General features: G+C 46.8%; 2 long non-coding RNA genes across 2 annotated transcripts; one reads left to right on the top strand and one right to left on the bottom strand.

The window, feature by feature from the left end:
- Positions 1 to 104147: 104147 nt before the first annotated feature.
- LOC146835301 (uncharacterized) lies at positions 104148 to 213317 on the top strand. Its single transcript, XR_014960409.1, has 3 exons — positions 104148 to 104359; positions 209277 to 209541; positions 212961 to 213317. It is a non-coding gene; the product is annotated as an uncharacterized LOC146835301 (long non-coding RNA).
- LOC146835302 (uncharacterized) lies at positions 201017 to 205739 on the bottom strand. The gene is made up of 5 exons (XR_014960711.1): positions 205668 to 205739; positions 205442 to 205520; positions 205248 to 205324; positions 205055 to 205146; positions 201017 to 201599 (listed from the first exon to the last, which is right to left on the bottom strand). It is a non-coding gene; the product is annotated as an uncharacterized LOC146835302 (long non-coding RNA).
- Positions 213318 to 288358: the final 75041 nt, after the last annotated feature.

Here is a 288358-nt window from a genome sequence, read left to right as displayed (position 1 = left end):
GCCCATTGATAATTTTGAATTGTTTGTTAGATGTGACCTGCATGACTGGGCCTATTACTGCATATGAGGCCTCACCAGTAATGTGTACAGAACTTACAACTGGCTGCTGAGTTTGCACCCTGATATCCAATCCAGACATATTCATACCTGCCCCACATTGCTGACAAGTGAATTCCACAGATTGCATTCTTTGAGAGCCATCATCCCTCTGTCATACTGGACCCAGATTCATGCCGAGAGCAGTTACGCCCCTAGCTGCCAATTGGCCACATGGTAAATGTAGGCCCTTTAGGCCATTCTGGTTTGTTGGCCCACTGTACTTTGCATGCCTGGATGTCAAAGTCCCTGCTAATAGTAGAAAATGTAAAACTACAAGTACCAGTATGCAAAGGGCTGCTGGCTAAAGAGCCATGACGGGCTGATGACCTCATCTGTGATTCTTGTCCACTTGTAGGTTTAAGATTTTAAGTTACTCTGATTTAAATCTAATTTGTACAGTCTTCAAAAGCATAATTTTTCCTTGAACGCCCACTAAAGTGTACCTAATTCAAGCAAGAAGACCCGCAGCTGTCACAGACAAACACAAAGAGAAAGCACAGAGGGCATGTGGTGCTGAAGCACTTGGCACAGGTTTTATCAAGAAGATGCCCTAGCAGGCCTGCGATATCTAAAGGTGGGCGGGGCCCCAACTGGCGCAGTGGGGTCAAATTGGGAACATTGTTAGGCCATTAATGGGACAGACTTGATAATGGGGCAACTTAGTTTACACTTAGCGTTCCTCCAGAAATGGCCCTCATATTTCTATCCAGGTTTGGAGTGGTTCTGCCTGAATAAGTGTGGCTTACCTTTAATGTTACCAGAGGATTCTATAATATCATCAGAGACACAGTGGTCAAGTCATTGGCTTTCCCTTTTCCTGACATTGATCTCAGGTGTATTAGTCGGATCACTGACATTATATCGACTACCAAAATATAGAACTACCAAAATATCGATGACAAAAAATAGAATGCAAAAATATCGAATTCCTATCTACAAACAGGTAAGTACAAAAATATCGAATCAAAAATAATATAGTTAGTAAAAATATCGAATTTTTTTAAATGTCTTAAAAGTAATGTAAAATTAATAAAATAATAAATATAATTAACTAAAACATATTTAAAAATACTTAAATAACCTTAAAAATAATAAATAATTAATGTAAGTTAAAAAACAATAAACTTATATTTTTATTTTTTAATAGATATATATTAACGTAATATTAATAAAAAATAATTAATATTTTTACCGTAGGATAGCGGCAGGGTAAAATGTACCATTACCACTCCAGTGAGTGTAACAGTAGGGAAAGCGTCAGATAGCATAGGGGTAAAAATTACTATTCCCACTCCAAAGAGTGCAACAGTAGGGAAAGCGTTGGATAGCGTAGGGGTAAAATTTACTATTTCCACTCCAGAGAGTGCAACAGTAGGGAAAGCGTTGGATAGCGTGAGGGTAAAATGTACTATTCCCACTCCAATGAGTGCAAAGGTAGGGAAAACTTCAGATAGCGTAGGGGTAAAAATTACTAAACCCACTCCAAAGAGTGCAACAGTAGGGAAAACGTTGGATAGCGTAGGGGTAAAAATTACTATTCTCACTCCAAAGAGTGCAACAGTAGGGAAAGCGTTGGATAGCGGGAGGGTAAAATTTACTTTTCCCACTCCAGTGAGTGCAACAATAGGGAAAGCGTTGGATAGCGTATGGGTAAAAATTACTATTCCCACTCCAAAGAGTGCAACAGTAGGGAAAGCGTTGGATAGCGGGAGGGTAAAATTTACTATTCCCACTCCAGAGAGTGCAACAATAGGGAAAGCGTTGGATAGCGTATGGGTAAAAATGACTATTCTCACTCCAAAGAGTGCAACAGTAAGGATAGCGTTGGATAGCGTAGGGGTTAAAATTACTATTCCCACTCCAAAGAGTGCAACAGTAGGGAAAGCGTTGGATAGCAGGAGGGTAAAATTTACTATTCCCACTCCAGTGAGTGCAACAATAGGGAAAACGTTGGATAGCGTAGGGGTAACATTTACTATTCCCACTCCAGTGAGTGCAACAATAGGGAAAGCGTTGGATAGCGTATGGGTAAAAATTACTATTCTCACTCCAAAGAGTGCAACAGTAAGGATAGCGTTGGATAGCGTAGGGCAGTGGTTCCCAAACTTTTGACTCCTGAGGACCCCCATTGAGTCACCACTGAAAGCCGGGGACCCCCAAGCAATTTGTAGGATTTAAATTTCAAACATTAAAACAGTAATTTGAAAAAAATAAACACGTGTGCACACAAAACAAATACTCAAATTACTAAGGATTTTAGAGGCATATTTACAAGTTTCTATTGCCATGGGAAAGTCACTTTTTGCAATGTTCCTGTGGGAATAGGGGCTTATCCTTATTTAGAAGGCTGCGTTAAGCCACTTATTGTGGCTTAACGCTGCCTTGTAAATAAGGCCCCCTTTCGTGCAATGCTTAGCATGAAAAAGGTGGGCAGTGGGCGTTTCACTCCAACAACCATTGATTTTGACGCTGCCCTCTATTTACAAGGTCAGCTTAAATAGGAGACAGCACCAAAATTAAGACCATGAAAAACCTGGTCTTAACTTTGCAAAATTAGGAGAAATGCCTTATTTCTCCTCGTTTTTGCTTTTTCCAACGGAAAAAGCAAAACACCTTTAATTGTTTATGTTCAGGAAGGTGGCCCTTCCTGCACATAAACAATCTTTAATAAAAAATGACGTTTTGTAACTTCCATGTGTGCTGCATTAGGCAGCACACATAGAAGTGACAAAACGGCATTACAAAATAGTTCATGTGCAGGAAGTGGGAACATAGCAGCATCAGGATAATGATAGACTGGGAATAAACATATGTTGCTAACTTTTACCATGCAGTTTGCAAGCGGCTCTTTGATGACAGTTTATAGGACACTGCTATATTACGATAGTCCTTTATGAATTGCACAGTGACAAAAGAATCTCTGTGACAAAATCAGTAACCCACTGACCTATGCACATAAAATACTGTTTTTTAAAATGCATTGTACTCGTTCTTTGCAGTAGGCATATTAACCCTCTGTGTCGCATAAGATAAGTCAAGGCTGCCACTGGACAAAAGTCATCTCTCTCCAGCAGGTAAATTAATCACTGGCATTTTCTTGCCACTTTTATAGTTGCTCGAAAAACTGCTAATTTTACAAGGAACTTTGCAGTGCTTTTAAAACTGCTGCCTGGGGACCCCCTGGGAATGAGCCACGGACCCCTGGGGGTCCTCGGACCCCAGTTTGGGAAACACTGGCGTAGGGGTAAAAATTACTATTTCCACTGCAAAGAGTGCAACAGTAGGGAAAACGTTGGATAGCGGGAGGGTAAAATTGACTATTCCCACTCCAGTGAGTGCAACAATAGGGAAAGCGTTGAATAGCGTATGGGTAAAAATTACTATTCTCAGTCCAAAGAGTGCAACAGTAAGGATAGCGTTGGATAGCGTAGGGGTAAAAATTACTATTCCCACTCCAAAGAGTGCAACAGTAGGGAAAGCGTTGGATAGAGTAGGGGTAAAAATTACTATTCCCACTCCAATGAGTGCAGTAGTAGGGAAAATAATAATTTAATTATTAATAACAATAAAAAAATTATTAAAATTAATTACCAATCGCAAAATATTTAATAATCAATTAATTATAAATACCAATTAATAATTAATCAACAACCAAATAATTTTCAATACCGAAAATGAATAAATACAAATCATACCAATTAATAATTAATTAATAGTAAATTAATTATCAATATACAAAAATAAATTCAATAATTAATTATTTACAATTAAATTACTTCCCACCATATTCCCCTATAAACCCACAACCCACTACAAATAATAAATTAAAACTATTAACATAATTATCAATTAAACAATTAATAAAAATTAATTACCAATTAATACAAATTAATTTCCAATTAATAATTAATCAACAACCAATTAATTTTCAATACCAAAAATTGATAAATATTAACAAATAGCAATTAATAATTAATTAACAGTAAATTAATTATCAATACACAAAAATATTTTCAGTAATTAATTAATTACAATTAAATTACTACCCACTATATTCCCCAATAAACCTACAACCCACTACAAATTATAAATTAATACAATTAGCATAATTATCAATTAATAATTTAATAACATTTAATTACCAATTAATAATTAATTAATACATTAATTATCAATACCAATAAATAAAAATAAATATTTACTTAATTACTATTAAATTACTTCCCACCCTATTCCCCTATAAACCCACAACCCGCTACGGAATTGAATTACGCAAAAATGTAATAACATAAAATTCATTACTTTAAAAAAATTAAACATACATTACAAAAACTAATATACACTTTTAACACATATACTAACATGCAAAACACTAAAAAAAATCGATATTAATAAAAATTCGATATTTTTTAATGCCTATATTATGTACTTCAATATTACTTACCTGCAATTCGATAATTTTAACAACTATATTATGTCCATTCGATATTATGTCCATTCGATATTATAGACTCGATTTTATGTCCATTCGATATTTTTTTTTCGATATTAAGACTGTTCACCGTATTAGTCCACTTGGTTAAGCTGATGAAATGCAAGACTATCCCAGAATGCATTATTGTGTTTAAGGAAAATCGGGGACTGTGAAAAAGTGTTTTTTCGGATTCAGTGTCATCTGATACCTTTATTAGGCCTTTTAGTGAAGTGGGAAGGCACATGGGAAAGTGCCCTATGCAGTCTGTGATTCCAAATGTCAAGCCCCAGTTCCCACCTGAGCAAACTGTGATCTGTGACTGCTGCCCTTAGCCACACAGTTCGAAAGGCCTTGACATTTAAAACCCAATAGGCAGGAAGTAGTGGTTGAAGTTGGGGAAAAAAAGTAGAACTGTAGGCAGAGAATCAGAGGGTGAGAATAACCTGAGATTTGGATCTGTGGGCGGAGTCAGAGGTCGGGCCAGAAAGAGCATAACTTCCCTATTTTTTGTATTTCTTTGGCATTTCACTGACTAGTTAATTCAACCAATAGATACACATGATAATTTAAGGTTTAATATGAGTTATTGACATTAAAATACATTTACAAAGTGGAATATGTTTTCAATCACAGAATGTGCCAAATGCAGTTAAAAGTGGAATCACAAGCCATTTGTCTCCGAGCCATGTAGCGTCTGTCATCAGCACTTCTCCTCCATTTTTCCGCAAGAGCAGTTCAAACATGAATATCAAAGTATCCTAGTTTGAAAATGTTTTCCACTTAATTATGGCTGTCCCATATTTGCCACATATTACATCATTTGCTGCATAATCTAACGATTTCATCCCAAAAATTGTTTGTAGCTCAAACGGATCAAAAATTACTAAAACAAAAAATGTGACTTATGTTGCTGCGATGTGGAGGGCTCTTTGCAAAGGTTGACTGGTCACCTTTCTCACTGTTGCATTTGTATGTTACACAGGTACTAATGGGGCAAAAGCTTTGCAGAGGCTGTTAGTATGTATAGAAATGTCAAAATAATGAAGCATCATAAAATGTACTGCATTACGCTGCAGCCTTTGTTTTGCTGCATAATTTTTCAAGAAATCTAACAAGTTGCTCTACCTATCTGAGTTATGTAAACGCTGTATAGTCGTTACATCAATAAATCACTCAGGTTAGACCATGTATTTACAAAAAAGAAGACTTAATAGATCAGTTATTGTGACAACATTTTATTGTTGTCTTGTTGATATTCACAAAACAGTAAATCTGTATCAAAATTAGTTCTTGTTATATAATAAAATATGTACAACATCAATATTGGCCCCAAATAATAACGCTAACCATGGACAACGTAAAGTACCTCATTCATACAAATCAAGTATTCAAAAACCCATTCACAGTGTGAATCCACACTACACATTCATCACCAAAAGTTCTGTCTTGATCAAAGAGATAGTCCCAACAACAACTTCAGTTTGGATTGTGCTAGACAGGCCTTCAAGGTTAACCCGCACTTGCCACCGTTAGGGTCCACCTGCTGGTGCTTAGACACCAGGGCATCTAATGCCTATCGGGCCTTCTAAGGTGTAGCGTGGGAATGCCCTTTGTCAGGTAGAGTGGGTGGTCTGGAGGACTGGTCATGAAGGCTGAATCTGGTTCTCCAGTTCCGAATTCGGCTACTCTGGCCATAGTGCCACATCCTCTTCCCCACTGAACACGATACTGGCCCACTGAGAGAGACTCACACTGCCTTCCACTACAACTTAATTGTGCTGCGACTTAATTCAAATTCTGCACTAGACAAGAGTAATATGCTGCCTGAAAAAAAAAATAATAACATCTTGGAAAAAGCAAACACTCATAGGGAATGCAAGGATAAGTTAAACATGTGAAATGTAAGCTGGTTACCTTAAAGGTTTTGAAATCATTATTCAGGAATCAGTAAATGATTTTGCCTGGAAAGTTCAGGACATGACTACAGGACCCGGAAGGGACCCGTTTCAATGTCCATTGTTTATATCCTTACAAAACATAAGCAGTCTGGTTTAAAAAAGACCACATCCCTAAACACAGAGCCACGGTAAACATTTTATAAGCTTAAATAATTAAAACAGTTGTAAACGATCACATTAAGGTGCCGATTCCGATCCTGGAAAGATTTTCCCCGTACGAATCGTATCCGGATTTTTTTCCGTACGAATCGTACAAGTACCGTACAAACTGGCAAGTACGATTCGTATGGGAAAAAGTCCATACGAAATTATTGGGAAAATTTCCCCACACGTCCTCGGGTCGGAAAATGTGTCCGACACATCCCCGGACGATTTACCGTACGAATCGGAAAACTGAAGTCCGAGCGCGCAAGTACGATCCGTCCCGTGCGTCCGATTGTACAACCGTATGGAAAAAACACCGTACGGACCGAACTGCTATAGCAACCATGGAGACATGTGCCCGCATACGCGCCGTACCCCCCCCCAGCCCCCGTAAGTACGCGCCGTACCCCCACCCCACCCGTGTATGTACGGAGCGTACCCCCACCTGTGTATGTACGGAACGTACCCCCACCCCACCCGTGTATGTACGGAGCGTACCCCACCCATGTATGTACAGAGCGTACCCCCACCCGTGTATGTACGGAGCGTACCACCACCCCACCCATGTATGTACGGAGCGTACCCCCACCCCACCCGTGTATGTACGGAGCGTACCCCCACCCGTGTATGTACGGAGCGTACCCCCACCCGTGTATGTACGGTGCGGACCCCCAGCGCTACGTGCTGGGGGTCCGCACCGTACATACACAGGTGGGGGTACGCTCCGTACATACACGGGTGGGGGTACGCTCCGTACATACACGGGTGGGGGTACGCTCCGTACATACACGGCTGGGGTGGGGGTATGGTCCGTACATACATGGGTGGGGTGGGGGTACGCTCCGTACATACACGGGTGGGGGTACGCTCCGTACATACACAGGTGGGGTGGGGGTATGCTCCGTACATACACGGGTGGGGTGGGGGTACGCTCCGTACATACACGGGTGGGGTGGGGTGGGGGTACGGCGCGTACTTACGGGGGCTGGGGGGGTACGGCACGTACCGGGCCCCCAATTCCGCTCGCATCGCGATGTACTTCGCTTTTCCGGCACTTTTTGGGTGCCGTAAAAATATTGCCGTCCGGACTGCTGTTGGTACAAATCGTACTTCCTGGTTCGTGAAACGCAGCCTGAATGCGTCCCGACGTCACATCGGCGCTGTCCCGGATCACATTGGTATGTATTTTTACAGTCGGTCGGTGTTTTTTCCGATTCGTACGGAAATGGTGTTTCCGTACGAATCGTACTTGCAAGTTTGTAGGGTTTTTTTACCGGGTACGAGTCGGACGGAGAAAACGCTCCGACCGACGGTTCGTACCCGGTTTTTCCAGGATCGGAATCGGCACCTAAATGTTTTCTACTACACCCATCAACCAGGTACTGCAGTCCCTCTAGGAATGGTGCACTTCCCCACCCTGAGAAAATAATGTTGTTCAAAGAAAGAAGATAAAAAGAAAATAGCGCTTCACTTGTAAAGTCTGTAAAGTGGCGCTAATGTGTGCGGGTGTAAATAACACCAATCTTGCCTGTCTGCAATCACTCTGTCTTTAGTTATTTTTTTCCGAATTTTTATACCTTTTTCTCCCCGTCCCGAGGTTGGACTTTGGAATAGAAAAAGGTCCGACAATGACGACATTTCCAACCAAAGTGTTTCGTTCTTTTTTGGTTCCATTTCACAGGGGAACAAATACAGAAAAGAAGAGGCAAGAGCTGTCTCTTGAAATCAGCAGAGAGGAGGAGCGAGACAGAGATAGAAAGAGAGGGATGAATGAAGAGAGAGGAAGGGGCGAAGGCCACCTTCCAGAGGTAGAGCAGGAGAAGAGGACAGTGCCCTTGCCTTCTCTGGGCAGGAAGGAAAAGAGACAGTGGCGGCTGGTGGATATTGAAAGTGGTGAGGCAAAAAATGTTGTACCCCAATGTAATAAGCGAGCGAGCGAAGTAAAAGGAGGGTGCGGGGAGGTTTTCCCCCTGCAAGAAAATTTAGAAAAAAAGTGGATTCAAATGGTGGGTTTTACACCACATAGTTACTGCAAATTGTTGAAAAAAGGGGGATCCAAATATAGCATTTTGAAGCACAAGTGTGAAGAAAACATTGCAATCAAATTAAAAATAGTGAGACAAACATAAAATGCTGCTCTGCAGGTCTGTTTATTAATGTACTCATGTGCTTCCTTAGGCTCTGTACTGGAAAAATAGATCGGAAACGGAAAACTGAACATACTTTAGAATGTAAATAGGATGCTGTAAATATGTGTGGTACATCCTTTATTACAAGAAACGTGTATATAGATAATTGTTTCACATTATCTATTTTACTTTGGGAGGCACACAGGGCTGTCTTCATAGATCAATTTTATGATCTTTTCATCCATCCAATACACGCACACCACCCACCTCGCTGACAGTTCTAGCTCAAAAAACACAAAAGCACCCACCTCAACCGTATCAGTACAATGTGTTCAATTGCTCAGATGCGGTTGGCGTTAAAGTATATTTCATAATCACTGCATTCGACCTCAGCCTAACACTTCCGCACAGTCCTCTCACCCGTCCTCTGTATTCAGAGACCCCCCTAAAACAGAAAATGACAGGTCAAGCTAAAAAGTCACAGAAGGGCAGTGTGTCAGCCTGAAGGACGCCGCGTGCAGCACTGTACACCTGGCGCAGGCAGCTTTATATATTGCAACATACAATGCACAGATGTGTTAAATGTGTTAAATGAATCCGAGCAGCGGTGGCGACTGCGAGCTTACTGCAGGAAAATGGGCTTATATGTCTCAGGTTTTAAAGGCAACAATATTCAATAATCTTTAATGAAATGTGCTTCAAATAGTTTTTCGGAGACCAGCATTCAAAACCAAGCAGTCCTCAGATTAAGCGTAAAAGTACGACTTCCCTTTTACTAGGCTACCAAATTCTGCAGACAAGAATGAAGCAGTTGAATTGCAACGTCCAAAAACCAACACAACACTAAATTGTGAAATACAGCATTCATCTGAGCTGCCAACAATATAGTTCAACATTTGCATGAACACTACACAACACAAGTGTATGCTGACGGCTGTCACTAACTTGATCCTGCGAATGGAAATTGGGAGTAGTGGGTTCTCTCCCCCCCACTCTTCCCGAGTACAGTAGTAACACAGTTTTGCAGTAAAAGGGTGCCATCACCTCAATTGCACCACCCATCAGTCCTTCCCCAGCACTCTAGATACCTTGCTGCCTATCAGCCTCCATTGTGTCAGCTATTATTAGAAAATCTGTGTAGGCATGCCTCAAGGCCAACCCACCAGCATATCTGGATCCCAGGAGAGACACAATACCGGTGCGGCTATTGGACGCTCACCCAGCACAAGCAAACATACTACGGCACAAGAATTCTACAACAATTGGGTGAAACACACCCATGATAATAAGCTCAGACCCAAACACCCGTCCCCAGCCGGGACCGAACTCCCGATTCACTGGCTGGGAAACCGACGACACCTGCCCCCACCAGCCGAAGCCACTGGTGTGCAAAAACGTTCACTGGGGACTCACAGCACAACATTGGCGTCACTGAGAGGGACATTCACACAGTGCTGTCTCACAATGCCATCGGACATTTTAAGCCCTGCATGATGACCCAATCTCACCTCAGAGAAAGCAATGCAGCATCCAGCCAAGCCAGCGTCCCCCATCGGACAAACCAACTCTGCGTGCATTTCCCAGTGGCCATGCACAGCATTAACCCTTTCGCTGCCAGGCCTTTTCCCCCTCCTGTGCCACGCCTTTTTTTGGCTATTTGGGGTAGTGCGCAATGAGGCCCCTGTAACTTTTTGACCTCATAAGATATCCACGCCAGATTTGCGTCCTTTTCTTCCAACATCTTGGGGATTCTAAAGGTACTCAGGGTTTGTAGATTTTCCTGGAGGGGTCACAGAAATGAGCCAAAATACAGCAAAATATTTTCGGAAAAATGGGAAAAACGGGCTGCAAATGAAAGCATCTGGGTTTTTCCCTGCAAATGTTATCAAAAAAGGGTTTGTGGGGTTGAAATCACAATTTTCCCAGCTTTTAGGGGATACCAGACTTTTGTCAGAAACCCAACATTTTTTACACAGTTTTGGCATTTTTCTGGGACATAGCTTATTTTTGCTATTTTTTGTGCTTTCGACCTCCTTCCAGTTAATGGTAGAAATGGGTACAAAAGCAATAATGGATCCTGGAGAGCTATACATTTTAGAGAAGTAGACAAAATTCTGAATTCAGCAAGGGGTCATTTGTGTAGATCCATCAAGGTTTCTTTATAGAAACTAACAGTTAAATATAGGATACATTGAAAATTAGTTGAAAAAAACAGCCTTTTCTGTCAACGTTTTCACCTGTAACTTCTTCTAATTATGACAGCTCTTTGAAAGCAATATACCGTTACATCTGCTGGACATTACTGGTTGTGGGGATATATAGGACTTGTAGGTTCACCAAGAACCCGACGAACCCAGAGCCAAAAACTGAGCAGCAACTTGCAATGGTTTTTTGTTATGTACCGGGTATATAGTAATTATTCCGTAAAAATGTGTACATGGAAAAATCGGTATGAAAGACACTTATGTATTTCTGAATTGGGAACAAAATATAGAGTTTAGAAACAGTAGATATTTGCACATTTCCGAAATTGGGAATACTCATACTAGCATGAGAATTATCAGTCATTTTTTAGAATGACTTCTTTTTTACACAATGTCTTTCATTTGGAAGGCAGAAATGCATCGAAAGTCAATAGGTAATAACAGTTCCTTTACAAATCTGAATTACCCCAAGTCTCCCGATAAAAATGGTACCTCACTTGTGTGGGTAGGCATAGTGCCCACGACAGGAAATGGTTCAAAACCCAACGTGAACACACCAGATTTTCACAATGAAAATGTACCCTTTTTTTGCGAAATGTCTAGCTGTAGTTTTTGAACACTAGCTCTGCCGGCACCTAGTGAAATGTTGCAAACTTATACATTTTTGAAAACTAGACACTCAGGGGAATCCAGGATGGGGTGACTTGACTGCCTCCCACCAGGTTCTGTCACCCAAAATCCCTTGCAAACCTAAAAAATTGTCCAAAAACACACATTTTCCCCACATTTCTGTGGTGGAAAGTTCTGGAATCTGCGTGGATCTACAAATTTCCACCCACCCCGCGTTCCCCAAAGTCTTACGAGAAAAATGGTACCTCACTTGTGGGGGTCGGCCTAGTGGCCGCAACAGGAAACGACGCAAATAGCAACGTGGTCACACCTCAATTTCGCAGTGAAAAATGACCCTTTTTTGGCAAAGTGCCTAGCTCTAGTTTTTGAACCCTATCTCTGAGGGCACCTTGGGAAATGTTAGAATCCGGGTTCTCTGGTTGGCACAGGTAGGTACTTGTGACAAGCAGGGAACCTTTCCTCTAGTCAGGGAAAGGGGTTACACACCTAAAACAACCCCTGCTCACCCTCTAGGTAGCTTGGCGCGAGCAGACAAGGCTTATCTCAGAGCGTTATAGGTTAAGCATTTGTGAACACATACAGTAACCAAGTGACAACACTACAAATGGACACCACAAAGGTATTATATTAAATATAAGGATTCTTTATATAGAGTTCTCACAAGACCATTAAACGACAAAAAATTACACAATACTGTTACTTCAGATGGTAGAAGTTTGCTTGGTTCTCTTAAGTTCTTAAATGTGACACTTTAAGTCAATGTACCCTTTAGATGCGACACGCAGGGCAACGAAAGTGTTGCAACGATGTTGATGCGATTACGTTTTTGGTGCAAAGAAATAAAGATGTGAAGATCTTCCAGATGCGTTACGCTTCTCCGATGTTGCGAGAAGGCTCGACTCGATGCGTCAGCTACAGCGGCGTCACCCCATTATGCGATGCGACGACAGCGGTCTTGGCAGCGGCACTCTTCTCCGACGTTTGCGAGACGCTTCCACTCAATGCGATGCTGCAGCGGCGTCACCCCTTTACGCGATGCGACGACCACAGCTCCGACGGCGGCACGCTTCTCCGTGGATGCGAGGTGCTTTTCGTGATGCGGTGCAATGCGTCAGCTACGATGGCTGCGATGGCGACACGCTTCTTTCTCGATGCGAGACTCTCCTCTTGATGCGGTGCAATGCGTCAGCTACGATGGCTGCGATGGCGACACGCTTCTTCGGCGTTGCAATACTTCCGGAATGATGCGAGACGCTTCCGGTCGATGCGATGCTGCAGCGGCGACACCCTTTGCTAGATGCGACGGCAACAGCTCCGACGGCGGCATGCTTCTCCTTCTTGAGTCGCGCTTCCAGCTCCTTGCGACACGCAGTCCCTCAGAAGACCCAACAACAGCAGCAGGCACTTCCAAAGAAATCTGGGGAGCTGGGGGTGAAGTCCACTGGTCCTGGGACTTCGTTCAGGGGGCAAGCTCAGTACAAGCCCTTGGAGATCTTTTCAGCACAAGATGAAATAAAGTCTTTGTAGTCTTTCCTCCTCTCCTTCAGCAGCAAGGCAAGCACTGCAGGCCAATCCCCCAGTTCAGGGACAGCACTCCTCCTTACAGCTTTTCCTGGTTCCTTCTCCTCTGGCAGAGGTTCTTCTTGTCAAGCAGGATCTAATTTCTTGGGAGCAGGGCTCCTACATTTATACCGCAATTCTTTTGTTCTGCCAGGGGGCCTGGGCCTGGCTCAGTCCGGTTTTGGAGCACTTTGTTGTGGTGACTCTGCTCTTTCTTTTCAGTGCACAGGGCAGAGACATCAGACGCTCCACATGGGGTGGAGCCAGCATTGTAAAGGCAGAGCACATCCCTATTCAGAGTCAAGGTGTACTCCTCCCACCCATCCTGGTGTAATCTCTCTACCCACGACCTGGCAGTCAGCCTGTCTCCTGGAATTCCCCAGCCCTGCCACTCACACACACACAGCAGAGGCGGACTGAAATGGTTAGGCCAGTAAATACTAACTTTCTAAAAGTAGTATTTACAAATCCAGAATATTAAAATAACCTTTACTAAAAGATGTACCTTATTATTCTGAGTTCAGGCATACTAAACTCGATTTTCTACCATGTTCCCTGGGCATGTTAGGATCATAGGATGTAACAATCTTAACAGCCCATTCTGGCCTATGGGAGCAGGTAGCCTTGCAATAGTGAAAAACGAAAATGGCTGTAATTCACTATTAGGACATGCGACACACATCAGGGCTTGTCCTACCTTATGCTTACAATGCACCCTGCCCATGGGCCTACCATAGGGGTGACTGATATGAAGTTAAGGGAAGGTTTATGGACTGGCAAGTGGGTGCACTTGCCCAGTCAGCATGACAGTACCAGACTGCACGCAGGTTCTGCAATGGCAGACCTTAGAGACATTTTACTAGGCCGCTTCTGTGGGTGGCACAACCAGTGCTGCAAGCCCACCAGCAGCATTTGTATTTACAAGCCCTGGGCACTCCTGGTGCACTTTACTGGGGTCTGACAGTAAACCAAATAAAGCGGTACAAAAGGGGGTGGTGATGGACGGAGCATCAGAACCAATCACACCCAGTCAACAGATCTGGGTTTGATCCATCACCGTTCTTTAGCCCACTCTGCCACCCCAGTTCAGACATGGCCATATGCAAATCAGTCTGACCCTGTGCCTCATGGGAACAGTCCAGCGAACTGCCAAGCCATGCCTTCCCTGGACCGGAAACAAGCTTCCTAGGACCGGTTTCTGGCATTTCAGCCGTCTTCAGCCAGGCTTGCTTGAATCCAGTGGCAAAGTGAGCAAAGAACTCACGTCTGAGCATACCCTGCCAACTTATGGCAAACAAAGCGGTACAAAAGGGGGTGGTGATGGACGGAGCATTAGAACCAATCAAACACTCACACCCAGTCAACAGATCTGGGTTTGATCCATCACCGTTCTTTAGCCCACTTGCCACCCCAGTTCAGACATGGCCATATGCAAATCAGTCTGACCCTGTGCCTCATGGGAACAGTCCAGCCCGAACAGCCAAGCCATGCCTTCCCTGGACCGGAAACAAGCTTCCTAGGACCGGTTTCTGGCATTTCAGCCGTCTTCAGCCAGGCTTGCTTGAATCAAGTGGCAAAGTGAGCAAGGGACTCACGTCTGAGCATACCCTGCCAACTTATGGCAAACAAAGCGGTACAAAAGGTCCTAGGATGCTTGTTTCCAGTCCAGGGAGGACCTGGCTTGGCAGTTCGGGCTGGACTGTTCCCATGAGGCACAGGGTCAAGACTGATTTGCATATGGCTGGGTTCAAACTGGAACGGCATGGTGAGCAAAAAAACAATGGATTTAGGCCCAGATCTCTGTACTGGGCTGAATGTATGACATTGTTCTGCATTCTGTCCATCAATTGTTGTTTTTGCATTTGTCATCCCGAGTGGGAAGGGTATGCCCAGACGTGGGTCCCTTGCTCTCCATGCCACTGTAATCAAGCTATCCTGGCTGAAGAGGGGTGAAACCCCGAAATCGGTCCTAGGAGGCTTGTTTCCAGTCCAGGGAGGACCTGGCTTGGCAGTTCAGGCTGGACTGTTCCCATGAGGCACAGGGTCAAGACTGATTTGCATATGGCTGGGTTCAAACTGGAACGGCATGGTGAGCAAAAAAACGATGGATTTAGGCCCAGATCTCTGTACTGGGGTGAATGTATGACATTGTTCTGCATTCTGTCCACCAATTGTTGTTTTTGAATTTGTCATCCCGAGTGGGAATGGTATGCCCAGACGTGTGTCCCTTGCTCTCCATGCCACTGGAATCAAGCTATCCTGGCTGAAGAGGGGTGAAACCCCGAAACCGGTCCTAGGATGCTTGTTTCCAGTCCAGGGAGGACCTGGCTTGGCAGTTCGGGCTGGACTGTTCCCATGAGGCACAGGGTCAAGACTGATTTGCATATGGCTGGGTTCAAACTGGAACGGCATGGTGAGCAAAAAAACGATGGATTTAGGCCCAGATCTCTGTACTGGGGTGAATGTAAGACATTGTTCTGCATTCTGTCCATCAATTGTTGTTTTTGCATTAGTAAACCAAATAAGCAAATCATGGAATCCAACCAACATGTACATTTTAAAATAGGGAGCACTTGCACTGGGGCACTGGTTGGCAGTGGCACAGTGCTCTGAGCGGCCAACACCATAAAAACACATGAGGCACAGCCACAAAAAGTGGAAGGGAGACTCACGCCAAGGTGCCAGGTCTAACACGTGTCCCCTCCAGCTGAAAAGTGGGGAGAACTACCCTACCCCAGGGAGTTCCTTATCACTAAGGCGGAAAAATCTGGACAGACCGTCAGCATTGGCGTGATCTGTACCAGGGCGATGTTCCACCGTGAAATCCATACCCTGTAGGGAAATGGACCACCTCAACAGCTTTGGATTCTCACCCCTCATATGCATCAACCATCTGAGGGGCCTGTGGTCTGTCTGAACCCGGAAGTGAGACCCAAACAGGTAGGGTCTTAGCTTCTTCAGTGCCCAGACCACAGCAAATGCATCACGCTCAATAGCACTCCATCTTTGTTCCCGTGGAAGTAACCTCCTGCTAAGGAAGGCTACAGGTTGATCTAGGCCCTCCTCATTAATCTGTGAAAGAACAGCCCCCACACCATGCTCTGAAGCATTTGTCTGAACGATAAACTCTTTGGAGAAGTTGGGAGCCAAAAGCACGGGCGCCGTGCACATAGCAGCTTTCAGGGCCTCAAAAGATATCTGACAGGTGTCAGTCCAAATCACATTCCGGGGCTGCTTCCTTGAAGTCAGCGCTGTCAAGGGGGCAACAATGTTGCCATACCCCTTGACAAACCTCCTGTAGTACCCGGTGAGACCTAGGAAGGCTTTCACCTCTGTCTGGGTTTTGGGCGACTCCCAATTCAGGATGGTTTCTATCTTGGGTTGAAGGGGTGCCACCTGGCCACTCCCAACTTGGTGTCCCAAGTACACCACTGAACCCTGCCCGATCTGGCACTTAATCACCTTGATCGTGAGGCCTGCCCTACGCAGCGCCATCAACACTTCCCAGAGGTGGCGCAGGTGTTCCTCCCAAGTGGAGCTGAACACCGCGATGTCATCCAGGTAGGCTGCACTGAACGAATCCAGCCCAGCCAACACCTGGTTGACCAATCTCTGGAAGGTGACAGGGGCATTCTTCATCCCAAAGGGCATAAACCAGAACTGGTAATGCCCATCAGGGTTGGAAAATGCTAACCTCTCTTTGGCCCCATCGGTCAAGGTGATCTGCCAATACCCAGACGTTAAATCAAACATGCTGAGGTAGTTGGCAGCCCCTAGCCGATCTATGAGCTCATCAGCTCTGGGGATGGGGTGTGCGTCAGTCCTAGTGACTGAATTGAGTCCTCTGTAGTCCACACAGAACCGGAGTACGGGTGTGGCTCCCGGCGCTGCAGCCTTTGTGACCAAGACCACTGGGCTGGCCCAAGGACTGCTTGAGGACTCAATTACCCCAAGGGCAAGCATCTTGGAGACCTCCTCCTTGATGCAGGCCCTTACCCTGTCAGTCACCCTGTAGGCCTTGTGCAGCACAGGTGTGCTATCCCCAGTGTCCACATCATGGACACACCACTCAGTGACACTGGGAATCAGGGAAAACAGGTCAGAAAATTGTCCCAGTAACTGGCGACAATCGTTCTGCTGCTCAGGGGTCAGGGTGGAAGAGAGGATGACACCATCCACTGACCCATCTTGCTCCTTGGCTGACAGGAGGTCAGGAAGAGGCTTGGTCTCCTCCTCCATCCCAGCATCTGTCGCTAAGAGCATGCCCACTTGGGACCTCTCCAAGTGGGGCTTGAGGCGGTTGACATGAAGGACCCTTAAGGGGTTCCTTGGGGACCGCAAGTCCACCAAATAGGTAACAGGACTCTTGCCCTCCACCACCTCAAAGGGACCGGTCCACTTATCCTGGAGCGCACAAGGCTCCACGGGGGCCAAGACCCATACCTTCTGTCCAGGCTGAAACTCCACCAGAGTGGCATTCTGGTCGTACCACCGCTTCATCTCCTCCTAGCTGGCTTCCAGGTTTGCCTCAGCAAGTGCCCTGAAATGCCTAGTCTGGTTTCTGAAGGCCAGCATGTAGCTATATACATTCTGGGGAGGTTTCCTGGGAGATTGCTCCCAGCCTTCCATGACCAGACTAAGAGGTCCTCTCACTGGGTGTCCATACAGAAGCTCAAAGGGGCTGAACCCTAGAGACTTCTGTGGCACCTCTCTGTAAGCAAAGAGAAGGCATGGTAAGAGGACGTCCCATTTACACCTCATGGGTTCCTCAAGACCCATTATCATGCCCTGCAGGGTTCGATTGAATCTCTCAACCAACCCGTTACCTTGGGGGTGGTAAGGTGTGGTGAACTTGTGGGTTACACCACACTCTTGCCAAAGGGATTTCATATACTTATACACCACCTCTAGAGGGAATCCCACTCGGGAGAAAATTCCCATCAGCGTACGTCCCACAACGGGGGCCGTCACTGTCCTCAGAGGGATGGCTTTCGGGTACCGGGTGGCATGGTCCACCAGAACCAGGATGAACCTATTGCCCATAGCGGTCCTGGGGTCCAGTGGCCCTACAATGTCAATCCCCACTCGTTGGAATGGGGTACCGACCACAGGGAATGGCTGGAGTGGAGCCTTCCGCTTCCTTCCACTCTTTCCACTTGCCTGGCAAGTCTGACAGGTCCTGCAGTGAGTGTCTGAACTACTGCGCATTTGGGGCCAAAAGAAGTGGGTGATAAGCCTTTCAAAGGTCTTGTCCGCCCCAAATGTCCTGCTAATGGTACATCGTGAGCCAGCCCCAGTAGGAAGGCTCTGAAGCGCTGGGGTACCACCAGCACACGGGCTGATCCAGGCTCAGCAAGCTTAGGCTCAGAATACAGGAGGTCGTTCTCCCAGTAAATGAAATGTGTTCCAGACTGATCACCATTGGCCTGGTCTGCAGCCTGCTGCCGCATGCCCACGAGAGAAGGGTATTCTTTCTGCTCCCTGCAGAATTCCTCCCTGGAGCGTCCTCCTTCTTGCTGCCAATGGGCCAGCTCAGGCAGGTCCCCCAGTTCAGCTATCTGTTCCCCTGTAGGTTCCAGGGCATCCCCCTCAAGGTCTGCTTCCTCCTGGACCGTGGGAACTGCAGGGGCCGGTTTCCCGCGCCCCCTGCCTCTTCTCCCTAAGGCCGGTTTCTGGGCCTCCCTTTCAGGCTCCAAATTCTCTTGAGCACCTCTACTCGCTGTCATGGACCGTGTGGTGACACACGCCCAATCTGGCATACCCAACTTCTCCAGGTGAGCACTCCGCTCCTCCTTAGCCCAAGGTGAGCTCTCCAGATCGTTCCCTAACAGACAGTCTACAGGCATGGCGGGCCTCACAGCTACCTGAAGAGTACCAGAGCCCCCCCCCCCCACTCAAAGGGAACCTGAGCCACTGGACAGTGACTCTCGGTGTTGTCAGCGCCAACAACCGGATAGAATGCTCCTGGGACAACCTGCTCCTGAGACACCAGGTGGCGCTTGACAGCCGTCACACTGGCTCCTGTATCTCTCAGAGCTTCCACCCTATGGCCATTTATGGTCACCCACTGCCTGTATTTCTTAGTGTTCTCAGGCAGCTGGGTTTGGGGGACCACTTCACGGTCTCCTAATGAGACTAGGGACATTTCTACAGAACCAAAACCACAGTATATATAAGGGTCACAGGGGAATTTAATTTAGGGACTATCACACCTCCAATCCCCAATAGACACTACCACAACTAACAGGAGGTGCTAAGTCCGTTCATAAGGAACAGCAAGCCACTGAACGCTGTGAAAGAGTGTAAAAAACCTCCTCAGATAGTTTGTACATCACCTGGCGGGAGTTAAGAGTCCATCAGCCCACCCTTACTGGCGGAGCTTCGTCATCTGAGACTCTAGGGGGTCACGGTCTGGGCCCACAATGTCGAGCCGACAGGCCCTGCCGGGTGCCCAACCTGATACTTCCCGAAAAAGAAGGACTCCTGCCGAGGTGTGTGTTCAAACTATGAGGACTCCAGTGATGTGCAGTGCTCTAGTGTGAATGTGAGTTAAAAAGGGCTACCTGGGCAAAAAATATGTTTATTAGGAATTGTCCAGGTGTCATATTTAAAAAAAAAACAAATAGTCTTGAAAAAATTGACTATTTCCTGGCTCAATCTAATAAGGTCGACATGTTTCAGCCGGTTTGGTCAACTGACCCGGCTTTCTTCAGGACCTAAATATGGTGGAAAATAAAGGCTACTGCAGGGTAAACACGTTCAGTGTATAAATCGTGAAAAACAATATTTAAACAGTGAAGATACAATCATCAGGTAAGACTGTGGCAATGGCCACCCTACCGGACAAGCAATCTCGTGCTTGGACGTAAGAACTATGTCTTCTTTCCTAAAAAGAATCCGGAAAATCAGACCATCAGAAAAGACGTTTCACACATAAATCACAGCATTCGTGACCGCTATTCCGCAGTGCCCATTACGCACTGCCCTCTTTACAAAAGAACCAAACGATGGTTGCATACAAGCAAGATTTCGATAAAACTGTTTTGAACTCACCCAGCCTTTTGTGGGAGAAACGCCTCACCTCACCCGGCTGACTGCTCGGAGATGGAGGCACCGTTCTGTTTAAATGCGAGGACAAACAGACAAGTTGCACACTGATACTCATCTGTCTAGTCTCTTCACATATACATTTAAACATTATGATAAACCTATGAAAACTAAAAAGTCAATGACCTAAAAAAAAAACCCTATGGACATAATAGTGCAGGTAATTAAAAATGATGTTCCTTTCAAAACTTCTTCGTTTTCAAATGCAACAGGGTTCAGGAGAAAACAGCACACACCCTATGCAAGGTTCAGAGTGAGGGGTTGTTACTATCTCACTATTGAAACCAAACAAAACACTATTTGTTAAACAAAGATGGACCTACAGTCCTATGCAGGGTTCAGAGCGAGGGGTGTTAGTATCTCACTATTGACTTCAAACAAAACACTCTTTGTTGAACAGAGATGGACCATACAGCCCTCAACCAAAACGTGGAACTCCCCTCTCCTTACCTGTCCGTCGGTACTTCAGATCAGACTACGAGCTGTCTGGGAGGTGACGGCAGGAAGGAGGGGGAGCTCCTTAAATACCCGCCCTGATTTAGCTGAATGACTCTATGGAATCAGGTGCTGGTGTGTTCTTTGCACCCGCGCGTCAAGTGGAGCAGGCGCAGGCATTGAGACCCTCGCCTCAGAGCATGCGTGTTATAAGGACTAACCAAGTCGAATTGTGCGGCTGGAGTGTCCTTAGCAGCAAAAACGCATGCGCGTCAGAAAACCAAAGGAGCCGCGAGCACCAAGACACTCACTACGGTGCATGCGTGTTTCAAAGGGATGAGTATATCGAAAGGAACGGCCTCAGTAGAAGCCATGCTTCGAGTGACACCACTATATTAGGTTCATGCGCGGTAAACAGAACTTTAAGTATTTCGTGGTTCTGTAACGGTGCATGCGTGCTAGAATAGAAGCGACCCAACCTGAATAGTTATTTACAGTCAGCACGAGCCAAAAAACCAAACCACGAACCAAACCAAACCACTCCATTGCCTGCTTTTTTACAACCTAAAGGGTTTGCTCTTATGTCGGTGGACCTCATATCACAGTACCTGTATATACTTTTAAGATATATAGCAGCTACCGATCCTGGGCTGCTTGTCAAGTTTAATATAGGTACAGAAAGAGTAAAACCGAGGGACTTCACCACCAAAACACTTGCTCTAGACACAAGATAGAAAAATACAAATATGGCCAACAGCGGAGACCAGCAATTGCGGCCGCTTTTCATATTCACATACATTGACCAAGGATGTACTGACAATTCATAGAGACAGATAGTACGTGATATCGTATGTGATGGAGTCTCTGATAGAGTATCTATGCAACAGTCGATTTCAAAATTAAGATTGTCAAATAAGATTTCAGATAGAGGCCCATGGTATACTGTCATTGAGGCCATGTGTGTCTGTTTTCAATCTAAAAATCCACCTCTGCTCTTTAGAGAACAGAAACCTTGAAATATCTGTTACGTGCTGGGGAATGAAAGGACGTTCCAGCACAAGCCACCTCAGATCATCGGCCTTATGTTGTTTGGCCAGAAAATGGTCTGTCAGACAAGTAGACTGTTTCATACATCGGATAGTACTCTTATGCTCACTTATGCGGAGCTTCACTTTGCGTGTGGTATACCCAATGTAATGCAGAGTACAAGGGCATGTGATCATATAGATCACACACTCCGAATTACAGTTTGTATGGTTGTGTAGTATCCAAGGACGGCTAGTCCCTATGTCCACCGATGTAGTCTTGGTGGTCTGAGGACAGACACTGCACGAGCCGCACGGATAATGGCCTCGTACCGGGGGTAGTGACCACAGAGTATTAACGTCACGTGTGGGCTGTGACAGTGGTCGTGTGTGGACCAGGCTGTTCCATAAACTCGGACCCTTCTTAAACGCAAAAAGGGGAGGTGGGATGTTTTCGGATGCCACATTTAGGATATGCCAATGCTTACGTACCGTTTTCTGTAATCGATTGGAAAGGGTACAGATGGTGGTTACAAAGGTGAGCTGGTCATTGGGAATCCTAGGAGTGCTGTTATCCAACAAAGCATCTCGATTGTTGTTTGACGCTCTCTTCCAAGCTTGCCGCACCAGTCGCTTGGGGTACTGACGCGACCGGAGTTGAAGTGCTAATTCTTTAGCATGTTTGTCAAAAAGATCCCTAGTGGAGCCACGGGAAGATTCTCCCTGAGGGCGCTCGGGTGATAGCTATCAAAGGGGAGAAGAGAGTTCCTCGACATTGGTTTCTTGAATAATTCACATTGCAATGTATCCTCATGGAGAAAAATGGAGATATCGAGGAAGGATAACCGTCGTTGATTGAACTCGATGGTAAACTTCAAAAAGGCATTTTGCTGGTTAAGCCAAGTGTGGAAGGCCAGAATCTCTTGGCTAGTGCCCCGCCATACCACTAGTATGTCATCTATGTACCTCTTCCACAGCACCAGATGTTGACGGTAAGGGTTGCTGTGGTTCAGTACATGATTTTGCTCAAACAGATGAACATAGAGGTTGGCGAGGCTGGGCGCAAAAACACTGCCCATAGAGGTGCCAGAAGTCTGGAGAAAGATCTGATCTTCGAATCTAAAGAAGTTCTCTGTCATAGCTATTCTGGCGCACTCCATGATGAAAGTGACGGGGGTCATGCTGTTCAAATCACGTGCTTCCAGCAGTCCCCTGATGGAGTCCAAAGTTTCTTGTTGTGGAATGCACGTATAGAGTGACTCCACGTCAAAACTGGCCAAAATATCGGTACTGATGTTGAACTCGATATCAGGCAAAATCCGTATGACATCAGAAGTGTCTTTGAGATAAGTCGGCATCTCGGTAACCATAGGCCGTAAGAAAACATCCACAAATTTAGACAAAGGCTCAAGTAATGAGCCAATCCCAGAGATAATGGGTCGTCCTGGGGGTGGTCGTTGGCTTTTGTGGATTTTAGGGAGGCAGTAAAAATAGGGCATCACAAGGTTGTTAGTTACCAAAAATTTTGCCTCATGTGGCGTAATCCACCCTTCTGCCTCCCCTTCCTCGACTAGCTGTTTTATCTCCAGAGTTAACCTGGGTGTGGGATCTGTTTCCAAAATCCGATAGGATTTGGTATCCATAAGCTGTCTGAGGCATTCAGTCCGATAGATTGCAGTGTCTTGCAGGACAGTAGCACCCCCTTTGTCCGCTGGCTTGATACGGACGTATCTTTTGTCAGATTTTGGAGGGCCAGTCTGTCCTTATTAGAAAAGTTGCAATAATTAGTCGACCGTGTGTCACATAATGCCATCACATCATAAGTTACTGCCTTCTCAAAGGTCGAAACCTGGGGAGGGACCTGATGTGGCAAAGGTGTAAAGTTACTTTTGAGACGTAGCCCAGTGTTCACGTTGTTTATGTCATCACTGGGGGGCATGTTGTCGTCCGACTCACTATTTTTAAAAAAGAAGTGGAGTCGGATTTTTCTGAAGAAATTCTCCAGCTCACATCTCAGAGCAAAAGGATCGCCTGAGTATGTAGGCACAAAGCCCAACCCTCTGTTTAGGACACTCTGTTCGTTTTCTGTGAGGGTCCTTGAACTAAGGTTGACTACAAGATCGTTCATTCGCTGGTCTGTTTGGAAGTTTGCTGCTGGTTGCCCCTCCTGCTCCGAGTGTTCGGGAATGTCAGATCTGGTTGCCAATGGACAGTGGGAGTGCCTCTCCGTTTGCCCCTGGCGCGACCTTGTCCCTGGTCTAAAAAAGACTGGTTCGGATAGAATTGTTGTTGTGGTGGGAAGGATTGCATGTGTGGTGGAAAAGGAGGTGGTTGATAACCCCAAGGAGCCGGTGGCCAGCATTGGCCTTGATTAGGGTAAAATCTCTGGGTTCCACGCCTCTTGTTATGTCTGCGGAACTGTCCTCTCCCTCTCCCTTGGGGGACCCCAGTTGTGGAGGAATCAGAATCACCAGATCCTAACTCGGACCCAGATGATGAATAATTGGACCAATAACGCCTACCTTTGTTGTTAAATAGTGGGGCCACATAAGTGTCACTCGTATAGGGGTAGATTTTCTCCCAGGAAAAACGGGCTAGGTCTTTCTTAAACTTATCTATTTTGTTAATCAAAATGTTGTCTCTGTATTCTTTATTAGTCTTATTTGTCTCATCCAGTTGTTTCTTGTATAGAGCTGATGTAATGGTGGTTTTAATTTGTCCCTCTAATGTTTGAATTTCAATGAGGATGGGGTCAGCCTGGCGTTTCGCCGTGCTGATAATCAAAATTAACCAGTCGCGGGTACACCGCCAGGCAATGAGTGACCAATCCCGCATGAATTGTTTGTCAGTGAGAAATAATCTCGGCGTGTTGGTCACAATCAGACCAGTAGGGGGGCACTTCCCTCGCAGATATTCAACCATGGACTGCTGTTCGTGACTATGTCTTTCTAAGATTAAGTAAAGTAACCCAGTCGTCCTTAGGGTTCCCTGTCATTTCTGGTAGGGAATCTAGGATACTGGGATTGTCAGACAGTATAGTACTAAGGGTTTCATCATCAAAGGCTAAACCTGCAAAGTCAGCCATCATAGGACACGTGTTCTAGAGGTCAAGGACCTTAGGGAGCGGATAAAGACTTCTAGGTCATTGACTTTTTAGTTTTCATAGGTGTATCATAATGTTTAAATGTATATGTGAAGAGTCTAGACAGATGAGTATCAGTGTGCAACTTGTCTGTTTGTCCTCACATTTAAACAGAGCGGTGCCTCCATCTCCGAGCAGTCAGCCGGGTGAGGTGAGGCGTTTCTCCCACAAAAGGTTGGGTGAGTTCAAAACAGTTTTATCGAAATCTTGCTTGTATGCAACCATCGTTTGGTTCTTTTGTTAAGAGGGCAGTGCGTAATGGGCACTGCGGAATAGCGGTCACGAATTCTGTGATTTATGTGTGAAACGTCTTTTCTGATGGTCTGATTTTCCGGATTATTTTTAGGAAAGAAGACATAGTTCTTACGTCCAAGCATGAGATTGCTTGTCCGGTAGGGTGGCCATTGCCACAGTCTTACCTGATGATTGTATCTTCACTGTTTAAATATTGTTTTTCACGATTTATACACTGAACGTGTTTACCCTGCAGTAGCCTTTATTTTCCACCATATTTAGGTCCTGAAGAAAGCCGGGTCAGTTGACCAAACCGGCTGAAACATGTCGACCTTATTAGACTGAGCCAGGAAATAGTCAATTTTTTCAAGACTATTTGTTTTTTTAAATATGACACCGGGACAATTCCTAATAAACATATTTTTTGCCCAGGTAGCCATTTTTAACTCACATTCACACTAGAGCACTGCACATCACTGGAGTCCTCATAGTTTGAACACACACCTCGGCAGGAGTCCTTCTTTTTCGGGAAGTATCAGGTTGGGCACCCGGCAGGGCCTGTCGGCTCGACATTGTGGGCCCAGACCGTGACCCCCTAGAGTCTCAGATGACGAAGCTCCGCCAGTAAGGGTGGGCTGATGGACTCTTAACTCCCGCCAGGTGATGTACAAACTATCTGAGGAGGTTTTTTACACTCTTTCACAGCGTTCAGTGGCTTGCTGTTCCTTATGAACGGACTTAGCACCTCCTGTTAGTTGTGGTAGTCATTTCTACAGAACCCCACCCACCTTGGACACCCATCTCTCCGCCTAGGGCTACACTAGCCATCTGCCGGGGGTTTGCACCAGTGGGTGCTGGTTTACCAAACAGGCGACACTTGGTATCATTGGCACAATGACCCAGCTCACCACATCTGTAACAAGTTGGGGGCCCTCTTTGAACAGGGGTACCTGTCGGGGCCCCAGTCGGTTTCTGGGGTGGGGGAGGCTGAGAACCTTTCCCTTGGTTCCCTTGGGGATTACTTTGGGGCCTCCTCTGGAACTCCCTCTGTTTACCCTTGTCCCCCCCGCTCTTCTGCTGGGGACCCTGCCCACCTTTGGCTGAGTCTCCCACGGGACCCTTGTGGACCCTGGTACTGACCCAGCGGTCCGCCTCCTCAGCAAGCTTCCTAGGGTTAGTCAGCCTACTATCTATCAGGTGCTGGCGTAGCTCAGGAAAACAATTACCGGACAAGTGCTTCCATGCCATTAAGTCAAGAAGCCCTTGAAAATTATCAACCTTGCTACCCTTCACCCAACCATCCAGTGCTCTGCAAAAAAAGTCACATACTCTACATACATACTATTGGGAATCTTAGTGCAACCCCTGAACCTTTGCCTATACATTCAGGAGTTGTTAGAAATGAGGGGGCTCTGGTTGACGCAGGTGTGAACCCACAACAAGCAGGGACCCTTTACTTCTTGTCAGGGCGAAGGATGACTCCCCAGAATAACCCCTGCTCACCCTCTAGGTGCGTGGCACGAGCAGTCTAGGCTAAGTCTCAGGCGTACACAGTTAAGCAAATGCAATTACACATACAGTAAACCCCTTGCATGCACCACAAACGGACACCAATCAGGTAGTATATAAAAATAAGCTTTTATGTAGATTCAGCAGATTCAAATACAAGGCCCAGTAACGTTGAACTGATGGGGCCACAATTCTTGGAAATACGGTAAAGTCTCTTTGTTACGGAAAGTTCTTTAGGCGGGCACAAGGTAACTGTGGGCCTCAGCGCACTTCGTGCTGAGGCGGCGATCGGGAAGCACACGGCAGATGACAGGGAAATCAGAACGTTGCGGACCCTGGATCCGATGCGAGCTCGCGGTCGAGTTCGTAAGTACAGTACCTTGTTTCTTGATGCAAAGGCGGGTGCGGGATTTCAGCGGCTCTTCGACAGAAGGGCGAGGCGGCGTCCGAGGCTCCCACACTTCACGATGGGGGTCTGATCTTCAGGCTCACGACAAGAGCGGGGTGTTGCAGGTGGCGGGTGAACAAAGCGGGGCAGCCGGGCACGCAGATTACGTCCGGGCCGTCCGAGGCTTGGAGATGCTCACAACGCCGATTCCGGCGGGAGGGTGAAGGTGCACAGCGAGCCTCCAGCGAGCAAGGTGACAGGGGCAGCCCAGCACAGCGTAGGGGGAGCGGCTCCGATCGAGCGAGGCTCTTCCCAAGGCGGGGACGGCTAAGCAGTCCTGGTCACGGCTCAGGGAGGGACTGGGGCACGAGGGTCACAGCTCCGGCGAGGGAAAGGACAACACAGTCCAGCGGCAGGCGAGTGAAGATCAGGTAGAGCCCAATGGTCCTGGGGCTCAGTTCAGGGGGCAAGCTCAGTTCCAAGCCCTTGGAGATCGTTTTGGAAAAGCACAAGTCTTGAAAGTAAAAATAAAGCAAAGTTTTCAGCAACAGTTTCTCTTCTCCCCTTTGGCAGCAAGGTCACCACTGCAGGCCAATCCCCCAGGACAGGGACAGTCTTCCTCCTACAGCTTTCCCGGTGCCTCCTCCTCAGGCAGAGATTCTTCTTGGTCAAAAGCGGATCTAGTTTCTCAGGAGCAGGGCTCCTACATTTATACAGCAAATCTTTTGTTCTCCCAGGCCAGGGGGGCCCTTGCCTAGTCCAGTCCGGTTTCTGAGCACTTTGTTTACGCAATGCAGGCTTCTTCTTTCAGAGTGCAGGGCAGAGTCATCAGACGCTCCACAGGGGGCGGAGCCGGCATTGAGGTGGCAGAGCACTGTCCTATTCAGAGCCTAGGAGCACTCCTCCCACCCATCTACCTGTCGATCGTCCTATTCACCACCAGGCTACCTAGCCCTGCCCATCTGGGTTCCCCCAGCCCTGTCACTCACACCAGCCAGACATCAGATACACATCACGCAGAGGCGGGCTGAAATGTTTAGGCAAGCAAAGGCCAGCTTTCTAAAAGCGGCATTTGCAAACCCGGAATATTAAAATAAACCTTGCGAAAAGATGTTCCTTATTATTCCGAGTTCAGGCATACTAAACTCGATCTCCTACCATGTTCCCTGGGTCGGTTAGGATCATAGGGTGTAACAATCCAGGCCGCCCATACTGGCCTACGAGAACAGGGTAGCCTCGCAGTAGTGAACAACAAGATGGCGGTAATTCACTACTAGGACATGCCACGCATCTAGGCTTGTCCTACCTTAGGCTCACAACGCACCCTGCCCGTGGGCCTACCAGAGGGGTGACTAACATGCAGCTAAGGGAAGGTTTTAGGTAACCCTGGGCGAGACACTACGCTTCGCCCACGTAGTGTACGTAGCGCTGCCTGCTTCGCAGTTTTCGAAGTAGGCAAAGCAGGCTAGCGCTACGCACACCCAGAGCGAAGCGTAGCTGCCTGCCGCTGCCACCCGCCTCCCGCCCGCCCTCCTTTTAAATCGAACCCCCGGATTTACAATAAATACTAAATTAAAGAAACTTACCTGAAACGCGGCGTCTCCGGGGCTCCCTCTTCCATTTCAAACTTCTTCTGACTAATGCGCATGCGCGGACGCCCGCGCATGCGCATTTCTCGCAAGAAATGCGCATGCGCGGGCTTCCGCGCATGCGCATTTGTCAGAAGAAGTTTGAAATGGAAGAGGGAGCCCCGGAGACGCCGCGTTTCAGGTAAGTTTCTTTAATTTAGTATTTATTGTAAATGCGGGGGTTTGATTTAAAAGGAGGGCGGGCGGGAGGCGGGTGGCGCGTAGTGGGGCTACGCGAAGCACGTAGTGTGCGTAGATTTGGGCACACTACGTGCTGCTTCATGTAGCCCCACTACGCCCACTACGCCCACCCCTAGTTTTAGGGACCGGCAAGTGTGGGCACTTGTCGGTCGGCGTGTCAGTACCAGACTGCACGCAGGTTCTGCGATGGCAGACCTTAGACATATTTTAGCGGCCGCTTCTGTGGGTGGCACAACCCGTGCTGCAAGCCCACCAGCGGTGTTTGCATTTACATGCCCTGGCGCTCCTGGCGCACTTTACTGGGGTCTGGCAGTAAATCAAACAATCCAATCAAGGAATCCAACCAACATATACAATTTACATAGGGAGCACTCGCACCGCGACACTGGTTGGCAGTGGCACAGCGCGCTGAGCAGCCAACACCATAAAAACACATGAGGCACACCGACAAAAAGAGGAAGGGAGACTCACGCCAAGGTGCCAGGTCTAACACGTGTCCCCTCCAGCTGAAAAGTGGGGAGAACTACCCTACCCCAGGGAGTTCTTCATCACTAAGGCGGAAAAATCTGGACAGACCGTCAGCATTGGCATGATCTGTACCAGGGCGATGTTCCACTGTGAAATCCATACCCTGTAGGGAAATGAACCACCTCAACAGCTTTGGATTCTCACCCCTCATATGCATCAACCATCTGAGGGGCCTGTGGTCCATCTGAACCCGGAAGTGAGACCCAAACAGGTAGGGTCTTAGCTTCTTCAGCGCCCAGACCACAGCAAATGCCACACGCTCAATAGCACTCCACCTCTGTTCCCGTGGAAGTAACCTCCTGCTAAGAAAGGCTACGGGTTGATCTAGGCCCTCCTCATTAATCTGTGAAAGAACAGCCCCCACACCATGCTCTGAAGCGTCTGTCTGAACGATAAACTCTTTGGAGAAGTTGGGAGCCAAGAGCACGGGCGCCGTGCACATAGCAGTTTTCAAGGCCTCAAAATCTTTCTGACAGGTGTCAGTCCAAATCACTTTCCTGGGCTGCTTCTTCGAAGTCAGCGCTGTCAAGGGGGCAACCATGTTGCCATTCCCCTTGACAAACCTCCTGTAGTACCCAGTGAGACCTAGGAAGGCTCTCACCTCTGTCTGGGTTTTGGGCGCCTCCCAATTCAGGATGGTTTCTATCTTGGGCTGAAGGGGTGCCACCTGGCCACTCCCAACTTGGTGTCCTAAGTACACCACGGAACCCTGCCCGATCTGGCACTTACTCGCCTTGATCGTGAGGCCTGCCTTGCGCAGCGCCATCACCACTTCCCAGAGGTGTCGCAGGTGTTCTTCCCAAGTGGAGCTGAACACCGCGATGTCATCCAGGTAGGCTGCACTGAACGAATCCAGCCCAGCCAACACCTGGTTGACCAATCTCTGGAAGGTGGCAGGGGCATTCTTCATCCCAAATGGCATAACCCGGAACTGGTAGTGCCCATCTGGGGTGGAAAATGCTGACCTCTCTTTGGCCCCCTCGGTCAAGGCGATCTGCCAATACCCAGACGTTAAATCAAACGTGCTGAGGTAGTTGGCAGCCCCTAGCCGATCGATGAGCTCATCCGCTCTGGGGATGGGGTGTGCGTCGGTCCTAGTGACCGAATTGAGTCCTCTGTAGTCCACACAGAACCGGAGTTCGGGTGTGGCTCCCGGCGCTGCAGCCTTTGGGACCAAGACCACTGGGCTGGCCCAAGGACTGCTGGAAGACTCAATTACCCCGAGTGCAAACATCTTGGAGACCTCCTCCTTGATGCATGTCCTCACCCTGTCAGTCACCCTGTAGGCCTTGTGCCGCACAGGTGGACTATCCCCCGTGTCCACATCATGGACGCACCAATCAGTGACACCAGGGACCAGGGAAAACAGATAAGAAAATTGTCCCAGCAACTGGCGGCAATCATTCTGTTGCTCAGGGGTCAGGGTGGAAGAGAGGATGACACCATCCACTGACCCATCTTGCTCCTTGGCTGACAGGAGGTCAGGAAGAGGTTCTGTCTCCTCTTCCATCCCAGCATCTGTTGGTCAGAGCATGCCCACTTGGGACATCTCCAAATGGGGCTTGAGGCGGTTGACATGTAGGACTCTTAAGGGGTTCCTAGGAGATTTCAGGTCCACCACGTAGGTAACAGGACTCTTGCGCTCCACCACCTCAAAGGGACCGGTCCACTTATCCTGGAGCGCACACGGCTCCACGGGGGCCAAGACCCATACCTTCTGTCCAGGCTGAAGCTCTACCAGAGTAGCATTCTGGTCGTACCACCGCTTCATCTCCTCCTGGCTGGCTTCCAGATTTGCCTCAGCAAGTTGCCTGAATCGCCTAGTCTGATTCCTGAAGGCCAGCATGTAACTATATACATTCTGGGGAGGTTTCCTGGGAGATTGCTCCCAGCCTTCCTTGACCAGACTTAGATGTCCTCTGACTGGGTGACCATACAGAAGCTCAAAGGGACTGAACCCCAGAGACTTATGTGGCACCTCACGGTAAGCGAAGAGAAGGCATGGTAAGAGGACGTCCCACTTACGCCTCATAGGTCCTTCTATGCCCATTATCATGCCTTTGAGGGCTCGGTTGAATCTCTCAACCAACCCGTTTCCTTGGGGGTGGTAAGGTGTGGTGAACTTGTAGGTTACACCACACTCTTGCCAAAGAGATTTCATGTACTTGGACATGAAATTGGTACCTCGGTCAGACACCACCTCTAGAGGGAATCCCACTCGGGAGAAAATTCCCATCAGTGCACGTCCCACCACGGGGGCCGTTACTGTCCTCAGAGGAATGGCTTCCGGGTACCGGGTGGCATGGTCCACCAGGACCAGGATGAACCTATTGCCCATCGCTGTCCTGGGGTCCAGTGGCCCTACAATGTCAATCCCCACTCGCTGGAATGGGGTAACGACCACAGGGAATGGCTGGAGTGGAGCCTTCTGCTTCCTTCCACTCTTTCCACTTGCCTGGCAAGTCTGGCATGTCCTGCAGTGAGTATCTGAACTCCTGCGCATTTGAGGCCAATAAAAGTGGGTGACAAGCCTTTCAAAGGTCTTGTCCTGCCCCAAATGCCCTGCCAATGGCACATTGTGAGCCAGCCCCAGTAGGAAGGCTCTGAAGTCCTGGGGTACCACCAGCGCACGGGCTGACCCAGGCTCAGCAACCTTAGGCTCTGTATTTAGGAGGTCGTTCTCTCAGTAAACGAAATGTGATCCTGACTGATCACCTGCGGCCTGGTCTGCAGCCTGCTGCCGCATACCCACGAGAGAAGGGCACTCCTTCTGCGCCTTACAAAAGTCCTCCCTGGTGAGACCCCCTTTCTGCTGCCAATGGGTCAGCTCCGGCAGGTCTCCCAGTTCAGCTATCTGTTCCCCTGTAGGCTCCAGGGCATCCCCCTCAAGGTCTGCTTCCTCCTGGACCGTGGGAACTTCAGGGGCCGGCTTCCCGCGCCCCTTGCTCCTTCTCTCTGAGGCCGGTTCCTGGGCCTCCCTCTCAGGCTCCAGGACCTCTTGAGTACCTCTACTGGCTGCCATGGACCGTGTGGTGACACACGCCCAATCCGGCATACCCAACATCTCCAGGTGAGCGCTCCGCTCCACCTTAGCCCAAGGTGAGCTCTCCAAATCGTTCCCTAACAAACAGTCTACAGGCATGGCGGGCCTCACAGCTACCTGAAGAGTACCAGAGACCCCCCCCCACTCGAAGGGAACCTGAGCCACCTTGCAGTGCCTCTCTGTGTTGTCAGCGGCAACAACGGGATAGAATGCATTGGGGACCACCTGCTCCTGAGACACCAGGTGACACCTGACAGCTGTCACACTGGCTCCTGTATCTCTAAGAGCTTCCACTCTATGGCCATTTATGGTCACCCACTGCCTGTACTTCTTAGTGTTCTCAGGCAGCTGGGTTGGAGGGACCACTTCACGGTCTCCTAGTGAGACCAGGGACATCTCTGCGGGACCCCACCCACCTTGGACATCCCTCTCCTCCCCCAAGGCTACACTAGTCACCTGCCGGGGTGGAGCACCAGTGGGTGCTGGTTTACCAAACAATGGACACTTTACATCAGAGGCAAAATGCCCCAAATTGTTACACCTGTAACATCTTACGGGCCCCTTCTGAACAGGAGGACCTGTCGGGGCCCCGGTCGGTTTCTGGTGTGGGGGAGGCTGAGAACCCTTTCCTTGGTTCCCTTGGGGACTACTTTGGGGCCCTTTTTGGAACTGCTTCTGTTTACCCCTGTCCCCCCCACTCTTCTGCTGGGGACCCTGCACACCTTTGGCGGAATCTCCCACGGTACCCTTGTGGACCCTGGTACTGACCCAGCGGTCCGCCTCCTCAGCAAGCTTCCTAGGGTTAGTCAGCCTACTATCTATCAATTGCTGGCGTAGCTCAGGTAAACAATTACTGGACAAGTGCTCCCATGCCATTAAATCAAGAAGCCCTTGATAATCATTTACCTTACTACCCTTTACCCAACCATCCAGCGCTCTGCAAAAGAAAGTCACATACTCCACATACGTACTATTGGGAATCTTAGTGCAACCCCTGAACCTCTGTCTATATAACTCAGGGGTCAACCCATACCTAGCCATCAATGCTTCCTTCATATGGGCATAAGAATTATGAACATCAGCAGGTAAATCTAACAGTGTGTCCCGCCCTTCACTCAGGAACCGTCCCCACAACCCCGCTCCCCAATCTCTCTCAGGGACCCGGTGGGAAGACATGGCTACCTCGTAGGCTCTGAACCACTGCCCGATGTCGTCATTCTTGAAGAACTCCTTCACTACATCCTTGGGAATATAAACTCTTGGTTCCGCCGGTACTGGCGGTGTGCTGCCACCAGAGGGATTAAGCTCCAAACGTTTTGCTTTCAGCTCCAGCTCCCTCAGCTTCATGTCATGCTCTAATTGTAGTTTCTTTTCTTCCATGGCTAATCTTTGTTTTTCCATATCCATTTGCCCATGAAGTCTTGCCATCTCTACTTCGTGTGCCCGGGTTGCTGCCCTGTCTGCCAACTCTTCTGGCGACAGGCCTCTGCCAAACTCATGGACACTTTCTGGTGGAACCATTTCCACCTGATTCTCTGGTGCCTTTGACTCATACCAGGCCCTCAGCGCCTTCACGAGTTGGGCCTTGTTTTTCAATCCAGTTTGGGCAATCCTGAACTTGGAGAAAAAACCTTTCAATTCTTCATTGGTATGATTCTGAAGTGCGCTTTCTTCCCAATCTATGTCCTCAAATCCAGAGATTATAGAAGCTGCCCTTCCGGCGGGAAGTGAACCAGGCATGGCTCTAACAACGGAGATTCTTGGCAAAACAAAAACAATTGCTAGTCTTGTGGCTGTGTTACTGGTCTGCTCTCACTACGTGGTGATCAGTGGTTCACTATACGCAAACCACAAATGCAAATCTGTAAATCCCACCGCTGCCACCAATGTTAGAAATGAGGGGGCTCTGGTTGACGCAGGTGTGAACCCACAACAAGCAGGGACCCTTTACTTCTTGTCAGGGCGAAGGATGACTCCCAAGAATAACCCCTGCTCACCCTCTAGGTGCGTGGCGCGAGCAGTCTAGGCTAAGTCTCAGGCGTACACGGTTAAGCAAATGCAATTACACATACAGTAAACCCCTTGCATGCACCACAAACGGACACCAATCAGGTAGTATATAAAAATAAGCTTTTATGTAGATTCAGCAGATTCAAATACAAGGCCCAGTAACGTTGAACTGATGGGGCCACAATTCTTGGAAATACGGTAAAGTCTCTTTGTTACGGAAAGTTCTTTAGGCGGGCACAAGGTAACTGTGGGCCTCAGCGCACTTCGTGCTGAGGCGGCGATCGGGAAGCACACGGCAGATGACAGGGAAATCAGAACGTTGCGGACCCTGGATCCGATGCGAGCTCGCGGTCGAGTTCGTAAGTACAGTACCTTGTTTCTTGACGCAAAGGCGGGTGCGGGATTTCAGCGGCCCTTCGACAGAAGGGCGAGGCGGCGTCCGAGGCTCCCACACTTCACGATGGGGGTCTGATCTTCAGGCTCACTACAAGAGCAGGGTGTTGCAAGTGGCGGGTGAACAAAGCGGGGCAGCCGGGCACGCAGATTACGTCCGGGCCGTCCGATGCTTGGAGATGCTCACAACGCCGATTCCGGCGGGAGGGTGAAGGTGCACAGCTAGCCCCCAGCGAGCGAGGTGACAGGGGCAGCCCAGCACAGCGTAGGGGGAGCGGCTCCGATCGAGCGAGGCTCTTCCCAAGGCGGGGGCGGCTAAGCAGTCCTGGTCACGGCTCAGGGAGGGACTGGGGCACGAGGGTCACAGCTCCGGCGAGGGAAAGGACACCACAGTCCAGCGGCAGGCGAGTGAAGATCAGGTAGAGCCCAATGGACCTGGGGCTCAGTTCAGGGGGCAAGCTCAGTTCCAAGCCCTTGGTGATCGTTTTGGAAAAGCACAAGTCTTGAAAGTAAAAATAAAGCAAAGTTTTCAGCAACAGTTTCTCTTCTCCCCTTTGGCAGCAAGGTCACCACTGCAGGCCAATCCCCCAGGACAGGGACAGTCTTCCTCCTACAGCTTTCCCGGTGCCTCCTCCTCAGGCAGAGATTCTTCTTGGTCAAAAGCGGATCTAGTTTCTCAGGAGCAAGGCTCCTACATTTATACAGCAAATCTTTTGTTCTCCCAGGCCAGGGGGGCCCTTGCCTAGTCCAGTCCGGTTTCTGAGCACTTTGTTTACGCGATGCAGGCTTCTTCTTTCAGAGTGCAGGGCAGAGTCATCAGACGCTCCACAGGGGGCGGAGCCGGCATTGAGGTGGCAGAGCACTGTCCTATTCAGAGCCTAGGAGCACTCCTCCCACCCATCTACCTGTCGATCGTCCTATTCACCACCAGGCTACCTAGCCCTGTCCATCTGGGTTCCCCCAGCCCTGTCACTCACACCAGCCAGACATCAGATACACATCACGCAGAGGCGGGCTGAAATGTTTAGGCAAGCAAAGACCAGCTTTCTAAAAGCGGCATTTGCAAACCCGGAATATTAAAATAAACCTTGCGAAAAGATGTACCTTATTATTCCGAGTTCAGGCATACTAAACTCGATCTCCTACCATGTTCCCTGGGTCGGTTAGGATCATAGGGTGTAACAATCCAGGCCGCCCATACTGGCCTATGAGAACAGGGTAGCCTTGCAGTAGTGAACAACAAGATGGCGGTAATTCACTACTAGGACATGCCACGCATCTAGGCTTGTCCTACCTTAGGCTCACAACGCACCCTGCCCGTGGGCCTACCAGAGGGGTGACTAACATGCAGCTAAGGGAAGGTTTTAGGGACCGGCAAGTGTGGGCACTTGTCATTCAGCATGTCAGTACCAGACTGCACGCAGGTTCTGCGATGGCAGACCTTAGACATATTTTACCGGCCGCTTCTGTGGGTGGCACAACCTGTGCTGCAAGCCCACCAGCGGTGTTTGCATTTACATGCCCTGGCGCTCCTGGCGCACTTTGCTGGGGTCTGACAGTAAATCAAACAATCCAATCATGGAATCCAACCAACATATACAATTTACACAGGGAGCACTCGCACCGCGACACTGGTTGGCAGTGGCACAGCGCGCTGAGCGGCCAACACCATAAAAACATATGAGGCACAGCGACAAAAAGAGGAAGGTAGACTCACGCCAAGGTGCCAGGTCTAACAGGAGTTTACCCATACCTAGCCATTAAAGCTTCCTTCATATGGGGGTAAGAGTTATGCGAATCTGAGGGCAAATCTAGCAGTCTGTTCCGCCCTTCACTCAAGAACCGCCCACACAACCCCGCTCCCCAATCCTTCTCAGGGACCCGGTGGGAGGACATGGCTACTTCGTAGGCTTTGAACCACTGCCCTATGTCATCATTTTTAAAAAATTCCTTCACTACATCTTTGGGTATGTACACTCTGGACTCTACCTGCACTGGGGGTGTGCTGCCACCCGAGGGAGTGCTTCCCAAGCCCTGGACTTTCAACTCCAGCTCCTCATTCTCATTTCATGCTCTATTCGGCTTTTCTGTCCTTCCAGAGCCAGTTTTTTGCTTTCCAGCTCCAGATGCCCATTTAATTTGAGTTTTGCCATTTCCATCTCGTGCATCCTACCCTCTCTTCTATCTGCCAACTCCTCTGGAGATAGACTTTTAACAGAAACACTGCTACCGGCAGGGGAAGGGGTTCTCCTTCCTCTGGAACCCGCTGGCTCATCCAGCTGCTCCTCTGCATTATCATCAACAGTGGCATTCCTTGCTTCTACCCAGGCCCTCAGCGCCTTGTAGAACTCTGCCTTGTTTTTGCATCCAGTAGTGGAAACTAAATTTCCATAGGAAGACCTATGGCTGCTTGCTAGTGTAGCTATCCAGTTTCTCTTCTTCCCATTCCAATTCAGTATTCACAGAGACTATGGATGCTGCTTTCTCCACCATGGTTAAGCTTGTGTCATGACCCATCGTGGCCTCCGCAGACGAACACTGACAATGCGCGCAGCCCCCGCGCGACGTTCGTGATAACCGAAAACTACACTACCCAGAATTCCCGGGAAGAGACGCTAGCGCCTCCGTCATGACGCTCGTCGGGGAATCCAGAAATACTTCCAGGTTCCCGAGGAGCGGCGCTGCTAATTCCCGAGTGAGAGCCTGGAAGGGAGAAGACGCAGAGAGACGGTAGGGGTGCGGTTGCACCGGTACAGATCTTGGGGACTCCCTGCATGTTACTTGTATTACCTCTGCTGGTGCCTGCAGGTTGGGTGCCATTTCGAGCCGCTCTACGTTAGAGTGGCAAGACGCTTCAGTTCCGAGGAGGATTCCTGCCTCCCTCCTGTTTTGGAACCTCCCCTGGTCAAAAAAGGGAATTGAGGTACATTTGTGTGGCTTATTGAGGAAGCGACTCGCAGGCCTGTTGGACGAGCCGCATTCGGCTCTTGCAGGCTTGCTACGCGCTCCCCCTCTCATCGGACTAGGAAGGTCCAAACCGCAGTTGCGGAAACATTCCTTTGTTGTATCATTTGATAGTGTCTCTGGAGTTCAGGGCTGTATGCGGTCGATGCCGCCGGAACCCCGAAGACATGCACACTTAAGGTGAAGGGTTTTCCAAAAGCCCGTACCTTGGAATACTCACACTGGAAGGTGTACTTAACTGTTTGAGTGTGATAAACCTGGAATACCCTGGAAGGCAGGGTAACTTCTGAATAGGTCTTTGTTTGGCTGGTGGTGCCAGGGTACTTCCCTTACACTAAGGGGGTCAACTCTAACCTCATTTCTAATTCTCGCCTTATGTGGCAGGGTCTGGTTGAGCTGCGCGGAAGTTAGCTCCTTACCCCTGTAACCTGCTGCTGTGGTTTTCTAGGTACGCCCTGTTTGTGAATGTCTTGCTACCCACCTGTACTTTGACCACACAAGTGTCGAATACTCTGTGTATGACCAAGTTAATTGTGCTCTCCCATCTATAGAACAAGATAGAGACTGTGGCTTCTCAAAGGCAACTCCAAGGCATACGGAACCATTTTTTTTCCTTTACAGGTACTATTGTACAAAGGGGCATTGCACATATTGTTGTGAGGGACATTAACTGTAGTGCGTTAGAAAGATGTTAGCGATAGAGCATTGATCCTTGTGTGTTTTTCCTTTACAGATCTCCCTCCCTGCTGTCCCCATCCTTTCCTTCCCTCACCTGATCACTCGAAAGAGTCTGTGTTCTCATTCAGGCCTTTTGAGCTATCAGGAGGTGGAACCCATAGAGCATCGTACGTCTCCGAGGATCTGCGTACCTGACAGCTTGGCAATGCTCAAAAATAGACAGTCCCAAAAAGAAATCTACCAACAAGTATTGGTTGCGTTAAGGCCTGCACTCACTAAGAAGTGTTCACCAATTACTGTACAGGAGTCACAAATGCAAGTCCAGAATCCCACCGCTGCCACCAATGTTAGAATCCGGGTTCTCTGGTTGGCACAGGTAGGTACTTGTGACAAGTAGGGAACCTTTCCTCTAGTCAAGGAAAGGGGTTACACACCTAAAACAACCCCTGCTCACCCTCTAGGTTGCTTGGCGCGAGCAGACAAGGCTTATCTCAGAGCGTTATAGGTAAAGCATTTGTGAACACATACAGTAACCAAATGACAACACTACAAATGGACACCACACAGGTAATATATTAAAAATAGGGATATATAGAGTTATCACAAGACCATTAAACGACAAAAAATACATAATACTGTTACTTCAGATGGTAGAAGTTTGCTTAGTTCTCTTAAGTTCTTAAATGCGACACTTTAAGTCAATGTACCTTTTAGATGCGACACGCTGGGCAACGAAAGTGTTGCAACGATGTTGATGCGATTACGTTTTTGGTGCAAAGACATAAAGATGTGAAGATCTTCCAGATGCGTTACACTTCTCCGATGTTGCGAGAAGGCTCGACTCGATGCGTCAGCTACAGCGGCGTCACCCCTTTACGCGATGCAACGACAGCAGCCTTGGCAGCGGCACTCTTCTCCGACGTTTGCGAGACGCTTCCACTCGATGCGATGCTGCAGCGGCGTCACCCCTTTACGCGATGCGACGACCACAGCTCCGACGGCGGCACGCTTCTCCGTGGATGCGAGGCGCTTTTCTTGATGCGGTGCAATGCGTCAGCTACGATGGCTGTGATGGCGACACGCTTCTTTCTCGATGCGAGACTCTCCTCTTGATGTGATGCAATGCGTCAGCTACGATGGCTGCGATGGCGACACGCTTCTTCGGCGTTGCGATACTTTCGGAATGATGCGAGACGCTTCCGCTCGATGCGATGCTGCATTGGCGACACCCTTTGCGAGATGCGACGGCAACAGCTCCGTCGCCGACACGCTTCTCCTTCTTGAGTCGCGCTTCCAGCTCCTTGCGACACGCCGTCCCTCAGAAGGCCCAACAACAGCAGCAGGCATTTCTAAAGAACTCTGGGGAGCTGGGGGTGAAGTCCACTGGTCCTGGGACTTCGTTCAGGGGGCAAGCTCAGTACAAGGCCTTGGAGATCTTTTCAGCACAAGTTGAAATAAAGTCTTTGTAGTCTTTCCTCCTCTCCTTCAGCAGCAAGGCAAGCACTGCAGGCCAATCCCCCAGGTCAGGGACAGCACTCTTCCTTACAGCTTTTCCTGGTTCCTTCTCCTCTTGCAGAGGTTCTTCTTGTCAAGCAGGATCTAATTTCTTGGGAGCAGGGCTCCTACATTTATACCGCAATTCTTTTGTTCTGCCAGGCCAGGGGGCCTGGGCCTGGCTCAGTCCGGTTTTGGAGCACGTTGTTGTGGTGACTCTGCTCTTTCCTTTCAGTGCACAGGGCAGAGACATCAGACGCTCCACATGGGGTGGAGCCAGCATTGTAAAGGCAGAGCACATCCCTATTCAGAGTCAAGGTGTACTCCTCCCACCCATCCTGGTGTAATCTCTCTACCCACCACCTGGCAGTCAGCCTGTCTCCTGGAATTCCCCAGCCCTGCCACTCACACACACACAGCAGAGGCGGACTGAAATGGTTAGGCTAGTAAATGCTAACTTTCTAAAAGTAGTATTTACAAACCCAGAATATTAAAATAACCTTTACTAAAAGATGTACCTTATTATTCTGAGTTCAGGCATACTAAACTCGATTTTCCAGCTTGTTCCCTGGGCATGTTAGGATCATAGGATGTAACAATCTTAACAGCCCATTCTGGCCTATGGGAGCAGGTAGCCTTGCAATAGTGAAAAACGAAAATGGCTGTAATTCACTATTAGGACATGCCACACACATCAGGGCTTGTCCTACCTTATGCTTACAATGCACCCTGCCCATGGGCCTACCATAGGGGTGACTGATATGAAGTTAAGGGAAGGTTTAGGGACTGGCAAGTGGGTGCACTTGCCCAGTCAGCATGACAGTACCAGACTGCACGCAGGTTCTGCAATGGCAGACCATAGAGACATTTTACTAGGCCGCTTCTGTAGGTGGCACAACCAGTGCTGCAAGCCCACCAGCAGCATTGGGCACTCCTGGTGCACTTTACTGGGGTCTGACAGTAAACGAAATAAGCCAATCATGGAATCCAACCAACATATACATTTTAAAATGGGGAGCACTTGCACTGTGACACTGGTTGGCAGTGGCACAGTGCTCTGAGCGGCCAACACCATAAAAACACATGAGGCACAGCGACAAAAAGTGGAAGGGAGACTCACGCCAAGGTTCCAGGTCTAACAGGAAACCTATCAAACCTATACATTTTTTAAAACTAGACACCCAGGGGAATCCAGGATGGGGTGATCTGACTGCCTCCCACCAGGATCTGTTACCCAGAATCCCTTGCAAACCTAAAAAATTGTCCAAAATAAACACATTTTCCCCACATTTCTGTGGTGAAAAGTACTGGAATCTGCGTGGATCCACAAATTTCCACCGACCCCGCGTTCCCCAAAGTCTTACGAGAAAAACGGTACCTCACTTGTGTGGGTCGGCCTAGTGCTTGCGACAGGAAACAGCGCAAAACACAACGTGGTCACACCTCAATTTCGCAGTGAAAAATGGCCCTTTTTTGGCAAAATGTCTAACTGTAGTTTTTGAACCCTAGCTCTGCGGGCACCTTGGGAAATGTAGGACCGGGGGTCACCAGGCCCTCTGGGGGTAACGTGGCACGAGCAGGTAGGCACCCAAAGGCTTACATGTAAAGTGACCATACAGCACACGCATCCACTGAGACAGGAAACGCACGCAATAATTGACACCACACCAGTAGGTGGAATAAAACCAATCAGCTTTATCTAGATCAACATTAGGATCAAAGCATTTAATTGGAAATAGATTTGGCAGTTCATTAAAACATCAAAACCTGGCATTGAATCAAAGCGCTGCACCTGGCGATTCCTGCGAGCGACCAACACAGCATTTGCGCCTAGCGCCGCACCTGGCAATTCATTAAGGATAAACCTGGCATTTCATTAAGAATAAACCTGGCATTTCATTAAGAATAAGCCTGGCATTTCTTTAAGAATAAACCTGGCATTTCATTGAAAATAAACCTGGCATTTCATTAAGAATAAACCTGGCATTTCATTAAGAATAAACCTGGCATTTCATTGAAAGGTCAAACAGAGCATGGGCGCAACGCGCTGCACATTACCATCCATTACAGCATTAAACCTTGCAGGGCATGAAAGCGCTAAACATTACATATCACTGGGGCGCCATACATTGCATATCATTGTGGCACCATACATTGCATATCATCCCAGCGCTAAACTGGGTATTCCTTTGGAGCCTTAGACATTTCCAGTCATTACAGCGCTCCAAACATGGCATGTAATCAAGGGATCCAAGCGCTAAACATTGAACCTGGCACCTCCTTAAGGGACTCGTCTTGACTGTGGAGACAGTTATTTCCAGTCACGGTGGCCTGAGGCCGTCGATAGGGAGGGGGAGATACCCAGTCGTTCCCTAAGCCCCAAAATACGCCTTGGGACCGGCTTCCACAGAGCCCTTCACAGGGCAAGAGATTCTACAGCCGTCGGCCGGCACGGGGCCCCGTTCTGGGCAGCAGGGGGCCCCGCAGATCTTAAGATGGGCCACCCCGGGGGAGGAGCGAGCTCCGGGCCTCTGAAGAACCAGAACCTTATGGGCCTGGCGGCGCAGGGTACGCCTTAATCTCCTGGTTTCTCCTGCTTCAGCTAACAGAGACACGGGGACACTCTTTCGGCGTAAAAGATCAGATTTATTAGCTGCAGCTAGTACAGTTGTCCTAGAAGTACACACGGTATGTTCTCAGGAGACTGCCACTTCACTCCGTGGCGCACAATCTTTTATAGTATATAGATGGCATATAGATTAACCAGAAACACATCCAATACATACATGAAGAACCAATAAGAAAGGTTTAAAAACAAAACGTAGCCAATGGAAAGAGTTTAAAAATAAAGTATCGAGTAACCCGAAGAAGCCTCTCCTTCAACTGTGTTTGTCACCCCTCCTTACGGGTTAATTTATTAACGTGTCTGCAACTGACATGCAGGTGGCAAGATACATTTCTGTGTTTTGGAAGACAGTTGTGAAACGAGAGAATACGAGCAGAGAACAGCGAAGGCCAGAAGATAAGATAAAGTCAGAAGAGAATAGTGTGAACCAACAGATAGTTGAGACAAGGATTAGGAAAACCAGACAGGGATTAGTGTACTCGGCCAGTCCCTAACATCAGCTTTGTAAACAGACGCAGAAGGCTATTTTGACACGATACTGCAGGAAAAGCAGAAAAGACTTTGTTCGTCGTGCTGCCTGAGTGAGGGCAACACAAAATGGCGGCGGATTACAAAATGGCGGGTCAATACGATCGAGATCGAAAATCGAATTTCCTCAGACCCTCCTTTTGCCAGAACTCAGGCAATAATACACATCCTCATGTTAATCTGAGTCGATGTCAATGGCCATGAGGTCATCAAGCTGTTGTTGCAACATCATTTTAATATTCTCTGTTCTCTGTGACTTAGGTTTTGGAATGCACACAGTAGCACAAAGGCCACAAATGGCGGGGCCACAGTGCATACAGAGACAACAACAGAAAATGATGGCCAAAACCATTCCAAGGAATGTTAATACCTTCCATCCCCACTTAGACAGTAGTCCCCAAAACCACCCCAATAAGGACCAATCTCCTTCATCCTGATGAATCGACTCGGAGATTATATGTAATTTAGAGATGGCCTGGTATACTGTCGGAGCATCATCAGGTATATAAATACAGCAACTCGATCTGATCAATTTACAGACTCCACCACGGTCCGCAAGAATAACATCTAAGGCAACTCGGTTCTGTAATGTCATTAGACGATCGGCCTGTAGTTCCGTTGTAATATTACTCAAAGCTCCTACAGTGATGTCTATGGTAGTCTCTACAACACAAACCAGTTGTCTCATATTCCTGCTGTTTGCCATAGGACCCCAAAAAGGAAAAAATCCTTTGAGGAAGTCTCCTCCCTCTTGTCCTGCTGTGTCTTTGGAATCAATAATTCCTCTGCCATATCTGTTTCTATGATAATTTGAGGAAGCAGTGTATGTAGGGGGAAGAAGAAAAGCTATATAGCATGTTCCAGAAAAACCAGTCGGCAACCACGTATAGGCTCTATCGTGACAGATGAAATATGTGCCCTGAGATGGCACTAACGGCGGCGAATTCTGAGATGAGTGGATGTAGGTATGGGAACAAAAGCTTTTTCTTTGTTCGGTGTCAGCAGTCTGGCCATTTATTTGCGAACAGAAATTGCCTTGATGAGGTGCAGACCAAATTGGTGGAGATTTTCCCTGTTTAACCTTATCACTAAGGCTAGTGATATAATGAGTGACGTTCCAAATAGTATATGCTTTTCTCTCATCAATAGAAATTTTACTATTCTCCATGATTTTAGTCATAGCTACCATTCCCTTTATCAATGAACTATGACAGAAATCTGGTCCAGCAATATAAGAACTGACAGGTCGTTTAAATCGGCTTTGATAGGCGTTAGAGAATATTACAAAATAAGCCCAAGCGGAACCTTCATAAGAGAACGGAAGGACTAAATATGGCATCCCTTTTTCTGCGGTATGAAGCATCAGTCCACACATCCAACAATCGGTTGTATGAAATACTAATTGGTGTTGGTGTAATAACTGGATAAATGAATTATTGTAATATTCGGTTCTTCTAACGAGTTCATGTTGAGGAAGTGTATGAAATAGATGTGGAGAGATAGTAGAATAAGAAGGCACAGTGATAGAAGAAGGGACAACTTTTTGCTGCATAGCATGAACAATCCAACCTAGACACGCCAATAAAATACACAATAATATGAAAACACATAAAGTTATACCACAATGACTGTACATCAGTTTATAATACTTTTCTTTCATTTTGTTCTTTTTCTCTCTCACTCCTAATGTAGTCTCCATATTCTAAGTGGATGCTCACGGCAATCTTCCTCAATCACTTGGTTATGATTATCTGCCGTCCTATGACACTGCACGTCCTGCAGACCTATTGTCACTACTCAGGTCACAACCAAGACTCCTACCGTGACCCTGCAACCGGGATAGAAACCACATGGAAGAGAGAATCTCAAGTTTTCTTCTTCAGTCTAGGTCTTAAATCGTAATTAGCCTTATCAGGTACAGTCTGATCCTGAAACAATGTTCGTGGATTTGTCGTATTCAAGCGAAAGTGTGGTGGTACAGCTTCTTGGAGAATGTCATCGTTTTCTTTTTCTGACAGTGTTCCATTCAAGCGTGCATCACTAAAAGGTATAAATCGGGGAACCTTCTCGCTTTCAGAGTCACTTATACCCTTACGGACCCACTGATCAAAGGGCAAAGGCAAAGGCACCTTCTTACAGTGCAGGCCGTGAATCCAGTTCTTCTTTCCTTCAACTTTCACTGCTGTAAGGGTGACTAAGAGAACCTGTCGAGGCTCCCTCCAACGAGTCTCCAAATTCTTCGTCCTTTGGAAATTCTTCACACAAACCCAGTCACCTGGTTGGATGGAATGACCTGAGTCTGTGGAGGCCTCTGGCAAAGCTGTGGAGGCCTCTGGCAAAGCGCTCTGAACCTGTTGATGGAGAACACGCAATTTAGTTGTGCGGTCGTGCAAATAATCAATTAACATCGGGTATGGTATATCGGAATACTTTTTAGGGCGAGGGACTCCCCATATATTAGCTGGGCGTCCGAAAACTACCTCATAAGGGCTAAGTCCCAAATGAGAATGCACAGCCGTTCTGGTGGATAGAAGAGCCAAAGGTAGGGCATCGGGCCAATTAAGACCTGTACTGGCTTGTATTTTAGCAAGCTTGAGTTTTAGAGTACCATTATAGCACTCCACTAGACCCGCTGACTGTGGATGGTTTGCCGCATGGAACTTTTGCTTGATGCCAAGACCTGCACAAACTTTTTGCATGACCTGGCCCACAAATTCACTCCCATTGTCACTCCAGACAATGCGCGGCAAACCAAATCTAGGGAAGAACTCTTTTAGAAGTACTTTGGCTGTAGATAAAGCAGTGTTGTCTTTCAGGGGGTAAGCCTCTATACATCTGGAAAAGGCACATACCACCACTAGAACATATTTGAGATTGTTGCATCGTTCCATGTGAATGTAATCGATTTGCAACACCTCAAATGGATAGGTCGGAGGAGCAAAATGACCTGCTGGAGTTGGGGTTCCCTTTCCTGGATTGTACATTAAGCAAATAATACAATGTTTCACTACATTATCTGCACACTTCGGTATTCCTTCATTCTACCACACTGGAGCCAGAAGCTTGCATATTCCTTTCGCACTTAGGTGGGCTGGACCATGCGCCATAGTAACTACAGGTAGTACATAGGCATCTGATAACAGCCAACGTTGGTGCTCTGATAATTCTATCCAACATCCCATCTCATCTAACATTCCTGTACTTTCTTTCCACTTACTCAACTCTTTCTCTGTAGCCTCTTCTTGAATTGATTTCACACTTTCTACTGTGTCCTCATACATTCCTCTTTCTCTGACCCAATTTGCAGGGCCCGCAACATACATGTGACTTGTAGCATCTCTGGCTGTCTCCATCTTCTAAGTGGATGCTCACGGCAATCTTCCTCAATCACTTGGTTATGATTATCTGCCGTCCTATGACACTGCACGTCCTGCAGACCTATTGTCACTACTCAGGTCACAACCAAGACTCCTACCGTGACCCTGCAACCGGGATAGAAACCACATGGAAGAGAGAATCTCAAGTTTTCTTCTTCAGTCTAGGTCTTAAATCATAATGAGCCTTATCAGGTACAGTCTGATCCTGAAACAATGTTCGTGGATTTGTGGTATTCAAGCGAAAGTGTGGTGGTACAGCTTCTTGGAGAATGTCATCGTTTTCTTTTTCTGACAGTGTTCCATTCAAGCGTGCATCACTAAAAGGTATAAATCGGGGAACCTTCTCGCTTTCAGAGTCACTTATACCCTTACGGACCCACTGATCAAAGGGCAAAGGCACCTTCTTACAGTGCAGGCCGTGAATCCAGTTCTTCTTTCCTTCAACTTTCACTGCTGTACGGGTGACTAAAAGAACCTGTCGAGGCTCCCTCCAACGAGGCTCCAAATTCTTCGTCCTTTGGAAATTCTTCACACAAACCCAGTCACCTGGTTGGATGGAATGACCTGAGTCTGTGGAGGCCTCTGGCAAAGCTGTGGAGGCCTCTGGCAAAGCGCTCTGAACCTGTTGATGGAGAATACGCAATTTAGTTGTGAGGTCGTGCAAATAATCAATTAACATCGGGTATGGTATATCGGAATACTTTTTAAGGCGAAGGACTCCCCATATATTAGCTGGGCGTCCGAAAACTACCTCATAAGGGCTAAGTCCCAAATGAGAATGCACAGCCGTTCTGATGGATAGAAGAGCCAAAGGTAGGGCATCGGGCCAATTAAGACCTGTACTGGCTTGTATTTTAGCAAGCATCTCTGGCTGAAGATCAACATCGTCAGTAATCTTTTTATGCGCACTACACTTCACAATTGATATCTGGGTAGGTAAAGCAAGTGACTCAAGAAGGTCAGTCACCAACTGACCATGTTGTATCTTAGTGCCGTGGGAGGTAAGGAATCCCCTTTCTTTCCACAAACGCCCAAAATTGAACGCCACACCAAAAGCGTACTGGCTATCGGTATACACGTTCACTCTTTTTCCTTTGGATAAAACACACACTCTGGGTAAAGCTATCAGTTCAGCTGCCTGAGCTGAATTATGTCTGATGTGTGCTGTTTCCACGACTGTATGCAAGGTAGTAACAGCATAGGCTGAAGTTGTCTCTCCATTAGGAAGCTTAAAACAAGAACCATCTACCCATAGCGTTCCATCCGGATTCACTAATGGCGTATCTGTTTAGTCAATTCTACCTTTTGTCTCTTCCTCAGTGCGGAGGAAACAATCATGTTGTTCTTGAACACCTTTCTTTTCTGGAAGAGGCAACAAGGTAGCTGGATTTAAAGTGTTACATCGTTTGATGTGTACGTGGCTAGCCAAGAGCGGCAGCTCATGTCCAGACAAACGAGCACTCGTAAGATGCTGTGTTTTTGTTCTATTTAGCAAAGTATTCACTGCATGTGGCACCATAACAATGAGAGTATTATCTAGCCCCACTCCAGCCGACTGACGAATGGAAATTGCTGCTGCTGCTGTCGCTTTAAGACAACTAGGCAATGCTTTAGCTACTGGATCTAACGTAGACGAAAAATAGGCACATGGTTGCTATTTATCTCCAAATCGCTGTGTTAAGACTGACAACGCGCAACCTTCTCTTTCATGAACATAGAGCGTGAAAGGCTTACTGTAATCAGGAGTACCTAATACAGGAGCAGAACACAGAGGAGCACGTAAATCAGTAAAACTCCTCTGACATTCGTCAGTCCACGGAAGGGGCTGAGGTGTATCTTTCAAAGTGAGTGCCAACAAAGGTTTGGCCAACAAGGAAAAGTTAGGAATCCACTGCCTACAATAGGAAGTAATGCCCAGAAAGGCACGCACCTCTCTTTGTGTGGATGGCACAGACATTTGTGCAATTGCTTGGATACGTTCTGGGGTTAATCGTCTTCCCTCCTTTGATAAGAGATTACCCAAGTAGGTAACCTCTCGGTGAAACCTTGGGGGCGTGGCCAGCGCCAGTTGAAGATGGTGGATTGTCCCTAACTCTCCCGGGACGCGGGAGAGAACGGGCGACAAAGCGCGTTTCCGAGCCAGCGCTCGGACCTCAAAAGTCGAGCTTTCCCGGCGGAAATGAGGCTGCACACCTAGTCATGACTGAGGAAAGCGGCAGCAGCACGTAAGGGGCGTTTTTTCTTGTTCAATAAGTCGGAGCTGTTTCGTCATTTTTACCCACATTCTGTGAGGAATTTTACTTCGCACCGCTTATGGGGAGTCTTCTACATATTATGCCTCCGTCTTGCACACCAGCTGACTGACAAATGCTTGATATTAATATATTGAAGCCCACAACTTCCCTCTGCCTGGTTTCTTGCATATTTAATTGCGCTTTACCTGTTATAGCGAATGTTAGAAATGAGGGGGCTCTGGTTGCCGCAGGTGCGAACCCACAACAAGCAGGGACCCTTTACTTCTTGTCAGGGCGAAGGATGGCTCCCCAGAATAACCCCTGCTCACCCTCTAGGTGCGTGGCGCGAGCAGTCCAGGCTAAGTCTCAGGCGTACACGGTTAAGCAAATGCAATTACACATACAGTAAACCCCTTGCATGCACCACAAATGGACACCAATCAGGTAGTATATAAAAATAAGCTTTATGTAGTTTCAGCAGAGTTAAATACAAGGCCCAGTAACGTTGAACTGAGGGGGCCACAATTCTCAGGAATACGGTAAAGTTCTCTTTGTACGGAAAGTTCTTTAGGCGGGCTTAAGGTGTCTGTAGGCCTCAGCACACTCCGGGCTGAAGCGGCGACCGGGAAGCACACGGCAGATGACAGGGAAATCAGAACGTTGCGGACCCTGGATCCGATGCGAGCTCGTGGTCGGGGTTGTAAGTACAGTACCTTGTTTCTTGTCGCGAAGTTGGGTGCGGGATGTCAGCGGCTTTTCCACAGAAGAGCGAGGCGGCGTCCGGGGCTCCCACACTTCACGAGGGTGTCTGGTCTTCAGGCTCACGGCAAGAGCGGGTGTTGCAGGTGGCGGGCGAGCAAAGCGGGGCAGTCGGGCACGCAGATGCGTCCGGGCCGTTCGAGGCTTGGAGATGCTCACAATCGCCGATTCCGGCGGGAGGGTGAAGGTGCACAGCGAGCCTCCAGCTAGCGAGGTGACAGGGGCAGCCCAGCACAGCGTAGGGGGAGCGGCTCCGATCGAGCGGGGCTCTTCCCAAGGCGGGGGCGGCTAAGCAGTCCTGGTCACGGCTCAGGGAGGGACTGCGGCACGAGGGTCACAGCTCCGGCGAGGGAAAGGACACCACGGTCTAGCAGCAGGCGAGTGAAGATCAGGTAGAGCCCAATGGTCCTGGGGCTCAGTTCAGGGGGCAAGCTCAGTTCCAAGCCCTTGGAGATCGTTTTGGAAAAGCACAAGTTTTGAAAGTAAAAATAAAGCAAAGTCTTCAGCAACAGTTTCTCTTCTCCCCTTTGGCAGCGAGGTCACCACTGCAGGCCAATCCCCCAGGATAGGGACAGTCTTCCTCCTACAGCTTTCCCGGTGCCTCCTCCTCAGGCAGAGATTCTTCTTGGTCAAAAGCGGATCTAGTTTCTTAGGAGCAGGGCTCCTCCATTTATACCACAAATCTTTTGTTCTCCCAGGCCAGGGGGGCCCTTGCCTAGTTCAGTCCGGTTTCTGAGCACTTTGTTTACGTGATGCAGGCTTCTTCTTTCAGAGTGCAGGGCAGAGTCATCAGACGCTCCACAGGGGGTGGAGCCGGCATCGAGGTAGCGGAGCACTGTCCTATTCAGAACCTAGGAGCACTCCTCCCACCCATCTACCTGTCGATCGTCCTATTCATACCAGGCTACCTAGCCCTGCCCATCTGGGTTCCCCCAGCCCTGTCACTCACACCAGCCAGACATCAGATACACATCATGCAGAGGCGGCTGAAATGTTTAGGCAAGCAAAGGCCGACTTTCCAAAAGTGACATTTGCAAACCCGGAATATTAAAATAAACCTTGCGAAAAGATGTACCTTATTATTCCGAGTTCAGGCATACTAAACTCGATCTCCTACCATGTTCCCTGGGTCGGTTAGGATCATAGGGTGTAATAATCCAGGCCGCCCATACTGGCCTATGAGAACAGGGCAGCCTTACAGCAGTGAACAAAAAAATGGCGGTCATTCACTACCAGGACATGCCAGGCATCTAGGCTTGTCCTACCTCAGGCTCACAATGCACCCTGCCCGTGGGCCTACCAGAGGGGTGACTAATATGCAGCTAAGGGAAGGTTTCAGGGACCGGCAAGTGTGGGCACTTGTCGGTCGGCGTGTCAGTACCAGACTGCACGCAGGTTCTGCGATGGCAGACCTTAGACGTATTTTACCGGCCGCATCTGTGGGTGGCACAACCCGTGCTGCAAGCCCACCAGCGGTGTTTGCCTTTACATGCCCTAGCGCTCCTGGCGCACTTTACTGGGGTCTGATAGTAAATCAAACAATCCAATCATGGAATCCAACCAACATATACAATTTACACAGGGAGCACTCGCACCGCGACACTGGTTGGCAGTGGCACAGCGCGCTGAGCGGCCAACACCATGAAATCACATGAGGCACAGCGACAAAAAAGAGGGAGGGAGACTCACGCCAAGGTGCCAGGTCTAACACGTGTCCCCTCCAGCTGAAAAGTGGGGAGAACTACCCTACCCCAGGGAGTTCCTCATCACTAAGGCGGAAAAATCTGGACAGACCGTCAGCATTGGCGTGATCCGTACCAGGGCGATGTTCCACCGTGAAATCCATCCCCTGTAGGGAAATGGACCACCTCAACAGCTTTGGATTCTCACCCCTCATATGCATCAACCATCTGAGGGGCCTGTGGTCCGTCTGAACCCGGAAGTGAGACCCAAACAAGTAGGGTCTTAGCTTCTTCAGCGCCCAGACCACAGCAAATGCCTCACGCTCAATAGCACTCCACCTCTGTTCCCGTGGAAGTAACCTCCGGCTAATAAAGGCTACGGGTTGATCTAGGCCCTCCTCATTAATCTGTGAAAGAACAGCCCCCACACCATGCTCTGAAGCGTCTGTCTGAACGATAAACGTGCTGAGGTAGTTGGCAGCCCCTAGCCGATCGATGAGCTCATCAGCTCGGGGGATGGGGTGTGCGTCAGTCCTAGTGACTGAATTGAGTCCTCTGTAGTCCACACAGAACCGGAATTCGGGTGTGGCTCCCGGCGCTGCAGCCTTTGGGACCAAGACCACGGGGCTGGCCCAAGGACTGCTAGAAGACTCAATGACCCCGAGTGCAAACATCTTGGAGACCTCCTCCTTGATGCATGTCCTCACCCTGTCAGTCACCCTGTAGGCCTTGTGCCGCACAGGTGGGCTATCCCCAGTGTCCACATCATGGACGCACCAATCAGTGACACCAGGGACCAGGGAAAACAGATCAGAACATTGTCCCAGCAACTGGCGACAATCATTCTGTTGCTCAGGGGTCAGGGTGGAAGAGAGGATGACACCATCCACTGACCCATCTTGCTCCTTGGCTGACAGGAGGTCAGGAAGAGGTTCTGTCTCCTCTTCCATCCCCGTATCTGTTGCCAAGAGCATGCCCACTTGGGACCTCTCCAAGTGGGGCTTGAGGCGGTTGACATGTAGGACCCGTAAGGGGTTCCTGGGAGTCTTCAGGTCCACCACGTAGGTAACAGGACTCTTGCGCTCCACCACCTCAAAGGGACCGGTCCACTTATCCTGGAGCGCACATGGCTCCACGGGGGCCAAGACCCATACTTTCTGCCCAGGCTGAAGCTCTACCAGAGTGGCATTCTGGTCGTACAACCGCTTCATCTCCTCCTGGCTGGCTTCCAGATTTGCCTCAGCAAGTTGCCTGAAACGCCTAGTCTGATTCCTGAAGGCCAGCATGTAGCTATATACATTCTGGGGAGGTTTCCTGGGAGATTGCTCCCAGCCTTCCTTGACCAGACTTAGAGGTCCTCTGACGGGGTGACCATACAGAAGCTCAAAGGGACTGAACCCCAGAGACTTCTGTGGCACCTCATGGTAAGCGAAGAGAAGGCATGGTAAGAGGACGTCCCACTTGCGCCTCATGGGTCCTTCCAGGCCCATTATCATGCCTTTGAGGGTTCGGTTGAATCTCTCAACCAACCCGTTTCCTTGGGGGTGGTAAGGTGTGGTGAACTTGTAGGTTACACCACACTCTTGCCAAAGAGATTTCATGTACTTGGACATGAAATTGGTACCTCGGTCAGACACCACCTCTAGAGGGAATCCCACTCGGGAGAAAATTCCCATCAGTGCACGTCCCACCACGGGGGCCGTCACTGTCCTCAGAGGAATGGCTTCCGGGTACCGGGTGGCATGGTCCACCAGGACCAGGATGAACCTATTGCCCATCGCTGTCCTGGGGTCCAGTGGCCCTACAATGTCAATCCCCACTCGCTGGAATGGAGTACCGACCACAGGGAATGGCTGGAGTGGAGCCTTCTGCTTCCTCCCACTTTTTCCACTTGCCTGGCAAGTCTGGCATGTCCTGCAGTGAGTATCCGAACTCCTGCGCATTTGAGGCCAATAAAAGGGGGTGACAAGCCTTTCAAAGGTCTTGTCCTGCCCCAAATGCCCTGCCAATGGCACATCGTGAGCCAGCCCCAGTAGGAAGGCTCTGAAGTCCTGGGGTACCACCAGCGCGCGGGCTGACCCAGGCTCAGCAACCTTAGGCTCTGTATATAGGAGGTCGTTCACCCAGTAAATGAAATGTGATCCTGACTGATCACCTGCGGCCTGGTCTGCAGCCTGCTGCCGCATACCCGCGAGAGAAGGGCACTCCTTCTGTGCCTTACAAAAGTCCTCCCTGGTGGGACCCCCTTCCTGCTGCCAATGGGTCAGCTCCGGCAGGTCTCCCAGTTCAGCTATTTGTTCCCCTGTAGGCTCCAGGGCATCCCCCTCAAGGTCTGCTTCCTCCTGGACCGTGGGAACTTCAGGGGCCGGCTTCCCGCGCCCCTTGCTCCTTCTCTCTGAGGCCGGTTCCTGGGCCTCCCTCTCAGGCTCCAGGACCTCTTGAGTACCTCTACTGGCTGCCATGGACCGTGTGGTGACACACGCCCAATCTGGCATACCCAACATCTCCAGGTGAGCACTCCGCTCCACCTGAGCCCAAGGTGAGCTCTCCAAATCGTTCCCTAACAAACAGTCTACAGGCATGGCGGGCCTCACAGCTACCTGAAGAGTACCAGAGACCCCCCCCCACTCGAAGGGAACCTGAGCCACCTTGCAGTGCCCTCTGTGTTGTCAGCGGCAACAACGGGATAGAATGCATTGGGGACCACCTGCTCCTGAGACACCAGGTGACACCTGACAGCTGTCACACTGGCTCCTGTATCTCTAAGAGCTTCCACCCTATGGCCATTTATGGTCACATACTGCCTGTACTTCTTAGTGTTCTCAGGCAGCTGGGTTGGAGGGACCACTTCACGGTCTCCTAGCGAGACCAGGGACATCTCTGCGGGACCCCACCCACCTTGGACATCCCTCTCCTCCCCCAAGGCTACACTAGTCACCTGCCGGGGTGGAGCACCAGTGGGTGCTGGTTTACCAAACAACGGACACTTTACATCAGAGGCAAAATGCCCCAAATTGTTACACCTGTAACATCTTACGGGCCCCTTCTGAACAGGAGGACCTGTCGGGGCCCCGGTCGGTTTCTGGGGTGTGGGAGGCTGAGAACCCTTCCCTTGGGGATTATTTTGGGGCCCTTTTTGGAACTGCTTCTGTTTACCCCTGTCCCCCCCACTCTTCTGCTGGGGACCCTGCCCACCTTTGGCGGAATCTCCCACGGTACCCTTATGGACCCTGGTACTGACCCAGCGGTCCGCCTCCTCAGCAAGCTTCCTCGGGTTAGTCAGCTTACTATCTATCAGGTGCTGGCGTAGCTCAGGAAAACAATTACTGGACAAGTGCTCCCATGCCATTAGATCAAGAAGCCCTTGATAATCATTCACCTTACTACCCTTCACCCAACCATCCAGCGCTCTGCAAAAGAAAGTCACATACGTACTATTGGGAATCTTAGTGCAACCCCTGAACCTCTGTCTATATAACTCAGGGGTCAACCCATACCTAGCCATCAATGCTTCCTTCATATGGGCATAAGAATTACGAACATCAACAGGTAAATCTAACAGTGTGTCCCGCCCTTCACTCAGGAACCTTCCCCACAACCCCGCTCCCCAATCTTTCTCAGGGACCCGGTGGGAAGACATGGCTACCTCGTAGGCTCTGAACCACTGCCCTATGTCGTCATTCCTGAAGAACTCCTTCACTACATCCTTGGGAATATCAACTCTTGGTTCCGCCGGTCCTGGCGGTGTGCTGCCACCAGAGGGATTAAGCTCCAAACTTTTTGCTTTTAGCTCCAGCTCCCTCAGCTTCATGTCATGCTCTAATTGTAGTTTCTTTTCTTCCATGGCTAATCTTTGTTTTTCCATATCCATCTGCCCATGAAGTTTTGCCATTTCCACCTCGTGTGCCCGGGATGCTGCCCTGTCCGCCAACTCTTCTGGCGACAGGCATCTGCCAAACTCATGGACACTTTCTGGTGGAACCACTTCCACCTGATTCTCTGGTGCCTTTGACTCATACCAGGCCCTCAGCGCCTTCACAAATTGCTCCTTCTTCTTCAATCCAGTTTGGGCAATCCTGAACTTGGAGCAAAGACCTTTCAAGTCTTCATTGGTACGATCCAGATGTGCGCCTTCTTCCCAATCTACGTCTTCAAATCCAGAGATTATGGAAGCCGCCCTTCCGCCGGAAGGTGAACCAGGCATGGCTCTAACAACGGAGATTCTTGGCAAAACAAAACAAATGCTAGCCTTGTGGCTGTGTTACTGGTCTGCTCTCACTACGTGGTGATCAGTGATTCACTATACGCAAACCGCAAATGCAAATCCGTAAATCCTCACCGCTGCCACCAATGTTAGAAATGAGGGGGCTCTGGTTGCCGCAGGTGCGAACCCACAACAAGCAGGGACCCTTTACTTCTTGTCAGGGCGAAGGATGACTCCCCAGAATAACCCCTGCTCACCCTCTAGGTGCGTGGCGCGAGCAGTCCAGGCTAAGTCTCAGGCGTACACGGTTAAGCAAATGCAATTACACATACAGTAAACCCCTTGCATGCACCACAAATGGACACCAATCAGGTAGTATATAAAAATAAGCTTTATGTAGTTTCAGCAGAGTTAAATACAAGGCCCAGTAACGTTGAACTGATGGGGCCACAATTCTCAGGAATACGGTAAAGTTCTCTTTGTACGGAAAGTTCTTTAGGCGGGCTTAAGGTGTCTGTAGGCCTCAGCACACTCCGGGCTGAAGCGGCGACCGGGAAGCACACGGCAGATGACAGGGAAATCAGAACGTTGCGGACCCTGGATCCGATGCGAGCTCGTGGTCGGGGTTGTAAGTACAGTACCTTGTTTCTTGTCGCGAAGTTGGGTGCGGGATGTCAGCGGCTTTTCCACAGAAGAGCGAGGCGGCGTCCGGGGCTCCCACACTTCACGAGGGTGTCTGGTCTTCAGGCTCACGGCAAGAGCGGGTGTTGCAGGTGGCGGGCGAGCAAAGCGGGGCAGTCGGGCACGCAGATGCGTCCGGGCCGTTCGAGGCTTGGAGATGCTCACAATCGCCGATTCCGGCGGGAGGGTGAAGGTGCACAGCGAGCCTCCAGCGAGCGAGGTGACAGGGGCAGCCCAGCACAGCGTAGGGGGAGCGGCTCCGATCGAGCGGGGCTCTTCCCAAGGCGGGGGCGGCTAAGCAGTCCTGGTCACGGCTCAGGGAGGGACTGCGGCACGAGGGTCACAGCTCCGGCGAGGGAAAGGACACCACGGTCTAGCAGCAGGCGAGTGAAGATCAGGTAGAGCCCAATGGTCCTGGGGCTCAGTTCAGGGGGCAAGCTCAGTTCCAAGCCCTTGGAGATCGTTTTGGAAAAGCACAAGTTTTGAAAGTAAAAATAAAGCAAAGTCTTCAGCAACAGTTTCTCTTCTCCCCTTTGGCAGCGAGGTCACCACTGCAGGCCAATCCCCCAGGATAGGGACAGTCTTCCTCCTACAGCTTTCCCGGTGCCTCCTCCTCAGGCAGAGATTCTTCTTGGTCAAAAGCGGATCTAGTTTCTTAGGAGCAGGGCTCCTCCATTTATACCACAAATCTTTTGTTCTCCCAGGCCAGGGGGGCCCTTGCCTAGTTCAGTCCGGTTTCTGAGCACTTTGTTTACGTGATGCAGGCTTCTTCTTTCAGAGTGCAGGGCAGAGTCATCAGACGCTCCACAGGGGGTGGAGCCGGCATCGAGGTAGCGGAGCACTGTCCTATTCAGAACCTAGGAGCACTCCTCCCACCCATCTACCTGTCGATCGTCCTATTCATACCAGACTACCTAGCCCTGCCCATCTGGGTTCCCCCAGCCCTGTCACTCACACCAGCCAGACATCAGATACACATCATGCAGAGGCGGCTGAAATGTTTAGGCAAGCAAAGGCCGACTTTCTAAAAGTGACATTTGCAAACCCGGAATATTAAAATAAACCTTGCGAAAAGATGTACCTTATTATTCCGAGTTCAGGCATACTAAACTCGATCTCCTACCATGTTCCCTGGGTCGGTTAGGATCATAGGGTGTAATAATCCAGGCCGCCCATACTGGCCTATGAGAACAGGGCAGCCTTACAGCAGTGAACAAAAAAATGGCGGTCATTCACTACCAGGACATGCCAGGCATCTAGGCTTGTCCTACCTCAGGCTCACAATGCACCCTGCCCGTGGGCCTACCAGAGGGGTGACTAATATGCAGCTAAGGGAAGGTTTCAGGGACCGGCAAGTGTGGGCACTTGTCGGTCGGCGTGTCAGAACCAGACTGCACGCAGGTTCTGCGATGGCAGACCTTAGACGTATTTTACCGGCCGCATCTGTGGGTGGCACAACCCGTGCTGCAAGCCCACCAGCGGTGTTTGCCTTTACATGCCCTAGCGCTCCTGGCGCACTTTACTGGGGTCTGATAGTAAATCAAACAATCCAATCATGGAATCCAACCAACATATACAATTTACAAAGGGAGCACTCGCACCGCGACACTGGTTGGCAGTGGCACAGCGCGCTGAGCGGCCAACACCATGAAATCACATGAGGCACAGCGACAAAAAAGAGGGAGGGAGACTCACGCCAAGGTGCCAGGTCTAACACGTGTCCCCTCCAGCTGAAAAGTGGGGAGAACTACCCTACCCCAGGGAGTTCCTCATCACTAAGGCGGAAAAATCTGGACAGACCGTCAGCATTGGCGTGATCCGTACCAGGGCGATGTTCCACCGTGAAATCCATCCCCTGTAGGGAAATGGACCACCTCAACAGCTTTGGATTCTCACCCCTCATATGCATCAACCATCTGAGGGGCCTGTGGTCCGTCTGAACCCGGAAGTGAGACCCAAACAAGTAGGGTCTTAGCTTCTTCAGCGCCCAGACCACAGCAAATGCCTCACGCTCAATAGCACTCCACCTCTGTTCCCGTGGAAGTAACCTCCGGCTAATAAAGGCTACGGGTTGATCTAGGCCCTCCTCATTAATCTGTGAAAGAACAGCCCCCACACCATGCTCTGAAGCGTCTGTCTGAACGATAAACTCTTTGGAGAAGTTGGGAGCCAAGAGCACGGCGCCGTGCACATAGCAGTTTTCAAGGCCTCAAAAGCTCTCTGACAGGTGTCAGTACAGATCACCTTCCTGGGCTGCTTCTTCGAAGTCAGCGCTGTCAAGGGGGCAACCATGTTGCCATACCCCTTGACAAACCTCCTGTAGTACCCGGTGAGACCTAGGAAGGCTCTCACCTCGGTCTGGGTTTTGGGCGCCTCCCAATTCAGGATGGTTTCTATCTTGGGCTGAAGGGGTGCCACCTGGCCACTCCCAACTTGGTGTCCCAAGTACACCACGGAACCCTGCCCGATCTGGCACTTACTCGCCTTGATCGTGAGGCCTGCCTTCCGCAGCGCCATCAACACTTCCCAGAGGTGACGCAAGTGTTCCTCCCACGTGGAGCTGAACACGGCGATGTCATCCAGGTAGGCTGCACTGAACGAATCCAGCCCAGCCAACACCTGGTTGACCAATCTCTGGAAGGTGGCAGGGGCATTCTTCATCCCAAATGGCATAACCCGGAACTGGTAGTGCCCATCTGGGGTGGAGAATGCTGACCTCTCTTTGGCCCCCTCGGTCAAGGCGATCTGCCAATACCCAGACGTTAGATCAAACGTGCTGAGGTAGTTGGCAGCCCCTAGCCGATCGATGAGCTCATCAGCTCGGGGGATGGGGTGTGCGTCAGTCCTAGTGACTGAATTGAGTCCTCTGTAGTCCACACAGAACCGGAATTCGGGTGTGGCTCCCGGCGCTGCAGCCTTTGGGACCAAGACCACGGGGCTGGCCCAAGGACTGCTAGAAGACTCAATGACCCCGAGTGCAAACATCTTGGAGACCTCCTCCTTGATGCATGTCCTCACCCTGTCAGTCACCCTGTAGGCCTTGTGCCGCACAGGTGGGCTATCCCCAGTGTCCACATCATGGACGCACCAATCAGTGACACCAGGGACCAGGGAAAACAGATCAGAACATTGTCCCAGCAACTGGCGACAATCATTCTGTTGCTCAGGGGTCAGGGTGGAAGAGAGGATGACACCATCCACTGACCCATCTTGCTCCTTGGCTGACAGGAGGTCAGGAAGAGGTTCTGTCTCCTCTTCCATCCCCGTATCTGTTGCCAAGAGCATGCCCACTTGGGACCTCTCCAAGTGGGGCTTGAGGCGGTTGACATGTAGGACCCGTAAGGGGTTCCTGGGAGTCTTCAGGTCCACCACGTAGGTAACAGGACTCTTGCGCTCCACCACCTCAAAGGGACCGGTCCACTTATCCTGGAGCGCACATGGCTCCACGGGGGCCAAGACCCATACTTTCTGCCCAGGCTGAAGCTCTACCAGAGTGGCATTCTGGTCGTACAACCGCTTCATCTCCTCCTGGCTGGCTTCCAGATTTGCCTCAGCAAGTTGCCTGAAACGCCTAGTCTGATTCCTGAAGGCCAGCATGTAGCTATATGCATTCTGGGGAGGTTTCCTGGGAGATTGCTCCCAGCCTTCCTTGACCAGACTTAGAGGTCCTCTGACGGGGTGACCATACAGAAGCTCAAAGGGACTGAACCCCAGAGACTTCTGTGGCACCTCACGGTAAGCGAAGAGAAGGCATGGTAAGAGGACGTCCCACTTGCGCCTCATGGGTCCTTCCAGGCCCATTATCATGCCTTTGAGGGTTCGGCGGAATCTCTCAACCAACCCGTTTCCTTGGGGGTGGTAAGGTGTGGTGAACTTGTAGGTTACACCACACTCTTGCCAAAGAGATTTCATGTACTTGGACATGAAATTGGTACCTCGGTCAGACACCACCTCTAGAGGGAATCCCACTCGGGAGAAAATTCCCATCAGTGCACGTCCCACCACGGGGGCCGTCACTGTCCTCAGAGGAATGGCTTCCGGGTACCGGGTGGCATGGTCCACCAGGACCAGGATGAACCTATTGCCCATCGCTGTCCTGGGGTCCAGTGGCCCTACAATGTCAATCCCCACTCGCTGGAATGGAGTACCGACCACAGGGAATGGCTGGAGTGGAGCCTTCTGCTTCCTCCCACTTTTTCCACTTGCCTGGCAAGTCTGGCATGTCCTGCAGTGAGTATCCGAACTCCTGCGCATTTGAGGCCAATAAAAGGGGGTGACAAGCCTTTCAAAGGTCTTGTCCTGCCCCAAATGCCCTGCCAATGGCACATCGTGAGCCAGCCCCAGTAGGAAGGCTCTGAAGTCCTGGGGTACCACCAGCGCGCGGGCTGACCCAGGCTCAGCAACCTTAGGCTCTGTATATAGGAGGTCGTTCACCCAGTAAATGAAATGTGATCCTGACAGATCACCTGCGGCCTGGTCTGCAGCCTGCTGCCGCATACCCGCGAGAGAAGGGCACTCCTTCTGTGCCTTACAAAAGTCCTCCCTGGTGGGACCCCCTTCCTGCTGCCAATGGGTCAGCTCCGGCAGGTCTCCCAGTTCAGCTATTTGTTCCCCTGTAGGCTCCAGGGCATCCCCCTCAAGGTCTGCTTCCTCCTGGACCGTGGGAACTTCAGGGGCCGGCTTCCCACGCCCCTTGCTCCTTCTCTCTGAGGCCGGTTCCTGGGCCTCCCTCTCAGGCTCCAGGACCTCTTGAGTACCTCTACTGGCTGCCATGGACCGTGTGGTGACACACGCCCAATCTGGCATACCCAACATCTCCAGGTGAGCACTCCGCTCCACCTGAGCCCAAGGTGAGCTCTCCAAATCGTTCCCTAACAAACAGTCTACAGGCATGGCGGGCCTCACAGCTACCTGAAGAGTACCAGAGACCCCCCCCCCACTCGAAGGGAACCTGAGCCACCTTGCAGTGCCCTCTGTGTTGTCAGCGGCAACAACGGGATAGAATGCATTGGGGACCACCTGCTCCTGAGACACCAGGTGACACCTGACAGCTGTCACACTGGCTCCTGTATCTCTAAGAGCTTCCACCCTATGGCCATTTATGGTCACCCACTGCCTGTACTTCTTAGTGTTCTCAGGCAGCTGGGTTGGAGGGACCACTTCACGGTCTCCTAGCGAGACCAGGGACATCTCTGCGGGACCCCACCCACCTTGGACATCCCTCTCCTCCCCCAAGGCTACACTAGTCACCTGCCGGGGTGGAGCACCAGTGGGTGCTGGTTTACCAAACAACGGACACTTTACATCAGAGGCAAAATGCCCCAAATTGTTACACCTGTAACATCTTACGGGCCCCTTCTGAACAGGAGGACCTGTCGGGGCCCCGGTCGGTTTCTGGGGTGTGGGAGGCTGAGAACCCTTCCCTTGGGGATTATTTTGGGGCCCTTTTTGGAACTGCTTCTGTTTACCCCTGTCCCCCCCACTCTTCTGCTGGGGACCCTGCCCACCTTTGGCGGAATCTCCCACGGTACCCTTGTGGACCCTGGTACTGACCCAGCGGTCCGCCTCCTCAGCAAGCTTCCTCGGGTTAGTCAGCTTACTATCTATCAGGTGCTGGCGTAGCTCAGGAAAACAATTACTGGACAAGTGCTCCCATGCCATTAGATCAAGAAGCCCTTGATAATCATTCACCTTACTACCCTTCACCCAACCATCCAGCGCTCTGCAAAAGAAAGTCACATACGTACTATTGGGAATCTTAGTGCAACCCCTGAACCTCTGTCTATATAACTCAGGGGTCAACCCATACCTAGCCATCAATGCTTCCTTCATATGGGCATAAGAATTACGAACATCAACAGGTAAATCTAACAGTGTGTCCCGGCCTTCACTCAGGAACCTTCCCCACAACCCCGCTCCCCAATCTTTCTCAGGGACCCGGTGGGAAGACATGGCTACCTCGTAGGCTCTGAACCACTGCCCGATGTCGTCATTCCTGAAGAACTCCTTCACTACATCCTTGGGAATATAAACTCTTGGTTCCGCCGGTCCTGGCGGTGTGCTGCCACCAGAGGGATTAAGCTCCAAACTTTTTGCTTTTAGCTCCAGCTCCCTCAGCTTCATGTCATGCTCTAATTGTAGTTTCTTTTCTTCCATGGCTAATCTTTGTTTTTCCATATCCATCTGCCCATGAAGTTTTGCCATTTCCACCTCGTGTGCCCGGGATGCTGCCCTGTCCGCCAACTCTTCTGGCGACAGGCATCTGCCAAACTCATGGACACTTTCTGGTGGAACCACTTCCACCTGATTCTCTGGTGCCTTTGACTCATACCAGGCCCTCAGCGCCTTCACAAATTGCTCCTTCTTCTTCAATCCAGTTTGGGCAATCCTGAACTTGGAGCAAAGACCTTTCAAGTCTTCATTGGTACGATCCAGAAGTGCGCCTTCTTCCCAATCTACGTCTTCAAATCCAGAGATTATGGAAGCCGCCCTTCCGCCGGAAGGTGAACCAGGCATGGCTCTAACAACGGAGATTCTTGGCAAAACAAAACAAATGCTAGCCTTGTGGCTGTGTTACTGGTCTGCTCTCACTACGTGGTGATCAGTGATTCACTATACGCAAACCGCAAATGCAAATCCGTAAATCCTCACCGCTGCCACCAATGTTAGAAATGAGGGGGCTCTGGTTGCCGCAGGTGCGATCCCACAACAAGCAGGGACCCTTTACTTCTTGTCAGGGCGAAGGATGACTCCCCAGAATAACCCCTGCTCACCCTCTAGGTGCGTGGCGCGAGCAGTCCAGGCTAAGTCTCAGGCGTACACGGTTAAGCAAATGCAATTACACATACAGTAAACCCCTTGCATGCACCACAAATGGACACCAATCAGGTAGTATATAAAAATAAGCTTTATGTAGTTTCAGCAGAGTTAAATACAAGGCCCAGTAACGTTGAACTGATGGGGCCACAATTCTCAGGAATACGGTAAAGTTCTCTTTGTACGGAAAGTTCTTTAGGCGGGCTTAAGGTGTCTGTAGGCCTCAGCACACTCCGGGCTGAAGCGGCGACCGGGAAGCACATGGCAGATGACAGGGAAATCAGAACGTTGCGGACCCTGGATCCAATGCGAGCTCGTGGTCGGGGTTGTAAGTACAGTACCTTGTTTCTTGTCGCGAAGTTGGGTGCGGGATGTCAGCGGCTTTTCCACAGAAGAGCGAGGCGGCGTCCGGGGCTCCCACACTTCACGAGGGTGTCTGGTCTTCAGGCTCACGGCAAGAGCGGGTGTTGCAGGTGGCGGGCGAGCAAAGCGGGGCAGTCGGGCACGCAGATGCGTCCGGGCCGTTCGAGGCTTGGAGATGCTCACAATCGCCGATTCCGGCGGGAGGGTGAAGGTGCACAGCGAGCCTCCAGCGAGCGAGGTGACAGGGGCAGCCCAGCACAGCGTAGGGGGAGCGGCTCCGATCGAGCGGGGCTCTTCCCAAGGCGGGGGCGGCTAAGCAGTCCTGGTCACGGCTCAGGGAGGGACTGCGGCACGAGGGTCACAGCTCCGGCGAGGGAAAGGACACCACGGTCTAGCAGCAGGCGAGTGAAGATCAGGTAGAGCCCAATGGTCCTGGGGCTCAGTTCAGGGGGCAAGCTCAGTTCCAAGCCCTTGGAGATCGTTTTGGAAAAGCACAAGTTTTGAAAGTAAAAATAAAGCAAAGTCTTCAGCAACAGTTTCTCTTCTCCCCTTTGGCAGCGAGGTCACCACTGCAGGCCAATCCCCCAGGATAGGGACAGTCTTCCTCCTACAGCTATCCCGGTGCCTCCTCCTCAGGCAGAGATTCTTCTTGGTCAAAAGCGGATCTAGTTTCTTAGGAGCAGGGCTCCTCCATTTATACCACAAATCTTTTGTTCTCCCAGGCCAGGGGGGCCCTTGCCTAGTTCAGTCCGGTTTCTGAGCACTTTGTTTACGTGATGCAGGCTTCTTCTTTCAGAGTGCAGGGCAGAGTCATCAGACACTCCACAGGGGGTGGAGCCGGCATCGAGGTAGCGGAGCACTGTCCTATTCAGAACCTAGGAGCACTCCTCCCACCCATCTACCTGTCGATCGTCCTATTCATACCAGGCTACCTAGCCCTGCCCATCTGGGTTCCCCCAGCCCTGTCACTCACACCAGCCAGACATCAGATACACATCATGCAGAGGCGGCTGAAATGTTTAGGCAAGCAAAGGCCGACTTTCTAAAAGTGACATTTGCAAACCCGGAATATTAAAATAAACCTTGCGAAAAGATGTACCTTATTATTCCGAGTTCAGGCATACTAAACTCGATCTCCTACCATGTTCCCTGGGTCGGTTAGGATCATAGGGTGTAATAATCCAGGCCGCCCATACTGGCCTATGAGAACAGGGCAGCCTTACAGCAGTGAACAAAAAAATGGCGGTCATTCACTACCAGGACATGCCAGGCATCTAGGCTTGTCCTACCTCAGGCTCACAATGCACCCTGCCCGTGGGCCTACCAGAGGGGTGACTAATATGCAGCTAAGGGAAGGTTTCAGGGACCGGCAAGTGTGGGCACTTGTCGGTCGGCGTGTAAGTACCAGACTGCACGCAGGTTCTGCGATGGCAGACCTTAGACGTATTTTACCGGCCGCATCTGTGGGTGGCACAACCCGTGCTGCAAGCCCACCAGCGGTGTTTGCCTTTACATGCCCTAGCGCTCCTGGCGCACTTTACTGGGGTCTGATAGTAAATCAAACAATCCAATCATGGAATCCAACCAACATATACAATTTACAAAGGGAGCACTCGCACCGCGACACTGGTTGGCAGTGGCACAGCGCGCTGAGCGGCCAACACCATGAAATCACATGAGGCACAGCGACAAAAAAGACGGAGGGAGACTCACGCCAAGGTGCCAGGTCTAACACGTGTCCCCTCCAGCTGAAAAGTGGGGAGAACTACCCTACCCCAGGGAGTTCCTCATCACTAAGGCGGAAAAATCTGGACAGACCGTCAGCATTGGCGTGATCCGTACCAGGGCGATGTTCCACCGTGAAATCCATCCCCTGTAGGGAAATGGACCACCTCAACAGCTTTGGATTCTCACCCCTCATATGCATCAACCATCTGAGGGGCCTGTGGTCCGTCTGAACCCGGAAGTGAGACCCAAACAAGTAGGGTCTTAGCTTCTTCAGCGCCCAGACCACAGCAAATGCCTCACGCTCAATAGCACTCCACCTCTGTTCCCGTGGAAGTAACCTCCGGCTAATAAAGGCTACGGGTTGATCTAGGCCCTCCTCATTAATCTGTGAAAGAACAGCCCCCACACCATGCTCTGAAGCGTCTGTCTGAACGATAAACTCTTTGGAGAAGTTGGGAGCCAAGAGCACGGCGCCGTGCACATAGCAGTTTTCAAGGCCTCAAAAGCTCTCTGACAGGTGTCAGTACAGATCACCTTCCTGGGCTGCTTCTTCGAAGTCAGCGCTGTCAAGGGGGCAACCATGTTGCCATACCCCTTGACAAACCTCCTGTAGTACCCGGTGAGACCTAGGAAGGCTCTCACCTCGGTCTGGGTTTTGGGCGCCTCCCAATTCAGGATGGTTTCTATCTTGGGCTGAAGGGGTGCCACCTGGCCACTCCCAACTTGGTGTCCCAAGTACACCACGGAACCCTGCCCGATCTGGCACTTACTCGCCTTGATCGTGAGGCCTGCCTTCCGCAGCGCCATCAACACTTCCCAGAGGTGACGCAAGTGTTCCTCCCACGTGGAGCTGAACACGGCGATGTCATCCAGGTAGGCTGCACTGAACGAATCCAGCCCAGCCAACACCTGGTTGACCAATCTCTGGAAGGTGGCAGGGGCATTCTTCATCCCAAATGGCATAACCCGGAACTGGTAGTGCCCATCTGGGGTGGAGAATGCTGACCTCTCTTTGGCCCCCTCGGTCAAGGCGATCTGCCAATACCCAGACGTTAGATCAAACGTGCTGAGGTAGTTGGCAGCCCCTAGCCGATCGATGAGCTCATCAGCTCGGGGGATGGGGTGTGCGTCAGTCCTAGTGACTGAATTGAGTCCTCTGTAGTCCACACAGAACCGGAATTCGGGTGTGGCTCCCGGCGCTGCAGCCTTTGGGACCAAGACCACGGGGCTGGCCCAAGGACTGCTAGAAGACTCAATGACCCCGAGTGCAAACATCTTGGAGACCTCCTCCTTGATGCATGTCCTCACCCTGTCAGTCACCCTGTAGGCCTTGTGCCGCACAGGTGGGCTATCCCCAGTGTCCACATCATGGACGCACCAATCAGTGACACCAGGGACCAGGGAAAACAGATCAGAACATTGTCCCAGCAACTGGCGACAATCATTCTGTTGCTCAGGGGTCAGGGTGGAAGAGAGGATGACACCATCCACTGACCCATCTTGCTCCTTGGCTGACAGGAGGTCAGGAAGAGGTTCTGTCTCCTCTTCCATCCCCGTATCTGTTGCCAAGAGCATGCCCACTTGGGACCTCTCCAAGTGGGGCTTGAGGCGGTTGACATGTAGGACCCGTAAGGGGTTCCTGGGAGTCTTCAGGTCCACCACGTAGGTAACAGGACTCTTGCGCTCCACCACTTCAAAGGGACCGGTCCACTTATCCTGGAGCGCACATGGCTCCACGGGGGCCAAGACCCATACTTTCTGCCCAGGCTGAAGCTCTACCAGAGTGGCATTCTGGTCGTACAACCGCTTCATCTCCTCCTGGCTGGCTTCCAGATTTGCCTCAGCAAGTTGCCTGAAACGCCTAGTCTGATTCCTGAAGGCCAGCATGTAGCTATATACATTCTGGGGAGGTTTCCTGGGAGATTGCTCCCAGCCTTCCTTGACCAGACTTAGAGGTCCTCTGACGGGGTGACCATACAGAAGCTCAAAGGGACTGAACCCCAGAGACTTCTGTGGCACCTCACGGTAAGCGAAGAGAAGGCATGGTAAGAGGACGTCCCACTTGCGCCTCATGGGTCCTTCCAGGCCCATTATCATGCCTTTGAGGGTTCGGTTGAATCTCTCAACCAACCCGTTTCCTTGGGGGTGGTAAGGTGTGGTGAACTTGTAGGTTACACCACACTCTTGCCAAAGAGATTTCATGTACTTGGACATGAAATTGGTACCTCGGTCAGACACCACCTCTAGAGGGAATCCCACTCGGGAGAAAATTCCCATCAGTGCACGTCCCACCACGGGGGCCGTCACTGTCCTCAGAGGAATGGCTTCCGGGTACCGGGTGGCATGGTCCACCAGGACCAGGATGAACCTATTGCCCATCGCTGTCCTGGGGTCCAGTGGCCCTACAATGTCAATCCCCACTCGCTGGAATGGAGTACCGACCACAGGGAATGGCTGGAGTGGAGCCTTCTGCTTCCTCCCACTTTTTCCACTTGCCTGGCAAGTCTGGCATGTCCTGCAGTGAGTATCCGAACTCCTGCGCATTTGAGGCCAATAAAAGGGGGTGACAAGCCTTTCAAAGGTCTTGTCCTGCCCCAAATGCCCTGCCAATGGCACATCATGAGCCAGCCCCAGTAGGAAGGCTCTGAAGTCCTGGGGTACCACCAGCGCGCGGGCTGACCCAGGCTCAGCAACCTTAGGCTCTGTATATAGGAGGTCGTTCACCCAGTAAATGAAATGTGATCCTGACTGATCACCTGCGGCCTGGTCTGCAGCCTGCTGCCGCATACCCGCGAGAGAAGGGCACTCCTTCTGTGCCTTACAAAAGTCCTCCCTGGTGGGACCCCCTTCCTGCTGCCAATGGGTCAGCTCCGGCAGGTCTCCCAGTTCAGCTATTTGTTCCCCTGTAGGCTCCAGGGCATCCCCCTCAAGGTCTGCTTCCTCCTGGACCGTGGGAACTTCAGGGGCCGGCTTCCCGCGCCCCTTGCTCCTTCTCTCTGAGGCCGGTTCCTGGGCCTCCCTCTCAGGCTCCAGGACCTCTTGAGTACCTCTACTGGCTGCCATGGACCGTGTGGTGACACACGCCCAATCTGGCATACCCAACATCTCCAGGTGAGCACTCCGCTCCACCTGAGCCCAAGGTGAGCTCTCCAAATCGTTCCCTAACAAACAGTCTACAGGCATGGCGGGCCTCACAGCTACCTGAAGAGTACCAGAGACCCCCCCCCACTCGAAGGGAACCTGAGCCACCTTGCAGTGCCTCTCTGTGTTGTCAGCGGCAACAACGGGATAGAATGCATTGGGGACCACCTGCTCCTGAGACACCAGGTGACACCTGACAGCTGTCACACTGGCTCCTGTATCTCTAAGAGCTTCCACCCTATGGCCATTTATGGTCACCCACTGCCTGTACTTCTTAGTGTTCTCAGGCAGCTGGGTTGGAGGGACCACTTCACGGTCTCCTAGCGAGACCAGGGACATCTCTGCGGGACCCCACCCACCTTGGACATCCCTCTCCTCCCCCAAGGCTACACTAGTCACCTGCCGGGGTGGAGCACCAGTGGGTGCTGGTTTACCAAACAACGGACACTTTACATCAGAGGCAAAATGCCCCAAATTGTTACACCTGTAACATCTTACGGGCCCCTTCTGAACAGGAGGACCTGTCGGGGCCCCGGTCGGTTTCTGGGGTGTGGGAGGCTGAGAACCCTTCCCTTGGGGATTATTTTGGGGCCCTTTTTGGAACTGCTTCTGTTTACCCCTGTCCCCCCCACTCTTCTGCTGGGGACCCTGCCCACCTTTGGCGGAATCTCCCACGGTACCCTTGTGGACCCTGGTACTGACCCAGCGGTCCGCCTCCTCAGCAAGCTTCCTCGGGTTAGTCAGCTTACTATCTATCAGGTGCTGGCGTAGCTCAGGAAAACAATTACTGGACAAGTGCTCCCATGCCATTAGATCAAGAAGCCCTTGATAATCATTCACCTTACTACCCTTCACCCAACCATCCAGCGCTCTGCAAAAGAAAGTCACATACGTACTATTGGGAATCTTAGTGCAACCCCTGAACCTCTATCTATATAACTCAGGGGTCAACCCATACCTAGCCATCAATGCTTCCTTCATATGGGCATAAGAATTACGAACATCAACAGGTAAATCTAACAGTGTGTCCCGCCCTTCACTCAGGAACCTTCCCCACAACCCCGCTCCCCAATCTTTCTCAGGGACCCGGTGGGAAGACATGGCTACCTCGTAGGCTCTGAACCACTGCCCGATGTCGTCATTCCTGAAGAACTCCTTCACTACATCCTTGGGAAAATAAACTCTTGGTTCCGCCGGTCCTGGCGGTGTGCTGCCACCAGAGGGATTAAGCTCCAAACTTTTTGCTTTTAGCTCCAGCTCCCTCAGCTTCATGTCATGCTCTAATTGTAGTTTCTTTTCTTCCATGGCTAATCTTTGTTTTTCCATATCCATCTGCCCATGAAGTTTTGCCATTTCCACCTCGTGTGCCCGGGATGCTGCCCTGTCCGCCAACTCTTCTGGCGACAGGCATCTGCCAAACTCATGGACACTTTCTGGTGGAACCACTTCCACCTGATTCTCTGGTGCCTTTGACTCATACCAGGCCCTCAGCGCCTTCACAAATTGCTCCTTCTTCTTCAATCCAGTTTGGGCAATCCTGAACTTGGAGCAAAGACCTTTCAAGTCTTCATTGGTACGATCCAGAAGTGCGCCTTCTTCCCAATCTACGTCTTCAAATCCAGAGATTATGGAAGCCGCCCTTCCGCCGGAAGGTGAACCAGGCATGGCTCTAACAACGGAGATTCTTGGCAAAACAAAACAAATGCTAGCCTTGTGGCTGTGTTACTGGTCTGCTCTCACTACGTGGTGATCAGTGATTCACTATACGCAAACCGCAAATGCAAATCCGTAAATCCTCACCGCTGCCACCAATGTTAGAAATGAGGGGGCTCTGGTTGCCGCAGGTGCGAACCCACAACAAGCAGGGACCCTTTACTTCTTGTCAGGGCGAAGGATGACTCCCCAGAATAACCCCTGCTCACCCTCTAGGTGCGTGGCGCGAGCAGTCCAGGCTAAGTCTCAGGCGTACACGGTTAAGCAAATGCAATTACACATACAGTAAACCCCTTGCATGCACCACAAATGGACACCAATCAGGTAGTATATAAAAATAAGCTTTATGTAGTTTCAGCAGAGTTAAATACAAGGCCCAGTAACGTTGAACTGATGGGGCCACAATTCTCAGGAATACGGTAAAGTTCTCTTTGTACGGAAAGTTCTTTAGGCGGGCTTAAGGTGTCTGTAGGCCTCAGCACACTCCGGGCTGAAGCGGCGACCGGGAAGCACACGGCAGATGACAGGGAAATCAGAACGTTGCGGACCCTGGATCCGATGCGAGCTCGTGGTCGGGGTTGTAAGTACAGTACCTTGTTTCTTGTCGCGAAGTTGGGTGCGGGATGTCAGAGGCTCTTCCACAGAAGAGCGAGGCGGCGTCCGGGGCTCCCACACTTCAAGAGGGTGTCTGGTCTTCAGGCTCACGGCAAGAGCGGGTGTTGCAGGTGTCGGGCGAGCAAAGCGGGGCAGTCGGGCACGCAGATGCGTCCGGGCCGTCCGAGGCTTGGAGATGCTCACAATCGCCGATTCCGGCGGGAGGGTGAAGGTGCACAGTGAGCCTCCAGCGAGCGAGGTGACAGGGGCAGCCCAGCACAGCGTAGGGGGAGCGGCTCCGATCGAGCGGGGCTCTTCCCAAGGCGGGGGCGGCTAAGCAGTCCTGGTCACGGCTCAGGGAGGGACTGCGGCACGAGGGTCACAGCTCCGGCGAGGGAAAGGACACCACGGTCTAGCAGCAGGCGAGTGAAGATCAGGTAGAGCCCAATGGTCCTGGGGCTCAGTTCAGGGGGCAAGCTCAGTTCCAAGCCCTTGGAGATCGTTTTGGAAAAGCACAAGTTTTGAAAGTAAAAATAAAGCAAAGTCTTCAGCAACAGTTTCTCTTCTCCCCTTTGGCAGCGAGGTCACCACTGCAGGCCAATCCCCCAGGATAGGGACAGTCTTCCTCCTACAGCTTTCCCGGTGCCTCCTCCTCAGGCAGAGATTCTTCTTGGTCAAAAGCGGATCTAGTTTCTTAGGAGCAGGGCTCCTCCATTTATACCACAAATCTTTTGTTCTCCCAGGCCAGGGGGGCCCTTGCCTAGTTCAGTCTGGTTTCTGAGCACTTTGTTTACGTGATGCAGGCTTCTTCTTTCAGAGTGCAGGGCAGAGTCATCAGACGCTCCACAGGGGGTGGAGCCGGCATCGAGGTAGCGGAGCACTGTCCTATTCAGAACCTAGGAGCACTCCTCCCACCCATCTACCTGTCGATCGTCCTATTCATACCAGGCTACCTAGCCCTGCCCATCTGGGTTCCCCCAGCCCTGTCACTCACAACAGCCAGACATCAGATACACATCATGCAGAGGCGGCTGAAATGTTTAGGCAAGCAAAGGCCGACTTTCTAAAAGTGACATTTGCAAACCCGGAATATTAAAATAAACCTTGCGAAAAGATGTACCTTATTATTCCGAGTTCAGGCATACTAAACTCGATCTCCTACCATGTTCCCTGGGTCGGTTAGGATCATAGGGTGTAATAATCCTGGCCGCCCATACTGGCCTATGAGAACAGGGCAGCCTTACAGCAGTGAACAACAAAATGGCGGTCATTCACTACCAGGACATGCCAGGCATCTAGGCTTGTCCTACCTCAGGCTCACAATGCACCCTGGCCGTGGGCCTACCAGAGGGGTGACTAATATGCAGCTAAGGGAAGGTTTCAGGGACCGGCAAGTGTGGGCACTTGTCGGTCGGCGTGTCAGTACCAGACTGCACGCAGGTTCTGCGATGGCAGACCTTAGACGTATTTTACCGGCCGCATCTGTGGGTGGCACAACCCGTGCTGCAAGCCCACCAGCGGTGTTTGCCTTTACATGCCCTGGCGCTCCTGGCGCACTTTACTGGGGTCTGATAGTAAATCAAACAATCCAATCATGGAATCCAACCAACATATACAATTTACAAAGGGAGCACTCGCACCGCGACACTGGTTGGCAGTGGCACAGCGCGCTGAGCGGCCAACACCATGAAATCACATGAGGCACAGCGACAAAAAAGAGGGAGGGAGACTCACGCCAAGGTGCCAGGTCTAACAGCGAAATTCACTTCCTCATGCAGCCTGCTCTTCTCGATGCTAAGAATGCTTCTACAGTCTTCAGGAAGCTCATAATTGACTTTCTTTTCCCTGCTTACAAGGGCTTTGCTGCCATCTACTGCCCAAGTGCCTCAGTGCGTCAGAGTTTTATTTCTTCTTTCAAACTGAGACTGTGTTTCTTTTTCAAAGTCTTGCTTTTTGCATTGTTAATTCTTCCAGTTATTGGGGGGATATGGCTAAGCGCCCAATGAGTTTGGCGGCGTTGGAGTGAAGACCCCCGAATCAACGCGACGAGTTTGCGCTCACGGACTGCATGATATGTAGCTAGCCAGAGGAATGCTCCGTTGAAACTTTGCGCATTTTCAAGAAATTTCATTTGCCGCTTTTCAAGACAGCAAAACGTCGATTTTGTATAGTGTAAACACCTTTATGTGGAGTGTTTTCTCAGTCCTATTTGCACCCATGGATGAACTTATGGATCTTGACTTCGATTTTTTTATGACTTCAAGCATCTCTTTTTGTATAATGTTTGGTTAGAAAGTCACCCAATGGGGGGAAATGTCTTACAGGGACACAACTGTGTTTCCTCTCATGCATTTGTTATCTCTTTCTTCTTCTGCATGACCATGCTTGTTTTTGCCTCAACTCAGCTCTGCTTCATCTTGTGGTGACTTCAGCCTGTCGTTCACGTTTCGCCTGCTTTCCTTGGATTCAGGTCTCCTGCATTTTCAACATTGACCTATGCTTTCGTTTTATTGACTCTTGGACCCCTCATGGGAAAACTCCGGAATTTAGAGTTGGCTACTTCTTCTCAGTTGCCTGTGGACTCGGACTCTCCTCCTCGGGACATGGTGGACGCCACGACATCAAAATCAGATTTAACACGAGGCGCCATTCCAAAAGCGCGCAACAAAGGGAAACTGCCGTCCTCTCTAGCTTCCTCTAAGCGCCTGAAGAAAGATCCGCCATCCCCGGGGAGTAATTCCTCATCCACTTCCATGGATCTCCTTTTGGAAGAACTTCGTGCTTTCAAACCCTTTATGGAAGCAACCACAAAGAGCATGCAGGCTATGCAGGAAAAGTGGTCGACTCTGGAGTCACGTGTTCAAACCTTGGAAACCTCTACAGACTCTTTGCAATCCTCTTGTTCCCACATACCGTCAATGGAGGCGGAGATTCTTCTACTTAAACATCAGATGGAGGATTTGGAAAACAGGAATCGTAGGAACAACCTACGCCTTTATGGTCTTCCAGAACTTACAGAGGGGCCAAACCCCACCGTCTTCTTCCAATCCTTTCTTGCCAAGATTTTAGATGCTCCGGCCTTAACTTCTGTCAATATCCAAAGGGCTCATCGCCTTGGTCCAAAGGTCGCTAGTAAGCCTAGAGGTGTCATTATGCTATTCCTGCAATTCACTGACCTACTACAGGTCCTTTCAGCTGCCAAGTTCAAGAAGCAAATTATGTGGGAAGGTCACCACCTCTATCTTTCGCAAGATGTCTCTAAGACCACTGCAGATCGAAGGAAGAAGTTCTTGGACATGCGACCCCAACTACGGGCCCTGAATGCTAGATATGGATTACTACATCCTTGTCTCTTCAATGTTACATATAAGGACAGAACAATCACATATGAAGACCCCGCAGCCTTGCAGGCGTTTCTCCAACGGCAACGCCCAGATGTTATGGATACTTCCAGACCTGGTTGACAAGTCCTACTACTTTATCTTGGAACTTGTTGTGTTATGATTCTGCTGTCTTTTCATTATTGCTGATGTTGTGAATCCCCTATTGTCTCTTCTCCCAGCAGCCGTTTCACTCTCATGTGTCTCCTTTGTAGTTCAATTGTAGTTTATTTTTTCTTGTTTCCCTGTGGCGCGTCTTCCCCTTCATTTGTATATTTCTCTTGTTTTTACAGACATCTCCTTCCTCCCTTCTACCCCGATGTGCCATGCTGTTTTCTATATGCTGCGTTCTTGGACTCATGGTATTTGAGGTTCAATGTTTGTTCTGGATGTTGTCGTCGCTGTCTCCCGGCGCCATCACCCCATCCTCGTTCTTGAGTTTTTCGTTCCGTAAGTATGTTTTTCAGTCGTTCTTTTCGAACATGTACTGTCTTTTTGTTGGTTTTTGTTTCTGTCCTTTCTCCTACTTTTGATCTCTTACCATTTGCTCTTTCCTCCCTCTTTTCATTTTCTTTCACCCCCCATTTCCCCTTTTATGCTCCTTCCTTACCTTGGACTCAGTATTATATTCATAGTGGTTCCTTCCTTCTTTCCTTTCCTTTGCTCCCTCTTTGCTTTTTTTCCTTCTGCCCTCTCTCCTTCATCAATCCGTTACAATTCTCTCAGTTTTCTCAAGTTATTTTCTCTGTAATAATAAGCATGTTGCTGTTAGCTGTTTTCCTTTGCTATTCCATTCCGTGTTACATCATGGAACGTTAAGGGTTTAAACAACCCCATTAAAAGGCAAAGGGTTTTATCACATTTAGCGCGACTGAAATCTGATGTTGCCCTCCTTCAGGAGACTCATCTCTCTGAAACGGAGGCTCTGAAACTCAAGTGTTATTGGGTGGGTCATGTTTTTTGCTCCCCCACAGTTTCTAAGAAAAATGGTGTTGTGATTTTATTACATAAAAAGTTAAAAGTTTCCTCAATTTCTCATGAATGTGATGTTGATGGTCGATGGGTTATTGTTACACTGCTCATAGATAATATTCCTATCACTCTTTTTAATGTGTATGCCCCAACTGGGATTGACAGGTTATTTTGGCCCTCTATTTCAACTAAGCTGTCCTCCCTTTCTGGAGATTACATACTTCTCGGGGGAGATTGTAACCAAGTTGTTGAACCCTTCCTCAATCGTCATTCCAAGGTTAAATTTATCCCCTCTAGGATGCACTCTCAATTTGTTAACACCTTTCAAAATAATGCCTTGGTGGATATCTGGAGATTGTGTAATCCCGATCTTCGGGAGTACAGTTTTTACTCCCCTCCACACCAATCACAATCCCGCATCGATCATATATTCCTTAGTAAATCCCTATCCCAAGCACGCCATACGCTCTGATATTGGTTCCATCCTAATCTCGGACCATGCTCCGATTCATGTGGACCTTGGCCTACTTCCTTTTTCCCCACACTCTGGCAGATGGCGTTTCAATAATGCTTTGCTTTTGGAACCTACTTTCTGTTCTGAATTTACTGCCTTTGCCACTGAATTTTTCCTTCTCAATCATACCCCTGATTCCTCTTTTGTTACTGTTTGGGATTCTTTTAAAGCAGCCTCTAGGGGTTTTATTATTAATTTTGTAGCCTGACAAAAGAAACTTCGAGAAGCCAAGTCAGAACGCATTTTAGATCATATTAAGAATTTAGAGCTTGATTATCACGCCTCTAAATCTGAGATTTCTCTTAAAAAGCTTATTGACGCGAAAATGTCCTTCAACAGGTTTACAACTGATGCCGCTTCTAACCTTTTGCTAAAATGTAATTCCAGGTATTATGGGGGTAAAAACAAAATGGGGAAACTTTTGGCCAATTACTTAAAGATAAGAAAGGAGCGCACAAAGATTGAGTCCATTAAGACTTCCACTGGGAACACTTACTTTAAAGATAAAGACATTCTTTCTGAGTTTGTTAAATTTTATGATAATCTTTACACCCCCGAGCACATCCCGGAGTCTACGGATCTTCTTTCATATTTTCATTCGCTTCCCTCCCCCCCGGCCTCTTCCGTTGATTTTGCTGCCCTAGAGCAGAACATTTCGCTCTCTGAAATTTCCCATGCTGTTTCTAAATTACGACACTTCTAAGTCTCCAGGCCCTGATGGGTTCACTATTGAATTCTACAGCCACTTTGCCTCTCTACTTCTCCCTAAACTGTTACTATTATTCCAATCCTTTCGTACAGCGGGTTCTTCCAGCGGCTCCTTCCAACAGGCTCTAATCTGTTTAATCCCCAAAGAAGATAAGGATTATTCGTTGTGCAAAAATTACAGACCAAGTTCCCTGGTCAATATGGATTATAACATTTTGGCTAAAATTCTGGCATTGCACATGGATCCCCTCTTACATGACCTCATTGGCCCTGAACAATCTGGCTTTGTTAAGGGCCGTCTCTCTTCTGATAATTCCCGTGTTTTTCTTAATATACTTAGCAAAGCCCCCTCACTGTCACTTCCCTTCGCGGCTATTTCTTTAGACGCGGAGAAAGCCTTTGACAGGATTGGATGGGATTTTATGTTTCAGACCTTACGCTGGATCGGCTTTTCTTCCAAATCCATCTCTATTATTTCTTTACTTTATTCTAATCCGCAGGCTTCCATTTTTGTCAACGGGTTGACCTCGGATTATTTTTCGCTGCACAGAGGAGTGCGACAGGGCTGTCCTTTATCCCCCCTACTTTTTATTTTAACCTTCGAACCCTTTCTTACCAAAATTCGTCTGGACAACAGTATTTCTGGTTTTAAATTTGGTTCGAGTCAGGTTAAACTCTCCGTCTATGCTGACGATATTCTTTTTTACTGCTCTGATCCTGTTTCCTCTATTCCCTCTTTTCTCCAACAGGTGTCTTCCTTCTCTGTGGTTTCCGGTTATCGCCTAAATGATGATAAATGCGAGATTCTACCTTTAAATCCTATTTGCCAAAAGCATCTTTTTTCCCAAACGGGTTTCTCATGGCAACCGTCTAAGATCAAATATTTGGGTGTTTGGTTTGCTCCTCTCTTGTCTGATACGCTCAAATTTAATTTTGATTATGTCTTCAAGAAAATGAACACGGCTATTCAACGTTGGCACCCACTCTTTCTGTCCTGTCTTATGGAATGGCAAGCGTTCTCGGATAGCTTTGGCTTCATTGCGCAAAGATAAGGCCCAGTCTGGTGTACGCTTTCCGGATTTTAGAGAATACCACTGAGCTTTTTCTTTGAAACAATCGGCCCGTTGGTTCTCTTCTGATCTTCCGCTCTACCCGCCTGTCTGGCTAAGTATGGAATCTTCCTTCCTGTCCCCCTTTACTTTTCGCGAATTCTTATCCTTCACGTCTTCTTTAGTTCGCTTTCGCACGCCTATTATTTCTCATTCCCGCACTCTCCTTCTCCCTTACATAATATCATCTTATCCCTCCCTCCTTTCTATTCATGAACAACTGATATGGCATAATTCTCTTTTCAGAATTCTTAATCGCACCATATTCTGGAAGACATGGCATTCTCGAGGATTGTGTTGGATCTCTCAATTAATTTCCCAAGATATTCCTCTTTCATTCCAGGAACTTCAATCCTCTTTCTCCCTGCCCTCTTCTGCTCGATTGCAATACAACGCCCTTCTCCCGGTCCTGATCCTATATCTTCGCTCCTTGGAGCCTTCTACCGATATTCCTTTGGCCCGCAAAGCTACTTCTCTATTATTGAATACGTCTCCCTCAACCTCTGCTATTTATAACTCTTTCCGAGATGCCACTGACAGACTAAAGTCTAAAATCGAGAATGCATGGGAATTGGATCTTTCTCAGGATTGGCCAATACCTTTCTGGGACAAAATATGGACTAAGCTTCATAAAACCTCTAGAGCTGCTAATACTACCCAAACCTTATATTTTATTTATAACAGAACTTTATGTACTCCACATGCTTTATCCCGTTTTTCGCCTGACACAACCCCTATTTGTTGGTCCTGTTCCTGTCCCGTTGCTGATCTCAAACACATGTTGTTTGAATGCCCTCCTATCTCCAGGTTCTAGCACCTAGTTTGGACGCAAATACAAAAAATGTTCCAACTTCAAATTCCCTTTTCCCATTTACAAGTTTTTCTAGGCTCCCTATCACCATCTCTTCCGCAATCTCCTTCCCATTATTTACTACTTGACCTCCTAGTTGCTGTGGCTTTCCATACCATTACTTCTAATTGGAATCAGGCTGCAAATGTTTCCTATCAATCTTGGTGGAATGCAGTCTGCTTCCATCACCGCCTAGACACCAATTACGTATCTCCCGTTTCCTTAGCAATTAAACGCGATCTGATTTGCCTCCCTTTGGTATCCTATCCCTACTCCTTTGCTCCAGCACACGCCTCTCCAGACACTGACACAGTTGAGGTTCGTAAGCCGCCATGATTTTCTTGTTTCTTTAATGCCTTTTTATTATGATATTGTGTTCTACTATATTATACAGTATTTTTCATTCCTATACGTAGGTTCTGTTTATATAAACCTCATGCTTGTTATTTTTGCTTTTGTTGAGAATTTTTATTGAAATGCTTATTCTCTGTATATGCTTACCATGATGATTGTACCCACTCTCCCCTCCCTTCTCCTTCCCTTCTTATTTCTTGAATAAACTCAAACTTAAAAAAAAGAAGGTGAAACCTTATGATAAAGATCAGACAAGTGACGCAACAATGCAACAGTCACATTCTTACATATTTCCTCTGAATCAGCAGCGATTAACAAGTCGTCCATGTACTGAATAAGAGCAGCACCAGACGGCAAAGAAAAAGCATCAAGAGGACATTTCAGAGCTGGACTATAAATAGAGGGACTTTCACAATAGCCTTGAGGTGCGCGCTTGAACCGGAAGTTTCGGCCTCCAAGAGAGAAGCCAAAAATATCCCTACTCTCTTCGGCAATGGGAATACTAAAGAAAGCATTTTTCAGATCGATAACAGAAAACCAAACCGCTGTGGAAGGTATCATTGTCAACAGCGCAGTAATATCTGGGACAGCAGGAAACTGTGGTACAACAATTTTGTTTACCTCCCGAAGATCAATTACAAAGCGATAAACAGGAGGCTGAGAAGGATCAGTGCGCTTAAGAACAGGAAGAATAGGGCTATTACATATGTTTCCTCTCGTTTCCTCAACCACATCCTTCTGAATCAAATCATGAATGATTTCCAAAAGCGCTCTTTCACCTTCAGTGGAAATTCTATATAGAGGAACACGTGGCAATTCAGCATTGGGCTTGAGAGTGACAACATAAGGTGGGATCTCAAGACAACCAACATCATTTGGACCCGTAGCCCAAAGCGTTGCAGGAAGAGAGAGCAATTCAGGTGGAAATTGATCTTTAGACAAATACATTGGAGAAGTCAATTTCTGTCCCAAAGTAAGATATACACCAGAAGGAGAACAAGATATCGTGGCATGCATTCTTTTCAATAAATCCAAGCCCAATAGATTCTCGCCGCAACCATTCGTTAAGAGAAGCGGAGCTTCCAAATCATAAGGGCCAATTGAAATAGGCAAAGGGCAAGAGACCAGATTGCGAACTGGGGCGCCAGAAAAACCTACAGATACATTTGTTAAGCCAGACAAAGGTACCCCAGGGAGTTTTGAATGAATGATAGAACTTCTCATTGCACCAGTATCTAAAAGAAATGGCTCTGAAACACCCATTGTAGTGACAGTAACATAAGGTCCATTCTGATCTACTGGAATCAACACAACTCCCTTACTTTGTCCATGGCTGTCCTAGTTAGCATGAAGACTTTCATTCTCACCTTCAACATAATATAACCCTCATTGTAATACTGTGTAGACCGAACGTTTTGCTGATCAAAGTAGTTCACAGAATTAGGAGGAGGAAGGGAACGCTGTTTTGGGTCAACATACCTCGATCTCTACCTCTGTTTACTGACTGGAGGCCACCACGACCTCGTGGAGCAGATAGTGCTCCATTGCGCTGCAATAAAACCGGACAACTATTCTTAAAATGACCTTCCTCCCTACAATAGGCACATTGATTAGGACCTAACAAAGGTCGCGGAATATATGGCTCAGGCTTTTGATACACCCTCTGAAACTGTGGAGGCTGTTGAAACTGGGGCTGAGCATAACGAGGAGGATAAGCCTGTTGCAAAAGAACCTTAGTTTTCAAGTCTTTAGTCTTTTTCTCTTGCTTATCTTTTTCTTCTTTATCTCTGTTTTCATAATATTGAGCAGTAGCCAATATCTGGGCAGAAGAAGAAACAGCCCATGAACTCTCGGAGTCTTTCAACTTATGTGACAGCTCGGGAAGTAAATTAAATACGAACTTATCTACAAATAATCGCTGTCCACCCTCCATAGTCATATCCTGACCACTGTGATCAATGAATGTCTCCTCGAAACGAGTGAAGAAATCGGAGACACTCTCATCTTTCTTCTGTTTACACGCGGCTAGTTTATCCCAATTAACTCTCAAGGCAGGCATCATCGTTTTCATTAACAAAATAATCCTACCAGGGAGTTCTGAAATCAAAGCATCAAGCTTCGCACCACCCACTTGGGCTCTATCTGCGGCAATTATAGCATTCCAGTCACCACCTAATGCTTGGGCGTGATTCTCTCTACGAATCCTAGCCCATAACGCTTGTGGGACTACATTCCCCATCAACATATCAATATCTGCTAAATTCATAATACAGGCATCAACAGTCTGTGACAATTCTTTATAATAATCTGCAGGGTTCTTACGGGGATCCGGTAGAGACTGTTTAAGAGCCAAAACTTCAGATCTTTTCCAGGGGACATGTACCCATATACGCTGGAAATGAGCGGGAATAGCTGGAATATTACCTACTGCTGCAACCTCTTCTCTCCACACTGGAGGAACCTCTCTCATTGGGTAATTTTTCTGTGTCAACCTAACCGAGGGATCGGAGTCAAGGAAAGTCTGTGAGGTAAATAAGGTTCTAAAGGTAACAAGTGTCTTTACAGCGTACTCAACCTTGGAACCCACAATGAGTCCCTTGTGAAAATCAGCCTGAACATCTAACAGACCCTGAGGAACTGAACCCAAATCCATATCCTCCCATTCTTTAACGAGAGTATCACACATAACAATAAAAACATATCTCTGCGTAGGCGCATTCCACTGTGAAAAGGTAGGCATAATGTCGGGCACACTATACTGGGGACCCTTCTCAATCCAGTTACGAGCGAAAGAGTCCAACCTTTCTCGTTCTTCGGAAGCTGGGAACTGACTACGAGACTGTCTTCGAGAAAAAACCGGAGACACATTTAAAGCCTCAAAGAAAGGAGATAAAAGACCAGAGACCGTATCTGTGAGTCGTTTACGCATAGACGGAGAATTGGACATAAGGATAGGGGACAAGGTATTAGGCGAACTAACTGAAGGGGAAGCAGTAATTACTGGGGGAGCAGAAGGCAAAGAAGATCGAAGTTCAGAAGATGAATACAAAGGAGTCGAAGGCAAAGCTGGTGGAGGCGGCAATACTTGAAGGGGCAAATGTGGAAGAGCCGGAGCAGGCGGAGGCGCAATTGGCAGCTGAACAGGCTGTAACAACGGGGGTGCATTAGCAACTTGTACATAGGGCGGAGGCAATCTCAATAAGTGAGACATCAAGGGATCTTCCTCCAAATCCTTTCTTCTATCAGAATGGGAAACTGGCAACATCGGATAGCATTTATCTATCGCCATACGAAGCTGTCTCTCTGAAATTTCCATCGCATTATCAACTTCATTATCTTTAAATTGCTGAGCAGCCTGTATAATCGTCATACCCTGTGCGGGTACTTGGGCCTCCCACACAAGTGAGGCACCATTTTTACTGGGAGACCCGGGGGAACGCTGGGTGGTGGGAAATTTGAGTGAGCCCAGTGATGCCACAATTTTCCCACACAAAAATGTGTGAAAAAAGTGATTTTTTCAGCTAAAATTGAGGTTTGCAGGGGATTTTGTGTAAGGAATCGTTGGGGGATCCACGCAAGCCATACCTCCCTGAAAGCCCCCGGGTGTCTAGTTTTCATAAATGTATGGGTTTGGTAGGTTTCCCTAGATGACCACCGAACACCGGGCCAAAAACCCAAGTGAGCCCCCTTGCAAAACCAGGTGGTTTTGAGATAGGCAATTTTGATGTCGCCTCACTACTTTTTGGGCCCTTGCCTGTCGCGGCTACTTGGGCCTCCCATACATGTGAGGCACCATTTTTACCGGGAGACCCGGGGGAATTCTGGGTGGTGGGAAATTTGAGTGAGCCCGGTGATGCCACAATTTTCCCACACAAAAATGTGTGAAAAATTTGATATTTTTTCAGCTAAAATTGAGGTTGGCAGGGGATTCTGGGTAAGGAAACGTTGGGGGATCCACGCAAGACATACCTCCCTGGAAGCCCCAAGGTGTCTAGTTTTCAGAAATGTATGGGTTTAGTAGGTTTCCCTAGATGACCGCCGAGCACCGAGCCAAAAACCCAAGTGACCCCCCTTGCAAAACCAGGTGGTTTTGAGATTGGCAATTTTGATGTCACCTCACTACGTTTTGGGCCCTGGCCTGTCGCGGGGACTTGGGCCTCCCACACAAGTGAGGCACCATCTTTACCAGGAGACCCGGGGGAACGCTGGGTGGTGGGAAATTTGAGTGAGCCCGGTGATGCCACAACTTTCCCACACAAAAATGTGTGAAAAAAGTGATTTTTTCAGCTAAAATTGAGGTTTGCAGGGGATTCTTTGTAAGGAATCGTTGGGGGATCCACGCAAGCCATACCTCCCTGAAAGCCCCCGGGTGTCTAGTTTTCAGAAATGTGTGGGTTTGGTAGGTTTCCCTAGATGGCCGCCGAACACCGGGCCAAAAACCCAAGTGAGCCCCCTTGCAAAACCAGGTCGTTTTGAGATTGGCAATTTTGATGTCACCTCACTACGTTTTGCGCCCTTGCCTGTCGCGGGTACTTGGGCCTCCCACACAAGTGAGGCACCATTTTTACCGGGAGACCCGGGGGAACGCTGGGTGGTGGGAAATTTGAGTGAGCCCAGTGATGCCACAACCTTCCCACACAAAAATGTGTGAAAAATGTGATTTTTCAGCTAAAATTGAGGTTTGCAGGGGATTCTGGGTAAGGAAACTTTGGGGGATCCACGCAAGCCATACCTCCCTGGAAGCCCCCGGGTGTCTAGTTTTCAGAAATGTATGGGTATGGTAGGTTTCCCTAGATGGCCGCCGAGCATCGGGCCAAAGGCCCAGGTGACCCCCCTTGCAAAACCAGGTGGTTTTGAGATAGGAAATTTTGATGTCGCCTCAGTACGTTTTGGGCCCTTACCAGTCGTGGGTACTTGGGCCTCCCACACAAGTGAGGTACCATTTTTACCGGGAGACCCAGGGGAACGCTGGGTGGTGGGAAATTTGAGTGAGCCCGGTGATGCCACCACTTTCCCACACAAAAATGTGTGAAAAAAGTGATTTTTTCAGCTAAAATTGAGGTTTGCAGGGGATTCTGGAAGGAAACCTTGGGGGATCTACGCAAGCCATACCTCCCTGGAAGCCCCCGGGTGTCTAGTTTTCAGAAATGTATGGGTTTGGTAGGTTTCCCTAGATGGCCGCCGAGCACGGGCCAAAAAGACAGTTGACCCCCCTTGCAAAACCAGATCGTATTGACATAATTAGTTGTTTGTTTCTACAGCGTGAGAATTTCGGCACAATATTGCAAGGAAAATGTGACAGACATTTTGAGGTTTGCAGGACATTGTGGATAAAATAACTTTTTGGAATTCACAAGAGAGACATCACCATGAACTCCCATGGGTTTACGACAATATCTACAGTTGGTGGGTTATTCTTACATGGAACATACACCTTGGCAGAGAGACTAAAAAGTCAAAGATTCCTGCACAGCCATCTATTCCTCAAACGCACACACATACTGGTTGGATTTGGCACGAGGGCAAGTGATGGTTCAGTATATTAAATTTTATTAACAAGAGATTTCACAAAAAGGAAATGCACTGTCAATATTTAAATGGAGAAAAAACTGAACCAATGACTCGCAGCTCGTGAGCTGTAAAGCCACGGCAAGGCACCAACCGCTCTACAGGCCAATCACACACCTTTCATACGTGATACACACAAGACCATTCACACCACCAGGCACAAAACCAATACATCACAACATTCACAAAAAGGGACAAGGTAAACCCTGCTTCAGGAAGACAAAAACGACAATTATTACTGCACAGCCATCTAATCCTAAAGCACACACACATACTGGTTGGATTTGGCACGAGGGTGAGTAATGGTTCAGTATATACAATTGTATTAGCAAGTGATTTCCCAAAAATTAAATGCACTATTAATAATTGAAAGGACGAGAAACGGAACCATTGACTCACAGCTCGTGAGCTGTAAAGCCATGACAAGGCACCAACCTCTTTACAGGCCATTCATACACCTTTCATACGTGTGAAACATACAAAACATTCACACCGCCAGCCGCGGGCCCATCACATTACAACACTCACACCAGCAGACAGCGCCATTCAAGGGCCCATCACTTCCACACGCCCACATTCCTGACACAGCAACTACACAAACTGATGGATTGCGTGGAGTGGCACTCAGCTAGCAGTGTGTGTAGTGACCAGCAGCAAGTCACTACACACACACCGCCAGCTGAGCGCCAGTCCACACACACCGCCAGCCAAGCGCCAGTGCACGCACACTGCCAGCCAAGCGCCAGTCCACGCACACCTCCAGCCAAGCACCAGTCCATGCACACCTCCAGCCAAGCGCCACTCCATGCACACCGCCAGCCAAGCCCCACTCCACGCACACCGCCAGCCAAGCGCCAGTCCACGCACACCGCCAGCCAAGCACCAGTCCACGCACACCTCCAGCCAAGCACCAGTCCACGCACACCACCAGCCAAGCGCCAGTCCACGCACACCTCCAGCCAAGCACCAGTCCACGCACACCACCAGCCAAGCACCAGAACACACACACCGCCAGCCAAGCGCCAGTCCACGCACACCTCCAGCCAAGCGCCAACCTACACACACCACTATCACATTTAGGATTTTATGTACAAAAAAACACAAACAATTTGCAAATAGATACAAATCTTCTAACACAAAATCTGAAACTAAATACATTGCACTAATGCCAACCTTGAAACAGAATAATTTTTTTAAACAATACAGACCAGGCAGGTCACTTTACCACTCATGGAAGCTCCCAAAATTTCTTTTGCGTGTGGTACGCTCTAAAACAAGCAGGCATACACAGCCCAGGGTTAGAAGGACACCCGGGACAGAAATAACCTTCCGCTTATCTCTTCGCCAACAGACTCTACATCTCCTAGTGGGAAAATCTTTTGAAGGTGTGGGAGGGATGTAATCAGGAAAGTGGCGATCTTTCAATCGAGCCACATCCTCCACCACTCCAAATCTAGGAACACTTGCCTGTTCCACAACAACAAGGCTAGCTATCACAGAGTGCTGAAACTGAAGAAATGTCAACTTTGACGCAGGAGAACACTCCTTGAACACAATAAAAGCATTGAAATTTGCTAATTCGAAAAAATAGATGGCCAACTTCTTACACCAAACATAAGCCTTCCGAATAGCAGAGTAAGGTTCCAACCTCTGATCTACTCTGTCAACACCACCCATGTGCTCATTGTAGTCTAGAATGCACACAGGTTTGCGCATTTCAGCAACCTGACCCCAAACAGCCACAGGTGAAGTACTCTCATCATGGATGGTAGTCAGCATGTACACATCCCTCCTGTCCATTAATTTTACAGCTAGTAGTTCATCACTACGCAAGGAACTGCACTGCCCCCTCTGAAGTTTTTTGCAAACAAGCTCTTTCGGGTAACCTTTACGGTTAGAGCGGATTGTGCCACATGCAAAAGTATCCACTTTATACAATTCCTTAAATAATTGCACAGCAGTATAGAAGTTATCAAGGTACAAATGGTGGCCTCTGTTAAACAGTCTTGTAGCAAAATCCCACACAATTTTCTCTGAAACTCCAAAAGTGGACGGACAACCTGGGGGGGTCAATAGTAGAACCTCTACCAGTGTACAAACGAAAATTAAAAACATATCCTGTCCTACTCTCAGACAATAAAGACAGCTTAATTCCATAGCGTGCCCTCTTGCTAGGGATGTACTGCCTAAAAACCAAACGGCCCTTGAACAAGACCAAAGACTCATCAATAGATATTTCTTTCCCTGGAGTATAGATCTCAGAAAATCGATCTACAAAGTGATCAAGAACGGGCCGAATCTTAACCCCTTCCATGCGGGGCGGATTCCCCCGCGGTGCTGACCGTTGCTTGCGCGGGCGTGGTCATGACGGAACGGTTCCGTCATGAGCACAGCTCAACCGACGCTCATGACGGAACCGTTCCGTCATGAGCGTCGAAGGGGTTAAAAAGACGGTCACAGTCAGTGTGATCTCGTGGCAACACCATAGAATTATCAACAAAGTGCAGCATACGTAGCAAAAGTAAATACCGATTACGAGTCATAACTGCAGGAAATATGGAGTTGGCAACAAGGGGCTAGTAGACCAATATGAAGCCAAGGGTGGCTTCCTTACCACACCCATCAATAAAGTCAAACCCAAAAACTTCTTAATCTCCTCCAGATATGTGGGAGTCCACCGGATAGGTCTAGACTGGGCCTAAGTTTGTCACTGTTGTCCCTCAAAAACTGTTCAGCATACAAATTCGTCTGCTCAACAATCTCACCCAAAAATACATCATCCATAAACAACTGAAAAAACTGTATAGGCAAAAAGTGTTCACAATCCACTCTACACCCTGCATCACCGCTAAAGGCAGGCAACACCGGCTGCACCATGTTTGGATCAACTCAAAGTCCAGCACTACCAGTAGGAAGCCTAGCAGCCTCAGACTGCAATCCAGATGCCTCTTGCACCATCGGCACAGCAGTTTCCTCCTCTAAGACAGGCACTTCATCCGCACTGAGAGTTGCTTCATCCACACCAAGAGTTCCTTCATCTGCACTGAGAGTACCTTCATCATCCGATGATTCCATGTGGAGAGAAAACTCACTGCCAGAATCTTCCCCTCCCTCCTCTCCCTCATACGCACTGTCAGTCTCATAATCATGCTCAGAGGAGGATTCAAGAAGCATACCAACCACCTGTTGAGCAGTCATACTACGGCTAGCCATAATGCTTATTAATAAAGGTAACTTGTCAAACAAGTCAACAACAACAAACACTTTGTAATATAAGTAATAAACAAAAAGCACCTTTATCAAAAACACATATATACTCCAAAACAATACCACTCACTTGCCAGAGGCAGCTAAACTACTCACCACCACCTACTCTGCACAGACACAGTATGGATCAACAATATCCCACTAAAAAAAGAAAGAGAAAAGAAATTACACATAAGACTATGCAAAACACATCGCAAAGAATTTCATGCTCAAACCACTAACTAAATATGCTGCCATTATGACATCACTTACAAAAAAAGTCATTCAAACATTACAATATTACTCATTTGGAGTAAATACAACAAAAAAAAAATTCTTACCAAAAAAATGCAACTACACAAAACTGAAGAACAACCACTGTCGAAACCGGAAACAGGAATCAAAAGCTTTAGACTAGAATAAAAAGGAGAAAAAAACACTAATGTCACATATGCATATAATGCTCTAGACCATCACGTACTGCGCAAAATTTATTGCTTGAACCTCCCACTTTAAAGAAGGAAAGATCGATGGCCCAATCCTTTACAGGCAACGCGGCGAGAATCTGGAACTCAGCCTCAGCTCCGGACCACCCCCTCTTCCCAGTCCTTCAAAACTGACCTCAAAGTTCTCCTCCTGCAAAGACACTTCCAAACTTAATTCACTCCCTCTCTATTGTCTGAAGGAAGTCTTTACATTAGAGGAAATTCTGTTCTCCATGCCTATAGAAGTGCCTTCCCAGTGTGTTCCTGTGTTTTGAGTGTCTGCCATTTATTGCACTTTTATACCTCTACTTGTACTTTGTACTCTTTTGTAACTTGCACACATGCCACTTTTCCTCTTGTAACGTATTGTTTGCTACCTCTTGTATTTTGTTTGCTTTAGATACATGCACAATTACCACCATTGCCTCATGTAACGTAACGTTTGCTCTTGTTTTCTGAGTGTCTGCCATTTATTGCAGTATTTTACCTCTACTTGTATTCTGTACTCTTTTGTAACATGCACACATCACTTTTTCCTCTTGTAACGTATCGTCGGCTACCTCTTTGATTTTGTTTGCACTTTAAAATATTAAAAAAATTATGTGGCCATAAGGGGAGCGACCCTTGCCACAAACAACCGCAAACCTAAAAAAAGACAAAAAACCCTGGCGCTATTGGCCATTCCTGCTGCACGATCGTGCAGCAGGAATGCATAAAAGAGACATCGGGGGCAGAGGTGTAGCTAGAGCTTGTGGTGCTCGGGGCTATCTCTCAGATTGCCGCCCCTGGGGGTGGGGGGGGGGGTTGCTGGGGAAAAAGGACGGCGACCACTTGACAGAGGTCCGACACGTAGTATCACCGCTAATAGATACCTCGATCATGCAAGTTACATGCACATACATGACACGGTCCAAGGCTACACAGTTGAATACACCGGTGACTGGCAGTACAAATGAGAACACACAGACTGCATGATCTATCTGGGGACTCAGAAAAAACCGCAAATGACATCCATTAGAGAGCTGTGTGAATAATTACCTGGTAACCCCCTCCGCACAATGCAAACATGCACATACATGACACTGTTCAGGAATCCATCATCTACAGCTGACATTAAATGACCATTCATCAGGGTCCCCCCATTAAAGCAGTGCACTTTGTGATCTGCATGGGACATGTTCTTTGCAGCAGGCACATTAACCCTCTGTGCTACCTTTCCAGGAGTCAACCCTTCCACTAGACAAAACTCCATCTCTCTCTAGGAAGAACATTAATCACCAAAGTTATCATGACATTTTAATTGTTTCTGAAAATTGCTGGAGGCCAGGAAGGAGGCAGCAAGTTTTTTTCAAACCATAATATACTTGCAAACACTACGCACCCACCCGAAATAGGTACCCAGTGAGGTCACACCGTTCGCATCGCCCTAACCTGCTCAAGGTTCATGTGACCTCAGTGACAGAGTCACAGCGACTGGATCACTGTTGCTCTTGGGTGTGCTGCTTCATAGGCCTGCCCGCAAGACTGGAGATGAACTTCAGTATGGATTGTGGTGGACAGGTCTTCAAGGTTAACCCACAAATGACACCACTAGGGTACACCTGCTTGTGCTAAGACATCAAGCCTTCTAAGGTCTAGTGGGGCCTTCTGTCTAGCATGGGAATGTGCTCCCTCAGTACAGTGGTCTGGTGGACTGGTCATGAAGGCTGAACCCGGTTCCCCAGTTCCAAATTCGACAGCTCTGGCCATAGTGCCACATCCTCTCCCCCAATGAACACCATACTTCCCCACTGAGAGAAACTCGCAGTGCCTTCAGCTATAACCTAATTGTGCCCGCTATAAACACTTGGATGTGGCTCAATTCAAATTATGCACTTGATAAGAGTAATATGCTGCCTAAAAAAAAAATAAAAGCAACCACTCATAGGGAATGAAGAGTGCTGAAACTGAAGAAATGTCAACTTTGACGCAGGAGAACACTCCTTGAACACAATAAAAGCATTGAAATTTGCTAATTCGAAAAAATGGATGGCCAACTTCTTACACCAAACATAAGCCTTCCGAATAGCAGAGTAAGGTTCCAACCTCTGATCTACTCTGTCAACACCACCCATGTGCTTATTGTAGTCTAGAATGCACACAGGTTTGCGCATTTCAGCAACCTGACCCCAAACAGCCACAGGTGAAGTACTCTCATCATGGATGGTAGTCAGCATGTACACATCCCTCCTGTCCATTAATTTTACAGCTAGTAGTTCATCACTACGCAAGGAACTGCACTGCCCCCTCTGAAGTTTTTTGCAAACAAGCTCTTTCGGGTAACCTTTACGGTTAGAGCGGATTGTGCCACATGCAAAAGTATCCACTTTATACAATTCCTTAAATAATTGCACAGCAGTATAGAAGTTATCAAGGTACAAATGGTGGCCTCTGTTAAACAGTCTTGTAGCAAAATCCCACACAATTTTCTCTGAAACTCCAAAAGTGGACGGACAACCTGGGGGGTCAATAGTAGAACCTCTACCAGTGTACAAACGAAAATTAAAAACATATCCTGTCCTACTCTCAGACAATAAAGACAGCTTAATTCCATAGCGTGCCCTCTTGCTAGGGATGTACTGCCTAAAAACCAAACGGCCCTTGAACAAGACCAAAGACTCATCAATAGATATTTCTTTCCCTGGAGTATAGATCTCAGAAAATCGATCTACAAAGTGATCAAGAACGGGCCGAATCTTAACCCCTTCCATGCGGGGCGGATTCCCCCGCGGTGCTGACCGTTGCTTGCGCGGGCATGGTCATGACGGAACGGTTCCGTCATGAGCACAGCTCAACCGACGCTCATGACGGAACCGTTCCGTCATGAGCGTCGAAGGGGTTAAAAAGACGGTCACAGTCAGTGTGATCTCGTGGCAACACCATAGAATTATCAACAAAGTGCAGCATTCGTAGCAAAAGTAAATACCGATTACGAGTCATAACTGCAGGAAATATGGAGTTGGCAACAAGGGGCTAGTAGACCAATATGAAGCCAAGGGTGGCTTCCTTACCACACCCATCAATAAAGTCAAACCCAAAAACTTCTTAATCTCCTCCAGATATGTGGGAGTCCACCGGATAGGTCTAGACTGGGCCTAAGTTTGTCACTGTTGTCCCTCAAAAACTGTTCAGCATACAAATTCGTCTGCTCAACAATCTCACCCAAAAATACATCATCCATAAACAACTGAAAAAACTGTATAGGCAAAAAGTGTTCACAATCCACTCTACACCCTGCATCACCGCTAAAGGCAGGCAACACCGGCTGCACCATGTTTGGATCAACTCAAAGTCCAGCACTACCAGTAGGAAGCCTAGCAGCCTCAGACTGCAATCCAGATGCCTCTTGCACCATCGGCACAGCAGTTTCCTCCTCTAAGACAGGCACTTCATCCGCACTGAGAGTTGCTTCATCCACACCAAGAGTTCCTTCATCTGCACTGAGAGTACCTTCATCATCCGATGATTCCATGTGGAGAGAAAACTCACTGCCAGAATCTTCCCCTCCCTCCTCTCCCTCATACGCACTGTCAGTCTCATAATCATGCTCAGAGGAGGATTCAAGAAGCATACCAACCACCTGTTGAGCAGTCATACTACGGCTAGCCATAATGCTTATTAATAAAGGTAACTTGTCAAACAAGTCAACAACAACAAACACTTTGTAATATAAGTAATAAACAAAAAGCACCTTTATCAAAAACACATATATACTCCAAAACAATACCACTCACTTGCCAGAGGCAGCTAAACTACTCACCACCACCTACTCTGCACAGACACAGTATGGATCAACAATATCCCACTAAAAAAAGAAAGAGAAAAGAAATTACACATAAGACTATGCAAAACACATCGCAAAGAATTTCATGCTCAAACCACTAACTAAATATGCTGCCATTATGACATCACTTACAAAAAAAGTCATTCAAACATTACAATATTACTCATTTGGAGTAAATACAACAAAAAAAAAATTCTTACCAAAAAAATGCAACTACACAAAACTGCAGAACAACCACTGTCGAAACCGGAAACAGGAATCAAAAGCTTTAGACTAGAATAAAAAGGAGAAAAAAACACTAATGTCACATATGCATATAATGCTCTAGACCATCACGTACTGCGCAAAATTTATTGCTTGAACCTCCCACTTTAAAGAAGGAAAGATCGATGGCCCAATCCTTTACAGGCAACGCGGCGAGAATCTGGAACTCAGCCTCAGCTCCGGACCACCCCCTCTTCCCAGTCCTTCAAAACTGACCTCAAAGTTCTCCTCCTGCAAAGACACTTCCAAACTTAATTCACTCCCTCTCTATTGTCTGAAGGAAGTCTTTACATTAGAGGAAATTCTGTTCTCCATGCCTATAGAAGTGCCTTCCCAGTGTGTTCCTGTGTTTTGAGTGTCTGCCATTTATTGCACTTTTATACCTCTACTTGTACTTTGTACTCTTTTGTAACTTGCACACATGCCACTTTTCCTCTTGTAACGTATTGTTTGCTACCTCTTGTATTTTGTTTGCTTTAGATACATGCACAATTACCACCATTGCCTCATGTAACGTAACGTTTGCTCTTGTTTTCTGAGTGTCTGCCATTTATTGCAGTATTTTACCTCTACTTGTATTCTGTACTCTTTTGTAACATGCACACATCACTTTTTCCTCTTGTAACTTATCGTCGGCTACCTCTTTGATTTTGTTTGCACTTTAAAATATTAAAAAAATTATGTGGCCATAAGGGGAGCGACCCTTGCCACAAACAACCGCAAACCTAAAAAAAGACAAAAAACCCTGGCGCTATTGGCCATTCCTGCTGCACGATCGTGCAGCAGGAATGCATAAAAGAGACATCGGGGGCAGAGGTGTAGCTAGAGCTTGTGGTGCTCGGGGCTATCTCTCAGATTGCCGCCCCTGGGGGTGGGGGGGGGGTTGCTGGGGAAAAAGGACGGCGACCACTTGACAGAGGTCCGACACGTAGTATCACCGCTAATAGATACCTCGATCATGCAAGTTACATGCACATACATGACACGGTCCAAGGCTACACAGTTGAATACACCGGTGACTGGCAGTACAAATGAGAACACACAGACTGCATGATCTATCTGGGGACTCAGAAAAAACCGCAAATGACATCCATTAGAGAGCTGTGTGAATAATTACCTGGTAACCCCCTCTGCACAATGCAAACATGCACATACATGACACTGTTCAGGAATCCATCATCTACAGCTGACATTAAATGACCATTCATCAGGGTCCCCCCATTAAAGCAGTGCACTTTGTGATCTGCATGGGACATGTTCTTTGCAGCAGGCACATTAACCCTCTGTGCTACCTTTCCAGGAGTCAACCCTTCCACTAGACAAAACTCCATCTCTCTCTAGGAAGAACATTAATCACCAAAGTTATCATGACATTTTAATTGTTTCTGAAAATTGCTGGAGGCCAGGAAGGAGGCAGCAAGTTTTTTTCAAACCATAATATACTTGCAAACACTACGCACCCACCCGAAATAGGTACCCAGTGAGGTCACACCGTTCGCATCGCCCTAACCTGCTCAAGGTTCATGTGACCTCAGTGACAGAGTCACAGCGACTGGATCACTGTTGCTCTTGGGTGTGCTGCTTCATAGGCCTGCCCGCAAGACTGGAGATGAACTTCAGTATGGATTGTGGTGGACAGGTCTTCAAGGTTAACCCACAAATGACACCACTAGGGTACACCTGCTTGTGCTAAGACATCAAGCCTTCTAAGGTCTAGTGGGGCCTTCTGTCTAGCATGGGAATGTGCTCCCTCAGTACAGTGGTCTGGTGGACTGGTCATGAAGGCTGAACCCGGTTCCCCAGTTCCAAATTCGACAGCTCTGGCCATAGTGCCACATCCTCTCCCCCAATGAACACCATACTTCCCCACTGAGAGAAACTCGCAGTGCCTTCAGCTATAACCTAATTGTGCCCGCTATAAACACTTGGATGTGGCTCAATTCAAATTATGCACTTGATAAGAGTAATATGCTGCCTAAAAAAAAAATAAAAGCAACCACTCATAGGGAATGCAAGATTAAGCAAAGCATGTGAAATGTAAGCAGAAACAACATGATTACCTTAACGATCTCTCACTCACTATTCAGAAATCAGCGAGTGGTTTTACCTGAAAAGTTATGGACATGACTAGAAGGCCCTGAAGGAAACCGTTTCAATGTCCATTGCTTATATCCTTACAAAAAATAAGCAGTATTGTATAAAAAGACCACATCCATAAACACAGAGCCATGGTATACATTGTGTTTTCCAATCCACTCATCAACCACATGGGAACAACAATGCTGTTCAAAGAAAGACGAGAAACGAAAGTAGTGCTTCACTGGCAAACTCTGTACTGTGATGCTGATGTATTTGGATGTAAATAAAAAACAATCTGGCCACTTTTCAACCCCTCTGTCTTGCTTTATTTAGTTATGTATTTATTTACCTTCTATTTCTCTCCATCCTGCTGCACTTTGGCATTTATATAAGGTGCACAGTCAAAGAGTGCACACGAATGTGTAATGTAAATACGGTGCTATGTAAAGCGCTCCAATACCTTCAGGTCGAGTTCGCGCTATATAAATATGCAACCAAAAATACATTCACAGCTATTGCATTCCGAGTCCCCGGGCCGTTAAAACTCAAATACCCCCTCCCCAGCCCCAAAACTCACCTTTCTTCTCCATGGCGCAGGAAGCAAATGGCTTCCTGCGCCACGGATAACAAAGGGGAAACCTCCAATGACGTCAGCGCGGCTCACGCGCTGACGTCATTGATGACACGGGGTGGGGGGAGGCAGGGGAAGGTCTTCCCTGCCTTCCCAGTAAAAAAAAAAAAGATCGACCACTCACGGGGGGAGCGCCAGCGCTTCCCCGTGGGTGGGTGTCATGACGAGCTGGACTCGTCATGGGCACATCGCGACTGTGCTCCATGACGAGTCCAGCTCGTCATGGCAGGGCACAGAACGGGTTAATAAAAGAAACTTACCCCTCAATCTCTAGGAGCCCGGTTTCCCCCAAACCCAGGACAGACTAATTCTAAAGACTGGAGGCCAGCTGGTGCCCCCGAAACATGAGCCAGGGGTTCGCCAGACCCCAAACCTGCGAGTGACACACATTTTAATATTGGAGCCCTCCCAATCCTGAGCCGCGGCCCGTCAGACCCCAAACCTCGAAGTGACACAGATTACAACATCGGAGCCCCCCCAAACATGAGCCAGGGGCCTGTCAGACCCCAAACCTCAGGGTGACACATTTCAACATTGGAGCCCCCCCAAACATCTGTGGGCTTCGAAGATGTCGCTTAACAAAAGCAGTACATTATTACAAAATCACGCACTTGTTTTGAATTTGCGTACTTTCTCTGCACGCAGCAGGATTTGGCACATATTAATATTTGAATAATGTTTATGCGTAAATAAAATACCTCGCAGCGTGGGAAAAGTAGAAATTAATGACCATATGACATTCTTAGCAGACCTGGCTGTGTCTAAACACGGTTTTCTAAAGCACGATTTGTCTTGCACTCAGGTACAGAGGCGCCTCCTGAAGGCAGCGACACACACACGCTCGCAGTCTCTCATCTTCATAGGTCATCACACTCCCACCTCCCATCTATTTCCGATAACATATTATCTATTTCTCACCGCTCCCCCTTCAAAGCCCTCTGCTTCTGCCACTGAGCTGTTCGCTTTACACTTAACACTAGTGTAAATCCCTTAAACTTGGATGCACAATCACTTCAAATGCACTTCTGGTGGTCAACAGTTTATTTATTCTGCCTTCTCCAGAACATAAAACTTATTCGTTTCATTTCCATCTTTTTGCTTCTCATCATACATTATTCGTAGTTGGCTGTCAGTGGGTGTTTATTGTCTGCAGAAGCATTAGTGAATTTTATAATCACAACAGCCCCTCCCCCGCCTCCCTAATACATCTTATGGTTTGTCTTGAGCCTCATTTGAGAGGCTAGGGAATACCCACCAGTGCGAGCCTGCTTTGAGCTTTTTGATTTACGAGCAAGAAATTAGATCATTTCCTCCTGAGTTAGAATATATAGAAAGTGAATGGAAAAATACGCCCTTGTCATATTTTCCGGTCGTATTTGATATTTTTTGTCATTTCCTTTGGCACTCTTATGTTGACTTGGTAATATTTTGGAAGCAGTACAGACAGTGATATAAACCTCTCCTGAATGTGTGTCATCTACACCGGACAGTAATTTGCGGAACACTGGACAGGGATGTCATCCACGCCAGACAGTATCTTGAAGTACCGACAATAATGTTAGCCACGCAGGAGCCACTCAGGTTAGCGATGAGAGTCACTTAGCATAGTGACGAAGCTCTCTGCTGTGTTTGTGAAGGGGCCAACTGGATAAACACTGGATTCAATCAGCAGCTCAACTCCTCAGAGAAAAGACAGGACAGAACAAGATGTGGCCTAACGGCCATATTGGCCGATTTTTGGGAAATGGAGAACGAAGTTTGAGTATAGGCGTCAGCCTGTGATTCTGGGCAAATCCCTTTATCTCACCGTGCCCTCCCCCAAAAAAATTAAATGACCAAAACTCACAACAGCGGACCCGCTTGTGCCGGTGACAATACCTAACCCACTCAGCTAAATGACTGGACCTGTGCAGGGCAGCGACTGGTAGCCCAGTCGCGACTCGCAATACTCGTGGGGGGAGGGGGTCGCATGGGGGTGGGGTAACGCTGGGCTGAGGGGCCGGGGGGTTTAAAAATAAAGTTAAAAAAAAGAGAACTTACCTGACCGCCAGGTCCGACCGTGCTATCTCTGCTGTGTGCTCCAGGCCCGGGGCCCGCGTTGGCGCCTTTGGTTGAGTGGCTAGTGGCAACGGCAACCCCTCTCAGCCAATCCAGACGCTACTCCAGCAGCGTCAGGATTGGCTCAAGCAGGGATTGTCCCCGCCCATAGGAGATCGGGGGCTGCGGCCACTGGCCACTAGCAGCCCTCGCTCGCCTTCCTAATGTGCAGCAGCAGCACTGTAGGCTAATACTAGTGCGCATGTTTGGGCTGGTCCGAAAAATGACCAGCCCAACCTGAACATGCGCACTGGGCCTGCCCTGCTGCTGCTGCTGTCAGTCAACAACAAACCACACCCTGCAGTGCTGCCCCACCCCTTCAGTGATGCATCCTGATTGACTCCGGCCTTCGAGTCAGGACGCAATCTTCCTCGTTAAGTTAACGTGGAAGAATGTGGCATGCTGTGGGCGGGGCAACGCCCCAACGCCCTTAATGGACGCACCGCCACTGAAAAGATACAACTTTTTTTTCCTTCTCTGCCCCTCTCAGAACGACAGAGCCTTACTGCAGCATAACAAAGGGCAGAGGGCAGGTGGCCTCTGTGACTGGAGGCAGGTCACAGGTCAAGTGCAGGGCCATTATATGTAGCGCTTTTGCATGCTAATGGATGGAAAGGGGGCACCCTCCTGCTCAAAAACAATTCTTAGAGTCTTCTTCTCTTTTCATTAATGCAGCAGAATGTCCCCTCTTTGTATTTATATAGGTAAAGAACTCAGATTACTTCCTTTAAACTTTCTTTCACTTCATTGGGGATCTCACTCTTTGCTGAGACCCTACAAAAATTATATTTATACATTGCCACATGAAGTTTATTTTTTTTCTAACCCTTGTTAGGGCCTCATTTCTGGCTCAGATACATCAATCGTCACCTTCCACAAAGCCCTATTTTGATCGTAAGTCGTTGGTAACAAACTTGACAACAAGTGCACAAGCTATCCAATTGACCTTTTACCTGTGAAGGAAAAAGGTTATGTTAGTCAAATACATACAGTAAATAACTACATTTACTCCAACTGTCCTCATCCGCCTTCTCCTCTCCTCTGTCACCGACCGGTTCCTGGGCATGGGGAAAAAAGGACAAAAAACACGTCAGTGGCCCCTGTGCCCCCCCCCCATGTAAGGGCAGGGGGATTCCTTGGGTCCTCAGCTGTTGTCGTCTTCTTAGTTGCCTGTGCCTTCCAGGCCCCCCCTGTGTGAGGGTAATAGGGGACCCCTTTGGGTCCTCAGGTTTTGTCATCGCTGTCTTCATCTGATCTGTCCAGTGCTGCGTAGTCGCGCAGGGGGCTGTGGATCATCTTATAGCACGCCAGAGTCGATGCCTCCTTTCCTACTACCAGACGGTTTCTGGAAGATAGAAGAACATCTTTAAAACAGCCAGGAGTCTCCAGCAGTTCTGGAGGTCACTCAGTGCATGTGTCCCTGGGAACAAACCATACATCACAGAGTCTGCGTTGATACAGGTCATAGGTATCCAGGCCCGAAGCTCCGTGCTCAGGGCCTTCAGCAGGTCCTGTCTGTATGTGCTCTCCCAGAAGAGATGGTATGTCGTCTCGTCCGTGGTGCAGCCTCTTGGACAGTACTTGTTTCGGTTGAGTCCTCTTGTATGTATGAATGCTCTTATGGGAAGTCCTCCTTGGATGGCCGTCCAGGCGATGTCTTTGTGCTGGTTGAATACGCTCTTGGATGCGAGGTTTCCCCACACATGGTCGGCTGTGGCAGAGGGGAGGACACCAATTGGTATGCACATGTCCTTTGCTCGTATCTGCCGTTGGACAAGCTTTGGGGTCCATGTGGCGGGGGCGGCAGCCTCCAGTCAGAACTCCTTCACAAACTTCTCCATTTCCTTGTGGAACCCCGGGGTTTCCTAGTTGTACAGGACGAAGCTCACACACTCTGCCCATCCGAGGCGCCTCCATCTTACCAACAGGAAGAATAGTGGCATCAGAAAGCCGACATGGCACTCTTCTTTGGTCCTCAGGGTGCTCCTCACGCAGCGGTACAAGAAGATTCCCCTCAGGATGGTCGCAATGTCTGGCACTCCCTTGCCTCCCTTGTTGTGGGTCTTGAACATCACCGCCCTCTTCTTCACCCTGCCCATCTGTGAGCTCCAGATGAAGTAAAAGATCATTCTCATGAGGGTACTGGCCGTACGGGACCTCAAAGGCGACACTTGGGTGACATACTGGAGCACTGGCAGAGTCTCGTTCCGCAGGATCAAAGACTTCCCTACGATCGCCAGCTTCCAGAGGCTCAAGAGTTCCAGCTTCTGCCTGGTCATCGCCACTCTCATTTTCCATGTCTTCTCCACTACATATTCTCCGCCGAACCAGACTCCCAGGAAGTCCTGCTTGATGGGAAAAGGCAGTGGGTCTCGGGTGGGAGTCCAGTGTCCGAGGAGTAGGGTTTCCGACTTGGCGCTGTTGATCTTCGCTCCTGACACCTTTCCAAACAGGTCTCTCCAGTTCTCTCACAGATGGTCTGTTTGCGCAGAAGACTGAGATGTCGTCCATGTAGAGGGAACACTTCACTTTGCCCTTTCCGTTGCTTCCTGGGGCTATCTTTCCTCTGACGTTACTGTTGTGTCTGATGCGTTCGGCGAGGAGTTAAATCAAGCAGAACACAGAAGAGGGGAGAGCGTAGAGCCTAGAGCCTAGGAGAGAGCAGACAACCTTGCCTGAAACCAGCCTTAGCAGACAGCCTTGCCTGAAACCAGCCTTGCCTCAATTGACGGGGAGATTCTAGAGATATCTTTATACATTGCGGTCACCAAGTTATAGAAACCACACAAAGTAAAATGACCCAGAACATGTAAAAAAAAAAAAATTTAAAAAAATTCAAAGAAAAATGCACCAAATGATGTCCCCTGCCTCGTAGTATAATATTATGAATTTCACTTATGAAAATTACAGTGACTTTACAAATCTTTTTCAGAGTTTCAAGTGTAATGCTATCTTTCCGAACTATATACACACACAAACGTATTTCTGATTCTTACTGCTAAAAATCTGTGACAATGAAACGGAAGTGATTGTGGTGTTGTAGTGGCTTCTGGGTATGCAAATCACCCCCTCCCCCCAAAAAAAGTTTGTTGCTTTCAGGCAGACTTCCCTCTAGTAACAGAAGATGGTACTGCACCTGAAGCTCACTGGACATGTTCAATTCCCCCTCCCTTGCGCTCTCTCTCTCTTTCGTAGGCACCCACACAAAACAAGCCTTTAGGATTCTTTAGGACAAGACGGAGATCCTCATCCTCGGTATTACCCCTTCCGCCTCGGACGACTCCTGGTGGCCAGCATCGCTGGGAACCGCACCGGAACCCACAGACCACGCACGCAACTTAGGGTTCATCCTAGACTCCACGCTCTCAATGACCCAACAAGTCAACGTCGTCTCCTCCTCCTGCTTTAACACCCTCTGTATGCTCTGCAAAATCTACCAATGGATCCCCATCAAAACCAGAAGGACGGTCACACAGGCACTCGCCACCAGCAGGCTGGACTACGGCAACGCCCTCTACGCGGGAACCACGGCCAAACTCCAGAAGAGACTCCAATGCATACAAAACGCCTCAGCACGACTCATCCTTGACATCCACCACCACAGCCACATCACCGTCCACCTGAAGGACCTGCACTGGCTTTCCATCAACAAGAGGATCACCTTCAAGCTCCTCACCCACGCTCACAAAGCACTCCACAACGCGGGACCAGCATTCCTCAACAAGCGACTCACCTTCTACACCCCCCAACCACCAGCTCCGCTCCACTGGCCTCGCCCTCGCCACCATTCCACGCATCCACCGAACAACCACTGGCAGCAGATCCTTCTCCCACCTCGCTGCCAAGACATGGAACACCCTCCACATCCACATACGACAGACCCAGGACCTGGTGACCTTCAGGAGACTCCTCAAGACCTGGCTGTATGATCAGTAGCTGCCTCTCCGCCCCCCCCACCCAGCGCCTTGAGACCCTCAAGGGTGAGTAGCGCGCTTTACAAATGTTTGATTGATTGATTGATTAGTGCCCATGTTGTCATACAAGATATGACACACCACTACCACATCAAACAATTGAAACACAAGCGTAGAAATTTATGATTACAGTACAATGAGAAAACTCGATATGGAAGGTGAAGTGACAAGAATTGAAATCCAATAGGAGTTTGTCTCCACTCTTAAGTGTTTTAAGGATCGGCCCCTTTTCAAATTAAGTGGGGGTTTTTTACAGAAAGAATATGGTTTTGAAACAAACTGAACACACTCAAGTGAATATTGTGTTCAATTTCAGCCCACAGCCAAGGAAATCAGTTTCTCCCGGTGTCACGTTAACATTTCAAAAAGTGGCACAGGACATTCCTAAAATAATGTTAATTTTCAGTTCTAATCTTAGACTTTGATTGCAGCTTTGTGGTTAAGTCTAATGGTAAATGCATCAAGAAGCCAAAATATAAGAAGTGGTACAAATGGCAGAAGATAAACATCTGCTCTAAAGTAAAGACTTGTGGAACATATCTGTGTTCAAAGTCGAAACGCCTTTTCCTTTACTGGTTTCTTTGGACCAGATGTATGAACCCTTTTTCCTGTTCGCAAATGGGCCGATTCTGAGAATCGGCCCGTTTGCGAACGGGAAAAAACCTTTCGGGATGTATCATCCCAAAAGGCCCTCGCAAAATAGGGAAGCGCAAAATTTGCGACTCCCTATTTTGCGAATGCATTTAAGGAATCGCAAATTGCAAACCCTTAAATGCAATTCTGGAAGCACCCAAGTTGTGCGATTTTGCCTTAAGAAATGGCAAATTACCACCAATTTCAAGTTGGTGGTAATTTGCGATTTCCTTGAAAAATTCACTTTTTTGCATTTTTCAAAGTGCCATGTAGTGCACACACATGCCCTAAGGGCATGTATGTGTGCCACATGTGCACACATGCAGATTCCTGGGGTGCAACAGGGAGTCCTTCTGGCAACCTTTCACCCTTGAAATTTAATTTGCGATTTGCAAGTACCTATTGGGTACTCGCAAATTGCGAATGTCTTCCCATTCATTCCTATGGGCCTCTAGGACCATAGGAATGAATGGGAAGGTATTACTTAATTGTGAATCTCAATTTGTGATTCACAATTAAGGAATATGTAGAGATAGCAATTATTATTGCGAAACTTACATATTTTGCATATTGCGAGTCCTTAATTGTTAATCGCTAAAATTTACTATTAAGGACTAGCATATTGCAAAGATGATACATCTGCTCCAAAAAAGGGGCAGATGTATCATCTTTGCATTTTAAGAGTCCTTAATTGCGACTCGCTAAAATTCGCTATTAAGGACTCGCAAACTGCAAAGATGATACATCTGCCCCTTTCTGTTTACCTAAAACTCTCAGCCCAAGGAATATACACCTGTCTACAAAGGGCATGAATCAGTTCGCATCGCTCACACGCTGAAGTAAAAGGTGATAGGTGCTACTGAAAGGTCCCAATGTAGCTCGGCCTGACCACCAACTCACCACCTCATGAACACTGCTATTCGACACACTCTGTACAGAAAATGTCCTTGTGATGGACGAACACAAGTTTCCTACTCACAGGTCCGTCTGGTGAAAAAATTCAGCCCAAATGTAAAGAATGACTGCCAAGTGACTTCAAGCCACGCATGACATGTTTAGGTCCTTATTTATTAAGCGCTGTGTCACATTTACGCTGCCGTTGCGTAACTTTTTGTGACACTGTGGTGGTGTAAATAATGTGCCACGTTGCACCATATTTACGAAGAAACGCATCTAGGAAGATGTGTCACATCGTGAACCGCTACGCTACATTATACCTGCATCAGGTATAATGTGTGCAGGGTGGGCATTCCTCTTCAAAAAAGGGTCGTAGGAGTGGCGCAGTGAAATCTATGAGATTTCACTGCGACATTTCCAGGACGCCAATGCGTCAAAACCTTACGCCTGCATCATGGCAGGCGTAAGGGTGATGCAGGCCCTTTCACATGGGGCTTGCCCCATGTGATATTACACATTGCTGGAGTTGTATCTGTTTTCAGACACACCCCAGCAATGCGCCACTGACATATCTGTAACTCTTTGCGTCATGATGTGCCGGACTGTAAATACAGCGCATCCATGGTGTTGCAAGGAGGGTGCATTGAGAAATGTTGCATCGCTGCTTTGTCGCAGCGATGCGACACTTCTCATAAATAAGGCCCTTAATCAGTGCTTAATTTGAACCGGTGCTTTCCGGCACTTAATTGCTAGCACCGGTGCTACTGACAGGCTGCCACGTGTTTTTTTTTTTTTTACCATTTTTAATTTACTTTTCCAGCAATGCCACGATGCACTGTAAGATGTACTTTGATAATCACCTGTAGCGATCACATGGGAAAAAGGAACTCTATTTGCGTTGTCATTTGTTTGCATATTGTATGTACCGGCCAAAGCCTGAAGGATGGGGCGGGGTTAGAATCCGATAGATCCTACGAATTCGAATCTATTAGGATTTTTCTGTGATAGCATGGCACATAGGGGGCAGTACAAGGGAGGATTCATGGATTTATAATTTACCATTCCCGCCCCAATCCTTACTGGTTTATAAACACCACAATTCCAGGACGAACCTACGGGTGGCTCAAAATTCAAATCTGGCTATCATTGAAGACATGGAGCCCCTTGGCAGCTGTGCCGTGGGGGGTGGGGGTGGGGGGGGGGGGGTCAAGCATGTGAATGGGCTGGAATTTTTAACACCTAATAAGGGCACCGACTTGCGCAAAATTAACAGGTTACACCAACCACAATGTCCGCAAGCAAAGGAGATATGAGAGAACTCAACACACGTGACCTCCTCTAGTATGGCTAACCAACCCAGGCCAGCAGACTCCGTTAGCATCTCTGAGCTTTCATGGGACAACCCGGAGCACTCTGGATGGTGGGGGTGGGGGTAGCGCCTTGTGTGGCATGGAGTACAATATGCCTTCAGATGATCTGCCCGAATTGCCCCTGATAGAGAAACACGTAAAACACGGAATCTGTCCCAAAAAGAAGAATTTTAAAGAACATACGAGGCTGCGAAAGCACAGCTGGACTCCAACAACGAGCAAGAGACAGCAGCACCCATCGTGTCACCATGACGGCGGCCGTAGGCTGAGCGCAGAGTGATGGGAAAAGAGCAGCGGCCTGGAGCAGGCTTCATAACTACTGCCCGGACCACACCGGTGCACAGCCCCTACGTCAGCCCTGCTCAGGTGCTGATGCTCGCATATACCTCACACTCATTGCTGAAGGGGCTGCCTGCTGAGCCCAGCCCTGCGGCGTTCAGCATCATTGTCGTTTTTTCACACTGGATTCGATCTCACTGAAAGCAGTGTAGATTGTGCTAAGCTGAGTTTTTCCACCGCAGTCTTTCATTTTACTTCTAGTTTGATTCTATTTTAAGAGTGGCAGTGCGTCCTGCACTCTGCTCGCTGTGCAGTCTCGGAGTCTGCAGCTGTGGCTGCTAAGTGTTTAATGTAACATTTTTCACCACTGGGAGCGGCAGGGCATATTTGCAACATTCCTAACTTCCGTGACTCAGAGTCAGGAGGTCAAGAAGACCAGTTTTGTTGTAGCACACACGTCCTACAGAGTTAAATTTTCGTCGGCATGGCAGGCTCGCACTGCAGTTAATTTACATTAATACAAATGTTGCTCCAGCACCGGAGGGAGCCGACTCACCGCACCGGGAAGCTGGCAGTTGAGTTAACAGCCCGGGGCAGGCCTTGCGCTGGAGGTGTTCGTGTTCAGCACATAAGGCGCACCAGTCTCTCCACGCAGCTGCTCAACATTAGAAGTCGGAGTCGTTAAGGCCACAGCAAGGGCAAAGTAAGTGCAGCCTGGAGTGTGAACTCTCTCTTACTCTGATCAGTGGTCGAAGTGGGCGGGCCAGGGTCGGCAGGGCACGGCGTGCCCCTACTTCTCTCATTTAATACAGTCCGTTCCCCTACTTTATTATTTTAGATATGCACGGCAGAAATATCCCGGCCGTTCGTGGCTGTTCAAGGACGGGCGGGCACAGAGGGAAAAGGGCTGTTGTTTCCTTCTTGTCCAGAGAAGTCGAGGACAGTGTCCACTTCTCCTGCTCCAGCGCTCGCAGCCGCCCCCTCTCTTTCTCTTATTCTCTACCTGTTTGTCGTGCTCCAGGTCACTTGTTGAAAACCGTGACTTTTGTTTCCTCTGCTTTCCTTCAATCGTTCCCCTGCGAAATGGATCCAAAAAAAGAGGAAACACTTTTGCTGCAAATGTCTTTTTCTGATATTTTTCTATGCAGCCTCGGGAGGAGAGAAAACAAGGTTTAACATTTGAACAATAAATACATAACCAAAGAAAGCAAGAGAGAGTGTTCGCCAATTGGCCTGATTGATTTCATTCCCCCCCAAACACATTTACGGCACTTTACAGCGTTTGCCAATGAATCGCTACTTTTCTTTTCTTATCTTTCTTTAAACAGTATTTTTCCCCAAGTGGGGAAGAGCGCCATTCATGGAGGTACTGCAGTACATAGTACCTGCTTGATGAGTGGATTGGAAAACGTTTAATGTGATCCTTATCAGTTGTTTTCCCTATTTTAGTTCATAAAATGTGCACGCCGCTCTGTGTCCAGGGATGGGGTCTTTTTAAACCATACTGCCTATGTTTTGTAAGGATATCAACAATGGACGTTAAAACGTGTCCCTTCCAAGCCCTTTAGTCATGTGCTTAATTTTTCAGGCAAAAACGCTCATTGATTTCTGAATAACGAGTGTAAAAGTGTTAAGTTGTATTACCTATGAGTGTTTGCTTTTTCCAGAATGTTGTTACTTTTTTCAGCCAGCGTATTACTCTTGTCAAGTGTATATTTTGAATTGAATCTCATCTAGGTGTTTATAGAGGGGCACAATTTGGTAGTAGTTAAAGGCAGTGCGACTTTCTCTAAGTGGGGCAGTATGGTGCCCAGTGGGGGAGAGGATGTGTCACTTCTTTGGCCAGAGATGCCGAATTTGGGACTGGAGAACCAGGTAGTCTCCTGGCCTTGTATCTCTTCACTGCCCTTGTCAGTGTTTACCTTCCTTGGCTAACCAGCCTGCGACCACACGTGACTGGTGAAAGGACAGGGCTGTTTTCCGATCTACTGGTCTATACCTCCTGAACCTCCATGTAACTCTATTTAGCCTGAGGGTTTAAAACAGGCTGCAGCGGTCTTGGTGCTTTTGAGTTAATTCCTTGTGTCTGAGATGGAAGGCATGTTGGATGTGAGTGAAGTTAGCTGTGCAGAGCTGGTACAGTGCTATGTGGCCCAGCTTCCCTGGATGGCAAGGAGGTGCCATCACAGTAGGGCCTTCAGGGCAGTGAAAACTGGCTCCCTATGAGGGGGCCTTGAGGTTTGATGTGGATGGAGTAGAATGACTAGTTCTACTGTCCCATCTGAGGTCTGCACAAGGATCCTACCTTCAGGAAAATGCCAGGGTAGTTCCTGTTTTAACCCTCAACCCCCCATCCCCTCTGAGGGCGCCCATGCTCATGGGGTTGAGTAGGACCCGGTTGAGCCCTCTGCTTACAGCTGCAAATTGTTGCTGGCTTGAGTGAGCTGCCAGGACCTTTCTATGCTCTAGAGTTGTAAAGCTAGGGTATTTAAATGTAGGGTGCCTGGAACCTTAGTGCCAGTGCTTAATTTGAGCCGGTTGTTTCCAGTGCTCACCACTGCAGTTAATCACCAACACCGGCACTTTTCCTGAGCACCAGTCAATTCTGAAGTCGGTAGCTCTGGCCAATGTGCCACATCCTCTCCCCACTTTCCTGGTTAGCAGTTGAATCTGTTTTTAGCGGCACTAACGGGAGAAATGAGCTGGAGCAAGCTGCCTCCTAATGAGAGCCCCTGTCTTATGGAGTTAAGTTGTTTACAAATTAACCACTGATTACATCTGACTTTTAGCAGTGCCAGTTGAGGATGTGGGAGGAGCTAATAGAGTGGGTGGAGCCAGTGGAGGAAATGGGTGGAGCCGAAGAAAAGTAGGTGTGGCCTCCCAAAAACATTTGAGCACCTGCACTTCATATTTTACAAATTAAGCACTGCCCTTAATCATTAATTTGTAACAAATGGTGATATGCATTCTGGGAATTGTAGTTTGTATTTTGTCCCATTGTAATTATGGTCTCGGTTTCCTTGAGGGACTTACTGAAGGAGGCATACATGACAGCTATTAAAGGGGCGGCAATGATAAGCAATCAATGTTACAACTGTAAAGTGAAAAAGTTAAGATTAGTTATAGCTAAAACATGGCATAGCAAAAGCTTTGCTACATCATTTTTCTAGTACAGAGCTCAACTAAGGGTATGTTCCATAAGAATGATGGGGCTTATTTATGAGACCTTGCGACACTTTTGTGCTGCCGGTGCTTCACTTTTTGTGACAAACCAGCTGCGTGTGTGTCACTTTGTAAACACCTGAGCTACATTATACCTGCGTCAAGTTAAATGTATGCAGGGTGGGCGTTCCCCCGCATCAAAACCTCGTAGAAGTGGCGCATTGAAAACTATAATATTTCAGTGTGCCACTTTTTGGATGCCATTGTGTGGAAACGTTACTCCTGCCTCATGGCAGGCGTAAGGATGACGCAGGCCATTTCACATGGCTTGCCCCATGCGAAAGGACACATTCCTGGAGTTGCGTCTGGTTTCAGACACACCCCAGCAATGCACCACTTTTGCGCACAACAGATACGCCCTTGCGACATGATGCGCCATACTGTAGGAACGGCGCATCCAGGGTGTGGCAAGGAGGGCGCACTGAGAGGTGCCCCATCGCTGCTTTGTCGCAGCAATGCAACACTTCTCATAATAAGGCCCTAAGTGTGACAAAGCAGCGATGCAACACTTCTCAGTGCGTCGTCCTTGTGACACCATGGATGCGCCATATTTACAGTACAGCACATCACCCTATAATTCAAGGCCCTCTATGGGCTGAGCCTTAAAATGTGCCAAACAAGTTTTGCTTTGCTGTTCAAATACACCTCTGTACAACGAGGTGACCCCTTCCCAGCCGCTCATGAAAGGTTAGGGGGAACAGAAGCTCAGTCGAGGGGCGTTGTGAATTTCTTACGAGGGGGTGGAGTCCCTAGTAACAAAAGAATCAAGGCAAGTGAATGAATAGAAAGGAGAAAAACAATGCTGTATTCCTCTGTGAAGCAGCTTTTGATCCTGCCCCGCTACACTCTGGAGGGTGTGGAGGCTTCCACCGAGTTGCGCTTGCAATTTTTAAAGAGAGGTGAAACGAGGCATTCTTGCCCTACGTTTAAACAGGGAAGCGGTAAAACTATGGTGTCTGCAACTTGCTGCCTTCTAGAACAGTATGGGAACGCATACTCACCTTAGCATTGAAGTCCCGGCACTGGCTCTGCCCTCTGTCGATGAAAGGAGGTACTGCAGATTGGAGATCACAGGGTCTTCTTGATGCAGTTATCTTTACTGGTCCACGAGACTGCTTTGGGTTCACCTAGCCCTTAATTGCTCTTCTGGGGCTTGCTGCGTCCCTCTAAGGGTTGGAGCTCTGAAGGCGGTGGCTCTTTCCTCTTTGCCTTCGGAGATCTGGGCCTTCCGGTCAACTTGCGGATTTCGCTGTGTACGGAGGCACCGGTACCCTAATCAAAGGGCTTCGCAGTCTGCTCCTTCTGGCTACTTTCTTAAGAGCCCCTGGGTAGGTCCAAGCCACAAATGGGCTCGCAGAAAGGACCTCGGGTCCAGGATGTATGTGAGATCCCGTCTGGCTCACGGCCAGAGTCTCCTTTGTAGAAAGCCACCCGGGCTCTTCCCTACAATGTATCCCACTACACGCATCCATACACCCCTCGGGGTGGGCTAGACCCGAGGGGATAAATAAACAGCAGGAGACCGCTCGGGTCTTCCGGCCAACATAGTAATCGTGGTGTGGCGTACCTTTATATGTGCGCTGTTGAGGCCTGCTTTCCACGTGGTCCCGCCGTGCTACATTGGCGATGAGGCCGGTCGCACCCCACGCGTGCACCGCCTCCTACTTGGCGTCCAGCTGTGAGCTTGCGGAGCCCACCCGCGTCGCTCCGCTCCTGCCTGCAGAGGAAGTTCTGCCCTGGGCATTCGTGTGTTGCTGTCGGTGGCTGAGGCCTGCGTTGCCCATCCCTGCTGTGGCTGCCACAGAGAACCACGTGGACCAGTTCCAGGCCCACCGCCGCTCTGTCCTGCACCCGCGTCTCCCCAGTGCCGCGGGAGCGTGTTCAGCTGGCGGCGCACGCGGCAGCCGGAGTCCTCTGCCATGAGTGCCTGACTCGGGAGAGTCTTCCACGTGGTGGTGGATCGCGGTACTGCAGGCGCCCCCCCTGCCTGCAGGACGTCTTTCTCCAGTCTTCAGCCCACCTCTGTTAACCAGCGCCCAGGCCAGCTGAAAGGCCCGTACCTCTGCGCTGCCTCTGCCATGTGGCGAGTCTCAGGCCCCAACTCTCGCTGGTGCCTGGTATGCTGCCTGCACCTGCCTAAGAGAGCTAATAAAGAAAAGGGGAAAGATAGGAATAATACAATTAAAGAAGGCTCATCCAACGATAGAGGGAAAGGCACACTGGGAACACATCAAGGCCCACCAGCACTCACACAGGGTTTGGCACCTGGTCTGTCTCATACAAGCGCGCCAGGAGGATGCCATTCACCTCAGCCCGCGCCTGGGAGTAAAGCCGCCACATCTGCGCCATCAAGGCCCCCAGACCAGCCAGCCATGCGTGGACATGCGCTGGTGTGCACGCTCACCCACAGATTCCTAGCGCCAGAGCTGCGACTCCGCACCTGCACAAAGACGCGCGGACACCATGAGCAACCCTGCTCCAACTGGCGCTGCCAGCCAGCAAGCCGGGGGAAGCAATCCGGACAGGGGTGCCAATGCACCACCCCCAGGGCACAGTCACATGGCCGTCGCACCACTGCCACCCTTCAGCGAAGCCTCAGACCCCACCACCGCAGCGCCACGATAGAAAGCGTGGGTCGGTAGGCTCAACCATTACTTCAAAGGCAACAGGGAGACCGATGGCACCGTGAAGAGGTCGCTACTCATCTACTATGGAGGCTCAGAAATCTATGACCTCTTTGAAACGCTCCCCAACACAGGTAATGACAACGATTACGAAGCAGCGGTCGCCGGGCTCAACAGGCACTTTGACCCCCAACTTAACCCGAACTTCGAGAGGTTCAAGTTCAGACGAGTGTCGCAGTCGGACACGGAGTTAGTTGACATGTTTTACGTGCGGCTGCGCCAGTTGGCCAGCACAAGCACCTTCCCGGATCATAGGGAAGAGATACGAGGCCAAATCATCCTGGGATGCCGTTACAAACTCCTGTGGAAGCTGATCCTTCGTCAGCCCGGGATCTCGCTGGCCGAGATCCTCGTCTTGGCCCGGTCACACGAACTGTCAGATGTTTGGGCTGAAGAAATGGAAGCCACTCTACACACGCCCATCGCACCACCACATGCGTCCAGGCACGTGCCCATCAAGGAAGAGTGGGTCGAGGCAATTCACCGGCGCCCCAACACAATTCGCCAAATACAGAGGACGCAGGCTGGAGGGCAATGTGATTACTGTGGTGAGGATCACTCAGCGACGGCCGTCTGCAGAGCGAGAGGGAAGACTTGCACCAGCTGCTGCAAGATCATCCATTTCGCCATGGTGTGCCGCAGCGGTTGGTCCAGACAGGCCCCTTCGAGGCCGCGGGCATATCGCAACGCCTTTGCCAGGTCTCCATTGATGACCCGCCGTTGACAAGTGAGATCCAGCAGGCAGAATGCTACCTTGCTCTCGAGGATGAAGACAACGAAGTGTTCGTCATGCCGTATGTCAGCAGGACAGACAATCGCCGAAGGCCACCACCAATGTGCCCCGTCTCCGCGGAAGGGATGACCGTCCAAGCCCTCATCGACACAGGTTCCTCTGTCAATGTGATGGACTCGGAGCAGTATGACCGTCTGTTGCCACGGCCCCTGCTCACGCCATTAAAGGCTCGGATTTACACATACAGAGGGACAGATCAACTCCCCCCTCCGTGGAGTCATGCAAGCCAAAGTTGTCAGCGAGAAGTATACCACGGAGACTAGTTTCCACATCATGGAAGGAAGGGTACGCTGCTCAGCTGCCATACCGCTGAAGACCTGGGGCTAGTCTTCTTTGCCCACCAGATCCACGACTCCCACGTCAAAGCCATTCTGAGGGAGTTTCCAACACAGTTTACGGGAGTTGGAAAAGTCAAGGGGAAAAGATTCAAACTCCACATCGACCCCACAGTGAGGCCAGTCGCCCTAAGGCATCGGAGAGTGACGTTCAATCTACGCCTGCAGGTGGAGGAAGAGCTGAAGAAGCTTGAAGAACTCGACGTGATTGATTAAGACTCTGGCCCCACCCCGTAGGTGTCCCGCTGGTCGTGGCTCCCAAACCCATGCAGCCCGGAGCCATCCGGCTCTGTGTGGACATGAGGTTACCCAACACGGCAGTTAAGAGAGAAAGTCACATCACGCCCACCATGGACGACATAGTGGCTGACCTGAACTGGGCCAAGTGGTTCTCAAAATTGGGTTTAAACGCGGGATACCACCAGTTAGAGCTTGAACGTGAGAGTAGATAGATCACTAGATTCTCGATGCACGTGAGCCTCCGGAGGTGCAAGAGACTACGTTTTGGGGTGTCTTCGGCAGCCGAAGTCTTCCAAAACGCCATCAGGGAAGCTCTGTCAGTGCTGCAAGGCGTGATTAACCTCAGTGACGACATCCTGGTGTTCTCAGACACCCTAAAAGATCACCACACTCACCTCTGGGCCACCCTCAAGAGAGTGGAAGACTGCGGGCTGACCCTTCACAAGTCAAAGTGTGCGTTCTACCAAGAATCCATCGACTTCTTTAAGTACACCTTCACCAGAGAAGGACTACAAGTGGGCCCCAAGAAGGCTGCAGCCATCCGAGCAGCCAGCACCCCGAAGAACCCCACGGAAGTGAGAAGCTTCCTTGGCATGGCCACATACTGTGGAAGATTCATTCTGAACCTCGCTGCCCTGTCAGAACCGCTCCGTACTCTCACACGCAGTGATCACAAGTGGAAGTGGACTGTGGCTGTCAACACTGCATTCAAAAACATCAAGGCAGCGCTACTGGACAAGATGGTAATGGCTTACTTCCATCTGGGGCGGCGTATGGAGCTGATCGTCGATGCGAGCCCTGTTGGCCTCGGAGCGGTCCTTCTTCAGGAACACAGCCCAGAAGCCTGGAAGCCGGAAGCCTATGCCAGTAAATCCCTCACAGACACCGAAACTAGGTATGCCCAGATCGAGAGGAGGCCCTGGCGTTAAAATGGACGTGTCAGCATTTTCACCTATATCCGTGCGGCCAAGAATTCCAAGTTGTCACCGACCACAAACCCCTACTCCCACTCTTTGCAGGGTCATCCAGGCTGGCACCCCCGCGGACAGAGTGATGGGCGGTGCAGTTGCAGACCTACAACTTGAAGGTAGTCTTTCGTTCTGGGGCCCACAACCCAGCGGCTTACCTATCATGCCACCCAGAATCCATGTCGCCTCCAGAATCATCCGCGGGTGCATCCCAATCTGAGGCCTTCGTGAAGATGACCTCGCAGGGAGCGTGCCCCACGGCCATGACACTTGAAGATGAGACACAATCCCGAGTGAAAACCACGCTGTCGAACAACAGCTTGGCACACTTCATGGACGGGACACGAGCTCTCAGGGCAGAAGTCGGCAATGCTCGGCAACAGATCTGGCAAGTGCGCCACAAACTTAGTGTAGGTGAGCAGGCAGTCATCCTGAGAGGACATGTGACAGTGATTCCAGAAAGGCTGCAGAGACCGATACTTCTGCTGGCGCATGTTGGACACCAGGGGATGGCCAAGACAAAAGCCAGGCTGAGGTGCAAAGTCTGGTTTCCGGCAATGGATTCCATAGTGGAAGAAATGGTGAGATAGTGCCATGCCTGCACCATCACAGGGGGAGATCCGGCGCTGGCTCCAGTGAGACCCCATGGACCAAAGTCAGCTTTGACTACAGAAGTTTCCCCGATGAACGCACCATGCTGGTAATGGTTGACTCCTTCTCTAAGTTCCCTGTTGTGGAGGTGGTGGCGTCGACGGCGTTCACACACGTCAAGAGAGTTTTGGAGAAGACGTTCGCACTGATGGGTCTGCCCAAGGAGATCAGATCAGACAATGGGCCCCCGTTCCGCGGCCGGGAATTTCAAGAATACCTACAAAGTAAAGCGATTCATCACCGGAAGATCACCCCGTTGTGGCCTCAAGCAAATGGGGAGGTAGAGCGCCTGATGCGAACGCTCAACCGAGCACTGTGCATTTCCGTAGACCAAGGAGAAGATGCAGAAGCGGCACTGGACCAATTCCTCGGCGCCTATCGACAGACACCCCATAGCACCACCAAATGCACCCCGTCTCACCTACTTTTCAAGTGGCCCTCGCGGGATAGCATCCCATCAGACCCAATCTGGGAGCCCCCGGAACAGGACAACGAAGCAGTTCAGGCAAGAAGGGCAATGACCAACCTAAAGGCCAGTGAGGCCCGCCGGGCACAAGAGCCACAGCTAAAAGTAGGGGATCGAGTAGTAGTCAAGGACACACATCCAGGCTGGAAGTTCAGGACACCCTATGGGCCGAAGGGTGGACAGTGGTCGGCATTCAAGGGACCATGGTCACTGCTCGATGTGGGCAACAGTCCATCACATGATCTGTGATCAAGGTCCTAGCCAAGAAGAGTCTGAATCTCCCGAGAACACCTCAAGTTTCTCCCCACCTGGTTCACCGGGGATGATGGGTCCCTCGCAGGGGAGCTCGCAAGTGGCGATCGACGACGCTGTTCCCGAGGCTGGTAGCCTCTGTCAGGACGAAGTGACTGGTGAACTCCCAAACACTCCATCGGGTGCAGCGGATAATTCCAGCTCCCAGAGCCAGAAGTATGATCTCCGGCCAAACCCTGCACCAAGTCAAAGACTGAAAGACTTTGTGTGCACCTCTCCCTGAATCCGAAGGATCTGATGGTCAAGTACTAAAAGAAAGGAGGAATGTAGAGAGCCACCCAGGCTCCTCCCTACAATGTATCCCACTACACGCATCCATACACCCCTCGGGGCGGGCTCGACCCGAGGGGATAAATAAATGGCAGTAGACCACTCGGGGTCTTCCGACCAACATAGTAAACGTGGTGTGGTGTACCTTTATTTGAGCGCTGTCACAGCCTGCTTTCCACATGGCCATGCCAAGCTACATCCTTGACATAGTCAGCTCCCCCTCCCTTTTCGGGGCACCAAGTGGTGGAAAACGGGTCCTGATAAAGGGGTCCCAAATCCAATGCAGCTATGTGCAGGAACTACGATGCTCTTTACCCTGATTCCCTTTCCCTTTGGCGCAGCCTTGCTCTGGTGAAGCTAGAGGTCGAAGGCCCAGCTTTAGGGTCTCATTACCAAGGGGCTGAGCTGGACAATCCGCCCTCCCACTCCCCGACAGGCAGCCTGGCACCGGACAAGCCAGGGTGACGCATGCCCAGCGACTTGAAGGTACTGGGTTTCTAGCCTGACCTATTGGAAGACTTCAGTGGAGGATAAACCTGCACTTGATCTTAGCCGAAAGGCCGAGAAGCGATAAGAAATGATATTCTTTTCCTCTTGTCAGGGCATCGTTTCTGGTTAAGATACATCAATTGTCACCTTCCACAATACCCTATTTATTCGTCAGTCGTTGGTAGCAAACTTGGCAACAAGTGCGCAAGCCATCCCATTGACCTTTTACCTGTGAAGGGAAATGGTCACATTAGTCAAATACATACAGTAAATAACTACATTTACTCCACCTGTCTTCATCAGCCTTCTCCTCTCCCCTGTCGCCAACCGGTTTCTGGGTTTAATAAAAAAGGACAAAATAGGTTAGTGGCTCCTCTAGGCCCCCCCGGTGCAAGGGTGCAAGGGGACCCCTGTGGGTCCTCAATCGTTGTCTTCATCTGATCCATCCAGTGCAGCGTAGTCACGCAGGAGGTTGTGGATCATCTTACTGCACACCAGGGTCGATCTCTCCTTCTTACCTACTACCATGCGGTTTCTGGAAAACAGAAGAACATTTTTAAAATAGCACAGGAGCCTCCAGCAGCCCTGGAGGTCGCCTAGTGCATGTGTCCCTGGGAACAAACCATACATCACAGAGTCCGCGGTGATGCATGAAGTAAGTATCCAGGCCCTAAGCTCCGTGCCTAGGGTCTTCAGCAGGTCCTGTGTGTAAGTGCAGTCCCAGAAGAGATGGTATGTTGTCTAGTCCACGGTGCACCATCTCGGGTAGGATGTGTATCGGTTGAGTCCTCTTGCGTGCATGAAGGCTCTTACAGCAAGTCATCTTTGGATGGTCGTCCATGCAATGTCTTTGTGCTGGTTTGTCAGGCGCTTGGATGCGACGTTTCCCCACACGTTATCCGCTAGGGCAGAGGGGAGGACACCGATCGGTTCGCTGATGTCCTTTGCTCGTATCTGGAGTTGGACAAGCTTCGGGGTCCATATGGCGGGGGGGGCAGCCTCCAGCCCGAACTCCTTCACGAACTTCTCCACTTCCTTGTAGAACCATGGGATCTCCCAGTTGTACAGGACGGCGCTCACCCAATCTGCCCATCTGAGGTGCCCCCAAGTTGGCAACAGGAAGAAGCTTGCTATCAGAAAGCCAACATGCCTCTCATTTTTGGTCCTCAGGGTGCTCCTCACGCAATGGCACACGAAGATTCCCCTCAGGATGCTGGTGATGTCTCCTTTTCCTCCCTTGTCATGGGTCTTGAACATCACCACTCTCTTCACTCTGTCCATCTCCGAGTTCCAGATGAAGTAGAAGATCATTCTCGTGATGTCCTTGGGCGTACGGGACTGCAAAGGCCACACTTGAGCGACGTACTAGAGCACTGGCAGGGTCTCGTTCCACAGGACCAAAGACTTCCCTTCGATCGTCAGCTTCCGGAGGCTCCAGAGTCCCAGCTTCTGACTCGTCTTCGCCAGTCTTTCTTCCTACGTCTTCTCCGCTGCACCATCTCCACCGAACAGGACTCCCAGGATCTTCATGAAATCCTGCTTGATGGGGAATGACAGTGGGTCTCTTGTGGGGGTCCAGCGTCCGAAGAGTAGGGTTTCCCACTTGGCGCTGTTGATCTTTGCTCCTGACGCTTTCCCAAACTTGACACAAGTCCTCTCCAGCTCTTTCACAAATGGTCCGTCCGCGTAGAAGACTGAGACGTCGTCCATGTAGAGGGAGCACTTTACTTCGCCCTGTCCTCTGCTTCCTGGTGCCTTCACTCCTGTGATGCTCTTGTTCTGCCGGATGCGTTCGGCGAGGAGCTCTATCACGCAGATGAACAGAAGGGGGGAGAGCGGGCAGCCCTGCCTCACCCCTGACAGGACGGGCAATGGGTCGGTTCTACTGTCATTTACCAAAACCCGTGCTGGAGATGTTTCTATACATTGTGGTCACCATGTCACAGAAGAAGTCTCCCAGTCCCAGTGCTCTGAGTGTCCGGTCCATTAACTCATGGGAAACACGGTCGAACACCTTTTTCTGGTCCAAGCTGACCACAGCCATCGGGACCTTGAGGCTCGATCGTGTCCTGAACCAGGGCCAGACTGTCCGCAATTTGCCGACCCGTTATCCCACAGGACTGTACAGGGTGGACTATTTTCGCTATCACTTTCTTTAGGCGGTTGGCCATCACCTTCGCGAGAATCTTTTAGTCCACATTGAGGAGAGAGATGGGTCTCCAGTTCTTGAGATCCTCTCTCTCTCCCTTCTGCTTGTACAAGAGTGTTATCATACCCTCTCGCAGGGATTGCGACATACTGCCCTTGCCCACCATTTCCTCGTAGAGGTCCAGTAAGTCTGGCCAGGTCAGGTCCCACAGTTTTGCCTTTCTTGGAGGTTGTGGCAGACAAGTGCAGCTCTTCCAGGGTGAAGGGCGCGTTCAGGCCCTCTCTCTCTTCCAGACCCAGGGGCAGATTTACAATAACTGGCGCATCCCTGCATATCAGCAGGGATGCGCCAGTTATTGTGCGTCACAGCTCCGCCACCATGGATGCGCTGCTTTTACAAGGCGGCGCACCACGGGGCAAAAATTGACAGATGCATGATGCATCTGCTGCTGTAAAGGCGGCGCATTGCTGGAGTTGCGTCACAAGCGCGACGCAGCTCCAGCAAGGCTCGGGGCTGCCCTATCTTTAAAATGCTGCGTCAATTCTTACGCCTGCTTCAAGCAGGTGCAGGGTTTTGATGCAACATGGCCTTAAAAGTAGCTGTGTGAAATCTTGTAGATTTACTCAGCCACTGTTAGGTGGAGTTTCTGCGCCGGATCGTCCCCCCCTGGTGCAGGGCTTTACAACTTGACGCATCTCCCAGATGCGTCACGTTGTAAGCACCCCGCACCATGGCGTTGGCTTTGCGCTGCCGCAGCGTCACAAAAGTGACGCAACGGCGGCGTAAAAGAGGCGCCATGTAAATCTGCCCCCCAGTGTCTTTGAGATGCCCTCCAGGGTACTAACCGCCTGGGCTCTCTTTGACAGCTTTGGTGAGTAGAGGTCACTGTAAAAGTCTGTTACGACTCTCATGACTTCCTCTATCTCACTTTGGAGGATGCCCTCCAAGTCCCAAAGCTCCACCAGCGGTGTGTGGGCTGAGTGAAGTTTCTTAAAGAAGAACGAGTTTCATTTCTCGTCCTTCTCGAAGTTCTCAGTTCTTGTCCGGAAGATGATGTTCTTGGATTCTTCCCTGAAGTGCTCCTTGAGCTCTTTTTGGGTTTCCTCCAAGTCGTCATCCACATCCCATCCCCTGAGCTTGAGTTCGTACAGTTGCTGCAGTTTGCTCTGCAGCTTCCTAAACGTCCTCTTCTTTTCCCGTGCAGCAGCTCTGCTTGCATCCTGGAAGAAGCTCCGGAACCTGTCATTCACCCATTTCAACCACTCGCTGGTGGAGTGAAAGAGATCCTTCATGTCCCTCCACTCTACATACATTCTTCTAAGGTTCACCACTAACTCCTCATTTTCCAGAAAAGAGCAGTACAGCTTCCACGATCCTGGGCCAGCGGGTAACTTCCCTGTAAGTTCCCCCTCGAAACTGACTGCCCTGTGGTCAGAGAAGTGGACGGCGACAATGGAGCTTTGCCAAGGCTTTACTGTTGGGGAGGTGAATAGGAAGTAGATCCATGAACGCACAGATCTATCCGGCCTACTCCAGGAATAATTCCTGGCATACGGTCCCATGCTCCCGATGACATCCTGGAGGGACGCCTCACCTATCATCTCCACCAACAGCCTAGACGTCACACCCAACCCTGCAGAGCCTGACCCTGTGCGTCCGTTCAGCTCTACTATGCAATTGAAATCACCACCCATCAGAATGGTTCTGGAGGTCACAAGTTGCATCCTGAACATCTCGAGTTGCTAAGTTTTTTCTGGGGGGGCATAGATGTTGATGAGCGTAGCGGGCTCACCGGGCCATGAGCGGTCCATGACCAGCACTCTGCAGTTGACCTGCTCGGTGACCTTGTCCATGGTGAAATGCCTCCCCTTGATCAGAATGGCCACTCCAGATGATTTGCAGTCGTTCCCTCCAGACCAGAAAGATGGCCCGTGCGTCCACTGCTGTTCTAGCTCGCTGTATGACTGGGCGTACGGAATCCCGCATTCCTGCAGAAAGTAGATATCTCAGTTCTGGGCGGCCAGGAAGCGCAACGTGCCGACCCGCCTAACCTGATCCTTCACACTTCTGATGTTTTGGGTGAACAATCATACAGCCATTGTCTCCGCACTATCGGTCAGTATCTGGTTCGGAATCTACTGGGGTTGAAGGCCATGGGGTGCTCTACTTGGTGTCCTGAGCCACCCCCTGCTGGTCCTTTTCTCACTCTACTGGGACATCTTCAGCACCTCTATCTCCACTTCTGGGACCCACTGTGCTGACTCGAGGTGGGGCCCATCATGCTTAGGTGACGGTGGAGTTCTTGGATGACTGAGCTGATCTGCTGTAGTTCATCGTCCCTCTCGTCCTCCATCTCCTCGTTGTGGTCGCTTTCCACAATGATGACGTCGTCTTCTTCTTCTTCCTCCGTGCCTGCTTTGTTTAGCTTCTTGATGGCCAGGAAGTCTTCTTTCATCGACATCTTCCTCTTGTTGGCGTTTACCCGCTGGAAGGTTTTGTCGGTGTCTTCCCATCCTCCAATGTCTCCAGCTTGGGTCCGGGTTGTGGTGTTCCGTGCGAGTTTGCCTGCTGGATCCTGGCACTGGAGCGTCTTTGTTCCGTTGCCTCTTCCCTGTCTTTTGTCACCTTTTGATGCAGCGTCTGGGATTGGACTTGGCTCCATGTCTCCTGTCATCCTCTTCACCACTGCTATCCTCGGGTTTCCCCTTCTTCTTTTTCTCTTTCTCCTTCTCCTTTGCCCTAGAAGAGTCTACTACCTCCGTCTCCGTCTCCACTTCCTTGTCCTCTGTTCTCTGTTTCTGGCTTCGGGGCTGCTTCCTTGGGGCTTCCTTTCGTAGGGCTCCTTTTGGTGCTCCATCCTTGGGCCTCCCTTGGGCTGGTGGACCTCCTCGGTCACTGCCGTCCCAGTCAGTGGTGTTGGTTCCTCCGCTGTGGCTCGTCCTTCCTTGGGGTCCTCTTGGTTCTTTGGGCCTGCTCCTGTGTGCAGTGGGCCCTTTGGGTTCTGACCTTTCTTATCCACCTTCCTGGGTGCTGCCGGTGTCTTGGCCGCTTGTGCATTGGCTTCCTTCAGGAGGATGTTCAGTTCGGCGCTGGCTGCTGGGGATACCTTTGGTCTGGTCTGTCTCCGACTTGGGGTTCCTGCAGCGGCCGCTGCGTAAGTCTTCGGCAGGTCAGACTTGGGGCATCGGTAGTAGGTGTGACCCTCTCCTCTGCAGAAGTTGCACTTCTTGATCTTTTTGCATGTGCCTGCTTCGTGTCCGTTTTGCTTGCAGATCCTGCAGAACCTCTTGAGGCAGTCCTTGCCAAAGTGTCCCATGGCCTAACACTTCCTGCAGTTGAGGGGTTGTCCTAGGTATGTGATCCTCCCTTCGTCGGCTCCTAGGTAGAAGCTTGCTGGTGAGTGTTTCATTCCGTCTCTCCCTGCAGGGTCCTTGTGAAGGCTGATGGTTGCTCGCCAGGTCATGTTCCATACTCCGTTGGCATCTCTGACCTTGGTGGGTCCGTTCAGGATGGTGCGGTACCTCTGGAGAAGCAAAGCGATGTCTCTGTCTGGGATGTGGGGGTTGGTCATCTCAGCCGTGACCCTCTTCTCCGTGGTTGCTGGTGCCCACCCTGTCGTCAGGCTGAAGGTGCCGTAGGGTGTCTCCTTCTTCTTCTCTTTGAACAGGTCCCAGTACTTCCTAAAGGTGGCCTGGGTGATGAAGCTAAGGAGGAAAATCATGCCTGACACGGACACCTGGTAGCTCAGCACCTCCGACATACGGACCCTACTGGTTAGAGGACCTTGTTCAAGAACAAGTCCCTGTCCAGTCTGGGCCCTTCGTTGTCCTTCACCTCCCACCGCATGACCTGGGCATGCCGGTGGGAGACGTTGTACCCATTGAAGGGCTTGGTGTGGTCCCTTACCTGGTCCCTGCCTCAGCCTTCCCTCCACTCCCTGGATTGGCAGCCTTGGGGTTTCCAGGTACACCTCCCTTTCTTCTAGTTACCATAAATGTTGCTGGACTAGACACATGGTAATACCTTTTGGAATTACATTTTTCACACAGTCCTTAACATATAATAACAGACAGGCTACCCTGAGAGCCATCATTGATTCGTTCCTATCAGCACACATAGACATCGATCGAACTACAATTCCCAATACTGCTGACATCACATTGTAGTTCTTAATAGCCAATGAACGGGTGCTATGAGCGAATTGTGAGTTTTTGCTCTGTTTTTGCTCTGCTCGCGCTTGACAAATAGTTACAGCCGCTAGGGGTTTATTACTTGTTAGTTACTGTTCAGCTGTGGAGATAGCGTCTCATATATACTTACACATACAGAAGCCCAGTAATATTTCATAAATGCCGGCACCTTAAACTACAGTTCCCATCAAGGATGACGCTAGTCTGTAGTTCTCGGTAGACGCGACGCAGATGCAACGGCGTGTCATCCGTAGGGGCGGGTCTTCAAGCAGCAATTAGATTCAGCTGTGTTGAACAGCCCCTTTTTAAACGCCCGTGCCATGTCCGTCGCTGCCTCCCCTCCAGCTCGTTCCAGCCCCGGGGCAACGACGGACAGGTAAGCGCTGCAGTTTAGGTAGAACTCGAGTCTAAAGTACATGTTGCTCTCGGGTTGTGCTGTAACGTGTTTTGCTAAAACGCGGAGCTCTGTACTACGAGCATCACGAGTCCGCATACACCTTACAGTCAGGGGTTGGTGACTGTTAATAGAGCACGACTGTCTTCTCTTTTTCGATACCTAATTCGTTTAAACTCTGATTGAAGTACAACTGGCGATTCCGAGTAGACGCAGGGTGGGAAGGTCTGCTCGATTGATAAGAATTGATGTAACACGATCCTGGATGCTTAACCAGTATCACATTACAGAATAGGAGATAACTTCTCTTGAACTCAGATTATTTAACTGATTTCTTTTATAATAATCTTAAATACTAAAAAAATTATAAAATACTCAAAATCATAACAAACAGTAAATAAGTGTAAAACTCAATAAAATGTTGTTTTTGTTGTGATTTTTTCACCCTCGATATAGAGCGGGGTCCCTTACACACGAGCATGGTGCCCGGGTAGGTGAGGTACAATCCCAGATTTAGTGGGGTAAGCAATGCTTTCTTGCTTTATTATTGGTGCAAAGTATGATCCTTGCCTTAACTTACAGCATGTTTTTGTTTGATTTGGATGGTTGCACACTGTGCATTAATTGTTTTATTTTCCAGGTGATGACTACACCCTTTGATCTAGAGGATTTAGATTACTGAAGGTTGTATTTTTCCCCTTTCTCAACCTTATATATGTTAGTCACATTTTCACACTTATCAATGTGTCTTTCTGCAGTAGCTGGTGGTTGTGCAACATAGGTCCTGACGAAAGCCTGAGGCAGGTCAACCCTGCCGGCTGAAACATGTTGACCTTAACATAGCAGTTGTTTGTCAACACTGCTATAACCTTGTTACACTCTTTTTAATCAAGGTGTGTAGATTGTCCGGAATATTGAGAATTATCCCTCCTACATAACCTTTTTTAGCCTTCACCAATCTTCTTTTCTGCACTGCACTATATAGGATCTTTTCCTATTTTCTGTACCCTTCACACCTTGTGTGCTGCTGGCCAATTGTTACTATCCAGCGAGAGCAATAGAGCTTCTAACTTGCGAGACAATCCCCATGATCAAGGGATATATCTCTGCCAACAGTTGGATTACCAAATGAGATTAATGATCATGAGAGTTATCTTTCTCTCACTATTTGCTCGAATTGCTGAGCACTATTGATGGTTATCCATGCTCTGCTCATGGTTAGCGTTGGTTTAGTGCACTTTGGCTCCTTCTTGTTGATCATTTTCGTGCTGTTTTGCTACTAGACCCCCATATTCCGTTTTTGTGTTTACACCTCCCTTTGTCCCTGAGGTCTTCTGGGCATCAGCCTTCCCAGGGCTTGTGCTTGATTCTGCAAGTGCAGCCTTACTTGCCGCCTTGCCGCCCACACCAGGGGCGGGGGTTGGGTTTCTGGGCATCCGGTGAAGGGATGCCGTTTGGGGTGATCACTGGGGCTCCAGTGTCCATGCTTTCCGCCATTTGGTGGGTATTGGGGCTTACCGGTAATTTCTGGGGTTACAGCTGGGTTACCGCTTCACCCTGGATCCTCCGCCTGGGTATCTGGGGTGTCTCCCAGCAAACCACAATAGTCTGCAGTGCAAGAAACACGGTTCAGTCACTCCCTGGAGCTAAGGCAGGGTTATAGGTGTTGCCACCTAAGCATGTAACCCCTTGCCAGAGGTCTGGGTGCTGTACAGGCCTTTGAAGGGTGTTAGGAGGTGTTTCAAGCCTCCAGCATTAGTCCACCCAAACGCCAGGAAAAGAGAGTTAGGGGAGCGCAACGTTACGGGTGCTCTAAAGCTGACCACAGGTCCTTGGGGCTCAGTTTTGGGTTCCTAGGGATTAAACAGACACCAGGACTCTGGAGCTCCTCCTCCGACTTAATTGAAAGCACGTCGGACTGTCATGAAAATTTGCATAAAGCAAATTTGTTCACTTCATAAGTCGAAGTCGTAGTTACTGTAAATACAATTTTACTTGCGCAAAAATTGCGCTTTCAAACTGATAAGAACAGATTATGTATTTTTTTTCTACGTGTCAGGGCATAATTTCTGGTTCAGATACATCAATCGTCCCCTTCCACAACACCCTATTTATTCATCAGCATCCCATTGACCTTTTACCTGTGAAGGGAAAAGGTCACGTTAGTCAAAAACATACAGTAAATAACTACATTTACTCCACCTGTCTTCATCCGCCTTCTCCTCTCCCCTGTCGCCAACTGTTTCCTGGGTTAAAGAAAAATGGACACGAACAGGTTAGTGGCCCCTCCAGGGCCCCCCTTCAGGTAAGGGCAGGGGGGACCCTTTTGGGTCTGCTGTCATTGCCCTCGTTGCCTGAGCCTTCCAGCCCCTCCGTGTAAGGGTACAAGGGGACCCCTTTGGGTCCTCAGGTTTCGTCATCGCTGTCATTATCTGATCCGTCCAGTGCTGCATAGCCGCGCAGGAGGCTGTGGCTCATCTTATGGCCCACCAGGGTCGATATCTCCTTTTTCCCTACTACACAGGAGACTCCAGCAGCTCTGGAGGTCACCTCGTGCATGTGTCCCTGGGAACAGTCCATACATCACGGAGTCCGCGGTGATGCAGGTCGTACGTATCCAGGCCCTAAGCTGCGTGGCTAGGGCCTTCAGCAGGTCCTGTGCATACGTGCACTCATAGAAGAGATGATATGTCGTCTCATCCACAGTGCACCCTCTCGGGCATGACTTGTATTGGTTGAGCCGTATTGCGTGCATGAAGGCTCTCACTGGAAGTCCTCCTTGGATGGCCATCCGGGCGATGTCTTTGTGCTGGTTCGTCAGGCGCTTGAATGGGATGTTTCCCCACACGTGGTCCGCTGTGGCTGAGGGGAGGGCGCTGATCGGCTCGCTGATGTCCGTTGCTCGTATCTAGCATTTCACAAGCTTTGGGGGTCAATGTGGCGGGGCTGGCTGCCTTCAACCAGAACTCCTTTATGAACTTCTCCCCTTCTTTGTAGACCCATAGTGTCTCCCAGTTGTACGGGACAGCGCTCACCCACTCTGCCCATCCGAGCCGCCTCCATGTTGGCAACAGGTAGAACAGTGCCATCAGAAACCTCACATGGCTCTCATCTGCGGTCCTCAGGGTGTTCCTCATGCAGTGGTACACGAAGATTCCCCTCAGGATGGTGGCGATGTCTGGCACTCCTTTGCCTCCCTTGTCGTGGGTCTTGAACATCACCGCCCTCTTCACTCTGTCCATCTTCAAGCTCCAGATGAAGTAGCAGATCATTCTCTTGATGGCCTTGGCCTTTCTGGTCTGCACCAGCCACACTTGAACGACATACTAGAGCACTGGCAGGGTCTCGTTCTGCAGGACCAAAGACTTCCCTTCGATCATCAGCTTCCGGAGGCTCCAGAGTCCCAGCTTCTTCCTCGTCTTCTCCAGTCTTACTTCCCACGTCTTCTACGCTGCACCGTGTCTGCCGAACCAGACTCCATGGATCTTCAGGAAGTCCTGTTTGATAGGGAATGGGAGTGGGTCTCGGGTGGGGGTCCAGTGTCCGACGAGTAGGCTTTATGACTTGGCGCTGTTGATCTTTGCTCCTGACACTTTCCCAAACAGCTCTTTCACAGATGATGCGTCCGCACAGAAGACTGAGATGTCGTCCATGTAGAGGGAGCACCTCACTTCGCCCTGACTTCTGCTTCCTGGTGCCTTCACTCCTCTGATGTTCTTGTTTTGCCCGATGCATTCGGCGAGGAGCTCAATCATGCAGATGAACAGAAGGGGGGCGAGCGGGCAGCACTGCCTCACCCCCGACAGGATGGGGAACGGGTCGGTTCTCCAGCCATTTACCAAAGCCTTGCTGGAGATGTCTCTATACATTGTGGTTACCAAGTCAAAGAAGAAGTCTCCCAGTGCTCTGAGTGTTCGGACCATAAACTCATGGGAAACGTGGGCGAACGCCTTTTCCTGGTCCAGGCTGACCAAGGCCGTCTGGACCTTGCGGCCCTTGACGTACTCGATCGTGTCCCGAACCAGGGCCAGACTGTCCGCGATTTGTCGACCCAGTATCCCGTAGGAATGGTCAGGGTGAACTATCTTCGCTATCACTTTCTTGACGCTGTCGGCCATCACCTTTGCGAGAATCTTGTAGTCCACATTGAGGACAGAGATGAGCAGATACGAACATGTGTCCTAGGGAACAGTCCATATATCTCGAAATCCGCGGTGATGCAGGTCGTAGGTATCCAGGCCCTCAGCTCCGTGCCTACAGTCTTCAGCATGATGAGTGATCTCGTCCATGGTGCACTCTCGTGACATGACTACTGGTCCTTAGGGTGCTCTTCACGCAGTGGTTCGTCTGGCACTGCCTTGCCTCCTTGTCCTGGGTCTTGAACATCTCCACCTTCTTACATTACATTGAGAAATTTCATTGCTTGACGTATTCCAGCCCTGAAAAATTATAGGGTGACATTAAATCCGAAGATGAAACATGTGTTTACTTGAACAAGACGTTGAGAGTATTTTCTTGGACACTTTTTGTATGTGCTCAGGGCTTGGATTTATGTCATGCAGCAGTGTTTGGTGACGCGCTACTTGTTTGTTTTGGAGGAGCATGAGCTCTAGCGGCAAGAAGGAGCATTGCATCTCTCGCTCCTTCAACGAGGCGCTAGTCAGTCCTTACCTATAGCGCCTCGAGCTCCGCTTCCTCGACTTCAGACGTTCACCCTCTGGTCTATTCTTATCTAGTGTTGACCATAACTGGTAAACTGGTGCTGACAGCTTCCTGAGCAAAGCTGATTTAACCCCACAACATCAAGGCTCCCAAACACTTCTGCTCCCCAGAAATCACAGGTGGGATCAAACGGTGCAGAGCGCCAAGACTCTGCCCGTATTTATATAAAATTCACGCAACGCAGGGTCACCTTACTGCGCTGCGTGAAAGGGCAGGAATGCACCATGGGCTTATTCACTATAATTTATGGCGCCTTCCGGCCCCTTCCTAGCGCCAACACAGAACCTGCGTGCCTGCTGCTGCAGCGGGATGGGAAGGGGGCGCCCTCCTGCACAACAATTTGAGGCTCCGCCTCTGTCACTCTGCAGCAGAATGCCACTCGTTGAGATTTAACACAAAGAAAATGTAAAGATAATTTCCCTCTTACATCATAGCATTTTTTATGTAAAGATCTCCACTTTGTTTCTTTCAGTTTTCTTATTTACTTCATTTTATGGTGGATCTCGCCTTTGCTGGCGTTGATCATCGCCACACGAAGTGCAATGAACGAAACCACGATATGGAAAATAAATACATCTATGAATCAGTGGACAGACAATCCCTCTTGCCTGGTGGTATCTTGAATATCACTTATCAAAATGACAGCCCCTTTCAAAATCTTAGTCAGGGTTTCAAATATAATGCTATTTTAGCAAAGCACACGTAAACGTTTTTCTCATTGTCGCATCTAAAAATACATTTTACGCGGAGCAATGAAACGATAGTGACTGTGGTGTTGTAGAACTTTCTCTACATGCAAATTTACAATAAAACAATGACCAAAGGGAGTAACTAGCCTCACTATGCTCTCATTTAGACTCACTTTTACTGCAAGCTGGGCTTTTCGTTAGGACGGACCCACACTTGAGGCTGTAACTCTACTTTCATCAACTTAAAGTAGATCTCGCGCAATGCTGAGATCCTTCAAAAATTGTTAAGCTAACGCTTATCATCGACACACTAAGTTCAATGAACAGCGGAAGATAAGACTTAAGAAAAACAAATGGCATGAGCCCTGCCTTTTGTTATCAAGGATATCACATATGAGAATTAGAGTCACTCTAAAATTCTTTCTTCAAAGTTTAAACTGTAAAGGGATCCTAGATAAACATATATACATGTAAATGTATTTCTCATTCTCAGTGCTAAAAAAGACTATTTTACCCGTAACAATAAAACGGAAGTGAAAGTGGCGTTTAATGGCTGCTGGGTATGCAAATAATCCCCACTCCCTCATAAAAAAACAACCAGCTTGTTTCATTCAGACAGACTTCCCTCTAGTGACAGAGGATGGTACTGCACCTGAAGCTTCGTGGACAGTTCAATCCCCCTCCCTCGCGCGCTCTCTCATTCTCTTTCACACACGCATGCACACAAAAAACAAGCATCGGTCTCAAAATTGCGAGATTTTGAGCTATTGGCTTTGTAAATGACAATGCCTTTTATAATATTAAAAGTCGTTGTCATTTACAATAACAATAAGGTCACAGGGGCATATTTACAAGCAGGCGATGCAAAAGTAGTATTTTATCGCTAAATTAGCAAGGCCACGCTAACGGGTGAAACCTTGCTTTAGAGTCAGGATTCCTAACGTCCAGCTTTGCATCTCTAATGAGATGCAAAGTGGGCGTTCCTGACCTAACATTCTCCTATCATCAAGCCCCACGCTATGAAGCATAGCGTCAGGAAAAGTAGCCATAACACCTGTTATCGCTACTTTCTTAACACCTGCTTCAGGACTGATTTAGCTATGATATCCTATGGGAGGAGGATATCATGGCTAAATTTGTCAATCCCTATCAACAAGCTAACGTGAGATTATCGCTGGGTTTCCAGCGTTAGGCAGTTAGCGTGAGGATTTTTATCGCTATTGAGATAAGCGTTGCTAATAGCACGCTATCTCAGCGATAAAAATCCGCGCTAGCCGGCGATAATTATCCTAGCGCTAAGTGCGCTTTGCGATAATTGTCGCCGGTTGTTGTAAATATGCCCCAAAGTGCTCAGTATTAAAGTTTATTCTAAACGAAGGTGGACACACTGATAGAGATACACAGAGATGGGTACTCAGGCAGACACAACGAAGGCAGACACACAGGTAGTAAAGACACTCACGGATGGGCACACACAGGCATGCAATGACAGATAGACGCAGGGATACAGACACACCCACTGACTAATGGGCAAACAGGCATGCACACACAGATGCGCACAGAGACAAACACACCGAGTCCGATATATATGGATGGAAACTGGCATAAAATGACAGAGAGACACAAATATAGACACACATACACCCACAATTGGGAACACAGATATACAATGTTAGATAGACACACACTGACAGATGGCATACAGTCAGACACCCACTTACAGCAGGGCACAGAGGCATTAAATGAGAGGCAGATACATGGATAGAAACACACCCACACCTCCAAGGATGGGCGCACAGACAAACACAATAAAAGAAGGACACACTGATATGGACGAACATTGAAAGATGGGCAAACAGACGTACAAACACATGGGCACAGAGATATACAATGAGAGGCAGACACACACACACATACACATAAGACAGATCGGTACTCAGACATGCACACTGTAGGAAGCTGGATTGTCCAGTGAGGCAAATCCTTCCACTGCCCGTAAAACTAGCTCCTAGAAGGCAAACACTGAGACATATGTACAAGGAAGTGGCGGAGTGAGGCGTTAGCCGTCATGGTTTAAAGCCTCGCTCTGCCACTTCAGAAACTCAAGGCTGCAACATATTTACAAGGATATGGTGCAGTCTTGCATTTCCCCATGCGCTGGCGCTACACTTAGCAGTGTAGCGCCAACACAGGCACCCATGCACCATCGTGCAAGGGTGTCTTCACGCAGGGAAAGATTGTTTATGTGCAGGAAGGTGTCCCCACCAATTAATTATTAATTAACAATACATTAATTAGCAATAACAACAAATAAAAAGAATTAATAAATTAATTGTATTTAATATATTTAACTAAGTAATAACAATTATTAATAATTAATTAACAATTAATTAATAATAAATACCAATAAAAAAACAATATCATTAATTAATTTAATTTATTGACATCCCACCCTATTCCCCTATAAACCCACAACCCACTACACATAAATAAATCACATAATTAATTTAATTATCAATTAATCACTTAATAAAAATAAATCACCAATTAATTATTAATTAACAATAAAGTAATTAACAATGACAATAATTAAACATTATTAATAAAATAATTATAACTAATATAATTAACTAATTATGAAAAATAATTAACAATTAATAATTAACAATTAATTAGTGATAAATACCAATTAAAGAAAACATATTTATTCAATAATTATAATTAAATTACTTCCCACCCTATTCCCCTATAAACCCATAACCCGCTCTGATACTAAAACGCTACATTTACTTTAACAAAATTATTAATTTCTAAACATTTATTTTTAAATTTATTAAAATACATTACAAAAATGTTTAACAAACATATAAAATACATATTAAAATACATAACACTAAAAAAAACCGATATTATTGACAACGATATTTTTGCTTACGATATTAATTACTTCGATCTTACTTACTTCGATATTAAAAAAAACGATATTACTTACCTTGGGGTCGATATTCTGGTCAACGATATTCTTGACTTCGATATTCTGTCCCTACGATATTAAAAACTCGATATTAATGTAGGTCGATATTTAAAATTCGATATTTTGACTAACCACCATTGAGAGTTCAGTCCAAGTGCTTATATGAAGATTTCCCAAGTCAACCTTATTGGAGGCAGTCTCATGTCATAGTTAAAAGAGTGCACACAGTAGTCGCAAATTCCCCTTAGCCTAGGTGGAATTTAGGCGTTCAATGGCATTTGTTTCTCGGGTGCATCTAGGAATCTCACTAGTCTACAGTTTAATTAAGGTGTTGCTGGGTCAAAGCATGCCAAAACTGCTTGTCTCCTTGAGCGAATATTCCTTTGGTTTAGGGGGACTCTTAGCAGCTGTCTCCTTTCCTCTATCAGCTCCTTGCAGGAGCATAACAAATTGGCAATGTTGCCCTGGCCATTTTTGCACAGACTACAAGATGTTCGAGATGGCTCCCTCTTCCATGGTGGAAGGTTCTGAGTGCACGGGATCAAGCCAGGGTGAAGTTTTTAAGAATTTTAATTTAGTGGAATTATATCATTCGTATCCGCCCAGGCTGTAAGCTCTTCCAACAACGTGCCCGCAAAGTATTTAGCCTCATTATCTATTAGTGCCACCAACCGATAATTGCCAGGCGAAGCCCTGTCACCACTTTTGTGGATAGGAATGATCGTGGAGCCTTTCCATGAATCAGGGATGATGCCCGTTGTCTCACTTCCAGGAATATTGAATGAAGTATTCTTGCCCAATCTGTCGCCCTCTGTTTAAACAGAGCGGGCGGTATTCCATACGGGCCTGGTGCCCCTTCCTTTCTTCCCTTTGTGATCTGCTGCTTAATTAGCAGATGCACAGCTTCATCTGACGTTTCCTCAAGAAGTTGATTTGCGTTTAAGGATATATATGAAACCCTATCGTTTATTATGTTAGCTGCATCGCAGTCAGTTGGAGCTGCCCTGCTTTGGTCCTGGTGAAGGGAGCCTGCTGTAAAGTAGTTGAAGTGGATGTACAGATAATTAGCCCAGGTTTCCTCTAATATGTGTGATGAAATTTGCCCACGTTGTGGGTTAATGATTGTATTCACCATTTTCCAGAAACTGGCGCTGTCATTTTGTTTTATGTTTTGAAGAAGTTTGGCCCAGGTGTCATCTTCATGGTTTTTGTTAATGCCCCATTTCAGCTTCTTTGGGTTAGTTCTTTGTTGCCAGGATCATGACGCAAGGATTTTCTTGCGTAGCTGATAGCAAAGTGTGCTTCTCTGCACTGAGCAATATAATTGCAAACAGCATCTTACACACTGCAAGTTATGATAAAATAAGCATTTCTGTCTTTATATGCTAAAATGCATATAGTCATTTCACAAAAGTGAAAATAATTTAATTAGCAAGCAGTGAGAGAGGTGATGATTTGGGGATCCTCCCTAACCTAGGGAGAGAACCAAGCAGATGCCTTGAAAACAAAAAGCACATCTTCTTGAACGATTCGGCGGTGGTCCCATCCTCTGAAGAATATTATAGTATTCAATATCAAAATAATTCTACAAAGAGCTGCAGTTCAACTAGTCAAATGCAAAAGCTTCATGAAAGGGTTTCAATGCTATTGCATTTGACTCGTGAGGGACATCTAGTAACGACTAGTGGAACTGCAGCTTGATGTAATAATAATTTCAATGCTTTTGCATTTGACTCGTGAGGGGCATCTAGTAACCACTAGTTGAACTGCAGCTCTTTGTAGAATTATTTTGATATTGGACACTATAATATTCACTGCCCACTGCTAATCTCGTCCCATAATGCTTTGCAGGGCCTTTGGTTGGGATTGTATTTTTGCCCATAACTGGGCTTGGGGTGGTCCTAGGAGGAAGGGACCACCACGGAATTGTTCACCAGTATGATATGCTCTTTCTGTTCAAGGCATCTGTTTGGTCCTCCCCCTAGGTTAGGGGGCACCCCAAAATAATCACCTGTCTCATTGCCTAATTATCCCATTTACAGTTCATTTTTTTGTATTGGTTATGCTTTTTGGCATGTAAAATTGCTTTAGCAAAGTATTTGTGGGTATTGTTGCAATTGCTGTGTAAATGTTATTTGCTGTGAATTTTATTCTCTTATAGTCTGATGTATAGATGGTCCTTGCAGTAGAATAACTGGATAAAGGAGATATAAGTGGCTACTTTGCCAAATAGCTTCACGACAATCTTACTTTTTGTTGTGTGTAAGAGAGAGTGAGTTTGAATTTGGTTGCTAAGGCAACCTCTATTCACGGGTCGACTGTGGCTGCTGTAGGTATGGAAGTTGTCGATATGTAGATTGCCAGCTCGTCTGAACAGTGACAGGTTTTTCTGCCTTTTGTAGCTGGTATAGTGAAGCAGTGGAACCCGTGAATATGTAGTGGTTCAGTCAGCCATGTTTCCTGCAACAGGATTATATCGAACGTTTTGAAATATTGCAGAAAGTCTGGATCAGAAGCTTTTGAGGCTGGACCATTGATGTTCCATGAGCAAAGGCAAAACACACTTCCTTTTTGTTGATTGTTGCCTCTGTCCGTTTGGCTATGATGTCATTGAGTTGCTGGAAGGAGGGTTAATGTTCTTTGATTGGCTCAGCAAACCGAAGACCTTCTCTGGGTACAGCTTCTTCACCATAAGGCGCACGGTTAGAACCCCTGAAGAGAGGCCTTGATTGAGGAGACAAGCCCAGTGCCCCTCTGAGGATGGAAATTGGGGGCTTTGGGCGGCGATTGAGGCCAGGCCTTGGACTGGGGTTTAGAAGAGGTACTGGGTAAGCTGGATTTTGGAAAGAGGTGACCTTGATTCCCCAAGCTTCGAAAGTGTGGTGCTCATTTAATACTCTTTGGGCGATTGCAGCTGTTTTCCACGACACCCTCGTTGCCTCAGGCATTGCTGGATTTTCAGGTGCATGAAACTCTTTTGCAAGAAGATCAGTTGTATTCAGATCTGCTAGATTGGGAATGGCCCTTAATAGTTTCAAGACATTGCCCCTGTTTAGTATATCTTGGTGCCCTTTAGATGTGTACTCTAGTTTGAGCAATGTGAGACTTGAGCTGATTGACAAACCTTTTGAGGCCTGCACTTGATTTGTAGATTCTCCAGCGTACAATGGACGCTCTTGCTGATTGTTAAGTTGTGCATCCTCCCTTAGTTCTGGTAGCCGCACCTCTTTGGGGGGGCTGTAATTGGTTACGTTGTGTCTTGTCTGTGTTAGTTCGCTCGGTGGCCTCGAATCCTGTGGAATGAATGAGCCTTGAGGTAGCTGATCTGAGGTCTTTCATATTTGTTTTCCTTCTCTCGGTGAAGCAAGTTTCTCGATGTTATGATTTAAGCTACTATTTGTCTGATCGTTGTTGATGTATTGATTAGTAATCGTTAGCCAGATTGCGTCCGTTCTGGACGCTCTGTTTTCTTCTGTCGCAGGGTCGGTGCTGATGATTCTCTTTGTCCATCAGGCCAGGTTGAATTTTTTGATGGCTTTTGTGATGAGCGTATAGGAATTACACTTGGGTTGGTGATAGCGTTTCCTCTGTGGAGAGCTGACATTGCCTGTGGCGAGTTCCTGTTATGTATGACAGTTGGAGACCTTTCGATGATGGAAGGCCTGGGAGATACTGTTGTGTTTTGAAGGATGCTTGTTTGAGCCAGAGCTATGTGTTGCTTGCCCCCCTCTTTGGGGTCAGACTCTGATTTAGAGCACTGCTTGCCGAAGATTGAGTAGGTAGCTGCTTGATTGAGGGGAAGCGATTTTTGGTTCCGAGGTTGGAGGTGTTACCCCTCCTTGGTGGCGCGATGTCGTTAGGTCGACCTCTGTTAAATTGAGGGGGATTTGATTGGAGGATTGGGCAGTGGGTGGACCAGATTTACACTTCTTTTTCTTACACCCTGCTTGTCTGGGCTGGGCGGCTCCCCGAACATGCCCTGACCTCATGACGTAAATGTTTAATGGGCTTAGGCTCTAACTTCTTCTCTGCTGCCTCTCATTTCGCAACTGTTTTATGTTAGTGTGAGGGTCGCACCCTGTTTTTATTTAAGTGCTTGTTTCTTTATCTCCTCCAGTAGCTGGTGGCTTGATGCCTTGTTCACCTATCTTTGTGTTTTCCTTAAGGTGAAGTTGGGGGTGAGGTTAGGGGTGCTTAGTTTGTATCTTCCTTGCACTCCAAGAGTTGTTGGTGATTTATTCAGGTCCACTTTTCCGTTGTATTTGAATGTAATGAGTTTGACAAAATTTTTGGTTTTGTTTGTTTTTGTATCCTGTGTAATTCAGTGTAATTTCCAGGCCCCTGCCTAGTTCCGAATGCTCTTCACTTCACCGCTGGCGGGGGAGGGGCAGTCATCGTTATCGATTTTGCTGTGCTTGTTTCTGCTCTGCTGCCTTGCTCTGCCTTACTCTGGGCCTTCTCTAGGTGCCTTTTCCTTTACCTTGTGCCTCTGGGCGTTGTGTCTTGGGGCTTTTTGTGCCCCCCTTCTTCTTCTCCTCTGATCTGCTCCGGTCGCCACCAGTTTCCCCGCCCCCCCCTCCCTCACTGCTGCCACTCGCTCACGGATGCTGAACTACTGTTGGAAGTTTTGAAGGTCCGAGTGGGCCGAGAGGGTTCAATTGGGGGGCTCAGGGGGGACAGGGAGGTGGGTCAAGGGGTGCTCAGGATCTTCTGTGGGCGGCTGCCCCCCTTTTGATAGCTGCCAGCGGAAGAATCCGAAGTCCAAAAAATGCCCACAAGTCAAGGGAGTTGGTAACACAACCGGGGGTGGCAGGGCTTTTATTTTATTTATATATTGTTTTCTTTTAGGTTGCTTTGTTTTGAGGTCCCTTCCTCAATTGCCCTGTGCCCTAATGAAGCTTCTGGTGAGGCTTCAAGTGAAGCTCTGACACTGGCACTGGCGCTTGCAATACCGGGTGTTTCAGGCTGCTGCTGTTGGAGGGGGCTGTAAGTGGTGGAGGAGCAAGGAGCAGGGAGCAAGGAAGCGTGATAATAGCGAGGAAAGGGTGGGAGCAGGGTGGGTAGATAGTTGGTAAAACATCACCTCTGCTCCTGACCACGGCTCTCCTGCCCCCGCTCCCGTGCTCCGCAGTGCACCTCTGCTCTGGGGGCTCCGGCCCTTCTGTGGGTTCTGCCGCGACTCTCGCGGCTCCCGCAGAGCTCCGGTGGCTTTGATGGCTTCTGTAGCTCCTTTGGCACACCCGTGTCTCCTGCTGCTTGGCCCCCTAGCCTTTTTTGACAGCCTCTCATGGCAGCACTGCAATGCTCTGCACTGAGCCTCTCGCCACTCTCTCCACTCTCTCAACCCGGAACCCGAAGAACTCTCTGTAACAGGGAATCAGCGTCAAAAACAATGGGTGTTGCGATGGAATGCCCACTGGCGATGGAATGCCCACTGGCACTGAGAAGGGGTCCTTATTTATAAGGCATCATTAAGTATCCAATTTGAAAACATTCCTCAAGGGGCAGGCTCTCCAGCTCAGCTGAGAGCTAATGCTATAATATTCACTAAACTCTAGAATCTTGCCCCATAATGCTTTGCTTGGCTTTTGGTTGGCATTGGATTTTTGCCCTTAACTTTGCTTGGGGTGGTCCTGGGAGGATGGGACCATCACCGAATCGTTCAGCATGATATGCTCTTTGTGTTCAAGGCATCTGCTTGCCCTCCCCCTAGGTTAGGGGTGACCCCAAAATCATCACCTTTCTCATTGTCTGTTTATTTTAAAGTTTGTTTTTGTGAATTGGGCACAAACCTGGTAAAAAGCAGTAACTCACACCTAATTCTCATAAAATCCAGGGGTATATTTACAGGCACCTATCGCCACCACAATGTCACTTTTCTTGACCTTGTGGTGGCGGTAGGGATTTCACCTTTGAAGGAGCTGATGGACATGTTTTAGATTGGCTCTAGAACCTTGAGTCGATGGTACCTTTTCTCAGCATGGAAGCGTAGGGGCGAGAGATATTGTTAGTGATGTCAATCAATCCAATTGCAGCGCTCCACAGCCATTAAGAATTACAAACTACCGAATAAAGTTAGTTAATTTATCACAAAGCCAAAAACAACTGGATTTACAGACACCTCAAGACGAGGGTGTAAAAATACATTGGGACTAGTACAAAGCCAAATCTACGAATAAAGTTATGGCGATGCAGCATACACAAGACGATTAATTAAAAAATCAGGATACAAAGGGGAATATGTACGAGCGCCTATCGCCACCACAGCGTCACTTTTTACGACGTTCCTGTGGTGATAGGGGCTTAGCCTTATTTACAAGGCAGCGTTAAGCCACTTGACGTGGCTTAACGCTGCCTTGTGAATAAGGCCCCCTTTCATGCTATGGTTAGCATGAAAGGGGTGGGCAGTGGCTGTTGGGGTGGGAAATTCACCGCAACACCCATTGATTTTGATGTTGCCCCCTATGTACAAGGGCAGCGTAGAGGGGAGACAGCACCAAAATTAAGACCAGGTTTTACCTGGTCTTAAATTAGCGAAATGAGGAGAAATGCATTATTACTCCTCGATTTTGCTTTTTTCATGTGTGCTGACTTGTGCACATAAACAATCCTCCCCTGAATGTAGACACCCTTGCACTATGGTGCAAGGGTGCCTGCGTTGGCACTACATTGCTAAGTGTAGCGCCATCACAGGAGAAAATGCAAGGGTGCACCATTTGGTTGTAAATATTGTGCAGCCTTGCGTTTCAGAAGTGGGGGAGTGAGGCGTTAAGCCATGACGGCTAATGCCTCACTCTGCCACTTCTATTGTACATATCCCCCTAAATATCATGGAACAAAAGTCCAAATTCCCTGCATCGAAAGTTCATGGAAATAAAGCATTGGTCTACCCCTACACTAGCCCTGGGCAGGATCAATTAAGGTGTCAGCGTGTGGAGTCTTCCTTAGAAGGCTCTCCACTCTATTGGGTCAAGCTGCATAAGCTACAGAGCTCGTTCTAAGATGCTGTCTGTTTGACCTGGCATCATTGGCGTGAGTCTCCCTTCCATTTTTTCACTGTGGCTCCTCTGTTTTTTCTGGTGATAGATGCTCTGGGCGCTGCGCCACTGCCATTCAGTGCCGCAGCGCGGATGCTCCCTGTATAAAGATGACACATGGATTGGTGTATCCCTGATTGGCTTATTTGGTTTACCTGTTAGTCCCTAGTAATGCGGCCTGTGTGTGCCCAGGGCTGGTAACCCAACTGCTGCTGGTGGGCCTGCAGTGCTGATTTGCGCCACCCACAGAAGCAGCTTGTAAAGTATGTCTCAGGTCTGCCACTGCAGTGTCTGTGTGCAGTCTAGAACTGCCATCTTGGTTGTGAAGTGCACCCACTTCCCAGCCCCTGAACCTTCCCTTGGCATCATGTAAGCCACCCCAATGGTAAGGTGCATTGTATGTGGAAGGTAGGACATGCTCTGATGTGTGTAGCATGTCCTGGTAGTGAATTACACCCAATTTCGTTTTTCACTACTGTAAGGCTACCTGTTCTCCATAGGCCAGAATGGGAGGTTTTGGCTATTACATTCTATAGTCCTAACTGACCCATAGAATATGGTAAAAAAACAAATTTAGTATGCCTGAGCTCAGAATATTAAAATACATCTTTTAGTGAAGGTTATTTTTATATCCTGTGTTTGAAACTACCATTTTTAGAATGTAGGTACTTTCTTGCCTAAGCCTTCCAGTGTGCTCTGCTATTATGTGTATTGGCTGTCTGGTTTTGGAGGGACAGGGCAGGCTGAGTCAGATCTAGGTTGAATGGAGAGATCTGCCTTGGAGTGAGGGGAGGGATAGCTCCTGCACTTGAATTGGGCTGTGCAGTACATTCATACAGAATCCTGCCTTTCCCGAGAACAGCGAACAGTCTGTCCTACTACAGAATTATGACACACGTTAACAAAGCTGTGCTTACCTCTACTTTGTCCTTCTAACAAGCTCAGAGAGTACCTATTACCTATTACCTTTCCAGTGATAAGCGTTATCGGAATGCCAATAGGATCCCTGGGGGCTCATTTATGAGTCCTTGCGTCACTTTTGCGCCGCCAGTGCGTCACTTTTTGTGACGCACCAGCGGCGTAAAAATTGGAGCTTGTTGCACCATATTTACAAAGTGACGCATTTAAGTAGATGCGTCACTTTGTAAACCCCTGCGCTACATTATACCTGCGTCAGGTATAATGTCAGGTATAATGTATGCAGGGTGGGTGTTCCCACGTAAGTAAGCATCGTAGAAGTGACGCAGTGAAATCTACGAGATTTCACTGCGCCACCTCTTGGGTGCAAATGCGTCAATATCTTACGCCTGCCTCACAGCAGATGTAAGACTGACGCAGACCCTCTCACATGGGGCTTGCCTCATGTGAAAGGACACATTGCTGGAGTTGTGTCACTTTTGTGACACACTCCAGCAATGCGTCACTTTTGCGCCTACAGATACGTCAGAAATACTGACGTATCTGTAACTCCTTGCGACATGATGCGTCATACTGTAAATATGACGCATCCATCATGTCGCAAGGAGGGCGCACTGAGAAATGACGCATCGCTGCTTTCACGCAGCGATGCGTCACTTCTCATAAATGAGGCCCCTGGTACCTAAGACCAGAACTTCACAGGTAACCTTCGCTATCATACACACTTCTCTTACACGAAAATGTCTCAATTGGCAACACACAACGATGCTACCGAATCGAACCCGGATAATGCGACGCGCAACTTCAATTGTTACACGTTTCCCCTGTGTGCACACAGGGCCAACAATTCCGCCTTTCCCGAGAGCAGCGCTTACCTCTGCTCTGCTACGGAACTGTCATCGACTTCCTACGTCCCAGAAGCCGTACAAACTACGTAGAACTCAATACGACTTCAACATATAGTGTTAGTACACATATCAATACCAATCAATAGTCAATAAGCTATATACAAGCAAAATCATTAAATCATTAAACCAAAACAATAAAACCATCATCTTGCTACCAGAAAACTGACGCAGTTCGGGATTCTCTATTTCCCTCTATTACCACGGACAGAATGATTTCTCAGTCACACACATCACACAATCCATACGCTGGTGGGGCCCATAACACCAACACTCATTCCATCAAACTATCCGCACCTAACAAGAGGGAAATCTGTTTTCCCAATACTGCTCTGGAAGGGAATACCTCTTACCCTAAATCACACTTAGCATCCCTTCCATCCTAAGGTCGATCAGACCAATTTAGTTGGATTGAATTTAATGATTCATCAACACTTGTAAATAACAGACAATACTTTTCAATGAAATAACAACCCGATACATGTATCAATTCAATTGTTTATCTAATTAAATGCAGGTTAAATCTTAATAAATCAATCTCATTTTTTGTCATATTTACCTAATCTGGCTAATTGTCGTTTCCTAAGTCAGAGTCTGGTCATCAGTCAATTCGTCAAAGTTCTGTTCTGTCATGCATAGTCACCGTCCTCTCCGTCAGCATAACTGGAAATGACGTTCGAGTAGTGGTCCGTCCAAGTGATCTCAAGAGAGCTCCCTATACCTCTCTAGTCCACCATTATTTATAGTAAAATTAACATTCCAAATGTTTCAAATAACGTTTTGCAGGGCTCCTATTGGATAATTAGAATGCATCTTCGTTCATTAGGCAACATTTGATGAATATCCCATATGGGAAAAGTATCTTTCGTTGGAAACAGGTCAGGTTCACGAGTTCAAAAGTAACTTTTTAGCACATCCAGGAGCGTTGGCGCTTTGCCCAGGGTGGCCTTCATGGACACAGTCTGTTCGGTCACACAGGGGAAACGGTTGGTGAAGTTCACACAGGCGCCTTTCTCCATTGAAATAAGAGTGATGTAATTCATTCTGGTCAGGCTTCAGTCAGTAGCCATCTTTTCTTAGGCCCAAATGGCCAACTTAAGTAAAGAAACATATAAAAACGTAATTAATACATAGAAATGATAAAACAGTGTTATCCCCGTACTAATACCCTTATCTGTGTGTATTTATCTAGCAATACGCAACATTTAAAGCAGTTTATACTCATATTATTAAGCACAAATTACAATAACATCACAAAAGCAACACTTATCATATTAATATGCATACAATCTTAGTTCACTTATTATTTAGCCATGCAAATGCCTTCCCACGTGTATTCTTCTTGTTAATACGGTTGGTTAGACTCCATACACCAAACCATTAATGAAATTATGATTAATTATTATTTGTTTTAATATAAACATGCGAAAATGAAGTGGGTATATAAAAAAGAACCCGCTCCAGCAATCCCCCCTTTGGTGATTTTATCACCACAAAACATACAAAACCCACAAATTTGTTATCCCCTTTTACGGAAATTCAAATGTTTTCTTGCTCAATTTATAGTTCAGTTTCAGCTTCATCCTCTCTCTTTGCTGTCTCATACATACTCTCCTTCCACTCCTCCAATTCTATCTCCTCAAATTCACTTTCTAGTTACTTTTCTTTCTTTTTAATATTTTCTCGTTTTATTTTCTTCTTATTTCTTTTATATGTACAACACATACATCCTAATCTAAGTACTAATAATAAGAAAATCACACATGTTAGTGGAAATAATATCTTACATAGAATAGTACTACCTAATTTTGCTAAATAATTCTTAATAGCAGCCATCTTATTACTAATTTTAGTCCAAACATTTTCAGCTCCAGTGGTACTATTTCGTCATGCAATTCTGTAATATTTTTGATTTATACTTTTAGATCTTTGCTTTCGTCAGGAATGTAAGTGCAACAATATTGTACTTTCAGCATTCCACAGACTCCACCCACTTTTGCCAATAAGATATTAAGGGCAAGTCGATTTTGCATTACCATAGCTCGCATGGCAACCATTTCAGTATTTACCAATAAGAATCCTCTAGCGGTGCTTGTTGACAAGCAATCCACTACTGTTGATAGTTTCCGAATATTATTTGCATTCAAAGATATTCCCACTGCTGGTATCAATGCTTCAAAAATATCACCTACAATTTCTGCCCAAGTTTCTCTTCTACTACGTATTAGTTGTCTACTCTGTGCGTTATTTTCTACTCTTTCCATATGAAAGATTTTTGGAAAGACCAAGCCAATATTACATGCGCCGTACCAATGGTCTGGCAAACGATAATAAGCCTTGTTCCCACAAATATAATACAATCCAGGAAAGACTGGATCGTTTCCACCTCTGAATCCCCATCCGCTTGCAATAAAATATGTATCATGGCACTCACTAGTCCCTATATAATAATAATCATATTGAGATCTTTCCCTCATAATACATAATTTGCCTTTCTGTGGTGTATCTATAGCCATAGTTGGGCTGGCTTCAGTTTTCAATTCTTTTTCCTTATCTATAACCCAAACCGTTCTATCCATTTTACTTCCTTCCATTTTACTGTGCATCTTTAATCTCCTTTCTTCAACCATGTCTAAGAATGTCTTTTCTTCTTTCTTCAAACTGCAAGTTAAATTGTTCTTAAAATATATTCTAGTGTTAGTTCCTTAGTTTCTATAAACAAATTCACCTATTACTTTAGCAGTTTTAGCTGGGTTTAATTCGTTAATCATAGGCAATTGTCCAAGAATGTTATCTATGTCTGAAAAGTTATATTCTAATTTCCCTACTTGATAAAAGATACTAGTTAACACGCTTCATCAGTAGTTCCCAAACCTTTCACTCCTGAGGACCCCCATTGAGTCACTACTGGCAGCCGGGGCCCCCCAGGCAATTTGTATGATTTAAATGTCAAACATTAAAACTAATTCGAAGAAGAAAAAAAACCACACGTGTGTGCATCAAACAAAGACTAGACTTAAATTACTAAAGATTTTAGTACTTTTATATTAAAGTATTTGCAAAAATAGAAAAATCCTAATGGGAAGGTTGGTGCTGCATCTCGCGACTAACTTTCCATTGTTTGGTTTTATTTCACAGCCTAGGGCTCCTGCTCCTGCCAAGGCTGGACTGGAAACTTAAAGCTGCTCTGGCAAATGTTGGCAGACTAGTCCCTATACAGTGCACACCAAGTGAGTCTGACCACTACAAAGGGGGCATTGGAGGCCTCTCCCCCAAGAAAATTTTGGGGGAAATTGTGCATTTTACAACAATTTTGTCATTATATATTGAATTGCAATAATGACCTTACTATGCACCAGCATACAACAATATCTTGTCAATCTTCATCGATTCCCTCACTACTACCCTCCAACAGTGCTTCTCATCTCTCCAAAGCCCCACTGTCACATGTCTTTAATTTGTTTTATAGCACCTTTCATACCGCTGTAGGGTGCCAGAGCACTTTACATCACACACATACAGAGAGAAAGAATCATACGTCTGTAAATCAGTGACTAGAAAATGTTACATAAGGCAAAGGGAACTACAAGGTGTAGGATTCACAAGTCATCCATACTGGTAGGCATTTTGTAGGAGTGCTTGGTCTGGAGAGCACAAACTCAGGATTCAGAACAAAACACAGGGGTTCGCATTGACTTTACTAATAAGGATTTATTTCTAACCAAACAAACCTTTTTAAAAGACTGTGAAAAAGCACAACTTACTAACCTGTACCATGCAGTTTGCTTGCTGCTCTTTGATGTCAGATCATAGCTCACTGTGCTAAATGCGATTGGAACTTGTGAACTGCATAATAACAAAAGAGTCTCTGTAGCAAAAGTAGGAACTGACTGAGCTATGCACAAAACAAAATACAGTTTTTTTTAAAATGCGTGGTAGACATTTTTTGCAGCAGGCATATTAACAATCTGGGCTTCCTGAGATGACTCAAAGCTGCCACTGGACAAAACTCCTCTCTCTCTGTAGCAGGTACATTAATCACTGGAGTTATCTTGACCCTTTTATTGCTGCACATAAACTACTGTTTATACAAGGAACTTTGCATTGCTTTTAAAACTGCTGCCTGCGGACCCCCCTGGATATGTGTCACGGACGTCCGTGGACCCCAGTTTGGGAACCACTGTGCTACTTGATATTCCATAGGTTGCTGGAAGGTGGTGATAAGTCACTCCTTCTGAAACAGAGGCAGGTAACTGCATACATACGTAGCAATCCCTTCCGTCCATTGTCTTTACATATTCATACAATAATTTTGAAAACACATTGTTAGAAAAATCAGTTATAGACCTATCCTTGTGTATGTGATCATTACTTATTCTAGTTGGAACTACCCTTTGGGGAACCTTCCCTATGTTAGTTGTATTTTCAGTATGTCCTTCTAATGTATCTAAAGTTACTTTGAAAGAGATCAGAAGAGCAAGTATGCTCCAAAGAAGCATTAATAATCCTGTACAACAACAACACATCTTGCACCATCTTTTCATAAAGGTACATCTACTCTTGTTATCATCTATGTTAGCCATTTTGTTAGAATGGACCGTGTCTTTTGACTTAGCCTCTTCTACGTCTACAACCAGTTTTTCACCTTAGGGCACTGAGCACCTAACAGGTTATACCAGTCATTCAAATATCTAGTTTAGTTTCTTAATTTTCTTTTTCCAAATGCTTCCCTTTGTTCTCATTCAGTTTGGCATCTCATCATTTTTCACTTTCCTCTCTTCATCCAAATACAGAAATTCCTGAATTTCCGCTTCTTCTCCAATGTTGGACAAGATAACTCTCAGGATTCCCACTGCTTCTTCTTCTTCAATCAATTTCAGTAAAGCCTCCTCTGGATTTCCTTGACTATCTGCCTTTTCTCCTTGTTCAGACAGTGCCACGTACGTCCATTCTGGTGACTTATACTTCTGGTTTGGTTTTCTCGTTCTTTTGTTTTCTTCAGACACACTTATCTCTTCCTCTTTTGATTTTACTTGACTCGACACTTCATTCACCTGCTCAGCCTTTGATGAATCACCTCATGTCAGTCGATATCTCAGTCTCTTTATCTTATTTGGCCAAAGGTCTCCTTTAGCATTTCTTCTTGATTTGCTTTCTTTAGTGTTTTTCTCCTCGATCCAAGTTCTCTTTCTCAGAACTCGACCTTCAGGTGTCTCATCTTCACTTTCTTCAGATTCTGTCTCGACTTGCTTTACCTCTCCAACAGTTTCTTTTTCCACCTCTTGTGTTTTTCCTACTTCTGTCCCTCCTCGGGTCTCCGACACGCAATCTTCCTGCTGTCTACTTGTCCCTTCACCTAACTCGGTGTTGGTTGTCCCTACACCTCCTCGGGGGTTTTCCGCAGAAATCTGTCCCTCTCTCTCTATTTCTGTCCCTTCTTCTCCTTCACGAATTATTTCAGGTGGAACTTCTCCCACTCTTTCATCTGGGGCAAATGTCTCTACTGTTGGAGTGTTCTTTTCTTTTCTTTTCTTCTTTTTGTGTTCGTTACTGGTACTCGGTATCTCTTGTTCGTTTCCAGAATCTGAACTTGTGTCGGAAATCTGCAGTCTTTTACTTAAGGGGGCACTTCGTGGAATTAGAGATAATCCTGGCCCTTCCTCCCCCCTTTGAGGATCTTCTTTTGTCTTTGATGTCTCGTTCTCTGAATCAGCACTCGATTCTGAATCATCAAAATATTCTTTGCCAGTGCTGTCTACTGAAATGAAATGAATGAATGAAATGAAAATGAATTTATACAGCGCGGTTGCTGCCCTGGGGCGTCCAAGCGCTAGAGGAACCAGATGGGGGGGTTTAGTGAGGATAGCAGAACTGGGGGGAGGGAGGAGGGGCTGAATAGTGACCGAGATTTAAACGGATTTAAACAGATGTGTTTTTAGTTGTTTACGGAAGGAGGCGAGATTGGGGTTGGATCTCAGGTGAAGGGGAAGGGAGTTCCAGATTTTTGAAGCGTTGAAGGTGAACATTCTTCCACCTGCTCTAGTCCTTTTAATTCTGGGAATCGTTGCCTTGAACGCATGACTAGAGCGTAGGTGTCTGTCTGGGTGATATTGGCTGACTAGGCTGCGCATGATTTTGGGGCCCGAGTTCCAGAAGGCCTGGTGGGCAATGCACATTACTTTGAAAGAGACTCTTTTTCGTACTGGTAGCCAATGAAGGCTGGTCAGTGCCTCCCTAACTGAGGTTCTACGGGGGATTTGCAGTAAGGTACGGGCCGCGCAGTTCTGTACCAACTGCAGTCTGTTCAAAGTGTATTCTGGGGCACCCAGGTAAAGGGCGTTGTTCGAGTCCAGACGTGACTGTATTATACCCTGTATGGCTATTTGTTTTGCCTCCATTGGGAGCAGGGGGAGAACCTTCTTCAATGTCCGAAGAAGTCCAAAGCAGGTGGCAGAGAGCTTTGTGGCCTGGATGTTAAAAGAGAGATTCCTGTCCAGCCACACCCCTAGGCTTTTGATGTTATCCTTCGGAACCAGGGGGGGGCCTAGACAGGTGGGCCATAATGACTTGAAGAGGGTCGGGTCAGCCGGGCCCAGGAGCATAGGCTCCGTTTTGTCCCCATTGAGTTTTAGCGATGACAGGGTCATCCAGGACTTCACCTCCTCCAGGCATTTTGTTAGACCCCCTGACAGAGGATATTGGGCATGGATCCAGTTTTTCAGTCCAGCACAATTCACAGCAGTTGTTGTAGTCAGTACAACTTGCCTTGGCCTTCCCCACCTTGGAACCAAGCAATTTCTTCTTCTGTGGACCTTTATTCTCACCCAGTCCCCTGGGCTCAGGTCATGGGCTGGTTTTCTTTCAAGAGTGGTGGCATCCGCTCCAACCTGGTGAAACACAGAACGGTCTGCGTCAGCCAGGCCTTTACAGTAATCCAAAACCATGTCATCAGTTATAGGCATCAATTTGTTGACTGGTACAAACACGTGTCTCATGGCGCGTCCCATAAGAATTTCATGGGGACTTAATAAAAGCCACTTACCCCTCAATATCTAGGAGCCCGGTATCCCCCAAAGCCAGGACAGACTAATTCTAAAGACTGGAGGCCAGCTGGTGCCCCCGAAACATGAGCCAGGAGTTCGCCAGACCCCAAACCTGCGAGTGACACACATTTTAATATTGGAGCCCCCCCCAATCCTGAGCCCGCGGCCCGTCAGACCCCAAACCTCGAAGTGACACAGATTACAACATCGGAGCACCCACAAACATCGGGGTGACACATTTCAACACTAGAGCCCCCCCAAACATCTGTGGCCTTCGAAGAAGTCGCTTAACAAAAGCAGTACATTATTACAAAATCACGCACTCGTATTGAATTTGCGTACTTTCTCTGCACGCAGCAGGATTTGGCACATATTAATATTTGAATAATGTTTATGCGTAAATAAAATACCTCGCAGCGTGGGAAAAGTAGAAATTAATGACCATATGACGTTCTTAGCAGACCTGGCTGTGTCTAAACACGGTTTTCTAAAGCACGATTTGTCTTGCACTCAGATACATAGGCGCCTCCTGAAGGCAGCGACACACACACGCACGCAGTCTCTCATCTTCATAGGTCATCACACTCCCACCTCCCATCTATTTCCGATAACATATTATCTATTTCTCACCGCTCCCCCTTCAAAGCCCTCTGCTTCTGCCACTGAGCTGTTCGCTTTACACTTAACACTAGGATGCACAATCACTTCAAATGCACTTTTGGTGGTCAACAGTTTATTTATTCTGCCTTCTCCAGAACATAAAACTTATTTGTTTCATTTCCATATTTTTGCTTCTCATCATACATTATTCGTAGTTGGCTGTCAGTGGGTGTTTATTGTCTGCAGAAGAATTAGTGAATTTTATAATCACAACAGCCCCTTCCCCCGCCTCCCTAATACAGCTTATGGTTTGTCTTGAGCCTAATTTGAGAGGCTAGGGAATACCCACCAGTGCGAGCCTGCTTTGAGCTTTTTGATTTCCTCCTGAGTTAGAATATATAGAAAGTGAATGGAAAAATACGCCCTTGTCATATTTTCCGGTCGTATTTGATATTTTTTGTCATTTCCTTTGGCACTCTTATGTTGACTTGGTAATATTTTGGAAGCGCTACAGACAGTGATATAAACCTCTCCTGAATGTGGTGTCATCTACACCGGACAGTGATTTGAGGAGCTCTGGACAGTTATGTCATCCACGCCAGACAGTGTCTTGAAGTACCGACAATAATGTTAGCCACGCAGGAGCCACTCAGGTTAGCGATAAGAGCCACTTAGCATAGTGACGAAGCTCTCTGCTGTGTTTGTGAAGGGGCCAACTGGATAAACACTGGATTCAATCAGCAGCTCGACTCCTCAGAGCAATGACAGGACAGAACAAGATGTGGCGTAACGGCCAGATTGGCCGAATTTTGGGACATAGAGAACAAAGTTTGAGTATCGGCGTCAGCCTGTGATTATTGGCAAAACCCTTTATCTCCCCGTGCCCTCCCCCCAAAAACTTAAATGACCAAAACTCACAACAGCGGACCCGCTTGTGCCGGTGACAAAACCTAACCCACTCAGCTAAATGACTGGTCCTGTGCAGGGCAGCGATTGGTAGCACTCAGGTTAGCGACGGGGCTGCTTTATGGCGGCCGTCGCCAAGTCGCGGTTTGCAATACTCGCGGGGGGAGGGGGTCGCGCGGGGGTGTGGTCACGCTGGGCTGAGGGGCCGGGGGTTTAAAAATAAAGTTAAAAAAAGAGAACTTACCTGACCACCAGGTCCGACCGCGCTGTCTCTGCTGTGTGCTCCAAGCCCGGGGTCCGCGTTGGCGCCTTCGGTTGAGTGGCTGGTGGCAACGGCAACCCCTCTCAGCCAATCCAGACGCTGCTCCAGCAGCGCCAGGATTATCTCGAGCAGGGACTGTCCCCGCCCATAGGAGATCGGGGGCTGCGGCCACTGGCCACTAGCAGCCCTCGCTCGCCTTCCTAATGTGCAGCAGCAGCACTGTAGGCTAATACTAGTGCGCATGTTTGGGCTGGTCCGAAAAATGACCAGCCCAAACCTGAACATGAGCACTGGGCCTGCCCTGCTGCTGTCAGTCAACAACAAACCACACCCTGCAGTGCTGCCCCACCCCCTTCAGTGATGCGTCCTGATTGACTCCGGCCGGCTGATTTCGAGTCAGGACGCAATCTTCCTCGTTAAGTTAACGAGGAAGAATGTGGCCATGCTGTGGGCGGGGCAACACCCCAACGCCCTTAATGGACGCACCGCCACTGAAAAGATACGTTTTTTTTCCTTCTCTGCCCCTCTCAGAACGACAGAGCCTTACTGCAGCATAACAAAGGGCAGAGGGCAGGTGGCCTCTGTGACTGGAGGCAGGTCACAGGTCAAGTGCAGAGCCATTATATGTAGCGCTTTCGCATGCTAGTGCCCTGCGAATAACAAAATGGAGAGGGAAAATTATTTTGTTCTCTTGTCCCCCCACCCTTGTCCCCCATGCCCCCCACTCCAAAATCGGGGGGGGGATATATCCCTCGCATTCTCCACGCTTCTTACGCCCATGAACATGCTTTCCTGCTGTTGCATGCGGGATGGAAAGGGGGCACCCTCCTGCTCAAAAACAATTCTTAGAGGCCTCTTCTCTTTTCATTAATGCAGCAGAATGTCCCCTCTTTGCATTTATATAGGTAAAGAACTCAGATTACTTCCTTTAAACTTTCTTTCACTTCATTGGGGATCTCACTCTTTGCTGAGACCCTACAAAAATTATATTTATACATTGCCACATGAAGTTGTTTTTTTTTTTCTAACCCTTGTTGGGCCTCATTTCTGGCTCAGATACATCAATCGTCACCTTCCACAAAGCCCTATTTTAATCGTAAGTCGTTGGTAACAAACTTGACAACAAGTGCACAAGCTATCCAATTGACCTTTTACCTGTGAAGGAAAGAGGTTATGTTAGTCAAATACATACAGTAAATAACTACATTTACTCCAACTGTCCTCATCCGCCTTCTCCTCTCCTCTGTCACCGACCGGTTCCTGGGCATGGGGAAATAAGGACAAAAAACATGTTAGTGGCCCCTGTGGCCCCCCCATGTAAGGGCAGGGGAATTCCTTAGGTCCTCAGCTGTTGTCGTCTTCTTAGTTGCCTGTGCCTTCCAGGCCCCCCATGTGTGAGGGTACAAGGGGACCCCTTTGGGTCCTCAGGTTTTGTCATTGCTGTCTTCATCTGATCTGTCCAGTGCTGTGTAGTCACACAGGAGGCTGTGGATCATCTTATGGCACGCCAGAGTCGATGTCTCCTTCCCTACTACCAGACGGTTTCTGGAAGATAGAAGAACATCTTTAAAACAGCCAGGAGTCTCCAACAGTTTTGGAGGTCACTCAGTGCACGTGACCCTGGGAACAAACCATACATCACAGAGTCTGCGTTGATACAGGTCATAGGTATCCAGGCCCTAAGCTCCGTGCTCAGGGCCTTCAGCAGGTCCTCTCCGTATGTGCTCTCCCAGAAGAGATGGTATGTCTTCTCGTCCATGGTGCACCCTCTTGGGCAGGACTTGTTACGGTTGAGTCCTCTTGTATGCATGAAGGCTCTTACGGGAAGTCCTCCTTGGATGGCCGTCCAGGCGATGTCTTTGTGCTGATTGAATAGGCTCTTGCATGCGAGGTTTCTCCACATATGGTCCGCTGTGGCAGAGGGGAGGACACCAATTGGTTTGCACATGTCCTTTGCTCGTATCTGCCGTTGGACAAGCTTTGGGGTCCATGTGGCGTGGGCGGCAGCCTCCAGTCAGAACTCCTTCACAAACTTCTCCATTTCCTTGTGGAACCCCGGAGTTTCCTAGTTGTACAGGCCGGAGCTCACACACTCTACCCATCCGAGGCGCCTCCATCTTACCAACAGGAAGAATAGTGGCATCAGAAAGCCGACATGGCTCTCTTCTTTGGTCCTCAGGGTGCTCCTCACGCAGCGGTACAAGAAGACAAGAAGATTCCCCTCAGGATGGTGGCAATGTCTGGCACTCCCTTGCCTCCCTTGTTGTGAGTCTTGGACTTCACCGCCTTCTTCTTCACCCTGCCCATCTGTGAGCTCCAGATGAAGTAAAAGATAATTCTTGTGAGGGTACTGGCCGTGCGGGACCTCAAAGGCCACACTTGGGTGACATACTGGAGCACTGGCAGAGTCTCATTCCGCAGGACCAAAGACATCCCTTCGATCGCCAGCTTCCAGAGGCTCAAGAGTTCCAGCTTCTGCCTTGTCATTGCCACTCTCATTTTCCATGTCTTCTCCGCTGCATATTCTCCGCCGAACCAGACTCCCAGGAAGTCCTGCTTGATGGGAAAAGGCAGTGGGTCTTGGGTGGGAGTCCAGTGCCTGAAGAGTAGGGTTTCCGACTTGGCGCTGTTGATCTTCGCTCCTGACACCTTTCCAAACAGGTCTCTCCAGTTCTCTCACAGATGGTCCGTTTGCGCAGAAGACTGAGATGTCGTCCATGTAGAGGGAACACTTCACTTTGCCCTTTCCGTTCCTTCCTGGGGCTATCTTTCCTCTGACGTTCCTGTTCTGTCTGATGCGTTCGGCGAGGAGTTAAATCAAGCAGAACACAGAAGAGGGGAGAGCGTAGAGCCTAGGGGAGAGCAGACAGCCTTGCCTGAAACCAGCCTTGCTCAATTGACGGGGAGACCCTAGAGATATCTTTATACATTGTGGTCACCAATTTATAGAAACCACACAAAGTAGAATAACCCAGAACATGTTAAAAAAAAAAAGAAAAAAAAAAACAGAAAAAAAGAAAGATGCACCAAATGATGTCCCCTGCCTCGTAGCATAATATTATGAATTTCACTTATGAAAATTACAGTGACTTTACAAATCTTTTTCAGAGTTTCAAGTGTAATGCTATCTTACCGAACTATATACACACATAAACGTATTTCTGATTCTTACTGCTAAAAATCTGTGACAATGAAACGGAAGTGATTGTGGCGTTGTAGTGGCTTCTGGGTATGCAAATCATCCCCCCCAAAAAAAGTTTGTTGCTTTCAGGCAGACTTCCTTCTAGTAACAGAGGATGGTACTGCACCTGAAGCTCACTGGACATGTTCAACTCCCCCCTCCCTCGCGCTCTCTCTCTCTTTCATAGGCACCCACACAAAACAAGCATTGGCATAGCCAATAGGTCTCGCCTTTAGGATTTTTTAAGAGGCAGATTTACAAGAAACTGACGCATCTGTAGAGATGCATCAGTTTCCATGCGACGGCCCACGATACCCTTGCGCCACCATGGATGTGCCGTATTTACAATATAGCGCACAATGACGCAAGGATTGATAGATGCGCCAGAAATTCTGACGCATCTGTTGGCCCAAAAATCACGCATTGCTGGAGTCTTATCGCAAGCACAACGCAACTCCAGCAATGTATGGGGAGGCTTTTACTCATTGTACTGCGTCACTCCTTACGCTTGCTTCTAGAAGGCCAGGCATAAGGTTTTGACGCAGTGGCATCCTAGAAGTGAAGCAGTGAAATCATGTAGATTTCACTACGTCACTTCTACGAGGCTTTCCTGCATGGGAACGCCCACCCTGCATACATTATACCTGACGCAGGTATAGTGTGACGCAGGGCTTTACAAGGTGATGCATCTCCCTAGATGCATCACATTGTAAATTGGCCTTATTGTTTATGACGCCGCTGCTTCACAAAAGTGACGTAACTGCGGCGCAAAAGTGTTGCAAGGGGCTTGTAAATCTGCCCCGAAATGTTTAGCTAGAGCTATCGGCTGTCTTTCCCCATTGTCACTTTGATGTGCACAGCACATGCTTTAGGCTTTCAAGGTATCTGTCAAGTACTACTCATGATTCACTTCCTATGACAACTAGGGGCATGTGAAAGACAGCAGTCTTTCCGTTCTTATCTATATTTTTGAATCTGCAAGCGCCATGTTCAAATTAAGGGGCACAACTTGGAAAAAACAGCAGGAAAGAAATGCGCACATTGGAAAGGCAATAGGTGTTGTATTTGAGTGAGTTAGAGCTATTGGCGTTGTAAATGACAATGTATTTTATCTGTGTGTTATGGAGTGTCTGTATGCAGTATGTAGTGGAATTATGTGGGTTGGATTGGAATTGTTAGTTCTGGAATTGTGTGGAGTGGATTTGTGTTGTGGTATTATGTGGCATGGTGGGCAGCGGAATTCTGTACATAGTAATTATGTGGTATTGAGTGTACTCAAAATATGTGGAGTGGGATTGTGTGTTATGAAGTGTTACTTGCCTCCCTGAAGGGTAGGTTTAAAGACCAGGATAAGGGAAACTCTGAAAGCAGAAAAAAGGTTAATCAAACTAGGGGCCTACTATGGAAATGTGATGAGATTAACCCAGGCCCTACTGTGGCAAGTTGTTCTCAAACAGAACCACCAAAAGTGAGAATGGAAGGGAAAGGGGGGGCAACCAATATGTAATGTGACTAAAATATCACCATAAGTTGTCATGGAAGACTTGCCATGTGCATGCAAAAAACATAACCCGGAGAAGACGGAGATCCTCATCCTCGGTACTACCCCTTCCGCCTCGGACGACTCCTGGTGACCAGCCTCGCTGGGAACCGAACCAGAACCGACAGACCACGCACGCAACTTAGAGTTCATCCTAGACTCAACGCTCTCAATGACCCAACAAGTCAACGTCGTCTCCCCCGCCTGCTTTTACACCCTCTGTATGCTCTGCAAAATCTACAAATGGATCCCCATCAAAACCAGAAGGACGGTCCCACGGGCACTCGTCATCACTGGCCTCGCCCTCGCCACCGTTCCACGCATCCACCGAACAACCACCGGCAGCAGATCCTTCTCCCACCTCGCTGCCAAGACATGGAACACTCTCCACATCCACATACGACAGACCCAGGACCTGCTGACCTTCAAGACTCCTCAAGACCTGGCTGTATGATCAGTAGCTGCCTCTCCGCCACCGAAGCCCCCCTCCCCCCAGCGCCTTGAGACCCTCAAGGGTGAGTAGCGCGCTTTACAAATGTTTGATTGATTGATTGATTAGTGCCCATGTTGTCATACAAGATATGACACACCACTACCACATCAAACAATTGAAACACAAGCGTAGAAATTTATGATTACAGTACAATGAGAAAACTCGATATGGAAGATGAAGTGACAAGTATTTAAATCCAATAGAAGTTTGTCTCCACGTTTAAGTGTTTTAAGGATCGGCCCCTTTTCAAATTAAGTGGCGTTTTTTTGCAGAAAAAATATAGTTTTGAAACAAACTGAACACACTCAAGTGAATATTGTATTCAATTTCAGCCCACAGCCAAGGAAATCAGTTTCTCCCGGTGTCACGTTAAAATTTCAAAAAGTGGCACAGGACATTCCTGAAATAATGTTAATTTTCAGTTCTAATCTTAGACTTTTATTGCAGCTTTGTGGTTAAGTGGTACAAATGGCAGAAGATAAACATCTGCTCTGAAGTAAAGACTTGTGGAACATATCTGTGTTCAAAGTCCAAGCGCCTTTTCCTTTAACTGGTTTCTTTGGACCAGATCTGTGAACCCTTTTTCCCGTTCGCAAATGGGCCGATTCTGAGAATCGGCCCGCTTGCAAACGGGAGAAAGCCTTTTGGGATGTATCATCCCAAAAGGCCCTCGCAAAATAGGGAAGCGCAAAATTTGGGATTCCCTATTTTGCGAATGCATTTAAGGAATCGCAAATTGCGATTCCTTAAATGCAATTCTGGAAGCACCCAAGTTGTGCGATTTTGCCTTAAGAAATGGCAAATTACCACCAACTTCAAGTTGGTGGTAATTTGCGATTTCCTTGAAAAATTCACTTTTTAGCATTGTTCAAAGTGCCATGTGGTGCACACACATGCCCTTAGGGCATGTATGTGTGCCATATGTGCACACATGCAGATTCCTGGGGTGCAACAGGGAGTCCTTCTGGCACCCTTTCACCCTTGAAATTTAATTTGCGATTTGCAAGTACCTATTGGGTACTCGCACATTGCGAATGTCTTCCCATTCATTCCTATGGGCCTCTAGGCCCATAGGAATGAATGGGAAGGTATTACTTAATTGTGAATCTCAATTTGTGATTCACAATTAAGGAATATGTAGAGATAGCAATTATTATTGCGAAACCTACATAGTTTCCATTTTGCGAGTCCTTAATTGTTAATCGCTAAAATTTACTATTAAGGACTAGCATACTGCAAAGATGATACATCTGCTCCAAAAAAGGGGCAGATGTATCATCTTTGCATTTTAAGAGTCCTTAATTGCGACTCGCTAAAATTCGCTATTAAGGACTCGCAAACTGCAAAGATGATACATCTGCCCCTTTCGGTTTACCTAAAACTCTCAGCCCAAGGAATATACACTTGTCTACAAAGGGCATGAATCAGTTCACATCACTCACACAATGAAGTAAAAGGTGATAGGTGCTACTGAAAGGTCCCAATGTAGCTCGGCCTGACCACCAACACACCACCTCATGAACACTGCTATTCGACACACTCTGTACAGAAAATGTCCTTGTGATGGACAAACACAAGTTTCCTACTCACAGGTCCATCTGGTGAAAAAATTCAGCCCAAATGTAAAGAATGACTGCCAAGTGACTCCAAGCCACGCATGACATATTTAGGGCCTTATTTATTAAGCCCTGTGTCACATTTACGCTGCCGTTGCGTCACTTTTTGTGATACTGTGGTGGTGTAAATAATGTGCCACGTTGAACCATATTTACGAAGAAACGCATCTAGGCAGATGTGTCACATCGTGAACCGCTACGCTACATTATACCTGCATCAGGTATAATGTGTGCAGGGTGGGTATTCCTCTTCAAAAAAGGGTCGTAGGAGTGGCGCAGTGAAATCTATGAGATTTCACTGCGACATTTCCAGGTCGCCAATGCGTCAAAACCTTACGCCTGCATCATGGCAGGCGTAAGGGTGATGCAGGCCCTTTCACATGGGGCTTGCCCCATGTGAAAGTACACATTGCTGGAGTTGCATCTGTTTTCAGACACACCCCAGCAATGCGCCACTGACATATCAGTAACTCCTTGCGACATGATGTGCCGGACTGTAAATACAGCGCATCCATGGTGTTGCAAAGAGGGTGCATTGAGAAATGTTGCATCGCTGCTTTGTCGCAGCGATGCGACACTTCTCATAAATAAGGCCCATAATCATTAATTTGTAACAAATGGTGATATGCATTCTGGGAATTGTAGTTTGTATTTTGTCCCATTGTAATTATGGTCTCGGTTTCCTTGAGGGACTTACTGAAGGAGTCATACATGACAGCTATTAAAGGAGCGGCAATGATAAGCAATCAATGTTACAACTGCAAAGTGAAAAAGTAAAGATTAGTTATAGCTAAAACATGGCATAGCAAAAGCCTTGCTACATCATTTTTCAAGTACAGAGCTCAACTAAGGGTATGTTCCATAAAAATGAAGAGGGTTATTTATGAGACCTTGCGACACTTTTGCGCTGCCGGTGCTTCACTTTTTGTGACAAACCGGCTGCGTGTGTGTCACTTTGTAAACACCTGAGCTACATTATACCTGCGTCAAGTTAAATGTATGCAGGGTGGACGTTCCCCTGCATCAAAACCTCGTAGAAGTGGCGCATTGAAAACTATAATATTTCAGTGTGCCACTTTTTGGATGCCATTGTGTGGAAACGTTACTCCTGCCTCATGGCAGGCGTAAGGGTGACACAGGCCATTTCACATGGCTTGCCCCATGCGAAAGGACACATTCCTGGAGTTGCGTCTGGTTTCAGACACACCCCAGCGATGCACCACTTTTGCGCACAACAGATACGCCCTTGCGACATGATGCGCCATACTGTAGGAACGGCGCATCCAGGGTGTGACAAGGAGGGCGCACTGAGAGGTGTCCCATCGCTGCTTTGTCGCAGCAGTGCAACACTTCTCATAAATAAGGCCCTAAGTGTGACAAAGCAGCAATGCAACACTTCTCAGTGTGTCGTCCTTGTGACACCATGGATGCGCCATATTTACAGTACAGCACATCAGCCTATAATTCAAGGCCCTCTATGGGCTGAGCCTTAAAAATAAATGAGCCAAACAAGTTTTGCTTTGCTGTTCAAATACACCTCTGTAGAACGAGGTGACCCCTTCCCAGCCGCTCATGAAAGGTTAGGGGGAACAGAAGCTCAGTCGAGGGGCGTTGTGAATTTCTTACGAGGGGATGGAGTCCCTAGTAACAAAAGAATCAAGGTAAGTGAATGAATAGAAAGGAGAAAAACAATGCTGTATTCCTCTGTGAAGCAGCTTTTGATCCTGCCCCGCTACACTCTGGAGGGTGTGGAGGCTACCACCGAGTTGCGCTCGTAATTTTTAAAGAGAGGTGAACTGAGGGATTCCTGCCCTGCGTTTAACCCTTTCGCTGCGGCGGGAATTCCGCCGCAGCGCTGGGGGGTGCGGGGGGCAGCGAGGGGTGGTGCTGTGCTCATGACGGAGCCGCTCCGTCATGAGCCACGGTTGAGCTGTGCTCATGACGGAACGGTTCCGTCATGACTCCGCCCATTTGCGTTGTCCCCCCGCACAGACGGGGAAACAGCGCCGCATAGGCGGAGCGGCCGCCAACGGCCGTGACATGACGGAACCGTTCCGTCATGAGCACACGGCAACCGTGGCTCATGACGGAGCGGCTCCGTCATGAGCGGGGAAGGGGTTAAACAGGGAAGCGGTAAAACTATGATGTCTGCAACTTGCTGCCTTCTAGAACAGTATGGGAACGCATACTCACCTTAGCATTGAAGTCCCGGCACGGGCTCTGCCCTCTGTCGATGAAAGGAGGTACTGCAGCTTGGAGATCACAGGGTCTTCTTGATGCAGTTATCTTTACTGGTCCACGAGACTGCTTTGGGTTAATCTAGCCCTTAATTGCTCTTCTGGGGCTTGCTGCGACCCTCTCAGGGTTGGAGCTCGGAAGGCGGTGGCTCTTTCCTCTTTGCCTTCGGAGATCTGGGCCTTCCGGTCAACTTGCGGATTTCGCCGTGTACGGAGGCACCGGTATCCTAATCAAAGGGCTTTGCAGTCTGCTCCTTCTGGCTACTTTCTTAAGAGCTCCTGGGTAGGTCCAAGCCCCAAATGGGCTCGCAGAAAGGACCTCGGGTCCAGGATGTATGTGACATCCCGTCTGGCTCACGGCCAGAGTCTCCTTTGTAGAAAGCCACCCGGGCTCTTCCCTACAATGTATCCCACTACACGCATTCATACACACCTCGGGGTGGGCTTGACCCGAGGGGATAAATAAACAGCAGGAGACCGCTCGGGTCTTACGGCCAACATAGTAATTGTGGTATGGCGTACCTTTATTTGTGCGCTGTCGCGGCCTGTTTTCCACATGGCCCTGCCGTGCTACATTGGCGACGAGGCTGGACACACCCCACGCGTGCACCGCCTCCTACTTGGCGTCCAGCTGTGAGCTTGCGGAGCCCACCCGCGTCGCTCCACTCCTGCCTGCAGAGGAAGTTCTACCCTGGGCATTCGTGTGTTGCTGTCGGTGGCTGAGGCCTGCGTTGCCCACCCCTGCCGTGGCTGCCACAGAGACCCACGTGGACCAGTTCCAGGCCCACCGCCGCTGTGTCCTTCACCCGCATCTCCCCAGTGCCGCGGGAGCGTGTTCAGCTGACGGCGCACGCGGCAGCCGGAGTCCTCTGCCGTGAGTGCCTGACTCGGGAGGGTCTTCCACGCGGTGGTGGATCGCGGTACTGCAGTCGCCCCCTCCTGCCTGCAACGTCAGGCTGCACCGATGCAGGACGTCTTGCTCCAGTCTTCAGCCCACCTCTGTTAACCAGCGCCCAGGCCAGCTGAAAGGCCCGTACCTCTGCTCTGCCTCTGCCATGTGGCGAGTCTCAGGCTCCAACTCTCGCTGGTGCCTGGTATGCCACCTGCACCTGCCTAAGAGAGCTAATAAAGAAAAGGGGAAAGATAGGAATAATACAATTAAAGAAGGCTCATCCAACGATAGAGGGAAAGGCACACTGGGAACACATCAAGGCCCACCAGCACTCACACAGGGTTTGGCGCCTGGTCTGTCTCATACAAGCGCGCCAGGAGGATGCCATTCACCTCAGCCCGCGCCTGGGAGTAAAGCCGCCACATCCGCGCCATCAAGGCCCTCAGACCAGCCAGCCATGCGTGGACATGCGCTGGCGTGCACGCTCACCCACAGATTCTTAGCGCCAGAGCTGCGACTCCGCACCTGCACACAGACGCGCGGACACCATGAGCAACCCAGCTCCAACTGGCGCTGCCAGCCAGCAAGCCAGGGGAAGCAATTCGGACAGGGGTGCCAACGCACCACCCCCAGGGCACAGGCACAAGGCCGTCGCACCACTGCCACCCTTCAGCAAAGCCTCAGACCCCACCACCGCAGCGCCACGATGGAAAGCGTGGGTCGGTAGGCTCAACCATTACTTCAAAGGCAACAGGGAGACCGATGGCACCGTGAAGAGGTCGCTACTCATCTACTATGGAGGCTCAGAAATCTATGACCTCTTTGAAACGCTCCCCAACACAGGTAATGACAATGATTACGAAGCAGCGGTCACCGGGCTCAACAGGCACTTTGACCCCCAACTTAACCCCAACTTCGAGAGGTTCAAGTTCAGACTGGTGTCACAGTCGGATATGGAGTCAGTTGACATGTTTTACGTGCGGCTGCGCTGGCTGGCCAGCACAAGCACCTTCCCGGATCATAGGGAAGAGATACGAGGCCAAATCATCCTGGGATGCCGTTCCAAACTCCAGTGAAAGCTGATCCTTCATCAGCCCGGGATCTCGCTGGACGAGATCCTCGTCTTGGCCCGGTCACACGAACTGTCAGATGTTTGGGCTGAAGAAATGGAAGCTGCTCTACACACGCCTATCGCACCACCACATGTGTCTACAGGGGTGGGGAATTCCTATCTCCCGACGCCCGAGACATCTAGATTTCTTACAAGGGCAAGAGGTTTTAATTTCTAACTTGTCCAAAGGACAAGTAGACAGGTTTACGGTAATCTGATACACAGCTGTTTAACCCTCTTGGTCACAGCCAGTTAATAAGGAGCTCTGAGCAGTTTATTGGCAGTGAAAGGGTCAATTCAAAAGCTGGGGCCTGCACTTTAATTTCACCAGAGCAGAACAACATGAGTGAGCTGAGCTCAAAGTTGCAGCTCCATATAAAACATCCACAGCACTGTCAGGCAAGAGTCATTTTGCTTTCTCCCCGAGGCTTCCAGGCCCTCCTCTGGCCCTTTCCTTTTCTTCGAGCACAAGATGCAGCTCCAGAACACTCACATCACTGAAATGTAAGAGGCTGGGCCTCTTGGCTCATGCTCTGACCTTAACCTTGTGACCCGTGCCTTTTGTTCTGTGCTTCACCCTTCAGCCTCAAATCAGCCCCAAGATCCCTCCTGCCCTCGTCTCCGGGGGCCTACAGTAAAGCCCATGCTTTCTCTTCTCTTGCAGCCCCTGCATAACCCTCCTTTGCACTTTGCCTTTCCTGTGCACCTTATGTTTCACCCAGTGCCTGTACTTGCTAACCCCGCTCCCCTTGGCCTCTCATATCTTACATCAAAGTTCATTAGTTTACCCATGGGGAATTCATGCAATCCTCAGGTGCACCCTAATTTCTCTCCTTGCACTGGGCCTCTCCTCTCACTTTGTGCTTGCACCAGGGGCATCTGAACACGCCACTGTAGCTAACAGCAGCTGTGGAGTTCTTGATGGGCCTCTTCTTTCTGCAGTTCCATACAAAGGTTCATAATTTACTTGAAAGGGTTGATGGATATATACATGGGTGGATATAAGGCTGGATGCGTGAAAGGATGGATGGATGAGTGGATGGATGGATGAGTGCAAGAATGGATGGATGAGTGCAAGGGTGAATGGATGGATGTGGTGAAAGTGAATAGATGTGTGTGGATGGATGAGTGAAAGGGTGAATGGATGGGGTGAAAGTGGATGGATGAGTGAAAGGATGGATGAGTGAAAGGATGGATGGTTGAATGAAAGGGTGGATTAATGGATGAGAGAGAGTGAGTGAATGAATGGCTGATGGAATGGGTGGGTGGGTGGATGGCTGGGTGGAAGGATGGATGGCTGGGTGGAAGGATGGATGGATGGCTGGATGGATGGAAGGATGGATGGATGGAAGGATGGCTGGGGGGATGGAAGGATGGATGGATGGATGGCTGGGGGGAAGGATGGATGGATGGCTGGGTGGAAGGATGGATGGATGGCTGGGTGGAAGGATGGATGGATGGCTGGGTGGAAGGATGGATGGGTGGATGGATGGCTGGGTGGAAGGCTGCGTGGATGGCTGGGTGGAAGGATGGCTGGGTGGCTGGGTGGATGGGTGGATGGATGGCTGGGTGGATGGATGGATGGCTGGGCGGAAGGATGTGAAGATTGATGGGTGGAAGGATGTGAAGATTGATGGATGGAAGGATCTGAAGATTGATGGGTGGAAGGATGAGTGAAACGGTGGATGGATGGATGAGTCAAATGGTGGATGGATGGATGAGTCAAATGGTGGATGGATGGATGAGTCAAATGGTGGATGGATGGATTTGAGTGAAAGGGTGGATGGATTTGAGTGAAAGACGGAAGAGCAAAAGGATGGATGAATGGAGGGATGAGTGAAAGGGTGGATGGATTTGATTGAAAAGGAGGATGGATGGGGTGAAAGACGGAAGAGCAAAAGGATGAATGATGGGATGAGTGAAAGGGTGGATGGATTTGAGTGGGATGGAGGAGTGAAAGATGGAAGAGCACAGGATGGCTGGATGGAGAGATGAGTGAAAGTGTGGATGGATATGAGTGAAAAGGTGGATGGAGGGGGTGAAAGTGGATGAATGGATGCGCAAAAGGAGGGATGGATGAGTGGAAGGAGGGATGGATGAGTTTGAATGGTCGATTTGGAGCTGGAAGGATAGGTTTGGCCAGGGGTGTTGTGAACCACTCGCTTTAGCAGCTACAGCGGGGTGGAGCTCTTGATGAGCCTCTTCTGTCTGGAGCTCGGCAGACAAAAGCCCATAATTAACGTGTAAGGATGAATGAGTGAAAGGATGGATGCGAGTGAAAGGGTGGATGAGTGACAGGGATGTTGGATGGACGATGGATGTGTTGATGAAGGAAAGGGTGAAAAGATAGATGGGTTGCAGGGTGGATGGATCAGTAAGCGAAAAGATGGATGAGTGAAAGGGTAAATTGATGGATGAGTGGAAGGATGGATGAGTGAAAGGGTAAATTGATGGAGGAGAGGAAGAATGGGTGAGCGAAAAGATGGATGGATGGCTATGTTTGAAAGGATAAATGTGTAGGTCTGCAGAAAAGGGGCAAAATACGGAAATCACTAGTTTTCAAATCCTTCTATACTATGAGCCTGACATAACCAGAGAGGCAATTATCCGAGCTCTTCTATAATGATTGCTGCCATTATTTGACGGTGCACATCAAGGCACCAAAGGGACAAGTGGATTTTGTACAGGACATGTAGATTTATGAAGCTACCTGTCCCATGGACAAGTAGATATTTTACTAAATTCCACACCCCTGGTCTAGGCACGTGCCCATCAAGGAAGAGTGGGTCGAGGCAATTCAACGGCGCCCCAACACAATTCGCCAAATACCGAGAACGCAGCCTGGAGGGCAATGTGATTACTGTGGTGAGGATCACCCAGCGACGGCCGTCTGCAGAGAGAGAGGGAAGACTTGCACCCGCTGCTGTAAGATCAACCATTCCGCCATGGTGTGCCGCAGCCGTCGGTCCAGAAAGGCCCCTTCAGGGCCGCGGGGCATATCGCAACGCCTTTGCCAGGTCTCCATTGATGACCCGCCATTGACAAGTGAGATCCAGCAGCAAGAATGCTACCTTGCTCTCGAGGATGAAGACAACAAAGTGTTTGTCGTGCCGTATGTCAGCAGGACAGACAATCGCCGAAGGCCATCACCAATGTGCCCCATCTCCGTGGAAGGGATGACCGTCCAAGCCCTCATCGACACAGGTTCCTCTGTCAATGTGATGGACTCGGAGCAGTATGGCTGTCTGTTGCCACGGCCCCTGCTCACGCCATTAAAGGCTCGGATTTACACATACAGAGGGACAGATCAACTCCCCCTCCGTGGAGTCATGCAAGCCAAAGTTGTCAGCGGGAAGTATACCACGGAGACTAGGTTCCACATCATGGAAAGAAGGAAGGGTACGCTGCTCAGCTGCCATACCGCTGAAGACCTGGGGCTAGTCTTCTTTGCCCACCAGATCCACGACTCCCACGTCAAAGCCATTCTGAGGGAGCTTCTAACACAGTTCACGGGAGTTGGAAAAGTCAAGGGGAAAAGATTCAAACTCCACATCGACCCCACAGTGAGGCCAGTCGCCCTAAGACATCGGAGAGTGCCGTTCAATCTACGCCTGAAGGTGGAGGAAGAGCTGAAGAAGCTTGAAGATCTCGACATGATTGATTAAGTCTCTGGCCCCACCCCGTAGGTGTCCCCGCTGGTCGTGGCTCCCAAACCCAAGCAGCCCGGAGTCATCCGGCTCTGTGTGGACATGAGGCTACCCAACACGGCAGTTAAGAGAGAAAGTCACATCACGCCCACCATGGACGACATAGTGGCTGACCTGAACTGGGCCAAGTGGTTCTCAAAATTGGGTTCAAACGCAGGATACCACCAGTTAGAGCTTGAACCTGAGAGTAGATACATCAGTAGATTCTCGATGCACGTGAGCCTCCGGAGGTACAAGAGACTAAGTTTTGGGGTGTCTTCGGCAGCCGAAGTCTTCCAAAACGCCATCAGGGAAGCTCTGTCAGGGCTGCAAGGCGTGATTAACTATCCTGGTGTTCTCGGAAACCCTAGAAGATCACCACTCTCACCTCCGAGCCACCCTCAAGAGACTGGAAGACTGTGGGCTGACCCTTCACAAGTCAAAGTGTGCGTTCTACCAAGAATCCTTCGACTTCTTTGAGTACACCTTCACCAGAGAAGGAATACAAGTGGGCCCCAAGAAGGCTGCAGCCATCCGAGCAGCCAGCACCCCAAAGAACCCCACGGAAGTGAGAAGCTTCCTTGGCATGGCCACATACTGTGGAAGATTCATTCTGAACCTCGCTGCCCTGTCAGAACCGCTCCGTACTCTCACACGCAGTGATAACAAGTGGGAGTGGACTGTGGCTGCCAATACTGCGTTCAAAAACATCAAGGCAGCGCTACTGGACAAGATGGTAATGGCTTACTTCCATCTGGGGCGGCGTACGGAGCTAATCGTCGATGCGAGCCCTGTTGGCCTCGGAGCGGTCCTTCTTTAGGAACACAGCCCAGAAGCCTGGAAGCCGGTAGCCTATGACAGTAAAGCCCTCACAGACACCGAAACTAGGTATGCCCAGATCGAGAGGGATGTCCTGGCGTTAAAATGGGCGTTTCAGCATTTTCACCTATATCCGTGCGGCCAAGAATTCCAAGTTGTCACCGACCACAAACCCCTACTCCCACTCTTTGCAGGGTCATCCAGGCTGGCACCCCCGCAGATAGAGTGATAGGCGGTGCAGTTGCAGACCTACAACTTCAAGGTAGTCTTTCGTCCTGGGGCCCACAACCCAGCGGCGTATCTATCATGCCACCCAGAATCCATGTCGCCTCCAGAATCATCCGCGGGTGCATCCCAATCTGAGGCCTTCGTGAAGATGATCTCGCAGGGAGCGTGCCCCACGGCCATGACACTTGAAGATGAGACATTATCCAGAGTGAAAACCACGCTGTCGAACAACGGCTGGGCACACTTCATGGACGGGACCCGAGCTCTCAGGGCAGAAGTCGGCAATTGATCTGGCAAGTGCGCCACGAACTTAGTGTAGGTGAGCAGGGAGTCATCCTGAGAGGACATGTGACAGTGATTCCAGAAAGGCTGCAGAGACCGATACTCCTGCTGGCGCATGTTGGACACCAGGGGATGGCCAAGACAAAAGCCAGGCTGAGAAGCAAAGTCTGGCTTCCGGCAATGGATTCCATGGTGGAAGCAATGGTGAGACAGTGCCATGCCTGCATCATCACAGGGGGAGATCCGGCACCGGCTCCGGCGATCACCGAAGAACCCAGTGAGACCCCATGGGCCAAAGTCAGCTTTGACTACGGAAGTTTCCCCGATGGACGCACCATGCTGGTAATGGTTGACTCCTTCTCTAAGTTCCCTGTTGTGGAGATGGTGGCGTTGACGGCGTTCACACACGTCAAGAGAGTTTTGGAGAAGACGTTCACACTGATGGGTCTGCCCAAGGAGATCAGATCAGACAATGGGCCCCCGTTCTACGGCCGAGAATTTCAAGAATACCTACAAAGTAAAGCTATTCATCACCGGAAGATCACCCCGTTGTGGCCTCAAGCAAATGGGGAGGTAGAGCGCCTGATGCGAATGCTCAACCGAGCACTGTGCATTGCCGTAGACCAAGGAGAAGATGCAGAAGCGGCACTGGACCAATTCCTCGGCGCCTATCGACAGACACACCACAGCACCACCAAATGCACCCCGTCTCACCTACTTTTCAAGTGGCCCTCGCGGGATAGCGTCCCGTCAGACCCAATGTGGGAGCCCCCGGAACGGGACAATGAAGCAGTTCAGGCAAGAAGGGCGATGACCAACCTCAAGGCCAGTGAGGCCCGCCGGGCACAAGAGCCACAGCTAAAAGTAGGGGATCGAGTAGTAGTCAAGGACAGACATCCAGGCTGGAAGTTCAGGACACCCTATGGGCCGAAGGGTGGACAGTGGTCGGCATTCAAGGGACCATGGTCACTGCCCGACGTGGGCAACAGTCCATCACAAGGAATGTGTCTAGCTTCAAGAAGATCTGTGATCAAGGTCCTAGCCAAAAAGAGTCTGAATCTCCCGAGAACACCCCAAGTTTCTCCCCACCTGGTTCACCGGGGATGTTGGGTACCTCACAGGGGAGCTCGCAAGTGGCGATCGACGACGCTGTCCCCGAGGCTGGTCGCCTCTGTCAGGACGAAGTGACTGGAGAACTCCCAAACACACCATCGGGTGCAGCGGGTAATTCCAGCTCCCAGAACCAGAAGTATGGTCTCCGGCCAAACCCTGCACCAAGTCAAAGACTGAAAGACTTTGTGTGCACCTCTCCCTGAATCCAAAGGATCTGATGGTCAAGTACTAAAAGAAAGGAGGGTTGTAGAGAGCCACCTATGCTCTTCCCTACAATGTATCCCACTACACGCATCCATACACCCCTCCGGGCGGGCTCGACCCGAGGGAAAAATAAATGGCAGTAGATCGCTCTGGGTCTTCCGATCAACATAGTAAACGTGGTGTGGTGTACCTTTATTTGAGCGCTGTCACAGCGTGCTTTCCACGTGGCCCTGCCGCGCTACATCCTTGACATAGTCAGCTCCCCCTCCCTTTTCGGGGCGCCAAGTGGTGGAAAACGGGTCCTGATAAAGGGGTCCCAAATCCAATGCTCATGCAGCTATGTGCAGGAACTACGATGTCCTGAGGCAGCTCTTTACCATGATTCCCTTTCCCTTTGGCGCAGCCGTGCTCTGGTGAAGCTTGAGGTCAAAGGCCCAGCCTTAGAGTCTCATTACCAAGGGGCCGAGCTGGACTATCTGCCCTCCCACTCCCCGACAGGCAGCCTAGCCCCGGACAAACCAGGGTGACGGATGCCCAGCGCCTTGAAGGTACTGGGTTTCTAGCCTGACCTATTGGAAGACTTCAGTGGAGGATAAACCTACACTTGATCTTAGCCGAAAGGCCGAGAAGTGATAAGAAATGATATTCTTTTCCTCTTGTCAGGGCATCGTTTCTGGTTAAGATACATCAATTGTCACCTTTCACAATACCATATTTATTCGTCAGTCGTTGGTAGCAAACTTGGCAACAAGTGTGCAAGCCATCCCATTGACCTTTTACCTGTGAAGGGAAATGGTCACATTAGTCAAATACATACAGTAAATAACTACATTTACTCCACCTGTCTTCATCAGCCTTCTCCTCTCCCCTGTCGCCAACCGGTTCCTGGGTTTAAGAAAAAAGGACAAAATAGGTTAGTGGCTCCTCCAGGCCCCCCCCGGTGCAAGGGTACAAGGGGACCCCTGTGGGTCCTCAATCATCGTCTTCATCTGATCCATCCAGTGCAGCGTAGTCACGCAGGAGGTTGTGGATCATCTTACGGCACACCAGGGTCGATCTCTCCTTCTTACCTACTACCATGCGGTTTCTGGAAAACAGAAGAACATTTTTAAAATAGCACAGGAGCCTCCAGCAGCCCTGGAGGTCGCCTAGTGCGTGTGTCCCTGGGAACAAACCATACATCACAGAGTCCGCGGTGATGCATGAAGTAGGTATCCAGGCCCTAAGCTCTGTGCCTAGGGTCTTCAGCAGGTCCTGTGTGTAAGTGCAATCCCAGAAGAGATGGTATGTCGTCTAGTCCACGGGGCACCATCTCGGGTAGGATGTGTATCGGTTGAGTCCTCTTGCGTGCATGAAGGCTCTTACAGCAAGTCATCTTTGGATGGCCGTCCATGCGATGTCTTTGTGCTGGTTTTCAGGCGCTTGGATGCGACGTTTCCCCACACGTTATCCGCTAGGGCAGAGGGGAGGACACCGATCGGTTCGCTGATGTCCTTTGCTCGTATCTGGAGTTGGACAAGCTTCGGGGTCAATATGGCGGGGGTGGCAGCCTCCAGCCCGAACTCCTTCACGAACTTCTCCACTTCCTTGTAGAACCATGGGATCTCCCAGTTGTACGGGACGGCGCTCACCCAATCTGCCCATCTGAGGCGCCTCCACGTTGGCAACAGGAAGAAGATTGCCATCAGAAAGCCAACATGGCTCTCCTTTTTGGTCCTCAGGGTGCTCCTCACGCAGTGGCACACGAAGATTCCCCTCAGGATGCTGGTGATGTCTCCTTTGCCTCCCTTGTCAGGGGTCTTGAACATCCCCACCCTCTTCACTCTGTCCATCTCCGAGCTCCAGATGAAGTAGAAGATCATTCTCGTGATGGCCTTGGGCGTACGGGACTGCAAAGGCCACACTTGAGTGACGTACTAGAGCACTGGCAGGGTCTCGTTCCACAGGACCAAAGACTTCCCTTCGATCATCAGCTTCCGGAGGCTCCAGAGTCCCAGCTTCTGCCTCGTCTTCGCCAGTCTTTCTTCCCACGTCTTCTCTGTTGCACAATCTCCATCGAAAACGACTCCCAGGATCTTCAGGAAATCCTGCTTGATGGGGAATGACAGTGGGTCTCTTGTGGGGGTTCAGTGTCCGAAGAGTAGGGTTTCCCACTTGGCGCTGTTGATCTTTGCTCCTGACGCTTTCCCAAACTTGACACAAGTCCTCTCCAGCTCTTTCACAAATGGGCTGTCCACGTAGAAGACTGAGACATCGTCCATGTAGAGGGAGCACTTTACTTCGCCCTGTCCTCTGCTTCCTGGTGCCTTCACTCCTGTGATGCTCTTGTTCTGCCGGATGCGTTCGGCAAAGAGCTCTATCACGCAGATGAGCAGAAGGGGGGAGAGCGGGCAGCCCTGCCTCACCCCTGACAGGACGGGCAATGGGTCGGTTCTACTGTCATTTACCAAAACCCGTGCTGGAGATGTCTCTATACATTGTGGTCACCACGTCACAGAAGAAGTCTCCCAGTCCCAGTGCTCTGATTGTCCGGTCCATTAACTCATGGGAAAAACGGTCGAACACCTTTTCCTGGTCCAGGCTGACCACGGCCATCGAGACCTTGAGGCTCGATCGTGTCCTGAACCAGGGCCAGACTGTCCGCGATTTGCCGACCCGTTATCCCACAGGACTGTACAGGGTGGACTATCTTCGCTATCACTTTCTTTAGGCGGTTGGCCATCACCTTCGTGAGAATCTTTTAGTCCACATTGAGGAGAGAGATGGGTCTCCAGTTCTTGAGATCCTCTCTCTCTCCCTTCTGCTTGTACAACAGTGTTATCATCCCCTCTCGCAGGGATTGAGACATACTGCCCTTGCCCACCATTTCCTCGTAGAGGTCCAGTAAGTCTGGCCAGGTCAGGTCCCACAGTTTTGCCTCTCTTGAAGGTTGTGGCAGCCAAGGGTGAAGGGCGTGTTCAGGCCCTCTCTCTCTTCCAGTCCCAGGGGCAGATTTACAATAACTGGCACATCCCTGCATATCAGCAGGGATGCGCCAGTTATTGTGCGTCACGGCTCCGCCACCATGGATGCGCTGCATTTACAATGCGGTGCACCATGGGGCAAAAATGGACAGATGCGTGATGCATCTGCTGCCGTAAAGGCGGCGCATTGCTGGAGATGCGTCACAAGCAGCTCCAGCAAGGCACGGGGGTGCCCTATCTTTAAAATGCTGCGTCAATCCTTACGCCTGCTTCAAGCAGGCGCAGGGTTTTGATGCAGCATGGCCTTAAAAGTGGCTGTGTGAAAATCTTGTAGATTTACTTAGCCACTTTTAGGAGGAGTTTCTGCGCCGGAACGCCCCCCCGGCGCAGGGCTTTACAACTTGACGCATCTCCCAGATGCGTCACGTTGTAAGCACCCGCACCATGGCGATGACCTTGCGCCGCCGCAGCGTCACAAAAGTGACACAACGGCGGCGTAAAAGAGGCGCAAGGGGCATGTAAATCTGCCCCCCAGTGTCTTTGAGATGCCCTCCAGAGTACTAACCGCCTGGGCTCTCTTTGACAGCTTTGGTGAGTAGAGGTCACCGTAAAAGTCTGTTACGACTCTCATGACTTCCTCTATCTCACTTTGGAGGATGACCTCCGAGTCCCAAAGCTCCACCAGCGGCGTGTGGGCTGAGTGAAGTTTCTTAAAGAAGAACGAGTTTCATTTCTCGTCCTTTTCGAAGTTCTCAGTTCTTGTCCGGAAGATGATGTTCTTGGATTCTTCCCTGAAGTGCTCCTTGAGCCCTTTTTTGGTTTCCTCCAAGTCGTCATCCACGTCCCATCCCCTGAGCTCGAGTTCGTACAGTTGCTGCAGTTTGCTCTACAGCTTCCTAAACGTCCTCTTCTTTTCCCGTGCAGCAGCTCTGCTTGCATCCTGGAAGAAGCTCCGGTACCTGTCTCCACCCATTTCAACCACTCGCTGGTGGAGTGAAAGAGATCCTTCATGTCCCTCCACTCTACATGCATGGTTCTAAGGTTCACCACTAACTCCTCATTTTCCAAAAAAGAGCAGTGCAGCTTCCACGATCCTGGGCCAGCGGGTAACTTCCCTGTAAGTTCCCCCTCGAAACTGACTGCTCTGTGGTCAGAGAAGTGGACGGCGACCATGGAGCTTTGCCCAGGCTTTACTGTTGGGGAGGTGAATAGGAAGTAGATCCATGAACGCACAGATCTGTCCGGCCTACTCCAGGAATAATTCCTGGCATTCGGTCCCATTCTCCCGATGACATCCTGGAGGGACCTATCATCTCCACCAACAGCCTGGACGTCACACCCATCCCTGCAGAGCCTGACCCTGTGCGTCCGTCCAGCTCTACTATGCAATTGAAATCAACAGCCATCAGAATGGTTCTGGAGGTCACAAGTTGCATCCTGAACATCTCGAGTTGCTAATTGATTTTTGGGGGGGGCATAGATGTTGATGAGCGTAGCGGGCTGACCGGGCCACGAGCGGTCCATGACCATGTCCATGACCAGCACTCTGCAGTTGACCTGCTCGGTGACCTTGTCCATGGTGAAATGCCTCCCCTTGATCAGAATGGCCACTCCAGATGATTTGCAGTTGTTCCCTCCAGACCAGAAAGATGGCCCGTCCGTCCACTGCTGTTCTAGCTCGCTGTATGACTGGGCGTACGGAATCCCGCATTCCTGCAGAAAGTAGATATCTCAGTTCTGAGCGGCCAGGAAGCGCAACGTGCCGACCCGCCTAACCTGATCCTTCACACTTCTGATATTTAGGGTGAACAATGATGCAGCCATTGTCTCCGTACTATCGGTCAGTATCTAGTTCGGAATCTACTGGGGTTGAAGGCCCTGGGGTGCTCTACTTGGTGTCCTGAGCCACCCCCTGCTGGTCCTGCTCTCACTCTTCTGGGACATCTTCAGTGCTTGCGATGAGCACCTCTGTCTCCACTTCTGGGACCCACTGTGCTGACTCGGGGTGGGGCCCATCATGCTTAGATGACGGTGGAATTCTTGGATGACTGAGCTGATCTGCTATAGTTTATCGGCCCTCTCGTCCTCCATCTCCTCGTTGTGGTCGCTTTCCACGATGATGACGTCGTCTTCTTCTTTTTCCTCCGTGGCTGCTTTGTTTAGCTTCTTGCTGGCCAGGAAGTCTTCTTTCATCGTCATCTTCCTCTTGTTGGCGTTTACCCGCTGGAGGGTTTTGTCTGGTGTCTTCCCATCCTCCAATGTCTCCAGCTTGGGTCCGGATTTTGGTGTTCCGTGCGAGTTTGCCTGCTGGATCCGTTGCCTCTTCCCTGACTTTTGTCACCTTTTGATGCAGCGTCTGGGATTGGACTTGGCTCCATCTCTCCTGTCGTCCTCTTCACCACTGCTTTCCTCGGGTTTCCCCTTCTTCTTTTTCTCTTTCTCCTTCTCCTTTGCCATAGAAGAGTCTACTACCTCCATCTCCTTCTCCACTTCCTTGTCCTCTGTTCTCTGTTTCTGGCTTCGGGCTGCTTCCTTGGGACTTTCTTTCGTAGGGCTCCTTTTGGTGCACCGTCCTTGGGCCTCCCTTGGGCTGGTGGAACTCCTCGGCCACTGCCGTCCCAGACAGTGGTGTTGGTTCCTCCGCTGTGGCTGGTCCTTCCTTGGGGTCCTCTTGGTTCTTTGGGCCTGGTCCTGTGTGCAGTAGGCCCTTTGGGTTCTGACCTTTCTTATCCACCTTCCTGGGTGCTGCCGGTGTCTTGGCCGCTTGTGCATTGGCTTCCTTCAGGAGGATGTTCAGTTCAGCGCTGGCTGCTGGGGATACCTTCGGTCTGGTCTGTCTCCGAGCTGGGGTTCCTGCAGCAGCCGCTGTGTATGTCTTCGGCAGGTCAGACTTGGGGCATCAGTAGTAGGTGTGACCCTCTTCTCTGCAGAAGTTGCACTTCTTGATCCTTTTGCATGTGCCTGCTTCGTGTCCGTTTTGCTTGCAGATCCTGCAGAACTTCTTGAGGCAGTCCTTGCCAAGGTGTCCCATGGCCTAACACTTCCTGCAGTTAAGGGGTTGTCCTAGGTATGTGATCCTCCCTTCGTCGGCTCCAAGGTAGAAGCTTTCTGGTGGGTGTCTCATTCCGTCTCTCCCTGCAGGGTCCTTGTGAAGGCTGATGGTTGCTCACCAGGTCATGTTCCATACTCCGTTGGCATCTCTGACCTTGGTGGGTCCGTTCAGGATGGTGCAGTACCTCTGGAGAAGCAAAGCGATGTCTCTGTCTGGGATGTGGGGGTTGGTCATCTCAACCGTGAGCCTCTTCTCCGTGGTTGCCGGTGCCCATCCTGTCATCAGGCTGAAGGTGCTGTAGGGTGTCTCCTTCTTCTTCTCTTTGAACAGGTCCCAGTACTTCCTAAAGAGGGCCTGGGTGATGAAGCTAAGAAGGAAAATCATGCCTGACACGGACGCCTGGTAGCTCAGCACCTCCGCCATAGGGACCCTACTGGTTTGAGGACCTTGTTCAAGAACAAGTCCCTGTCCAGTCTGGGCCCTTCCTTGTCCTTCACCTCCCACCGCATGACCTGGGCGTGCCGATGGGAGATGTTGTACCCATTGAAGGGCTTGGGGCAGTCCCTTACCTGGTCCCTGCCTCAGCCTTCCCTCCACTCCCTGGATTGGCAGCGTTGGGGTTTCCAGGTACACCTGCCTTTGGCCCTGAGGTCTTCTGGGCATCAGCCTTCCCAGGGCTTGTGCTTGATTCTGCAATTGCATCCTTACTTGCCGCCTTCCCGCCCACACCAGTGGGCGGGGGTTGGGTTTCTGGGCATCCGGTGAAGGGATGCCGTCTGGGATGACCACTGGGGCTTCAGTGTCCATGCTTTCCGCCATTTGGTTACCGCTTTGCCCTGGATCCTCCGCCTGGGTATCTGGGGTGTTTCCCAGCAAACCACAATAGTCTGCAGTGCAAGAAACACGGTTCAGTCACTCCCTAGAGCTAAGGCAGGGTTATAGGTGTTGCCACCTAAGCATGTAACCCCTTGCCAGAGGTCTGGATGCTGTACAGGCCTGTGAAGGGTGTTAGGAGGTGTTTTAAGCCTCCAGCATTAGTCCACCCAAACGCCAGGAAAATAGAGTTAGGGGAGCGCAACGTTACGGGTGCTCTAAAGCTGACCATGGGTCCTTGGGGTTCAGTTTTGGGTTCCTAGGGATTAAACAGACACCAGGACTCTGGGGCTCCTCCTCCGACTTAATTAAAAGCACGTCGGACTGTCGTGAAAATTTAATTTGCATAAATTTGCATAAATTGCGCATTCAAACTGATAAGAACAGATTATGGATTTTTTTCTACATGTCAGGGCATACTTTCTGGTTCAGATACATCAATCGTCCCCTTCCACAACACCCTATTTATTCCTCAGTATTTGGTGACAAACTTGGCAACAGGTGCGCAAGCTATCCCATTGACCTTTTACCTTTGAAGGGAAAAGGTCACGTTAGTCAAAAAATACAGTAAATAACTACATTTACTCCACCTGTCTTCATCCGCCTTCTCCTCTCCCCTGTCGCCAACTGGTTCCTAGGTTAAAGAAAAATGAACAAAAACAGGTTAGTGGCCCCTCCAGGGCCCCCATACAAGTAAGGGCAGGGGGACCCTTTTGGGTCCGCTGTCATTGCCGTCGTTGCCTGAGCCTTCCAGTCCCTCCGTGTGAGGGTACAAGGGGACCCCTTTGGGTCCTCAGGTTTTGTGATCGCTGTCATCATCTGATCCGTCCAGTGCTGCATAGTCGCGCAGAAGGCTGTGGCTCATCTTATGGCCCACCAGGGTCGATGTCTCCTTTTTCCCTACTACCAGGCGGTTTCGGGAAAACAAAAGAACATCTTTAAAACTGCACAGGAGACTCCAGCAGCTCTGGAGGTCACCTAGTGCATGTGTCCCTGGGAACAGTCCATACATCACGGAGTCCGCAGTGATGCAGGTCGTAGGTATCCAGGCCCTAAGCTGCGTGGCTAGGGCCTTCAGCAGGTCCTGTGCATACGTGCACTCCGAGAAGAGATGATATGTCATCTCGTCCACAGTGCACCCTCTCGGGCATGACTTGTATTGGTTGAGCCGTATTGCGTTCATGAAGGCTCTCATTGGAAGTCCTCCTTGGATGGCCATCCGGGCGATGTCTTTGTGCTGGTTCGTCAGGCGCTTGAATGTGATGTTTCCCCACACGTGGTCCACTGTGGCTGAGGGGAGGGCGCTGATCGGGTCGCTGATGTCCGTTGCTCTTATCTGGCATTTCACAAGCTTTGGGGTCCATGTGGAGGGGCTGGCTGCCTTCAACCAGAATTCCTTTATGAACTTCTCCCCTTCTTTGTAGAACCATGGTGTCTTCCAGTTGTACGGGACAGTGCTCACCCACTCTGCCCATCCGAGCCGCCTCCACGTTGGCAACAGGTAGAACAGTGCCATCAGAAACCTGACATGGATCTCATCTGCGGTCCTCAGGGTGTTCCTCATGCAGTGGTGCTGCAGCGCGGAACACTAAATCCCTCCCTCCGCCACAGACCAAATGATTTCACAAACACACCAATCAATACATTCGCTGGTGGGGCCCATAACACCAACATTCACTCACCATCAGTCTGTTCTTCTTGGGAGGTGATTAGTTCCGAACACTGTCATGAGAGGAAATACTCCTTGGCCTGAATGAACAATAAATCCACCTGACCTCCTTTATCTCATCTGGCCTAACTTCTACCTTCGATATTCCTCTCATGGATTTTGTCGATGAATCAGTTAGTTGCTGGTATAATGATTTTCTAACTCAGCAGACTTTTAATCAATAAATTTTTAACGAATAAACAACTCGACTCATTTGTGATTAATTAATTAAGTTTTTATCTAAATAACGCAAATTAAATCGTTAGTTTATTCAAACTGCTAATCATCATATTTCCCTATTCTTGCTAATTGTCATCTTCTAAGTCAAAGTTTGGGCATCAGTTCAGTCTATCAAAGATTCAGGGAAACAGCTGTCCTGCAGTGTCACCGTCCTCTCCATCAGCGTAACGTCAGGAACCAAGGATGAGCTTTGGAGGGGCGCAGATGTCATCTCACTATTCTACCATATTTTATAGTAAAATCACATTCCAAAAGTATCGAATATTGTTATTGAATGTCTCTGATTGGTCAGTTCGGGACGACAAGGAAAGTTCCCATGATGAATGTTCATGTAAAATGTATTACTCGCTGATTCCGGTTCTCAAAGAAAACCCATTGTTTAAAGAAGCTGGCATGCATCCCAGAATGGCCTTGATGGGTACAGTCTGTTTAAGGTCAGGAAGAGGCCACCGTTGCTGAGCATTCGCGCAGGCGCACATCATCCAAAACCTTGCGTTGTCAGAATAGTCATTTTCATCGTCTTGTTCAGCCATTTTGACTAGGCCGAAATAGTCAACTTAATAAAAGAAATACAAAACGTAATTAATACATGGAAATGATTAATAAAATGTCATTCCCTCGCTAATACCCATATGTGTGTGTATTTATCTAGCAAAAGCAACACTTATAGCAATTTATAGTCACTTAATAAAGCACAAATCACAAATACATCACAAAAGCAACATTTATCATGCCATTTTCTATTCTTCTAATATTAGTATGCATACATACTTAGTTTACATATTAATTTAGTCATGCAAATGCGTTCCCACGTGTATTCCGACTATTAATATGGTTGATTACTTCTCCACATCAAACTATTATTGATATTACAATTAATTATTATTCAAAACATGCAAAATAGGGGGGGGGTATACAAAATTTTTGAATACTCCGCTCCAGCAATCCCCCCTTTGGTGATTTTATCACCATAAAAACCCCAAAATTTCGTTCCTTCTTTTACGGAATTTTAAATGTTTTCAAAATCATAATTCAGTTTCCCCTTCGTCTTCTCTTTTGGCTGATTCATATATACTCATCTTCCACTCTTCCAATTCTATTTCTTCAAATTCTCTTTCTTGTTTCTTGTCTTTTCTTTTTAATTTTTCTCTTTTTAATCTTTATTATGTCTACAACAAATGCATCCTAATCTTATTACTAATATTATGAAAATCACACATGTTAGTGGAAATAATATCTTACCTATAAAAGTACTACCTATTTTAACTAAGAAATTTTTAATAGCTGAAATCTTGTCTCCAATGTTCTCCCAAACACTTTCAACCTCCAGTGGTACAATTTCGTCATGCAATTCTGTAATATTCTTAATATAAATTTTCAGATCTTTACTTTCATCAGGAATGTAAGTGCAACAATGTTGAACTTTCAGCATTCCACAGACTCCACCCTCTTTTGCCAATAATATACCAAGGGCAAGTCGATTTTGCATTACCATAGCACGCATGGCAACCATTTCAGTATCTACTAATAAAAATCCTACAGCAGTGCTTGTTGACAAGCGATCCACTACGGTTGATAACTTTCTAATTTTGTTTGCATTCAGAGATATTCCCACTGCTGGTATCAATGCTCCAAAAACATCACCTATAATTTCTGCCCAAGATTCTCTCTTTCTTCGAACTATGTGATTACTTAAACTATGTACACCATCTTCTCCTCTATCCTTATGAAAGATTTTCGGAAAGACCAGGCCAACATAACATGTGCCATACCAATGGTCTGGCAAACGATAATAAGCCTTGTTCCCGCAAATAAAATATAATCCAGGAAAAACTGGATCTTTTCCACCTTTGAATTCCCATCCACCCATGATTCGGTATGTATCATGGCACTCACTGTTACCTAAAAAGTAATTATCATACACAGTTTGATTCCTTCTAATACATAATTTTCCGTTCTGAGGCCTATCTAAAGCCATAGTTGGACTAGCTTCACCCTTCAAGTGTTTTTATTTTTCTACATCCCAGACTGTTTTATCCACCTTTCCTTCTGATGCCTTTCTTTGCATTTTAAGTCTCCCTTCTTCAACCATGTCTAAGAATGTCTTTTCTTCTTTCTTCAAACTGCAAGTCAAATTGTTTCTAAAAATATATTCTAATGTAAGTTCGTTAGTTTCTAAGAAAAATTCACCAATTACCTTAGCAGGTTTCACTTTGTTTAGTTTGTTATAGGAAGGCACTTGTCCAAAAATGTTATCTACATCTGAAAAATAATACTCCAATTTACCTGTCTGATAAATAAACTAGCTATTACACTACATGTTATTCCATACGTTGCTGGAAGGTGATGATAAGTCACTCCTTCTGAAACAGAGGCAGGTAACTGCATGCATACGTAGCAGTCCCTTACATCCATTGTCTTTACATATTCATACAATAACTTTGAAAACACATTGTTAGAAAAATCAGTTATAGACCTGTCTTTATGTAAATGATCGTTATTTATTCTAGTTGGAACTACCTTTTGAATTTTCCCTATATTAGTTGTATTTCTGTATGTCCTTCTAGTGTATCTATAGTTACCTTGAAAGAGATCAGAAGAGCAAGTATGCTCCATAGAAGCATTAATAATCCTGTACAACAACAACACATTTTACACCATCTTTTCATAAAAGTACATCTACTTTTACTACCATCTATGTTAGCCATCTTCGTTAAAATGGACCGTGTCTTTTGACTTAGCCTCTTCTACTTCACAACTAGTTTCTACCTTAAGGCTCTAAGCACCTACTTGGTTCTACCAGTTTCTATCTCTTGTCTTATTTTTATTATTTCTTCATCAGCAGCTTTCTTGATCTATTCAGTTTGGCATCTCATCGTTTTTCACTTTCTTTTTATCATCCAAATACAGAATTTCCTGAATTTCCGTTTCTTCTTCTCCTATGTCGGACAAGATAAATCTCAGGATTTCTGATTCTTCTTCCTCTTCAACCACTTTCAGTACAGTCTCCTCTGGATTTCCCTGACTATCTGCCTCTTCTCCCTTTTCAGGCAGAGCCACGTACGTCCATTCCAGTGACTTATACTTCTGGTTAGGGGTCCTTGCTCTTTTGCTTTCTTTAGACACACTTATCTCTTCCTCTTTTGATTTTTCCTGACTTGACACTTCATTCACTTGTTCAGCCCTTGGTGAATTCACTCGTGTCAGTCGGTATCTTAATTTCTTTATTTCTTTATTTATTTATCGTCTTTTGCAGCTCTTTTTAATTTACCTCCTTTGTCGTTTTTCTCATTTCTCCAAGTTCTCTTTCTCAGAACTCGACCTTCAGGTATCTCATTTTTGCTTTTTTCAGACTCTGTCTCAACTTGCTTTTTCTTTTCAACAGTTTCTTTTTCCACCTCTTGTTGTTTTTTCCCTACTTCTGTCCCTCCTCAGGTCTCCGACACGCAATCTTCCTGCTGACTACTTGTCCCTTCACCTAACTGGATGTTGGTATTCCTCACACCTCCTCGGGGTTCTTCCACAGAAATCTGTCCCTCTCTCTCTGTACCTGTCCCTTGTTCACTTAACTTGGTTATTTCAGGTGGAATTTATCTCAATCTTTCATCTGATATTTCCTCACGATTTTCTTCTGTTGGTTTTTCATTATCTTTTCCTTTCTTCTTTTTGTGCTCTTTGTTGGAACCTTGCATTTCTAGTTCGTTTCCAGAATCTGAACTTGTATCAGAAATCTGTAGTCTTCTTCTCAGAGAGCTGCTTCTGGGGACTAAAGTTAGTCTCGGCTCTGTCTCCCCTCTTTCAGGGTTTTCTTTTGTTTTTGACTCTTCGTCATCTGACTCAGTACTTGATTCTGATTCATCAAAGTATTCTTTATCGGTGCTGTCCACTGGATTTAGAATTCTCAATGTATGACTTGCATGGACCCAGTTTTTCAGTCCAGCACACTTCACAGCTGTTGTTGTGGTCAGAATGACTTGTCTTGGTTTTCCCCACCTTGGAACCAAACAATTTCTTCTCCTGTGGACCTTTATCCTTACCCAGTCCCCTGGGTTCAGATCATGGGCTGGCTTCCTTTCAAGGGTGGTGGCATCCGCTCCAACCTGATGAAACACAGAATGAACTGCGTCAGCCAGGCCTTTACAGTATTCCAACACCATGTCATCAGTTATAGTCATCAACTTGTTGGCTGGTATATGTACGTGTCTCAAGGCGCGTCCCATGATTATTTCGTGAGGACTTAACCCTGTAGTTCTGTCTGGAATTGATCTAATAGTCATGAGTACCAGAGGCAAGACATCAGGCCATTTCATACCTGTGGCCAAACACATTTTCCCTATTCTGTATTTGATAGTACTATTCATTTGTTCAACCACACCAAAAGCCTCTGGTCGGTAGGCGCAATGTAGTTTCTGTTGTACATTCAATGCTTCACTGATCAGTTTTATGATTTCATTATGAAAATTCCCTCCTCGGTCCGATTCAATTGTCACTGGGAACCCAAACCTAGGGATGAACTCTCTCAACAGTAGCTTAGCTACCGTCATCCCATCATTTCTCCTTGTTGGAAATGCTTCCACCCACCTGGAAAATAGGCAGACCATAACCAAAACGTACCTCAATCTGTTACAGGGATGCATCTCAATGAAATTCACTTGCATTCTGGTAAAAGGCCCTCCTTCCCGGCCTATCGTTCCTAGGCTCACTACTGTTTTTCTCCCAGGATTGTACTGCTGACATATTAGGCATCTTTGACAGAGACTTTCTGCTACAAGTCTGAACTTTGCATTGTACCAGGTCTGCTTAAATGACCTGATCATGGTATCTCTCCCTATGTGTCCCTGGCCATGATACATCCGTGCCATGGTAGACATCATGCTGACAGGCATAACTGGTCTTCCATCTCGATAAACCCACACATGATCCTTCTCTCTTGGTGCACATCCTGCTTTTACCCATTGTTTCATTTTCTCATCTCCTGCTTCATCTTGCAACTGTCTTACTTCTTCCCAAGTTCCCACAATGTTAGTAAACATTAAGGAGCAAGAAGACATTTCTCTTTCCTTTGCCCGATTGACAGAACTCTGATTCCGTGCACAATATTGTGCCATGTCATTTGCATACCTGTTTCCAGTAGTGATATAATCACTACCTTGACCATGAGCAGCACATTTCACAACAGCCAATTGTCTAGGCAGCTGTATCGCCTCAAGCAATTTTCCAACCACTTCAGCATTCTTAATAGGAGTTCCACTTGAGGTTAGGAAACCTCTTTGCAGCCATAGATGGCCAAAATCGTGGACAACCCCAAAGCCATACTGGCTGTCAATTATCACAGTCACTCTCACACTCTTCCCAATTTTGCACGCTCTAGTCAAAGCCACAAGTTCTGCTACTTGGGCTGATCTTACTCCTTTCAAATAGGATGCTTCCATTACTGCTGCGACTGTGCACACTGCGTATGCTGCACTCAGCACTCCTTCATCTGTTCTCAAACAAGACCCATCAACAAACATCACAAAATCACTTTCTGGCAAAGGCAGGTCTTTGATATCTGGTCGGGGTTTTGTGCAAAAGTCAAGTACATTCAAACAATCATGATCAGCTTCATCTCTCACTTCCACATTTTCAGCATCAGGCAACAAGGTTGCAGGATTTACATTCAAACATCTCACAAGACTCACATTAGTTGTACCTAATATGACGTTTTCATACTTAGTCAGCTGACTGTGTGTCATATACTGAGTATGACTCCTTGTTAAAAGGATCGCCACATCATGAGGTACAAACACTTTTAATGGGTAACCCATCTCAATTCCTTCACTTTGCTCCAAACTTCGGCACGTAGCAGCTACTGCTTTCAAACACCCAGGTAGGGCTACAGCTACTGGGTCAAGCATTGAAGAAAAGTATGCAATTAGTCTCCTCAGTTTTCCATGTTTCGGTATCAACACAGAAAATGCACATCCATTCCTCTCACTGCAATACAACTCAAACTCTTTCTCATAGTCAGCCATACCTAATGCAGGTGCCTCACACAATCCATCTCTCAATTGTTTAAATGCTGCCAATTATTCCTTGTTTAAATCAATGGGGTCTTTCACATCGCTTCTCGTCAGTCGTACCAAAGGTTTCGCAATCAGGGAGAAGTTACTTATCCACTTTGAGTCATGGGAGCTCTCATTCCTTTAGTGATTCTGATTCTGTCGATTGTTATTTTCCTCAGTCCTTTCTCAATGTTGTGACCTAAATACTGTACTTCCTTTTTACAAAACTGTAGTTTGCTGGTGACACTTTTAGTCCTCCATCTGCCAAATGTTTGAGTAAGGCTATTGTGTCTACCTCACAAGCTTCACGTGTTTTCGATGCCACAAATAGGTCATCGATGTATTGGACCAATACAGAATTTTCGGGCATTGCTAGACTTTCCAAAGACTTCTTCAATAGATGATTAAATATTGAGGGGCTTTCGGTATACCCCTGTGGGATTCGGCACCATGCCAAAATACGCTCGCCAAAACGAAACGCAAATATTTGCTGACTGTCGTGGTGCAATGGGATGGAAAAGAAAGCATGGCACAGATCAATCACTGTATACCATTCTGCATCATGGGGAATCTGATACAGGATCACTGATGGATTTGGTACAATGAGACAACATGATACAACAATTTTATTTACCTTTCTCAAATCTTGCACTATTCTGAATTTCTTCGAAATGCCCTCACACACCCCAAGGGATGTCATGCTTCATCATTTGGGCATTTGCCCTTCGTCAGGCCGGTGCTGCAATGCCTGACGGGCTCCCGAAACCGGGGCTCTTTATCGGGGATCTTTTGAAGAAGCCGTATGGGTGCATGTGGGTGTGAGGGCTGGGTAGTGCACAAGGAGTGAGGTAAGTAAAAAAGGTATAGAGCCGTCCTTCTTAATTCAAGTTTTTATTATTGAGGTGGCTCCAGCCTTATTAAAATTATGTAGAAGCCCTGTATAGGAGTAATGTTCCATGAGGGCTAATCAAGCGTAGATGTGGTCAACATGTTTCGTGCCCCAGCTGCCCCAGAAGGGGTCAATGGCACTTCGTCAAGACCAAATTGTAAGTGTGAGGTGAGTGCACTACCGTTTAGCACTAGTTGCTAGAAACGGTAGGGGGTAATTAATTAGGAACTGGTACTGGGATGTAGAGAGACCTGTGGGAGAAGGGAGATAAAGGGGAATAAAAACAAGGAGTGGGGAAAAAAAAGGAGAAACACAACCAGCGGTTAGACCAGCCTAGAGGCATACAATACATGCACTGGAGGGTAATACCATAAAAAACACACAAGTGATGTTTAAAAGTGAATTCACTGTATAATCTCAAAGTCCGGCCAGAGGGTGAAGGTGGACGGGGTCGATACGTCGTGACTATATCAACGGCAAGGTGCCAGGGGTGATTGCTTGGCAAAGGACCCAGTGCAGCGTGATCGGAATATAGGCGGTCTCATGTGGCTAAATTGAGGGACCAATTATATTCATCTAATCAGTCGTAATAGTTGGTGAGGTTCTCTATAAACGACCGACACTACTCACATGTGCATTGACAAAAAATTAAATGATTTAATTAAACAAAACGGATCGTAGTGGACCGTGAGCCGGAAATAAACTGACTATTGGTATAAAGGGCTGAAAACAGCCAGCCCAGAGGAGAAGGACGGGGAGACTAATGGTGAACTGTTTTAAACTGACATAAAAGCATGCAACTAGACGCGCTGGTGTCAGGGGTATGTTGCACGGGGCACACGGTAAAAGACTCACCCCTCGTGACCTAGTCCCGGCTGACGGGGATAAGACCAGAGCACATTAGTTGCTCCGGTATCTACGAAAACAAATTAGAAAGAGGTGGGTCAGATTACACCTAACGGTCGCAAAACCTGAACGGCGATTAAGCTTGCCGTCTAGATCCAGGCAAATGATAAGGTACTCACGGAGGTAGACGAGCAACTTGTCGGTGTCCTACCCTCGCTCTGGGCCCCGTAGAGAAAGCTTCCGGGGGATATCCTTAAGTAGCGCTGTAGGAAACGTCCCTAAACGTGGCGGCCATATTGGATAGGGCTACCTTGGTGCTTCTATCAGATGACATCCGGGAGGAGGTTGTGACCAGAGTTTTGTTCGTGGCAGCCATATTGTAACGGGGAGAAGGATTGGATTGGATATGAGAAGTATTGATGATAATCAAATATGAGAGGGGGAAGTGTCATCTTTATTACGTGTGGGGTAAAGACAGCTGGCCAAGGATGATGTTATTTGTTATTTATTGCAACTCGTGAAATTTCCGATGTGGATAGTGAAAAAACCACAAGGGGAAACGACCGAATGTAGTCAATAAACGGAAGGCAGACTATGTCAGCTGTCAAGGGGAAATGTTAGAAGGAGACTCTGAAGGACTGGGTTATTCTAAGACCCAGCGATGCCAGGGAACAACACCTGAAACCTTCGTGGGTTACCTGTTCTGGTGTACAAAACACAGAGACACGGGACACTTCCAGCGCCGTCAGAGATCAGTGTTTATTTACTGCAGGGATACAGAGGTCACAAGAAGTACACAACGTGTAGGTTCTCGGAGACTGCTTCAAATTGCAAAAGTGGATCGCTCCTTTTATACACGTTTTTGCCATTGCACAGTATGGCGAACAAAGGTTACAACTCAGTTCCCACAATAAACTTCAAAAGAGTCATGTTCATGTTTCAGGAGGCCGGAGCATAATTACAGCAGCATTGCCGGTTCCCAACTGTAAAAACATATCTTCTCTGCAATAAAACACATTCCATCCTGACCGTAAACACATTAGGAGAGGGGACGAAAACAGATGCAAAGAAAGGACAAGGATGCACAACAGATTAGAAAAGAGTGTCGGGAGTAATAAAGGAAACTTGATAACGGGATCAAAGACCTCGTGTTTAATGCATGCATGACTGAAACAATAGACCGGCACGGTAAGATGAGCCTCGAGCGGGGCCATCTGCCTTCGCCGTGTCATTTCCCTCATAGTAAAAGTCACCCTCAAAGAAACACGTGTCCCTCGTGTTAGCTTGGGAGTCCCAGGGTCACGAAGCGGACAAAGTCCGTTCGCTGGCTACTTGAGGGCAAGAAACAAAATGGATGCCGTATCTAAAATGGAACCCGAGGGTTCGGATGAACAAACCCAAAAATAATACGAACCATACGTGGTTGCATAGAGAAACTGCATACACCCACTATACTCGTCATTTGCGGTTCGTAGACACCAAACTCATCCATATTCGTCACCACTCGAAAGTGTTGTTCCGTCTCACACGGAACCTCAGACGCTCCTTTTGCCCTCATGTAGGCAAGCACTAGTCAAGATCGGAATCTATTTCAATATTCATCAGATCGTTCAGCTGCTGCTGGAACATCATTCTATTCATCAACGTCTCCTTGGTAACAGATGGCCGTCTTATACACGTTGTAGCACAGAGGCCACATAAGGCAGGACCACACCGTACACAAAGACAACACGTGAACAGAAACGTTACAACAACCCCTACGATCATCAGAATCTTCCAACCCCAAGTTGACATCAGGCCCCAAAACCATCCTAAAAGCGTCCAATTACCTTTGTCCACATGTATGGACTCGGAAATCTTGTGCAACTTTGAGATGGCTTGGTAGACAGTTGGAGCATTGTCAGGAATGAAAATGCAACAACTCGAATGGATAACTTTACACACACCACCGCTATCTGCGAGAACAACATCTAGAACCATACGGTTCTGCAACGTCATAAGTCTATCCGCCTGAAGTTCAGCGGTTAAATTACCAAGGGCACTTGCAGTAATATTAGCAGTCGACTCAACTACACTGGTCAACTGTCTTAGGTTCCTACTATTAACCATAGGTCCCCAAAACGGCAAGAAACCCTTAAAGAAGTCTCCTGCTTCTTGACCGGCAGTATCCTCTTTGCTAATAACGCCTCTCAAAACTCTAGTCTTGTGATAATCTGAGGCAACTGTGAAAGTCGGGGGTAAAAGATTCGCAATATAACAGGTACCCGAAAAATCACGGGGTAACCATGTATATGCGCGTTCATAACATACGAAATAAGTGCCCTTAGCAGTCAGAAAAACAGGGGAAGAGAGCATCGGTAGGACATACGTGTCAGTGCAAGCACTGTTCCCAAGTTGTGCTCTCGGATTTCGACCCAAACCTTTCAAGCAGAAATTACCGAGGTGTGGTACAATCCATATTGGGGACGAGCTCTTAAGCTGTCTATCACCCACTGACGTACTATACTCAGCCTCACTCAGATCCTTATAGGCCTGCACCTCTTCATCTGGGATAAGCGATGCATCAAAAACATCTCTATCTAAATCCGCTATCGCTATCGCCAAAGGCTTGTGATACGGCCCAGGACCAAAATTGACAGAGCGTGGCTCTCGACTGGGGTAGGAATCTAGTGCACTACGGAACATAGTTTGGAATGCTCGAGCTGAACCCTGGGAGCTGTAAGGAAGGACCAAATACGGAATACCCCTATCCATGGTATGTGGCATTAACCCACACACCCAAGAGTTGGTAGTATTCATCACCAACTGATGTAGGAGTTGAACAAAGGAGTTATTCATAAATTCCGCACGTCTAACCTGTTCGTGTTGAGGCAGAGGATGAAAAGAATGTGGGGAAACAGTGGTGATGGAGCTTAGTTTAGGAGAAAGGGTAGGTGAAACAGAAGGTAATAACGACTGTACTCCAAAATACACTCCGCCCACCAACAGCATAGACACGGTCAGAAACAGTAGGAACACCTGAAACAGAAAACATTTTGTTCGTACAACCCTCTGTATCTCTGCGCCGACATCCTTTCTACTTCCAACAGCTTAGAGAATGCCATCCTCTACAAACCGTCCGTGACGTACTTGACGCACTTCGTTCTGAGTAGCGATTATCAATCCCCAGGAGTTCCCAGGAATCGACAAAAGTAACCGACCTAGCGTCAGAAACCTGCTAAACAGAAAGGAGTACCCGCACGGCCCTACGGTAACCCGGATGGTAGGGTTTCCTCAAAACGTTCAGTTTTATTACAAATCTCTCAGCAGTGAAAAGCACATAAGAACTCAAAAAGAAAGGATATAATTGTCCATAATGTTCATAGCACCAAAAAGCAAATATACAACTAATTTTTATTAGTCTTCGAGCAAAGAAAGTATCGACTTCTTCCAGGTCGAGTTTGCTCTACAAACAATTGTTCAGCTGGCGCAACAATGTTCGATGAAGTGAACGACGAGTCAGACCTTGGGTTCTCTGCTACCGATGACTCCACAAGTGGGTTTGGCAGCGACAAATCATCCCCTATAAGTTGAGCGTCACTAAACGGCACAAAGTGTAAAGGAGTCTCAGTTTCCGTTGCCGAAATCCCAGTTCTCACCCAACCATCTGTTGGTAAGGGGATCGGTACCTTTTTCGTGTGGCTGGCGTGGACCCAGTTTTTCCGGCCCTCCAGTCGAACCGCAGTCCTCGTTGTCAACAAGACTTGAAAGGATCCTACGAATCTTGGCTCCAAGTTACGTTTCCGACCGAAATTTCGGGTAACAACCCAATCGCCTGGCCGGAGCTGATGTCCAGGACCCTCTGTCTGCGCTGGTAGAGCTTCAAAGACCTGTTGATGGATTAACCGTAGTTTAGTGGTCAAATCATGAAGGTAATCAATTAGCATTGGATACTCAAGACTATCAAAAGCCTTAGGTCTTGGGACTCCCCAAATGTTCGCAGGGCGGCCGAACACAATCTCATATGGGCTAAGCCCTACTCGAGAGTGTACAGTCGCTCTGGTTGACAGGAGAGCCAGAGGCAAGGCATCAGGCCATGATAGACCAGTCGTAGCTTGTATCTTTGCAAGTTTCAGTTTCAGGGTACCATTGTACCCTTCAACCAAACCCGCTGCCTGAGGATGATTAGCACTATGGAATTTTTGACGAATTCCAAGGCCCTTACACACACTCTGCATTACACTTCCCACACGATCCGTGGCATTCCATACCGAGGAAAGTATTCCTTCAGCAGGATTTTCGCTGTGGATAGGGCAGTATTATCCTTAAGAGGATAGGCCTCAATCCATCTGGAGAACGCACAAACCACAACCAAAACATACTTCAAGTTATTGCATCTCTCCATATGGATAAAGTCCAGTTGGATAACCTCAAAGGGACAAACAGGAGGAGCAAAATGACCAGGTGGAGTGGGGGTGCCCTTGCCAGGATTGTGCATCAAACACACCATGCAACTCTTAACCACTCTCTCAGCACACTTAGTAATACCCTCATTCTTCCATACAGGGGACAAGAACTTACATATTCATTTTGCACTAATGTGACAACCCATGAGCCATCGTCACGACAGCTAATACGTACGCATCTGGTAACATCCACCTCTGACGTTCCGTCAGGTCAACCCAACATCCATGCATATCCAACTTTCCCGTACTCTCTTTCCACTTGGTCTTTTCAGCTTCGGTAGCTTCGTTCTGAATTGCTTTCACACTCTCAACAGTATTTTCACACATACCAGTCTCCGTCGGCCATCTTACTAAATTTGTCACGTACATTCGAGTTGTAAGGTTCTTAGCCGTTTCCTTAGCAATCTCATCCGCAAATGCATTACCACGACCAACATCATCCGTCACTTTCCGATGTGCACTACATTTAACGATCGCCACTTGTTTAGGCAATGTAAGTGCATCCAAAAGATCATTCACGAGTTGCCCGTGTTGGATCTTCGTACCATGCGACGTCATAAATCCTCTTTCTCTCCACAGTCTTCCAAAGTTGTGCGCAACGCCGAATGCGTACTGACTGTCGGTAAACACATTCACTCGCTTTCCCTTAGACAAAACACACGCTCTTGTCAATGCAATCAACTCTGCCGCTTGCGCTGAATTCTGATTCAATCTCGCAGTTTCCACAACCGTGCTCAACGTCACTACAGCATACGCAGTCGTCACATCGCCATTCGGCAATTTGAAGCAAGAACCCTCCACATACAGAGTACCATCGGGATCTGTCAAGGGAGTGTTTTTCAGGTCCACACGACCCTTTGTTTCTTCCTCAGTTCGGAAATAACAATCATGTGGTGGTACATCATCTGATTCCATATTAATCGGCAACAATGTCGCCGGATTCAGTACATTACAGCGCTTGATCTGTATGTGACTTGCCAAAAGGGTCAGCTCGTACCCAGACAACCTTGCACTCCTCAGATGTTGAGTTTTTGTCCGATTCAAAAGAGTGTCAACTGCATGCGGAACCATCACTATGAGCATATTATCCATGACAAGACCTGCGGACTGTCGAATAGACGCCGCCGCTGCCGCTGTCGCCCTCAAGCAACTTGGCAACGCTCTAGCTACCGGATCTAAGGTCGAGGAAAAATATGCACACGGACGCTGCTTGCCACCAAATTGTTGCGTTAAAACACTCAACGCACAGCCTTCCCTCTCGTGGACGTATAGTGTAAATGGCTTGCTGTAATCAGGAGTACCTAACACAGGAGCCGAACACAACGCATCACGAAGTTCAGAAAAACTTTTCTGACATTCTTCCGTCCATGGCAAAGGAGTCGAAACATCCTTGCACGTGAGAGCTATCAATGGCTTCGCTAACAGTGAAAAATTTGGAATCCACTGTCTGCAGTATGACGTGATACCTAGAAAGGCACGCACATCTCTCTGAGTCGTCGGCACAGTCATTCGAGCAATTGCTGCGATTCTTTCAGGGGTCAACCTTCTCCCCGCCTTTGACAATAAGTGACCTAGGTAGGTAACTTCTTGACAACAATATTGCAATTTAGAAGGTGACACTTTGTGATGTAAGTCACATAGATGCTGTAACAGTGACACAGTAGCAGTCTTGCAAATTTGTTCAGTGTCTGCAGCTACCAACAGATCGTCAACGTACTGAATCAAGGCCGCACCAGTTGGCAGCACAAATGCATCAAGTTGGCTTTTAAGTGCTTGGCTGTAGATCGATGGGCTCTCACAGTAGCCCTGAGGTGCACGTTTGAACCGAAAGCTACGACCACCTAATGAAAAACCGAACAAATCTCGACTTTCCTCAGCAATCGGAATGCTAAAGAACGCATTCTTCAGATCGATTACCGAGAACCATGATGCAGAGGCTGGAATCAGAGTCAGTAAAGCTGTAATGTCGGGCACCACAGGAAACTGCGGGACAACAATTTTATTTACCTCCCGTAAGTCAATAACTAGACGGTACACAGGAGGCTTGGAGGGATCAGTTCGCTTCAAAATGGGCAACACAGGACTATTACACACGTTACCTCGTGTTTCCTCAATAACATCTTTATCGATCAAATCGTAAATGATCGCTAATAGTGCCCGTTCACCATCAAGGGAGATACGATACTGGGGTATGCGCGGTAATCGCGCATCGAATTTCAATTGAACAACATAAGGTGGTATATCCAGCAGGCCCACATCATTGGGACCTGTCGCCCACAAAGAAGCCGGAAGAGAACTCAATTCCGGTGGGAGCTTATCGATCAACAGATACATAGGGGAGATCACTCTCTGACCCAATGTAAGCTCCACTCCTGTAGGAGAGCAGTACAAGGTCGCATGTAACCGTTTCAACAAGTCCAAGCCCAAAAGATTCTCACCACAACCAGTAGTCAAAATCAAAGGAGCTTCTAACTCATGAGACCCAATCGTAAGGGGCAAGGGGCTAGAAACTGGATTGCTAACGGGGGCGCCAGAGAATCCAACAGAAACATTCGTTAAGCCAGACAAAGGCGCGCCAGGGAGTTTCGAATGCATGATGGAACTTTTTGCTGCACCAGTGTCCAACAGAAAAGGCTCAACGACGCCCAATGTGGCAACTGCAACATAAGGCCCTCTCTGATCAACCGGAACTGATACTTCTCCCTTTCTTTGTCTATGGCTGTCCTAGTAGACACCGTCCGTATCAACATCACGCTCAACGTAATAGTCGTCCACATGATACTGTGCAGATCTACCAGACGACAGATCGCGTCGATCGAAACAATTCTGCGAGTCCGAGGAAGTGGCAAGACGCTCGGCCTGATTCTGAGTAACTCCACGACCTCTACCACGTGAAGCTTGTTGAGGACCACTACGACCTCCTCGAGCCGACACACCATTGTTCCTGTCACGCAGAACTGGACAATTAAACTTCAAATGGCCCTCCCCTCAACAATATGCACATTGATTATATCCCAACGCAAAGCGAGGTGCGGGAGAGTCATTTCGCACCTGCGATCTGGAAAACTGTGATTGTGATCGATTTGGCTGTTGCGAGTCACTGAAATTTGAGCGCAGAGGATATGCTTGCTGCAATAAGACCTTAGTTTTAAGATCCTTCGTTTTCTTATCTGCACGTTCACTTTCTTCCTTTTCTCTGTTTTCGTAATATTGGGCCGTAGCCAATATTTGAGCAGTGGTAGAAACAGCCCACGAACTCTCGGAATTCTTCAACTTGTTGCTAAGTTCGGGCAACAAGTTCGACACAAACTTATCGACGAACAACCGCTGACCACCCTCCGAACTCATGTCCTGACCACTATGATCAACAAATGCTCCCTCAAATCTCGTAAAGAAATCGGAGACGCTTTCATCCCTCTTTTGCTTGCACGCGGACAACTTGTCCCAATTGACGCGCATTGCTGGCATAAGCGTCTTCATAAGAGTAATTATCCTCTGGGGCAACTCCACAATAAGCTGTTCAGGTTTAGCCCCACCAACTTGCTGGGCGTCTGCCGCCGTAAGGGCAGCCCAGTCGCCGCCTAACTCAGCCGCGTGATTCTCGTGACGAATTTTCGCCCAAATCGGCTGAGGCACTACATTGCCAAACAACATGTCAATATCAGCAAGGTTCATAACAGTAGCATCCACTAATTGGGACAACTCCTTATAATAGCCTGCAGGATTTTTACGGGGATCAGGCAAAGTTTGCTTCACCTGTAAAACTTCCGATCGTTTCCAAGGGAGGTGTATCCACACTCTCTGAAAACGTCCTGGGACAGCAGGATTAGCATTAGGATCACCTGGCATCCACACTGGGGGAACTTCCCGCATAGGATATTGACCAGGTTTTGCCATCCACTCTGCAGTCTCTTCTTTAAACAATGCTCGAGGTTGCACTGTACATCGAAAGGATAACAGGCGTTCTAGAGCATCTCGAACCTTATCACCTACAATCACACCAGTTGTGAAGTGATGCTGGAGCTCAGAAACCTCAGACGGTACATTATCGACTACATCATGATCCCACTCCTCCTTCAACGATTTACACATTTCCTCAAACACGAATCGTTGCGTGGGCGCATTAAACTGAGAAAATGTTTCAAACACTACACGCGAAGTATACTTAACAGGATTACGAATCCATTTACGTGCCATTTTTACCAACGATTCACGTTCCCTACCATCAGGAAGCTGGCTGCACCTCTGGGCAACATCAGAAAGAGTCGAGCCGAGTATTGGCCCAAAAAGCGGAGAATAAAGAGTAGCAACAGCAGTCAGGAGACGGCTACGAACAGAAGGAGACGAAGAAGAAGGCACAGGAGCAATAACAGTAGGAGTGGAAACAGTAGAAGTGGACGCGGCACCGGGAGTAGCGGGAACGACAGGCTGAGAAGGGGCTGAGAAAGGCGCAGTAGGAAGAAAAGCCGGTAAAGGAGGATGCACGATTTGCGGCACAAGAGGATTCGGGAGAGCGGGAGGAACGGCGGGCTGACCAGCAGCCGCCAAAACAGCAGGTTGAGGAACAGGAAGAATCACAGGACCCACAGTATCGGGAGCATAGGGAGGTGGTGATTTCAACAGATAAGATAGTAGCGAATCCTCTATCGCTTCTTCACCCGACTTATCGGCATTAGACGGTAACGCCGGATAACACTTATCCACTGCCATATGATGAAGTCGAGCACTAATTTCCTGCTCTTTCTCATCTTTGTCTCGCTGATACTGTTCTGCATTTCGCATCACCGTAATAACACCTTCTCTTTTATTTTTCTTACTCTGTTTGATTTCTTTCTGCTTGGCCTCTTTACGCCATAACCGGAAGGAATCAAACATGGCTGGCCTAGCCTTCTTTTTAAACAGTTTAGCTTCCAAATTATCCAAGACGGCAGTTTCGAAACTACCATGCGATGGCCAACTAAGAACACCATCATTTTTAGTGTAACGGACCCAATATTCGTTATATACGATAGGACCCACGCCATGGCGACTATAGAGCTCGTAAATTGGAGTTCCAACCGGAGGTATCGGACATGAATCCTCCAGCCGGGAATCCATTCTGCAACACTTGAGAAACCCAAACAAAGTACTACGGCCAGGCATCGTGCACACTAACCGAGTTTACAAACTTCAAGGGCTATCGAATTATGATGTCCTCGCACAAAAATGCAAGACCCTCGGTTTTTGGCAATTGCAATCGTCAAATAAAACCCAACAACTAAGAACCACAAATGCTATGGAACCATGCAAACAACAAAGGAACACTGGGAGCGACCCACAAATACTTAACTGAAAGAGCAATGCCGTCACCAGGAAGGCCCGTCTATCGTCTCGCCGTACAAAGGACTACGCCAGGCGCCAAAACAGGTCGACAGTCAGGGCATCAGTCCGTCGCAGCCGTCAGGAGGCGGGGATCTTCGCGGGAAAAGACATCGGGCCACTTATTTCGACAACTGGATCGATGAAGCGGGGTGCACCTTCCCTCGGAGATTTCACACGAAGTTCCTCACGATCGTCGGGCTTTGGACCGGTACCGTTGATGTCGCCCCACGTTGGGCCCCAACTGAAGGACTGGGTTATTCTAAGACCCAGCGGTGCCAGGGAACAACACCTGAAACCTTCGTGGGTTACCTGTTCTGGCGTACAAAACACAGAGACACAGGACACTTCCAGCGACGTCAGAGATCAGCGTTTATTTACTGCAGGGATACAGAGGTCACAAGAAGTACACAACGTGTAGGTTCTCGGAGACTGCTTCAAATTGCAAAAGTGGATCGCTCCTTTTATACACGTTTTTGCCATTGCACAGTATGGCGAACAAAGGTTACAACTCAGTTCCCACAATAAACTTCAAAAGAGTCGTGTTCATGTTTCAGGAGGCCGGAGCATAATTACAGCAGCATTGCCGGTTCCCAACTGTAAAAACATATCTTCTCTGCAATAAAACACATTCCATCCTGACCGTAAACACATTAGGAGAGGGGACGAAAACAGATGCAAAGAAAGGACAAGGATGCACAACAGATTAGAAAAGAGTGTCGGGAGTAATAAAGGAAACTTGATAACGGGATCAAAGACCTCGTGTCCAATGCATGCATGACTGAAACAATAGACCGGCACGGCAAGATGAGCCTCGAGCCGGGCCATCTGCCTTCGCCGTGTCATTTCCCTCATCGTAAAAGTCACCCTCAAAGAAACACGTGTCCCTCGTGTTAGCTTGGGAGTCCCAGGGTCACGAAGCGGACAAAGTCCGTTCGCTGGCTACTTGAGGGCAAGAAACAAAATGGATGCCGTATCTAAAATGGAACCCGAGGGTTCAGATGAACAAACCCAAAAATAAGACGAACCATACGTGGTTGCATAGCGAAACTGCATACACCCACTATACTCGTCATTTGCGGTTCGTAGACACCAAACTCATCCATATTCGTCACCACTCGAAAGTGTCGTTCCGTCTCACACGGAACCTCAACTCTGTTGACATCATATTGAAATGGCATGGGTGGGCTAGATTTAATGATTCAGTTCAGCCCAAGGTATGTCATCATTCAAACCCCTTGAGTGTGACCCCAACTTAAACACCCAGCATTGTTCTTTCCTAAACAGGGCTTCTTTTGTGATGGTAGGGAAGGCCTCTAGAATAGTCCATTCTAGGTCATTTGGGGTGTGATTATGTTCCACATAGTGTGAACATATTTTGGTATTAGTTTTTTTACAACGTACATTACTTCTGTGTTCTGTTAATCTTGTTTTTACTGGGCGTGTGGTCATCCCAATGTATTGTAAAGAACAGGGACACGTGATGAGGTAGATACAGTTACGTGTGTTACAGTTTGTATGTTTTTTCTGGGTCCAGATCCAGTTGGAAGTGAGTTGAACTGTTTTGGTAGCTCGGGTTAGTGGGCAAACCACGCATTGACCACAGGGGTAATGTCCGCTAATCGGAGGTAAGTTCCATAGGGTGGTGGGAACTGCAGGGGCTGATTTTTTAGGTCTGGTGTTAATGAGGAGATCCTTGATGTTGGCTGTGCGTTTGAAGGCAAATCTCGGTTTTTGTAAGGACAGGTCCCCCGAGTCTAGTATTCTCCAGTGTTTGTTAATGACCCTTTTTAACATATTCGACTCTGAGGTAAAAGTGGTCACACATGTAATAAGATCTGATTCTGGTTTAGTCTGTGATTCAAGAAGAGTCGATCTGTTGGTGTTGCGTGCTCGTTTTTGTGCGTTGCTAATGATGCGAGCAGGATATTGTCTCTGAGCTAGATTAATGCTGAGTTCAGATGCTTGTTTTTTGTAGTTTTCTATCTGGCTACAGTTCCTACGAATACGTAAGAACTGCCCGTAAGGGAGATTGTCCTTGAGTGCCTTGGGATGAATGGCTGTCAGTAGGTTTTTTGTAGGTGATAGTCTCCAAAGTACCCGTGTTTTTAATGATAGTCAGGTCAAGAAATGGTAGTTCCTGTTCGGAACAGTTTGCAGTGAATTTGAGAAAGGGGTTGAGATCATTGATCCATGATAAGAAATTTGGAATACTATCCGTACTGCCCTTCCAAAAGATTAAAATGTCATTGATGTAACGTCTCCATAGGAGAACGTTACTCGAGAAGGGATTGGTATCCGTGAGCACATACCTTGCCTCAAAGTCTGACATGTAAAGACATGCCAGGCTCGGGGCGAAAGTACTGCCCATCGAGGTACCTTGGGTCTGATGGAACAGCTGTTCCTCGAATTGAAAAAAATTCTCAGTAAGAGCGATGTTGGCACACTCCATGATAAAGCTCACGGGGGTTGGTGAATCCCAGTTGGTATTGAGCAAAATCGTCTCCACCACCTCAAGAGTGTTGAGCTGAGGGATATTGGTATATAGGGCCTCCACATCCAGTGTAAGAAGTACATCTGGCTGTGGGCCCTCCAAGTTAGTTAGTTCAATCAGTTTCAGAACATCTCTGGTGTCTTGGAGAAATGTAGGGGTGGTCCGAACTAGTGGGCGTAAGAAATGATCACAAAATTTGGATAATGGTTCCAAGAGGGACCCTATGCCAGACACAATAGGTCCCCCAGGGGGTGGGGAGACCCCTTTGTGAATTTTAGGCAGTGTGTAAAAGTAGGGTAGTCTTGGGTTAGTATTGACTAAAAACTCAGCTTCGTTTTTAGAGATCCATCCTTGGTTTAGTGCCTCTGTGACCATTGAACTTATTTTGGTAGAGAGGCGTGGCGTGGGATTTGTAGTTAGTGGTGTATAGTAGTTGGTGTTCTGTAATTGGCGTAGACATTCCGTCCGGTAGTCTGTGCTGGCCATAATAACTATGGCACCGCCTTTATCTGCTTCCTTGATGGTTATGGAAGTGTCATTGGCTAGTGTTTTTATGGCTAACGCTTCTGCATTGATAACGTTAGAGAAATTCGAAGTTTGGCGTTTTTCAGATATTTCTTTCAGTACTGCTTTTTCGAAGGTCTGGACTTCTGGTGGTACCATACTGGTTGTTGGAGTGAAGGTTGAAGGTTTTTGTAAACCAGTGTCAGTTGGAGGTAAATTTGGTTGATCGCCAAAGTAAGCCTTGAGGCGGATTTTTCTAAAAAGATTTTGAACTTCAAGGTTTGTGCGAAAGGAATCCACTTTAGGGGTGGGAACAAATCCTAGGCCTCTTTTAAGGATATTGGTTTCTGTGTTTGTAAGAGGGCGATCTGACAAGTTGACGATTAGTTTCTCTTCTCCTGGTGACTCCGCAGTTCCATGTGCAGTGGTGGTTGTTGCGCCTGATCCTGCCATTGTACTTCTTTTGATTGGTTCTGTGCGCCTCTTCTTCTTCTGCCTCGCCCCTTGCCCCAGGCTCTGCCTAAAAAAGGTTGTGGTTGGAAGGGGGGAAAAAGGGGTGGTGGTCCTTGTGGGTATTGCCACATCGGCGGTCCATGGAATGGAATTGGTCCTTGGAAAGGGGACGGTCCTTGGTAGGGCAATGGTCCTTGGTAAGGTGGTTGGCCGTATCCGTACATGGTATTAGTAGGTCTTCTAGGTTGTTGGTTGTGATGGTACGTGCCTTGCGACTCAGAACTGGAGTTGCTTCCTGAGGAATTTTTCATAGATACCGGAGCAACTAATGTGCTCTGGTCTTATCCCCGTCAGCCGGGACTAGGTCACGAGGGGTGAGTCTTTTACCGTGTGCCCCGCGCAACATACCCCTGACACCAGCGCGTCTAGTTGCATGCTTTTATGTCAGTTGAAAACAGTTCACCATTAGTCTCCCCGTCCTTCTCCTCTGGGCTGGCTGTTTTCAGCCCCTTTATACCAATAGTCAGTTTATTTCCGGCTCACGGTCCACTACGATCCGTTTTGTTTAATTAAATCATTTAATTTTTTGTCAATGCACATGTGAGTAGTGTCGGTCGTTTATAGAGAACCTCACCAACTATTACGACTGATTAGATGAATATAATTGGTTCCTCAATTTAGCCACATGAGACCGCCTATCTTCCGATCACGCTGCACTGGGTCCTTTGCCAAGCAATCACCCCTGGCACCTTGCCGTTGATATAGTCACGACGTATCGACCCCGTCCACCTTCACCCTCTGGCCGGACCTTGAGATTATAGAGTGAATTCACTTTTAAACATCACTTGTGTGCTTTTTACCGTATTACCCTCCAGTGCATGTATTGTATGCCTCTAGGCTGGTCTAACCGCTGGTTGTGTTTCTCCTTTTTTTTCCCCACTCCTTGTTTCTATTCCCCTTTATCTCCCTTCTCCCACAGGTCTCTCTACATCCCAGTACCAGTTCCTAATTAATTACCCCCTACCGTTTCTAGCAACTAGTGCTAAACGGTAGTGCACTCACCTCACACTTACAATTTGGTCCTGACGAAGTGCCATTGACCCCTTCTGGGGCAGCTGGGGCACGAAACATGTTGACCACATCTACGCTTGATTATCCCTCATGGAACATTACTCCTATACAGGGCTTCTACATAATTTTAATAAGGCTGGAGCCACCTCAATAATAAAAACTTGAATTAAGAAGGACGGCTCTATACCTTTTTTACTTACCTCACTCCTTGTGCACTACCCAGCCCTCACACCCACACGCACCCATACGGCTTCTTCAAAAGATCCCCGATAAAGAGCCCCGGTTTCGGGAGCCCGTCAGGCATTGCAGCGCCGGCCTGACGAGGGGCAAATGCCCAAATGATGAAGCATGACATCCCTTGGGGTGTGTGAGGGCATTTCGAAGAAAGACCTGTTCTTCCCCCTTCCCCCCCTTCCTAGTCAGTAACTCCTAGGAACTGCTCATTCCTTATACAGTACTTCCTTGGTGCCTACGAGCAGGACCTCATAAACTTGGCTCCGTGTCCCTCCTTGGTTTAAAAAAAAAAAAAAAAAAACTATTCTGAATTTCCCATTAGGCTTTTTCAGTCCCATTATTGGTGAATTACATGGACTGCTCATTACTTCTCTCAAAATTCCTTGCCTGATCATTTTCTCTATTACAGGAGTTACTCCTTCGATTATTTCAGGTGTCAATTTATATTGTGGGACGTTTGGATATGTTACTCCTTCTTTTACAGTTATTTTTACTGGGTCTACAGTTCTCATTAGTCCTACATCCTCTCCAGTGAAATCCCACACTTCTGCTTTTACAGACTGTTTTAATTCTTTAGGTAATTCATCAGGGTTGAATACAGCATATGTTTCGGTAACCTCATTTTCTCTGTTAGCTATGGTCATTTTATACAGTACATCATCATCTGGAGTTTCAAATGCTATTTCATCCGGAGTACAAAATATCGTGCAATTCATTTTGCACAACAGGTCCCTTCCCAACAAATCCACAGGACTGGTGTCACACACCACAAAGCGGTGCATTTCTGAAAATGTCCCTATTCTAACTTTCACTGGTTCTGTAAGGTAAGTTCTAATCTGTCTGTTGGATACACCAACTACTTGGATCGTTTCATCCGAGAGAGGAAAATTCTTAACATCAGCTGATCTAACAGTTGATCGAGTAGCTCCAGTATCGACTAGGAATGTAATATTTTCATCATTAACCTTCCCATCTACAAATGGTCCTGTCTGGTCTACTTCTAGAGTTGTGCCAAGTACGCACTCCTCTTCCTCCCTTCGGCACCATCAATAACTTTTTTCTGAGTCACTCTCATCGCGTTGCAGCCAATACTGCGAAACAGCACTAGTGTGTGGCAGCTTATTTACCTGTTCTTCATTGCAGAATCCCGATTCATTACTATACTTCTGTGTATTTCTGCTCTGTGGAAAAGGCGGTTTTGGCACCTTATTCTGAGGGTTAACAACCTGCTGCTGTTGCTGCAGTTGACCACTCACCTCATGCTGCACCTGTGGGTTCAATGATGGATTTTCATTGTTAGTGCTTGGGGGAAATTTACACTCGGATTTACAATGCCCTATCCTACCGCAATTGTGGCATGGGAACTTCTTTTTAGCTTCTTCTATATTACCCTTCCATTTCCCAGGTCCAAATCTTTGTCTCGCTCCTGGGTCTTTTGCTTGTTCCACTAATTGAGCTTCCTGCCTTTCTGCTACTTTCACTTGTGCCCACATAGCCTTTTCTTTCAGTTTTCGTTGTTTTGCCTCAATCTCATCACTAAAATATTTAGCATGTCTCAATATCTCATCGATTTTCTTGCTTTGCCAATCAACAGTATGTTGTTTAATCATGTCACCAATTTCAGGGCGTAAACCATATACAAATCTGTATACAAAGTGACTCAAATCTTTCTCACTCAGATTCTCATCTCCACTAAACTGCTTAAAAGCTAGTATTAGCCTCTCGTAATATGCATGCACTGACTACTTACCTTCCTGATGTGTTCGATCAATTTTAACCCAATCTGTCTCTTTTGGGGGTACCTTATTTTTCAAAAATACCATAACTTGTTCATATTTCTTAATTACCTCAGGGTCTGGTGCTCCTGTTTTAGGATCCCTTGGGTATTCCTTTGTTGGCCAATTTATCATGATTTTGCACTCTGTCCATAAATCTGCTGGTACAATTATGCCAGACAAGCTATTCAAATGAATCCATAGTACTTTGGATAATTTAACAAATCTGTCTACGTGTCTGTACCACTCAACAGGCTTTTCCCGCAGTCGAGGGAAATCATTTGTGAAAGACGAAATATCCTGTCTTGTCCATGGGACATGTACATAACCTCCTCCAGGAATCTCTCTCATGGGGCATTCTGTCACTACTTTTTCCTTTTCTCTTACTGGGAAGGCTGAAAATGCCCTGTCTGATGCATCATCACGTTTTCTATACCACCTACTTCTCCATTTGTCCACATCTCTCCATTTTCTCAATAAAGTCATTATGTCCTTAATCTGACCTATCCGTCCTGTGGTATTCATGTTTTCAATATCTTTTTCAGTGAAATCTACTCGATAGGGTTTCTGTAAGGCTTTTACCTTATCAATTTCAATTCCCATCTCATTTGCCACTTCTTCTAACCTCTCATGTAGGTTCTTCGCTCTCCACGTCACACTTTTACACAAAAATAGTAATTCCTCATCCTGGTAGTTTTTCAACTTTTCTGTGGGGATAGTTCCTACTATTAATTCTTCTAGTACCATTCTTAATTTAGCCACATCAATTGATTGGGATTCTTTGTCTTTTCTCTGCAAGCTTCTTAACCACTCACTTAGGGGCATATTATCAAGCCAGGCGATAAAATTATCGCCGCTTTAGCGGCAGAAAACTGCCGCTAAAACGGCGATAATGGGCTTGATAATATGCTCTATGGAATTCCAATTGATGCCCATGTTAGATGTGAAGGACATCTAACATGGGCATCAATTGGAATTCCATAGAGCATATTATCAAGCCCATTATCGCCGTTTTAGCGGCAGTTTTCTGCCGCTAAAGCGGCGATAATTTTATCGCCTGGCTTGATAATATGCCCCTTAGTTCATCTGTAGATGGTCCTACTGGTTTCTCTACACTACCTTGTTCTGAAACCCTTTGCGGTTCTAATATTGATTCTACTGTCATTCTGCTCCTTTCAGAGGAATCCTGACTTATGAATGGATTGTTTGAAACATTCGGTTCGATCATACTTATCGTCTGTCTCCATGGATTCTCACTTTGTCTCAGTTGCGGCTGTTCAGCCTGTCTATTGCTCGTATAAGGAACTGTTAAACAATGTTCACTATCTTTTTGTTTCTCAAAAATGGGCATTACTGGACCCATCGTTAGTACTGGAGCGGTCACTGCTTCTAGGTTCTTAGTCAATTCTCTTATTTTCTCAGTTAATTCTAGTGTCGTTTTCGCTAATTCCATAGAATTTTCACCATTTGTTCTATTTTCTGATCCTATTTCTGCTTCTCTAATGGAGTTACTTCCTTCTAAATCTTGTGACATGGGTTCTGTCTTAATAATTCGCAATGTTTCTCTCATTGGGGCACTTGGTGTTAGTATTTCTGGTTCTGGTCGATACGGTGTTGGATTTTTATAAAACATATCATCAAGAACATCATCTTCTGACTCATTCGCTCCATACCTTCTCGATTCTACATTATGTCTCTTTTCTACACACTTTCTTCCTTCATTTTCTCCTGTAGTTCTTACGGGGAACAGACCTTCAGTCATACTTGCTTCCCGCCATCTTCTCATTCGATCATTATGATTTTCATGATCATACTGTCGCCCAAACAGATACCTATATCTTCTGCCACTTCTTTGTTTTTCTCATTCATGCATTTCATCTTCCCATTCTGTCAATGCCTCAAACTGCGTCAGTCTAGGTCTTGGTTCTAAATTCATAATTTTCTCTCTCAAGTTTCTCAAGATTGCTAAATTAAACGAACCATGTTCTGGAAAAGCTAAGACTCCATCGTCCCTCGTATATTTCACCCAATTGTCTAACCAAATACAAGTATGATATCCGTATTTTGCAACCATGAAGGATGCAGGTGTTTTCGATGGAGGAAGTAACTGTCCTTACCTTGTCACAATCGGTTTGTCTTTCTTAAACCACCCTTTAATTCTACCAAATAACAATTTCTTCTTCTTTTCTGTTGAATTGTAATACATTTTCCTGTCTTCTGTTTATCCCTAGTCTCTTCTTACAACTGCACTGTTTTCCGTCCAATCGCAGCGCGACTCACACCAACGCACCAATCCGGAGCGTCTACGTCACTGTCACAATTCGCAAATCCCAGCGCGACTCACACCAACGCACCAATCTGGAGCGTTTACGTCACCCTGTATTTTCTCCAATCCTAGCGCGGCGTACACTAACTCACCAATCAGAGCGTTTTACTGTTCAATCCCAGCACGGTTATCTTGTCGTCAGCAGTCGCTGCGGTAGCTCCTGCTCCTGCCTACCCTTCCTTCACAAAACCACTTGGTAGGTTTTTGTTTCAATTTCTACAGTTCTGTTAGTAACAACATAGAAACATCTCCATTGTCCGCTTCGCTAACCAAAGAATAGCAATAGACCTTTCTCACGAGAATTCCGTCTTTCCCAAGAGCAGCGCTTACCTCTGCCCTACTACGGAATCGTTACTTCCGTTGATAAAGTAGCACATCCCTCTACTTCACCCTTCTAGCAAGCATCAACCAATCACTTCTCTAGAATTAAGACACCTAGTTGGAGACCCAATGTTCATGAGAAATAAAACCAGATGTTTCGCAATTAATCGAAATGCCTTTTTCATACACACACTTTCATACGTAAAACGTAGTACATTCACACAGAATTCTGCCTTTCCTGAGAACAACGAACAGTCTGTCCTACTACAGAATTATAACACTCGTTAACAAAGCAGCGCTTACCTCTCCTTTGTCCTTCAAACAAGCTCAGAGAGTACCTATTACCTTTCCAGTGATAAGCGTTATCGGAATGCCAGTTGGATCCCTGGTACCTAAGACCAGAATTTCACAGGTAACCTTCGCTTTCATACACACTTCTCTCAATACAGAAATTTTCTAATGGCAACACACAGCGATGTCACCGAATCGAACCCAGACAATGCGTCGTGCAACTTCAATCGTTACACGTTTCCCCTTGTGTACCTACAGGACGACAACAATTCCGTCTTTACCGAGAGCAGCGCTTACCTCTGCTCTACTACGGAACCGTTACAAACTTCCGACTTCCTACATCCCAGAAGCCGTGCAAAAAACATGAAACTCAACGCAACTCAACATAGAGTGTTAGTACATATACCAATACAAATCAATCATCAATAACCAATAAGCTATGTACAAGCAATAATCACCAAACCAAAACAATAACAACCATCTTCTTGTTACCAGAAAAACTGCTGCAGCGCGGAACACTAAATCCCTCCCTCTGTCACAGACCAAATGATTTCACAAACACACTCAATCAATACATTCGCTGGTGGGGCCCATAACAGCAACATTCACTCACCATCAGTCTGTTCTTCTCGGGAGGTGATTAGTTCCGAACACTGTCATGAGAGGAAATACTCCTTTGCCTGAATGAACAATAAATCCACCTGACCTCCTTTATCTCATCTGGCCTAACTTCCACCTTCGATATTCCTCTCATGGATTTTTTCGATTAATCAGTTAGTTGCTGGTATAATGATTTTCTAGCTCAGCAGACTTTTAATCCATACATTTTCAATGAATAAACAACTCGACTCATTTGTGATTAATTAATTCAATTTTTATCTAAATAATGCAAATTAAATCGTTAGTTTATTCAAACTGCTAATCATCATAATTACCTATTCTTGCTAATTGTCATCTTCTAAGTCAAAGTTTGGGCATCAGTTCAGTCTGCCAAAGATTCAGGGAAACAGCTGTCCTGCAGTGTCACCGTCCTCTCCGTCAGCGTAACGTCAGGAACCAAGGATGAGCTTTGAAGGGTCGCAGATGTCACCTCACTATTCTACCATATTTTATAGTAAAACCACATTCCAAAAGTATCGAATATTATTATTGAATGTCTCTGATTGGTCAGTTCGGGACGACAAGGAAAGTTCCCATGATGAATGTTCATGTAAAATGTATTACTCGCTGATTCCGGTTCTCAAAGAAAACCCATTGTTTAAAGAAGCTGGCATGCATCCCAGAATGGCCTTGATGGGTACAGCCTGGTTAAGGTCAGGAAGAGGCCACCGTTGCTGAGCATTCGCGCAGGCGCACATCATCCAAAACCTTGCGTTGTCAGAATAGTCATTTTCATCGTCTTGTTCAGCCATTTTGACTAGGCCGAAATGGTCAACTTAAGTAAAAGAAACACAAAACGTAATTAATACATGGAAATGATTAATAAAATGGTATTCCCTCGCTAATACCCATATGTGTGTGTATTTATCTAGCAAAAGCAACACTCAAAGCAATTTATACTCATTTAATAAAGTACAAATCACAAATACATCACAAAAACAACATTTATCATGCCATTTTCTATTCTTCTAATATTAGTATGCGTACATACTTATGGGCAGATTTACAAGCCCCGTGCGCCACTTTTGCGCCACCGTTGCAAAGCTAGCGCCATGCTGTGACAGATTTACAACGTGATGCATCTAGGGAGATGCGTCACATTGTAAAGCCCTGCGCCACATTAAACCCACGTCAGGTTTAATGTATGCAGGGTGGGCGTTACGTCGAAAAAAGCCTCGGAAAAGTGACGCAGTGAAATCTACAAGATTTCACGCAGTCACTTTTCCGACGCTGGTGCGTCAAATCCTTACGCCTGCTTCAAGGAGGCATAGGGCCTGACGCATCATGTTAGGGATAGGCCAGGTTGGAACAGTGCTGGAGTTGCGTCGCGCTTGCGACACAACTTCAGCACTGCGCCAACCTTACGCCGGCAGATGCGTCACGCATCTGCTCGTCCTTGCACCACGATGCACCTGCGGTGGCGCAAGGGCAAACTTGCGTGACTCATCTTCCCTGGCGCATCCCTGCTGATTTGCAGGGATGCGCCAGGGAACGTAAATCTGCCCCTCTGTTTACATAATAATTTAGTCATGCAAATGCGTTCCCACGTGTATTCCGACTATTAATATGGTTGATTAGTTCTCCTCATCAAACTAATATTGATATTACAATTAATTAATTATTAAAAACATGCAAAATAGGGGGGGTATACAAAATTTTTGAATTCCCCGCTCCAGCAGTGGGACACGAAGATTCCCCTCAGGATGGTGGCGATGTCTGGCACTCCTTTGCCTCCCTTGTCGTGGGTCTTGAACATCACCGTCCTCTTCACTCTGTCCATCTTCAAGTTCCAGGTGAAGTAGCAGATCATTCTCTTGATGGCCTTGGCCGTTCTGGTCTGCACCGGCCACACTTGAACGACGTACTAGTGCACTGGCAGGGTCTCGTTCTGCAGGACCAAAGACTTCCCTTCGATAATCAGCTTCCAGAGGCTCCAGAGTCCCAGCTTCTGCCTCGTCTTCACCAGTCTTACTTTCCACGTCTTCTACGCTGCACCGTGTCTGCCGAACCAGACTCCATGGATCTTCAGGAAGTCCTGTTTGATAGGGAATTGGAGTGGGTCTCGGGTAGGGGTCCAGTGTCCGACGAGTAGGCTTTATGACTTGGCGCTGTTGATCTTTGCTCCTGACGCTTTCCCAAACATGATACAAGTCCTCTCCAGCTCTTTCACAGATGGTGCGTCCGCACAGAAAACTGAGATGTCATCCATGTAGAGGGAGAACCTCACTTCGCCCTAACTTCTGCTTCCTGGTGCCTTCACTCCTCTGATGTTCTTGTTTTGCCCGATACATTCGGCGAGGAGCTCAATCACACAGATGAACAGAAGGGGGGAGAGCCTCACCCCCGACAGGATGGGGAACGGGTCGGTTCTCCAGCCATTTACCAAAGCCTTGCTGGAGATGTCTCTATACATTGTGGTTACCAAGTCAAAGAAGAAGTCTCCCAGTCCCAGTGCTCTGAGTGTTCGGACCATGATCTCATGGGAAGCGCGGTTGAACGCCTTTTCCTGGTCCAGGCTGACCAAGGCCGTCTGGACCTTGCGGCCCTTGACATACTCGATCGTGTCCCGAACCAGGGCGATTTGTCGACCCAGTATCCCATAGGAATGGTCAGGGGGAACAATCTTCACTATCACTTTCTTTAGGCGGTCGGCCATCACCTTTGCGAGAATCTTGTAGTCCACATTGAGGACAGAGATGAGCAGATACGAACATGTGTCCCTGGGAACAGTCCATACATCTCGAAGTCCGCGGTGAAGCAGGTCGTAGGTATCCAGGCCCTCAGCTCTGTGCCTACGGTACTCAGCATGATGAGTCATCTCGTCCATGGTGCACCCTCGTGACATGGCTACTGGTCCTTAGGGTGCTCTTCACGCAGTGAGACGTCTGGCACTGCCTTGCCTCCTTGTCCTGGGTCTTGAACATCTCCACCTTCTTACATTACATTGAGAAATGTCATTGCTTGACGTCAGTCAGTCAAATTCCACTTTATTCGATTAATTAAAATCATAAAAGCATTCTACAGCAAATATCAAAAAGCATATATTGCTTGACGTATTCCAGCCCTGAAAAATTATAGGGTGACATTAAATCCGAAGATGAAACGTGTTGACTTGAACAAGACGTTGAGAGTATTTTCTTGGACACTTTTTGTATGTGCTCAGGGCTTGGATTTATGTCATGCAGCAGTGTTTGGTGACGCGCTACTTGTTTGCTTTGGAGGAGCATGAGCTCTAGCGGCAAGAAGGAGCATTGCATCTCTCGCTCCTTCAACGAGGCGCTCGTCAGTCCAAACCTATAGCGCCTTGAGCTCCGCTTCCTCGACTTCAGACGTTCACCCTCTGGTCTATTCTTATTTAGTGTTGCCCAAAACTGGTAAACTGGTGCTGACAGCTTCCTGAGCAAAGCTGATTTAACCCCACAACATCAAGGCTCCCAAACATTTCTGCTCCCCCAGAAATCACAGGTGGGATCAAACGGTGCATAGCGCCAATCAAAGCAATCCTGTGCACACATATGGTCATAAAGTCAATGTTGACAAAGGTAAGCACAAAGATGAAGACAAGTCGTTCGGATATGAACACGTAGTTCTTTAATCCTCAAAGCAGCATGACCAGCCGACACGTGTTTCGTCGGGGAAAAAATAATCCCAAGACTCTTCAGGGCTGGGAAAGATACAAAAAAAGTTTTCTGAAAGAACATTACAAGAAGTGAAGAGGGAGAATTCCTCTCAACCATGAGTAGAATAAAAGGGACACCAACGCAACAAACCAAACAAAAAAGGAACAAAAGTACAGTAATACAGTCATGAATCAATCCATTACACCATAGAGAATACTAGGAAGTTGCACTAGTAATCTCTTCACAATATAACAAGAGTAAACGCCCAATATATACAAGAAGAAAATACCATGTGGGACAAAAGAACCAAGTGCAAAACACATTTGTTCAAGACAACAAAAGAACACCTCTATGTGAGAAGAATACTTCCAGAGAATTCACCGAGACAAAAAGAAAAGGTGAAAAACACCCAAGGGAAAGTGCCAGAACACAGTAAGTGAAGAGCGATCAAAAACGCCAAATACCTGCCAACAGTCGCAAGACTGCAGTTGATGCTTAAACAAGATATTTAAAAAACCCTGTTCAAAACATCAGAATGAAGAACACAACAGAAATATCACTAAGCCAAAAGAAGAATCAAAAAAGTGAAAAGAATAAAGGGTGTTCTTACCACACAGCCGGTGATAATTCCAACCCGGCTGAGTGTCAAACCAGTCAGTAGAGACGATAAATCAGTCAAGAAACTCGGATATGTACAGATACCTGTGAGAACAGTGAGAGGAAAACAGCGTCACAGAGTATATGTTCCCTAATGGAAAGCGCATCCAAATAAATCCATGGGTAACAAAATTGCTCAGTCTCACCTTAATTGTAAACACAGTTCAATGTCATAGCAAACGCCGCCAGTACCAAGAAGGCCCAAATCACGAATAAAAAGTCTCTGTGAGAAGAGAGTAATAAGTAAAATAAATATCTAAGTTAAGGATAAAAACGATATATAAGGCACAAAAAACACTGTATCATAACGTATATGTAACATTACAAATAAACCACTCACGTAGCCGGTGTGCATGTATCCAGAACAACGTTAGTAGGGCCAAACAGTCACGACACGAGTAAATGTCCGCAAACTGCACCTATGTAAAGACATGACATAGCCCAAAGTCAAAACCGGGGGATCAATCTGTGTTGATCACATAACAACAAAGCATGACCAGCCATGCAAATATACAACTGGAAAAAAATGTGAATGCTAATCGAAATAAACCCTGAGTAAAACTCACATTTATGGCAGCAAAAAAACACGTCCTGGCGGCACCCGTCCGGTAAGCAAATCACTGAGGTGAGTGTTACCCGGAAGTACTATAAATCGGAAGTAAAAGGCTCGAGGACTAGACCGTATCTATATTCAGTAAGCTCAAAAAGGAAGTGATCAGCCCGGTGAAACCGGAAACAACTATCACAACGTGACCACAATGACAAAGAGAGCAAGAAAAGCCCAAATCACGGATCAAAAAGTATAACTACACGATCAGGATGCCTGTTAATAAGACGCAACCACACCACAAAAAACGCACCAATCTCCCAATCAAATAAAATGAAAAGCAAGGAGCCAAGTAAGAAAGCAAGGAAATCAAGGAAATCAAAGCAATCCAAGAATTAAAGTAAAGGTAAAAGTAAGAAGTAAACATAAAGGACAGATCAAACATAAAACCACAAATAAAATTACATCAATCATGTGAAGGAAAAAGAGAGCCAAGTACAGAATAAGAATAGACACCAATATAGTGACATCATGAAATATAAATAATAAACAAACATATTGTTTGCAAAAAAAGGCAGATACAAACATAGAAACATATGTAGTATAACAAAAAATATTGCACGAAACACCCCAATAAAACAGCCACAAAAATAATAAAAATGATTACATGAAAAAACGGAGAAATATATGCAACAGCAGAATGAAAACATAATTAAAGTGACAACATAAAACAATAACCATCAGCAAAACGATACTGTAGAATAAAAGGATCAACATAGAAGAAAATCGTGGTCTACCAAAAATGCACGAACCAACATCAATGGAATAAAAACACGAGTAATGATTAGAATGACATACAATCCGAAGTCAAGTAAAGTGCAAAAGAGCATCCACCAAGATGGAGTATGGACAGGTACATATTGAAAGAACATGACATAAAAAACACACACAGTAAATGCCACATTGCCATCTAGCAGAAAATAGAATTGCTTCAAATGGATATGTCCTAACCAACAGATGTACATGAGCAATTAACCCAGAAAGTATTGCATTTCGGAATCATAATTGAGACCATGTTCAACCGTCTGAAGGCGCATTATCCAAATTGCCTTAGACTGTCTTAATCAGAGTTCTCTGTTACCCCCTCGTACTCCTTGATTAACAGTTTCAATTCCAAAAAATTGGAAACCCTTTTGAGTGCTTTGTGAAGGACAAGTAGCTGTATGTAACGCTACAGGGTAGCTCGCATCACATCGATGTATCACCCTAGTATGTTCTCCAATTCTTTCTTTCAGTGCCCTGATGGTGCTACCCACATATTGTTTGCCACAAGTACATTCAATGATGTAGACCACATATTTAGTGGTGCAGTTGATGTTTGATTTGATAACATATGACCTGCCATTATGGCCAAGAAAAGACAAGGTTTTATGTTTCGCCCATTTGCAAACCCCACAACAGCCACATTTATGGAAACCAAGAGTAAGTGGGGTGAGCCATGATTGTTTATTCTGACACCTGGGCACGGTGGGACTAAGTCTCCTGCGTAAATTGTTACCACGTCTAAAAGTAATTTGTGGGTGACTGGTGAGAAAGTCTCTGAGGGAAGTGTCAGTCTGTAAGATACACCTATGTTTGTTGAGGCTTTTTCTGATAGTGTAACTAAGGGCATTGTAGTCTGTTACCATACGTATGCTCTGCTTAGTAGTCACCGTTTTTCTAGGGAGTAGAGTGTCAGTTCACTGAACCCTAGAAATCCTATTCTCAGCTTTTTTAAGGATTGAGGGTGAATAGCCTCTCCTCTGAAATCTCTGTTTCATGTCCTTAATGCAATTAGCAAATTCCAACTCGTCACTACAATTGCGTCTTGCTCTTAGAAATTCACCATAGGGAATAGTATGCACTTGATGTAAGGGGAGATTGCTGTCTGCATGTAATATAGAATTGCAGGAAGTGCTTTTGCTAAATAAACGACTATTCAATTTATCATCTTTGACATAAAGTTCTACATCAAGAAATGTTACACTTGAAGTACTATAGTCCATAGTAAATTGCATCCCAAAATTGTTGGTATTAAGATAAGAGCAGAACTGGACCAACTCAGTGTCACTCCCAGACCAAATCAAAAGACAGTCGTCTATGTAACGACCCCAAAAGATGATGGAATCAATCCACGGTGCATATAAATATATATATAATAGAAAACTGAATAATTATATATCTGTGAGCACTATGATCGTGTTCGTTACTTGTTTTCATATTTCTCGCAATATATACTTAACCACTCATTAATGGCGTCGCTTTGCGCAATAATGAGTACGCTTTTTTGCTAATACGACGGCTGGATCCATCGTATCCACTCCAAGATGGCGACCAATACGAGAGGGATTAGTCCTGTTTCAATTTCTATGACCCAATTTACTAGCGGAATCAAGTACGGCTTTATAAACAGGTCTCGTATGAGGCTTGCTCCACCGAAGTACCAGACGGAGATTAGAGGCAGGTCGTGAGGCTTTTCAGTCCCGGTAAGTCTACCTAGGTATTAGGTTCGCCGAACAACCAGCCGCGTGATATTTACAGCGTAGCTAAGTAAAATCGTTTGGCCTTTTTAATGGAGACTGAATAAGAGCTTTAACCCTCCCCATGCACTAGAATATTTCCCTCCATAACGGGGAGTGGGTTTGCCCGCAATATTATTGGGGCTCTATAAACAATACTACTAGAGCGTTTTAGTTAATATATTTAGCTCTTCTACCTCGGGAATCTATTGAGTTTACACTATCTTCCCTACAGACTACCGGCTTGCCAGTTGACAATTAATTAACTACGGCGTTTCTCTTGGACCTAAGCTGGTGCTATAAGGAGCCCCATAGCCTCTGTGGGTTGTTAAAATTTGGACCTTAACATTCAGGTAATTTTTGGTTTAAATTCATGAAAGGTGCTTTTTTAGCTCCACCCTAGTTCATGTAATTCAGTAATTAACTAGGGTTCCATTTCTATTTTTATAGTGCAACTGTTGCGGCACGGCACGCTTTACAACTTCTTACCGAGTGATACATATGTGCCACATTTAAGGATCTCATAAGGTACTAAGTTTAAGGAGGGCATGACACAACAATATTATGAGTTGTTCCTATACTTAGTTTTATTTGATGTGATATCACACACGCACTCATACATATATTTTTCTAGGGAGGAGGTTGCCCCCCATCACAGAGTGAGAAAAATAGTACGATATACTCTGTGATTGAAAGCTGTTCTTGATGAAGGAGTGATCATTTTGAGCCTCCGGCATACCCTCAAATAGGTGGGTAGCCCCGATTTAACCGATAATCCATTGATGTATGAGACTTACTTGTATGATACACGTGTATATATGGAGCTTTGGGATTTTCTAAGAGTGTATGTGTATGGCATCAATTTGGAGGACGAGAATGTGGTATTTAGAATTATCGTTTTTTTAAAGGTTTTTTAAAGATTTTGTTTGTTTATTGTAGTTAGGGTTGCTGTTACCCTTCCATAGGACATTATTAGTATCGTATAAACATGCAATTTAAAGTAAGAAACGTTATATTTATGATGTATAAATATATGATATGTAAAAAAATGTTTTATCTTGATCTTCTAGATATATTCTTTGTGGGAGTTGTGTTACAAGCATTTGTGCCAGCCTGAAGAAGGTGGGGAATCACAAGATACCACCGAAACGCGTCGCTTTTTTGTACAGACTTTTTGGGAAGGATTTACACAACGACTTTGAACACCGAGAAAGTATCAGGTTCAAAAAGGCACAGGCAATATCTTGGGATTCAATTGAAAGAGGAAATTGAAATGCTCACTAAATATGCATTTATGAACTTTTCTGTCACGAGCTATGCATTTTGAGTGCCTGTGTAAGACGTATACTACAATATATCGTTGCCTTTGTACTTCCCTTAAAATCTTTTTGTCTCTCCCATGGAATTTGTGATAAATTGTTTTTAATGCTTTTTAATGTTTTTACGATATAAATAATAAACACACTGATTATTTTCTATATATTACCTTTCCGGACTCCTATTGGTGCTAATACCTGGCTCTTGTGAGTAAATGTGAATGAACGGATGTATGCTATATAAGATACCCAAGGGGGTCTTGTTTATTTGACATAGTGTCTTGATCTGGTGTCTTGTTCCCCTTGGTGTAGTGGGACCCCTCTCGTTTATTTTTGATATTTAAGCACAGTCCGTGTGACTGGAGAGTTAGGGACTTTGTCCCTTGCATAGTAAATTCCAATACACTTTTGTGTTTTTCGGCTTTAGTTAGCCTTGACAAATGGATCCATTTAAAACCTTTGGGTTTAGCGAGGACCAATACAACAGAATTATTAATAGCAATAAGAGCAACAAAATCACAGTGGTTACGGGCAATGGTGAAAAATGGGGTACCTTACTTAATCTAAAAAAGAAGATGGTGAGAACAGAAGCCCATGCGGAATTTTTAATTGAATATGTCAAATCTGGTGTTATACCGATTGGCCTTCAGATACGCAATGAACCGGGGTTATTCATTGAGAATAAAACATTTTTAGAAACTTGGACCCAAATATCCAACCGCTGCAGCCGTGATTGGATGCTTCTCATCATAGAAACTGCCCAAGAAATAATCATAATAGAAAGAGAAGCGATTGACAAATTAGAACAGGAGTTGTCTGAAAAAACAGCTCTTGGTGACGTTAAATCTAAATTGGAGGAGATCAATAAGGATGTAGATGGGTATAGAGACTATCTTACCAACAAAAAGACGAATAAACTGAAAAAAGATATAAACAGATTCAGTCAGGAACTTGCCTATCCATTCCTTAAAGAAAATTACTATGATCAGAAAACTGAACCAGGATGGGATAGAAATTACTCTAGAAGACCTAGATACACACGGAACAATAGAAAACAAATAACATTTTCAGATACCACTGGATCAAGCAGTGAAGAGGAATATACACATAGGGAAGAAAACACACGAGGACCCATCGAACAACAGGGTACTTTTTTAGATCAACGAAACAGAAGAGGCAGGTACAATGGGAACCAAGTGGGGGGTCAACAAGTTCGGAACCAACCTCAACAGGAGTACATGCAAACCAGACGCCAGAGATACTGGCGTTAGATAAAATGCTTATAATTAACCTATCTAGCAGAGCACTCAACCATAATGAAATGGACATACTAAGTAGGGGGTTTAGTTTCGTCCCCACACCCACAACTAATAGATTCCAACTAGAGAGGGACTTACGATTATTCTTCAGGAAAATTAGATTAAGGAGGTTCTTTGAAGACAAACCCATTAGGGAGTCTAACAACATCACAGGTTTTAAACCCAAATCCACATTTACGCCCTCCTTAGGTTTAGTGGGGCATAATATAGAAACCTTTGAGAAAGTTGTTGAGATTGAGGTTCAAAACATCTTAAAAAATGAATTTACCCAAACACATAACCTAGACAGGGCTCACCGAATAGCCATTAGCACCCTTAAGGAAGATCATTCTATCACGATCAAACCCGCTGACAAAGGGGGTGGGGTCGTGGTATTTGATACACATGACTATGATAATAGAATGTTAAGATTGCTTGATGTTGCGGAACATTACGAAAGGATTCAAGAAAAGGAGATTAGTGCACTCTCCAAGAAATGTAGTGATCTCTTAAATGTTGCGAGAGAAGAAAACTGGATTTGTGAAGATGAATATAAATTCCTTCACAACACTAATCCCAAAATTCCGGCCATATATGGTCTTCCGAAGATTCATAAAGATCCCCATAATCCCCCCATGCGACCCATTGTCAGCTGTTTAGGTTCTATTCTAGAACCCTTCAGCAAATACATTGACTTCTTCTTGAAGCCCATGGTTAGTCAGCTGAAATCCTATGTTAAAGATACCACCCACATTATAAGTTTGGTTGAAAATAAAATGTTCTGTGAAGATACTCAATGTCTTGTCACCCTTGACATTGAGGCTCTTTACACGCTTTTTTGCTAATACGACGGCTGGATCCATCGTATCCACTCCAAGATGGCGACCAATACGAGAGGGATTAGTCCTGTTTCAATTTCTATGACCCAATTTACTAGCGGAATCAAGTACGGCTTTATAAACAGGTCTCGTATGAGGCTTGCTCCACCGAAGTACCAGACGGAGATTAGAGGCAGGTCGTGAGGCTTTTCAGTCCCGGTAAGTCTACCTAGGTATTAGGTTCGCCGAACAACCAGCCGCATGATATTTACAGCGTAGCTAAGTAAAATCGTTTGGCCTTTTTAATGGAGACTGAATAAGAGCTTTAACCCTCCCCATGCACTAGAATATTTCCCTCCATAACGGGGAGTGGGTTTGCCCGCAATATTATTGGGGGTCTATAAACAATACTACTAGAGCGTTTTAGTTAATATATTTAGCTCTTCTACCTCGGGAATCTATTGAGTTTACACTATCTTCCCTACAGACTACCGGCTTGCCAGTTGACAATTAATTAACTACGGCGTTTCTCTTGGACCTAAGCTGGTGCTATAAGGAGCCCCATAGCCTCTGTGGGTTGTTAAAATTTGGACCTTAACATTCAGGTAATTTTTGGTTTAAATTCATGAAAGGTGCTTTTTTAGCTCCACCCTAGTTCATGTAATTCAGTAATTAACTAGGGTTCCATTTCTATTTTTATAGTGCAACTGTTGCGGCACGGCACGCTTTACAACTTCTTACCGAGTGATACATATGTGCCACCTTTAAGGATCTCATAAGGTACTAAGTTTAAGGAGGGCATGACACAACAATATTATGAGTTGTTCCTATACTTAGTTTTATTTGATGTGATATCACACACGCACTCATACATATATTTTTCTAGGGAGGAGTTTGCCCCCCATCACAGAGTGAGAAAAATAGTACGATATACTCTGTGATTGAAAGCAGTTCTTGATGAAGGAGTGATAATTTTGAGCCTCCGGCATACCCTCAAATAGGTGGGTAGCCCCGATTTAACCGATAATCCATTGATGTATGAGACTTACTTGTATGATACACGTGTATATATGGAGCTTTGGGATTTTCTAAGAGTGTATGTGTATGGCATCAATTTGGAGGACGAGAATGTGATATTTAGAATTATCGTTTTTTTAAAGGTTTTTTAAAGATTTTGTTTGTTTATTGTAGTTAGGGTTGCTGTTACCCTTCCATAGAACATTATTAGTATCGTATAAACATGCAATTTAAAGTAAGAAACGTTATATTTATGATGTATAACTATATGATATGTAAAAAAATGTTTTATCTTGATCTTCTAGATATATTCTTTGTGGGAGTTGTGTTACAAGCATTTGTGCCAGCCTGAAGAAGGTGGGGAATCACAAGATACCACCGAAACGCGTCGCTTTTTTGTACAGACTTTTTGGGAAGGATTTACACAACGACTTTGAACACCGAGAAAGTATCAGGTTCAAAAAGGCACAGGCAATATCTTGGGATTCAATTGAAAGAGGAAATTGAAATGCTCACTAAATATGCATTTATGAACTTTTCTGTCACGAGCTATGCATTTTGAGTGCCTGTGTAAGACGTATACTACAATATATCGTTGCCTTTGTACTTCCCTTAACCCCTTGCATGCCCGCCCCTTTCCCCGCCCAGTGCCGCGCCTTTCATTAGCGGGCGGAGTTCATGACGAGCTGGACTCGTCATGGGCACAGCGCCACCGCAGCCCATGACGAGTCCAGCTCGTCATGGGCACTGAAGGGATTAAAATCTTTTTGTCTCTCCCATGGAATTTGTGATAAATTGTTTTTAATGCTTTTTAATGTTTTTACGATATAAATAATAAACACACTGATTATTTTCTATATATTACCTTTCCGGACTCCTATTGGTGCTAATACCTGGCTCTTGTGAGTAAATGTGAATGAACGGATGTATGCTATATAAGATACCCAAGGGGGTCTTGTTTATTTGACATAGTGTATCAATCCACGGTGCTCCATTCAAGCCCCAGATCCATTCATTCTCAAGACAACCCATAAACAAATTTGCAAAAGATGGTGATAATCGTGAACCCATAGCCACCCCTCTGACTTGTTTATACCATTTGTTATCAAACAAAAAAAAGTTGTTGTGTAAGATGAGGTGCATCATGGTGATCAGCATTTCGTTATGTAGCCAAAGTGTAGCTGACCTATTTTCCAGAAATTCCGTGACCGCTTTAAGACCTAAGTCGGGTTCAATGCTGGTATACAATGACACCACATCCAAAGTAGCCAAGATCATGCCAGGTTGCCACTGAAGATCAGACAGAATACTCAAAATGTGTTTAGTATCTTGAATATAAGATGCAAGATTCCGTACTAAAGGGCCCAAAAAAAGATCAACATATTCAGACAATCTCTCAGTAGGACCACCCATGCCCGAGACGATTGGTCTCCCTGGGGGGAAAGGAATATGTTTATGTATCTTAGGTAATGTGTATAACACAGGAAAGGTAGGTCTGAAAACTTTCAAATAGGCCACTTCATCCTCATCTAGAAGGTCCGCAGTATGCCACTCAGAGAGATGTTTATTAATAAGTGTGGTGAGAGGTCCCATAGGGTTGTATGTAACAGCATGATAACAAGTATGGTCACTGAGCTGAGATAAAATCTCATCATTATAGTCTGCGTGATTCATGACAACAACTTTGCCACCCTTGTCCGCTTCTCTGATAAGAATGTCATTGTCATCAACAAGTGTCTTGAGTGCCAGACGTTCACCCTGTGTGAGGTTATCATTGAATTGAGTCTTGATCTTATTCCTTTGAGACTCATGTAAGTTCAAATCTTCTAACACGCGTTTGTAAAAAATGTCAATCACATTACCCCCTGAGAGTGTAGGAATCCACTTGGACTTATTCTTAAGAGCACTAGATGGAGTCACAGAAGTACCAATATTTAGATCATCGAGAAGTTGGACCATGGTGTAAGGTGATTCTTCAATATCCGTCAGGGACAAAAGCAATTTAGTGGCCTGTATGTCACGAATAGTAGGAACACCAAATATATCATCACAGTAATTTTTCGTAGCTATTTTATTGACATTCGGATTATCAGCAAAATAATTTTTTCAACTTCAGAGCCCTAACAAACTTGAACAGATCTATCTTGAGTCTGCATATGTCACCGGAATCCAGAGGATTGAAACTAAGGCCCTTACTAAGCAACTAATTTGTTGTAGTTTCTCCTTTAAGTGGTAGTACTGTCTCAGAATGTGATGACATAGGTTTAGAGTGTACAGGGGATTGAAGGGACAGTTGGAGCTGAAGCCTGCTGTCATCGCTGTGTATCTGGTGGGTGTTCACAATAAACACTTCAAAGAGTCTTCTTGTGAATCATCTTTACAATACTGGCGACGATTTAGAGGAAACACCCACCAAGGAACCCTGCGTGCCCCTGAGGAGCGTGATAAGGAAAAGATAAAGGTCTGTCTTTAATCCTTTTCGGAGCTGGAGGGCTGCCTGCGTTAATCTTTTGGGAAAAGAATGAAGTTGAGAGCTACCTGCGTTAATCTTTGAGAAAGAATGAAGATCGGAAAATATTTGTATTCTGAGAGGCTGGATTTATATTTTTAAAACAATTAGCCTCATCGGTTTCCTAACGTGCATTGTTTAAACATAAGCTCGAGGCAAAATACACACGCGTTAGCAGAGCGCGAGATGACAGCAGCTTGCTCGTGAATCATTAGCAAACAAAGGCAAAGGAAGTCAGCGCTTGAGGCCTTTCAAGCAAAGAATGTTAATGGGCCAAGTCAGAGTTGCATTCGGAATCTGAGCAAACAAAGATGAAGATGTCAGCGTGTGTGGCCATTATGTGATGAGCAGCTGTACAAAGGATGTGGATGACTCATACACTTGCTTAATGTTTTAGACTGTTTCGGCACTTAAAGTCATCGCAAACAGAGACAGAGGAGATTAAAGTGTGAAGCATTTATGCATCAAAGGATAGTGCACTGGCTCACTGGTTAAAGGCGTTTTTTCATGAAAATAAAGGAGCGCGAAGTGGATATGATATGATGTTGGTTCCTGATGCAAATTCTGTGGAATTCAGGAAGGATTGAAATTGACACCATTCTTGTTGTTTTTTCCCTCTCTTTATTTGAAATCATTGGGAATGAGATTACGAGAATGCAAGTAATTTAAACAGAAATCTGTTCACACTTTTCATCATTTCATGTCTGGAAGGTGCTAGTTGAAAAAAAAGGGAACTTGTTGTTAATTTTTTTTTTTAGTTATGCCACAGAAATTCTGCATGTAAAAAAAAAAGAAGAAATATTTCAAACTCACTATTTCCAAGTGAAATGATATAGAACAAGAAAGATAGAAGCTAATTTAAAAAAAAACATTCAGACATGGCTTCGGCAAGTGGCATGAGTCAACCACCACAGTTCTTAAGTGAACGAGGTGAACCTGTACTTCCCTGGAAAAAATGGAAACCACTTTTTGACTCATATTTGTTGGCAATTGGTGGTGAAAAGTTTTCTGCAATTAGGAAACAAGCCATACTACTTCACAATTTGGGCACAGAAGGAAGGAATATTTACGACAGCCTAGATCCTATACCAATAGGCAGAGGTGCAGGTGAACCTAATGACGTGTATGAAATGACTCTATTGCAATTGCAGAGTCATTTTGGACCTCGTATAAATGTGGTTATGGAAAGACACAAATTTTTCATGCGTGTACAAGCCAAAGGAGAGAGAGTAGGGAACTATGTGGCAGCTTTAAAGTCTTTGGCACAAACTTGCGAGTTTGAACAATTATCTGACTCTCTCATCCGTGATCAACTGGTACGATGCACCAATGATCCAAAAGTCCAGGAAAAATTATTATCAAAAAACCCCAATCTTAAAGAAGCAGTAATGATTGTGGAGATCATTGAACATACTTCTTTTTGGGTCAAAGAGATACGAAGTGGCACATCTTCCTCCATTCCTATGTCCAGTGTCAATAAAGTAGACCAAGAAGGCGCGTCATGCGAAACACCTGTTGCACTGGTTGGAAAAGCAAATACCAACCAAGACAAGTCTGCCATTAAAGTGGACAAACAGAAGACAAATTTTAGTTTTAACAAAGAGAATAAGTTTAAATGTCCTAGATGTGGCAGTCAGAACCATGGACAGAATTATCCAAATTGATTTGATAGAAGTACCATGTGTAGAAACTGTGGGAAAAAAGGTCACTATGCTCGCATGTGTAGGAACACAAAAGTGAATATGTTAAACGATGTTGATGGATTCTCTTGATACAGATCAGGGTATTAAAAATATGCCCACTACCACAGATAGAGTAATCTTACAGTTACACGCACATACATTCTTCATACGCTAGGGCCCATTTCACTAACATACGCTCAAATACTCTACCAGCAATAAACCTGTGGGAAGAAAACTCCTAAACCACCCTGCATCTATATCTAAGCGATAGGACCTGATTATAGTGGTTGTCCTTAAACATACTATGAACAATCTATAAAACAATGATCAAAAATATACTCAATAATTGACAAGGAAAGAAATATTCAACACCATGTTTTAAAAGTTATATTGCTTTATCTAAAATTAGTCAAAGTAAATCAGAATAAATCATTTCTCATAGTTACCTATTCTAACTAAGTGTCAGAACGGGTCAGGACCAGTCTCTTGGCAAAGTCTCTCAGGACAGTCCTCAGCAACGCAAGTTCACGCAGCGAAGGTAAAATGGCAAGTGGCAAAAGAGTGGGGGGAGCCCTCCCTAAGCTAACAGTTTTATAATGAAAAATACAATGGAAACTCACATAAAATTGACAAGTAAAACTGTATCACTGAGCAGAACGAGAAGGAAGGGATGTAACTTTGCAACATCTTGAAATCTCCGCTCAGGAAAAGTCACAATACGTAAACCACGGAACAGGAACCAAGAAACAGAAACTATTAAAGTATCCATCTCATTCACTTCCCTCGGCAACCCGGCTTCAGCACATTGTTCGTTTCAGAAGCTCCTTTGTCCACCAAGGACAAACCGTTTCTTTTGGAAATCCTCCAAACTGCTGATGTCCTCATGGAAATTTTCATTCAAGGACTACGGTCAGTTGTCTTCAACCGATTTCCAGCAGGGGTCTCCCTTGCCACATCACAGATTGCGCCACGGCTCAGCCAGGCTTCAAAATTAACCATCATGGATTAGGCCTCCATAGGCCACAATAGACCATCTCAATTAAAAGAAATAAAAACAACGTTACTACAGCATAATGATTAAACAGTGTAAACCCCACTAATACCCTTATGTGTATGCATTTATCTAGCTTTGCGACATAAAAAGCATTAATTCAGACAGCGTTTTGTGCTCAAAATAAATAGCACACAGCAACGTTTAAACATGAAAACTTGCACGTTATTGTAAATACAGAAACAGCAAACATAAGCTAACCCTCGTGTAACTTTCTCTCGTGTTAGGACAAACAGGTTGATTAGTGTAACACACTTGCACAAGACAAATAATTAATTGTTAATCATTAATAAATTAATAAAACACATAGACATGCCAGAGCTTTAAAAGCTCCAGAATTTTCAAAATGAAAACTCTGCTCCAGCAATCCCCCCTTTGGTGATTTTATCACCAAATAAACCCAAAAAAAAAATTAGTGAAAATTTAGTCCCATTTTAGGAGAAATCAGAAATGTCTTTTCCCCTTACACAACATTAAACACCAGTCACTCTTTCATCATCTCTCTTTGTCTCTAAATAAACACTCTCCCTCAATTCTTCTAATTCAATCTCTTCTGGTTCTCTTTTCGAATTCTTCAAATTCTTGTTTTTCTTTTCATTTTTCAATTTCTCTTTCCCTCTCCTGTTTTTACAACACACACACACTAATCTTAGTATCAGTAAAGCAACAATTATACAAGACAACGGAAACAATATTCTACCTATAATAGTACTACCTATTTTTGTAATAAAATCCTTAACAGCTATCATCTTATTAGCTAATTTAGTCCATAAACTCCCAGTTTCAAGTGGTACTATTTCTTCATGCAAATCAGTAATATTTTTGATATAGACCTTCAGGTCTTTACTTTCATCAGGAATGTAAGTGCAACAATGTTGAACTTTCAAAATTCCACAAACTCCACCCTCTTTGGCCAAAAGAATATCAAGGGCAAGTCGATTTTGCATTGACATGGCACGTACGGCACTTAATTCCGTATTTACCAAAAGAAATCCTCCTGCGGTATTTGTCGATAACCGATCAACCACTGTGGACAATTTCCGAATTCCATAAGCATTTAAAGAAATTCCCACTGCTGGAATCAAAACCCCGAAAATATCACCCACAATTTCAGACCAAGTTTCTCTCTTAAAACGTGTTAATAAGTTAATATCTTCTACATCTCTTATTTTATCTGTATGAAAAATCTTAGGAAAAACTAAACCCACATAACACGTGCCATACCAATGGTCAGGCAACTTGTAATAAGCCTTGTTCCCACACACATAGTACACTCCTGGAAAAATCGTATCTTCTCCACCTCTGAAACCCCAACCTGTCGCAACGAAGTATGTATCATGGCACTCACTAGTCCCCACAAAATATGTATCATATTGTGATTTCCTTCTGGTAATGCATAGTTTACCCTTCTGCGGTGCATCTAGAGCCAAAGTTGGACTAGCCCCATTTTTCAACTCTTTTCCCATCTCAATGTCCCAAATTGTCTCACTCACTTCATATTTTCCCGCTTTCTCATGCATGTTCACTCTCCTTTCCTCTACCATATCCACGAAAGCTTTCTCCTCTTCTTTCAAACTGCAAGTTAAATTATTCTTAAAAATGTAATCTAATGTTAGTCCTTTTTCTTCAATAAAAATCTCACCAAAAGTGTTAGCTTCTTTAGCTGGATTCAGCTCTTTGTTCATTGGCAAGTGCCCAAAAATACTATCTCTGTTAGACATCTTATAATCTATTTTCCCTAACAAATAAAAAACACTACTTAAAATACTACAAGAAATACCATATGTAGCTGGTAAATGGTGATAAGTAACACCCTCTGAAACGGATGCAGGTAACTGCATGCAGACATAGCAATCCCTCACTTCCATTGTCTTCACATATTCATATAACAGTTTAGAAAAAACATTACTAGAAAAATTATTAATTGACCTATCTTTATGTATGTAACTACTACTTCTAATTGGAACTACTTTTTGTGAATTCTTCTCTATATTAGTCATGTTTTCTGTGTTCATCCCAAATTCAACCTTAAAAGTAACTAATAAAACTAAAACACCCCATAGAAGCATTAATAATCCAGTACAACAGCAGCACATCTTGCACCACCTTTTAAAGAAGGCACATCTATTTTGATTATTTTCTATGTTAGCCATTCTGCTTTAACCTCTACTATTCCACTACTGAAATTAGAATTTTTCAAATCTTCAACGTTTGTTCCAAACTCTTCAGCTTCTTCAAAGATCTTTCCGTTCACTCAGTCCAAGTGAATCCTTCTTTTACTCAGTTTGGATACTCATCATTTTTCACTCCAATTTCTTCAACATCAAATTGTATCAGATCTCCAACATTCAAATCCTCAGTATCTGACTCTTCTCCAATGTCAGTCAAGAGTACTTTCAGGATTTCACCAGTATCTTCCACAACCACTTTCCGTACGGTCTCCTCTGGATTTCCTTGACTTTCCACCTCTTCACCTTCAGGCAGTGTCACATACGTCCATTCCGGCGACCTATACTTTTGGTTGGGTCTTTTAACTCTTTTTATTTCTACTGGTTCTTTTGATTTCTTTGATTCTTCTTCTTCAGCTTTCGAAGTTTGACTTGACACTTCATTCACTTGTTCAGCTTTTGATGAATTTGCTCTTATTATCCTGTATCTCAGCCTTTTCACTCTGTTGTTAGGCCAACGATCTCCTTTCACAACCCTTTTCGGCTTCACTTCTTTAACACTCCTTTCTCCAATCGAAGTTCTCTTTCTCAGAACTCGACCCTCTGTTTGTTCATTTTCATCATCCGATTCTGTTTCAATTGCCTCTTGTTTTCGTTTCTTAGCAGTCTTCTTTTCTTCCACAGATTCTTTCACCACTATTTGAGACTTCCCTACTTCTGTCCCTCCTCGGGTCTCCGACACGCAATCTTCTTGCTGTCTACTTGTCCCTTCACCTAGCTCCTCATCAATGTTCCCTACACCTCCTCGGGGGTCTTCCGCAATCTGTCCCTCTCTATCTTCTTCTGACCCTGTTTCTTCAAGAATAATCTTCAATCTCCTCCTCTTCTGATTCAGGAGTAGTCTCTGTGTGTTTTCTCTTTTCTTTTCTTTTTCCTCCACTGCTACTCGAAACTTCAGGCTCTTTCACAGAATCTGATCTTCCTTCTGATACTCGCAGTGAATCTCTTGAAGCTCTTTCTGCTTCTTTTCTCACTGATTCCGTATCTTCAGGATCTTCACCATCACTGGAATCTGACTCTTCATAATACTCTTCACCAGTTCCCTCTCTCGGGCTTGGAATTCTCAGAGTATGACTTGCATGTACCCAGTGTCTCACTCCAGCACACTTTACTGCAGTCGTTGTAGTCAAAATAACTTGTCTCGGCCTTCCCCACCTTGGAATCAAGCAATTTCTTCTTCTGTGCACCTTAATCCTCACCCAGTCTCCTGGTCTCAGATCATGGGCTTGCTTCTTCTCAAGTGTGGTAGCTTCTTCTCCAACCTGGTGAAACACAGAATGAACTGCGTCAGCCAGGCCTTTACAGTAATCCAAAATCATGTCATCAGTTATTGTCATCAATTTATTCACAGGCACGAATGCATGTCGCATTGCACGTCCCATAATTATTTCATGCGGACTCAAACCTGTAGTTCTATCTGGAGTAGATCTCATGGTCATTAATACTAGAGGCAAAACGTCTGGCCATTTCATGCCAGTGGCTAAACACATTTTTCCAATTCTGTTTTTGATTGTGCCATTAATCTGCTCAACCACACCAGAAGCCTCTGGTCGGTATGCACAATGTAGCTTCTGCTGTATTTTCAATGCTTCACAAATCAAACCAATCAGTTCATTTTGAAAGTGTCTACCTCTGTCAGACTCAACTGTAACTGGAAACCCGAACCTAGGAATCAACTCCCTCAACAATAATTTTGCCACTGTTAATCCATCATTTCTTCTAGTCGGGTAAAATTCCACCCACCTTGAAAATAAACAGACTACCACTAGAACATACCTCAGTCTATTTACTTGGGGCATTTCAATGAAATCAATTTGCATTCTTGTAAAAGGACCTCCTTCTCTGCCAATTGTCCCTAGACTCACCACTGTCTTTTTCCCAGTGTTAAATTGCTGACAAATCAAACACCTTTGACAGATGCTTTCCGCAATTGTCCTAAATTTTGCATTGTACCAGGTTTGTTTAAAGGACCTTACCATCGCGTCCCTCCCCAGATGTCCCTGGCCATGATACATCCTTGCCATTGACGACAAAATTGAGTTTGGCATCACTGGTCTGCCATCTCTGTAGACCCAAACATGGTCTGTTTCTCTTGGAGCACATCCTGCCTTAACCCAATCTTGTTTCTCTTCTTCTCCTGCCTCATCTTGTAACTGTTTCACTTCATCCCATGCTTCTAGGACATTAGTAAACATCACAGAAAGAAAAGACATTTCCTTCTCTCTTTCCCTGTTAATCGACTGATTCGTCTTGGCACAATATTGTGCCACATCGTTGGCATACCTGTTGCCAACAGTGATAAAATCCTCCCCTGAAACATGTGCAGCACACTTCACAACCGCTAACTCCTTAGGCAGCTGTATCGCCTCAAGCAATTTTCCAATCAATTCAGCATTCTTTATCGGAGTTCCACCCGATGTCAAGAAACCTCTTTGTAGCCACAGTTGGCCAAAATCATGCACCACTCCAAATCCATACTGACTATCAGTCAATATTGTTGTTCTCAAATCTCTCCCAATCTCACAAGCTTTTGTCAATGCCACCAATTCAGCAACTTGCGCAGATTTCACTCCTTTCAATGGTGATGCTTCCATGACCTCTGAAACTTTGCACACTGCATATGCTGCACATAGCACACCATTATCATTTCTCAGGCATGATCCATCCACAAACAACACATGGTCATTCTCAGGTAAGGGAATATCCTTGATATCTGGTCTCGGTTTCGTACAGTACTCAAGCACATCTAAGCAATCATGATCATCTTCCATCTTTATACCCACATTCTCAATATCCGGCAAAAATGTCGCTGGATTCACATTCATACATCTCTCAAGAGTCACATTTGATGCTCCCAGAATCACTTTTTCGTACTTAGTCAACCGACTATGTGACATATGCTGAGTTCTGCTTCTTGTCAAAAGAATTGCCACATTGTGAGGTACGAATACCCTTACAGGATACCCCATTATGATTCCCTCACTCTGTTCCAGGCTTCTGCATGTTGCAGCCACAGATTTTAGACAACCTGGCAAACCCACAGCTACAGGGTCAAGTGTCGATGAAAAGTACGCAATAGGCCTTCTCAATTGCCCATGTTTCTGGATTAACACTGAAAGTGCACATCCATTTCTCTCACTGCAGAACAGCTCAAATTCTTTTTCATAATCTGGCATACCCAGAGCTGGAGCTTCACACATTTTAGTTTTTAGCTCTTCAAATGCTGCCAATTGTTCTGCATCCAGATCCAATGGATCTGTCATTTCATTTTTTGTCAATTTAATCAATGGCTTTGCTATCAGGGAAAAATTATTATCCACTGACGACAATATCCCACCATACCCAGGAACATTCTCACTTCCCTCTGGGTTTTTGGAGCTTTCATTTCTCTGATTATTTTGATCCTGTCAGTAGTCACTTTTCTCAGACCTTTCTCAATATTATGTCCAAGATAATGCACTTCTTTCTTGCAAAATTGCAATTTGGCTGGAGATACCTTTAACCCTCCATCTGCCAGATGATTCAGTAAAGCTATGGTATCCACTTCACAAGCCTCACGTGTCTTTGATGCCACAAGTAGGTCATCAATGTACTGCACTAATACTGAGCTTTCAGGCATGACTAGACTTTCCAACGATCTTTTCAATAACTGATTGAATATCGAAGGACTCTCCGTATACCCCTGTGGGATACGACACCATGCTAAAATACGCTGGCCAAACCTAAATGCAAAAATCGGCTGGCTGTCATGATGCAATGGAATTGAAAAGAACGCATGACACAAATCAATCACTGTATACCACTCAGCATCATGTGGAATTTGATACAGAATCACTGATGGATTTGGCACGATGGGACAACATGCCACCACAATCTGATTAACTTTTCTCAGGTCTTGCACGATCCTGAACTTACCATTGGGCTTTTTCAGTCCCATTATCGGTGAATTACATGGACTACTCAGTAGTTCTCTTAGGACTCCTTGCTGAATCATTTTCTCAATTATAGGAGTTATCCCTTCAATTATTTCTGGTGTCATTTTGTACTGAGGAATGTTAGGATATGTAATTCCTTCTTTCACTGCAATTTTCACTGGATCTACGTTATTCATCAATCCCACATCCTCTCCTGTAAAATCCCAAACTGCTCTTTTCACTGTGTCTCTCAGCACTTGAGGCAAATCCTCCGGATTGAACACTGGAAATGCACCAATTAACTCACTTTCTCTATTTTCTAGAGTCATTCGGTAGAAAACATCATCATCTGGTGTCTCAAAAGCTATTCCATCTGGTGTACAGAAAATTGTACAGTTCATTTTACACAGCAAGTCCCTACCTAACAGGTTCACTGGACTCGTGTCACAGACAATAAATCTGTGCATGTCTGAAAATTTCCCTATCTGTACTCTTACTGGTTCAGTAAGACGTGTTCTGATTTGTGTATTGGCTACACCAACTACTTGGATTGCTTCATCCGAGAGAGGAAGATTTCTAACATCTGTTGACCTGACAGTTGACCTTGTCGCACCTGTGTCTACCAAAAAAGTAACACTCTCCTCATTTATTTTCCCATCCACAAATGGTCCTGCCTGGTCTATTTCTAGAGTTGCACCAAGTATGCACTCTTCTTCCTCTCTTCGGCACCGTCAATAATCACCCTCAGACTCACTCCCTTCACTCTTTAACAAGTACTGTTGTACCTTGTTAGTACGTCTCGGTTTATTTACCTGCTCATCATTGAAGAATCCCGAGTCCTGACTGTACTTTTGTACCCCTCTATTCTGCGGCAAGGGCGGTTTTGGCTCTTGACTCTGCTGCTGTCTCACAACTTTCTGCTGTTGTTGCTGCTGGTTATTCCCTTCATTCTGCACCTGTTGATTTAAGGATTTACCCTCATTTAATGGTGGATTAGGACATTCAGATCTCCAATGTCCCAGTTGGCCACAGTTGTGACACGGGAACTTCTTTTTGGCTTCCTCAAGACTTCCCCTTCCTTTTCCTGCAAATCTCAGTCTATTCCCTGTATTATTTCCTGGATTATTTGCCTGTTCCACCAACTGTGCTTCTTGTCTTTCTGCAACTTTCACTTGTGCCCACATTGCTTTCTCTTTCAGCTTTCTTTGTTTTGCTTCAATTTCATCACTGAAATATTTTGCATGTCTCAGAATCTCATCTACTTTCTTACTCTGCCAATCCACTGTGTGTTCACGAATTCTCTCACCAATTTCAGGTCTAAGACCATATACAAATCGGTATACAAAATGACTCAAATCCTTATCACCCAGGTGTTCATCTCCACTGAATTGTTTAAAAGCCAGTATCAGCCTTTCGTAAAAAGCATGAACTGATTCTTTTGCTTCCTGTTGTGTTCGATCTATTTTAACCCAGTCTGTCTCTTTTGGAGGAACTTTACTCTTCAGGTATACCATCACCTGATCATACTTCCTCATTACTTCTGGATCTGGTGCCCCTGTTCTTTGATCTCTTGGATATTCCTCAGTAGGCCAACTCACAACTATCTTACACTCAGTCCACAAGTCTGCTGGAACAATTATATCAAACAGACTATTCAGGTCAACCCACAGCACTTTTGACAATTTCACAAACCTGTCTACCTGCCTATACCACTCGACGGGCTTTTCTCTCAATCGAGGGAAATCATTCGTAAATGATAAAATATCCTGTCTCGTCCATGGAACATGTACATATCCTCCTCCAGGTATTTCTCTCATGGGAAACTGCTCCACTGGTTTCTCTTTTTCTCTCACCGGAAATGCTGAATACGTTGTTCTATCTTCAGATTCCTCTCTCTTCTTATACCACCTATCCTTCCACTTTTCTACATCACCCCATCTTCGCAATAATGCCACCATTTCTTTAATCTGTCCTGTTCTACCAGAAGTATTCAAATTTTCTATGTCCTTCTCTATGAAATCCATCCTATACGTTTTCTGCAAAGCCTTTACTCTATCAATGTCAACTCCTTGCTCATTTGCTATCGCTCTCAGTCTATCATGTGTATTTCTTGCTCTCCATGTTATGCTCTTGCACATAAACATTAATTCACCATCATGATGACTCTTCAGGATTTCTGTTGGAACTGTTCCTGTCACAAGCTCTTCTAGTTCTATACGTAATTTTACTACATCAATAACTTGTGAATCTTTATCCTTTTTCTGAAGAACCTTCATCCAATCATTTAAATCGTCAACTGTTATTTCTGCAGTTTTTCTCACTGGAACCACTTTTTTCTGCGGTTCTAAAATTGGCATCCCTGAACAACTAGGTTCACTAACATCCATTAATTCACTACATGTGTCATGTCTGGTTTGTCAGACCCCCCAGGATATAGCGGCACGGATACGCAAATTTAGCGGCACAAATATGGAAATTTAGCGGCACAAATATGGAAATTTAGCGGCATTTTTGCGGCACTTTATTTTACTCGTAATCATTCCTTTTCAGCCTTAAATCATTGTAAAGTGACTTAGTAGAGTATTTAACTTTGAAATAGGCATTATAAACTGTCCAAGGGAGTTTTTTTGCTATATCCTCCTTTGTGGTAACATTCTGGAGCATAGGTTCAGTCAAGCAAAGTAGTACAGGGAGACCCCAGAGACACCCCTGACCCTGGAGACGTCAGAGACCTCACTGACCATGAAGATGTCAGACACCCCAGACATTGGTGATGTCGGAGACACCCCTGGTCATGGAGACGTCATCTCCTCACCCTCTCTTCCAACAACAATGCTGTTCAAAGAAAGAGTTGAAAGCACTATTAACTGGCCCACTCTGTAAAGTGGCACTAATGTGTTTGCGTGTGACAGAAAACACTCTGGTCACTTTGCAACCACTGTGTCTAGTTGCATGTAGTTACTTTACATATAATGTTTTATGTATTTACCCCTTTCGTCCTGAGGCTGCAGCTCGAACATAAAATGCCACAGAAAGACAACATTTCCAACAAAATGTTTTTCTTTTTTGGATCCATTTCACATGAGAACGAATGAAAGAAAGGAAAGAGAGGCAAGCACTGCTTGCTGAAGTCACGGTTTTCCTTCAGCACGCTTGGGCGAGGAAACACATGGGGCTGACCCTCCCCCCCCCTCCCTTCCGTCACGAGGCTGCTGTTGGAACAGAAAATGCCCGAGAAAGATGACCTCTCCAACAAAATGTTCCTTTCCTATTTCGAATCCATTTAATGTGGGAACAAATGAAGGAGAGGAAAGAGAAGGTAAGAACCGCTTGCTGAAGTAACTGTTTTCTTTCAGCAAGCTTGGACGAGGGAGAGGTAAGTGTGTCAGGGAGCTCAATGGCGGGTGGGTGGGTGAAGCCCCGCACCTCCGCAGAACTTTGAAGTATTTCAGCTTCCTGGAGGAGGAATATTTGTACCGAGCCGTGCACTCACACTGCCTAGCTTTTTAAGAGACTCGCCTCTTCTTCCAAAGCGCACGGACACATCCCTCAATGCCGCAGCAAGAGTAAACAGGCAGCTATTAAGGCTGTACGGCACCACGTAGTGACGTGTGCGCGTACAGCCAATAAGATGTTACCATAATTTTTGCAGCCTGTCGGAGTCCTTTTTCGCGGCCATAAAGGTCAATATCGCGGTCATCGCGCTCTTCAGCCGATTTCGCGATTTTTTTGCGAATCGCGAAATCGCGAAATGCTGGAGGGTCTGGTTTGTCTCAAGTCACTACATGTGTCATGTCTTGTTTGTCTCAGGTCACTTCTCCCTGTCCTTTTATCTGAATCTCCTGAAGGACCAGCTGAATTTGTCAAATCATTTGCAATATATGGAACTACCAGTCCATTCTCACCTGTCCTCTGTTTATCAAACACAGGAATTACCGGACCTATAGTTACAGGCACCGTAACAGCTTCCAGATTCATCGTTAACTCTCTAATTTTCTCAGTCAGTTCTGTTGTCGTCTTTGCTAATTGTCTGGCATTTTCCTCACTACCTCGATTCTCTCTCTCTCTGAAAGAACTACTACCTCTTGATTCAGGTGTCATTTTTTCTTTCTCAACAGTATCTCTTATCGGAGAAACAACTGGTGTACTCTCATCTGGTACTGATCTATATGGAGGTGGTCTCTTGTAAATCATGTCATTTAAGACTTCATCCTCATACTCTCCATATCTTCTCCTATCTGGCTCAGAAACCCTTTACTCTGAAGGAGCAGAAGCTTCATCTGTTCTCATAGGATATAATCCCTCCGTCATACTAGCATCTCGCCATCTTTTCATTCGATCATGATGTGTCTCACGATCATGTCTCCTCCCAAACATATACCTGTAATACCCTCCAGATCTTTGCTTTTCTCTGTCATGAACTTCCTCTTCCCATTCCACTAAAACCTCGAACTGTGTAGGTCTCGGCTTCGGATCTAAGCATAACATCTTTTCCCGTAAATTTCTCAACACGGCCAAATTAAATGAACCATGTTCTGGAAATGCTAGAACACCATCTTCTTTAGTATACCTAACCCAATTCTGCAACCATATACAGGTATGTAATCCATATTTCGCAACCATAAAGGATGCAGGTGTTTTCGCTGGAGGTAGCAACTCACCCTCTCTTGTCTTAACCTCTTTATCCTTACTAAACCACTTCTTAACCTTTCCAAAGAACGTCTTTTTCTTTTTCTCTTCTTGGTAATACATTTTAGCAAGCGCTTATCAAACTCTCTACTCTTTCCGTATTATAGATATACAATACGAGTTTAAGTTGGAAAAAACTCGATTCCCTACGTCACTAAACAGCTCTTCCAATCCCTGCGCGACTCACACTAACGCACCAATCCTAGCGCGAACCCTATTCTGAGTCACTATCCAATCAGAGCGCGAACCTTCTGACGTCAGCAGCCGCTGCAGTCTCTGTCTCCTGTCTCTGTCACTCGTCTACCCCTCCTTTACAAAAACTCTCAGTAGACTTCGTGTGTCAAAATTTCTACAAAATCTATTAGTTACAACATAAAAACATCTCCATTGTCTGCTTCGCTAACCACAGGATAGTAAAAAAAGAGTCTATTTCTCAAGAGTCAACAAACTTACATACACCTCATAACTGTTTCCTCTAGGACGTATCCAAAAGAGTCTTACAATTAATAAATGTATATGCATTCACGCACATTCATACGAGAAAAAATAGTACATGCACACAGAATCCTGCTTCTCGAGAACAGCGCACAATCTGTCTCTGTACAGAATTATAACTCACAACAACTAAGCAGCTTACCTCTGCTCAGTTCTGCAAACAAGCTCAGAGAATACCTATTACTCCTCCCGCAATAAGCTTTAACGGCAATCCTTACGGATCCCTGGGACTTAAGACCAGAGTTTCACAGATAACCTTCACTACGATACTCACTCCTTATATACCAGAAATATTCTAATAGTAACATACAATAATGTCACTGATTCCGAACCCAGACAATGTGAACCCGCAACTTCAATTGTCACACGTAATTCCTTACAATCCCGTCTTTCCCGAGAGCAGCATATACACCTTCCTCTGCCCTACTACGGAACTGTTTCCAGCTTCCAAATTCCAGAAGCACTACATATAACTCAACATTACGACTCCAACATATAGTATTAGTACATATACCAACAACATCAAAATAAATCAATAATCAATAAGCTAATTTACAAGCAATCTTATCTTATCAGATCAAGACAACCATCTACAACCATCCTCTGCTACCAGAGAAATTGATACAGATCAGGGTATTAAAAATATGCCCACTACCACAGATAGAGTAATCTTACAGTTACACGCACATACATTCTTCATACGCTAGGGCCCATTTCACTAACATACGCTCAAATACTCTACCAGCAATAAACCTGTGGGAAGAAAACTCCTAAACCACCCTGCATCTATATCTAAGCGATAGGACCTGATTATAGTGGTTGTCCTTAAACATACTATGAACAATCTATAAAACAATGATCAAAAATATACTCAATAATTGACAAGGAAAGAAATATTCAACACCATGTTTTAAAAGTTATATTGCTTTATCTAAAATTAGTCAAAGTAAATCAGAATAAATCATTTCTCATAGTTACCTATTCTAACTAAGTGTCAGAACGGGTCAGGACCAGTCTCTTGGCAAAGTCTCTCAGGACAGTCCTCAGCATCAGTCCTCAGCAACACAAGTTCACGCAGCGAAGGTAAAATGGCAAGTGGCAAAAGAGTGGGGGGAGCCCTCCCTAAGCTAACAGTTTTATAATGAAAAATACAATGGAAACTCACATAAAATTGACAAGTAAAACTGTATCACTGAGCAGAACGAGAAGGAAGGGATGTAACTTTGCAACATCTTGAAATCTCCGCTCAGGAAAAATCACAATACGTAAACCACGGAACAGGAACCAAGAAACAGAAACTATTAAAGTATCCATCTCGTTCACTTCCCTCGGCAACCCGGCTTCAGCACATTGTTCGTTTCAGAAGCCCCTATGTCCACCAAGGACAAACCGTTTCTTTTGGAAATCCTCCAAACTGCTGATGTCCTCATGGAAATTTTCATTCAAGGACTACGGTCAGTTGTCTTCAACCGATTTCCAGCAGGGGTCTCCCTTGCCACATCACAGATTGCGCCACGGCTCAGCCAGGCTTCAAAATTAACCATCATGGATTAGGCCTCCATAGGCCACAATAGACCATCTCAATTAAAAGAAATAAAAACAACGTTACTACAGCATAATGATTAAACAGTGTAAACCCCACTAATACCCTTATGTGTATGCATTTATCTAGCTTTGCGACATAAAAAGCATTAATTCAGACAGCGTTTTGTGCTCAAAATAAATAGCACACAGCAACGTTTAAACATGAAAACTTGCACGTTATTGTAAATACAGAAACAGCAAACATAAGCTAACCCTCGTGTAACTTTCTCTCGTGTTAGGACAAACAGGTTGATTAGTGTAACACACTTGCACAAGACAAATAATTAATTGTTAATCATTAATAAATTAATAAAACACATAGACATGCCAGAGCTTTAAAAGCTCCAGAATTTTCAAAATGAAAACTCTGCTCCAGCACTCTCAATCAGCAATACATTGTATCACAGATAGTAAGACATCAGTGAATAATGAGAAAACAGTAGACATTGGGAATGTTAACATGCCTTTATGTGATGTGTACATTGGTGATAAATGTGTTCCTGTACTAGCAGATTCTGGCTCACCCTATACTCTTTTGAGCGATAAGTTCTGGTATTCCACCTTTGGCTCCCGTAATATAAAACTTTTGTCACCTGATATCAATCCAGTGGGTTATGGTGGGCAGAAAATTGATTTAATTGGTTATTCAATTCATCCTATTGTGTTTAAAGGTAGAGAAACAGTAGGGAAGATTTATGTTGCAAAACAAGGAGATAAGTTGTTGGGATGGCGTCATCAAAGGGATCTTGGCATCATCCTGATCCCAAATGCACCAAACCAAGTTATGTTAGTTTCACAACAGAGTGATGTTCAAGATATTTTGGGAAGGTTTCCTGAGGTTTTTAGTGAAAAGCTTGGGTGTCTCAATGGTTTTAAACATAAAATAATTCTAAAAGAAAATTCAACACCGATTGTACACAAAGTAAGGAAGGTTCCCAACCTTATGTTGGAACCCTTACAGGAAGAAATTAATAGGCTTTTAGATCTGCAGGTAATTGAGGAGATAGAGTCGTCTGAATGGTTGGCTCCCATAGTTTTGGTCCCGAAGGATAATGGAAAAAAGATCAGGATGTGTGTGGACTTGAGAAGCCTAAACAACTGCATCTGGGTAGACAGACAACCCTTACCTAATATCAATGAAGCTTTATCAAAATTGGGAGGAGCAAGCTTATTCAGTGTAATGGATTTATCTGCGGCATACCATCAGATATTGTTAAACGAAGAATCCAGACATCTTACATAATTTGTAACCCCTCTAGGTGCATATAGATTTATTCGTATGCCATTTGGACTAGCAAGTGCTGCAGCTTGTTTTCAAAGAGTGATGAAAAATGTTTTGAATGGCATTGATTCTTTTTTATTTTTCAGGACGATATTCTTGTCCATGGTAAAGATAGGGATAAACATGATGAAGTTTTGTTTCGTGTTTTGTCTAGGTTGAAGGAACGGGGACTCACGTTGAAAAGTGAGAAATGTAAATTTAGGGTTACCTCTGTTTCCTATCTGGGTCATTCAATTTCTGGGGAGGGTATCAGCCCTAAAGTTGATTTAGCAGAGGCAATATTGCAAGCACCATCTCCTTTGAACAAAGATCAGGTAAAATCTTTTTTAGGATTATCTGAATATTATTCAAAATTTGTGTATAATTTTGCGTGTTATGCAACCATTGAGAATGCTTCTTAAAAAAGGAGAGGAATTTAATTGGTCTGATGAGTGTGAAGATGCTTTCAAATAAGTAAAAAAAGAAATTGCAGGTATGCCAACCTTGGGACATTTTGATTTTCAAAAAAAGACCATCTTAACCACAGATGCCAGCGTGCGAGGCTTGGGTGTGGTGCTATCACAAGTGGTGGATGGTAGTGAGAAGGTGATTGGTTTTGCTTCTCGGTCATTGAAGGGTGCGGAAAAGCGCTATTCGGTGATAGAGCGGGAAGCTTTAGCTTGTTACTGGGCTATAAATCATTTCAGATTTTACTTGTGGGGTATACCTTTTCTTGTGAGAACAGATCACAAACCTCTTGTACATATGTTTTCGTGTAGGAATGTTGAAAGCACTACTCCAAGAATTAAAAGAAGGGTTGAGGGACTATGGGAATACAACTTTACGGTGGAATATTTACCTGGTCTAAGGAATGTTCCAGCAGATTTCCTATCTAGATTGCCTTTGGAGAAAAGTTTAAATAATAGCTTTGACAACACTGTTTGTTGGGTGAAAGAGTCAGCTATTGCTAAGGAAGAATGGAAAGCTGGTTGTGAGGGTGATGAGGCTAGAAGTATCATCATGAGTTACATTGTCAATGTGTGGCCTTCTTTGAATTCGGTTCCGAATGGTGTAAAAGGTTTTTGGAATGTACGTGAAGAATTGAATATTCTTCAAGGAGAACTTTTGCGGGGGAATAGACTTATACCTCCTGTTGGCATGAGAGAGAAAATTATCAATCTTGCTCATGAGGGCCATCTTGGGCGCAGTTTGACTAAGGCGAGAGTCAGAGAGTCTTATTGGTGGCCTGAAGTAGATCGTCAAGTGGAAGAGGTAGTCAAGGATTGTGTTATGTGTGCAGGAAATGACAAGTCAAGGAAAGTCAGGACTGCTCCTCGTTCTCCTGTTGCGATACCTGAACGTCCTTGGTCAAAGCTTGCTGTTGATATTGTGGGTCCTTTTGACACTTTGTCTCCCTCGGAAAGGTTTGTTGTCGTACTAGTTGATTATACATCCAAGTGGCTGTCTGCCTCTTGTATGAGTTCAGTAGTAACCAAGAACATTATTGAATTTCTGAAAGATGCCTTTACATGTGAAGGTATACCCGATGTTCTGGTTTCAGATAATGGGGTGCAGTTTACCTCTCAAGAAATGACAGATTTTTTGAAAGAACTTTCAGTCACACATCACAGAACTGCTCTTTATTCCCCCCAGGCAAATGAGTTAGTTGAAAGTATGAATAGATTAATTAGAGCTTCTGCTCAGAGTGCCCTAGAGAGAAGAGCTCCACTCAAGCCCATTCTTAGAGAAAAATTGTGGGCGCATAGGAATACACCTAATAGTGTTACTGGCTGTTCCCCATTTGAAAAACTTAAGGGGAGAACAGCTGGTTCTAAGTTAAATCCTCTCTGGTTGAGTGTGAAAGATAGAGGTTGTGTTGTGAAGAATTGGAGACTTAACAAATATCAAGAGAGTTGCAAGCGTAGATTTGATATGAAAAATGGGGTATGTCAATCTACTTGGAAAATTGGTGACATGGTGTTTGTTAAGAAGGCAGTTTGGTCTCCCAAGGGTGGTACAAAATATTTTGGACCGAGTCGCATTGTTAAAGTCATGAAGAATGTAGTTATGCTTGATGGGGGAGATGTGTGGAGTATGTCTCGTTTGTCAAGAGGTGCCCATTCTGTGAATGGACACAGAGATTCTCTGTCTCAGCCCAAAGTTCCAAAATGTAATGGAAATTGTACTCGATCTGGTCCATCTACTCATGGTTTCAGAATCAGGAGACCACCATTGTATCTTCAAGACTACTGTGTAAAGTAATAAGTTGTGTTATGTATTTGCTTAAGCTGTGTTATTTTATCTTTCTTCTTTTTATTCTTTCTTTTGTGTTCTTTTACATTTCTATAAGGGGAAGATGTGTTGTAGTTTCTCCTTTAAGTGGTAGTTCTGTCTCAGAGTGTGATGACATGGGTTTAGAGTGTACAGGGGATTGAAGGGACAGTTGGAGCTGAAGCCTGCTGTCATCGCTGTGTATCTGGTGGGTGTTAACAATAAACACTTCAAAGAGTCTTCTTGTGAATCATCTTTACAATAGAATGCATGTCTTGAGTGAGTACTTTGGAAGATAGATTGACAACCTGAACATTGGAAACTGAAACTATATCTACTGCTGGTTCCGCTCGTTGCCGGACCGCAGTTTCTTCCTGTATTCTCCTTTTCCTGCCTCTCTTTCCTCTACGAGTTTTATGTCTTGTGTTGTGCGTGTATTTGTGGATCTGTTTCCTCTCCGAATAGTCCTGACTTCCCGTAAAAAAGAAGATTCATTTCGTTTGGTGTTTGAATCAGTATCTAAATCACCATCACTAGATGCTGGGACACTTAATGACGTAGAACTGGAAGACACAGAAATCGTATCAGCTCTCGCTGGTTTATCATCAATCAATCAATCAATCAATCAATGACATTTATAGAGCGCACTACCTACCCGTAGGGTCTCGAGGCGCTTGGGGGAGGGGGGCGGGGGGGGGGGTGTGGAGCACTAGTTTGTAAAAGAGAATCATATTTGCGGGCATAGGTGAAGACCCTGCCCACTTTATAGTCATTCTCATCACGCTTCAATTGTCACGCTTTTCTATCCTTGATCTCATTCTGGTGCAACGTAAGTATATCCTGAAGAATGGAGTAATTCTTTTCTGTAGGTTCTTTACGATTGAGATTCTTGATTTCTGTCTCAAGAATAGTAATATCAGCTTGTAATTTACTTACTTTCCTCTCTGCACTCTCTATAAGGATCTGCATGAGTGTTTTGGATTTGAGATTGAGCGCCTCTTCCCATTTAACCAGAAGATCCTCATCAAGATCGTCGTAGGTAGGAAATATCTGTGAGCGCAAACCTCTAGGAACTCTGTTTAATCTGAGGTACTGTTTAAGAGTAGCTCCATCCCACCAGCTAGCGTTCTCCAATTTCTTCAATTTTTCTAGCCTGACAAATTTCTCTCTGAGACCCTCCAGATGTGTGGTAGTACTACTAGTGGAGGGAATGTTACTGTTGGTGCCTTTTGCAAGATTACCAAAGAGTTCATCAGCTTCTCTATCCCGGTCCATATTAAGAACCTCTATTGAAAAACACAAGGTAAAGTCAAGCACGTTGCGGCAGCCCTTCCTAAATAACAAAAGTAACAAAAACTCAACAAGGGTATTGACAATTAGGAAGAAAAAGGCGCTCTGCAAGTAAACGTGTAGGGTACAAGCTTAGTGAGTATTATGGTGCTAAACAGGAAGGGGAAACCCTTATAACCCCTCAATATGTGTAGGACAAAGTCCTGCAACAAAACAATCAAAGCAATCCTGGGCACACATATGGTCATAAAGTCAATGTTGACAAAGGTAAGCACAAAGATGAAGACAAGTCGTTCGGATATGAACACGTAGTTCTTTAATCCTCAAAGCAGCATGACCAGCCGACACGTGTTTCGTCGGGGAAAAAATAATCCCACGACTCTTCAGGGCTGGGAAAGATACAAAAAAAGTTTTCTGAAAGAACATTACAACTAGTGAAGAGGGAGAATACCTCTCAACCATGAGTAGAATAAAAGGGACACCAACGCAACAAACCAAACAAAAAAGGAACAAAAGTACAGTAATACAGTCATGAACCAATCCATTACACCATAGAGAATACTAGGAAGTTGCACTAGTAATCTCTTCACAATATAACAAGAAGAATACTAGGAAGTTGCACTAGTAATCTCTTCACAATATAACAAGAGTAAACGCCCAATATATACAAGAAGAAAATACCATGTGGGACAAAAGAACCAAGTGCAAAACACATTTGTTCAAGACAACAAAAGAACACCTCTATGTGAGAAGAATACTTCCAGAGAATTCACCAAGACAAAAAGAAAAGGTGAAAAACACCCACGGGAAAGTGCCAGAACACAGCATAGCGCCAATTCCCGCAACGCAGGGTCACCTTACTGTGCTGCGTGAAAGGGCAGGAATGCACCATGGGCTTATTTACTATAATTTATGGCGCCTTCCGGCCCTTTTCTAACGCCAACACAGAACCTGCGTGCCTGCTGCTGCAGCGGGATGGGAAGGGGGCGCCCTCCTGCACAACAATTCAAGGCTCCGCCTCTGTCACTCTGCAGCAGAATGCCACTCCTTGAGATTTAACACAACAAAGAAAATGTAAAGATAATTTCCCTCTTACATCATAGCATTTTTTATGTAAAGATCTCCACTTCGTTTCTTTCAGTTTTCTTATTTACTTCATTTTATGGTGAATCTCGCCTTTGCTGGCGTTTATCATCGCCACACGAAGTGCAATGAACGAAACCATGATATGGAAAATAAATACATCTATGAATCAGTGGACAGACAATCCCTCTTGCCTGGTGGTATCATGAATATCACTTCTCAAAATGACAGCCCCTTTCAAAATCTTATTCAAGGTTTAAAATATAATGCTATTTTAGCAAAGCACACGTAAACGTTTTTCTCGTTGTCGCATCTATCAAAGAATTTGACATGTTACAATGAAACGTTAGTGACTGGCGTTGTAGAGCTTTCTATATATGCAAATTAACAACAAAACAGTGGCCAAACAAAGTAACAAGTTTCACGTTGCTTTTATTTAGATAAGGTTTTACTGCAAGCTGGGCTTCTCAAAAGGACCGAGCGCCACATGAGACTTTCATTCTACTTTCCTCAATTTACAGCAGATCTCGCCTATGCTGAGATCCTTCAAAAATTGGCATGCCACCGCTTATCATTGACACACAAAGTCCAATGAACAACGGAAGCGTAAGAACGTTTAACTACACCTGAGCTTGCTCCCTGCCTTTTGCTATGAAAGATATCACATATGAGAATTAGAGACACTCTAAAATTCTTCTTCAAAGTTTAAACTGTAAAGCTATCTTAGCAAAACATATATACATATAAACGTATTTCTCATTCTTAAGACTATTTTACCCGTGACAATAAAACGAAAGTGAGTGTGGCGTTGTAGTGGCTTCTGGGTTTGCAAATAATCCCCCCCTTCATAACAAAACAACCATCTTGTCTCATTCAGACAGACTTCCCTCTAGTGACAGAGGGTGGTACTGCACCTGAAGCTTCCTGGACAGGTCAACCCCCCTCCCTCGCGCGCTCTCATTCTCTTTCACACACGCATGCACACAAAAAACAAGCATTTGCAATCGGTCTCGCAATTGCGAGACTTTGAGCTACTGGCTTTGTAAATGACAATGCCTTTTATAATATTAAAAGTCATTGTCATTTACAATACAATAGGTCAAAGTTTGGCAAAAGCGAGGCCTAGTGTATTGCAGATCGCGGTGTCCCTGAAGCGCGCGCTGCGCTCAGATATTAAAGTTTTATTTAAAAAAAGGAACGAAGACACAACGAAGGTGGACACACTGATAGAGACACACAAAGATGGGCACAAAGGCAGACACAACGAGGCAGACACACAGGTAGTAGAGACACTCACGGATGGGCACACACAGGCATGTGTGGTGTTCTCCGGCTCCGGTCGGGGCTCGACAGGACTGCGACTGCCGGTTAGTCGCGACTAGGGGCCTGCGCAGGACAAAAGACTCAGGAGCCAGTGATGTGTGTTACTTGGTCCGTGTACTATGGAAGTGGATTATTTATTTATGAATAGGCATAAGTATTTATAGTGTGTACTTCTTGCATGTTACTTTAAGGAATGCAGGTCTAGAATGCTGACTAGGTCATGATAGAATGTTAGGGGCTCATTTATGAGCCCCTGCGTCACTTTTGCGCTGCCGGTGCGTCACTTTTTGTGACGCACCAGTGGCAGAAAACATGCGCCATGTTGCGCCATATTTACAAAGTGACGCATCTAGGTAGATGCGTCACTTTGTAAACCCCTGCGTCACATTATACCTGCGCCAGGTATAATGTATGCAAGGGGGGCGTTTTGACGCAACAAAGGGTCGTAGAAGTGACGCAGTGAAATCTACGAGATTTCACTGCGCCACTTCTAGTGTGCAAATGCGTCAATTTCTTGCGCCTGCCTCACAGCAGGCGTAAGACTGACGCAGGCCCTTTCACATGGGGCTTGCCCCATGTGAAAGGACACATTGCTGGAGTTGCGTCACTTTTGTGACACACTCCAGCGATGCGTCACTTTTGCGCCTACAGATACGTCAGAAATACTGACGTATCTGTGACTCCTTGCGACATGATGCGTCATACTGTAAATATGACGCATCACTGGAGTCGCAGGGAGGGCGCAGTGAAAAGTGGCGCATCACTGGTTTCACGCAGTGATGCGTCACTTTTCATAAATGAGGCCCTTAGTGTTTGACTTCGTAGAACAGACAGGGGAACCGGAGGAAGAAGGTCGTGGGTCTTTACATGAATAAACATCAACTTTTCTCTAAGAATATATTCTCCTTATTTTATTTGGATGTGCATCTACATTTAATGGCAGCGATCTTAAGCTTAGACCCACCGACAATAAAGAATTGAACCTCATCAAAAGTGTTATTCAAATTTGTGGACTATTTCATGAAAGGAATTTATACCTGCGTGTTGGATCTGCGTGTTGGATCGGAAACACTGAGCCACTGGGTAATGTACCTTTTAAACTACTGCGGAGCATACGAGTCAACCTAGCGCTTTGTTTTCAAAAGGAAAAAAAAGAAAGAAAATACTTGTGCTGACGGATTCATACTCGCTGTGGAGTGCCTTTTTCTCTCTTGCGCTGTTGCTTTGACGAACTGCGCAGAGTTTGTATTGACTTTGCTTCCACTTATATTTATTTCCAAGGCGTGGCAGTGTTTGGTTGAATCCCCAACGGCTGTGGCAACAGAGTGGCTAGCGGCATTGTTTGAAACGGCCGCAAAGTTCGAGGCAGCAACACTCTCTTCGCGTATGCAACAGCGCGCTGAATGGCGTATGAGGTCTCGCTCTGATGCACTGCGTGATACAACGTCATCACGGTACTTGACGCTGCGTGCCTCCATTTTGGAGTGTTGTGGTCGGTTGCCTAGCAACGAGTTAAAGCGTGTTTAAACACGGAGGGGCAGATTTATGACGACTGGCGCATCCCTGCATATCAGCAGGGATGCGCCAGTTATTATGCGCCACAGCTGCGCCACCATGGATGCGCCGCATTTATAATGTGGCGCACCATGGGGCAAAAACGGCACAGATGCGTGACGCATCTGTGCCGAAAAGTGGCGCATTGCTGGAGTTGCGTCGCAAGCGCGACGCAGCTCCAGCAATGATCTGGGGGGCCCTATCTGTACAATGCTGCGTCAATCCTTACGCCTGCTTCAAGCAGGCGCAGGGTTTTGACGCAGCATGGGCCTAAAAGTGACTGAGTGAAATCTTGTAGATTTCACTCAGCCACTTTTAGGAGGCGTTCCTGCGCCGGAACGCCCCCACCTGCCCTGGAACGCCTACAAGTGGCGCAGGGCTTTACAACGTGACGCATCTGGGAGATGCGTCACGTTTGTAAATGCCCCGCACCATGGCGCAGGATTTGCGCCGCTGCTGCGTCACAAAAGTGACGCAACGGCGGCGCAAAAGTGCCGCAAGTGCAACATAAATCTGCCCCGGAGAACGCACATTAAAAGCAGCGCTTTTATTGTTTTTTCATCGCGCTTGCAACTAGAACGATAATAATCATACAAAGTGAGGGGGAGAACTAAAAATTATTAATTTCATCTTATTTTCACTGGAAAAGCATTAAAGTATGGCAACTAACTGTAATTCAAATGTGATGCAACCACCTCCTTTTTTGGAACTTCCTGGAAAACCTGTTAAACCGTGGCATAAATGGCTAAGGAATTTTGAGAACTATCTAGAAGCCATAGATGGTATTAAATATTCAGCAGCTCGAAAAAAAGCCATTTTGTTTAATCTTTTGGGCAACTCTGGACAAGAAGGGGCTCATTTATGAGTCCTTGCGTCACTTTTGCGCCGCCGGTGCGTCACTTTTTGTGACACATAAGCGGCGTAAAAACTGGACCTTGTTGCACCATATTTACAAAGTGACGCATCTTTGTAAACCCCTGCGCTACATTATACCTGCGTCAGGTATAATGTATGCAGGGTGGGCGTTCCCACGTAAGTAAGCATCGTAGAAGTGACTCAGTGAAATCTACGAGATTTCACTGCACCACTTCTAGGGTGCAAATGCGTCAATATCTTACGCCTGCCTCATGGCAGGCGTAAGACTGACGCAGGCCCTTTCACATGGGGCTTTCCCCATGTGAAAGGACACATTGCTGGAGTTGCATCACTTTTGTGACACACTCCAGCAATGCGTCACTTTTGCGCCTACAGATACGTCAGAAATACTGACGTATCTGTGACTCCTTGCGACATGATGCGTCATACTGTAAATATGACGCATCATTGGAGTCGCAGGGAGGGCGCAGTGAAAAGTGGCGCATCACTGGTTTCACGCAGTGATGCGTCACTTTTCATAAATGAGGCCCTTAGTGTTTGACTTCGTAGAACAGACAGGGGAACCGGAGGAAGAAGGTCGTGGGTCTTTACATGAATAAACATCAACTTTTCTCTAAGAATATATTCTCCTTATTTTATTTGGATGTGCATCTACATTTAATGGCAGCGATCTTAAGCTTAGACCCACCGACAATAAAGAATTGAACCTCATCAAAAGTGTTATTCAAATTTGTGGACTATTTCATGAAAGGAATTTATACCTGCGTGTTGGATCTGCGTGTTGGATCGGAAACACTGAGCCACTGGGTAATGTACCTTTTAAACTACTGCGGAGCATACGAGTCAACCTAGCGCTTTGTTTTCAAAAGGAAAAAAAAGAAAGAAAATACTTGTGCTGACGGATTCATACTCGCTGTGGAGTGCCTTTTTCTCTCTTGCGCTGTTGCTTTGACGAACTGCGCAGAGTTTGTATTGACTTTGCTTCCACTTATATTTATTTCCAAGGCGTGGCAGTGTTTGGTTGAATCCCCAACGGCTGTGGCGAGAGTGGCTAGCGGCATTGTTTGAAACGGCCGCAAAGTTCGAGGCAGCAACACTCTCTTCGCGTATGCAACAGCGCGCTGAATGGCGTATGAGGTCTCGCTCTGATGCACTGCGTGATACAACGTCATCACGGTACTTGACGCTGCGTGCCTCCATTTTGGAGTGTTGTGGTCGGTTGCCTAGCAACGAGTTAAAGCGTGTTTAAACACGGAGGGGCAGATTTATGACGACTGGCGCATCCCTGCATATCAGCAGGGATGCGCCAGTTATTATGCGCCACAGCTGCGCCACCATGGATGCGCCGCATTTATAATGTGGCGCACCATGGGGCAAAAACGGCACAGATGCGTGACGCATCTGTGCCGAAAAGTGGCGCATTGCTGGAGTTGCGTCGCAAGCGCGACGCAGCTCCAGCAATGATCTGGGGGGCCCTATCTGTACAATGCTGCGTCAATCCTTACGCCTGCTTCAAGCAGGCGCAGGGTTTTGACGCAGCATGGGCCTAAAAGTGACTGAGTGAAATCTTGTAGATTTCACTCAGCCACTTTTAGGAGGCGTTCCTGCGCCGGAACGCCCCCACCTGCCCTGGAACGCCTACAAGTGGCGCAGGGCTTTACAACGTGACGCATCTGGGAGATGCGTCACGTTTGTAAATGCCCCGCACCATGGCGCAGGATTTGCGCCGCTGCTGCGTCACAAAAGTGACGCAACGGCGGCGCAAAAGTGCCGCAAGTGCAACATAAATCTGCCCCGGAGAACGCACATTAAAAGCAGCGCTTTTATTGTTTTTTCATCGCGCTTGCAACTAGAACGATAATAATCATACAAAGTGAGGGGGAGAACTAAAAATTATTAATTTCATCTTATTTTCACTGGAAAAGCATTAAAGTATGGCAACTAACTGTAATTCAAATGTGATGCAACCACCTCCTTTTTTGGAACTTCCTGGAAAACCTGTTAAACCGTGGCATAAATGGCTAAGGAATTTTGAGAACTATCTAGAAGCCATAGATGGTATTAAATATTCAGCAGCTCGAAAAAAAGCCATTTTGTTTAATCTTTTGGGCAACTCTGGACAAGAAGGGGCTCATTTATGAGTCCTTGCGTCACTTTTGCGCCGCCGGTGCGTCACTTTTTGTGACACATAAGCGGCGTAAAAACTGGACCTTGTTGCACCATATTTACAAAGTGACGCATCTTTGTAAACCCCTGCGCTACATTATACCTGCGTCAGGTATAATGTATGCAGGGTGGGCGTTCCCACGTAAGTAAGCATCGTAGAAGTGACTCAGTGAAATCTACGAGATTTCACTGCACCACTTCTAGGGTGCAAATGCGTCAATATCTTACGCCTGCCTCATGGCAGGCGTAAGACTGACGCAGGCCCTTTCACATGGGGCTTTCCCCATGTGAAAGGACACATTGCTGGAGTTGCATCACTTTTGTGACACACTCCAGCAATGCGTCACTTTTGCGCCTACAGATACGTCAGAAATACTGACGTATCTGTGACTCCTTGCGACATGATGCGTCATACTGTAAATATGACGCATCATTGGAGTCGCAGGGAGGGCGCAGTGAAAAGTGACGCATCACTGTTTTCACGCAGTGATGTGTCACTTTTCATTAATGAGGCCCGAAGTCTTTGATAATTTACCTGTGGTTCCTGCACCTGCGCGAGATGACTTGTGGGATGTTTACAAAGAAGCACTGGCACGTTTGGGAAAGCAGTATGTGGATGTACCTTCAGTAATGGTGGAAAGACACACATTTTTTAAACGTAAACAATCTGCAGATGAATCTATTGAGGACTATTTGGCTGTTTTACGTGTGTTAGCATCTAAATGTGTTTTTGATAATTATTTAGACACTGCCCTACGCGATCAATTAGTTTTTAATTGCTTTAACAAAAAGATTCAAGAACGCATTTTAACGTGTAAGAATCCATCTTTAGATGAGGTCATGGATATAGCTAGAAGTATAGAGCGCTCTGTGGTTTCGTCAAAAATTTTATCTGAATCTAGTATTAGTGTGTCCTCTGACATTGCTAAGGGTTCCGCTGTGGAGGTCACACCAGTCAATAATGAGACTAACATACATTTGGTTGCACATAAGGGTAGTGTGAGAAACAATGTTGACAGGAGAGTGAGTGGAGCATGCTACAGATGTGGTTCGAGATTCCATTTAGGGAATTTTCAAAATTGCCCAGCTCAAGGCAAGAGATGCAACAATTGCAAAAAAATTGGACATTTTTATAATGTGTGTCATGCCAGTAAAACAAGAGTCAAGGTCAGTCAGCTTGCCGTTGAAAATGACATATTGGCTGAAGCGATTAATAACGTATCGGTGTCATCACTGGAAATTAGTGCATTAGGTGTATATGAAAAACAATGTAAGGGTCCTATATGTGATGTTAAAATTGGAGTAATTGACTTAAATGTGATGGCAGATTCTGGATCTCCAATTACAATTTTAGCGGAGAACACATTTCACAAATATTGGTCAGAAAAATTGTTGAAATCAACAACTATTAATCCCAAAGCTTTTGGTGAGTGTGACATAATCATGAGAGGATACTTTGAGGACAGTGTTTGTTTAATTGGAGGAACATTTTTACAAAAATGTATGTATCGGTTAACGGACGTGACATTTTAGGTTGGCAGGACCAAGCTAAATTGGGTATTATTTTACGACCAGGTCATGAGGAACCAGTCACGCTAGGTGATATGCCCATTTTAGCGATTCAAGAAACAAACATCTGTGACAATTTCACTAGGATGTTACAAGGTAAATTTCCTCAAGTGTTTTCTAGCAAAATTGGAGTTATAAAAATTTTTGAACATGATATTGTACTCAAGAGCAATGCTATTCCAGTGATTCAAAAAGTGAGACCCGTTCCTTTGTCAGCCAGAGATTATTTTAAGAAATTACTTAATGATATGTGCGCTCAGGGCATTATCAAACAAGTGGAGTCATCAGAATGGGTTTCTGCGGCAGTCGTCGCACGAAAAAGTAACGGGGATATACGCCTGTGTGCTGATCTTAGAGTTCTTAATAGGAATATTCTAATTGATTGTCATCCCCTCCCACGTATTCATGAAATGCTTGCCAGATTAGGGGGTAGTAAATATTTTTCAACAATTGATGTACACTCAGCGTACCATCAGATTCCATTAGCTAAAAATTCACAACATTTGACTACTTTTGTGACACCTTTTGGTGTATATATGTACAAGCGCATGCCATTTGGCTTGGCATCTGCTGCCAGCGTTTTTCAACGATTGATGGATCAAATATTTGGAGATCTTGTGGGGGTACAAACTTTTCAAGATGATATTTTAGTTCACACGGAAAGCCTAGATGAACACATTGCACTTTTAGAAGATGTCATAGGTAAATTGGGGATGTATGTCGTTACAACGCACACTTTTACAACGCATGCACTTACAACGCATTTTTTACAACGCAAAATCCACTACAACGTATTCCATTACATCGCATACTACCTTTACAACGCATACCATTACAACGCATAATATTAAATTGCATTTAAGGTAAGTATTAGATAGTATAGGGGTAAAAATTACTATTCTAACTCCAGGGGGTGCAACAGTAGGGAAAGTGTTGGATAGTATAGGGGTAAAAATTACTATTCTAACTCCAGGGGGTGCAACAGTAGGGAAAGTGTTGGATAGTATAGGGGTAAAAATTACTATTCTAACTCCAGGGGGTGCAACAGTAGGGTAAGTGTTGGATAGTATAGGGGTAAAAATTACTATTCTAACTCCAGGGGGTGCAACAGTAGGGTAAGTGTTGGATAGTATAGGGGTAAAAATTGCTATTCTAACTCCAGGGGGTGCAACAGTAGGGAAAGTGTTGGATAGTATAGGGGTAAAAATTACTATTCTAACTCCAGGGGGTGCAACAGTAGGGTAAGTGTTGGATAGTATAGGGGTAAAAATTACTATTCTAACTCCAGGGGGTGCAACAGTAGGGTAAGTGTTGGATAGTGTAGTGTAATATTATGCGTTGTAATGGTATGCGTTGTAAAGGTAGTATGCGATGTAATGGAATGCGTTGTAAAGGTAGTTTTTAAAAATGCGTTGTAGTGTCATGCGATGTAATGGAATGCGTTGTAGTGGATGTTGCGTTGTAAAAAATGCGTTGTAAGTGTAGTGCGTTGTAAAAGTTGCGTTGTAAAGGTTGTTCCCCGTAAATTGGGTACTTGGGGTATGACAGTAAATTTTGAGAAATGTAAATTTCTAGCACAACAAGTTAACTATCTAGGACATAACATTTCCGGAGATGGTATTAGACCCAAAGAATCATTGTTAAAAGGTATACATGAAGCAGCAGTTCCAAGTGACAAAAAATCCCTTAGGGCGTTTTTAGGCCTGAGTGAGTACTATGCGCGTTTTGTGCAAGGTTATGCAGTAGTGTGCAGCCTTTAAGGAATCTCTTAAACAAAAATGAGAAATTCATATGGTCCACGGAGTGTCAGGAGGCGTTTGAAGCTGTAAAAAACGTAATCACTTCTGCTTCTGCAATTAAGCCATTTACGTATGGGGCGAAATGCATAATTACAGTAGATGCCAGTGGGAAAGGTTTAGGGGCTGTCCTCAGCCAAATGGTTTCTGGTCAGGAGTGTACCATTGCATTTGCTTTATCGTACCTTGAATGTGGCTGAGAAAAACTATAGTACTATCGAACGGGAAGCATTAGCGTGCTCTTGGGCCTCTGAAAAATTTAAAATGTATATTTGGGGGAATAAATTTGAGTTACATACTGATCATAAACCTTTAATATACATGTTGGGAGATAGTTGTTCGAATAAAGCTTCATCAAGACTGATTAGATTGTTGGCTAGGTTACAGGAATTCAACTTCGACATAAAATACATTCCCGGTGGGAAAAATGTTAGAGCGGATTGTTTATCACGCCTACCTGTTGAATGTGACAATGTTGTGGATGTCAAAGAAAAAAAATGGGAAGGATTGGAGTATGTGTTTACTATTGGTGATATAAATGAACAGTTTCGGATTTCTGAGAAAGAATGGTTAGAGAATTGTGACAAAGATGAGTGTATGACACAAGTGAAGAAAGTTTTAATTGATGGTTGGCCCAATGAAAGATCTATGTCTATGGAGTTAAGATGTTTTCATCAGGTTGCTTCAGAAATGTCGATAGTTAATGATATCTTGGTTCGACAAGATTTGTTTGTCCCTCCCAGTATTTTACGACCAAAAATTATTGCTTTGGCACATGAAGGACATTTGGGTATTTCGGCAACGGCAAAGAAAATGAAACAAATCTATTGGTGGCCAGGTATTGATGGGCAGGTGTATTGCTCGATCTTTCCGGCCTTATTGTGTTGTACTGCTATTGATGTGACTTCAGTCTCTTTCCATTCAAGTCTAGGGGTTAGAGTAGTGTATAGAGCCTAGTTATTAGGCACTTCGACATGATCCTGTGTTCTGTATAATAGACTGAAGTCAAGGGTGAAATGTACTGCTATTGATGTGACTTCAGTCTCTTTCCATTCAAGTCTAGGGGTTAGAGTAGTGTATAGAGCCTAGTTATTAGGCACTTCGACATGATCCTGTGTTCTGTATAATAGACTGAAGTCAAGGGTGAAATGTACTGCTATTGATGTGACTTCAGTCTCTTTCCATTCAAGTCTAGGGGTTAGAGTAGTGTATAGAGCCTAGTTATTAGGCACTTCGACATGATCCTGTGTTCTTCCCCATAGATCAGGGTTTGCATACATATCCTAGGGGATAGATTCGTTAGCATTAGGGGTAATCTGTTCTGTAGTAAGGGTATTTCATGGAGCCGTGCTGAATTCAGGCCTGGTAGGCCTTAAACGGGAGAGATATTATTCTTCCACCGATGTTAGTCCTGTTTAATGAATGTGTAATAGACTGAAGTCAAGGGTGAAATGTACTGCTCGATTTCCCCGGCCTTTCTGTGTTAAAAGGGGCCTAAGGTGACTTCAGTCTCTTTCCATTCAAGTCTAAGGGTTAGAGTAGTGTATAGAGCCTATTCATTAGGCACTTCAACATGATCCTGTGTTCTTCCCCATAGATCAGGGTTTGCATACATATCCTAGGGGATAGATTCGTTAGCATTAGGGGTAATCTGTTCTGTAGTGAGGGTATTTCATGGAGCTGTGCTGAATTCAGGCCTGGTAGGCCTTAAACGGGAGAGACTCCATCTTCCCTCCTGCTCTGGCAGCTTGGGAAGCTTCTAGGTCATAGGCAGTGTTTTAGTTAGGAGGTGTTATTCGCTTGGAGAGAACCGGTTCAGGCCGGCCCTTATCGAAGGATTGTATTCTTCTTCATGCCGAAGACACTACATCAGGCCGGCCGGCTGGGAACGTGTCCTTGGCACGGGGAGGTACAGGAATTTGGTGGGCGGCAGGTTACGTGCTGGAATCTTCCATGAGAAAATGCACATCTATATTAGTGAAAGTCTGAGGCAGACACTTGCACTTGCTTCTAGACCATAGGCGGCATCTGGCCGTTAGCAGAAAAGCTACTACTTATTCCAGGGAAGACAGATGACGAACTTGAATCCAAAGAGGAGAGAGTAGCCGATGAGGAGGAGGTTCCAGTGACTCGGAGAGGGAGAAGGGAGTAGATCCGTGACTGCGGAGGTGTGACTTCCAGGCGAAGCCGAGGCACAGACGAGAAGGGAACCTAGATGACCATTGAGCACAGGCTACATACGACTAAGGTGATGTCGACCCCTTTCTATTGAAGTGTGTAACTTAACCTTTTACTTTTCTTGCAGGTTATGTGATATGTATTATGTTCTGTGAGCGTGTATATAGTAATTAGATGAAGTATTCAGTTTGTAGCTTTGCAGGTTATGTGGTATGTATTATGTTCTGTGAGTGTGCATGGAGCTACCAAATAAAGTATTTAGCTTGTTGTGAGTCCACATGTGTTGTGTATTCTTGTATAGGAGGATAGCCTATTCTTCTAGTCAGATGCAGCTTGACATGAACAGATGTTAATCCTGATCAGGTAAGTGGTAACTGAATGAGGGAGAAGGGAGCCCCTCGAACTAGAGAACAGGTTGTGCTCAACTAATAGTCTTTGTGTGATCTGATATATATAGTAATCCCGATTCCCCTGTCGTGTACTACGGTAATAATAGGATGAGCTCGTGCTAAGGCTGCCGTCTAGGTAGGAGATTCTGGGTCTGCCTGAGACCGCGAGACTGTGTGTGTTGCTGCCGTCTGGGTAGGAGATTCTGGGTCTGCCTGAGACCGCGAGACTGTGTGTTGCTGCCGTCTGGGCAGGAGATTCTGGGTCTGCCTGAGACCGCGAGACTGTGTGTTGCTGCCGTCTGGGTAGGAGATTCTGGGTCTGCCTGAGACCGCGAGACTGTGTGTTGCTGCCGTCTAGGTAGGAGATTCTGGGTCTGCCTGAGACCGCGAGACTGTGTGTTGCTACCGTCTGGGTAGGAGATTCTGGGTCTGCCTGAGACCGCGAGACTGTGTGTTGCTGCCGTCTAGGTAGGAGATTCTGGGTCTGCCTGAGACCGCGAGACTGTGTGTTGCTGCCGTCTGGGTAGGAGATTCTGGGTCCGCCTGAGACCGCGAGACTGTGTGTTGCTGCCGTCTAGGTAGGAGATTCTGGGTCAGCCTGAGACCGCGAGACTGTGTGTTGCTACCGTCTGGGTAGGAGATTCTGGGTCTGCCTGAGACCGCGAGACTGTGTGTTGCTGCCGTCTGGGTAGGAGATTCTGGGTCTGCCTGAGACCGCGAGACTGTGTGTTGCTACCGTCTGGGTAGGAGATTCTGGGTCTGCCTGAGATCGCGAGACTGTGAGGTCTTGATATATATATATAATAGGAATTCCCTGTCCTTAGGTGGTACATATATATGTGGTTATTTAGGTGTAAAAAGGCCCTAGGGAGGGGGGTAACGTTCTGGTTTGGGTTAGAAAGGCTCTGTGGAGCGGGTTCTATCTGGAGGGAAAACCAAAGCAGAACATTTGGCGTCGTGAACCGTTTACGTATTCTGTGTGCGTTGTGTTGTCCCGTGTTTGCTGCCAGCGTGTGCGTGATTTTGTTTGTATATTCTTTGTGATATACTGGTGTGTCTAGCCTTTCTTCTTCTTTCTTTTCTTTCTCTTCTTCTCTCTTTTTCACGATCTGTTCTAGACAATGTAAATCTACTTTTAAGTTGCCCGTTGATATTCCCGGCTGGGATTCAATGCCTTGTGAAGCCTTAGCCCGTGAGTGGGCTGAGTAATTGGAAGCAGACTGTTAAATATCACTTGATTTATTTGCATGGGGGCAGACCGTATGATGTGCTGGCTCGTGAAGTGAGCTAATTGTGCTGATTTAGAATTGGTATGTGTGTGTTTCAGCGTGTCTTGTAAAGAGTGCTTATAAATAGCTTGCTACGTGAGGCAGAGAGGGCTGGATCCCTTTCAAGTGTTAGTTAAGGAATGCATATCTAATGTTTTCAGTTGCAAAGTGCATGTAAGATCTCAGAGCATGACTCTGAAACGTGGGACTCCCTTGAAATTCCAGTCTCCGTAGTTGCAATGAAGGGTGTTATTCAGCAGGTGATTGATGGCATTTTGGAGAGAGACAGCGGTGTTATTTTCAAGTGTTGGTTAACATGCATTACACATGTGGGCATTTGCAATAAGAACGTAGTGAGTTGAAAACAGAGCTGGTTGATGCCCAGTTTGCTAATATATCTTTGTAGACTAAATTAAACGTGTACCAGGCTGTGAAGTTGTTCACTTTGCCATGCCAGAATGATTCAGGTGTGATAAGTGTAACCGAGAATGCAGGCAGGCTATGAGCTACACAGACGGTTTTAATTAATTCCTCTGGGAAGCTTTCTCAGCCTGAATGGAATGTGCATGAAAGTAAACAGACTAATGTTTTAGGCTTCACGATCACCGGTTGCGGACATAAATTAGACATGACAGTGTATGATACATTTTGCTTTAAAAGAGAATTGCAACAATGTGATTTTGGATGTGAACAGCTGATTGTGTACAATAAGTCTGATATGTGGCCACTTCATTAACATGAACATTTATTTCGTGAGTTACTTCTAGAGCAATGTGCCCTTTTTAGTTACAGGAAAGTGCAGGGAAATAATAGGTCGCTTTTAAATTCAGATGCTGGACACATGTTGTGCTTTTGCGCCCCAACAAATACTGGACAGAACAGGGTTAGAGGCAATGTGGTTTGCCTATGGGAGAGCATTTTCAGATTAAGGAATGTGCAGTCTTGCTGGAGGTAAGGAGTGGTTACAGCTATTTTTCCTCTCAGACCTGTAAAGAGTTGTTCTGGAAGTGGGTCATTTGACAGCGTCTTTCAGATTGCTGTTTGGGAGTCTTGCAGTGAGATCATCCAGCAACGCTGGGCAGGGCTCGGGCTTTCTGTGAAGTCCGAGAAGGAATTCCTACGGGAGGGGTCATCTCATCTCAGCTCCTCTCCTCCGTAGGCAGGGACAGCTTCCTGGAGATAGATGTCTGGGGGGCTTGCACAGGCGCAGGCCCCCCCCCCATGAGGAGAGTCGCAGACAGTCCAAGAAAGTTGGCAGGCGTGCAGTTCACTCCGACCTTGAAGGAGATAAGGTGTGAGCTACAGACAGCCGGAGAAGCCTCTGCTTGTTATGTTTGGCAAGGGGCCATTTAGTGTCCGCGGAGATTTGTGAAGGGGGGCAGCACCTGTGAGGGGTGCAGTGAGAGAAGTGAGAGAAGGAGACTGCCCCAGCCCTTCTTGCTGTGTATAGAAAAAGAGGGATTTTATCAAGACTTCAGAGGCTAAAGCGTTAGTAGTATTCTTACACGATTCCCCAGAGCTGGAGGAGACCTATATAGACAGAAATTAAAATATTGTATTTTTGGAAATGTAAGACGAAAGTAGTGTACTTTTGAAAATGTTCTTTGCAAGAAAAGTGATGCTTGTTTCTTTTTCAGATTCGCCCAGTTCTCCGCGTGTGAGTGGGACTCCCTTCTCCCGTGTGAGTGGGGCCCTCCCTCTCCCCCCCCCTCCCCCCTTCCCTTCCCTCCCCCCCCCAAGCCTGGAGTGATCACCAGACGAGACGGTGGCGGCTGATGCCGGTGGCTATCCAGACTGGATGGGGTCCTCCCTTATCAAGAAGATATGTATACCGGAGAGCATGATGGCCTGCTTCTTTCCAAGCGAAATGGGATCAGCAAAGTGTGGAACTGTTTCCTTCACGTGAGGCCAACTTTATTTGCATGAAGGCTGTGTGCCTTTCACACAAGGTGACTGCTTGTGTGACGGTGAAAACAAACGACATAAGAGGAGATTACAGGATGTGCTTTGCCAGAACTGTTTTCTCGACGTGGAGTTAGGAGGCCATGGAAGGCGGCTGTGTGTTTTTTCATACTGAAGGACTGTTTTTTTTTTTTTAGGGATGGAGGTCAATAGAGATGCTTTGCAGCGCTCAGAGTAGATATTTTCTAAGTTAGTGAACAGTAATAACTTGTAGCTGTTGCTACTATATCTGAGTTTGACAGTGGAGTCTCCAGTTTAATCATTAGAAGCATTAGGAGCGTTCAAAAGCTTGATTGATTTATTTTCTGTATCCATTCAACATGTATCTGGATGTCTATGAGCTATTTCTAGCTGCACCTGAGTTGTGGCTACTACATGTGTTTGGAGAATGCGGACTTTATTTGCTCTAAAGTGATTATCACATACCTTTGATGAGTTTTTTTTGCTTTTTAGTCATGATTTGTTTTGAATTATGTATTTTTGTGTAAGCCACTTCACAATATGAGTTGCTGTTTCAACATGTGCTTTTTAGTAGTTGTGACTTTTAATTTAGACATGTGGCTTTCAATGGTTTTTGCTTTCCATTGCGATATGCAGTACTTTCATGATAGTTTTGCTTTTCAGTTATGTAATACAGTTGCTATTTGCTAGATTTTGTTTTTGACATATGTGAATGGTGATGATCAAGGGTCATGGGGTGCGATGTAGTGAATCAGCCACTTGTGGTCTGACACCCTATGGTGACCCTCAACCACCACCATTCTGTACTGACTTAAGTGTGTTCTGCCTTTTAGTGGAATAGTCTTTCCAAGAATAGAAGGTATGGTATGTTGAGGTGCAGTCTTGTGGGTGGTGGTGCACACATGTGCTCAATGTTGTATACTGAGGGATTTAGCGTATAATGTTATTTGGGTTAGGTGAATTATGATTTTGACCTATTGGCTTTGACGTGGTCTAATGTGATTCTGCCTTTTGACTCTACCTTGCTTCAAACTTCTCTGTGTGCACAGTGGTGCTTGTAAGTTGTGTGGATGAGAATTATTGGTGTTCCTGCTTTGGCAGTCTATAATGCCAAATCTATTGAGAAAATGGCCTGCTGGATGGTGAAATCCATTAATAATACTTCTACAGTCCTGTCTGACATGCTATTGGACGCCCAGGGTGAACGTAGGACCATTTTGCAAAATCGAGCGGCCATTGATTATCTTTTGCTTAAACATGGACACGATTGTTAGGTATTCTGATTATTATCGGCATTTTGATTTCTATCTGTTGTTTTATTCAAGTGTATTCCTTCAATGCTTCAATTCTGCACACTTGGTACTAGACATAGATCAGTTCGTTTTGTTTCATATTAGGTATAATAGACTGAAGTCAAGGGTGGAATGTATTGCTCGATCTTTCCGGCCTTATTGTGTTGTACTGCTATTGATGTGACTTCAGTCTCTTTCCATTCAAGTCTAGGGGTTAGAGTAGTGTATAGAGCCTAGTTATTAGGCACTTCGACATGATCCTGTGTTCTGTATAATAGACTGAAGTCAAGGGTGAAATGTACTGCTATTGATGTGACTTCAGTCTCTTTCCATTCAAGTCTAGGGGTTAGAGTAGTGTATAGAGCCTAGTTATTAGGCACTTCGACATGATCCTGTGTTCTTCCCCATAGATCAGGGTTTGCATACATATCCTAGGGGATAGATTCGTTAGCATTAGGGGTAATCTGTTCTGTAGTAAGGGTATTTCATGGAGCCGTGCTGAATTCAGGCCTGGTAGGCCTTAAACGGGAGAGATATTATTCTTCCACCGATGTTAGTCCTGTTTAATGAATGTGTAATAGACTGAAGTCAAGGGTGAAATGTACTGCTCGATTTCCCCGGCCTTTCTGTGTTAAAAGGGGCCTAAGGTGACTTCAGTCTCTTTCCATTCAAGTCTAAGGGTTAGAGTAGTGTATAGAGCCTATTCATTAGGCACTTCAACATGATCCTGTGTTCTTCCCCATAGATCAGGGTTTGCATACATATCCTAGGGGACAGATTCGTTAGCAGTAGGGGTAATCTGTTCTGTAGTGAGGGTATTTCATGGAGCTGTGCTGAATTCAGGCCTGGTAGGCCTTAAACGGAGAGACTCCATCTTCCCTCCTGCTCTGGCAGCTTGGGAAGCTTCTAGGTCATAGGCAGTGTTTTAGTTAGGAGGTGTTATTCGCTTGGAGAGAACCGGTTCAGGCCGGCCCTTATCGAAGGATTGTATTCTTCTTCATGCCGAAGACACTACATCAGGCCGGCCGGCTGGGAACGTGTCCTTGGCACGGGGAGGTACAGGAATTTGGTGGGCGGCAGGTTACGTGCTGGAATCTTCCATGAGAAAATGCACATCTATATTAGTGAAAGTCTGAGGCAGACACTTGCACTTGCTTCTAGACCATAGGCGGCATCTGGCCGTTAGCAGAAAAGCTACTACTTATTCCAGGGAAGACAGATGACGAACTTGAATCCAAAGAGGAGAGAGTAGCCGATGAGGAGGAGGTTCCAGTGACTCGGAGAGGGAGAAGGGAGTAGATCCGCGACTGCGGAGGTGTGACTTCCAGGCGAAGCCGAGGCACAGACGAGAAGGGAACCTAGATGACCATTGAGCACAGGCTACGTACGACTAAGGTGATGTCGACCCCTTTCTATTGAAGTGTGTAACTTAACCTTTTACTTTTCTTGCAGGTTATGTGATATGTATTATGTTCTGTGAGCGTGTATATAGTAATTAGATGAAGTATTCAGTTTGTAGCTTTGCAGGTTATGTGGTATGTATTATGTTCTGTGAGTGTGCATGGAGCTACCAAATAAAGTATTTAGCTTGTTGTGAGTCCACATGTGTTGTGTATTCTTGTATAGGAGGATAGCCTATTCTTCTAGTCAGATGCAGCTTGACATGAACAGATGTTAATCCTGATCAGGTAAGTGGTAACTGAATGAGGGAGAAGGGAGCCCCTCGAACTAGAGAACAGGTTGTGCTCAACTAATAGTCTTTGTGTGATCTGATATATATAGTAATCCCGATTCCCCTGTCGTGTACTACGGTAATAATAGGATGAGCTCGTGCTAAGGCTGCCGTCTAGGTAGGAGATTCTGGGTCTGCCTGAGACCGCGAGACTGTGTGTGTTGCTGCCGTCTGGGTAGGAGATTCTGGGTCTGCCTGAGACCGCGAGACTGTGTGTTGCTGCCGTCTGGGCAGGAGATTCTGGGTCTGCCTGAGACCGCGAGACTGTGTGTTGCTGCCGTCTGGGTAGGAGATTCTGGGTCTGCCTGAGACCGCGAGACTGTGTGTTGCTGCCGTCTAGGTAGGAGATTCTGGGTCTGCCTGAGACCGCGAGACTGTGTGTTGCTACCGTCTGGGTAGGAGATTCTGGGTCTGCCTGAGACCGCGAGACTGTGTGTTGCTGCCGTCTAGGTAGGAGATTCTGGGTCTGCCTGAGACCGCGAGACTGTGTGTTGCTGCCGTCTGGGTAGGAGATTCTGGGTCCGCCTGAGACCGCGAGACTGTGTGTTGCTGCCGTCTAGGTAGGAGATTCTGGGTCTGCCTGAGACCGCGAGACTGTGTGTTGCTACCGTCTGGGTAGGAGATTCTGGGTCTGCCTGAGACCGCGAGACTGTGTGTTGCTGCCGTCTGGGTAGGAGATTCTGGGTCTGCCTGAGACCGCGAGACTGTGTGTTGCTACCGTCTGGGTAGGAGATTCTGGGTCTGCCTGAGATCGCGAGACTGTGAGGTCTTGATATATATATATAATAGGAATTCCCTGTCCTTAGGTGGTACATATATATGTGGTTATTTAGGTGTAAAAAGGCCCTAGGGAGGGGGGTAACGTTCTGGTTTGGGTTAGAAAGGCTCTGTGGAGCGGGTTCTATCTGGAGGGAAAACCAAAGCAGAACAGCAGGTTAGAAGATTTGTTGATTCTTGCACGGAATGTTTGTGCTCTGACAAGCATTGGAAGACCTCTACAGTTCCATTATGTCCTGTTACTTGGCCCAACAATGCTTTGGAAAAAATTGGGTTAGATTTTTCGGGGCCTATTAACATGGTTGGTTGCGATACAAGGTTCTTGATTGTGGCTATTGATTATTTTTCGAAATGGTTGTACTTTTCTTTTGTTAATTCTGCTGATTCTGCGTCTGTCATAACATTTTTGAAACATCTGTTTTATATAGAAGGTAGAGTTAAGGAGATTGTTACGGATAATGGCTCCCATTTTATCTCTGAGCTGTTCACCAATTTTCTTGATAAAAATGATGTGAAGCACATAAGGATACCTTTATATAGTCCTTCTTCCAATGGTTTAGTTGAAAGGGCAAATAGATTAATTAAGGAAGGTGTTCAAACAGCAATTGCTAATAACCTTGATGTCAGAGATTATTTACAGTTCAAGGTGTGGAATTATAATATTACACCACAAAGTACAACAGATGTAGCTCCTTTTGTTTTGTTGAGAGGAAGAAAACCTATTACTGCTATTAGCCCAAATTAGTTATTAGACAAGGTGGAACGTTATCAAAAAATAGATTTACAAAGTCTCAGAGAACATGTCCGTGAAAGACAGGATTGTTATAAAAAAAACTATGATTCCAGGATGCATGTTAAGGAAGGAACGTTGAGTGTGGGTGATTGGGTCCTTATCAAAAAAACATATAAGATTAGTAAGGGCCAGTCAAAATTCTCTGAACCAGTAAAAGTTGTAAGGATTAACAGGACTGCAGTTCTATTACAAAATAGGGGTTGGTGGAATTGCAATACTTTAGTTAAAATAACTCCTAAGCAAGCTTGCATTATTTCTGAAAGGGTAAAGGCACATGGTGGCAATGCAAGACAGGATTGGTTTGACTTAGATGCCCATACACATGCAGTCCGCAATAGGGATTTGCGAACTGTATCTTTTGGGAACAACGAAAGTACGGAAACAGTTGTGTGTGATGATAATTTAAATAGAGGAGATGGTATGGGGTGCAGTGACAATACAGCTGTTTCTTCTTCACCATCTAGTTTCCTCTCAACAGGTGGTGGAGATGCTTTAGTTAGGAGTAGTTCTAGAATAAGACCTGCTCCTATCCATTCAAGAGACTTTGTATATTATTAATGTATTTGTAGATATATTTATATCTTCTGTTTGATTTTCTTTTATCAATTTTAGAGTCAATGTATTTTGTTTGCAACTGACTGTATATTTGTATATATGTATTTCCTTGTGTTATTTCTTCAATTTCTCATTTGATTTATGGAAAGGGGGATGTGTAATATGTGGAAGTGGATTATTTATTTATGAATAGGCATAAGTATTTATAGTGTGTATTTCTTGCATGTTACTTTAAGGAATGCAGGTCTAGAATGCTGACTAGGTCATGATAGAATGTTAGTGTTTGACTTTGTAGAACAGACAGGGGAACCGGAGGAAGAAGGTCGTGGGTCTTTACATGAATAAACATCAACTTTTCTCTAAGAATATATTCTCCTTATTTTATTGGATGTGCATCTACTACAGTCCGGCGGCGTAGCCCTAGTGGCGTACGTACGCGCGGACCTGTATTTTATTAATTCCAACCACGTGACGGGACGCGTACGCATGGAGCGTATCGCGTCACCATCACGACATTACATTCCTCCCCAACCAACAAGAAAAACAACTTTAACTACTATACTTCCAGCATTGGACTACCCATGTTTAGCTCGACATTTTAAACACTCCCAAATAACAAAAGTGGAACAGTCTTACGTGAGGTAGTCCTTAAGACGGCAGGTGGGCTCAGGATTGTGCCGCAGGCTGTACTGCGACGCGCCTCGGCCTTGTGAGCCCCCGGCATCCCCGCTGTGCTCCTCGTCAAGAGGCCTCGCTTCGGTGCACGGTAGCCCTGGGCTTGCAGCCATATCAGACATCTCTCCCAGTGGACATGACCAGGTACAGTCAGATTCTCCTGCGTCCTCTCGGGATGGTTCCATCTCTCCGCGACCAGCTTCAGCGCTGTCCACTCGCCGGGCACTCCGGATGTTATTCCCCTGGTCGGGAAGTGGCTCTGCTTGTTGTGAATGATACCTTTTGAAATGCAACACATTTCGGGTTATTTTCTCTCTCCCGCGGTTGGCAGTAATACAAGTTCCTTTCACGGACACTACTGTCCAGGGCTCCTTTTCAAAAGTCAGACGGAACTTACTTCCTTGGGCTTGGTTCTTGAGCAGTACAGTGTCTCCTCGTATGATATCGGGTACAACGGCTCGCCGTTCACTGACATGGGCATGTGTTTTCCGTCTTCTGGCATCAATGGTGCTGTCCTCGGGAGGTTCCGGCATAGAGTCAGTGATTATTCTCCCCATTAGTAGGTGTGCAGGGGCCACCCCGGTGGTCGTGTGGGGCGTTTGGAGATAACTCAGCAGAAATGTAAATATAGCCAACTCTACTGATTGGGCCTTGTCATGTGCAATGCGTATTACCTTGTTAAGTGTTTGCGTGAACCTTTCGGCTTCCCCATTCGCCTGCGGCCAACGGGGAGTAATTCGGCGATGATGGATGCCCAACTCTTGGAGATATGAGGCAAATTCTTTACTTTGGAAGGGTGATCCATTGTCGGTTCTTATTTCTCTCACGAGTCCATGGGCAGCCACATTTTTCTCAATTTTAGGTATGACTTCAATTGCGCTGAGGGCCGACAGTATCTCCACTTCAGGATACTTAGAGTGATCATCAATGGCTACCAGAGTATGGCGTCCATCTGGAAGGCTGCCAAAATCTATACTCACTCGGGACCACGGGACCCTCGGCCGAGGTTCCACGATGACAGAAGCAGGTCGGGGTGCTTCCCCAGTGACCTGGCACGACGGACATGTGCGGACCGTAGCCTCCACCAAGTCGTCCATTAACGGGAACCAAACCTTTGTGCGAAGTCTCGATTTGGTTTTAACCATGCCCTGATGTCCTACATGGGCGAGGTCCACCACCCTCTGTGTTAGGGAGGTCGGAATCCCTAACCGGTGTCCTCGTAGCAAGCACCCAGTGTCATCCTCGGTGAGTTCATTCCGGACATGGTACAACCCATCCATTATTCGTTATGCGGTGGCTGTCAAGCTCTTCCACTCCTCCTTTGCTTTGTGCCAGCTGTTATTCCGGATGGCTTCCTTGGCGCGCTGCAGACACTCATCTTGGCCTGCGGCTTCCCGTAGACTAGCCATGGAAATAGGTATAGGGCACGATCGAGCGGTGACACACCTAACGTACTCCTCCGTGTCAGCGGCCACCTCCATTTTCTGGGCCGTGGCTTTCCGAGGATGGCGGGACAGGTAGTTGGCTGGGTTCTTGGATCCAGGCTGATATTCCACCTTACAATTATAGTTCTGGAGCTGGAGCATCCACTTCTCGATTCGCGGTGGCGGCTTAGTCGAGGTTCCTGAGAAAAGTGCCACCAGCGGCTTGTGATCCCTAGCTACCACAAACGGTTTCCCGTATAGATACAGGTGGAAGTGGTGGCACCCCCAATGGATAGCGATAGCTTCCTTCTCTATTTGCGAGTATCTCTGTTCGGTCGCGGTTAGAGACTTGCTGGCGAATGCCATTCTTCTTGAGGGTTTCTTCTTTGCAGGAGGACAGCTCCCAATCCGGCTGGACCAGCATCCACGTCAACCAATGTTAACTTGGTGGGGTCGAAGAATGCTAGGGTAGTGGCTTCAGATAGAGCCTCTTTGATTTTCTCAAAGGCCTGGGCCTGTTCCTCGCCCCACTTCCAGGTCGTGGATTCCTTGGTCAGCTCCCTCAGCGGCGCTGTCAGGGTGGCCAAGTCTTGGATGAATCTTCCACAGTAATTGACCATTCCAAGGAAGCTGCGGACATCCGTGATGTTAGTGGGAGCGACAGCTTCTTTAACATCCCGCACTTTCTCAGGGTCCGGGTTGACCCCGTCCGCCGAGAAAGTATAGCCGAAGAATTGCAGTTTTGTGCATAGAAATTCACATTTTTCTCGGTGAAAAGTTAGACCAGCATCTAGTATCCAGCGTAGTACTTGGTGCAGCCGATCATTGTGTTCTTGGATAGTTTTTGCGTGAATCATGATGTCATCGCTGACATTAATTACTCCTGGGATACCTGTGATCAACTCCTGTATTACATTTTGGAAAACCTCCGCCGCACTGGATACTCCAAAGCTCAGCCTGGTGTATCTCTGGAGTCCCACGCGTGTCGAAATGGTGGTGATATTACGGGAGGCTTCGTCCAATACCAGCTGGTGATATCCGGACCTAAGATCCAGTTTTGAAAACCAACAGGCTCCTGCCATCTCTCCGATGAGATCATCTATTGTGGGAGTTATGTGGCGTTCCCGCTTGATCGCGAAATTGGGGAGTCGCATGTCGACACAGATCCTCACCGCGCCCGGCTGTTTGGGCTTCCGGGCAACAACGATGGGAGACACCCACGGCGTGGGGCCAGACACTTTTCGATTATCCCCGCTGTCTCTAGCTTCTTGAGTTCCTCCTCAACCAAGGGCCTTAGGTGAAACGCTATTCGCCGATGTCGTAGGGCGACGGGCTGGAGCGTGGGGTCGATGTGGAGATGGATTTCTTTCCCTCGGAACTTTCCGATACCCGGAAGACTTCCTCAAATTCGCCTAGGATGTGCTGCAGGGATTTCTGATGTACTCCGAACGCAAATGTCACAACTCCCAGGTCCTCGGCCGCTCGGCACCCCAGCAGCATCCCTTGACCATCTTCGGTGACGTACACATTGGTGGTGACTGATTGCGTGCCATGGGAGATTACCGTCTTGAAACGCCCTCGTATTTTCAAAGGAGCTTCCTGGCCATACGCGAATACCGTGATCGTCGAGGGGTGAAGAGCTGGCTTCGGGTGCATGGTGCTTTGCAGAGCGGCAGCCATGATGTTAATGGTGGCGCCCGTATCCACGACTGCGGTGACCTCCTGCGACCCCACTCGGATGCTGCATTGTGGGAGACGTCGTGCCTTACGGATGGCGGTGCCAATCATGTGGATCTTGTGCACCACTCTCTCCTCCTCTTCATCGTCATCCATATCACTGGGTGCTGGATCTTCTTCCTTGAGAGTGTTCGCCGTTTGTCGGGCTCTGCGGTATTTCTTTGACCGACATACCTTTTCGAAGTGATTAAACCTTCCGCACCCCGAGCACCTTTTGCCTTTTGCGGGGCACTCTGCTGCTACGTGCGGCGATCCTCCGCAGTATCCACACAACTTTTGCTGTCCTGTAGACTGGGATCCTGCTCCTTTCTTATTCCACTTCTGTGGTGGTCTGGTCGACACCGCGTTTACCGGTTCAGTCTTCACTGGCGCTTGAAGAGCGGCTTCCATGTGCGCCGTCCGCGCTTTCGACAACTCTTTAGTCCGACCCATCGTTAGAATCTCCGCCAGTGGCTTCCAATATGCGCTCTCGCAACTTGGCTGAGGCGCAGCCCTGGATGATCTGCCCTCTGATTTCCTCGGTCTCATCCCGGAACCCGCACGTGGCGGCAAGGTTCTTCAGGCGGGCGTGATACGTTTCTAGTGACTCTTCCGGAAGCTGGCGCGCTTGCCGGAAGATGAACCTCTCATAATCGCAGTTGGCCATCGGCTCGAAGTGTTCATTGAGAGCAGCAATCAATGTTAGGTGTGTTTTGGGAGTGGCCTCCGCTAGCGTCTTAACGATATTGTGAATGTCTTTGCCACCCACGTGTATGATCATTGCCCTTTTCTGGTCCCTGTGGACCTTGGTGGCCTCGAAGAAGATGCGCACCCGATCTTCCCAGTCCTTCCACTTGGCCGCGATCGTCGAGGGGGGCCCTTCTACGATGAAGGGTTCAATTGACGGTATTGTGGCCATGGCTATTGCTCCGCGCTGTGCGTGGTCCTCCCTGGACTATGCAAGTGTGGGTGTGTTGCCTGTTGGGCTCCCCGTGCTTGTGGGCTTTTCCTTTCACTGGGGCACTACCCTGGAGTCCTTGCGCACGTGTGCTCAGGTCTTCCACTGCGCGCTGGGCCTGCACCTGACTGATTAGCATCCCTCCTGCTTGAGGTCGTGATGACTAGGCCTCAATGCCTTGATGTGACTTTTGTTTTAATTATTGCTGTAACCTCCCAGCAGTTGGGGCCCCAATCACACAGTCATCAGTACTCAGAGGGCCTGCATGCGTTGGGGCGCCACGACCGGCACCCTTGGGGGCCTGGACCACGTGGCTGGCAGGCCAATGGGCCGCACGCGTCGTGCGCGAGCACTGTATCGTCTCCACCGGGCGGTGCGGTTTCAGCGCGCACGAGGCTCCGCGCGAGGCATAGGGGCCCGCACTCCGCGCTGCACCGGGGCACGAGCGCCGCGACGAAGGAGCAGCACTAACGGCCGCCACGCCGGTGCGCCACGCGCTGGCGAGGGCACACCCACCCTCGTCGCCAGTTTGTGTGGTGTTCTCCGGCTCCGGTCGGGGCTCGACAGGACTGCGACTGCCGGGTAGTCGCGACTAGGGGCCTGCGCATGACAAAAGACTCAGGAGCCAGTGATGTGTGTTACTTGGTCCGGCGGCGTGGCCTAGTGGCGTACGTACACGTGGACCTGTATTTTATTAATTCCAACCACGTGACGGGACGCGTACGCATGGAGCGTATCGCGTCACTGTCACGACATTACAAGCATGCAATGACAGATAGACGCAGGGATACAGACAGACACACCTACTGACTAATGGGCAAACAGGCATGCACACACAGAGACATATACACCGAGTCTGATACATGGATGGAAACAGGCATAAAATGACAGAGAGACACAAATATAGACACACATACATCCACAATTGGGAATACAGATATACAATGTTAGACAGACACACACTGACAGATGGCATACAGTCAGACACCCACTTACAGCCGAGCACAGAGGCATTCAATGAGAGGCAGATACATGGATAGAAACACACCCACACCTCCAAGGATGGGCACACGGACAAACACATTAAAAGAAGGACACACTGATATGGACGAACATTGACAAATGGGCAATCAGACGTACACACACATGGGCACAGAGATATACAATGAGAGGCAGACACACACACACACACACACACACACATACACATAAGACAGATCGGTACTCAGACATGCACACTGTAGGAAGCTGGATTGCCCAGTGAGACAAATCCTTCCACCGCCTTGTACAACTAGCTCCTAGAAGGCAAACACTGGGGCACATGTACAAGGAAGTGGTGGAGTGAGGCGTTAGCTGTCATGGTTTAAAGCCTCACTCTGCCACTTCAGAAACGCAAGGCTGCAACATATTTACAAGGATATGGTGCAGTCTTGCATTTCCCCCTGAGCTGGTGATACACTTAGCAGTGTAGCGCCAACACAGGCACCCATGCACCATCGTGCAAGGGTGTCTTCGTGCAGGGGAAGATTGTTTATGTGCAGGAAGGTGTCCCTTCCTGCAGATAAACAATCTTGAAATGCCATTTTGTCACTGGTATGTGTGCCGCTTAATGCAGCACATATTGAAGTTACCAAATCTCATTTTTTTAAAGTTTGTTTATGTGCAGGAAGGGACACCTTCCTGAACATAAACAATCCAAGGCATTTTGCTATTTCCATGTGTGCTGCACAAGGCACCACACATGGAAAAGGCAAAAAGAGGAGAAATAAAGCATTTCGCCTTGTTTCGCCAAATTAAGACCAGGGTTTCCCCGATCTTAATTAGGCGCTGCCTCCTATTTATGCTGCCCTTGTGAATAGGGGGCAGCGTAAAAAACAATGGAATTTGAATTTGAATTTATTACATTTGCATAGTTACTTAAAACCATTGCAATATGAATTTCAGATAATACAATACAATAATGATCAGATAATAATTACACATATGCAAAATGCATATATCCTTAAAAGCTTAACACAGTTAAATTACTATTTAAAAAAAGAAATAAAAAATGCTTTGTTCTTCATACACATAGCTCTCAATGTAAATTATGCGTTCTGCCCGACTTCATTACTCTGTCTGGGCAGTGCTAGTAACCACAAGGGGACGTTATTGAGAGTCCAGTCCAAGTGCTTATATGAAGATTTCCCAAGTCAACCTTATTGGAGGCAGTCTCATGTCATAGTTAAAAGAGTGCACACAGTAGTCGCAAATTCCCCTTAGCCTAGGTGGAATTTAGGCGTTCAATGGCCTTTTTTTCTCGGGTGCATCTAAGAATCTCACTAGTCTACAGTTTAATTAAGGTGTTGCTGGGTCAAAGCATGCCAGGACTGCTTGTCTCCTTGAGCGAATTTTCCTTTGGATTAGGGGGACTCTTAGCAGCTGTCTCCTTTCCTGTATCAGCTCCTTGCAGGAGCATAACAAATTGGTAATGTCGCCCTGGCCATTTTTGCACAGACTACAAGATGTTCGAGATGGCTCCCTCTTCCATGGTGGAAGGTTCTGAGTGCACGGGATCAAGCCAAGGCAAAGTTTTAAGAATTTTAATTTCTGTGATTTCAGGCAGCCCAGATTGAAATATTTTTGAGGAGCCAAGACTTTGTAATTGTTCACATTCATCCAGGCGTGCGATCTTGCTAAAAAAGCTGCTTTGTCCTCCACCAGCGCCAATTTTTTCAAGACGTTCCACACTCATTTCTTAAAGGCTGAGTGGTGGATCTGCGTGTTCAAAATGGCCAAGAGTCCAATGCATCCTAGAGCCTCCTTAAGATAGCTTCTTGCAGGAGAGTCCTCCCTCTGCTGAAGATCTTGCCATAGAAGCTGATTTAGAGTTTTGGGGGCCGACAACCAGATTTTGTTCCAGCAGTTGATATATGCGCTGTATCTGGCTCATGATTGCTTCAGTAGGCCGAATTCCAACCTAATTTGCGCCGGGGAAGTGTAGTTTGGAAGGTTAAACGTGATTCTGTATGATTTTACTAAGGTTGTGTCCAGCAGTTTTGCATCTCTCCCTCTTAAGGCTTCACTACCATAAGTAATTGTGGGTAGAATTTTGGCCTGTGCTGCTTTCAGTAGGGGACTCAATATTGGGCCCAGTAGTTTAGATGTTAAGCTTTCCATGGTTAATGCTAGCACCAACCCCTTTCTTTTAATCTCCTCTAGGTGTCGGACAAATGTTCCTTCGTTGTCAATGTAAACACCTTGGTACTTATAGACTCCCGCTGAGTCTATTCGTCTGCCACCCAGCTGCCAGCTTCTCTCTGCCTCCTTTTTGTTGTTAATTGACATAGTTTTAGTTCCTTTTAAGTTGATTGACAGCTTGTTTGCTTCAGCGTGGTCCTGCATGCTGAGAAGATGTTGCAAGCCAACACTGTGTGACTGAGCAAGATTACGTCATTCGCGTGAAGGCGATTGGACAGAGTTGTGCCCCCCATGCTGGGTGCGTGAGAATTGCTGGTGTTGAGTAATTGCGGATGGTCTGCCATAAATACATTAAATAACATGGGTGCCAGCACGCAGACCTGTTTGAGGCCCTTCATTGTTTTTACTTTCCTTGTCAAGTGCGTCCCTGTGCCAAGTTTGACCTGTGCCCAGGTATCGGTATGGAGGAGCATTATCATTTTTAAAACAGCACTTGGGATCCCCCAGGTTGCCAGCTTCGCCCAAAGTCTTGATCTGTCCACATTGTCGAAGGCGGCGCTGAAATCGATAAAACAAAGGTGCAGCTGCATTTTCTTTGAAATTGTGGCGTCTATGAGCAGGGATAATGTCAAGATGTTCGTTGTTGTGCCAGTTTTCTTCTGAAAGTCTGTCTGATTTAGTGGAATTATATCATTCGTATCCGCCCAGGCTGTAAGCTCTTCCAACAACGTGCCCGCAAAGTATTTAGCCTCATTATCTATTAGTGCCACCAACCGATAATTGCCAGGCGAAGCCCTGTCACCACTTTTGTGGATAGGAATGATCGTGGAGCCTTTCCATGAATCAGGGATGATGCCCGTTGTCTCACTTCCAGGAATATTGAATGAAGTATTCTTGCCCACTCTGTTGCCCTCTGATTAAACAGAGCAAACGGTATTCCATTCGGGCCTGGTGCCCCTTCCTTTCTTCCCTTTGTGATCTGCTGCTTAATTAGCAGATGCGCAGCTTCATCTGACGTTTCCTCAAGAAGTTGATTTGTGTTTAAGGATATATATGAGACTCTATCGTTTATTAGGTTAGCTGAATCGCAGTCAGTTGGAGCTGCCCTGCTTTGGTCCTGGTGAAGGGAGCCTGCTGTAAAGTAGTTGAAGTGGATGTACAGATAATTAGCCCAGGTTTCCTCTAATATGTGTGATGAAATTTGCCCACGTTGTGGGTTAATGATTGTATTCACCATTTTCCAGAAACGGGCGCTGTCATTTTGTTTTATGTTTTGAAGAAGTTTGGCCCAGGTGTCATCTTCATGGTTTTTGTTAATGCCCCATTTCAGCTTCTTTAGGTTAGTTCTTTGTTGACGCAAGGAGTTGCAAGAGGTTCCCAGGATCATGACGCAAGGATCTTATTGAGCCGTTTATAGTTCTTTTGATTTGCGCTCCTTGTGCTGCAGTTAACCTTTTTGCTTGCTAAAATGGCAGAGTGTGCTTCATTTTTATTTGTGACGCGTGTAGTTCTCAGAGCGTCTTGGTGAAGCGTTCCCAGATTTCAATGTTGTCCATGTTGGTCGGATATGAGAGTATGAGATTCAATGCCGATTCTGACAGGGATTCGATGTTATTTGCTGTGAATTTAATTCTCTTATAGTCTGACGTATAGATTGTGCCCGAGACTGAGGCAGACTGGATACCGGAGGGATCAGTTGCGGCTAAAGTTATTTCTTGTGGGCGATGATCACTATCTCCCTTGTCCCCCATTCTAAAATGGATGATAAATGAAAACAACGAGAGACTGGTAAAGCTATAGTCCAAAATCGAGGAAGTTATTGCAGTATAATAACTGGATACAGGAGGAGTGTCGCCTGCGAATCTTCCGTTAAGGGCCCTGAGACTGGAGTGTTCCAGGTCCTCGAGAAGGCTTCTGTTTGTCTTGTTGGTTTTCCCGTGGGTGAAGATGCCTTGTGTTGGTTTATTGCAGTATGAAGTTTGAAGTCTTGCTTCATGTTCGTCTGATGATCCCAATAAGTATTGATTCATGCCCTCCGACAGAATGATATTTGATGATTCAGTGCTGCCTATATAAGTGGTTATTTGGCCAAAAGCTTCACCGAACTGTTGATAAATGTTTGGGGTGGATATATGCATTGACAATCATTACTTCTTGTTGTGCGCCCACCAGAGAGAGAGTGAGTTTGGTTGCTAAGGCAACCTCTGTTCCCGGGTCGACTGTGGCTGCTGTAGGTATGGTAGTTGTCGATATGTAGATTGCCAGCTCGTCTGAACAGTGACCGTTTTTTCCGCCTTTTGTAGCTGGTATGGTGAAGACGTGGAACCCGTGAATATGTAGTGGTTCAGTCAGCCATTTTTCCTGCAACAGGATTATATTGAACCTTTTGAAATATTGCAGAAAGTCTGGATCAGAAGCTTTTGAGGCTGGACCATTGATGTTCCATGAGCAAAGGCAAAACACAATTCCTTTTTGTTGATTATTGCCTCTGTCCATTTGGCTATGATGTCATTGAGTTGCTGGAAGGAGGGTTAATGTTCCTGTGATTGGCTCAGCAAACCGAAGACCTTCTCCGGGTACAGCTTCTTCGCCTTACTCTGGGCCTTCTCTAGGTGCCTTCCCTTTACCTTGTGCCTCTGGGCGTTGTCTTGCGCCTTGGGGCTCTTTGTGCCCCCCTTCTTCTTCTCCTCTGGTCCGCTCCGGTCGCCACCAGTTTAAACCCCCCCCCCCCCTGCTGCCACTCGCTCACGGATGCTGCACTACTGTTGGAAGTATTGAGGTTCCGAGTGGGCCAAGAGGATTCAGTTGGGGGGCTGAGGGGGGGACAGGGAGGTGGGTCAATGGGTGCTGAGGATCTTCTGTGCCCCCCTTTTGATAGCTGCCAGCGGAAGAATCCGAAGTCCCAAAAATGTCCACAAGTCAAGGGAGTTGGTAACACAACCGGGGGTGGCAGGGCTTTTATTTTATTTATATACTGTTTTCTTTTTTTTTAGGTTGTTTTGTTTTCTGGTCCCTTCCTCAATCGCCCTGTGTCCTAATGAAGCTTCAGGTGAGGCTTCAAGTGAGGCTCTGGCACTGGCACTGGCGCTTGCAATACCGGGCGTTTATTCAGGCTGCTGCTGTTGGAGGGGGCTGTACGTGGTGGAGGAGCAAGGAGCAAGGAAGTGTGATAATAGCAAGGAGAGGGTGGGAGCAGGGTGGGTAGATAGTTGGTAAAACCTCACCTCCGCTCCTGACCACGGCTCTCCTGCCCCCGCTCCCGTGCTCCGCAGTGCACTTCTGCTCTGGGGGCTCCGGCCCTCCTGTGGGTTCTCCCGCGACTCCCGCAGAGCTCCGGTGGCTTTGGTGGCTCCTTTTGCACACCCGAGGCTTCCGTGGCTCTGCTCGACCGCCTAGCCTTTTTGACAGCCTCTCACTGCAGCACTGCAATGCTCTGCACTGAGCCTCTCGCACTCTCTCAACCCGGAACCGGAACAACTTTCTGTAACAGGGAATCAGCGTCAAAAACAATGGGTGTTGCGATGGAACACCCACTGCAACACCCACTGCTCACCCCTTTCACGCTAAGCATAGCGTGAAAGGGGTCCTTATTTACAAGGCATCGTTAAGCCACGTTTAGTATCCAATTTCAAAACATTCCTCAAGTGGCAGGCTCTCAAGCTCAGCTGAGAGCTAATAATATAATATTCACTAAACTCTAGAATCTTGCCCCATAATGCTGTGCTGGGCCTTTGGTTGGCATTGGATTGTTGCCCTTAACTTTGCCTGCGGTGGTCCTAGGAGGATGGTACCACCACCGAATCGTTCAGCATGGCATGCTCTTTGTGTTCCAGGCATCTGCTTGCCCTCCCCCTAGGTTAGGGGTGACCCTAAAATCATCACCTTTCTCATTGTCTGTTTTTTTTTAAAGTTAACTTTTGTGAATTAGTAATATGTTTTTTTAGCATGTAAAGGTAAAGATGTTTTATCAAAGGCTTGTGGGTGCAGTAAATAATTCCACTACCTAGTGGAGGAGGATTTATTGTATGATTCATAACCACAGCTTAGTTAGAAAGGCATGTTGAGGGAAAGGCTAGAGAGTGCAAACCATAGCTGCCAAGGTTGGAGATTGCTTATTTGTGACATTTTCATAATTTCAGTGTAAACAGTGACATTCAACGGCTATAGGACTATGGGCATACCTTACCTTTCACGCTTGAAAGGGGCGCTCAATGGCTGTTGCTGTGGGCGATCCAGCGCAACACACATTGCTTTTTGACGCTGCCTTGGATTTACAAGGATCTGTAAATCTGAGGCAGTGCCAAAAATGAACACCATGCAATAGCAAGCGTTAGAATGGCGCAACGAGAAAATACTTTTATTTCTCCTCGTTTTTCTTTTTCTACGTGTGCTGGATTCTGCAGCGTACATAGAAAGAGCAAACCACCATTACGGATTGTTTATGTGCAGGAAAGTGTCCCTTCCCGCATGTAGACGTTTGTTAAATAATGGCGATTTGCTATTTCTTTGTGTGCTGCAGAATGCAGCACACATAGTAAAAGAAGATCACCATTATTGATTGTTTATGTGTAGGAAGGGACACATTTCTGCACATAAACAATCATTCCCTGCAACGCAGGCACCCTTGCAATATGGTGCAAGGGTGTCTGTGTTGGTGCTAGGCAGCTATTTTTATGGCCATTGCTAGTGAAAACACATGGGTGCTCTATAATGTTAAAAGGGGGCGCATTTCTGCATTTTGGAAACGGCAGAGTGCGGCGCTGCAAAGTTTGCCATGGTGCCGCGCTCCGCCATTTCCTTGTAAATAAGCCCCTATGAGTGACACTTTCTTGCAAGCAAAATCAAGCAATGAAGACGAGGGAAAAATATAAATATTAGAAATTACACCCATTTGAGCAAGGAGAAACTCTAAGAAGATCTTAAAACTGCTGCAAAGCACCAGAAATGGAAGGGCACAAACCTAGTAAAAAGCAGTAACTCACACCGAATCCTCATATAATACAGGGGCATATTTACAGGCACCTATCGCTACCACAACGTCACTTTTCTTGACCTTGTGGTGGCGATAGGGGTCTCACCGTTGAAGGAGCTGATGGACATGTTTTAGATTGGCTCTAGAACCTTGAGTCGAGGGTTCCTTTTCTCAGCATGGAAGCGTAGGGGCGAGAGATATTGTTAGTAATGTCAATCAATCCAATTGCAGCGCTCCACGGCCATTAAGAATCACAAACTGCTGAATAAAGTTAGTTAATTTATCACAAAGCCAAAAACAACTGAATTTACAGACACCTCAAGACGAAGGTGTAAAAATACATTGGGACTAGTACAAAGCCACGAATAAAGTTATGGCGATGCAGCCTACACAAGACGATTAATCAGGATACAAAGGGGCATATGTACGAGCCCCTATCGCCACCACAACGTCACTTTTTACGATGTTCCTGTGGTGATAGGGGCTTAGCCTTATTTACTTGACGTGGCTTAACGCTGCCTTGTAAATAAGGCCCCTTTCATGCTATGGTTAGTGTGAAAGGGGTGGGCAGTGAGTGTTGGGGTGGACAATTCACCGCAACACCCATTGATTTTGACGCTGCCCCCTATGCACAAGGGCAGCATACGGAGGAGGCAGCACCAGGTTTTACCTGGTCTTAAATTAGCAAAATGAGGAGAATTGCATTATTACTCCTCGTTTTTGCTTTTTTCATGTGTGCTGACTTGTGCACATAAACAATCCTCCCCTGAATGTAGAAACCCTTGCACTATGGTGAAAGGGTGCCTGCGTTGGCACTACATTGCTAAGTGTAGCACCATCACAGGAGAAAATGCAAGGGTGCACCATTTGGTTGTAAATATTGTGCAGTCTTGCGTTTCAGAAGTGGGGAGTGAGGCGTTAAGCCATGACGGCTAATGCCTCACTCTGCCACTTCTATTGTACATATCCCCCAAAATATCATGGAACAAAAGTCCAAATTCCATGCATTGAAAGTTCATGGAAATAAAGCAATGATCTACCCCTACACTAGCCCTGGGCAGGATCAATTAAGGTGTCAGCGTGTGGAGTCTCCCTTAGAAGGCTCTCCACTCTATTGGGTCAAGTTGCATAAGCTACAGAGCTCGTTCTAAGATGCTCTCTCTCAAAAGGGCAGAGAAGAAGTGGGGTCTTTCCCTGCGTACAACATTCCCAATATTTCAGGTATCTTCCCAGGATGCATTTACGCCTCAGGTCACTCCATCCGATCAGGCCACATTCTCGTAGGTATTTTTCCATGGGTTGACTATTTAGCACGATGACCTTGATTCCCAGGCCCTCTCCAGTGAGAAAGTACAACAGTTCTCTTCATCTGCGCCAGCTACCATTATATCCTATTCTCTCCTTATCTAACACCTAAAACAAAGACATTATTCTAACTAACAAAGGCACTTATTCCACCTGCAACATAAACGTGAGAAAGAACAGAATCTAACATGCACACATAATTCAACTATTATTTTCTGATGCGAGAGCTTCCAGGGGAAATGCATTTCAGGCCTACAATATTCAGTCAACATAAGAGAAATGAGCATGAGCTTTACAAAGTTATATAAAAATTAAGACATATGCAGTTAATATTTTCATCTATAAAAAAATGACACGATTAATAAGCAAATTGAACAATAACATGATTGTCAGTTGCACAACACAAGGGCTTTCTGTTAGTGCTCTCTGCTGTTTACATTTGATTTTCTACATAATTCTCCATATATTCTATGTTTTGGCCTACAAATGTCACAATAATTTTATTACATTACGAGATCCTAAGACTCAGGTTAACACGACAAAAGATTATATGCAGGTGCAGTCTACGAGTGTGATTATAACGCACCCCTAAAATGGTAACTGGATTTTGCGCTACATCAGTCCCCTCTCTCTGCCAACCTTTGCCATCACAACATTCTCTAATTCCCCGTAGATTAGACCGACCTAAAAAGATGTCGTAGCTAATCCCCTGTGTCTAAATTGTGCCAAATGCTTAAGATTCTCATAATCGCTGTCCTGCAGTCTTTCCTTTCTCTCTCTGATGGAATTTTCCAATTGTATCACCTTGTGCCATTTGCATGCCCTCACTATGCCCAAGAGGATGATAACATAAACCACAACAATTACTATCGACTTCAAGATATGTCCAAGAATTCCCTTTCTTGCAACCCAACTTTCAACTTTTCCCAATCCTTTCCCAACCTTATCCCAAATTCCTTCAGTTGCCAAGTCATGTATCTCAAGGTGTATCTCAGTGATGGTACTTATATACTTCCTCAGGTCCTTACTGTTATCCGGTATTTAGGTGCAACACTGTTGGGACCATCCCATTCTATCTTCCTGCTTGTACTAATCATACATGTTCAGATATTTATAGAATGGTACCTCTGAAAGCACCAAATCATAATTTGAGAAATAGTATTTGTAGTGACCCTTTCCATAAAACATGCTACGAAGCAGACTGCAACTAATTTGATACATCAAGGTCAGATGGTGATACAGTGTACCTTCCTCGACCAAAGCAGATAATTGCATACACACATAACAGTCTCTCACATCCATAGTGCCCACATACTCATACAATATTTTCGCATAAGCATTCAGCGTATAATCACCTTTAGACACATCTACATGTAGCAAGCGACTAGTTAAATCTATTAAGCCTTTATCATGTCCTAATAAACCCCCTTTTATGGTGGTAGTGGTAGATGTGGATGTCCCATGTACCCCCACTCCCATAACCTCATATTTATGTGTCAATAATGGGCTCAACAAAGACTACAGCTATCAATAAGATCACTCCTACAATAAGTTTGCCTATTATACATTTGTGCCTACGGTTCGTATTTCCAGACTCCATTTTAGATTCGGTTTGGATTGTAGCTGTTACAGGATCAACACACTGTCTCTTTCTTTCGCCTCTTTATCCAGTATAACAAAGTCCTTGAACTGCCTCTTTGGGATTGTGGAATGTTCTTAAAAGTCTTTGGTACAATATTTTCACAGCCTAGAAGACTTCCCTGGACCTCTTTCTTCTTTTAAGAAAAATTCCCTATTTTTATTCTTTATCACGCTCGGGCCTTAGGTTCTCTACTTTCAAGCAAGTATTTTAATTTACAGTTCAAAGTTCAGTTTACATCCCTTATGAGATCAGAGCTAATTTCTTCGATGGCTCGCTGTAGCAGTTCAGCTCGAAATGCTACAGTCTCCTGAGATGTTGGCTGACTTCCAAAGCTCAGAAATTTGATGTCTTCCCGAATCAGAGTCCGTAAGCCACTCAACCTTGGTGGATAAGGCACAGTCAGTGACAGAATTGCATTAGCCTCTATTATAGGAACTCACAGAGGAACACGATAATCAGCATTGATGTCTCAGACCTCACTCTCCCCGGCATTTATAGCTAGATAAGTCCACTCAGGAGAGGCGTATCTCTGACACGGCACTCTTGGTCTCCTTGATCTCCTCACTCTCCCTTAAGCTTGCTCTGACTCACTTTGATCAGATTCAGATGACTCAGTTATTGGTGCAAGATCTTTCTCAGATGCAAGTCTCAGATTTTGTCTTTTTTGCCTCACTGGGAATGATATGGTTGCAACCTCCTTCTTCGTTGACAGTGCACGACCAATGCATTATTTCTCCTCCTTTTTGCTTTTTCCATGTGTGCTGCCTAGTGCAGCACACATAGAAAAAGCAAAATGCAATGAATGGTTTATGTACAGGAAGGTGTCCTTTCCTGTACATAAACAATCCTTTAACTTTTTTAAAATAATTCAATTTTGTCACTTTCATGTGTGCTGCATAAAGCAGCACATATGACAGTGACAGAATGGCATTTTAGGATTGTTTATGTGCAGGAAGGGACACCTTCCTACACATAAACAATCCTCCCCTGCATGCATACACCCTTGCACTAGGGTACCAGGGTGCCTGAATTGGCGCTTAGTCGCTAAACTTAGCGCCATCACAGGGGGAAATGCAAGGCTGCACCACATTCTTGTAAATATGGTGCAGCCTTGCGTTTCAGAAGTGGCTGAGAGAGGTGTTAAATCAGGAAGGCTAATGCCTCTCTCTGCCACTTCCTCGTACAGATCCCGCATAGTCTCCTGGGCCTAAGTCGTAGCAGAGGTCTTTCGAGGTTCATGCATTGGCAGCTTCAACCTGGTGAGACACAGAACAAACCACATCAGCAAATCCCTTGCGGTAATCAAGGACCAAATCATTTGTGATGTTAATTATTGCTGTAGACGGCACTGCAGGTAGGTAAGCGCATCGCTCTCCCCTTGAGAATCTCGTACGGAGATAGCCCAGTCCTTCTATCAGGAATGCTGCGCAAACTCATTAGAACCAAAGGAAATGCATCCGTCCATTTCAAAGATGTCGAAGCACACAGTTTTGCCTTTCTCATCTTTAGAGTCCCATTAATCTGTTGCACAATTTCTGAGGCCTCTGGCCTGTAGCTACAATGCAGCCTCTGATCCACGTTTAAGGTGGTACACACCAGCTTCATGATATCGCTGTGACCTTGTCCCTGATGAAGGGCCGGTCGCTCCACGTACCGCACGGCTCCTCGTGAGTGCGCTCAGGTTATCACCGCTGCTGCCGCAAGTTCGCGTCCTCTGCTAACTAGTATTTTGTGCCCTCCTGTATTCTGTGCCCTGTAACTGTACTGTTGCCCCGTGACTGTTTTTGCCACTGTTTTGTGATTGTATTTTTCCTCTCTCCCTCGCCGCCCCTTGGGACCGTTTTCCTGCCTGTGCACTCGCCCCCGCTCCCCGCCGCTGCTCCCCTGCGGCCCGCCCCCTTTCTCTTCTGCATCCTCACCTCCCTTCCCATTCGCCGCCCCGCTCCCGCCTCCCAGCTGCTCCTCCCTCCCACTTGGCCATTTATGGCGGAGTCCGCGCGGTAGTGAGCTGTGACCTTGTCCCTGCTGAAGGGCCGGTCGCTCCACGTACCGCATGGCTCCTTGTGAGTGCGCTCAGTTTATCACCGCTACTGCCGCGAGTTCGCATCCTCTGCTAACTAGTATTTTGTGCCCTCCTGTATTCTGTGCCCTGTAACTGTACTGTTGCCCCGTGACTGTTTTTGCCACTGTTTTGTGATTGTATTCTTCCTCTCTCCCTCGCCGCCCCTTGGGACCGTTTTCCCGCCTGTGCACTCCCTCCCCGCTCCCCGCTTCCCGCTCCCCGCCGCTGCTCCCCTGCAGCCCCGCCGCCTTTCTCTTCTGTATCCTCACCTCCCTTCCCATTCGCCACCCCGCTCCCGCCTCCCAGCTGCTCCTCCCTCCCACTTCGCCATTTATGGCGGAGACCACATGAACGCGCAGCGGTCATGCGCAGCGGGCGCGCCGATGGCGCACCAAAGCCAAGCCCGTCTATGCCCGTCCATGCCTGGACCGCGCTCAGCACCAGAACCCCTGGACCTCGCCGGACCCAAAGCAACCGACGGAGATACAACACTACCGCCCTCAACACACTCAACACCGAACGACCACCCGCCTGCTACCAAGCCACCCCCAAGCGCACCCATGGACCCTTCACCTGTCAAGCCTGCAAATTCACCTGCCTCAAAAACCGCTCCACGCCCACCAAACCAAGCAGCAACAATCACCTCAAGTGCATCCTCCTCAACACCCGCTCCGTACACAAGCACGCCATTGACCTCTGGGACCTCTTCGACACAACACAGAAACCTGGATGAACGCCTCCTCAGCCCCCGACATCGCTATAGCCATCCCGGACGGATACAAGATCACCCGAAGGGACCGCACCAACAAAACAGGAGGAGGGGTCGCCGTCATCTACAGGAACACCATCAGCATCACAACCAACATCGAAGACACCATCCCCACCGCTGAACATCTACACTTCCAGATCCACACCGACCTGCAGACCACCCTCAGAGGAACTCTCATCTACAGACCCCCGGGCCCACGCGCACAATTCAGCGAGACCATAGCCGACCTCATCAGCCCGCACGCCCTAGCCTCACCAGACTACGACGTCCTCCTAGGAGACCTGAACTTTCACCTTGAAAACAACAACGACAGCGCCACCGCCACACTGCTTGACCACCTCACCAGCCTCGGACTCAAGCAACTAGTAGACTCCCCCACCCACCTCGCCGGCCACACCCTCAATGTCATCTTCTCCGCCAGCAACCACATCACCTTCAACCACGCCAACGGACTTCACTGGACCGACCACAGCTGCGTACACTTCACATTCAAGAAGACCACCCATCACCAACACACGCTTCGGATCCCCCGCAGATTCTGGAGCAAAATCACCACGGACCAACTCACCACATCACTGAGCCAGAACCCACCTGCTGACACCAACACACCCGACGCCAACATCTTAGCACTCAACCTCACCCGTTGGCTCACCAACTGCGCCGACGACCTCGCTCCACTAAAGAACACCCACTGCAAGTCCACCACCAGAAAACCCGCATGGTTCACAGACGCCCTCAAAACGGCAAAGAAATCCTGCCGAACTCTCGAAAAAACCTGGCGCAAAGAACGGACAACAGACAACATGACAGCCCTCAAAGCTGCCACCCGCGAATACCATCAGCAGATCCGGAACACCAAGAGGACATCGCTCAAGGAACGACTAGACAACAACACCCACAACAGCAAAGAACTCTTCAGCATGGTCAAAGAGTTCTCGAACCCTGACGCCAACAACAACGACATCACCCCTTCACAAGACCTCTGCAACTCCCTCGCCACGTTCTTCCACCGCAAGATTGCTGACATACACGACAGCTTCGTTCCCCAGCCTCCAACTCCGGACACCAGCCCGACGGCCCCCACCACCACCATCAACTCCTGGACCCCCATCAGCAGCGAAGACACCATCCACATCATGAACACCATCCACTCCGGCTACCCCGCCGACCCTTGCCCCCATCACATCTTCAACAAGGCCGAGACCATCATCGCACCCCACCTACGGAACTCCATAAACAGCTCCTTCGCGTCAGCCACCTTCCCGGAGAGCTGGAAGCACGCTGAGATCAACGCTCTTCTGAAAAAACCCACCACTGACCCCAGGGACCTCAAGATCTTCTGGCCCATCTCACTCCTCCCCTTCCCGGCCAAAGTCATCGAGAAGACTGTCAACAAACAACTGACCGCCTTCCTCGAGGACAACAACTCGCTCGACCCTTCCCAATCCGGATTCCGAGCAAATCACAGCACCGAGACTGCCCTCATCGCAGCCACAGATGACATCAGAACCTTAATGGACAACGGAGAAACAGCCGCCCTCATCCTCCTGGACCTCTCAGCAGCCTTTGACACCGAATGCCACCGCACCCTAGTCCACCGCCTCAACAAAACGGGCATCCAGGGGAAGGCCCTGGAATGGTTCACCTCTTTCCTCACCGGCAGAACCCAGAGAGTCCGCCTCCCCCCTTTCCGCTCCTCGGCATACGAAATCATCTGCGGCGTACCCCAAGGATCCTCACTGAGCCCAACACTCTTCAATATCTACATGAGCCCCCTCGCCGCCATCGCACGAAAACACAACCTCAACATCATCTCCTACACCGACGACACCCAGCTGATACTCTCCCTCACCAAGGGGACCCAGCCAGCGCCAAAACAAACTTCCAGGAAGGAATGAAAGAGGTAGCAGACTGGATGAAGCACAGCCGTCTCAAACTCAACTCGGATAAGACGGAGGTCCTCATCCTCGGACAATCCCCCTCCGCATGGGACAACTCCTGGTGGCCCTCGGCACTGGGCGCCGCACCAACTCCCACCGATCACGTACGCAACCTGGGCTTCATCCTGGACTCCTCGCTCACAATGACCAAGCAAGTCAACGCCGTCTCATCCGCATGCTTCAACACCCTGCGCATGCTCCGGAAGATCTTTCGATGGATGCCCACCGAAACCAGAAGAACAGTCACCCAGGCCCTCGTCACCAGCCGACTGGACTACGGGAACGCCCTCTATGCTGGAACAGCAACCAAACTCCAAAACCGTCTCCAGCGCATACAAAACGCCTCTGCGCGAATCATCCTCAACATCCCTCGCCGCAGCCACATCTCAACGCACCTAAGAAATCTCCACTGGCTCTCCGTCAACAAGAGGATCACGTTCAGACTGCTCACCCACGCACACAAAGCCCTCCACAACATGGGACCGAAATACCTCAACAGCCGCCTCACGTTCTACACCCCCACCCGCCAGCTCCGCTCCACCAGCCACGCCCTCGCCATCGTCCCACGGATGCACAGAGCCACCTGCGGAGGAAGATCCTTCTCCTACCTGGCAGCAAAGACCTGGAACTCCCTCCCCTCCCACCTTCGACTGACACAGGACCATCTCAGCTTCAGAAAGCACCTCAAGACCTGGCTCTTCGAGTAGTAGCGGCACCCCCCCCCCCAGCGCCTTGAGACCCTAGCGGGTGAGTAGCGCGCTCTATAAATATTCTGATTGATTGATTGATTGAAAGGGAGTTCCTCTATACGATTCCAATGTAGTTGGAAATTCGAAGCGCGGGATAAGCTCCCTTAACTATAACTTCGCTCCTTCTAGTCAGATAAGCTTCCAACCATGGTGTAAAGATGCACACAACAACCAAAATGTACCTCACTCCATTACACACAGGCATTCCAACAAAGTTCAACTGAATTATTGAAAGGACGCCCCAATTTCCCGATGTGACTCAGAGCAAATACAGTTTTTTTTCCAGCATTCATTTGTTGACATGTGACACACCGATGAGACACTGCGTCAGCAATCACACGGAACCTAGGGTTGAACCAAGTCTGCCTGAATAGTCTCACCATTGCATCTCTCCCTTTTTGAGCTGCTCCATGAATCTGTCTCACCATTAGATTTAACAAACAATCCGGTAAGACTGCTCTACCATGGGTTGAAACCCAAATGTCGTTTAACTCATTTTCACAACGTGCTCTGATCCAACTGGCTTGTTCCTGATCTTTTGCTTCCAGGTGTAACTGACTGACGTCATCCCACGTATCTGCAATAGCTAACATCATGCTGTTAGGTCTTGTGTGCTCTCGCCAACATGTTCCCTATTAACATACATGCACGTGTAGCACAAAAGCGGGTGACTACGTCAGCGTAGCGATTACCCACCATTATGAAATCATCCCCACTCCCATGGGTGGCACATTTCAGAACTGCTATTTCCTTTGGTAATTGCAAAGCTTCCAACAAGTGTCTCACATATTCCACATTTCTTAAGGGTGATCCAGATGACGGTAAGAAACTGCTGTGCAACTATAGCTGTCTGAAGTCATGAACTACACCAAAACCGTACTGGCTATTGGTAAAGATGGTAACTCAGATTTGCTCAGAAACAAGGCATGCGCAGGTCAAGGCAATGATCTTGTCTACTTGTGCGGAGTATACTCCCTGTAGACAAGCAGCTTCCACAACCCCAGAAATGGTGCAGACAGCAAATACTGCTCTCAAATTACCTTCATTGTCCCTTAAGCACGAACCATCAACAAAAAGGACTTGGTCAGGATCAGACAATGGTTCATTGACAATGTCAGGTCTCGGTTTAGTGCAAAGTTCAGTAACACCCAGACAACCATGGTCTTCCCAATCTTCCCCCTCAACATTTAGAACAGGTAGCTAGATAGCAGGATTTAACATAGAGCATCGTTTCAAGGTGACATTTTCCGCAGCCAACAAAATCTATTCATACCTTGTCAACCTGTTATTCGTCGATGTTGTGTTTTAGTACTCAGAAAACACATGCGCTGACTGACAACAGTCAGCGTCCCTCTGGGCGCGCCGTAAGTGCTTCGCTAGGAGCGAATAAGGAAGTTGTTCGGAAAGAGTAAAGCCAAAAGGTTTATCTTCAATTCCACATTTTAATTCATGGATGTTCAGATCAGTTCATGTGATCGAGTGATGAAAACATTGCATTCATGAAATAACATCACTGTGTTAAATCTTCACTCAGGTGTTAAACTCTATCCCAATGCATTTCGGGCCCCTCTGGCCCTTCATCAGGGGAATCTATATTACAAAGAAAACAAGTTCAAATCAGTCATTTGCGGAAAAAATGAGGAATTAACCAAAAATCACAAAAGAAGAAAGGACTACGCCTATCAACAGGTAAGTTTACGCTCAACGAAACAAATATCTCAATGTTGGCTGAATGAAACAATGTCAATATACCCCTAAGGACAAAAAAGACTAAAGTAGTTACGGATAGACCCACTCACTAATGAAAAGTGAGAAGAAACAGATCACCCTCGTGCGTTTGCTATGGTGTAAAAAAAGTGGTGAAAACAAAGACAGCGCTAAAAGTGCCTAAACTCAGTTAAAAGACCCGTGAGGCGTGTGAAAACGCTTAATGCAAAATTCAGGGAGGTGCGCTAAACTGATGGGAAGAGAGTTGGTCAGCGAGTTAAAACATGGGGTTCTAATTAGTCAAGGTCAATACGATACGCTAAGGCGAACGTGCAGCTTACTGTGAAAGCAAACGCTCTCTACCTGATATGTTCTGATGTTGCCGGTCAGTCTTGCATCGGGGTTTACAAAAGTGTGGTTGGGCGTGCTCTTAAAAAGCGAAACACCGGAAGTGACGTGAGCGGTAATGGGACGGCAAGTGTGTGTTGAAAGACATTGGTTGAACATGGGCGCCATCTTAAAAGGGAGGGAAAGATGACTAACAAATACGTGTATCAACTTTAAAAAAAGGTGCTCAGGATGAAACAAGGAAAAAACAAAAACAATAACAGCAGGTATTCAAACAACAATGAGCAGACATTGATAACAGCAAGATAGTTCATAGTTTAAAGGTAGCAAGCGAATTCCAAGCGGTCATTAAGACCCTTCGGCTTCATGGATTCCAGTTTGTAAATCCAGTGTATCTCGCGTTGCAACAAGAAGGAGTTGTTGTCTCTACCTTCTTTTTTCAATACAGTTTCTAGGACCAAAAATTGAAGTTGAGCAATGCTGTGTTGATTTTCAAGAAAATGCATCGCTATGGTGGATTTGGGGTTGCTGGTGCGAATGTTACTCTTGTGTTCATGGATGCGGGTTTTTATCTTTCTTTCGGTTTTTCCCACATAAACAAGCCCGCACGGGCATTTCAGTAAGTATATTAGATTGGTGGTGTCACAGGTAGCATTGACTCGAAGCTTGATCGGCGTACCTCTCATGGGGTGCGAAATTTTTTGGCCCTTAATGATATTGTTACAATTACTGCAATTCATGCAGGGAACTGTACCTCGAAATGTTGTAATAGGAATTTCAGTTTTGGGTCGGATCAGTTCCTGTATGTTTTTATTCCTGGTATGTGCAAACATCGGTGGATTGCTGAAGATGCCATTGAAATCGGTTTCTAGGGCCAAGACTGGCCAGTGTCTCTTAATGGTTTGCTTGAATTTATGACTCATGGTTGAGAAGCGGGAAACCACTACCATGCGGTGATGCTCACTACGTGTGGTGGGTTGCAGCAAAGTTTCACGGGATGCACTAGCCACTTTGGTAACAGCATTTTGTAAAATGGCTTGAGGATAACCACGGGTGGCAAAACGTTGTATCATTGACTGAGTTTGTGTGTGAGACTCAAAAGGATCAGAAACAATTCTCTTCACTCTGAGCAGTTGGGAAAATGGTAGATGAACTTTTAAAGATGGTTGGTGAAAGCTTGTGTAGTGTAAAAGGTTATTGCGATCGGTTGATTTCCTGAAAACAGATGTGGTGATCTTTTCGTTCTGGATTCTCAACAGAACGTCCAGGTACGTGATGGAAGTTTTATCGACATTGAAGGTGAATTGAATACGATCATTGATCAGGTTCAAATTATCCAAAGCAGCCCCGAGAGATTCTCGGGGACCAAGCCATAAAACAAAAATGTCATCTATGTAACGCAAGAAAATGCGTGCATGTTTCTTCCATGTGTCTAAGCTCAAAATGAATTTGTTTTCAAATGCGTGCATAAAAAGGTTGGCATAGGTCGGCGCGGCGCAATTGCCCATCGATGTGCCAGATAGCTGCAAATAATAGGTGTCATTCCATCTAAAATAACTCTGATACAAGGTGAAAGAAAGGAGTTCCATCAAAAAAAGTTGAAAATCATGATCTAAATCAGATTGCACTAATGTTCCTTCAATGGCTTCAAGGCCCAAATTGTGGGGGATCGAGGTGTAAAGGGACTTCACATCGATCGTGCACAACCAGACTTCCTCTTCCTTGGGTAGTACAATTTGATTGATTTTGATCAAGAAGTCAGTTGTATCTTTGACATATGACTCCATCTGTTGAACGAAAGGTTGTAGATGAATGTCCAAAAATTTACCCACCGATTCATGTATACTGCCTCTTGTGGATACTATTGGTCGCATAGGTGGATGTCTAAGATCCTTATGAATTTTAGGTAGCATGTATAGCGTGGGCGTTCTGGGGTGTGAAGAGATCAGGAACTTTTTAGTTTTTTCATCAATGATGCCGTTCGTCACAGCTTTGTTTATTAACTCTTGTAGGAACGTTTGAAAAGTGGCAGTGGGATCCTGCTGCAAAACCATGTAAGTATCTTTGTCATTTACATGTGAGTTGACTTGAGCTTGATAGAAAGACATATCCATTATGACCAGGGCTCCGCCCTTGTCTGCTTTTTGACAAATGATGTCACGGTTGCCAGCCAGTTTGTCTAGTGTCGCTCTCTCCTTGTTGGTTAAATTTTGGAGTTTGGATCGTTTCTTAAAATTGAAAGATTGTATGTCCTTTTTAACCAAGTTCTCGAAGGAATCAAGTGTTTTATGTGAGATGGGTGCCTGGTAAGTACTCTTGATGCGGAGATGTTTCAAAAGGTGAGTTTCGTTGGACTTGGGAGTCTGTATCACGTTCTCAAAAAAGTGTCTCAATCGAAGGTTGCGCATAAGCTTAAATAGACTGATGTCCAATTCCAATCTATTAGTATGGAACGTAGGAACAAAAGAAGTCCCCTTTTGTAGTATGCGCGTTTCCATTTCTGTCATTCGATAATTGGAAATGTTAATAACAAGTCGCTCAGAATCTACGGTTTCTTCCCTTTGTTCCGTCGACTCGTCGAGGGTTGCGCCTTGGGACTGGGCATGGGTGGTACGTCTTTTGCCCCTCCTGGGTCTAGTTGGTCTTTTTGACCCACCTCTAAAAAAGGCACATTGGTGTCAGATTGAGTTGAGATGGTGCTTGCAGGTTGTATGGTACTCGCTGATTGCATGGTCGTAGTGGGTTGACCAATAGGACGTCGTTCACCATCTGAAGACGAGGTATCAGTCTCTGTGTTGGGGTTGAATGGTCTATTTTGGCGTCGTCTAGCGTAGACCTCGGCCCATGAGTACACTTCACCCATCTTGTAGTCCACGGTAGACGACGCCAAAATAGACCATTCAACCCCAACACGGAGACTGATACCTCGTCTTCAGATGGTGAACGACGTCCTATTGGTCAACCCACTACGACCATGCAATCAGCGAGTACCATACAACCTGCAAGCACCATCTCAACTCAATCTGACACCAATGTGCCTTTTTTAGAGGTGGGTCAAAAAGACCAACTAGACCCAGGAGGGGCAAAAGACGTACCACCCATGCCCAGTCCCAAGGCGCAACCCTCGACGAGTCGACGGAACAAAGGGAAGAAACCGTAGATTCTGAGCGACTTGTTATTAACATTTCCAATTATCGAATGACAGAAATGGAAACGCGCATACTACAAAAGGGGACTTCTTTTGTTCCTACGTTCCATACTAATAGATTGGAATTGGACATCAGTCTATTTAAGCTTATGCGCAACCTTCGATTGAGACACTTTTTTGAGAACGTGATACAGACTCCCAAGTCCAACGAAACTCACCTTTTGAAACATCTCCGCATCAAGAGTACTTACCAGGCACCCATCTCACATAAAACACTTGATTCCTTCGAGAACTTGGTTAAAAAGGACATACAATCTTTCAATTTTAAGAAACGATCCAAACTCCAAAATTTAACCAACAAGGAGAGAGCGACACTAGACAAACTGGCTGGCAACCGTGACATCATTTGTCAAAAAGCAGACAAGGGCGGAGCCCTGGTCATAATGGATATGTCTTTCTATCAAGCTCAAGTCAACTCACATGTAAATGACAAAGATACTTACATGGTTTTGCAGCAGGATCCCACTGCCACTTTTCAAACGTTCCTACAAGAGTTAATAAACAAAGCTGTGACGAACGGCATCATTGATGAAAAAACTAAAAAGTTCCTGATCTCTTCACACCCCAGAACGCCCACGCTATACATGCTACCTAAAATTCATAAGGATCTTAGACATCCACCTATGCGACCAATAGTATCCACAAGAGGCAGTATACATGAATCGGTGGGTAAATTTTTGGACATTCATCTACAACCTTTCGTTCAACAGATGGAGTCATATGTCAAAGATACAACTGACTTCTTGATCAAAATCAATCAAATTGTACTACCCAAGGAAGAGGAAGTCTGGTTGTGCACGATCGATGTGAAGTCCCTTTACACCTCGATCCCCCACAATTTGGGCCTTGAAGCCATTGAAGGAACATTAGTGCAATCTGATTTAGATCATGATTTTCAACTTTTTTTGATGGAACTCCTTTCTTTCACCTTGTATCAGAGTTATTTTAGATGGAATGACACCTATTATTTGCAGCTATCTGGCACATCGATGGGCAATTGCGCCGCGCCGACCTATGCCAACCTTTTTATGCACGCATTTGAAAACAAATTCATTTTGAGCTTAGACACATGGAAGAAACATGCACGCATTTTCTTGCGTTACATAGATGACATTTTTGTTTTATGGCTTGGTCCCCGAGAATCTCTCGGGGCTGCTTTGGATAATTTGAACCTGATCAATGATCGTATTCAATTCACCTTCAATGTCGATAAAACTTCCATCACGTACCTGGACGTTCTGTTGAGAATCCAGAACGAAAAGATCACCACATCTGTTTTCAGGAAATCAACCGATCGCAATAACCTTTTACACTACACAAGCTTTCACCAACCATCTTTAAAAGTTCATCTACCATTTTCCCAACTGCTCAGAGTGAAGAGAATTGTTTCTGATCCTTTTGAGTCTCACACACAAACTCAGTCAATGATACAACGTTTTGCCACCCGTGGTTATCCTCAAGCCATTTTACAAAATGCTGTTACCAAAGTGGCTAGTGCATCCCGTGAAACTTTGCTGCAACCCACCACACGTAGTGAGCATCACCGCATGGTAGTGGTTTCCCGCTTCTCAACCATGAGTCATAAATTCAAGCAAACCATTAAGAGACACTGGCCAGTCTTGGCCCTAGAAACCGATTTCAATGGCATCTTCAGCAATCCACCGATGTTTGCACATACCAGGAATAAAAACATACAGGAACTGATCCGACCCAAAACTGAAATTCCTATTACAACATTTCGAGGTACAGTTCCCTGCATGAATTGCAGTAATTGTAACAATATCATTAAGGGCCAAAAAATTTCGCACCCCATGAGAGGTACGCCGATCAAGCTTCGAGTCAATGCTACCTGTGACACCACCAATCTAATATACTTACTGAAATGCCCGTGCGGGCTTGTTTATGTGGGAAAAACCGAAAGAAAGATAAAAACCCGCATCCATGAACACAAGAGTAACATTCGCACCAGCAACCCCAAATCCACCATAGCGATGCATTTTCTTGAAAATCAACACAGCATTGCTCAACTTCAATTTTTGGTCCTAGAAACTGTATTGAAAAAAGAAGGTAGAGACAACAACTCCTTCTTGTTGCAACGCGAGATACACTGGATTTACAAACTGGAATCCATGAAGCCGAAGGGTCTTAATGACCGCTTGGAATTCGCTTGCTACCTTTAAACTATGAACTATCTTGCTGTTATCAATGTCTGCTCATTGTTGTGTGAATACCTGCTGTTATTGTTTTTGTTTTTTCCTTGTTTCATCCTGAGCACCTTTTTTTAAAGTTGATACACGTATTTGTTAGTCATCTTTCCCTCCCTTTTAAGATGGCGCCCATGTTCAACCAATGTCTTTCAACACACACTTGCCGTCCCATTACCGCTCACGTCACTTCCGGTGTTTCGCTTTTTAAGAGCACGCCCAACCACACTTTTGTAAACCCCGATGCAAGACTGACCGGCAACATCAGAACATATCAGGTAGAGAGCGTTTGCTTTCACAGTAAGCTGCACGTTCGCCTTAGCGTATCGTATTGACCTTGACTAATTAGAACCCCATGTTTTAACTCGCTGACCAACTCTCTTCCCATCAGTTTAGCGCACCTCCCTGAATTTTGCATTAAGCGTTTTCACACGCCTCACGGGTCTTTTAACTGAGTTTAGGCACTTTTAGCGCTGTCTTTGTTTTCACCACTTTTTTTACACCATAGCAAACGCACGAGGGTGATCTGTTTCTTCTCACTTTTCATTAGTGAGTGGGTCTATCCGTAACTACTTTAGTCTTTTTTGTCCTTAGGGGTATATTGACATTGTTTCATTCAGCCAACATTGAGATATTTGTTTCGTTGAGCGTAAACTTACCTGTTGATAGGCGTAGTCCTTTCTTCTTTTGTGATTTTTGGTTAATTCCTCATTTTTTCCGCAAATGACTGATTTGAACTTGTTTTCTTTGTAATATAGATTTCCCTGATGAAGGGCCAGAGGGGCCCGAAATGCATTGGGATAGAGTTTAACACCTGAGTGAAGATTTAACACAGTGATGTTATTTCATGAATGCAATGTTTTCATCACTCGATCACATGAACTGATCTGAACATCCATGAATTAAAATGTGGAATTGAAGATAAACCTTTTGGCTTTACTCTTTCCGAACAACTTCCTTATTCGCTCCTAGCGAAGCACTTACGGCGCGCCCAGAGGGACGCTGACTGTTGTCAGTCAGCGCATGTGTTTTCTGATTTCTTACACTCTTTGGGTTTTGAGAGTGATACCTCTGTGGCACCTGACAACATTGCAAACTGCTCAACCTTCGGTCTGTGCACGATCCCAAAAAAACTGTATGTGTTTTAGTACTCGTCATCAGAAGCTCAAGTGAGTGTGAAACATATACAGTGAGTAGATGACCCATCACAATGCTTTCACACCTTTCAGTGCGGACACCCTTTGCAGCACCGGATTTGAGACATCCGGGCAACACTGAAGCTACAGGATCTAATGTAGCTGAGAAATAGGCCACTGGTCTATGGACACCCCCATGTGTCTGGGTAAGTACAGAAAGAGCACAACACTCCCGTTCACAGCAGAACAGCAAAAACGCTTTGTTGTAATGAGGCTTTCCTAAAGCCGGAGTGCAACAAAGGCACATTTTCAGCTCCAATAAGGCAACCAAACAATTGTTTTCCCAGGGTATCAGGTCACTCACATCTTTGTGGTTTAGCATTTGCAAGGGCTTTGCCTTCAAGGAGCAGATTAGGATCCATTGTCGGCACTAGTCAATCATACCCAAAAACACACTGACTTCCTTTTGTGTAGTAGGAGGATTCAATTTCATGATAGCCTCTACTAGCTCTGATGACACCTTCCTCTTGCCCTTCTCAATGAGATTACCCAGGTTCTGAACTTCAGTCAAACAGTACTCAAGTTTATTTGGTGACACCTTGTGTCCATTTTCAGCCAAATGATTCAGTAAGGCAATGGAATCCTTCCGGCAAGCCTCTTGTGTCTCAGATGCAATTAGAAGATCATCTATATACCAGACTAGCACAGAATCCAGGGGAAAAATCAAGCTCTCAAGGTTCTTTTTCATAACTATATTAAAGATGGATGGACTTTCAGTATACCCTTGAGGGATAAAATACCACGTTAAGACACAGTTCTCCAGACGGAAAGCAAATAAAAATTGGCTTTCCTCATGCAATGGAATGGAGAAGAATGCTTGGCACAAATCAATCACAGTAAACCAAACACCTTTGGAACAGTATCACAGATGGATTCAGTACCACGGTACACCATGAAATCACAATGGCATTTATTTTCCTAAGATCCTGAGCTATGCGATATTTTCCGCTTGGCTACTGCAATCTCATGATCAGTGAATTGTACGGACTTCCTATGATCTCCCTCAGTATACCCTGCACAATCATTGATTCAATCATAGGTATAATCTCTGCCACCGTTTCTGGGGTCAAGTTGTACTACTACTGATCTGTTCTCGGATATTCTGCATTTGGCTTAGTCTGAATACGGACTGGTTCGACTCCTCCAATCAGTACTATCTCTTCCCCTGTGAAATCCCACACCAGAGAGGAGAGACAGTATCTCTCAGGTCCAGCGGCATGTCTTCCACTGTCAGTAAAGGAATCAGGTGATATTTTTCTGCAAGATAAGTCCAAATGAACCCAATACATATTGTTACTAGCTAATGCCATTGCTCATTGTGCCCCCATCCTAGCTACCTGAGGGAAGTCAGAGATTATCCCAGTATATAAAAAAGGTGACAAATCCCTGCAAGATAACTT

This window comes from Triturus cristatus, chromosome 4_2 (genome assembly GCF_964204655.1).
Source record: "Triturus cristatus chromosome 4_2, aTriCri1.1, whole genome shotgun sequence".
NCBI lineage: Eukaryota > Metazoa > Chordata > Amphibia > Caudata > Salamandridae > Triturus > Triturus cristatus.
This window is presented reverse-complemented; position numbering and strand designations above follow the sequence as displayed.